At 40.3% G+C, this 288,358-nt stretch overlaps 2 protein-coding genes and 2 long non-coding RNA genes across 5 annotated transcripts; 1 reads left to right on the top strand and 3 right to left on the bottom strand.

Annotated features, from left to right (window-relative positions):
- Positions 1 to 24,089: 24,089 nt before the first annotated feature.
- Positions 24,090 to 216,449, bottom strand: SLC35F4 (solute carrier family 35 member F4). The gene is made up of 8 exons (XM_090270921.1): positions 216,183 to 216,449; positions 53,553 to 53,738; positions 46,339 to 46,636; positions 38,429 to 38,648; positions 29,474 to 29,599; positions 27,258 to 27,450; positions 26,562 to 26,651; positions 24,090 to 24,535 (listed from the first exon to the last, which is right to left on the bottom strand). Exons 1-8 carry the CDS (start codon positions 216,283 to 216,285, stop codon positions 24,294 to 24,296), a joined length of 1,458 nt encoding a protein of 485 aa, XP_090127047.1. The 5' UTR covers positions 216,286 to 216,449; the 3' UTR covers positions 24,090 to 24,293.
- On the bottom strand, positions 131,034 to 132,670 carry LOC150016825 (heterogeneous nuclear ribonucleoprotein F-like). Its single transcript, XM_090270922.1, is given in 3 exon segments — positions 131,034 to 131,498; positions 131,500 to 132,039; positions 132,041 to 132,670. Coding segments are annotated over 3 exon segments (1,218 nt in total). The 5' UTR covers positions 132,430 to 132,670; the 3' UTR covers positions 131,034 to 131,209.
- LOC150016826 (uncharacterized) lies at positions 168,062 to 176,277 on the top strand. Of its 2 annotated transcripts, XR_016509823.1 has the most exons (3): positions 168,062 to 168,124; positions 170,531 to 170,658; positions 175,945 to 176,277. It is a non-coding gene; the product is annotated as an uncharacterized LOC150016826 (long non-coding RNA). The 2 variants fall into 2 exon arrangements; XR_016509822.1 differs by lacking the exon at positions 168,062 to 168,124 and having other exon boundaries at positions 170,472 to 170,658.
- A 28,866-nt stretch (positions 216,450 to 245,315) lies between the features above and the next one.
- On the bottom strand, positions 245,316 to 278,033 carry LOC150016827 (uncharacterized). Its single transcript, XR_016510071.1, has 3 exons — positions 277,973 to 278,033; positions 249,395 to 249,539; positions 245,316 to 245,495 (listed from the first exon to the last, which is right to left on the bottom strand). It is a non-coding gene; the product is annotated as an uncharacterized LOC150016827 (long non-coding RNA).
- Positions 278,034 to 288,358: the final 10,325 nt, after the last annotated feature.

Here is a 288,358-nt window from a genome sequence, read left to right on the forward strand (position 1 = left end):
TTCCCCAACCCCCAAATCTTGCCGGGTTAGCAAAGGACATATGGACATACTCCTAAGAGAGAAAAGTAGTTGCCTAGACTTTTGGTCGCATTTCTGATCTTCATTTGTTCCTGGAGGGCAAGGGAAAAAGTTTGCATGAAAGGCAAGTTTTTAAGGAAGAAAGATTTTTAAGGCTAAATGAGGAGACAGGGTGAATAGTGGAAAACTGACATAGAGAGCAGGGAAGTTGGAGTTTAGAAGTTTGAGATCCAGGAAGACTGCTCTGTATTTTGAGGGACACAGCCATAGGAAACAGTGCCTCTAAGTTAAATCCAGAGCCAAGGGCTGACCAGCTCAAAGACAGTGCGGCAAGGACATGCAGCAGTCTAGAGACAGGGCTGGGCTTTGGGTTCAGTGAGAGAAATCCTTATTTCAGGAGAATTTATAGCTTTCATTCTTGTCAAAAAAATTATAAATATATTTTATTGATAGTGCCCTTACCGTTGTCCTTATTTTCCCTTTGCCCCACTCTGCCCATACCCTCATTCCCTCCAGCAATCCTTCCCCTTAGTTCATGTCCATGGGTTGTGCATATAAGTTCTTTGGATTCTTTACTTTCTACACTATTCTTAACATCCCCCTGTCTATTGTATAACTACCAATTATACTTCTTAATTCCTGCACCATTCCCCATTTCTCCCCCTTTCCCCTCCCAGCTGATAACCCTCAAAATGATCCCCATACCTATGTTCTTGTTTGCTAGGTTAGTTTTTTAGCTTCAGTTGTTGATACTTGTGAATTTGTTGCCATTTTAATGTTCATAGTTTTGATTTTCTTTTTTTTCTTAAATAAGTCCCTTCAACATTTCATGTAATAATGGCTTGGTGATGATGAACTCCTTTAGTTTTACCTTGTCTGGGAAGCACTTTATCTGCCCTTTCATTCTAAATGATAGTTTTGCTGGATAGAGTAATCTAGGTTGTAGGTCCTTGCTTTTCATCACGTTGAATACTTCTTGCCTGTCTCTTCTTGCCTACAAAGTTTCTTTTGAGAAGTCAGCTGACAGTCTTATGAGAACTCTTTTGTACACAACTCTCTGCTTTTCTTGTGCTGCATTTAAGATTCTCTCTTTATCTTTAACCTTTGGCATTTTCATGATGATGTGTCTTAGTGTGGTCCTGTTTGGGTCCAACTTGTTTGGGACTCTCTGCTTCCTGGGCTTGTATGTCTATTTCCTTCACCAAATTAGGGAAGTTTTACTTCATTAATTTTTAAATAAGTTTTCAATTTCTTGCTCTTCCTTTCTTCCTTCTGTGATTCACATGTTGGTACATTTGGAGATGCAGCAGAGGCTCCTTATACTATTCTCTTTTTTTTTAAATTCTTTTTTCTTCTTGCTCTTCTGGTTGAATGCTTATTTTTTGCTTATGTTCTAAATTGTTGATTTGAATCCTGGCTTCATTCCCTCCACTGTTGGTTCCCTGTAGGTTTTTCTAAAATGATTTTATTTATTTACTTTTAGAGAAAGGGGAAGAGGGAAAGAAACATCAATGTGGAGATACATTGATCAGTTGCCTCTTTCATGCCGCCAACAGGACACACCCCCAAAATGGGGACCTGGCTCACAATCCAGACATGTGCCCTGACTGGGAATTGAACTGGGGACCTTTTGGTTTGCAGGCTGGCACTCTATCCACTGAGCCACACCAGCCAGGGATGTAGATTTTTCTTTATTTTGCTTAATGTGATCTTCATTTCTGTCTGGGTCTTTTTAATTTTGTTGCTGTACTCAGTGAATTCTTTGAGCATCCTCATCACTAGTGTTTTGAACTCTACATCTCATAGGTTGGTTATCTCCATTTTCTTTAGTTCTTTTTCTGGGTTTTTGTTCTGTTCTTTCATTTGGGTCATATTTTTTTTGCCTCCACAATTTGGCATCCTCCTGTGTTTTTTTCTGTGTATTAGGTAGGGCTGCTTTGACTGCCTGTCTTAGTAGCATGGCCTATTGTAGAAAAGGCACCTGTAAATTGTGTGGGGCAGAGTCTTAGGTAATTGCGAGGGTGGGGGAACCTGCTTCATTGCTTTGTGGTTCTGTGGCAGGGGGAGGGCTTGTACAGGGGACAGTGTCACTGCCTGGCTTCTGGAGGTTTGTCTGGCACTTGCCCTGTTTCCAGTCACTTCACTCTCTCCCTGTATGCAACTAGTACCCTTCCAGCTATTGCTCTGGTGCTAAATCCCAGATGCGGTGGGTCTGTTTAAGTCCTAAGTCCGTGCAGGCTCTTTAAGAGGAGTCTCCTGAAAATCTGGCAGTTTCTTCCACTGCCCCAACCCCCACTGGTTTTTACAACCAGAAGTTATGGGTATTTATCTTCCTGGTGCTGGATTTCTGGGCTATGTGATCTGGCCTGGGGCTGGGCATCCGAGGCATCTCTCCTGATTTTTATTCCCCACATATGAATGTGGTACTGCCCATTTTGCCACCTCTCCACACCATACCACATCTTTGCACCTCTCCCTGCATCTCTGCGTCTCCACCCCTCCTATCCTTCTGGATGAATGTGGCTTTTTAAATCCTTGGTTGTCAGATTTTCATACAGTTCAACTTTCTGATGGTTCTGGGTGATATTTGTTTTGAGGTGTAGCTGTAATTTTTGCTGTAGTTGTGCAAACAGGCAAAGTGTGTTTACCTGTGCCTCCATCTTGGCTGGAAGTCTCCTCATTCTTGTCAAAAATATTTTTAAAGATTTTATTTAGTTATTCTTAGAGAGAGGAGAAGGGAGGGAGGAAGAGAGGGAAAGAGACATCAATTTGAGAAAAAAGTATTAGTTGCCTCTCACATGTGCCATGACTAGAAACTGAACCCACAACCCAAGCATGTGCCCTGACCAAGAATTGAACTGGCAACCTTTTGCTTTGTGGGATGACAACCAACCAGCTGAACCACACCAGTCAGGGCTCAGTTGATGAAACTTCCCATTTCACAGGGGGCCAAACCCCTTCAAAGCATACTCTTATTCAAAGCACTGAATTTTTTTTATATGCTTTATTGATTATGCTGTTACAGTTGTCCCAATTTCTTTTCCCTTTGTTCCCCTCCCCCTTGCAACCCCCCTCCCTCCAGTTGGCCCCCTCCCTTAGTCCATGCCCACTAGCGGTGCATATAGTTCTTCTCAACATCTTCCTGTCTACTCCACCCCCTCCTACTATGCTTCTTAATTCCTGCACCATCTCCCTCCCTTTCCCCCTTCTCCCTCCCCACTGATCTCCCCCCAATATGTTCCTCATACCTAAAATTCTTTTTCACTCTAATTGCCTATTTAGTTTGCCTTTGTTTTGATTCCCTAGCTTCTGTTGTTTGTTGTGATACAGTTTTCATTTTAATGTTCATAGTTTTGATCCTCCTTCTAAACAAGTCCCTTTAACATCTCATATAACAGTGTTTGGATCTAATGAGCTTCTTCAATTTTACTTTGTCCTGGAAGCACTTCCTCTGCCCTTCTATTCTAAATGACAGCTTTGCTGGAGAGAGTAATCATGGCTGTAGGTTTTTGATTTTCATTACTTTGAGTATTTCTTGCCTGCAGAGTCTCCTTTGAGAAATCAGCTGATAGTCTTATTGGGACCCCTTTGTTCATAATTCTTCTCTTCTCTCTTGCTGCTTTTAAGATTCTCTCTTTATCCTTAATTTTTGACATTTTGATTATAATGTGTCTTGGTATGGTTCTCCCTGGGTCCAGTTTTTTGGAACTCTCTGTGCTTCCTGGACCTGTAAGTCTACTTCCTTGCCCAAGTTAGGGAAGTTCTGCTTCATTATTTTTTCACATAATTTTTCAATTTCTAGTTCTTCTTCTTCACCTTCTGGCAATCCTATAATTCGGATGTTGGCTTGCTTATAGCCGTCCCAGAGGTTTCTGAGCCTCTCCTCATTTTCCTCACTTCTCGTTTCCTCTTTCTGCACTGGTTGACTGCTTGTTTCTTCCCTATGTTTTGATTTGTTGATTTGATCCCTGGTTTTCCTTCCCTCACCACTTGTTTTGGATGTGTTTTCATTCATTTCAGCAGGACTAGCCTTCATTCCTTCCCCGTCTTGTTTAAGATCTGCTGTTAGTTCTGTAAGCTGTCTTATAACTATAGCTCTGAACTGAGCCTCAGGAAGATTATCTATCTGCTGGTCCATTGAATCATGTATTTGCTGTCTGGTCAGCTGTGTGATTGGGATCTCTATCATGATCCCTGCCATCCTGACAATTTTTGTTTACCTTTCCTTCTTGGGTGGGGCTGTCACACCTCCTATGCTATAGGGGGCAGAGCCACATGCACTCATCACTACTAGGCGACCCTTCTCACCACACTGTGGTGCTTTGTGTGGGGGCGGGGGTCCAAGATGAATTCCTGCCATTCACTCTCTGCTGAGAGACTGGGAGCCTCCTCCTCCGTCCCCATGCCCTCTGGGCCTTACAGTCCGAAGCAATAGGATCTGCCTTCCCCAGCATTGGAATTGTGAGCTGACGGGTTTGGTCTGCAGCCAGGGGTGCTCCCCAGGTACTTCTTGCCTCCTTTTAAATATGGGTGTCTGTGCTTACTGCAGTCCTGCTGCCCATCACTGCAGCTGCTGCCGCCACCAGCACAGCTTGACCTCTCTGCCCCAGCTTCACCCCTCGTACCCATCCAGACAAGCACCACTTGTTTATAACTTCATACGTTGGACTTCCATGTAGCTTTATTTTCTGGAACTTCTGGTTATTTCTGGTTTTGCGGTAGTTGTAGTCCTTAGTTGTGGAAGGAGAGGGAGTGTGTCAGTCTAGGCCTTCATCTTGGCTGGAAGTCAAAGCACTAAATTTTATCTTAATGAATACAGTGATTCATGTGATACTCATTTGCTTTTGGTTATTTATAATAACAACAATAAACAGATTATGAACTTCAGCTATGTACTAGACATGCTACAAAACCTAATATATTATTTTATTTAATTCTTAGAATAATACTGTGACAGCAGTCCTATTGTTATTTGCATTTTACCAATGAGGAAACGGAAGCTTAGAGAGACTGTTACCAAGAGTCACACAGAATGTTTTCACTAGGGTATAAATTCAAGTGCTCTGACTAGTCTAGAACCCTAGGTATGTCTATCTCATTGCATAGTAAGTCATAAATTTCTGAAGTGTAGCAGCCATATCCTATTCTTCTCTTTGCACCATCCCTCACCGTCGTGCTTTACACACTTAATGCAGAACCTTTCACATAGCAGGCCCTTGCAAGGGCTCATTGGAATAATGGGTATCTTGCTGGCCTTTCCCTCTCTTCTGCCCAGGCTCTGGAGGAAGAACTCTGGGTTTCTATTTAGTGCCAGATCTTCAGAATAAGAAAAAGAAAAAAAATCCTTAAATTCTCATTAATCTCCTAATGAGTTTTATTATAAGCACAAAGAAGAAAAGCAATGATCATTCCTCATCTTGTAGCTGTTAGTCTGTAATTGTCTTTATTGTCACACACATTGTTAAGATTCAAGTGAAGCATTTGGAGTTCCTCCATTAGAAGAAAATTGTAGGTGCTGTAGCTGCTTGGTAAAAGCCAAATGTGTGTTGGGGGAAATGTGCCACAAGGGCTGTGGCATGCCTCCTGCCCCAAAAGCCGAAGAACAACTTCCCTTGTCACAGCTGGATGATGCTGCATCTATCCTAACTGCTCAATTGCAAGCTTTACTTCCATCTCTGGCCCTTTCACCAGACTGCTAACGAGGACATTTGTTTTGGCCAGGTGGAGACCTCCTCTCTTAGAACAGGAAAAAGTGTTCCGTTACATTTCACAGCCTTTAAATGGACACGATCTACAGCTGCTACTGAGCTGGATCTACCAGTCTATTGGATAGCCTGCATGGCCTGGAGCTACTATGTCATATGTCTGAATACCCGTGATGAGGTGCCATAACAGAAAATAGAAAAATCAATTACGTTGTAACTATAAAATTGAGTAAAATCTCTCCACATAGTCTGGTGATTTACGATCCCCCTGTGTTAAGCAATACTTGACTTACCCCAATTCCAGTGGAACAGAAAAGCTTGAAATACCGCTTGAAATGGATTTAACCTATGGACCATGTGGCCTCTATGCTTAGGAAGTTCTCATTGTGAGTCATTTGGTTCCTGACTTCCTCTGCGGGGATAGCAGTTGTTTCTTTTCACCATTTTTTCCTTCTTCTCCACAGTCAACAAGCACATCCAATCAACAATTTAGTGCCCTACTTTGAAATATGGACAGAAAAGGATTGTCAGAAATGTAGGGAAAACCTTTAATGTGAAAACTAGAGACTAAAACAAACAAAAACAAAACAAAACAAATTGGAAGAAATAGACCATGCAGGGAGGAGAAAACTGGAGGGGAAAAAAATCAACTTCCTATTTATATTCTCAAAGATTGAGGAGAATATTTCCCATCCATGAAATAAGACTGCAGATGCTACATTTTTTTCTTTTAAAAAAGGACATTTCAGAGAACAAAAAAGAGCTCTTAGAAATTAAAAACATCATAGGAGAAAATTTTTTCACTCCACAGAAATTTTGGAAAATGAGGTTGAAATTTCTGCAAAATATAAAGGGGAAAAATAGGGAGATAAAAATGGAAAACAAAACAGGCAGGACAAGGAGAGAGAGAAGGAAAAACAGAGGGGAGGGAGTTATCACAGAAATAATTTATGAAAATCTCCTGAAACTGAAAGACATGAGTTGCCAGAATGAAAGGCTTTACTGAATACCAAGCACAGTGGATGAATGTACTGAGTCCAGCCATTGTAAACTTTTAGAGTATCTGCCCCAACCTTTTTGGCACCAGGGGCCAGTTTTTCCACAGACGGGGTTGGGGAAAGGGACAGGACAGAGCTCAGGTGAGCTTCACTTATTGCTGTTCACCTCCTGCTGTGCAGGGGGTAGAGGGGAAGGGAAGTAGAGGAGTGGGAGGATGAAGTGGGCAGGGGGTGCAGTTACAGGAGGTGGAGCTCAAGGGAGCTTCCCTTGTAGCTGGGTTCCTAACATTCCATGGGCCTGTATCATACACATTATTTTTCCAAAGAACTGGAGTATAATAAACATATTTAATGTTAAGTTATACTAAATCTAAGCTTTTCTTTGATTCAGACACCACTTCACACTCTTGAAATACCTTTGCCTTTTTAGTATGAACATCAGATATTCTTGAATAATACAGCAAAAAATTCTGTTATTTGAATTTTCAGGTGTTGGCATTCCAGGGAAATACGTCTATATTATGCATGTAATCAGGCTCTCTGTCAACCGTCTTCTCTTAAATGCCATCCACACGATGGCCTCAGTCTGTGCCCATTTAATATCATTTACTTGGCCCCAGGCAAGATCCCATGTAAGTTTTAAAATAGCCCTAGATAATGTTGTCTAGTGTGTTGGTGTATCTAATTCTTGGACTAGTGACAAAATTTTTGGTCTATCTAGCACAAATTTTGCTTCATCACTTCACCCATGGAAAGATAAATGGTAATAACTAAAAAATAAAGCTAGTTTAGTCAAAGACAAATTGTTGGCTCAGGATATTGCTTGTTTGCTGGATGTAGCAAGGAGAAAGTATGGAATTTTTGCAATGGATTTGTCTTGAGAACTGCTAATTTTTTTCTTGTATGTGTCAGTGAAACTCGGAGACAGAGCTTGAGTTAGTTATTTTTACTAGAATCTGAAGATTGTCTCTTTGAAATTACTCATCTTGGAGGTAACTAGCCACCTTTAAATCTGGGTACACATCCTTATTTGTAACCTTTATCCTGCATAGCTTTCCTACAGTTTTGAATTTTCCTACAGTTCTTTTTCTCCTGATAACAGGAGAAAAATTATTGATGTTAATCTGTGTGAAAGAGTAAGATATAGATTAGTCTCCAGTTCTTCATCTGTGGGATGCACTATTCCAATGCCGGTGGTAGTGGCCTATTTAAAGTCAGGGAATATATCAAATCTCCCAAACAAGAGCTGAGTATGATCTCTTCATCATGACTGATGTCACTGCATCTGGGAGCATGTTTACTGGCTTTAATACAGTTCCAGAGGCTGCTGCTGAACAACTGTGACTGCAATCCACAGATGATTTGTAGAGAAGAGTATCTTGATACAGAGCATGCTGATATAACAGCAATTCATTCTGTTCTTTTTCTTCCTGATCAACCTTATTAACAAAGAATAGTTTACGAACAATAAAACGCATACACTTTAAGTGTGTATTTCAACGAGTTTAGACAAATGTATGCATCTTTGTAACTACCACCTCACTCAATGTACAGACTGTGAGCTCCAATCTAGTTATTCTGTTCTCCATTTCCCACTCCCTTAGCCTCAGGCAACTGTGGATCTGCTTTTGTCCTTATAGATTAGATTTGCTTTTTCTAGAGTTTCATGTAAATGGAGCCATATGGTACTACTCTTGTGTCCATCTTCTATAGCTCAGCATAAGGATTTTGAGATTCATTCATGTTATTGCATGTGTGTGGTTTATTTCTTTTTGAAGCCATATTCCATTGTATGAATATGCCACAATTTATTTATCAATTTACCTATTGATGGGATTTTGGGGGTTGTTTCCAATCATCGGCTATTATGACTAGAGCTGCTATGAACATTTGTGTGCAAGTCTTCATGTGGACACACAAGAAAAGTTTTATTTCTCTTGGGAAAGTATGTAAAAATAGAATTGCTGAGTTCTATGTTGAATGTGTGTTTAACTTCTTAACAAATTGGTTTTTCAAAGTGGTGTACCATTTTACATTCCCCATCAAGGGGGGGTGGGGCAGTGGAGAGCAATGAGGGAAAAATTGGGACAACCGTAATAGAACAACAGTAAAAAAAAAAATTTTTTTTTTTAATGACACTTTCAGCTATTCTACATCCTCGACAACATTTGGTATTTTCAGCCATTTAAATTTTAGCCTCTCTAGTGGGTGTAATTTTAATGTGGATTTCCATTTGTTTACTTTATATCCATCTATCTTCTTTAGTGAAATATCTGTTCAAATTTTTTGCCCACTTAAAATCTTTTTTTTGCCCATTAAAAATTTTTGGGGGTCTCCTTGTTCTTGAGTTCTAAGTGCTTTTTATGTATTCTGGATAAAAGTATTTCATTAGATATATGTGTTGCAGTATTTTCTCTCAGACTGGGTTTGCCTTCCTATTTTTTTAAGAGTATCTTATGTAAAGCAACAGTTTTTAAACTTCGGTGAAGTTGAAGCTTTCACATTTGTTTATGGTTTTTTCTTTCTGTACTCTCAGAAATCTTTGCCTGTTTTGTTACTTAAAAAATCTTTTCTTTTACTGATCAAAATGAATTATTAATAGATGTTATGACTATGTTCTTAGAAAATTCAAGGCGATCAGCTTAACAGTTACAAGAACTAGTGAGAAAATTAAATAAGATGACCAGAATGAGATGCAGATCACAACTTTCTTGTATTAGTCAGGGAGTTGGCAGGATGGCCCATGTATTCAAAGAGGGTGACTGAAGAGACTATTTACACAGAAGTGGGCAGGGTTAAGCACTCAGTGTCTAACAGCAGCAGAAAGTCATTACGAGGCCAACACTTGAAAGGTCAAAGGAAAGATCCGGTTTCTAGAACTGAGAGAGACTTACAGCTATATGAGAGGTCTGCCTGATGGGAGCTGTGGTCTTTGGTAGAGGAACACAAACACTGTCAACTCATGACCTAGCAGGGAGGGGTTCTGGTAAATAAATAATTCATCTCCTCTCTCCTCCCATCCTTTGAATCTTCTGCCAGTGCTTCCCATTGGCCAAACTCAACTGGAAGCCAGATGGTAAGGAAGACCAACTGACATAATAAATAAAAATTGGGCTCTCAGAGCTTAGTGTTGGCTCATTGGCATGAAGAATCCAAATGGACTAGAGAAAAATCACAGCTTCCAATTTAATGGAACACAGACTATGTTTATTGGTGGAACCACTTCTCTCTTTGGCAGGATGACTTATAGAACCATTACAGTTAAGGTTGAGGCACCAGCATTAAGAGCCAGAACTCTTTAGGTGGGTTATTAAATCTAATAGTGAGAGGAGCCATTCCCACTTACACCCCTTGTTTCTCAGGCATGAGCATGCAGCCTATGAGGAGAGGGCACTGTATATTTGCCTATGGTTTATTGCATTCACTCTATCTTATAGGAAAGCACCCCATCTGCAGAATTAGACTGTAGGCTTTCAGAAATGGAGCTATGGAGCTATAGTTTCTTTCAGAGAAGTCATAGAAGTTTTCTGATAACTTACAAAGATATTTAGCTGGAAATGTGAAGCCCTAAGTTCATCTTTTTTTTTTTTTTCCTTTAATCTCTCCAGCTCACTTAGAAGCAACTAACCAACCAACCCCAAAGTCCTTGTGCTACATTTCTACTAAAATGTTCCATAGGAGCAACTACTTGATCATCCAAAGCCTTTACCTTCTGTTGGACTTTGACTCCAGGTGATACAGAGAGTACTTTATGTAAATTTTTGGTTACTCTAGGCCATGAACTGCCTGTCTTCTGTACCTTTTACCAATGGAAACATTGCCAATAACACCTTTAAATCTCGCCAATTAGAGAACCAATTCCAAATTCCCATCCTCATCCTTCTATTCTCCTGGGACTGTTACAGTAGAATGAGTAATAGAGGAGAAATAAAGGTAGGACCCTCACCATTGCAATCTAACAAAGAATTTAATAGTGGAGGCTAGAAGCAGAGGGAGACATGTCTCACCTGCTAGTTCAGCAGTCTTGGGCCTGGTCTGATAATATTGCCAGGTGTTCCAACATCACAGGAAGCACCAGGCTAACACAGGAGAAGGGCAGTCCTTGAAATTCTATGTATCAGCCTCCACTATCTGGGAAAGAAAGCCTTTGAAACTGTGCTTTCATCCCAAGGCCAGAAAAGCAGGAGAGGGTCCACAGGTCCACAGTGCCTAAAGGGAACAGATCCATAAAACAACTTTGGTTAATTGCCTACATATGGTCACTATCTGTTTTACGAGGGAGTCCCTAATGCTTACGGAAAGAGCTCATAAATAACTTTGGATAACAGCACTAATTTTAATTAACTGCCCCCCTTCACTTGTGTGTTTCACAACAAGATGAACAAATGGAGTCTGGAGCAAGAGAAGGATTTGGGCTAACAGACCCCCCCCCCCACATACCTAAGTTTGGGATAGTCATGTTCCCCTTAGAAAAGCTGGCACCACCTTTACCTGTCGATCAAAATGTAACTCCCTCACCCCCATCCTGCCAACTATATAGGTCCTCAGAACAAAGGACTTGCTCTCGTGGCTCTCTTGGCTCTCTGGCCACTAGGCCTCTGGCTACACTAGGGCAAGCTTGCCACCCCAGCCTTTGGCCACCCTTGTTTTGCTCTCCATTCACTAATAATCTTTGTGTGCACATGTGCTAATAGGCCTGCTGATCTATAATTATTTACTGCATCTGTGAGAAGAACCAGGGTTTCTCTGTTAACAGGACCACTTCTAGTATCGATGACTTTTTCAATCAAGGTTTGATTAAAACCTTGGCAGGAGAAGAGAGTCCCTACTAGAATAATAGGACAAGGGATTTATTATAAGAATTAGACCTCACATTATTAGGGGAAAAGATACCAAAGAAAAGATCCGAAAGTGCTAGTACATCCTAAGACAACAGGCTTTCAGGATTTTACAGCAAGTTATATCTGTCATCCAAAAACATTCTTCATTCCAAATCTAGCCACTGGAGGAAATTGAATTTTGTTGCTCTTCAGTTTGTTTCCACAGCAAAGTTAAAGACTTTATCAGTGAGCTAAAAAGATCATTGTCTTCTTTTTCCCTTTCAGCCTACTATATGTTATTGAATCTGTTCATTCATTCAACAAATATTTCTTAAGCATCTGCTGATCTAGGAACTGGAGATACATTATTGAACGAAATAGGCAAAAATCTATGCCTTATGGAGCTTGCATTCTAATAAGGGGAGACTATACGCTAAGCAATTCAATTGTTAGATTGGGTTGGAAGATGAAGGGAAGGGGCCATAGAAAGGGAGACTGACAAACCTGGGACTCAAATCCCCACGAATGGGGGTTTCTGCATCTGGCCTTGCTGTCCTCCCACAGCTTGCCCAAACTTGTTTTTCATACTTAGTCTTTCACAGCTCCCCAACACCAGCCCCACCTTTCTATCAAACAAGTCCTTTCTCCCTCTTCTTTCAAGAAAATTGAGGGTTCCCTTCCCCACAGCAGTTGCCATAGGAATCATTCCGGGTGCTCCCTGAGGCCTCCTCCCTCTTTGATTCTTGGCTGTGATGCATCCTGAAGCTAAGATTCCTGGCACATCTCCTTCTGCCATCAGACCCCTTCTACGCCTATCACTTGCACACAATGATGGTACAGTCACTGCTTCAGATCCTGATGTGCAAATTTGCGTTTTCCATGGGGTGAGCAAAGTGGAGCAACATCTCATTTGACAAAAACAAACAAAAAAAAGAACTGTCAGGTTGCTGGGGCACAGAGAATATGCACAGTTGGGAAATCCAAATAAAAATGGCTGCCCAAAACAGACTGAGGTGGGGCAGGGTGATGATTCACAAGTGAAGGTCACATATTTTCCCTTGGAAAAATTAGCAGGTCTCATCTCCCATCCCTAACAGGATTATTCTGCCTTGGGAAGAAAGGGTGATTATCAAGGTGCAGATCAAATACTGCTTCCTAGAGATAATGATGTTTCCCAGCGCCTGGGACAAGGGCAAGCTTAGTCATGGTTTCTGAACACAAGTCTTAGGAACCACACTTCCTTGTATCCAGTGGCCCAAGAGAGTAGTAGGTGTTCTGCAAGATGTGCTTGCAAGGTCTAGAGGTAGACATGTTCTGAAGCTTTGAAAACTATGCCCTGCAGCCTGGAATCATGCTTTGGATCTTGTCCAACCCTGTTACCCAGGGTAAGTAGGGGCTACACTGCCTCCTGTGCACACCAGCATAAAATGCGGTGGAGCACAGAGCTGGCCTAGGCCTCATTGACTGTCCACCTCTCCCAGCTCAGTTAGTCCTCAGCAGTCACGCCACCTGCTCTTGGAGTCTAGGAGAAGGTTCCTAGGCAAGGCAGCCAGGCTTAAGCTTTCTTTTCAATTTAGTCTGATTTTTACAGTGGAGGCAAATTTCAACTCCAAAATCGACTCTCAGAAATTCTCCTGTGAGTCTATGGGAACAGTGTCAAGTCATAACTACAGGCTGCTTTCCTATTAATAGTTTCTATTAAATTTGTAGAGTGCTTTTAGCAGTTGGAAAGTACGTTCATGTTTATAGCCCTGGGAGTGCCTCACAAATATTATAGAAATGGGTTTAAAAAGGTTACACAGGAAATATGTGGAGACTTTGGGCTTAGACCTAGAGTCTATCTGGGGCTGAGACCCAGATATTCCGACCCCAAAGCCTGTGCTCTCTATACCATAGCACACTATATTTTGCCTAATAGACTGCAAAGTATTTGCCAACCACTCTTTTCTGAGAATATTATTTTGCCTGGGAGTTTATGATTCTGATGTGATGGAAATCTTTTTGTGAAATGGTAGGAAGCAGCATGTTTTATTGGACAGAGCAGTAGATTAAAACTCATGAACCTTGAATTCAAGCCCCAGCTTGGCTATTCAATGGCTGTGTGAACTTGAACCAGCTTCTTAACCTCTCTGGCCTTAGATTCTATTAAACATGGGGCTCAAACTTGATATTTGTGCTGTTTTGTAGCTTTCAAGTTCTCAAGTGAATGCAGTCATTTTGGGGAAAATGATGCAGGTGCCACTGAAGACAGTCTTACTAAAAAACAAGCTCTAGTTCAGAATGTCCCATTAGGATTTGACTTTTATAAAGTCACAGATTTGGCCTCAGAGTCCTTGTGCTGTCTGAATGGCCATAACTGTGTGTCTCTGCTTCAGTTTTCTGGTGCTGAGTAATGTAGGAGTTGGGGTTTAAAACAATAAGGATTTAGTATTTCTCATAACTCTCTGGGTTAGTGGACTCAGCTGGGCAATTTTTCTGTTCCCTCTGGGGTCAGTCAAGTGGCTGTATTTGGCTTGCTTAGTTGGGGCTAGGATGTCCAAGATGACCTGCCTCATATATTGAGGCCTAGATGCTGGCTATTGGCTGAATATCTTGGCTCTGCTCAACATGTGTCTCCAGCAGAACAACCCTGACTTCTTTTCTTGGCAGCTCAAGGCTTTGAAGAGGGGAAAAATGCAAGTTGTAAGGCCTCTTAAGGCCTCAGTCTGGATTTTATACAGCATCACCTCTCCCATATGCTCTTGGTCAAAGCAAGTCAGAGCCACCCCAAATTCAAGAGGAGGGGGAATTGGCCCCTCCACCTCTTGATGGAATAGTGGCAGAGCCCCTTTGCGAAAGAGTACACAGCATGCCATCTTTAGAAACAATCTGCAAAAGGAAACTATGGAAGAACTGGTGATGCAAGAAAACAGCCCAAGGCCAGAAGACTCAGGATCCCTGTGTGAGCTCTCTCTCTCAGGAATTTTTTTAGAGTATACTTCAATTCCAGGGAAAACCACAGGCTTCTGGGATGCATTGATAGAATGGATTAACTGTTCCCAGTTGTCTGCTTCAAGCTGTCACCATCAGCCTCAAGATCCTTCTGCTCCCTTACTCCCTGCACCTCCAGTACCATTTCCCCCTTTTCACCCCCACCCCAGTTTTACTGGCTCTTCACACTCTTGTACTCGAGTTACAGTCATCCCCTCCCCAGTCTGCAGTTTCTCTTTTCATGGCTTTTGTTACCCGCAGTCAATACAGTCCGAGATGTTAAATGGATTCTTGGGTTGAAGAAACATACTGCCCTGTGGCAGCTGTTGAGTGCGGATTCCCATGGCTCTTGTTTATTTTACATAGCCAAATCTTGGAATAAAGGAGAGTTTTGGGAAAGGGAAACCCAGAACAGCTTATGTCCTTATAGCATAGGTCAGCTATTCAAAATAGTGTTCACTTAATAGATTACAAAATAGACTGAGAGACTTATAAAGTAGGAGGTAATTATTTCTAAGTTTTCCTAGATTAGGGAAACAGGCATTTCCTGAATATGCTGCTGTGAATGTGAACAGGTACATAGTGTCTGGCATCTAACTGATATTCAGTGGGATGCTACTGAGTGAACAAATGCATGAGTCAGTGAATGATTTATGCTGATTCATTCTCCTTTTCTACCTAAACAGATCAAATCAATTGAGTTTTCTTCATTCTCTCCCTCCTGGCTTGAAAGTTATATATACTTTTCATATTGTTGTCATGGTTGCCCTTACTTCTGCCTTCCCTCAGATATAAGAAAATGTAAGTTTCTTAAAATCTGATTCCAAGTTCCATGTCCCCTCCAAAGAGGCACCCACAGTTACAGTCTTGTTGCTGTTGCTGTTGTTGTTCCCTGAGACACACAGGTAGGTTTTCTACGATGTTAAGGAACCTGAAGTCCAGGGCTCCTCACTTTCATGCTCCAATGTTTTAGTACGTATTTAACAAGTGTGAAGTTAATTGTTATCTCCCATGAGGAGGTGCAATACACACATAAAGAACTGCATGATATTTTTTCCATTTATATAGACAGAAATCTGAAGAATATGTATGGGAATGGATATTGAGAGAATGTGATTAAGGGAGAAGGAATATAAAGTTGGAAAGCCTTAAAAATGGGACTGAGAGGGAGAGAGAACAAGCAGGAAAAAGAGTGGAGGGAGGTGGAGGGAAGGGAAATGAGAAGGAGGTTAAAGAGAGGGAGAGATTTTTGTCTCCTTTGTTTATCTCCAGGTGGAGACTGACACTTGCAGAGACCATGGAGACAGGTGAACCCGCAGGATATGATATAATGCTAGAAAGCAGATAGATATTCTTAGCAAGATACTGCAGAAGATGAGGTGGCTGGGGTTTAATCATTGTAATTGAAAAGTGCTAGTTGTCTTTCAGCTCCTTTATCTGAGAGCTTCTCTCCTCTCCTTCGCTACAATGCAGATCTGAGTCAACCCCTGCCCATTCTATCCATGCAGGTACACTAGACAAAGACACAGAAATGACTGATAACTCACTATGAAGGTAAGACACAGGAAAGGCAGGGCTTTGATGAGGGAAAAGGGTGGGGGATGAAAAGGACTGAGAACCTGGGAGTAGTGGGAGAGATGGGGTATGAGGAGGAGGGAATAAGGGGAATCTTCTGATGGAAGGTTAACTGGGAGTTTCTACTCAAGAGACTGGACCATGATCCAGTACCAAGAAGAGAGCACTTGGAGACACACTAATGGCCTACACATAGGACATTGACATGGCCTTGACGTGGTTAAGAATTTTTCACTGAATCAGAAGCAGAGAGTGGTGAAATACTCGCTAGGGTTGTGTGTGTGTGCTTCACTGACTGAACGTAAGACCATTTTGTTGTAGGCTGTACTACCCCTCCTTTTACAATCAAGAGCGTAGTAGCAGGCTTACAGTAGAAAAAGAAAAGGGCATGTGACCAAGTAAAAACAGCCACTGATCTGGAAGATTACGATTTATCACACTGCTTCTAACATCAAGTCTTCTCAATTCTCTCTAGGTCCACCATCAACCACAGCAAGTCAGGTTTCATGGATATGGACAACTAACAGTGAGCCAGTCTTATGATTTATTAATTCACTGCACCTTCCATTAGTATCATGAATAATTTGTGTTGCACTTAACACATAGAGGAAAGAACACAACAGTTCATTTTCCATCTGCTAAACCTCAGTCACTTTTTGGCCAGTCAGCTATTATTCAATCAATTGACCCCTCAGTTAACCATGCACCTGGGTTAAAAGATAGTTGAGGTGAAATTAAATTGGAATGTTTCATGAGCCAAGGCATTTACACTGAAGAAAAAATTTGCTTCATAAACTGCAAGGTTTTAAAAATTAGTACTGTGCAAATGAATATTTTAAAATGATGCTCTGGGATTTAGCTTAATTTTAAACTTTTCTGTATTTTAATGGTACACTGTTTTAAGGAACTGATGCTTTATTTACATGGTGCTTTGCTGGGCACAAATCTTTCCTGGTTTATTTATAATAGCTCTCCTTTTTAAAAAAATCCAAATAAGAACAAAAAACAGCAGAAGAACACTGGTTAGAGGGGAAACAGCCAAAGCTATCTGCTTATCAACCTGACATTTTTTATAGACACTGGCCTTGAAATTCAATGGCAACTGTGATTTACTAATTTGAGAAAATAAATGCTATAATTTTTGTGAAAAACTAATGCCCTTGGCCAGGATGAGATGAAAGTTAACTCTAGTGAAAACAAACAAAGACAAACAAACAAAAAACAGTGAACCAGGAGTCAGCCTGGTTTAAGCCAGCAATCTACCACAAGCTAATGTGCAATCTTGGCCAGGCCACTGTTGTGATCTTGTTATTATTTTCTGAGATATAAAGGTAGATTTTCTATGATGTTAATGAAGTTGGAGTTCGGGGCCCTTCACTTTCATACTCCAACATTTTAGTACCTATTAACAAGTGTGAAGTTTATTATCTTTGTCCACCTCCCTTGAGAAGGTGCAATACACACATAAGGAACTGCATGATTTTTTTCTAATTTTATAGACAGAAATTCGGAGAACACTTTAGAACATGTAGGATTGGAGGATCAACATTACGAACATGGACTTTTATATTATTGTAGGTGTAAAGAGAGAAGACAGGGACAAAGAAGAGATACAGATGGACCAGAGAGGCTCTCGGAAAACTGAGAATTGAGAAATAGAGGTTAACACCATTTTTCAGGCCTCGTATAGCAATGGTATCCTGAAGGCTAAGATTGGGAAGAGCTTTAGAGTTCAGCTCAAATATAATAGATGATGTTAACATTTCCAAGAGGAAAATCTTATTAATGAGAAGTAGGTGATCAGCTCAAAGCAGGAAACACCACAGTGTCTATTCAGCATGGACAAGGGATACAGGATCATGTGTCGGGATTATTGAAGGAAAGGGGAAACTTGTATGTAAAAGGAGGAAATTAAACTGGTGTTAGCTGACAGAAATGGAATTATTAAAACTAAAAATGTAATATAAGTAGTGTTCAAAAATTACAAGTCGAGGTTGGATTTTATAGAAGGCTGTATGAAAGGAGGTGAAAACTGGACATATTTTAACATTAAGATGAGCGAATACAAGTAAAAAAATGTAACACAATAGAAATTTTGGTGAATATGTTCAGATAAATCACATAACCAATAAGTACAAAAGATGGAGAGTGCCTTGTTTCTGCCTTCTTGGGACTTTAAGAGTGGGTCAAGCCAACGACATGGGTAGAGGTAGAGCAGAGGTCTTGGCAAAACTGAATGTCAGTGCATCTCTTATAATTACCTAGGGAAATGGAACCCCTAATTATATTATAAGAAGAAAATCCATATGTAAGGGAAGTAATCAGGGAAGGATTAACTCTAGACTTGTTAGCTTTTCCCTTAAGGGAAAAGAGTTAAGAAGGAATTTGTGAAGCAAAACATAAGCTGATGAAAAGGCCTATCTGCTGGACACTTCTGGGTATATGTGTACCTGTATTGACTATTTTGGTCATAACCAAAAAAAATTGAATGTTGGCACATTTAGGATGTCTACTTGTTAATATCACTAACTGAAGGGAATTTCAGTTTGGGATTTGGTAGAACACATTCTGCAAGTGGACTTGGGATGGGAGCAATTTTGCCAGCTGGTTCTTCAGATTCCTCTCTTTACCACCTGCAATTGTACAGCAAGGATGAGCTCATCTTCACAAGAGTTTGAATCATACTGACTCTCCTGGCTCTGATTTCAGGCCCACCAAGCAACCTTTTCATTAATGCTCAGTTTACCAGGTATATTTACCCCTTAGAGAAAGACTGGGCTGGCCTTACTAATGTGAGAGTTTTGGTCCATATGACAGTTCAATTTATGATTTCAAAGAATCATTTTCTGTTTCTAGTCCAGCAGTCATTAATGGTTCTTAACATTTAGCATGCATGGGAATCACTTACATCATGTGAGCATGTGATAATTTCAAGCAGGGCTTATTAAAACTGGATTGCTGGGCAATCTATAATGTGAGCCACAGACGCAAATTTGAAAGTTTTAAGATGTCTAGTAGTTACATGAAAAAGTGAAAATAAACAGGTTAAATGAATTTGATAATATTTTTACTTAACCCAACATATCTAAAATATTTCCATTTCACTATATAATGACTATAAAGCTATTAATGGAATAGCCTACGTCCTTTTTTTTTATATTAAGCCTTCAAATCTGGTGCATTTGACACAGCACATCTCAGTTTGGATTACCTATATTTCAACAGCTTCAGATGACTAGTGACTCACATATTGAACAATGTGGGTTTAGAGCCTCTGAATTCTCCGAATTAATGCCTTTGGACTTAAACAGCTGAATTCACACTATTTTGAAAACTCTGTCAGGGGTTTTTGGAGCAACTGCTGAAGCCCATTCCTGGAGCCCAGGTTAGAATGCTTGCTTTTAAGTTTCCCATAGCTCCCCCCAAATTTGGTGTTCCTGTCTCCAATGACAAAGTAACCTCCGCTTTTGTGGCATACATGTGGGGGCACACTGGTTTGTCAGAGTTTTAAAACACAAGGCTTTATTCTCTCTGTTCATGGTTTCTTGGTGTTAGCACTCTCATGCCATTAGCTCCTGTATGCTTCTGTTCTTACTCTACCTTCAAATGCTACAGGTGGGCGGGGGGGGGGGGGGAGAGAAATAAGAAGCATTAGAATGAATAGGCACTTCTGTTCTAGCCTGCCAGATAAGCCAGGATCTCCTGTACTAGGTGTTCTTTGTACTTGTGACAAGGGTTTATGGATAAGAAAGAGGATTTGTACTTTGATATCAGAAACATTTTAACGCTTGGCCGGTTATTCTGTTCACTATTCTACCACTTGCATTGTCGTTCTCCAAATCAGCTGTCCTCTGGTGCATTTTGACAAAGCGCCTGCACAAATTAACAGGCGTGCAAAGCCTGGATGAGCAACACTGATTGGCCTATAATTTGTTTGTGCAGTGATCAGAACGTGGTTGAAGTGATTTTCATTTCAGAGCCCCGGTCGCCGGTCTGGTTTCTCTGTTAGGCAATTAGTTCCACTGGCTGGGCCAGTGCACCCTGATGCCAAGGGCTGAGGAGACCCGGGAAAATGGGAACGGCGTGCCCTGTGTTGCTGTCTCTATCTGTTCCTCATGCCAGGCTTCTTTTGTTTCTCCAGTTTATTTTGGGTAAAATTCCCAGCTCTGCACCAGGTTCTGTGACTTTGCTGTGCATAATGCTGGGCATAAGTGCTCTTGATAAGGACTTGGAGGAAGGTAAACAGAGGACACTCTAACAGTAGTTAATAACTCTAGATGGTCTGGCAATGTGTTAAGCTCTTCTACATGTGATCTTAGTTAATATACTTAACAACCTCAAATGATAGGTATTAATCCTCATTTTACTGATGTGAATCAAGGGGCACAGAGAGGGTAGTAGTAAGCCAAAGTCACACTTTTCAGAAGTGCAGTCAGGGTTGCAACACGGGTGTTTCCATCCCTGAACTGTGCCGCTGACTCAGTCACCCCAGAGCCATTGCCTCCTGGACTTTGGGGAAGAACCAGGTTTGGATGAAGAGACAAGATAATAGCAACCTCAACAAGGTACTTCCACTTATGAGGGCAGGGACTTTGTCAGTATCCTCCAAGCCCAACTGAACTTGACTCATTGAAGGTGCATCGTAGGCACACAGCACACACAGCTATATTCGTTCAGGGACTGAAATACATTATCCCATCTGACTCTCACCATGACCATGAGAGGTAGCAAGGAAAGATACTGTTATCTTTATTTATGGTTACTTTACCTAAATCAAAAAGAATATCTCACATTCCCAAAGTGAGTTAAACAAATTTCCGTGTTGTTGTAGTTTTGATTATTGTGGTAACAGCTTACCTATAAAGGCTAAAGTTCCCAGAAGCAGGGACCATTTCCTATACATTTTGCATCTCCCTCCTCACAGTGCAGAGAGAGGAACACTTCTATGACGACAGAACATTCTAGCAGACAGTGCTGCTCCAGAACCAGGCAGAGGCCAGTTGGTGATCATCTGACATAATACCCTACTTCAGAGCTGGAAGTGGAACTTAATATTATTTTTGAATGAATAAGTGAAGGAATACCATAATGGAAGTGTTTTCTTAATATAGACTGAGCTAATTACAGTGATCAGTCATAGGTTGAATTAGTGCTTTCCAGGGTAGCTGACTCCATTTTTCAAAATGAATCGTTAAAAAGAACAAAAATAACTCATTTCTTAAACATGTCAAAATACAATTTTAAATGTTGTGCTAAGTAATGGTGAGATGCTAGAGTGGGTTAGTCACTGATTACTGCTATTTAATAGTAATTTAAAAGCAAAGCAAGAGTAAAAGAAAAAAGAAAGCAAGAGCAATGTTTGTACCAATACGGTCAAAACCACCTTGACTTAGATTAGGAATTAATTCATATTTATTAATAATACATTTCATTTATTTTGTATCATTTTTGTGAAACTTAAAGTGAGTCATAGTGATTATTTTAGTTAATATCATGTTACCTATCTATGCCAGGGGACTAGCATTGCTTTTTCAAAAAAATAACAGAGAAATGAAAAATAAAAAGTTAAGATTTTAATTTACCACATGCGCAGCCAGTGAGCATGGTATTCTGAGTCTCCTCTGCTTGCCCTGTGATGGTCTCACCTACACTTTTGAGGACATTTGAATTAAAAAAAAAAAAAAAAAAAAAAAAAGCATAGTAAAACAGATACCAGAAAGGCTTGGCTTCTTGCACTAGATTTCCCAGAAAGTACAGATTATCTTAAATTGCTAGCTGCCCTAACCACCCTGTTAGGGAAGAAATGCCTTTTATCAATTTAGTATGTTGGCTTTTTGTGGAAACACAACAAAGACTATGGCACATTTAGCCCATTTGGTCTTAAACTAATCTTATCTATGAGACTGCCTACCCTTACCTAAGACTGATCTAATATAGTTTGTGTAAAACAACTCATTCACTCATTGTTTTTGAATGTCTATAAGTGCCAAGCACTGTGCTGGGAACACAATGATCAATGCCCCACAGTTACTGCTCTCAAGGAGCTCATGGTTTACTGGGAACTCAGATGGATAGACTGACAGTTACCCCAGGGGCTGACCAGTGCTATACTGGGGATGACAGAGGCTTCTAAAGAAGCATATTGTTCAGCATGGGGGACAAGAAAAGACTTCCCAGGAAAATAAGACTAAAATCCTGTCGTGAAGCCTAGGGAAGGGCTATTCAAGTGAAGAGAAAGGAAAAGAAAGGACAAGAAAGAGAGGATGTCTTGACTGAAGAACTGCAAGAAGTGTAGAGTCACCAAAGCATTGGGGTTCCGGGGGCCACGGAGGGTGACATGGTGAAACGAGGCTCTGGAGCTGTGTTGTCCCTCCTGTATGGGAGCCCAATAGCTACACGTGGCTATTTAAATTTAATCTCAAATTAATTCAAAGTAAATAAAATTAGAAATGTAGCCCCTTAGTTGCACTAGCTGTGCCTGGAGAACTTGGTAGCCACTTGTGGCCACTGTGTTGGACAGTGCAGATAAGGAATAGTTCCACTCTCAGAGGGAGTTTTTGCTGCTTCTCTGGAGACTGATGGGCAGAGGCCATTCAGTGAATTTTGAATGACACGTGAAGGTTTTTGGGCTTCATTCTGAGGACAATGAGATGCCACTGAACTATCTTACACAGGGGAGTAGAATGATCACATTTATATATTAGAAAAGTCACTCTACCGGGCACAAAAGGGATGAGAGAGGCAAGACTGAGAGCTGGAGAGATCATGTAAAGAGTGCTTTTCATTCACCAGGGAAAGATGATTAGATTTAGAATAGGTAATGTCATAAGGAAGTATATAGATTCAAGAAATATTAAGAAAGAGAAGCAACAGGACTTATGGTTTAGATGTGGAGAGTGGAGGATGGCAGAAGTTAAGGTGGATCTCTGGCTTGGGCAGCTAGTGATTGATGGTACCACTAACCTAGACAGGGAACAAGAGAGAGGAAGGAATATGTCTGGGAAGGAGAGATGATAAATTCAACTTTGCTCTTGAATCTGAAGTGAAAAATGAGGCATCCCAGTTAGCTTGCAGAAGGCATTTGGGTAGTCTGATGGGAAGCTCAGGGACCAATTGGGGCTGGAGATGAAGATTTCAAAGTCACCACCATCTAGATGACATTCGAAGCATGGGAGGGGATGAGATCCCCAAGGGAAAATGTGGAGTGACATGCTGAGAAAGCCAAGGACTGAACCCTGACAACAATGAGATCAGCCTGGGAAGAGGGACACAGAGAAGCAGACAGTGAGGGAGGAGAAGAACCAGGAGATTATAGTGGGATCTAGGAGAAGAGACTATTTTAGGAAAAAAAAGGAGTGGTCATCATGTCAATTGCTGCAGAGGTGACAATAAAGTAAGGGCCGAATGGTGTCAATAAGGAATTGGCGACCTTGGTGAGTGACCTTTTGGGAGAATGTGGATTGCTGTGGATTGAAGCATAAATGGGAAATGAAGAAGTGACAGCAAATATAAATGACTCCTGAGAAAAACGTGGTGGGAAAGGGCCTTAGAGATGGCTGGTCAGAGATGTCCTCTCTCTCACCACTATGCCATTTCCAAATGTCTACCACCTATTAGAGATATCTGTAACCTCTCTTATTCTCTGTACCACTCTAAGCACGTTGAAAGTGCAGATGGGGTCTTCTACAATACATCTTCACATCTCCTCAGTTCCTAGTGTAGGTGTCGCATATAAAAAGAAGGTGCTCTGTCTGTAGGTTTCATTGCTTTCCAGCTTTCATATTCAAGGCTCTTACTGGACTTAAATATATAAAAGCGTGTATCCTTTTCATGTGTTTTCCTCTTAGGCAACTTTCTCTGAATAAAAAGGTCTCAATTCCAGATGGGAAAAAGGTAATGACAAGCCCATAATTTAATAGAATCTCATGTGTTCAGGAAATTTTGTGAATAGTGGAAAGGAAATTCCACCCCCCCCAAAAAAGAAGAAATAGAACAAGAATGAATATATTTTAATAAAAAATTTTATTATGATTATTTACACCAGTTCCTTGATATGCATATAAATGTAAACTTTTATTGTTGGCATTATTTTACATATGACTTATCCAAATTCAGAGTTAATACTGTCGTGTGAGTATACAGGTAGTGAGAAAATTTTATTATATTCACAGAATATACATACACGTGCATTCAAAGTATGTCCCTCCTTATGCCAGTGGTATAGACACTGCCCCATTGACCCTGCTTCTGCTTCGCAGGTGCACACTGGAATCTGTGATGTCATCCACGTGCTCCTCAGTCTTCTTTTCCTTCAGGCTGTTGATGAATCTCAGGGTAATTTCATCCCACTCCTCTGGCAATAGCATCAGCAGAAACCCAATGCAGATGATGATGGTGGCAGCCAGGCGCACAACATTGAATATCACCTCCTGCTTCAGGAGATCCACAGCTAAGTAAGAAATATCAGGTCAGTCACCGTCTATGACTATTTCTAAGCTTTTCTAAAAACAAATGACCCAAGTCAGTGCTTCTTCTAGAGATTTCCAAAGGTCTTCCTTGTTCTTTCAAGCTCACCTTTCCTTTTTCTATACACTGTCTGTGGTGTTCCTTGCATTTGCTTTTCAACCCTTATCTCTAAATCATACTTCTTTAAGGCCCCTGTGATCTGCTTTAATTACTTCTTAGGACTTTTCCTGTGTCCCTTAATGCTTCTCCAGTTTCACTGGACCACTGAGCCAAACCTGTTAATGTTTAGGTCGTTGCACATGCTGTTCTTTTAAACTTTTGATTGAGGTGAAATTCATATAACATAAAATTAACCATTTTAAAGTGAACTTCAGTACATTCATCACATTTTTACAACCATCACCTCTCTCTTCTTCCAAAAGATCTTTATCACTTTAACATAAAACCTTAAGCAGCTCCCAATCCCTAACCCCTTACCCTTGGCAACCACCAAGCTATTATTTGTTTCTATTGTTTTACCTATTCTGGATACTTCTTATAAATGGAGTCACTGGCTTCTTTCACTTAGCAAGATGTTTTTGAGGTTCATCCATGTTGTAGCATGTATTCATACTTTTTCCCTTTTTATGGCTGAGTAATATCCCTTTGTATGTACCAACATTTGTTTATCTGCCCACTTGTTGATGGATATTTAGGTGTTTCCACCTTGGCCATTGTGAACAGTACTGCTACTTATATTCACATATAATATGTTTGAGTCCCTGTTTTCAGTTTGGGAGATATGTACCTAATAGTGGAATTGCTGGTCATATACATGCTGTTCTTCTTCCATGGAATGCCTTTCCCTTCTCATACCCACCTTACCTAGCTAAACCCTCCACTAAATCTCTCCATTTAGGTCTATTGCAGGGAGCTTTCTTGGTTGCCCCTCCTGTGAACTCTCAGAGCATTCAGTACATACCTCTGTCAAATCAATTCTCTTTTGTCTCCCTCCTTATAATATGTAGTTCTGAAAGCAGGGACTATGCCCTATTTAGGATCTACCACCAGGGTTATCACAGTTCCAGGCAAACACTAAGTGCTCAGAAATTATTTTTTGAATGAATGAATCATGGATGAATGAATAAACTTTCTTGACAACTCCACTCCTCCCTAATATTTCTTTCCTCTGTATATTTTATAGTCCTTGGAGTCTGTCACAGAATTTGGCATTTAATAATAAATTACTTTGTAAAGTTCTAAGTTATTTCATTTATGGTGGCCTCATTTTCCAAATGCAGGCATAAGCTTCTTAAGGGAACAATAATATCATTTTTTCCTGTCTCTTCTACAATCCTGGTCACATAGTAAGTGCTCAATAAACATGTTCTGATTGTCCTGAGGCAAAGAAAGATGGCTACCCAAGGCTTCGAATTACAGAATTTTAAAGTTAGAAGGACCGTGCAGTCATCCAGATAACCCACTTCCATTCCTTGTTCCACTGACAGGTTTCATTAGGAAGATTATCCAGGAAAGAAAGCTTCTCCTCTTGTCGCCGAGGTGAATCAAATTGCTTTTTCCCTATCTCTATTCCAGATGGCCACCTGCTGTGCCCCTGGGAGAAGCTTCCGCAGCTCCCCACGGTTGGTCTGATGGGGAGCCAATACCCTGTACATCTCCTACATTTTCATTAGTGACGTTTACTTGAGAGTCCTATGCTGGGATGCCTTTTGTTTCCATAGGACTTCCTCTAAAAATACCACAAAATTAGGTTATCAGGGAGATTACATGAAACCCGAATGATACATTTGGTAATTAATTCTAAAAGCACTACCAAGTAAATACAGTGTTTGTAGCTACAAATTTTAAATCTGTTGCATAGTTATTCCATTGTCTGCCACCTTCAGGATATTTAAAAACATCTTCCAAGGCAGGCAAGGGACATAATTCACAATTGATCAAGAAACAACTTGGTGTAAAAGAAACACGGGCAGGAGACTTACTGTGCACATGTCAAATCGTACCAGTACCTGCATTTCCAGGAACGCTGAGCAGTGTCCCAATGGAGATTAGGATTGGGTATGTCAGCACCACACCAACATTCACCAGGATGTTGAAGGCTGTAAAATAGAGGAGGGATATGGAAGATATTGCAGGAGAAAGGGGAACTGATAGGCTGGGTTCTTTCCTTCTTAACATAAAAGAATCAATATCTGTGCTAAACATGTCTGTGCCTTTGGTCAACTAATTCTCTGATTTTGGAGATGGATGTATGCATATCTCACCTGAAGTGGTCTTACTCTTCTTTCTCTGCCGTTCAGTCTGCCTGATCTCTTTCCAATTGGCTGGCAAAGGGTGTGTGGAACAAATGCAAAGCGGTGGAATAATCAATTCACTATGTTGTGATACTACACCCAGTGGAGGGTGGAGACCATGCTGCTTGGTGAGGAACCAGTGTTTAGCCAGCACGGGTGGCACCCAGCTTGAGCAGGCTTGCTCAGGGGCACGTATTAGACATGTCTAGGCATACATGTTGGAGGAGGGCTACTATGCAGCAACTGAAGATCATGTGTACACAGATGGGGCCACAGTCATGAACCAACCTTAGGTAAGTTTGGGAAAGAGAGGACAGAGGTACCCAAGGGAATACTCTAATATGATAACTTAACCACCCAAGGAAAGCTCAAGTGACATAGGAAATGAAGGCAAAACCTGGGGTCACTTACCCAACCACAGCCCTGCCATCCCACAGAGACAGCCCCAGGGCAGAGCTGCGAAGGAGGACCAGTGCTCCACCTTGGTGAAATACAGGACGACTGGGGTGAAGGAGATGAAGATTAAGTTGAAGAAACCCACTGTGGAGACAAAGTGTGCCGCTTCACCAAAGTTGGCACTTCCGAGAAACATCTTAAACATAACCTGGAATGGGAAAGAAACTCCTAAGCCACACAGCTGGAGACTTTGCTGCATCAGAAAGGTGAGTTCTATTCATCTACACAGTGAACTGACGGGCCTAGTTTTTATCTTCCATATCTTCTCACCTGCCACTCCATGACATACAACACGGTGTTGAGATAAGGAATTAAAATGCTCTATAGCCTTCATGTGAAACAGCAAGTGCCATAAAACAAATTCCTTCTGGTGGTGGAAACTGCCAGGATACTGTACATTGTGTTGATTGAGCTCCACAACCAGTGATGGTATAAGATGAATCATAAATAAAAGCAGAGAAACCCATAAAAGTCTTCTAGATTGAGATGCCATCAATTCTTTCCTTCAAGCATGGGATTCATTTTGCTCTTGCTTTGACAGATACTGAAAACCATATTGGGCAGAGAGAGCCTCTCATTACGTGTTGAGAAAAATAATAACGATGCCTTGGATTTATAAGTACTTTTCTCTCAGAGCTTAAAATATTTTCACAAACACTGTTTATTCTTCAGATTAAAAAAATTTTTTTTCTGGGTTATAAATCTGTATATAGAGAAAGATGGCAAAAAGGCATGAATGGCTAACCTAGTATCACACATCAGACTGGGGAGGAGCCAGGACTCTAGTCCATGTATCTTGGTTTTTTAACCCCTCTGCTTCCCATATTAATTCTCAAACAATGGAGAATGAAGCAGATCTTTTCTATGGTGCACATACGATTTTGTGCATATCAGCAAATATTACCACTCCCATAATGAATTCACCTCTAATGTGGTCAGGGGAATCCTGTCTATCAGATAGCCGTCCTCGTCACATAGCAATGCCAGATACTGCTTTTAATTTCCATCAAACTTATTTTTTTCTTTTGAGAGACTTAATCAAGGGACTTTGATCACATGGTAGTCTTTGGTCACATCAGACATCTCAGTGCAGTCTCAGTTGGGGGCAGGTTAGACACTAATGGCGATTGAGTGAACGCTTGTCCAGCTTGTCACACAGAATCAATGGGCCAGGAAATGTCAGTATGGAAATCGACTCAGTGTCCTCTGAGCCGTAGTGCTGGCAAATAACCAGAACAGGCATCCAGGAGAGAGCCAAAGGGCACTTTCTGCCTTTCAGAGAGAATTTTCTCATCGAAACACCAAGAGAGATGAAAGTGGGTTAGTCCTTTAGCTACATCCAGAAGGTAGGCTCTGAAATGTGGAGATTTGGGGAATAACTTCTTAGATCTGCTCTCTTAGTCCTCACTTCTGAAGTTAAGGGCAATGACTGAACAGAACTTTCATTGATGACAGGCAGCTCCAGGGGAGAAAGAATGGTGAGTACATAGTGCAGGCCCAGAGTATCCTTCAGAGAGGAAGAGACTCTTCATTTTTCTAATAACATGAGCTTCTGTGGCACAGAGTTACTGTGCAGTGAAAGGTAACCTCTCAAATGACACCTTGCTTATTATTTTTAACACCGCAATTGGAGTTAAGATAATGACCATAGGTAGTTCAATTAAAGAAACATAAAGAGGAGAGAGGTCTTTCTCAGGCTCTGCTACAACTGATTGATGATTCAGGAGGGGTGGGGCCATGGAGCAAGGGCTTTGGAGTTGGCCAGTCCAAATTTTAATCTTGGCTCTATCACTTCTTGGTTATATGACCTTGGGAAAATTACTTAATGTTCCAAAGCCTCAGTTTTCTCATCTGTCATTCAAAAAATATTAACATACCAAATGCAAAGAAGTAAAAAAAAATTTTTTTTTATGTTTCCATATTCCAGAGCAAGCAATTGAAGACTTCATGGAAGTTGCTAAATGCTTCCTCAAACCCAGTTCCCTCTTTGAAATTGGGGAGCACCTATGTCTGATAAGGATGCATTAACAATTGTCTGGCAAGTTCCCAGCATGTAGCAAGTACTTATTAAACCGTCTGATATTTTTTCTAGCCATGATTTTCTTTGTCCTTCATTATTTAGGTCTCAGCAACAAATGACAATTGACTACATAAGAAAGTGCACAACATACCTTATATAATGCAGATGTAGAGGCTGAGCCCACTGCAAATGCCACTCCTATGATCGAGTCAGCATGGAAGTTATCTGCATAAGCCATCATGACAATGCCTGTAATTGCCATTATTGTGGCAACTATCTGTCAAATAGAACGCAGAGATTAAAAAAACAAACAAACAAAAAAAAAACGATGACTCCATATTCCTGAGCAAGCAGTAGAAGACTTCATGAAAGCTGCTAAATGCTTCCTGAAACCCAATTACCTCTGTACATCACTGTTCAATTGTGGAAGGGTCAGTATTAACAAGAAATCAGTATACTCATGAGACATCAGGTGGAGAATATTAAAGCTGCTCACATTTAAATCAAGGACTAATAATTTTAGTTCAACTTTGTAGAGATTTGTACCCATATTGGTGAAATTAAGTTAATAGGAAGTCAGTTCTAAGCCTTTTCATCTATACTGTATTGTTTTTCTTCAAACATTTAGCATACATTTTAATCAGCTCCTTGGATTAGTGTGTGTTTCTGAGGACCTCCACCTAACCAGAATTTGATTAGGGAGACATTATATTGATGCAGCTAAGAGGCAAAATTTAAGGCAAGGGGATAAAAGAAAGCAAGTAATCTTAGAATAATTTATACGGAGCAAGCTTACACTGCCACTTGGAATATCAAATTGAGGCCAGTTCTTCCTTTTGTTTTCATACAAATTAAGCCACAGAAAGATAGTTTTATTTAATGATTCTAGAGCATTAATTGCATAAAGTGAAATGTTCATAATTTGATTGCCATCATAATGGTTTACTGTAAATTGATATGATGCTTGGTATATTTAAAACAACTATCTACCTTTTTGTGAAATGCTGCTATGCATCTGTTTCTTTAACTGTCTTCAACTTGAGCAATTCAGATATTTCAAGTTGTCTCACCAACTTCAATACCAAGATGCAACTTTGTGAAAAATTTAAACATATATGGCAATTAATTTTGTTAAGCTTCAGTTCTGAGTATTCCCAAGTAAATCAATTCTTCTGTAGATAGCTTTTTCACATGTGATTTTGTTTGTCCCTTTGAACATTTTTAGTGAATTATTTATTACAACAAACTGTAAATCTTTAACAATGTATGATAATGATGCCACATATAATTTAGATGTTGCTAAAGCAATTCTTTTGTTAATAACCACCAAAAGCAAGTGCACAGTTGGTTTCAGAGCCAGCTCCGTACTAAAGTGTCCTTTATGAAAAACAGCAGGAGAACTTGAGAACAGACGCTGACATGTCAGCAGTGAAAAACTGTCTTCATAAACTGTGATCCGGGAGGCTGCTTGATGGGAGGTGTTTCTCTTGCTGAGTGAATATCATATTCTCTGAAGCTTCCAGGCATGTGTTCTAGTTAGACTGTGCCTCAAACTGTAGGGAATAGAATTTAATATACACACCATGAGGTGTCACGGAAATTTTCCAAACAAGAAGTAATAGATTCATAAATAAACATGGTGAGGGGGTTATCTAGACCTGGAAATTCTGTGAGAGCTACCATTTTCTTTGATTTGCAGATTTATAGTTTGGCCAGGGATTTGCAACAATTCTTTGGGCTGTTTGATTTCAGACAATGAAAAGGCACATAAGACACTTGCATTTTCTGATTTGTTTTTGTGTTTAAATAATGTCCATGGCTTTTTGGCCAAGCATCAATTGTATTTTCTTAGTCAAATAAAGAAAACAGGGTTAAAAAGAACACAATATTAATCCTAATGATCTTTAACATAATGTGCTGTTTCATATTTTAAATTATTATAAGTTTCTATAATATATAATTCTGGTCCTAAGAAATTATGAAAACAAACAGCTCATACAAACAAACAAAAAAGCAAAAAACAAAATCACTGTCTAGAAATGGGTGAATATTTGAAACTACTATCCCCAGGATCTGGCCCTAATTGGTAACTGTTCTTTTCCTGCGTCATCCATTGGTAAAATTTATATGCATAATATTACTATTATAAGTTTTCTCGAGATAAGAATTAGATATGGACAAAGATTACATAATTTTATAGCAATTCCAAGTTAGAACCTTGATGGGCCTCTTTAAAATCTCCATTACATTTTATATTCAAGTGCTTGTGAAAATATTAGCCTGAACCATTTAAATTGACATATCAATTACAGCAGTGTCTCTTTCAATTGCCTTCAGGGAGAGAAGCATTTTTCACTTCAGGGGGTCAGACAACACTGTTAGTTAAGTTCTAAAAGCATGAAAATCTGAAGATTTGAGATGTTAGAAAAAATTCTTCTCTATGGTAGAAATAATAGTTTATAGGTTAATCATCTATAGGTTATATAGGTTTCATGGGGAGAAAGATAAGTTAAATTATTTTCCACATTTGTATTTAAATTTCACAACAATCTGAAAGAATAAGTTCTCTATGGCATGTTTTAAGAAATTTTCAAAATGCTTCTTATTCACATAGTTGGAACTAAGGGAAGGGATCTCAGCTAATTGAGAAAATGCAGAAAAAAGTTTCATGGAAGCCCCCTCTGGAGTGGTTGTTTGGATGGTCCCAGAGTGGTGCTGCTTGGCTCCTTCGGTTCATTTCAGAGTAAATACTCTTCAGATTCCCAGAGAACAAACAACCCAAGCACAGATCTCAGTCACGTGCATTTTCAGAATTAATCAGTCATTAAGGAAGGATTAATTGTTTGTTCTTCTTAACAGAAAAACACAAAACAACTCTTCTTGGGTTCAGGACACTGAAAATGTGTCTGCAGGAACCGTGCCTTAACTGTTGTGTCAAAAGTGATCATATGTGCACATCTACATGGTGAAACCACAAAAGTGCTTTTGTGCACTTTGGTATGCATATGAAGGACTCCTGTGCTGAAAACGCACTATCTCCTGGTGCCACCTGCCCAGCTTCAGAAAAACTCAGCTCTCCTCACAACCTATTCCAGTTCCAGCCCCTTAATTAACCAGAGGTGTTTAAATAAGGTGGAAATCCCACCACTGTTTGGCATGACACAGTTAGTATCCACAGTGACCAAAGAATGGACAATACCTCACTGTTAACTGTCTGACCCTCTCGGTCCTCTCCCATCATGGTGTGACCCCATTATCCCAGCATGCCACTTGAGCAGCATCACCTCTCAAGACAGGCTTAGCCAGTTTTGAAAGCCTCCACATCGACTTTCTGGGCCAATTGGAGGGACCATGAGCCTGCTCTTGAAGCCCAAGGGCCAGAAAGGTGAGTTCACTGTGCTATAGACCACCTGTGACCCTGCATGAAAGCTAGGCTTCTTTTGCCTCTCAAAGAATTAGTCTGTACAGATGAAGGCTAGAGTAGTGGCTTTGGGCTGTGTTTGCTTTCTTGTATCTTCACTTTTTCCCTCTCCTTCTTTGGGTTCAGGTCATCAAAAATGACAAGTGTTCCGTCTTTTTCTGGATCTCCATGAAGGTTTCCAGTCTCATTACATTCATTGTGTTCCCCTTGACAAGTGGTTTCCAGAATTATTATTTGCATAGCAATATCAGCTCCTCTAGGGCTCAGGGCATTGAAATGAACCTTTAATTGCTTCTTTCTCTCTGTAAATCCAACATCTTACTTCATTTGCCTTGTAGTCAGCTCTGTTTCTGAAGCTCAGTGGAGCATGGAGGAGCTTTACTGGCTCACAACAGGTCCTCGAGTCTCAAGCCTACAGCAGCCTCTAAAGTGGAAGGCCTCAAAGCTACACCACCAGCAGGCTGTACTCAAGTTCCAGATTAAAGGACAGAAGCTGAATGTGGGATACACATTAATGGCTTGGCCAATGAGCCCTGCTCCAATGATCATTCTATTCTCTCTGAGTATATTTAGATAAGAGTCTGTTTTCAAGGAACCATGGCTATACAAAATCCTAAAATGTGTTTACATGTTACGTTTAAGGTTTCATAAAGAAGAACCATCTGTTTTACTCAGAGCTGATGAAACTGATCAGGATTTGAAGTGAGAGAAATGAAAGAAGTAGGTATTCTACAGCTGTCCAGACATTGTGTGTGTGCATGTGAGGGGTGAAGGGTTGGTCCGTAGAATTGGTTAAACACAAGGGGAGAGACCCTCTAACCAAGATTTCCACCTCCCTATCCCCTACCACACATACACATTTATTTTTATATGAATAAAATCCATCTGAACATGATCTCAGTGAGAGACTAAGATGAAAAAGAGGAAAAGTTATGCCAGAAGGAAAGACTAAAGAGTATGTGGGGTTGTATAGAGTGGACCTATTGACTACACCTTAGTGAAGGGGTTATGGATTTCTGTGGACATAAAACCAGAGCCAGCATAACTCAGTTTTTTTCCCCTTGTATTCATAAATCAGCCTCCTGCCAAGAGGGGGCTGAAAAGGATATCTCACTACCCATCCTGTACTGCCTCCACCAGCAACCATCAAGATTCTGAACAGAGGTTTCTGCACTGCACCTGAATGGTTAATGCATAAATGTCAACCAAAGGCAAGATGGAAATGAAAGGTTATCTTGAATCTTATCTAAATGTGTAATATTGGCACAGATCAGTGGCAGCTCAGCTCCAGTGTCCTGATTTAGAGCGCTCTGGAGCCCGATTTGAATTCAGAGAAGTGCAGTTCAAGCAATGCAAGATTCACTTCAACTGACATTCTCTGGTTGGTTCCTGGACATAGGAAAGTCTCCAAAAGAGGCACAGTTTGGGAGGTTAACTGCATAGGGTCCCAACTACAGCTGGAAAATATGTAGGTGCCAAGCTAAAGGGACATGATTTCATCTCCTAAGTCTGCTAAGAAATCTGGGGTCTGCCGAACCATTCACCACCCACCAGTTTTCTTCATATACCCGAGGAAATTTCAAAAAATCAAAGAAAAATCTCAATTAATAATATGAAAAATAAGGGAAGGACATATCTGAAAGAAAAGGTTTTAATTTTCTAGTCTAACATTTACTTTTCATTGGAGTGAAATAAATACCAGTGACATAGGAGGAAAAAAATGCAGCCAGGGGCTCATTTTCTTTGAGAAAAAACTTTTTTTTTAGTAAGGTGCCTTCTCTGCTTTTCATGATTTAAAAACTATAGCTACACAAGATAAGATTTTGGAGATGGGAAAACACCCATTTTCAAAGCTGCAAGATCTGGATTCTCACCAACATCTTTGCAATTCAAAAAATATATATTTTAAAGAAGTTTACTAATTTCCTCAGGATGATCACGTAGCAGCTGCAAGCAACTACTCATGAGTTTCCTAGCACACCACAGTTTACCAGAAATTTGGCTGAAATGATTTCATAGCAGAAAATTAAATGTATAACAGATTACCTTTTCATCTATAATTAAATCAATAGTCCAAAGAAACAAACTATTAACTTATTTATAACATAAAATTAGTTTTTTATGAATATTGATAATTCTGGCCAACCAGTACTCTGGATAAACCCATATTTACTGATATTATAACTGAAAACATTCTTCATTCTGTTTATGGTGTTGTTTGGACATAAAAAAAATAGAGGTAGGGGAAGCCTTATAGCTCATCTTAAATGTAATCATTCTTGGGGTCAAGCAAATGGTACTATAATCCAAAAATGATTTGTTTCTAAACTACTGAAACTTTGAATCAGTCACAGATATTAATTTTAATCTGATGACTACTTTAACTAGTTAAAAAAAGAGAGGTCCAAGTGAGGTGGCATTTATAGGCTGTGCTCTAGATTATTTATGGATATAGCCAGTAAAAGCTGCATTTATGTTGTCAGTATCCTGTTTGCCCTCCTTTAATTTCTCAAATGACCTAATTATACATGTTCTCAATCTGTCTTGGGAGGACAAGAATTGCTGAGACTGTCAAAAGGCAAAATGCTGACTATGTTCTGGTACTCCTCATACTCCATGGCCTGATTACAGGCATCATTAAAATTACACCTTGACATTCTTCTGAAACATGGCATTAAACAGTTCCTAATGTTTCACAGTGAGAAGTGAAGCGTTTCCTGTCATTTAAAAAGGAAAGTATCGGACTTCTACCACTATGCCTGACTTTCTTGCTTACCACTTTGCCATCTAAGATGTCTTACTTTACGTATATACTTATAACAATTACTTATTAGCTACCTAACATTTTTTCTATACATGTATTAGTTTCCTGAGGCTACTGTAACAAGTCACCATAAACTTGGTGACCAAAAACAACAGAAATGTATTCTCTCACAGTTCTGGGGACCAGAAGTTTAAATCCAGCTGAGCTATGCTCCCAATGGCAGCACTAGAAGAGAATACATTCCTTGCCTCTTCCAGATTCTAGTGGCTGCCCCAGTTTTCCTTGGCTTGTGGCCACATCACTCCAATTTCTGTCTCTGTGGTCTCATTGCTGCCTCCTCTTCTGTGTGGCTCTTCTGTGTGTGTCTCTTATAAGGATACTTGTTGTTGGATTTAGGGGCCACCCAGATAATCCAGAATGATCCCCTCTTCGCAAGATCCTTCAATTAATTATTTATGCGAAGACTGTTTTTCCAAACAAGGTCATGGTCCCACGTTCTTGGGATTAGGACATGGGCACCTATTGTGGGGTAACCATTCAATCTACTACAGATACCAGTTTTTAAATGGCAATGATTTGTAGCCTGTAGGCGAATTTACTAAATCTGTGATTTAAATATAAGTTACACAGTTGAAGGTTTTTCCTTAAAAGACCTCAAATAAACATTGAGCCTCTTTTGATATGACTTCTTGCATCAGTAAGTTCCATAGTTAGATGCATTCATTCACTCTAATGCAATTGATTTTCTCACTGGTCAATGTATTGATTTCCTTTTGGTATTGAGATGTCACTGAAAGAGCAGAAAAGCTGTACATCTCTTCTATTTCCCCCTCTTCTGACAAGGCCCTCCAAATTCTCGTGGGTCATCCCATGAGGTAGATAGTAAAAAGTAAGATCTCATAAACATGAGTTCACTTTCTATATCCTCAAATATCTACTGAGCCCCTACTTTGTCCCCTGAATTTTTCTGTTAGAGATAGAGGCAGAACTGGATTCATGGGCATATGACCTGGGCAGATGCCTAGGGCCCCATGATTAGAAGGGCCTCATTCTTGTTTAATGCTCTTCTGTTGCCATCTTGACATTATTAATAATTTTTTAACAGGGGTCCTGTGTTTTCATTTTGCACTGGGCACCACAAATCATGTAGTTCATCCTGAATGGAGCAGTGAGCAATCGTCGTCGGCAGCCGTCCGTCTCGAGAGACGATGGTGTAGCTTCTTAAGAGTCTATCTGCACCGCCGAGAATGGCTGTGCAGTCCGACTCGGGAGTGACATGGTATCTGTCTCCTCCCGTGTTGAATCGACATCTTGCGATGACGCTGAAGCTACAGAGCCTGGGCAGGGTGATATGGAGGGTCTGCTGTTGCCCATGCAGCAGACCCCCCCTCTCTTCGCAGCTGAAGGGTCCAAGGGAAAGACGGAGTCAATACAGCTTGGCTTCAGGTGCGCCGCAGGAGTTGCCGGTGTTGACTACAACGTCAAACCGCCTTAGGGACTCCGGCTCCGGATTTTCTGTCGGGGTTTACTCCCTTAGCCTTTCCCCTGAAGAGGTATGCCGCAAGGCAGCGGAGGTTTTTTGGAGTCAGAGTTTTCCTTCTCTGATGTACCCTGACTGGAAGATCGAACCAGCGACACTTAGCTCGCAGGCCGACGCTCAATTCACTGAGCTAAACCAGCCAGGGACAGAGCAGTGAGCAATATATAAGGAAATTCCCTGCTCTCAAGGACTTGTAAGGGTACCTGATGGTGAATAGCCAGCATCAGTGTTCCACATATAAAACAGGATGCTAAGCCCTTTGGGTGTCAAATCTAAGATAAGCTAGTGGAGAATGTGGCTATATTCTAAAGACATCATGAACTGACTCGGAGTTTCTCACCTTTTCTTCTACCATAGCTTTCTACTTCTTGTTCAAGTCAATCTTTAGTCCTGAATTTCTGAGCAGCATCTCCCAAAATACAACCAGAATTTTTTCATTGGCTATTTAAAAAAATTCTTTTAGGGTTATGACTATCATAAACTTTTTAGTATAGACATTAACTTCAGCATTTAGGGCAGAAAGGGTGCTGGAATCATTGCAACAAGAGCAACATTTTGATGGCAATCTTGGACACCTCTTTCAGATGACAATAATTATGTGATGTTTTTCTTCTGGGAAAAGGCTATTTATTTAGACCTCCTTCTAAAGAATCAGTTCCTCAGTATTATCATCATGGTGACATGGCAGATTATATAAATGAGATCTGACTCTTTAAGGTTGCATGACTTTCAATCTAACATAGACTAAGCATACAAAAAAAAATTTTTTTTTAATCCATGTTACTTCTGAAAGGAATAAACTCAGAACTGAAGTGGTTGGTTGAAGTTTAATGCAGATCAATTAATTTGTACCCCAAAGTACAAGCTGTTGCTTTGGTTCCATTTCTAGATTAGTCACATGGATATATAGCCACTTTTAACAGCATTGTGACATTACCAGTGACCTTAATTACTGTTTAGTTATCTTGTCTACTTACACCAATATTAATTAAATCCATCTCTTGGTGGGAGAGAGCATGAGAAAGTTGTCCCAACATATGATGATTGAAAAAAAAATCATAACCTTTACTGTGGCTAATTTTCTCATACTCTTTTCTCCTGAGAATGGAAGGAGTTGATCACACCATTAATTCTAAAAAAAGATCTTATCTTCCCTATTTTAGTGCCTCCTATTGAAATCAGCTGATTGCCCAATGGAAATCTCTTTATCCTTTCATGATGTTGCAATGGCCTGGGCATCCTAATCTACCTTCATATTCCATTTTGTACTCAGAACCAATAGGAAATTCTCATAGAAGCTCCATGAAACAAGGCAGCTCTTCTGATGCCAAGGATTTACGATTAAGGTTGGCCTCACACATTGAATCAAGTGTGCCATTACCCTCACTCCCATGAACCTGTCTTTCAGGACGATCCATGATAGCAAGAAGACAAAGGCTTTGTTACAACAGAACAGAGCAGAGACATCTGTGGCTGTCAGCTTCTTTAAAGCCAGTAAATACAGGTAGTTAGTCAAAGTCCATAGAATAGAAAAAGGAGCAGTTCTTTTAAGAAAGAGCTTCAACGTCAGACCATCTTCCCCAAAAATCCGACTGCATTCCCTAGGAAAGAAAAAGAGGTTACTAGTCAGGTACTCTTTGTGACACATCTTGTGTTGTTTAACTCCTGACACCCATTCCAGGCAAGAGCACAAAACACTCAAGACTCATCGGTCATCTGTGGAACATGCTGAACCCAGTCCTGCCACCTCCAGACCACAAAGAATTCCATGGCAAAGAGCATACATCTTCCCAGACATAGAGCTAGGCCTCTCCTACCTAGATATGCTCTTGAGATGACTGGGGCAGCCATTCAGCTGCTGCAGAACGTTCTCAGAGAAGCCCAGAGAAAGAAAGAAAGGTGTGGTTGCTGGAATTACTAGCTGTTAATAGAGAGAAGATTCTTTCCCAGTGGGTGAATGCAGCAGGATCAAAATGGCTGCTACTGTGTGACCAGGCTACAGACAACTTGCAGCCTCACGTATCATGTAAAGACAGAGTGTGGGATTCCACTGTTCCTAAGACACGATGCCTCTTGTAATATATCTGCCCAATTGGCTAATTTCTTTTTTCTCTAGTGTTTTAAGGCAGAACAAAACAACGAAGAAAGCAAAAATAAAACCAAAACTCAACAAGATATAATTTCATTATTTACAAACATTTGGCCATTTTGGAAGAATTATCTGGACCCATTGTGTACAAATAGTCACTTCAGTTAAATTGTTGATTTGTTTGATTTCTGACTAAATTGGTTATTTGGCCCAAGGGGCCATTTTAATCAAAATGTTCAAGGTAGTGATACAGATAGGCAATAATGGAAGTGATAGAATTGCTTACTTGATAGACTGAAAACAAGCTTGATACTGGGAGAAGTCAGCTTTTCTTTTTTTCACTCAGTTGTTCATGAACATTCAAGAATTTATTGGGCAACTATCATGTGCCAGGCATTGAATTGTCAACAATAATATAAATATCTTGTTCAAAGCAACAGGTTACTAATGTTTGCACATTTCTAATGAAATACATATACGTGGTCCTAGGTGGTACTAGTACTAGTTTCTCTTCCAGCATTTTCTGAAGAGAAATAATTGTGCATCAAAGTGCTGCAAACCAAAGTAATCTCTAGCAATGTTTGCCTCACATGCATGAAGCAGGAGGACCTCATGGACAAGAGAGTGACAGAGTAGTGAGGTTCTAAGCACAGGAGTGTGGCCTTCATTATTAAGGCTCATAGAAAATATTTCTGAGAATGCTGGGAATTGCAAGCTAGAGGTTTCAGGAAGGTTAAACATGCAATTTGCACACATAGAAACTGTGTAGTGGTTTACTTTCATGCAGGAGACAACAAAAGAGAAAGATTTTTTCATAAAATGAAAACATGATTTCCCAAAGATAAACTTTACCTTGAAAGAGACAAAACTTTAGTGAAGGGACTAAATAACCCAAAGGCAAAGGCTTTGTAAAGGGAACAGAAATTACATGTGCCCATGCACACAGGAAAATAGATGGCCTTTCTCAAACACTATAACCATGGAATCAGAGCTGCATGTGGAACAAGCAGCTGTTTTCTCAGAACATCTTGGGCACATGTTTTATATTCTGTATTTTCTAAGGGATTTGTTTCATGAGAATCTGCCAGGGCAAGCTAGAGTTGAGACTTATACATTAATCCTTATATCTACAACTACTAAATGCCTTTTAATTAAAAAAAATATGTTTATTGATTTTAGAGAAAGGGAGGGAAGAAAGAGGAAGAGAGAGAGAGAGAGAGAGGGAAAGGGAGGGAGGGAGGGAGGGAGAGAGAAACACTGATGTGATAAACATCAGTTGGTTGCCTTCTATATGTGCCCCAACTAGGGATTGAACCTGCAACCTAGGTATGTGTCCTGACTGGGAATTAAACCCCCAACCTTTTGGTGTACAGGATGATGCTCCAACCAACCAAGACCACACTGGACAGTGCTAAATGCCTTTTAAATATACATTTATGGAGAACTACAACAGATCTATTTTTGATTAAATAATTTCTTTTCTTTTCACTGGCCCTAGCCAGTGATGGTTCTTCCTTCCCAGAGCCCATCATCATGCTAGGTTGAATGCTCTCAAGGAGATTTTGTATGCACTCAAGCAAATGTTCTGACCCCACAGGGAAGGCCAGTGGAGGCACATGGACAGGAAGAGCCCCCTACACAAGTGCTGTTGAGGAAGCCCCCCCCCAAAGAAACTTTTTTTCACCTGGCTCATTTTTCCTGCCAAGTATGGGCTGCCTTATCATTTCCCTCTTTTTTTCCCCTTCTCTCACTGCCGATCTTCTCTCCATCTGTCACTGCTGTTTCAGGAATTTAAAATGCTCTCCATTCAAACACCAGATCACCTGTGTAAAACCTTATGCTACTTAAGCATTAAAGTGCTAAGAAATGCAAATATTCAAAAAAGAATCACTTTCTATGGAGAAGCAAATAACAGCAGGTCTCTCCTTGGGATGATGGGATCGGAAATTCTAAGCCAGCAACACTGACAGAAAAACTGGGCATGAAGCTTAGAAGTTGGGGACATTGTTAATTTAATTACAATCATCATCATTACAGCAGCTACTAGTTATTGAACCTTTTCTGGATGTCAGGTGACATCTTAAGCACATTTTATCAGTGCCTGACATAGACAAATACAGGGTGTCTCCCCAAAACTGTATACATACTTTAAATAATTATTAAGTCTGTGTTTATTAAAATACATTTCATTGTTAAAATGTAATAATCTACAGACATTATTTAAGTGTTTTCTCAACGCGTGTTTTCAAACTGACGTCTGTTCTGGTCCAAGCATTGCTGACAGTACGAAGCAACGGAATCGCAAACATCACGAAACAGCAAGATGGGGCAACCCCACACTCCCATCACGATATTAGATCCTACCTTGATGAAATCTTGCCACACAGGTGGATTGGACGAAGGGGTTTCGTAGAATACCCTGCGCATTCACCAGACCTCACACCACTAGACTTTTTTATGGGGATACTTAAAAGACAAAGTCTACACTATGAAACCTGCAACAGTCACTGAATTGAGAACAGCCACTGAACGAGAATGCACACGAATACCAAACAAAATATTTCGTGATGTTTGTGATTCCATTGCTTCGCATTGTCAGCAGTGCCTGGACCAAAATGGATGTCAGTTTGAAAACAGGCATTGACAAAACAATTAAATACTGTCTGTAGGTTCTATTACATTTTGAAAATGAAATCTGTTTTAATAAACACCGACTTTATAATTATTTAAATTGTGTATACATTTTTTTTGGACACCCTGTATATCTTTGGCTCTAGTTTTATGCTTTCTAGAGATTCTTTTCCTGAAGAAAATATGCCTGTTCAAACTATAGAATATAATATTTTTCTTCTTAAATTTCAAATTTACCTGAGGTGACAGAATTCTCTTGATAGTATCATATATAAACCAAAATATGAAAAACTACTTCCAAGTGGACAATTGTTACCATCTATCTTTGATACTTTCTTTAAAATTCCTTTGATGTTAGTGATAAGAAAAACACTGGAAATGTTTTCATACCATTTAAGAGAAAAGAAGAAACTAGTCAGAGGGTCTGGTGCTATAGGACAAATTATGTTTCCAGAATGAACTTTATTTCCCCTTCTTCTGCCCCAAGAGCTTTGGGAAGTGCCTTCTTGACCGACAGTGCTAATGAGTCTACAGGGAAAAAAAGATGGAGGATCTCAGGATTTTCTGACAGTGTCTACCTCGCACATGGAAGAGGCCCTGGAGAATATTTCCTTCAAAGACTATGTTTCCTGCTTGACAGTAAGAGCTCTTTGATTCAGTTTTAGAAATGATCACCTTCACTCTACATTTACAGACAGGTGGAAGTGTCTTGTCAAATCACAGATTTCGTTAAATTCAGAGTCAGTCCAACATGAGAGATGTGGTGAAGAGGAAGCTATTGCCAAAGCATTTCTGTCAGCAGCAGCCTCTTGCAGATGTGTTATCTTCAGTGAGACCGACTTGGCTTGCTCTGAGGTGTCCTGAGTTTCTACTTCCCCTGCTAAACTTCTGTTGTTTGTACCAGCACATGTGTCTAAACCACAGGAGCATCCCAGTAGCACACACGTGCCATGGGTACATACAGGTATGTCGTCGTCGTCGTTGTCGGCAGCCGTCCGTCTCGAGAGACGATGGTGTAGCTTCTTAAGAGTCTATCTGCACCGCCGAGAATGGCTGTGCAGTCCGACTCGGGAGTGACACGGTATCTGTCTCCTCCCGTGTTGAATCGACATCTTATGATGACGCTGGAGTGTCCTCTCCAGTGAAGCTGAAGCTACAGAGCCTGGGCAGGGTGATATGGAGGGTCTGCTGTTGCCCATGCAGCAGACCCCCCCTCTCTTCGCAGCTGAAGGGTCCAAGGGAAAGACGGAGTCAATACAGCTTGGCTTCAGGTGCGCAGGAGTTGCCGGTGTTGACTACAACGTCAAACCGCCTTAGGGACTCCGGCTCCGGATTTTCTGTCGGGGTTTACTCCCTTAGCCTTTCCCCTGAAGAGGTATGCCGCAAGGCAGCGGAGGTTTTTTGGAGTCAGAGTTTTCCTTCTCTGATGTGCCCTGACTGGAAGATCGAACCAGCGACACTTAGCTCGCAGGCCGATGCTCAATCCACTGAGCCAAACCAGCCAGGGCTATACAGGTATGTACAAACAAGAATTTTAGTCTGATAATCATGTCCTCTGCAACACTTACTAAATAACATTATTTTAAAAGATCATATGACCCAAGATCATGTCTATTTTGATGAGAATCAAATACAAAATATTTTTAACAATCACAAACAGGTATAAGGCTTTTTCTTTCCTCTAAGCCAGAACATATTTATTTTCAATTTTTTTTCCTTTAATTATAATTGAATTTTTATGGACACACATGGAAAATGAGCTCACAGTGTGACTTTAACATTCCAGGCACTTCCAAGCTGGTGATAGAAAATAGAAGTTGAAGATAAACCCTTTACAATTTATTAAGTTTTTAAGAACAATCTCCTAATGCATTAATTGTAATGGTCATTCCTCCTTTTCACTGGGGACAGGGACAAGAAAGAAAGGTTATTTTGGCTCCTGCGAGGCAAACTGATTGTCATTTGGCTGAGGAGCAATAAGCGAGTGTGAGAAGTGTCACTCTCCCACTGCCATCCATGCAGGTCCTGACACTTTTTTTCTTGGGGATCAAAGTGACTGTCTTGGAAGTTATTCCTTAGCTCTGGGCTTTTCCTTTCTGAGAAGCTGTCTGTTAGCAAAGGAACTTTGATCCAAAAGCTGCTTTTCCTCCCTTGAGTGTTGTGCAGGGCTGGATGACATTGGCTCTGCCAGCTTCCAAGGTGTGGATGCAGAAGCCAGGTTTAGCACAGGGCAACCACTAGGACCTTGGTACTACCAGATCCATGGCTTGCAAAATGACAGACAAGTCCTGGGTGCTACCAGTGAGCAAAGAACAGCATTTTTCAAAGTATTCCAGGGTCAAACCTCCCTTAGCATGGAATCAGGTCATTCCATCTGCTTAGGCACCACACTGTCCAGAACATTGAGCAAACATTTTTCTAACCATTAATCTTACTAATACAGTTTCCCCCCCCCCCCCCTGGGCTTGAGACATTGGGTGTTTTTTTTTTTTTTATTTTTTATTATGTTTTTTAGGTTATGTGAATTTTATTTTTCTTTTTAAAAAATATATTTTATTGATCATGCTATTACAGTAGTCCCGGTTTTCCCCCTTTGGCCTCCTCTACCCAGTACCCTCCTTCCTGAAAGCAATTCCCCCTCTTAGTTCATGTCCATGAGTCATACATGTAAGTTCTCTGGCTTCTCCATTTCCTATACTATTCTTAACACCCCCCCACCCCCATCTGTATTTTACACTACCAATTATGCTTCTTAATCACTGCACCTTTTCCCCTATTCTCCCTCTTTCCCTCCCAGCTTGCAACCCTCCAAATGATCCCCATACCTACGCTTCTGTTCCTGTTCTGGTTGTTTGCTTAGTTTGTTTTTTTAGTTTCTGTTGTTGATAGTTGTGAATTTGTTGCCATTTTAGTGTTCATAATTCTGATCTTCTTTTCTTAAATAAGCCCCTTTAATATTTAATGTAATAATGGTTTGGTGAGGATGAACTCCTTTAGCTTTCCCTTGTCTGGGAAGCACTTTATCTATCCTTTCATTCTAGATGATAGTTGCTGGGTAGAGTAATCTTGGTTGTAGGTCCTTGCCTTTCATCAGTTTGAATACCTCTAGTCAGCCCCTTTTGGCCTGCAAAATTTCTTTTGAGAAATCAGCTGATAGTCTTATGGGAACTCCTTTGTAGTTGACTCTTTTCTTTTCTCTCACTGTTTTTAAGATTCTCTCTTTATCTTTTTTTTTAAATGTGTTTTATTGATTATAATGTTACATTTGTCCCAATTTCCCTTCCCTCTTCTCCCCTCCACCCGGTGGCCCTCCTCCCTCCAGTTGTCCCCCCCTTTTAGATCATGTCCATTAGTTGTGCATATAGTTCTTCTCTCTCTCTTTATCTTTAACCTTTGGCACATTAATTATGATGTGTCTTGGTGTGGTCCTGTTTGGGTCCAACTTGTTTGGAACTCTTTGTTTCCTGGACTTTGTATGTCTATTTCCTTTGCAAAATTAGGAAAATTTTCTTTCATTCTTTTTTCAAATAAGTTTTCAATTTCTTGCTCTAAGCCCTCTCCTTTTGGCATCCCTATGATTCATATGTTGGTACATTTGGAGATGTCCCAGAGGCTCCTTATACTATTCTCAATTTTTTTTTTAAATTTTGTTTTCTTCTGCTATTCTGGTTGAATGCTTATTTTTTTCTTTATGTTTCAAATCATTGGTTTTAATCCCAACTTCATGCCCTCCATTGTTGGTTCCCTGTAGATTTTTCTTTATTTCACTTAGTGTCATCTTCATTGCTTCCTAGGGTTTTTAAATTTTGTTACTGTACTCAGTGAGTTCTTTGAGCATCCTTATCTCCAGTGTTTTGAACTCTGCATCTGATAGATTGGTTATTCCTGTTTCTTTTAGTTTTTTTCTGGAGTTTTGTTCTATTCTTTCATCTGGGTCATATTTCTTTGTCTCCTCAATCTAGCAGCCTCCCTGTGTTTGTTTCTGTCTATTAGGTAGAGCCACTTCAACTCCCTGTTTTAGTATTATGGCCTATTATAGAAAAGGCACCCATATGGATGAATGTGGCTTCTTTAAATCCTTGGTTGTTGGACTTCCATACAGCTCAATTTTCTGACAGTTCCAGGTGTTATTTGTTTTGAGGTCTAGTTGTAATTTTTTCTGTACTTGGGCAAGGAAGTGAAGTGTGTGTACCTATGCCTCCATCTTGACCAGGTGTCTGAGTGTTCTTTTAAAACATGACTTTCAAAGATAAATAGGTCTGGATAGAAATCTAGGTCTCGTTATTTATAAGTATGTGACCTTGAACAAGTCACTTAACCTTTCTAAATCTGTTTTAAATTAGTTAAAATAGAGACAATAACACCACTGTAAAATGTGGATGTTACCTCCAGTTATAATTAAATAAGATAAGATATACAAAAGCACCAGTACAGTGTCTGGCATGTTGTAGACACTCAATGAATTTTAGATTCTTTCTTTCTTCACTCACATTCCAAAAAGATGAAAATATACACATTTCCATTAAGTTATTTTAGAAGATATCCTTTTGGCCATTTAATACAAAACCTACCTGAATTTTTTCATTGGTGATTGCTTTTCTTGAGCAGTGGCTAGATGACCAGAATAATAGACTGGAAAAAACATAATGTTCCAGTTTGTTGAAAACCAAGTCATGAAAAATGGACAGTAGAAGTTCTTATAAGTAATTTTTACAATCTGTGTGGTTCCAACCCAAGATGATGACACTGACAAGATGATCAAGAGTCCCCAGATGGCCTTCAGAACCATGGATGTACAGGATAGGCAGCGAGCCTTGATTCTGTTTTCTTGGCTGCTGTTCTCAGGATGAGCCTGTGTTCCATCATCCCCTGAAAACAGGATAGGAATACAAATGTTTGGAAATTGAGTTATGAAATAGCAATCAAAGAGGCAGGCAGCAGAATTGCCAGTGGTTTTCTTTTTTACCATCATTTGAAAAGACTGATAACTGTGGCTCACATCCTCTCCAGAATCTCTGGTCTGCAAGGTATGGTATGAATCTAGTCTTCCATCCAAGCAATGACAATTTTTATGAACTTGGTGGATGCTGTGCTGTTCCCCAGTGTACCCTGCCCATTTTCTTGTAAGAGCATTGCACATTTCAACCCCAAAGACTTAGGCCTTGGCCACATGACTTGCTTTGTCTAATCAAACATGAGCAGATGTAAGTATGTCACCTCCCAGAAGAGCTTTAAGAGGTATCACAAGGTCCCACCAGCTCTCTTGTGCTTCCTCTCTGTCACCGGAATGGTAAATCCGAAATAGTTCCTGCTCTTGTGGTCAATGTGGGAGAATGAGCAGAACCTAGGCAAAGCAGCCTTGTATCTGCTGACATGAAAAGTAAGTGAGAAATAAGTATTTGTTGTTATATTCCACTGAGGTTTTTTAAACTGCAGCAAAGATGATGATTAAATTGAAAAGCAATGTGTCCCAAGAACAGAGAAAGTCCTGACTACACAGAGCCATTTCCCACCACAGGACAAATTGCTATTTAATGTACTTCTGGGAGCACAGTGAGTTCTACTTTGTATTTTTACATTCACTAAAAATATTTAGTAGCATATTTTTTCACACTAAAATAGTCAGAACTCCCTGAAAGTGACAATCATAAAGGCCTTCTCCTGTGATAGGGAAAACAAGTTCAACACAATGAATTTATGTCAGGAAGTTAAACAGGAGAAGAGGTCGGCCTGAGTCCCCATGCTGAGATCTCAGATGGTAGAATCCTGGGGGAAGGGAGGCAGAATTTATCTGTAAGATTCTCTTGTGTCTTGTGATACAGTCCATAGATTACAAGTAGTAGTAGATGGTTTCTCACTTTACCTCTCTAGAACCTGCTGCATGTGTTCCTATGGCTTAATGAGCCAGGTGTGACCACCCCACTGGGATAAAAACTTTCACCCAGCTAAGGATTTCTGATATAATTATATGGAGAGGGGAGTAGTAAGCCTGAAAAGTGAACTCTTCTTTGGGGGAGTATAAACCAAGTAAGGATGGAAACAGCAATTATTTCACAAGTTCCAAGATTTACACAATTACTGAATTCTCGGGCCTAGGCCTCCAGCTGAAAAACTGGTATTGTTTTATTTTTTTATTCAACCAAATCCTGTGGAGAGTACCAGGAGTTAGTTAGCTAGTTGGGTCCCAGGTGTTTAAAGATGAAAGACTTGAATTCATGGCCTATTGAAAAGCCAGAAAACACATACAATACAGTGTGATAAGGGCCAAATATGGCAGATACAAGGCCAGAGGAAAAGCACTTGTTATGGGGTTGTGTGGGAAATGATCAGGAGAAACTTCCATGCTGCAGTGACATCGAGATGAGTCCGGAAGTATGAGTTAGCCAGATCCCTTGACCATGTGCAGTCAATACCTGCACTTGATAACAGTTCTGAAAACTCCCTCTATGGTCATGTGGCTTATGCAAAGAGTAGAGGGGAAAAACTTAAGATGAATAAAGGGCAGAATAAGAGACTCTTGTATTGGGAGCCTGGGAAGGGAACACAAGCCTACCCAAGTATGTAGGTGTTATCATTCCCATTTTATAGATGAAAGAACTGAGACTTGGTTTAAGGTTATCTAAGGCTGAATAAAAGTCAGTATGACCTCAGGGTCCAAGCTTTCTATTCTGAATATTCATTCTGTCTGAGATTCAGGTTTGAGTGCTCTAGACAAACATTGGAAGTTTCAGAAATGGTTTGGAGGGAAAGTTCTGTTCCCTGGCATGAATGGAGTAACACTTAAGAGATTGGACTTTAGATCACAGTATTCTCAGAGACTTTCTCATAAAGGAGAAATGATTCTACCAAGATTCTAAGTATCCCTTGAGCTGATAGCTGATTTCATTGTCACCTTCTTTGTAGATTGCTTCTACACCACTGTCATAGCACAAACAGTACTTCCAATGACATTAATAGTCACCTAAATTCTCCCATAGTTTTGGCTCATTCTTTTTCTGCTAACTAGATTTAATTGTTGCTAATTCTTTAATTTTACCATCTTTAGGTACCACAGAAAAACTGAGTGTCCAGACATCATTTATTTTTCTATTTTAAAAATGACTTTTATATAGTCCTGCTTAGATTTATAGTTTTGTAACTATACACCATTAAGATTGACTTACCAGGAACTCCATCTATTTTTATGAACATTGATTGGAGCCATATAAGTCAATGGTAGAGGCCATTGGAATTTGGGAACATGCATGTAAGTCCTGGTTTTGCCATTGGATGGCCCCAAGTATATGTTTAATTCTAGCCTAGTTTCTTTATCTTTCAAACAGAGATAATATGTATATCATGGGATTCATTCTGAGGTTAAGTTCCATAACATTCATGAAAGCCTCATAAGTTGCTCTTCAGATTTGTCTTCTTTTCTCTTTTTTCTTTGGTGCCCTGGAATATCCCCAAGTGCCTTTTGAACATCACAGAAAAAGTAAGTTATGTCCCATGTGATCTTTAATGGTAGAGTCTTTGAAATTTGTTATCTGTATATGATAGATAGGGCAAGTCTTTATTAACCAATATATTTAATTAACTGGAACATTCTACTCTGCAGATAACTGGGATAATAAAACTACGAGGTCTGTCCAGAAGGTATCCAGCCATGTAATAGAGACATTTATTGAAGAAGATACAAGAAACATTGTATATAGGACAATGATGCCTCAGTCCCCTTCAAAGTAGGCATGTTGGGACCTCCCAACGCCATCAGCTGCCCCATCATATTTTCCTGAATCTTATCAACAGTCTCAAATCCTTCCCTTTCAAAGGTGATTTTAGTTTTGGGAAAAGCTAGAAGTCGCAGGGTGCCAAATCTGTGTTGTAGGGGGGCTGAGTCACCCAGGTGATTTGATGTTTTTCCAAAAAAGTGCACAAGATGTGATATATGAGTGGGCACATTGTCATGATAAACCTGTCAATCACCAGCTGCCCATAGCTGCGGCCTTCTGAATCATCCAAATAGTTTCCACAGAGGAATGTTCAAGCTTAAAGCAAAATTTGATGCCAATTGTTACTCTACTCAGTCATTTTGAATGCAATGGCCACACAGTGCACATGCTCACTTAACAGGGTCTACCACTGCCACTGACTAGTACAGTGAAATCGTCATTGTTTATGCATGTACATTCCAGTCCACTCTCCTTGGCTTCCAGGTGACATCAATGTCATACAAACCATTCTTGTTATAGTAATAATGGCTGGACTTTTTTCAGACAGACCTCCTATTACTGCAACTTATTAAAGCCAGTTAAAAGTTTCTGAAGATTTAAGATGTCATTTCCTTTACTTTTTAAGGGAGTTTTAGCCTTGGGGTTCATATCATTTAAAAATATTGTCACTTTTTGAAAAATATCTTTCTTCATATTAAAAAAAAAAAACTTCTCAAATTAGTAGGACCCTAGAAGAGGCTTTCAGGTCTCCTTTATACCTTTGTTTACTCCACCTCTACCCGTGTCCCCTGCATTGTCATTTCTCTTCTTTTTTTTTAACACCAGTTTTCTCAAAGTTCTGGTTTTGTTTTGTTTTGTTTTGTTGTTTGTTTGTTTTTACTACCTAGTTATTTTGCATGGAGTATTTTGCTGTTTTTGCTGTTGTTTTTAAGGATGCAGGACATGTTAATGTGTTGCTTTCCCAGCTGAGGGAACAAATGGGGAAGGTGAGAATGAAAATGCCGGTGGGAGAGATGGAGAGGGGTGATCCCAGATACAGGAGAAGGAGTTAAATCAAAGTGGTAGAAGGCACACAAGTCAAAGGTGGTCTCGCAATGTGGTAACAGGCAACAAGAGAACAGACATTTTGAGGCAGAGAGGAAAGCACCTGTTAGCATACAATTCTTTTGCTCTTTGGAGAAGGTAGAGTGTGGTCAGATGATGAGAAGTGAGTATGGACTCAGGGCCTGAGAGCATCCTCTGGGGATGGCAAAGAGATGACCACCATAAAAAAAAAAAAAAAAAAAAAAAAAATAGCCCAGTGGAGTCAGCTGCATTAAAAATGATCAGTTTGGGACTTTCGGCCAAGATGGAGGCATAGACTGACAGGTTCTGTCTCCCTCCACAACTAAAAAGGACTACAACTACCGCAAAACCAAAAATAACCAGAAGTTCCAGAAAATAAAGCTACATGGAAGTCCAACCTATGAAGTCATAAATAGGTGGTGCTCGTCGGATGGGTAGGAAGGGCGAAACGCGGCTGAAAGATCAAGCTGTGCTGGAGGCGGCAGCTGCAGCAACGAACAGCCTGACCCAGTAAGCAGATACCCGTATTTGGGGGGAGGAGAGAAGCGCCTGGGAGCCGACCCTGGCTGCAGACCAGACCCGTCGGCTCATGACTCCAATGCTGGGGAAGGCAGACCCTCATTGCTCGAACTGTGAGGCCCCAATGGCATGGGGATGGAGGAGGAGGCTCCAGGTCTCTCAGCAGAGAATAACAGTAGGAATCCATCTTGGACCCCCATCCCCACACAAAGCACCACAGTGTGGTGAGAAAGGTCATCAGGTTCTGACGAGTACATGGGGCTCCTCCCAATATAGCGTAGGAGGTGTGACAGCGCCCCACCCAAGAAAGAAAGATAAACAAAATGGTCAGAATGGCAGAATTAATGATTGAAATACCAATCACGCAACTAACCAAAAAGCAAATAAAGGACTTGACTGATGAACAAATAGAGAATCTTTCTGAGGCTCAGTTCAGAGCTATAGTCATAAGGCAGCTTACAGACCTAACAGCGGGACTTAATCAAGACAGGGAAGGAATGAAGGCTAGTCCTGCTAAAATAAACAAAAATACATACAAGACAAGTGGTGAGGAAGGGAAAGCCAGGGATCAAATCTACAAATCGGAATATAGGGAGGGAACAAACAGTCAACCAGTGCAGAAAGAGGAAACAAAAAGTAAAGAACATGAGAGGCTCAGAAACCTCTGGGACAGCTATAAGTGAACGAACATTCGAATTATAGGATTTCCAGAGGGTGAAGAAGAAGAACTAGAAATTGAAAAATTATGTGAAAAAATAATGAAGAACTTCCCTAACTTGGAGAAGGAAATGAACTTACAGGTCCAGGAAGCTCAGAGAGTTCCAGATAAACTGGACCCAGGGAGAACCACACCAAGACACATTATAATCAAAATGTCAAAAATTAAAGATAAAGAGAGAATCTTAAAAGCAGCAAGAGAGAAGAGAAGAATTATGTACAAAGGGGTCCCACTAAGTCTATCAGCTGATTTCTCAAAGGAGACTCTGCAGGCAAGCAGGGACAGGCAAGAAATATTCAAAGTAATGAAAAGCAAAAACCTAGAACCATGATTACTCTATCCAGCAAAGCTGTCATTCAGGATAGAAGGACACAGAAAGTGCTTCCAGGACAAAGTAAAACTGAAGGAGTTCATCAGATCCAAACCACTGTTATATGAGATATTAAAGGGACTTGTTTAGGAGAAAGAGGATCAAAACTATGAACATTAAAATGAAAACTGTATCACAACAACCAACAGCAGAAGCTAGGGAATCGAAACAAAGGCAAACTAAGTAGGCAACGAGAGTGGAAAAACAATTATAGGTATAGGGAACATATTGGGGGGAGGTCAGCAGGGAGGGTGAAGGGGGGAAAGGGAGGGCGATGGTGCAGGAATTAAGAAGCATAGTAGGAGGGAGTGGAATAGACAGGAAGATGTTGAGAAGAACTATATGTATAACCAATGGGCATGGACTAAGGGGGAGGGACAACTGGAGGGAGTGGGGGATCACAGAGTGGAGGGGAACAGAGGGAAAAGAAATTGGGACAACTGTAACAGCATAATCAATTTTTTAAAAAATGACCAGTTTGTTGGGAAACTCATAGATATAGTTATCTAGCAATTCCAGTAAGACAGGAGTGGTCAGGCAGAGAAGAGTAAAGGCTAAAGGTCTTGACTGATCAGTAAGTGCTGATTAGGGAGGCAAGTGAACTGTCCCAAAGGAGGTGTAATATTGGGAAAATTACAAGTGCTCCAAGGACTGGCAGTTCTGAAGAGGACAAGAGCCAAGTCTGTGATTTTACTGTTGTTTCTATTCTTTTCAGAACAGGCACACCATGCTATTGCTGAAACCCAGGGCTGAGATAAGAGATGCTGGCTTTCAACACCTTGAAAATGAGCAAACTAGTTACCTTGTAAACACCATTAGATGTCATTGTTTAACCATGTGTTAGTTAAGCCCTTCAACAATAGGTTTTGGTATGCAGTTTCTCTGCTACACTGTACAGTACTAACAGGTTGTACAAATCACACTTCTTCACTTACGATGGGGTTATATCCAAATAAACCCTTTGTAAGCTCAATATATTGTAAGTCTAAAAATCACTTAGTACAACACTCTAGAGTATTGGTTGTTTACCCTTGTGATCACATGGCTTACTGGGGGCTGTGGTCTCTACCGCTGTCTACCATCATGAAAGAGTATCTGCTACATATCACTAGCCCAGAAAAGTTCAAAATTCAAAATTTGAAATATAGTTTCAGCTGATGCACATCACCTTCACACTATTGTAAAGTCAAAAAATCCTAAGTCAAACCATGGTTAAGTCAGAGACTGTCTTTATCTATACATTTCCCTTCTTCCTTCTCCTCCTACTTGATAAACCTTCCCCTCACAGCCCCTAAGCATCCATGTGATATCTCTGCATTCTGTGACAATGGTGAGATCTTTCATGGCTGTCTAGAAGGTTTCCTGGATGTACTGTTATTTAAGAGGAGGCCACCAGCATACCTGATCTGTTCTGCCTCTCGATTCTGTGTCCACAAACTCCAGAGGATCCTCGGCTCTGAAGTTCAAGAATAGGAGCAGAAGAATCTTCAGTGACAGACAGAGGGGACAACTGTCTAGTGATGCCACTGTGTGAACTGGGGCAGTTGGCTCCTGGTTTACATCGAGTGACAGATGATCTGGAGGTACCTGGGAAGAAAGAGTTCACACCAGTTTGAGAACTTCCTGGAGGAAAATATTGGAAACAGATCTTAAACGCCTTGGCAGTAAAATATGTGGCAGCCATAATCACAGTCCATATGGAATATTCATTGAGTTCATTTCTCATTTTATAAAAGGAGCTCCTAAAAAGAAAATGCTGTGTTGGCAAGGTCTGTGTCCCTAAGATAAAGGGCCTTTTTAAATAAATCCACTAACTAGAAATGAATATTAGAATATGGTGTTTGGGTTGATACATCTGTTCTGAATTAAACTGCTGTACTGTCTAATAGTTTGCCTTAAGGAAAGCAAACTGTTATGTTTGCTTTCTCAGTAAATTCCTAACTGGTAAAGCTGCCAACAGTGTGTCCTATCAAATCCACAATGCACTTTCCATCAGATTAATCACTAAAATCCAATTTCATGTGTCTCATCAGTCACCTTTGACCTCTAGCCACTATTATAGACAAAAACTCAGCCTTCAGGATCCTCCACTGGCTAAGTCCCTTCCTATCCTGATTAATCTTCCATGAATCCCCAACCCAGGTTGGCTTTATGGGCCTGCAGCCAGTGCAGTCACACAGGGCACTGTGCTAGAAGGACCCCACTACCACCATCACCACACACACACCCGAGGGTAGGTGCTATAGGTGCCACCTGGAAATTCTTAATGCTTTTATCTTTTAAACCATCGTTTTTTGTAAGTGATTTCTAGTGAGATAATGGGACACATACAGGGAGTTTGGATCCTCAGTTCATGTATGGTCTTGTCTCCCAACTACCTGAGTGGGTTTTCACCTTTGTCTCTGCTTAGCAATCTTACAGGGTTCTGGGCGCTGGAATGCAGAGTGTTGGGGTCTTAGGGTGGGGCTGCCAGTGTCTGTGGGGGCCTGAATTCACCCAGCAAGTAACCCCATGTTCAAGGGAGCAGACATTAAATAGTAAAAAAAATGCCATGATAGGGAATGAGAGAGGGAGACATACACACATGCATGCATCCACACACATGTGTGCGCACACACACACACACACACAAAGAGAGATACACAGAGAGAGTCAGCATAAGAAAGGAAAAAGCCATTTTTTCTGCTTTCTGACTAAGGGGACCTAGATTTTCATTTTGTACTGGGACCTCAAATGACATTGCCAATCCCCAGAAAGAGTGCTAAATGAAATAGAGGGGAGCAAACTATCAGATATGGAATTCAAAGCATGGATTATGGAGAAGCTTAATGAGCTCAGCGGAAAGTACAAAGGACTCCAGGGAAACTATAAGGAACTCCAGAAAAACTACAAGGAACTTACTGAGAATTACACCAGCATGAAAAAGGACATAGAAGCTATCAATAAGAGCCAAGAGGAAATGAAGAATACAATCTCTGAATTGAAGAACACAGAAGAAGGAATTAAAAGCAGGTTAGAGGAAGCAGAAGATCGGATCAGCGAGCTGGAGGACAATGTAGACAAAAACTCCCAGACAGTGCAACAAAATGAAAAAAAGACTGAGCAGGACTGAAGAGGTTCTAAGACAGCTGCAGGACAACATGAAACGTAATAATATCCGTATCATAGGAATTCCAGAAGAAGAAGAAGAGCAAGGGATAGAAAACCTCTTTGAAAAACTAATGACAGAAAACTTCCCTAACATGAATAGAGAAAGAATCATGCAAGTCCAGGAAGCACAGAGGGTCTGAATGAAGATGAACCCCAACAGGCCCACTTCAAGACACATCATAATTAAAATGCCAACATTCAAAGACAAAGAGAGAATCCTAAAAGCAGCAAGAGAGAAACAACTAATAACATACAAGGGAGCTCCAATAAGGCTATCATCAGATTTCTCAGCAGAAACACTACAAGCCAGAAGGAGATGGCAAAAAATATTCCAAGTAATGAAAAACAAAGGCCTACAACCAAGAATACTCTACCCAGCAAGGCTCTCATTCAAAATGGAAAGTGAAATAAGGAGTTTCCAAGACAAAAGAAGGCTAAAAGAATACATCTCCACCAAACCAGCATTGCAAGAGATGCTAAAGGGTCTGCTTTAAGAAGATGAAGAGGCAAAGAGAGACAGAGAGGAACACGAGTACAAAGGGGGAAAATGACAATGAATAAGTACTTATCAGTAATAACCTTAAATGTAAATGGATTAAATGCTCCAATCAAAAGACACAGGGTAGCTGAATGAATTAGAAAGAATGACCCACATATCTGCTGTCTACAAGAGACCCACCTTAGAACAAAAGACCTACACAGACTCAAAGTGAAGGGATGGAAAAAAGTATTTCAAGCAAATGGACATGAAAAAAAAGCTGGGGTAGCAATACTGATACCAGACAAAACAGATTTCACAGCAAAGGCCATAAAAAGAGACAAAGAAGGACATTTCATAATATTTAAGGGAAAAATCCATCAAGAAGATATAATCCTTATAAATATATATGCACCCAACTTAGGAGCACCCAAATATGTAAGGAAAATTTTGAAAGACTCCAAGAAAGATATAGACAGCAACACACTCATAGTAGGGGACTTTAACACCCCATTGTCAACAATGGACTGATCTTCGAAGCAAATAAACACCAAAGATATTGAGGCACTGAACAACACTCTAGATCAAATGGACTTAGTTGATATATATAGAAGTTTTCACCCCAAAGAAGCAAAATATACATTATTCTCAAGTGCACATGGAACATTTTCAAAGATAGACCACATAGTAGGACACAAAACAAGCCTCAACAAATTCAAGAAAATTGAAATTATATCAAGCATCTTCTCAGATCACAATGCCTTAAAATTGGAAATCAGTCTCAAGGAAAAAACTCAAAAACATTCAAACTCATGGAGAATGAATAATATGCTATTAAATAATGAATGGGTTAACAATGACATCAAGGAAGAAATCAAAAAGTTTCTGGAAACTAATGATAATGAACACACAACAACCCAAAACCTATGGGATACAGTGAAAGCAGTCCTGAGAGGAAAGTTCATAGCAATACAGGCCTACCTAAAAAAGCTAAAAGAATCTCTAATAAAAAATTTAACCCTACGGCTACAAGAACTAGAGTAAGAACAACAAGCAAAACCCAGATCAAGTAGAAAAAAGGAAATCATCAAGATCAGAGTACAATTAAATGACATAGAGACTAAACTAACAATTCAAAAGATCAACATAAGTAGGAGCTGGTTCTTTGAAAAGGTAAACAAAATTGACAAGCCTTTAACCAGGCTCGTCAAGAAAAAAAGAGAGAGGACCCAAATAAATAAAATCAGAAATGAAAGAGGAGAAATCACAACTGATACCATAGAAATACAAAGAATTGTAAGAAATTATTATGAACTACTGTATGGCAAGAAATTTGACAACCGAGAGGAAATGGACAAATTCCTGGAAACATATCATCTTCCAAAACTGAATCAAGAAGAAGCAGAAAGTCTGAATAGACCAATAACAACTAGTGAAATTGAAGCACTAATCAAAAAACTCCCGGCACACAAAAACCCTGGACCGGATGGCTTCACAGGTGAATTCTACAAAACATTTAGGAAAGAACTAACTTCTATCCTCTTCAGACTATTCCAAAAGATCCAAGAAGAGGGAAGACTCCCAAACTCATTCTATGAAGCCAGTATTACCATAATTCCAAAACCAGGTCAAGACACAACAAAGAAAGAAAACTGTAGGCCAATATCGCTGATGAACATAGATGCTAAAATCCTCAACAAAATATTGGCAAACCGGATCCAGCAACACATTAGAAAGATCATACACCACGATCAAGTGCGATTCATCCCAGGGATGCAAGGATGGTTTAATATTTGCAAATCAATAAATGTAATACACCACATAAACAAAATGAAAGACAAAAACCACATGATCATATCAATAGATGCAGAAAAAGCATTTGATGAAGTGCAACACCCACTTAGATGAAAACTCTCAGCAAAATGGGAGTAGAGGGAGCATACCTCAACATAATAAAGGCCATATATGGGAAACCTGAAGCCAACATCATACTCAATGGGCAAAAACTGAGAGCATTCCCCCTGAGGTCAGGAACAAGACAAGGATGTCCACTCTCTCCACTCCTATTCAACATAGTCTTGGAAGTTCTAGCCACAGCAATCAGACAAGAAAGAGAAATAAAAGGCATTCAAATTGGAAAAGAGGAAGTAAAACTGTCATTATCTGCAGATGACATGATAGTATACATAGAAAACCCTATAGACTCCACAAAAAAACTACTCAAACTAATAAGTGAATTCAGCAAAATAGCAGGGTAGAAAGTCAATATTCAGAAATCGAAGTCATTTCTGTACGCCAACAATAAAATATCAGAGATAGAAACTGAAAGAAAAATCCCATTTACCATAACAACAAGAAAAATAAAGTACCTAGGAATAAACTTAACCAAGGAGGTAAAAGACCTGTACTCAGAAAACTACATAACACTAAGAAAGAAATTAAGGAAGATACAAATAAATGGAAGCATATACCATGCTCATGGATGAGAAGAAGCAACATCATTAAAATGTCCATACTACTCAAAGCAATTTATAGATTCAATGCAATCCCAATTAAAATACCAAAGACATTTTTCACAGACCTAGAACAAATACTTCAAAAATTTATATGAAACCAAAAAAGAGCCCGAATGGCCACAGCAATTTTGAGGAAGAAGAACACAGTAGGAGGAATCACAATACCTGATATGAAACTATACTACAAGGCCACAGTAATCAAAACAGTCTGGTACTGGCATAAGAACAGACATATAGATCAATGGAACAGAATGGAGAGCCCAGAAATAAACCCAGGTCTATATGGTCAACTAATATTTGACAAAGGGGGAAGGAACATCAAATGGAGTGAAAAGAGCCTCTTCAACAAATGGTGTTGGAAAAACTGGACAGGGACATGCAAAAAAAATGAAACTAGACCACCAACTTACACCATACACCAGAATAAACTCAAAATGGATCAAAGACTTAAATGTAAGTTGTGACACCATAAAAGTCCTAGAGGAAAACATAGGCAGGAAAATTTCAGATATCCCATGTAGCAACATTTTCACTGATATATCTCCTAAGGCAAGGGAAATAAAGGAAAGAATAAACAAATGGGACTACATCAAACTAAAAAGTTTCTGCTCAGCTAAAGAAAACATCAGCAATATGAAAAGGAAACCAACCATATGGGAAAATATATTTGCCAATGGTACCTCAGACAAGGGATTGATATCCAAAATATATAAAGAACTCATATGACTCAACACCAAGAAGACAGACAACCCAATTAGAAAATGGTCAAAGGACCTGGACAAACACTTCTCCAAAGAGGACATACAGAGGGTCCATAGACATATGAAAGAATACTCAACATCACTAGCTATCAGAGAGATGCAAATAAAAACCACGATGAGATACGTCCTCACACCAGTCAGAATGGCCATCATCAACAAATCAACAAACAACTTGTGCTGGTGAGGATGTGAAGAAAAGGGAACCCTGGTGCACTGCTGGCGGGAATGCAGACTGGTGCAGCCACTATGGAAAACAGTTTGAAATTTCCTCAAAAAACTAAAAATAGAAGTGCCCTTTGAACCAGCAATTCCATTGCTAGAATTATATCTGAAAAATCCCAAAACACCAATTCAAAAGAACCTCTGCACCCCAATGTTCATAGCAGCACTATTTACAATAGCCAGGTGCTGGAAACAATCTAAGTGCCCATCTGTAGATGAGTGGATCAAAAAACTGTGGTACACTTACACAATGGAGTACTATGCAGCAGAAAGAAAGAAGGAACTTCTACCATTTTCAACAACATGGATAGAACTAGAGAGAATTATGCTTAGCAAAATAAGGCAAGCAACGAAAGAAAAATACCTTATGCTGCCTTATGCTGTCCCCTATTACAGGAAACTAATGAACAACACAAACAAATGAGAAAAATTGAACCAGAGGTATGTAAACAAGGAGTAGACTAACAGTAACAAGGGGGGAGGTGGGAGGGAGAGAAGGGGGTAAGAAGGGAAAGGGTCTAGTCAAAGAACATGTGTAAATGACCCACGGACATGGGCAACTGAGTGGGGACTGAATGTGGGGGAAGGAAGGACAGGGTGCAGGGAAGCAAAAAGGGGAAAAAAGTGGGACAACTGTAATGGAAAAACAAACAAAAAATTTTTTAGTGGGGGAAAAATAAAAATATGAAGAATGGAAATGCTGGTTCAGTGAATATTAGAAGGACAAGGATTTTCCTTCATGTTGTATATTTTTCTCCCTATCTGATCCCCTCCAGAGTTTGGCATTCTAAAGAAGTAAGTAATGACATAAGTTTCTTTGCATAAAACTAATAAGACCAGTTGTTAATAGAGGTTTTTTTTTTTTTTCTTTTTTACTAAGACTTTGGCTGGAATGTCATACCTAAAGGAGACATGCTTGGACTCTGGTTGTTACCAAAAAGCACTGAGGAACTGGGAATGACTTTCAAAGGTAATAAAAGCCCACGAGATAAAAGGCCTGGTACCATGGTTGGTTGTGTGGTCCACAGCAATCTTTTCAGGGAAGAAAGGAAGATTGTTTTCCTGAAAGATGGCTAGAAGGGACCTTAAGGCACAATGGGAAACCAGAAGGACTTGGAAAAGTCAGGTGTTTATAGGCAAGGCTGAATGCCAGGTATGTGGCTCAGCTTCTGTGCCCTGAAGGGCAGACTGAAGGTCACCCTAAATGTTTCTTGTGTAAGTTCCAGCAAAGCAGAACTAAAGATCATGAGTAATCATTTGCTGCTCTTGTTGTGTTTATGAAAATGAACAGGATAAATTAAAAATGGACTTAATGCAGTCTCTTTAATGACAAGGAGGGTAATCTTAGGGAGAAAAATCACTATACAAGGAAAATCACAATGATCAGTGGTAGACTATAAAGTAGTGCAGCTAACCATCTTTAAAGTTTTTTTTCATTTAAAGTTTGTTCTCACTTGAAAGTTAAACTATGTGATATCATCAAAGATATTTAATTTACAGGCAAGAAGAATGTCAAATGCCTTGCAACTGGATGTCTTTCCAATAAGACAGTCTTACAGATTTAGAGACTTGTTTGTGGGTTATGTTACATAAATTAACATGTGTTTTCTGTTTTCAAAAGGCATAAGCCTATGATCTCATTACCTGAGTGATTGTCTGTATGTATAGGCCTCACTTAATCCTGTCTGCAGCGCTGCCTCCTGAGACTCAATGGTTTGGCTGAACTAAGTGGCTGGGTTGGTGAAGAATGGGGTGGTCTGTGGGCTTCACTTTAATACTGGCTTCCCTTTTCTATCCTAATGGATTGGACAGAAAGGGCCCAGAGGTCTGAGAGGGGGGGAACCTAAAATATTTCCCTCAGCCCAAACTAAGTATAATGGGCAAAAGGGTTTTGGACAGATGAGATGTGCCTTCGTCCAAAGAAGCCCTTTTTTTTTTCCCCCTAATGTGGGACATTGAAAAATTAATCCCTGCCTTTTGTCATCTAGTAGTTATGGAGTGAATGATGTCTTTTAATACTTTTGCCAAATCTGTTGCCCACAGAATACAAGGATGCCAGCCTGTTAAACGAAGCATGCCATTGTCCGGGGACAACCAACCGACCTGGAGTCTGCACGATCCTTCCCCATGTGGGAAGGCCACCCTCCCCTCCACACGCCCACTCTTATTAGGGGTTTCTGAACCCAAGGGTAGGTAGGACGATGACCATGTCCAGCTTGAAGCAGCTAGAGGAACTTGAGACCTTCGCCCATTGTCCTTTATAAGATTATAAAGGGTCTTAATATCTGAGAGGGAGGGGTTATTATTTTTTGTTATTAAAATAATTAATTAATCATTTATTTATTTAAAAAATAAAAATATATGAAAGGGTGAAGCGGGAGAGCTTGTATGTACAAACCATGGGCATGGATTTGGGGGGGTGTATTGCTGGGACAGGGGGGGGTGCTGGGTGGAGGGTAGCAAAGGGGAAAAATTGGAACTATTGTAACAATATAATCAATAAAGTATACTTTAAAAAATGACATTGCCAGCCACTACCCCAACCTGAATACCCCATTTCTAAGAAGCTGATTCTGGCTGTGTTCTGACACTGTAGTCTCATTGCTGATAGCTCTTAAGCCTTTGATATGCTGTTTCTCTATCTGGAACACTCTGAATCTAGCCAAATCCTGAAATCCTCGATCAAGTTCTGATTGGTTCATGCAGTTTTCGCTATTATGTCACATGCATCTATACTTTCTTTGAACTTGTTCTCGCTGAGCTCATTTGACAGCAGTCATGCACTAGCTGCATAAGCTGCCTGATGTCAGAGACTGTGTTCTTCTCTCTCTTTTTAAATAAACTTTTAAGTTTATTTACAGGAAAGTTGAAAAGATAATTCAGAGAGTTCCCATATGCTCTTCATCTAGTTTCCTTTAGTGTTAATATTTTACACACCCTTAGTGCATTTGTCCAAATTCAGATATTGACATTGGCAATGACTATTAATTGCACTTCAGACTTCATTTGGATTACACTAGTTGTATCACTAATGACCTTCTTCTATTCCAGGATCCCATTCAGGATACATTACACTTAGTCATCATGTCTCCTTAGCCGCCTATGTCTGTAACAGTTTCAGCTTCTCCTTATTTCTCATGACCTTGACAGTTTTGAGAAGTGCTGATGGAGTATTCTGTAGGATGTCCCTCAGATTGGGTTTGTCAGATGTTTTTACTCATGTTTACATGGGCGCTATGTGTTTTGGGGAAGAACAGTGCAGAGATGAAGTGTCCTTATCATAGGGTATCAGTCCTTTTACACTACCAATACGACTTACTATGGATGATGTTAACCTTGATCACCTGGCCAAAGTAGTATTTGCTTGGTTATTCCACTTTCTCACCTTTCCATACTTTGTTCTTTGGAAGCAAATCACTAAGTCCAGTCTACACTCTGGGGTGGGGAATGGGACATGTTCAGCTTTACCTTCTAGAGGGAGAGTGTCTGTGTATGTTATTTGAAATTCTTCTGAAAAGAAGATTTGTCTTTTGTTGTCCCTTTCTTTATTCAATCATTTATCTATATCAGTATGATATTTATTTTATATTTTGAATTATGAGCAAACTGGGATTGTTTATTCTTTTGCTTAAATTATTTAATCTTTCACCATTGGGTTCTGAGGGTTTGTTTGTTTGTTTTTGACACATTCCCATTCTTTTATTTTTGAAGCTCTTCCTTACTTTCTGGTATTACAAGGTTTGGCTCTGTGTTTATTGTTAGTAGAGTACCCCTGAATGTAGATCTTCTTAGTTGTCAGAGCTAGGGAAATGTGTGTATATAATCTCAATCCATGTATATACATATATTCATAATTATTCTTGTTATCTATATATCACAGACTTTAAAAATTATCTCTAAGAACCAGGTAAAATGTTCTTAGAGACATGGGATGATCTGGGGGGTGAAACTCACAGAGCTTTGAAAAATGGGATGATGAGAAGTAGAGTATCAGAATCAATATGGACACTGATGGACATCAGCCCCAAGATAGGTAGACTGCTTTGACCACTCTCTGGGGCATTTTTGTTTGTTCTTCCTTGTAAGTTATGAATTTCTTTAGTCTTGCTGATACAAGGTGGAGAACATAGGCTATCATTTTCTTTGGGCTATGGAAGCTATGTCTTGTTGTGGTGCTTCTGAGATGGTAGAAAGGAGGTAGAAACTGTAAATGGAAAGCAAAATCTTGACATAGAAATGACATCTTAGTTTTAATTTGGATTTGAATACATCATGTCATGTACTATGTGCATAATCACTTGAAGCAATCCAGTCAGAACCTTGAGGAGCAGTGATGTCAAAAAAAAATCATCTCCATCAAGAACCTAGCAGAACAGCAGTGTAACTTAGATGCAAATGTTAGTTCCTTAGTCCAGGGCTCTCCATCTATGACAAAAGTATATCCTGTTTTCTTTTACTTTTTTTGTGGTGTGGGTGGTCTCAATCTTGGGAAAACATGAGTACAGGTATATAAAAATGGAGTTAGTGGTACTAACTATCAGTAGAGTCAAGTTGACTTGATTAAAATGTATTATTTAATCTTGGAATTAAAAAAGTAAAAACTGTACAGCTACTTAAAAAGTCAATATAAAAATTATATATTGATTAATATGTTTAAATTAATGCTGTGTTAATATTATTATTGTCAAAGTGTTAAAATACATAAGGTTATTATTTTACATATACAAAATCTTTACTGTACTTTTAATGACTATGCTTCTAACTGAATATTTCAAATTCAGTGAAAAGAGGCTGTCTAGAATTCAGTGAACCCTCACCTATTCATGTTCTTCAAGGGGGACTAACACTCAGATACTCTGAGACATTCTTAATTTATTCTCATGTTTTCTTAGGCAAATATCATTTCATTGTGTGATCACTGGGCAATTGTAGGTAGAAAGAAAGAAGTTCAAAAAATAGGTTGGGTAGCAAGTTGAAATGGAGTTGAGATAGAATATTGGCCATAGTTACTAAAATGTATATAAATCATGTGTAGCTAACAAGTGTTGAATTTGTAAGCCAAACTAGTAATTTCTCTTGCTTCTTCATTTTCACTGATGTGTTATGCCCTGGCTTCTGTACCTTCTTATGCAAAATAGCTCAAAGCCTATTGCCTGCTGCCAGCTGCCTCCAATGGTTGATTTGTGGAAAGACCCAAGAGTAGTTGAGCCACTGGAGATATTTAAATCATGGTCTTAAAAAGGCAAAGCTTAAACTTCAGAGCTAGGCCCAGAGGCATGCTCAGAGCTTGGACCAGGAAACAGTCATCTTTGATCATGTAAATAAAGACACTGCCCTATGCTGTATGGTTTTGTAGCATTCAATTAATATAAAGCCAGTCCTAACAAAAAATAAATATTCAGAATGTCACTTGGGATGCAGTCAAGGATTATAAATAAACCATAGCTATTTCCTGTTTGAATGCTTAGGCATTGCAAATTCAGTTAGTGAACAGTGTTCACACTTTAATAGGTATTGAAAGTAAACTGTATTAGGAGTGATGGGTTGGAAGTCTCTCATTAGTCACATCAGATGGTCCCCCCACCTCCCAAAGAAAAGACATTCTTGCCTGGGCAATGCTTATACTCATCAAACACATGTTCTGCATTTGTATTCTAAAGAACAGGTTGGAGTCAAGATTTATTGATTCTGGCTCCCTTCCCTCAAATAAATTATCACCCTTAATACTTGTTTGTTTAGATCATTTCTGTCCCTCAATCTCCCTCCAGTATCAGGCTTTATTTCCTCAGTGCTGCGCTGGGATGGCCCCCTTCCCTCAACTACGGCCCTATTCACACCAGTGTTTTATTACATCTAAACTTGTTTTCCTAATTCCAGCTACCTCTTATCTTACCCATACCCAGTCTGACTACTGAGCCTGTTACGCCTTCTGACATCTGTGGATTTAAATTATGGGTTAACCTTGATCTCTCCTGAACATTCATAGAAATCTGAAATGGATATTTAAGTATTCTGGAAGTACCTAAGGAAGGATTTTGAATCTATTTAGCTGATCTTATAACTGAATCAGCAGAAATACCAGAAAACTGCCTTTAAAATTTTTGATTATAGTTCTGACTTTCAATAATTTCCCAGATGATAGAAAGTGGGGTATTTTTTTGTTGCAAAAGAATAAATATTTTTTAAAAAATCTCTAAGCCCAGTTAAAAGCTCCCTCAAGGTTTCTAATGTGGCTACCTTGGTCCTCTGTCTTATTTATAATGGCCAGCATCCCATTCCCTTTCCATTTAGGGAAACAACGACCTATAGAAGGTTAAAAAAGAAAATGCCAAAGAGTTCCTGCCACTGGCAATAGGGTGCAGCCATGACTTGGTTTCAGCCAATCAGACCCTCTGATTCAGAACTTTGAATCTCAAGGAAGCCAGACTGTTGCTATATCGGGAGGTGCAGTGTATCAGATAGTGATGGTGATAATCGCATCTTGGCAGATTGTCCTGGCTGCTCAGCTGTGGTGTCCTCTCAGGTCCTGCACATTTTTCAAGGCTCTGTGAGTCTCATCTCCCAGATCTACTCAGTAAATGTCCCTGTTGTTAACTGACTTCTGAGGCTTCCAGTCAAGAGCCCTGTCCCATACCAACTCTCCAGGGTTTTAACATGCACCCAGCCTCGCAGCTCCCTCCTCACCTGTCTTTACCCCTTTCTCTTTGATGTCTTTACTCGCCACTTCTTTTCTTAAATTTAAGAAAAAAATGTTCAGTTACAGTAGAGTAATTAGACATTTATAAAACTGACAAAGTATTACCCCTATCAGCCTAGTACTCATCTGACACCATACATAGTTATTACAACATTATTGACAATATTCCCTGTGCTGTGCTTTACATCCCTGTGACTGTTTAAATAACTGTAATTTATACTTCTTAACCCCTTCACTTTTTTTATCCATACCCCCCTAACCCGTCTCCCATCTGGCAACCTTCCCATTTCTTTTTGGATTTCAGCCACCTCTATGGAGGACAGTCTTTGCTCAGAGCAGGACCCATTGAGTGCATTTAGGAAGATTTTCTCAATTTCTTGTCAGCTTCCCTGTAAGAACTCAATGGCATACATTCTTAAAGGGGCATAGCTAGCCAAGTTACCTTTGCTGAACACCTAGGGGCAAATGTTCCCCTGGAAGATTGCTGGCTGATTCCAAGGAGAAGGTAGAGGGGGGGGAGTCTCTAAGATGTACCAACCTCACTTCTTGTGACATTCCTATCAATGCCAACAGCAACTGGTGATGCTTTGGCCACACAGTAGAAAGGCCTGTTTTGATGGTTCTGAAATAGTCACTTCAACCCAGGAAAACCCAAAGAAATTTAGGATCCTCTTTAGAACAGTTCCCAAGAAGAGCAGCTCAATAAATTGAAGCAAAATAGAGAAAAAATGCTGTGCTATATGAAGAAAATAAAATGAAAAGTGCTTTCCTGGTTTGGTATAAATCTATAGTAAATGTAGTTCTAAAAGTTGTACATTGAACACATTCCCCTTTCTCTTGTGTGGTTAAGAGGCTGGCCTTAAGACTACACAACAATTTTGTTTCTTATAACACCATCAACAACACTCCAAAACACATAGAAATATGTATATATATTTTAGAGACAGTGGGAGTGTTTATGCTTAGAAATAATTTCTTGTTAAAGTAACTAGCTTATTCTAATTATTTTTAATCCTGGTTTTTCATATGCTGAGTTTGCTTACTTGAATCATCCTGTTTGCTTTTCACCAAGGCTTCACATTGACTTTCTTTTAATTGAGACTTTGTCTCTTCTGCCCCCCAAATCTTGATTTCCATGTAAATTTGAACTAAGGTATTGACCCACATACAGGTGCATATAAAGAGTACTAAGATTCGCTATATGCACCTTGCAGTATCACCATCATCCTCTTGCAATGTCACCATTACCCTGAAGATCTTGGACAATATTCCCTACTGACTGTGGAGACTCTTTACTTACAAATTCCTCCCTGTTAGGGCTCTCCTGAAATACAGTCCCTTCCAAATGGCCCTGGTGAGTATCTTGATTGATGGATTTGACAAAACATTTATAAGGCAGAATCATAGTTCATTACAGTAAAAAAAATATTCAGGATAAACCAAAAAGCTTGTGGCAATTGGCCTAATTCTGTGGTAACCATTAATTAACAAGTTATTGATGCCTACTATGTGTCTAGCCCTCAGCTAAATGCAAGGAAGGCAAGAAGGCATGATGACTGCCCTCATTTTCTTACAGTCCAGATAGGGAAAAAGCAAATTACAGTAATTTCTGTAAAGAGAGCTAAATGCTGAATGGGTGGATAATCCAGCCTTTAATCAAGGAGCCAACTGACTGCTCAGCCCCTTGCCACTGCCAATAGTCATGAATGTTCTTCTCATTTGGGAATTGGCTTTTAAGCCATAACCCTATGAATCAGTTCTCCAAATATGTATGCCTTGTTCATGAGAAGAAATAAATAAATAGCCAGTCAAGTATGCCAGGGTACCACTAATGCTGTTAGCATTTACATTTGTCACATGGGAGGAGTTCAAGTCAGGAGCTGGCAGAAGCAGCTGATTACTGACTTAAGCTACAATCTAAATGAAACTATTTGTAAGTTTTTGCCCCAGGGGATATGAAGAAAGCATCAGGTTATTTTCACAATTGTTATGGGAGTCCTCACCTACAAGGCGGGTGGGCTGACACAGTCTGTGAACTGAAACCTGCTGTGGTAAGTCCCACCTGCACAGTCATACAACTAAGCCTCTTCTTCACTTACCTAGATCCTACTCTCTGTTCAATGTCCAGCTCCAGGCCTAAGCCCAATTGTCTGGGCCCAAGGTCTACTTCCAGTCACATAAGACACCATTTACTGAGCTAGAAAAGGTCCTAGTTCAGGGGGAGGGTGACATGTTGAGTTTAAGGTGCATAAAGGGAAGACGGACAGCAGACAGTTGGGCATATAGGTCTGGAGCTCAAAATACAGGTTTGGATGGAGACACAGACTTGAGAGTCACCAGTATATGGGCAAGTCATTGAAGCCACAGGAAAGGTTATGGTTTGCATTGTGTACCCCCAAATTCACATGTTAGGAACCTGCTCTATGTCAGAATGTGACCTTATTTGGAGATAGGATCTTTATAGACATAATCAAATCAAAATGAGGTCATTAGGATGGGCTCTAATCCCATATGATCAGCATCCCTATAACAAGGGGAAATTTGGACACACACATACACACAGGGAAAACACCACGTGACTATGAAGGCAGAGTAGGGGTGATGCTTCTACAAGCCAAAGAATGCCAAAGATTGTTAGCAAATCACCAGGAGCTAGGCAAGAGGTGAGAGACATGGAATAGATTCTTTCTCACAGGCTTCGAAAGGAAGCAACCCTGCTGACACCTTGATCTTCTAGCCTCCAAAACTGTGAGACAATAGATTTCTGTTATTTAAGCCATCACGTTTGTGGTACCTTGTTATGGTAGGGAATGAGACCATCCTGAGAGAGAATGCTGACTGAGAAATGCAGATAGCTGGGGCTGAAACTCAAGAAAACCAATAATAAAAGGGATATGAACCTACAAAAAAAAAAGCAGCCAAAAAGTTTGGGGGAGGGTGTAACAATGAGGAAGGCAAAGAAAGAGCGTGAGAGAGAGCATCATGGCACAAAGTGGGCTTTGGTGACACAACAGTTGTTGACTGTAGAAAGAGTACTGTTGGGTAATCATTAAGGGCAAATGGATTAGCATTTACTGAGAAAAACGTGGGAGGTGAGAAAGTACATGCAAGAAGTGTAGACAGCACACAAATGCAAAGAGAAAGGAAGAGTTTTCTCAACATAAATTCTGAAAGAGCCAAAAACAAGTGAATTTCAACTCAATATGGAAAGCACTAATATACTGACAAGTCCTGGTCTAAATGAGGATCTGCAGGATGCGTGGATGAATGAAAGAAAAGACAACACAGCCAGGTAATCCAGGATAGAATTTTTAGAAGATAATACTTTATTCACTATGCAAAAGTTCACAAAAATCAAGCATGACTTTGTAATTTAATAGGAGATGAGGTAAAACTTTCTTTAAGCTCCTTGAAATCTTCCTAGGCAGAATTCAGGGCACCTGATTTAGCATGTTAATCACTTCCCTGCTCCCATGGTTGTTGCAAATGTTCAGTCAAAATCCTCACTAGAAACATCATTTCTTGGTCAAAGATGAGGAATATATATTAAAGTTCTGTTCCTTTCATAAGCAAACGAGAGTAAATTATCCCCTGGGAGTACTGTATTCACCCATGTAAGGCAAATTAGAGTAACTATGCAAGTAAAAGAATGCTTAATGCACCAGTGCTGACAAATGAGCATACTACGTCTGAAAACTCTCCTGTAGAGGCAGCACTTGCCGTTTGATGGCCATACTCTACTCTCGAATTCTAATTTTATCTAATGGAGTGGAAGACACTTCTGACGTTCACTTGATCTGGAAGACACTTCTGACGTTTACATGATCTGGAAGATGACTTAAAGTTACTATGCAGGGCCTGGAATAAGGTAAAAGGTCCTGCTGGCATTACCTTCTAAACATTCATTGAGTTCATCTCCTCTTGTCATCTTTACCCATCCAATTCCCCACATGATGTGTTCGTTAGTTCTTTGTTTGCATAACTGACTGCCACATGCCCCCAGACCCCAGGACTGCACAGAGAGGAGCTACCATGTGAAAATGAAAGCTATCTGATGTTAAAGAGAAAACTCTGGGTTCACCCTAGCCTCACACTTATAGCCCAGAGACTAATTTTCCTGGTTACTGTTTGTTTTGGTTAAAGACTTTGCAAACCTTATTTTTTCACTCATACACATTTACTGAGGGGTCTTCTGTGTGCTGGACATTGAACTAGGATATAGGGGCTACAAAGAAGGCAAAGACCCAGCTTCCCTGACTTGGTTCACAATATATTGGGGCAAAAAGGCTGGAAAACAGGTGAGTTATAAGCCAACATGGAAAGTGTTAATATACTGACAAATCTTGGGCTTAATGGAAATGAAGACCTGCAAGAACCTGAGCCTAGAGGGTGTGAGAAATTGTAATTGATAAGTAGGAACAACATTTATAGGGCAGCCACTTCTTGGGAAACTAGTCAAAACAAGTAGGAAAACAGGCTGTGGTCTGTGGGGTAAACAGTACCATCTGGACTCAACAACAGAGAAGCTAAATTTTAATGATGTGCAGTTTGGGCTTTGTGGTTTTCAGTCTTAAGAACTCTGTAATCAGCTCCTTCTCTCAAATACCTTCCCACAGCATCTAACCCCTTCGTTTCTTTTAGCTCAGTGTACACTTTGTCTCAGAAACTTTATTTTTTATTAATAGATAAACAAAAGGTTGCAGAAGTATTAGAGACTATGCTTTATATATTTGTGTCTCTAACATCAACACCTAGAACAGGAAACCTAAGGTGGAGGATATTTCTGTAGAGAAGAAAAGGATAGTGAGTCTGCTTATGTGCTCATTCATGCATCCAACAAATACTGAGAATCTACTGTGTCCCAGGCACTGTGCTAGATGCCAAACAGAGCTTAACTGATAAAGTAGACAGGGTGTCATCCTTATGAAGCTTAGAATAAGTGAATAAACACATAGACATATGAATACAGCCTGGGTAAGCAAGTATATCAACAAACAATTACAAGTTATAAGTCCTGGGAAAGAAGCAAGCGGGAGTGGTGATAAAGAGTAACAGGGTGGCATTTAGGTGGATTGTGTAGTCAAGGAAAGTCTTTCTGAAGAGATTAAGGGTAAATGGAGACTTTAGGATGAAGAGAAGACAGACTTGCAAAAACAGAGGGAAGAGTGATTCAGGAAGTAGGAATAGCATGTGCAAAGACCCTGAAGTGGGAAAGAGTTACGTGTATTTTAGTTAGTGTAGATGGAGTGCAATAGAAAAAGGAGAGAAGAGTATAAGATAAGATTTAAAAAGAGACAGAAGCCAGATTAATTTTGAGGTGGGATATCCAGATCCAAATATCTACTAGGGACCGGGGCAATTCTGCCAAGAGTTTGGGTGAAAGCAGGACTGGTCACACAAAGTTGGAATCATAAGCATAAATGAGACAGTGGAATTCAATATATAAACCTATGAATAGACAGGAACAGATGGCCAAGGGGTCCAGGATGAACACACTGGGGAACAGTGCTGGGAGTACCTCTTATCAGGAGGTGGAGAAATTGAGACTTGCAAATAAAACAGAGCAGGAGGAGTCAGAGGCAGAAGCAGAGTTATAGAGATGAGAATCTGAGAGAAGAGAGTTTCAAAATGGAGATACCGTTAACCTTTTCATATACTACCAAGACGTCTGGGAGCGTGAAGGTGGAAGAAATGCCCACTGGCTATGGCAATAAGGATGTCACAGGTGACTTAGGAAAGCAGCTTCAGTAGAGAGGAGGTGAAGGAAGTGGAGGGAATAGGAATGGGGGCAGACGTTTGAGAAATTGGAAGGTAGACAGCATCAGAGTCCAGTGAAGCATTATTCAGGATGTGGGAAAGCTCCAGCTATGATGAAGTAACTTGTACAGGACTAGTCCCCCCTCCCACTGCAAACAGAACTGGGCAAACCACATGTGGCGACTGTTTTCAGGCACTGGCCAACAGAGGGTGCAAAAATGCAATCTCTAAGAAAGGTCACAAGGTCAGGTCCATGAGCTCCAGCTTCCACCTGGGGACAATGTCCTCCCTGTGGTGCAGAAAGGTGAATCCCAGTAGAGCTCTGAGTAGAGGAGGCAGATATCAAAGTTTGGGGCAGCTGAAGTCGCCGGAATCAGTGTGTCATTTGGAGAGGAGAGAGCTGTGACTTCTGAGGCTAGTACAAACAATATGCCTTTTTCTCCAGCTATGCCTTTGATCTTTCTCCCCATGCACCTCTTGGTCTTACTTTCTGTGAACTGATATTTAAGTTTTCAGACTCAGTTCAAGTGTTGCCCACCTTCAGGGCAGTCTTTGACAATCTTCCCTCCTCTGGGCATGCTGTACTCACCTAGTTACATCATATGGAATTGCGTTTTCTGGTTTACTTCTTTTTCTCCCTGGCTGTCCCGGCACTTAGTAGCTTTTCATGATAATCTGTTGAGTTGCCTGGCCATTCAGGAGAAACCAAGTGCAGCCCTTGTTATGCCCCACTATCGTCGGCGGCAGCGGCAGCCGTCCGTCTCAAGAGACGATGACGTAGCTTCTTGAGAGTCTATCTGCACCGCCGAGAATGGCTGTGCAGTCCGACTCGGGAGTGACAATCCCTGCCACACTTGTTACAGGTGAAGGCAGATGGCTGTTGTTGCTGCTGTTGACGCTGCTTCCGCCTCGATCTTTTCTGGACCGCCTCCTCGTTGCGCGCAGCCTCTGTGCGTGACGTACCTTGCCTGACCGCGAGCCTCCAGGCTAGGCGGTCGTCTGCTTGAACTTCCCATGTGTTGAGATTGATGGAGCATTGTGTCATGTCCTTTTTGCAGATGTCTTTGAACCGCAGTTTTGGGCACCCTCTCATCCTCTTGCCTTCTGCTAGCTCGCCGTAGAGGAGGTCTTTGGGGATACGGCCTGCATCCATTCTTTTGACATGGCCGAGCCACCTGAGGCGTCTCTCACTAAGAACTGCATGCAAACTGCTCATGTTGGCTCGCTTCAGCACCTCGGTGTTGGGAACCTTATCCTGCCAGGCGACATGCAGGACGCGTCGCAGGCACCTCATGTGGAAGCTGTTGAGTTTCCTTTCGTGCCTTGCATAGGTGGTCCACGTCTCGCTGCCATAGAGGAGAGTGCTGAGTACGCAGGCTTGGTAGATGCGCAGTCTGGTTTTCTCAGTGAGGCTGGAATTGTTCCACGCTCGCCGGTTCAGTCTGGCCATAACTGTGGCTGCCCTGGCGATTCTCCGGTTGACCTCCAAGTCGACTGACAGAGAGCTCGAGATGGTGGACCCGAGGTAAGTGAAGTCGTTGACAACCTCCAGGGTGTATCCGTCGATGGTGATGCATGGGGGAGTCCCCGTGCCTTGAGCCATAACATTCGTCTTCGTCAGGCTGATGGCTAGTCCGAACTCCTTGCATGCGTGGGAAAGGCAAGTGACTAGCTGCTGGAGTCCCTCTTCGGAGTGTGATGTCAAGGCTGCGTCATCGGCGAAGAACATCTCACGGATGAGCACCTCTTTGACTTTGTTCTTGGCTCGTAGAGGGGCCAGGTTGTAGAGCTTGCCATCGGATCTGGTGTGAATGAAGACACCCTCGCTGCAGTCCTTAAAGGCGTATTGGAGGAGCATGGAGAAGAAGATTCCGAACAGCGTAGGCGCGAGGACGCAGCCCTGCTTTACTCTGCTGCTGACTGGGAAGGCCTCAGAGGCTGCGCCGTTGTAGGACACCGTGCTGTGCATGTTGTCGTGAAAGGACATGACCACAGCAAGCAGATGTGGTGGACAGCCAATCTTCCGTAGCAAGCTGAAGAGACCGCTTCGACTGACCAGATCAAACGCCTTCGTAAGGTCGATAAAGGCGAGGTAGAGTGGTTTATGCTGCTCGTGACACTTCTCCTGCAGCTGGCGTAGGGAGAAGATCATGTCCACTGTTGAACGGCCAGCTCTGAAGCCACACTGGGACTCTGGGTAGACGCGGGAAGCAAGGGTCTGCAGGCGGGCAAGGGCGACCCGGGCGAATACTTTGCCGACGACGCTGAGGAGAGAGATGCCCCGGTAGTTGTTGCAGTCGCTGCGGTCTCCTTTGTTCTTGTACATGGTGATAATGTTGGCGTCTCTCATATCCTGGGGGATGTAACCCTCCTTCCAGCAGAGACAGAGTAGATGGTGGAGCGGCTGTAGCAGGACTGGTTTCCCGCTCTTTAGGATTTCTGGAGGGATTCCGTCGCTTCCTGGTGCTTTCCCGCAAGCGAGGCGGTCGATGGCTTTGCCGAGCTCTGCCGCAGTAGGTGGGGTGTCTAGCTCCTCCATGACTGGTAGGTCTGGGATGGCGTTAAGAGCAGTGTCTGTTACGGTGTTCTTCGTTGCGTACAGCTCGAGGTAGTGCTCGGTCCACCGCCGCATTTGCTGTTCCTGGTCAGTGATGACCTCACCTGTCTTGGACTTAAGGGGGGCGATCTTGGAGGGGATTGGGCCTGTTGCCTTCTTGATACACTCATACATTCCTCGTGCGTTGCCTATATCGGCGGCTTCCTGGATGCTTCTGCACAGGTTTAGCCAATAGGTGTTGGCACAGTGGCGGGCGGTCTTCTGGACTTTGTTCCTGGCAGCCCGTAGAGCTTGAAGTGTACTGGGAGTGGGCTGGCCTTGTAAGCCAGTAGGGCCTTCCTCTTAGCCTCGATCACGGGTTCCATTTCTTCCCAGTGAGCCTCGTACCAGTCAACATTCTTCCGCTCTTTCTTCCCGTAAGCAATAATGGCGGAGTTGTATATGGCGTCGCGGAGACGTGGCCAATTGGATTCGATAATGTCATCTGCCGCCACTCCCTCGCCGAGTGCATCTTCCATCTTGTTGATGAATTGCTGGGTCTTAACTGGGTTGCTGGCACAACTGGTGTTGATGCGTGGGCGACCCTTCATCTTGGAGTGGTGCAACCTCTTCGGCATTATGCGCACCTTGCTTACCACGAGGGCATGGTCCGTGTCGCAGTCTGCACTGTGGTAGCTGCGGGTGAGGAGGGTGCTGCCAATATCCGTTCTTCTGGTGATGACGAGGTCAAGCTGGTGCCAATGGCGGGAGCGGGGGTGCCTCCATGACACCTGGTGGATCTCTTTGCACTTGAAGAATGTGTTTGTCATGCACAGGCCGTGGTGACACGAAAGCTCAAGCAGTCGCTGACCATTCTCATTGATCTTTCCTCTCCCAAAGTTTCCGAGGCAGGTGGGCCAGGCCATGTGGTCGGCTCCTACTCTTGCGTTGAAGTCTCCAAGGAGATAGAGAGCGTTACTTCTGGGGATCTTGGATAACACTTCGTCCAGTGCATGGTAGAACTGTTCTTTCTCTTCAGTGGTGGCGCAGAGGGTTGGGGCGTACGCGCTAAGAATGCTGACTGGGCCGAAAGTTGTTGACAATTGGAGGGTAAGTAATCTCTCTGTGCCTCCTGTGGGTGGCTCTATGGAGTTAACAAGCGTGTTCTTCACAGCGAACCCAACACCGTGCTATCTTGGTTGGTCCGGAGACTTCCCTTGCCAGTAGAAGGTGTAGTTGGTTTCTCTGATAGTTCCGTTGTCGGCCAACCGGGTCTCCTGTAGAGCCGCAATGTCGATGTTTAGTCGTGCCAGTTCCCTATCAATGACAGCGGTTTTCCTGACACCATTGATCCACGAAGGTCTGCAGTAAGTCCGGGGCACATGGTCCTGATGTTCCAGCTAGCGAGGCGAAGAGCCGGAGGCTTCTTTCTTGTTGTTTGCTTGGAATTAACTGGTGCGGGTGTTTTGTGGCCCACTTTTCGAGAGGCGCCTCTCTGATCCCCACGCACCCAGTGGGGCAGGCGAGCCATGGCAAGACGGCACCTAATTGGCTGGGGCTGCCCAGCTTGAGGCGGGCGGTAGCTGTCCAGTGAGGTGCGATGACCTCTCCCACCGTCAGAGGAGACCCCTGGCGCTCGTTTCCTTCGCCAATCGGATGAACTTATAACCGGTATCTGTCTCCTCCCGTGTTGAGTCGACATCTTGCGATGACGCTGGAGTGTCCTCTCCAGTGAAACTGAAGCTACAGAGCCTGGGCAGGGTGATATGGAGGGTCTGCTGTTGCCCATGCAGCAGACCCCCCCTCTCTTCGCAGCTGAAGGATCCAAGGGAAAGACAGAGTCAATACAGCTTGGCTTCAGGTGCGCCGCAGGAGTTGCCGGTGTTGACTACAACGTCAAACCGCCTTAGGGACTCCAGCTCCGGATTTTCTGTCGGGGTTTACTCCCTTAGCCTTTCCCTGAAGAGGTATGCCGCAAGGCAGCGGAGGTTTTTTGGAGTCAGAGTTTTCCTTCTCTGCCCCACTATATTCAGTACATTTAATGTGTATATGTCTCATCATCCTCACACATGTCCAAGAAATATTTAATGACTAACTGAATAAATTGACAATATTAGAAATGCCTTAATTAAGAAGAACCAATTTCTACTTGTTTTGAATTTCCTATGCCACTATTAAAGAATGATGGGTACACACTCACTATTTATAAAATTGGTTGATAAACAGGAAAGTCAATAAAACTCCAGATGCATCAAGAATTTCCTCACATTTGGACCTTTGAAATGTGAACATTTCAATGGAAATCTGCCCTGATGGTTCCTTTTAGATCTTTCGTGAACACCAGATGTGTTGACTCTAAGGAGAAATCACATTTAAGATCTGGGCAGCAAGGTTAGGATTGTCTTCGTGTCCCTGTTTCTGCCTTCCGCATGGAGACCATTAACAGATATGCTGAGCTGGTCTGATCAGCAGAGGCATGGAAGAGAATCAGCTCTCCAGGCTTTCTGGCGAATCTCAGTAGAGTAATTATATAATTTATTGTGTGTCTGGCTCCATCAGGGGTTTAGATCAAAGCGACACATCTGAGGCTTGATATTTACAACATTCTATCTCAGGGGCAAAAGAAGAATGTGTCCTATGCTTCCCTGAGAAAATAGCAGTTTGCGCCACTATTTCTTCTTCTCTTTTCACCAACAGACCATCCCAGTCACAGCTCCAGAGGCCTCGTCCTCTGGACTCTCAGTTGCTCCAATAACTCCTTTTGATCTCTCAAAACCTTGGGATAGCATTCACTAAGAGGCATGTCTAATATAGTTACAGTGTGAGGAAAAGTTTTTGAGATTTGGAACAAAAATGTTATCTTTTCCAGAAGCTGCTGACAACATAGCTTCCAAGGATTTTCTAAGGTCCAGCTGGGCTTCCGTCATGGTCTCCTCAGAGCATGATTTCTGCACCACAGCACAGTTCAAAGAGCCCAGACTTGGAAGTCAGATAACCTGGAATGAAATGTCAGCTCTGCCTCTTACTGGTGTTGTGCTTTCGAACAAGCGATTTTTTCTCCTCCAGCTTCAGTTTCTTCACTGGATTATGTGAGATAATGTGTCTTGCTGTTGTTTATTTGCAGAACATTATAGTCCCTGGAATGCTACATTTCACCTAGAATGCTCTCAAAAAGTAGTTACTGATTGAATTTTGCTCAAACTCAAGGTGTATATCATAGGCAGAATCTCACTTATAAATTGGAGTTTTGCCCAACCCGATATATATTTTCCCATATAAACAAAGTTATAAATTGTGGTTTGACCACAGATTGGCACTAAAATCCCCGTTAGTGCATCATGTGGTACATCTGCAGTGGGGAAGCACAGTCATTAAGCCAAACAAGGGAGCACTGGCTAAAAACAGTTTTATATTTATCTCGAAAGTTTGTGGTTGAAGAAGAGCAGGTTAAACTTAAGAGAGAGAAAAAAGTTGTAGATGATTTTTGAAAGAGAACCCAAGGGAAACTTTAATGCATTATCCCAAGGCTCAGTGTTGGTGCCCTGCAGCTTCATTCTGTTTGATTTCCATCAAACTTGACTACTTCCTTCCTTGACAAAGGTATCTCATTAGCATCAATTTCTTGTTTACCAAATAGGATTTCAAGAGTACAGTTGTTATTTCCTAAGGAATAGAAAATGAAAAAATAGAGAGAGATGAATGAGAGAGAAACAGAATTATTTTTAACACTAACACTAAGAATATGTTAGAAAAGGAATTGGAAGTAACCAGAGTTAAAAGTGGGGGTGTGTGTAGAGATTGGACTATAATGGAGTGGAGAGTTCAGGTGAAAGATGGTGGTGATTTTGGCTAGAGTGATGGAGTGAAGATGAAAATAAGCAGCCAGAACCAAGACAATTTTAGGGACAGATATGACAAGATTTGATGATAGACTATCCAATCCAAGCCAAGCGAGGGGTAGAAGGCAGAGGATGAGGGAGGAAAAGCCTTAAAAATAACCCCCAAATTTCTGGCTTTTGTCACTGGTGGATATTACTGAGCAATGAAGAAAGAACAAATTGGGAAAGGGAAGGACCCATTGGGATGTGGAGAGGGGTGGGAGGGAGACCAAGTGTGTTAAGTTTGAGAAGTCTGGGAGACATCCAAGTAGGGGCATCAGAAAGGCTGCTGGATCACAGAGACTACTGCTCAGAAGGTTAACACTAAGCTGGAGAAATGTGGGAATTGTCAGCTGAGAGATTTTTCAAATCACTCTGAGTCTGGGTGATATCAGCTAACACACAGAGAGAGCTACAGGAGGAGACATTACTGAGCCCCAGGACCTCCAGCATTTAGAGATGACATTGAAATGGAGGCCATAAAGGAAACTGAAATTCAGAAAGGCCTCAAGGATGGTAGCTTAATATGTCCCATTTGAAATGCCAAAAGTAATTCTTTTCCAGGAATTACAAATGCTTGGAAGCTAATGAGCTGTTTTAATTTCTGAGAACAAACTTTAAGAAATTGCATCAAACAATTTATGCCAGTGTATGTAATTATGCCAACACATACGGCACCTGGAAACTACTCACTACTTTAATGGCATGAGAAAATGTTGGCAAAGAAGGGAGCATTGAGTCTTAACTCACAGCATCCTGGCTATGCTTTTACTTCCATCTTCTATTGTCGACTTGTTGAAGTAGGCTTTTCATGTTTTTAACAGAGGCTTTAAGAAAATTATCCAGAACTTACAGAGCAAACCTTAATGATTGCTTTGCAATCACCAAATTCAACAGCCCAAGACATGAAGGGATCAGGGATGGGCATGCAGGGAGGGATCCTGGGGAACTGGGAGCTAGGCATGGCTTCATTCCCTGCAGAAACCCATCCCAGCTTAAACACTTCAACACTGGAGAGCGGGAGTGAGGTGGGGGGATCAGAACAGCCTGAAAGGAACTGTTTTCTGTACACGGGACTAATTTTCTAAATATGTAGTTCTTACTGAAATATTTAGAGAACTTACTCTCTTCTCTTTATGAAAATACCATTCTCGGCAGTCTACTCCTTGTGCTGTCTATAACAGATTTGTAGCACATTTGTGGTTGCTTCAACAATTTGTAAAGATGGCTCATATACCCCATTTCATTTTACCCTTCCATTACTCTGTGAGGCACTTACTATCACCTTTGCTTAACTGATAAGGAAACTAAAGCTCAAAAGTGCTGCTAAAAGTAACTGTCACATGGCCAGCACTTGTCCAAATAAATATATTAATGATTGATTCCCCCCACCCCTCTGGAATCATGTTTTAAACACTTGCTATGAGTCAGGCATTGTGCTAGGATCTAGAAATATAAAAATAAATTAGGTAATTATTTCTGCTCATAGTCTACTGATACTTATTAGAGGGATTAACAGACAAAAATCATACAATGTGTGGGATAGACTTACACTAAAAATTATCCATTGTTTATCTGATTTACATTTAACTGGGTGTTGTGTATTTTTATGTGCAAAATCTTGCAATTCTACAAGTTATTAGAAACTTTTTATGAACCACCTGGGTGAGCAGAGCCCTTATTATTTTTACATTACTTAAAGTGATTCTAAATGTTTTACTTTCCAGAAAAATTGTACTTGCCAACAAAATAAAAAACACAGACTGATGTTTATTAACTATAGCATAACCAGACCAACAATGTAATTTGGGATATTACAACAAATAATTACAAATTACTTTTCTAGTTAAGAAAAATTTTATCTAATTCATTATATATATAAAAGTTCATCTTAGCTTACAAAGAATTTTGCATATATCATGTTATTGGATCTTACACAGAACAAGAGATATTATGCCCAATTTAGAGATGAGGAAACCAAGGCTTAGAGAAGCCACATGACTTGCTTGTGAGTGGATAGTAAGTCGTGGTGCTCTGAAACCGATAAATTTTCAGCTCAAGTGCTTCTTTTTCTATAGGATTTTGGGTGCTGAGGACAACAGTAACTGCTAAAGTAGAATTCTAAAACCTAATTCTTCCTTCTTTTGTTTTGGATGAGGCCACCAAGGCAGAACGATACAAAAGTTGTCAAGTGTCTCCAGATCCTGAAGTCAGGGCACATCGCCTAAGCCCACCTATAAAAGAGAAGGCTCTGGAGAGAATGGCCAATGGTCTGTGCAGAGGCACCCCCAACCCCTGTGCCTTGCGGTGGTGGAGAGAAGTGCTTCTCCTTGACTTTAGGTGGAGGAACAACATGGTGATTGCTTGCAGCACTTGACGTGTGTCCACTAGGGTCTGGGGTTCATAAGCGCTGTATTCTGAGTCTATCCAAGAGAACTTTGAAAGTGGAATTTTGCAGCTGGAGATATCCCTGTGAGAATAAAAAGAAGAGCACTAGGAGCAAGTAGCCCTTTTTTCAACACTCGACAAAACAATGTGAGATGGGAACCAGCGAGGGAGCTGGCTTGTTGGTCTCTAAAGGCATACTGCCCGAGATGAGTGTTCAGAGGGGTGACATAACCCCAACAGAGTGGGAGTAGGGGAAACCCAGGAACTAAGGGTTGGGGCATCATAATCAACCAGTTTTCATGGGAAAGACAATTTCTTAGAACTCTTTGAATTGCTTTATATACATTCACTCTCGTTAATTGTCATCACAATTCTATGAACTAACTATTGGTTATTATCCCATCTTATAGATAAGGAAACTCAAGCACCCATGGAATCATTTCACCTACACTCCCCGTCCTGTACTCCCAAAGGCCCTGCAGCTCATGGGACAAATAGCAGGAATTATGGAAGACAAAACATTGCAATGTGTGTGGTAAAAATATTGAACTTCATGTGCTGTCTCTGGCTATTAGCTTCTGCTGTTCTGTTACAGATGGTAGATAGGTAGCAAGAAATGAAGAAATCTTGACCTGAACTGGTATTGATAATGAGCCTAGGTTCAACTCCCTGCTGTTCAAAAGCCAGTAATCAAGACACCAGGGCTGGTGGAAGGAAAGCAGGTTCATTCAAGAACCGACAATTTGAGAAGATGGGGGACTCTCGTCTCAAAGACCATCTTAACAATTAGATACGGGCAGGGGATTTTGTAAAAAGGAGGAGAAAGGAAAGAAAGAAAAAAAAAAGCACAGGAATCAAAAGGAAGGAGGTTGAGAGTTCTCCATGGGGAGGACTACCTGAAAGTCAACATAGTCTGTTTATATAACTGGTTGAAGGTCAACAATCTCCCAGAGCTGGAATGCCTGAAAGTTGGAGTCTGCTTCTTTTGAAGGTAGTTCCTAGAATTCTTAAGCAAACAGGCTTTTTATGTGCAGTCACATATTAGTTAGCCAGTCAGAATTTACAGAAATAATGTTAAAAGAATGGTGAAGTGGGTTACAGTATGATAAAAATGATAGTTTATAAAAAAGTCTACAGTCTTATGCATATTATATGGAAACATAGGTAAATGTATGAATGTATAAAATGAGGTCTTTCCAGCCAGGGCTACTGTATAAAAGTGGGTTCATTCTGCCAAGCTAATTGATGGAGGTGCTAAAAGTCACCTCTGAAAAAAATAATTGCCATTAGACTATACCATTTTACATATTCTAAATTACTATTTTAATAGAATTTAATATGAAAATCTCACAAACATTTCCCAAGGAGACTAGGGCATGAAGCCAGCTGGTTTGGTGCTTTACAGACTCAAGTGGGACTAAAGCAAGAGTCAGCTTTTCTGGTACCAGAAAGGCTACTGCAAAGAAAGGCAGTGGCTGGAGAGAATACACATCATTCTTGCCTGCCCCAAACCACTTCTTCATGATAAATGCTTATGATCTTCCCTCAAGAAACCACATCTGTTCACTCTAGCTCTATATGGTTTAGGTGAAACTGAATACTCCTCCGCATACCCCTGACCTTAACTCATTTTGATACCAAACCCAGAATGGACACATGACCCATTACTGACCAATCAGTCTGTTCCATAACTCAGTCACACAAGACTTAAGGTAAACCAATGAGGACTGGCCCAGGATGCTTGCCAGACCTTATGGGAAAGATGAAATTGCTTAAATTGGTAGAATGAGAGCCTAGAGTCGTTAGGGTCATCGTTGCCATAAAAAAAAAAAAAAATGGAGAGAGACAGGATCATCATTGCTTTGGCTCTCATATCAGGCTTCACCTGAACTCGATACAACACCTGGACTTTCCAGTTTCATTAGCCAATAAATTCTGATTTTTGTTTTTTCTTAACCCAGTTTCAGTTAGGGACCTGTCACACGATAATGAAAGGGTCAGGACCATTTCAATGGCCCTAAGCAAGGGAAGCTGATGACATTTGACCTAATAGCTATTGCCAGCACTTAGAAGACAACTTGAAAAATAATCTCATTAGCTACATTGAAGATGAAGTCAGTTACAGAGTTTGACCTGACAGGAGATAACGAGAGATGCCCCCGAATCAGTACTGCACTGCTTGTTTCCTGCCCAAAGTGTGTCCTCCCTCATTAATGACACAAGCTATCCTAGTTCTCATTTTCCTCATATGAAACCATTTTCTCATCCTTTTGAAATCTATGTGTATAAATTAAAAAGACAGAAGATGAATTGAGAACCCCTCATCTCCCATCCCCATGTTAATCCAGTATCCTCTGCTTGACATTAGCTTGGATCTATAAAATTTCATGTTGGTTTACCAAAACCCAAGTCAAATAAAGGACATATTTATTTCTATCATCACTGTCAGACAAAACTTTAAAATATGATCTCATATAGAGGCTCTCATAATTCCATATTAAAATAATTTCAGGAACATTGTTGCCTTCTTGGTGAGAGGTCTGATGATTTATTAGGGGATGTGGCAGAGGGCAGGCACTGACCCCAAATTATTGCATAAATGACAAAGGTCTAAATCTACTAGTCTACTAGGTCTACTCATTATGAACCTACCAGTACATACAACTACTACTCTTTCTACCAGCAAACTTACTGCCTTAGAAAATTTGGCTTCCCAGATGTTCTGCGGTAATGAGGGGAAGACACAGCTGATCTATCCAGAAGAACCGTAAGAAACTCTTTGCAGCTCATGGTGCTTATTGACGTCATGGCCATGTGAGGCATCAGCTCAACTCCAGCTTAAAGAATAAACTTTTTTATAAAGCTGACAAAGTCCAGCCCCTTTCCTATATTAAAAATCTTCTCTCCTTTCCTCTCAGTACAACCTCTTTCTTTGACTGTAACAATTCACATATTGTAATAAATCATTGAGTCCCTAATCGGGAAAGGTGAACACAAGAGAAGAGGGAAGGTTAGGTTTCCTTGTTTTTTGATATGCACTGTAAATGTTCCAGATGGATGATGTGTTTTCAATATCTTGATTTTATGGTGTTCCCAATATTTTGACAACTCAAATTCCATGAGTCCCACTGGGTAAATATGGGAAAGATAAAGAATTTATCCCTGCTCACTTAAACCCTAATCACAAAAAGTACCAAACAAAAAGAAATACCAAATGACTCCAGACCTTAGAAAAGAGTAACAATGTCAGAAAGCTTCAAGCCAAGAGAACATTATAGACACATGGGGCTTGAACCAATTGCAGATTTGAGTGGTTTCTGACTCTTAAAATTCTGGCACTGAGTAAATTCTCTTGCTTTATTTGGGTTCTAGTCCTTCACAGCCAACAAATTTTAGTAACACATTCTTTTAATATATGTAAAATACTATTTTAGAGCATTTAAAAAGCTTTAATTTGCTTCTTTTTTGTGAGGCATTATCCCTATTTTACATATGGAAAAATTGAGACCCAGAAAAGTTAAATAAAATAACTAAGGTTACACAGCAAATATAATCACACAGAGCCTTGATGTATCATTTTAGATAACATATTTCTCATAAGTCTGTTTCACATAGATTATCCCTTTCAAAATAATATCTAGAAAAGATAAATTTTTTTTTATGTTTTGTTCTTATAAAAACCACTTGAGACTCAAAAGAAATCAGGTAAATTTTTACAAGTTATATTAATATAAAAATATAACTTACATAGACTCAATTGAAAGCAGACAGTTGATGTACTGTGGAATTTGTGAAACGACAGAAAATGGAAGTTTGTGTGAGCTATGAATTAGCTAGTTAATAGTGGCTGATCTGTACACCAATATAATGGCTTTCTGGTTCTTTTTAAAATACATTCTTTCTTATTAGAAGTCATTATCATGAAAGTAAAAATAAATACATTTTTATAAAGAAACAGGAACTTTAAACAAGTATTAACTAGGCTTAGGAGAAACAAGATGGCGGAAGAGTAAGTGGAAGCTACACTAACATCCTCCCAGAACTAGTATGGATTTACAACTTAATTTTGGGGAAATCATCTGGAATAACCAACCGAACACTAGCTGGAGAGAAGTCTTATAACCATAGAGAGACAGAAAAGGCCACTACATCACAACGTGACCGGTAGGGAGTGCGGAGACGCAGAAGGGCTGGCTGGACTCACACGGGTGGCAGCTGAAGGGACTGAGAAACAGCTCAGCAGCCAGGGGTTCCCCCTGAGAAGGGAAGGGTCTAAACCCCCAGCTGAGCTTCGCAGCATACAGCAACAGAGTGGAAAATAAAATAGTATCCAGTTGTGAAAAGTGAAAAGCCACAGGGTTTCTTGCTAGCTGGAGAGAAACAGCAGGAAGAAAAGAGCTCTTAAGTGGATCACATACAAAAATATTTTGGCCCCCACTTACCCTGGGCTCGAGCGGAGGGAAGGCAGAGAGGACTAGAGATGCTTGGGGAGAGTTTGATGTGGTGGCTTTGAGGGGAGAACTGGGGAGGCAGCCAACCAGGTCCCTGTGCTGACTCACCCCCACACTGCAGGCAGACCATTCCCCCCACCCAAGTGGCGTCAGCCTGAGGGGAAGCAAAAGCCCTGCCTACAGGAATTAAGCTGCCACACCCACTGTCCTTAAGCCTGATGGCTAATCACAGATTGAATAGATTAACAACTAAAGATGCCAGAGAAAGACAGTAGATCCCTGGAAGTCTCCAACAGGCTGCCTAGGCCCAGACTGGTACAGGATCTGACACCACCAGTGGCAGATCCAGGAAGTGCAGATTATTCTAAGAAGCACAAACAAACAATAGGAGTCACAAAAATGGGGAGACAGAGAAACAACCCCCCATCGAAAAGAGGTAGAATCCCCAGAAAGAGTGCTAAATGAAATAGAGGGGAGCAAATTATCAGATATGGAATTCAAAACATGGATTATGGAGAAGCTCAATGAGCTCAGCGGAAACTACAAAGAACTCCAGAAAAACTATAAGGAACTTACTGAGAATTACACCAGCATGAAAAAGGACATAGAAACTATCAATAAGAACCAGGAGGAAATGAAGAATACGATCTCTGAATTGAAGAACACAACAGAAGGAATTAAAAGCAGGCTAAAGGATGCAGAAGATCGGATCAGCGAGCTGGAAGACAATGTAGACAAAAACTCCCAGACAGTGCAACAAAATGAAAAAAGACTGAACAAGACTGAAGAGGCTCTAAGACAGCTGCAAGACAACATGAAACGTAATAATATCCATATCATAGGAATTTCAGAAGGAGAAGAAGAGCAAGGGATAGAAAACCTCTTTGAAAAACTAATGACAGAAAACTTCCCTAACATGAGGAGAGAAAGAGTCACACAAGTCCAGGAAGCACAGAGGGTCCTAATGAAGAGGAACCACAACAGGCCCACTTCAAGACACATCATAATTAAAATGCCAACATTCAAAGACAAAGAGAGAATCCTAAAAGCAGCAAGAGAGAAACAACTAATAACATACAAGGGAGCTCCAATAAGGCTATCATCAGATTTCTCAGCAGAAACACTACAAGCCAGAAGGGGATGGTAAAAAATATTCCAAGCAATGAAAAACAAAGGCCTACAACCAAGAATACTCTATCCAGCAAGACTCTCATTCAAAATGAAAAGTGAAATAAGGGGTTTCCAAGACAAAAGAAGGCTAAAAGTATACATCTCCACCAAACCAGCATTGCAAGAGATGCTAAAGGGTCTGCTTTAAGAAGATGAAGAAACAGAGAGAGACAGAGAGGAATACAAGTACAAAGGGGGAAAATGACAATGAATAAGTACTGAAAGAAAGAAGGAACTTCTACCATTTGCAACAACATGGGTTGAACTAGAGAAAATTATGCTTAGCGAAATAAGCCAGGCAACAAAAGAAAAATACCTTATGCTATCACCTATTATGGGAAACTAATGAACAACACAAACAAATGAGAAAAATTGAACCAGAGGTATGTAAACAAGGAATAAACTAACAGTAACAAAGAGGGAGATGGGAGGGAGAGAAGGGGGTAAGAAGAGGAAGGGTATAGTCAAAGAACATGTATAAATGACCCATGGACATGGGCAACTGGGTGGGGACTGAATGTGGAAGAAGGGGGTGCAGGGTGCAGGGAAGCAAGAGGGGGAAAAAATGGGACAACTGTAATGGGAAAAAAAATTTTAGTGGGGGAAAAAATGAAAATATAAAGAATGGAAATGCAAGTTCAGTGAATATTAGAAGGACAAGGACTTTCCCTCACATTGTATATTTTTCTCCCTATCTGATTCCTCCAGGGTTTGGCATTCTAAAGAAGTAAGTAATGACATAAGTTTCTTTGCATAAAACTAATAAGACCAGTTGTTAATAGAGGTTTTTTTGACTAAGACTTTGACTGGAATGTCATGCCTAAAGGAGACATGCTTGGGCTCTTGTTGTTACCAAAAAGCCCTGAGGAACTGGGAATGACTTTCAAAGGTAATAAAAGCCCACGAGATAAAAGGCCTGGTACCTTGGTTGGAGTGTGGTCCATGGCAATCTTTCCAGGGAAGGAATGAAGGTTGTTTTCCTGAAAGATGGCTAGAAAGGACCTTAAGGCACATTGGAAAACCAGAAGGACTTGGAAAAGTCAGGTGTTTACAGGCAAGGCTGAATGCCAGGTATGTGGCTCAGCTTCTGTGCCCTGAAGGGCAGACTGAAGGTCACCCTAAATGTTTCTTGTGTAAGTTCCAGCAAAGCAGAACTAAAGATCATGAGTAATCATTTGCTGCTCTTGTTGTGTTTATGCAAGTGAACAGGATAAATTAAAAATGGACTTAATGCAGTCTCTTTAATGACAAGGAGGGTAATCTTAGGGAGAAAAATCACTATACAAGGAAAATCACAATGATCAGTGGTAGACTATAAAGTAGTGCAGCTAACCATCTTTAAAGTTTTTTTTCATTTAAAGTTTGTTCTCACTTGAAAGTTAAACTATGTGATATCATCAAGGATATTTAATTTACAGGCAAGAAGAATGTCAAATGCCTTGCAACTGGATGTCTTTCCAATAAGACAGTCTTACAGATTTAGAGACTTGTTTGTGGGTTATGTTACATAAATTAACATGTGTTTTCTGTTTTCAAAGGGCATAAGCCTATGATATCATTACCTGAGTGATTGTCTGTATGTATAGGCCTCACTTAATCCTGTCTGCAGCGCTGCCTCCTGAGACTCAATGGTTTGGCTGAACTAAGTGGCTGGGTTGGTGAAGAATGGGGTGGTCTGTGGGCTTCACTTTAAAACTGGTTTCTCCTTTCTGTCCTAATGGCTTGGGCAGAAAGAGCCCAGAGACCTGAGAGGGGGGAAAACTAAACTATTTCCTTCAGCCCAAACTAAGTATAATGGGCAAAAGGGTTTTGGACAGATGAAATGTGCCTGGCACACCTTCCTCCAAAGAAGCCCTTCTTTTCCCTCTTGTGGGACATTGAAAAATTAATACCTGTCTTTTGTCATCTAGTGGTTATGGATTGAATAATGTCTTTTAACCCTGTTGCCAAATCTGTTGCCTCCAGAATACAACAAGGATGCCAGCTTGTTAAATCAAGCACGTCATTGTCCGGGGACAGCCAACTGACCTGGAGTTTGCATAATCCTTCCCCATGTGGGAAGGCCACCCCGCCTCCACACCCCCACTCTTATTAGGGATTTCTGAACCCAAGGGTAGGTAGGACGACGACCATGTCCAGCTTGAAGCAGGTAGAAGAGCTCGAGACCTTCGCCCATTGTCCTTTATAAGATTATAAAGGGTCTTAAGTCTGAGAAGGAGGGATTGTTCTTTTTTATTGTTAAATTAATTAATTAATTATTGAAAAAATAATATATGAAAGGGTTAGGCAGGAGAGCTTGTATGTATGACCCATGGGCATGGACTTGGGGGGGCATTGTTGGAGGAGGGGGGAACTGGGCGGCGGGGAGCAAAGGGGAAAAATTGGAACTATTGTAACAATATAATCTATAAATATATACTTTAAAAAAAGTATTAACTAGGCTTAGGGAGGAAGCAAAGGTAATTAATTACACAATGTAAGCCTTTTCCTGTTTAATAGCAGATGCACCTGTTGTATCTCAATTATTTACTCAGAAGAAAGATGATCATGGATATGCTAAATTTAAAACTAGAGATTATTTTTAAAATAAGGTAGTGATAAACAATACTCCCAGTTTCACTGAAGATCTTACCAAAGTCAACAGACATGACTGCAGAATAAAATGCTAAAAACCTGGACTACTTGGAAAGCTTAATCTCTCTGGGCCTCAGTTTCTTCATCTTTAAGATGAGCATGTTGGACTGGATGGTCCTAGACAGCAACCCCCCCCCCCCCAAAAAAAATAAAAAAACAGGGAAAAACATCCTTCAAAATAAGTAGGCGAAATGAATGAATATATCTTTTTGGTTGCCTTACTTAAAAGCAAATAGCATAATTCCCACAGTTTATCATATAGAACTAACTAATCTGAATATTTAATTTTGAGAGTTTGAGAGTCCTATTTACACTAAATGTCCTCAAATCTGTTGTCTTCTTTGGCTCTGTAATAATAAGAAGAGAAGAAATGATTTGTGAAATCAAACCAAAGCTGATGGTTCATTTTGTAAACAATTCTAATCTAGAACAGCTTAAGCACTAATTTCCTTTCTTATTTAGTGCTGTTGCTACCTCATGGATGATTCTGCTTAACTCTTTTCTCCAGGCATTTTCCCCTCCTTTGAGTAACTTGTTTGAATTAAAGGCAACCCCTTCAGACTGTTAGAAGCATTGGCCTTCAATATATTTAAAAAACCTCAAGTACATATTTCTTTGGCAGTTCAATATCATAGAAGTCACAAGGCCATTTACAAGGATTACTTTCAAAGGCCTTTTATGGTTACTATTAAATAAATTATATGTTCAGTGTACTGAAGCTTTAGAGAAGAGATAAAAGTAGAATACCTACCTTGAAGTGTTTGCAATATCCTGCCAGGCCCAATGAAATATGGAATGAAAGAGTATTTCATTGTAACAAGAAAAGTCAGGTCTCACTGGGAGAAGAAAATCACAAGGGAGACTAAAAGAGAGGACCCAGCAAAACCAAGGCTATACCCTCTGCCAATGGACTGAGCAACAGAGTGCAATGCAGGCCCTGGCATCACTCACCTTGGACCTGAGGTAAGTGTGGACAGAATCACAGGTCAACACAAGCGGAGGCCACCAGGGACCCCTGACCAAGCTGTCGCCTGTGTCCGTAACTTGTAGTGAGAGCAGTTCAGCTCTGGGACTTGGATTCACTTTTCATCACCCCAGATTTACTTAGATACAAAATAGAATTGCTGGGAACACAAATTTATTTAGGTTTGTTATCTGTTTCTGAATCAAGACTATAGCTATATCCTGAAAATGTTGCTCGGAAGCAATACTTGTCAGGGAGCAGGTGGTGTTTGCTGCCACTGTGCAGCAGAGAGACCCTTCTTGGGGTGACCACCTTAACAGGGCTGGGGACATGCTTCTTCAGTGCATTAGTTTACTAGGGGCGCTGTAACTAAGCGCCTCACACTGAGTGACTGAAACGACAGAAAGGTATCGTTGCACAGTTCTGGAGGTTGGAAGCCTGAGATCAAGGTGTTGACAGAATTGGTTCCTTCTGAGGACTGTGAGGATGAATCTGTTTTCATGCTTCTTCCTTAGCTTCTGGTAGTTTGCTAGTTACCTTTGATGTTCTTTGAAGTGTAGAAACATCACAAAGATGTCTGCCTTCATCTTCACATAGTGTTCGCCCTGTGTCCAGATGCCTCCTTTTATAAGACACCAGTCATATTGGGTTAAGGGCCCACCCTACTCCAGTATGAGCTCATCTTACATCTGCAACAACTCTGCTTCCAAATATGGTCACCTTCTAAGGTACTGAGCACTAGGACTTCAACATATCAGCATTTGAGGGATGTAAGTCACCCCCTAACAGGAAGTTGTAAAGAAGGGGAGGTTTCTGAGCTTCCAGCATTCTAGCTTATTTAAAGGTCTGCTGATCATGCCCAAATGCCTCCAAACCAGAGGATGTTTTAAGGTATTGTCACAGCTCTTGAGTCTGTACTTCATGGTGGCCCCTACTGCTAAATCAAGGGCATCTGTGATTCTTCAGAATTTGCTTTGAACTATTCTGAAAGATCTGTATGACATTTAACCAACAGCTAAGTGCCTGCTCTGTTTGGGGAGGTTGGGAGTATTGTGCCAAGAGCTTTGAAAGAGAATAGGAGAGGCAGGTGCCTGTCCTCATCAAGTGTACTATGGGGTAGACTGAAAATATAACTAGGTAGACATCAGGGTATTTTTATAGGCAGGTGACCTAAGGTACCTAAAGTAGGGCTTCTATATGCAGAAGTGTTGTGAAATTCACAGTGGCAAGGAGGGTGGGCATTTAGGGCAGCAGCAGAGTGTGTGTGGCACCACCCTAGGGGTTGCCATTCACAAACAGTACCCTATAAAGCTTGGGCCTGGTGCAACCATAGACATGGCTCTGTACTTACCATGCTCTCCTCTTCTCTTTCTGAGTCCTTGTAGTACCACCATATCCAACGTGGTTGCTATAAACCAAATGTTTGTGTACTCCTCAAATTCATATGTTGAAGCCTGATGCCCCATGTGCTGGTATTTGGAGGTGGGGCCTTTGGGAGGTGATTACATCACAAAGGTAGAGCCCTCATGAATGCATTAGTGTCCTTATAAGAGACACCCAAGAGCAGTCCCTCACTCCTTTACCACGAGAGAACACAGCAAGAATGCAGCCATGTATATACTGGGATGTAGGCCCTCACCAAACAATGAATATGCCGGTATCGTGATCTTGTATATACAGTTTCCAGAACTGTGAGAAATAGATTTCTGTTGTTTGTAAACCACCTGGTCTATGGTATTCTGCTACAGCCATCCAAAAGGACCACGGTAGCTGTATTCCTGCCAATGCCCACACTGCAGGCTTCCATGACCCATTCTTAGTTCTTGTTGCCAGTGCCTATAGACTTGCACTCCACACCAACAGTTCTCACCTTGCACTGTGTCATGGCCACTTATCAACCACATCCCTTCTCACCACCAAGGTTTAAGCATGATCATTTTTTAGATTAGTATGGTTATCCTCTTAGTGTCACTCCTAATGCACGTGGTCCCCTAATTCCCTAAACTATGAAAGGTATCCTTGAAGAATAAAAAAAGAGGATGTTCCTCTACATGCTGCCAGGATCATGTTCCTAAGGTACAGGGTTGATCCTGTCACTTCTGCTCAAGGATCTTCAAGAGCTTCCCCTGCCTGGCCTCTAGAATCAATGCATCATGTTTTAGCACAGACTACCCTGGGCTCTATTCCATCTCTTCCCCACTTGTGTTCCCAACCTAATCCTTTACTATTCTCTCTTTACTTTTTGCATTCTAGCCAAATTAGACTACTGGTGTCTCTTAAACATTTTTTTGAAACACTTGTCACTTTAGTGGCTCCATTTTCTGTTCTTTCTGCTTCATGTTCCCTGCCCTGATGACATATGCCAAATCCTATGCAATTCCCCCAGTAAGAATTTATCCTCCCCTCATGCTGTGCTTCTGTGACATTCTTAGTGTAAATGACTTAGCACAATTATCCCAGTCCATCATGACTTCATTATTTGTGTATCTTGTCTTGGGTATTAGATAGCATACTTCATAATGGATATACCTGCCTGCTTCCTCAAAGCACTAAGCACAGATATTTACACATGGCAGTTTCTTAGTCAAGGTTCAGTTTCAAAGCCATTAACGAATCAAAAAGCTCAAATTTAAGCATCATCTGGGTCTTTGACTCAAGTTGCTTTTGTTTACTTTCTTTGATTTCTTCTCTGTCCAGGTCTTTTCCACAGGAACTAGTTGCCAGATGTGTATTATTCCTGCTGTCTTTCCCTCTTTGGATAATGGAGGAGAAAGGGCCATGAGACCCCATGGCCCTGGCCTTCCAGTTCTTTCCTGGGCTTTGATCCAGTTAGGATGTTGTCTTTGATAGAATGTTTTGACCAAAACTTTGTGACACTGATACTTCTGATATAGTAATTGAAGCTTTAAGTCTGAACTGAGAGCCATCCCATGCTATGGGTCTGTTTTTTTCTTGCCATGAACATTCTATATCAACATGTTGCTATTAGTGATTTTTGTGGACATTTTGTGTTTGATATAATTTAGCCTGCCACCTCAGGCTAAGGGTTGCTAGACTGTCACAATATCATGCATGAATCATTTCCTCCAAAACACAGCAAGCTGGTCCTTGCTTTTCTCTGCTGGGCCACAAATAGCATTTCACATGGGGTTCCATGCAGCTGTGAAAAGTTCATACTACCAACTGGGGCTGGATAGAACTCCTCACTGGCTGTGGCCTCAACTCAGAAGTCAGACCATCACTGTGATTTCTTTAGCATAATAATAGTGGTGGACAATTTATTAGCTGGGGAACTTGAAGTTTTTAAAGATTCTAAAATAATTAGGTAAAAACACATAGGATTAGAGAGGTACCAAAAGAGAAAGGTTTCAGTTCTGTGTTTGCCACTAATTTACTATATAGCACAGTGGTATAAACTTGGGTAAGTTGCGGTAGTACTTTAAGGAAATTACTTAACTTCTCTGAATCTTAATTATTGTACCTATTCCCAGAGCTTTGTTTGAGGATCAAATGAGAATGCCTGTAACGCATGTAAACAGCATGCCTGACAGATAGTAAAGGCTAATGAGAAGCAGCAAGCTGCATTTCTCCTTGGAGACTCCATTCTTTCCTCTTCAAAACAGAGATCATGGTTGTCACTTAGAGTCATCTGACAGTAGTGTTTTATAACTTAATACCCATTAAATGCACTATGAGCCTCTCTATGAAGGGATACATTCATACTATTTTTCAGAGAAGCAGTTAGCTATGATTTAATATAAAATATTTGTTCTCCTAATATTTTACTAATAAAACTGATGCCAAATATGTAAGCTTTCTAAATGTTCCAATTCATTATTTAAGTGCCTTTTAACCAAATGGAAACATCTGTGTTGACACAACTTTGATTCAGTGCTTGTCACAGTGACAATGATATTTGTCAGGTCTACAAGAAATTTCTTTGCACACCTGCATATATCTTAGATGCTTAACAATTAGAGAGGAAGAAGCTTTTTAGTTAAAATAAAATAGCAGACAGGAAAAGTGGAGCCCTATGCGTTAGGTTCCAAGGGACTTTCTAACATTTGTGTGTGTGTGTGTGTGTATTTAATTTAAGGGCACTTCCCTGATTTCCTAATTCCTACACCAGTTCCTAAACTGAGCCAGATATGGTGTGGTTGCCAAGATTCTTTGGAGAAATACTAAGTGTCACAGAGCCAGAGTGAGTAGGCAGTGCTCTGTAGATATGGATGTCACAACCTGTCCCTATCACCCCAGTCCCAAATGCAAAGATAAGCAAACAACTCCAGGACAGTGCCCACCACGCAATAAACACTCAATATATATTTCTAGAAAATAAATGAGCAAAGTTCCATCCCTTTTTTCCTATTTGAACTTTAGGACTATGTATAGATTTAGAAGGAGAGCCTTCAAGCAGAAAGAGGTCAGCAAGACCCAGAAAGAAAGAAGAGGAGATGAGGAGGAGAGGGTTCAACGTTCATCCTTAAAAAGGAGATAAGACCACAGAGTTCCGGGGTGTCATCATCAGGGAAGTCAAGAGCCTATGGAGCACATCTTTGGTCATAAGAACTCAGAGTTTTCTTTGTCTTTTGACTTCCCTCCCCACGCGTGTAACTGCTTCCCTGTAGTAATCAACAGGGGAACCCTTAAAATGAGAAGAAACAACGTGCTTGGCTTCCAGGACAGCAAAGGGGTTGGGACTGGAAGTCTCTTCATTTCTAGTTGGCCATGAGTGGAAAGGAACCCCAAGGGACAAAAGGGGTGGTGGCAATAAAGAAAAAGAAGCAGGCTGAGTCCCTGGAGCCTTCAGCACGGAAAACAAGAACAGATGCAGATAGCTGAGGCCAGGTAAGTGGCCCTGGGTCTCAGCAGTTCAGGATGTAATTTCCTACAATGAGCTGCCTCTGCCACCCAGAGTCCTTAAAGGCAGCAGCAGTATTAAGTAACAACAGTGGCTGGTGCTTAAATAGTGCTTCCTATGTGCCAGATACTGTTTATAGGAAAGGTCGTATTTGTATTTCCACTTTACAGATGAGAAGACTGAGGCACAGAGGAGTCAACTAGCTTGTTCATGGTCTCACTGTTGGTAAATGGTAGTCAGGATTCAATCCTGAGTGATCTTTTCCTAGAGCCTAGGCACTTAACCACCACATGAATTCCTGCTCTGTAAATTAAGCAGTATATAGCTGAGGGCATGGACCTCAGCTTTAACATCACTATGTACTTAAATCAGAGTAAAAAAAAAAAAAATTCAATGATGATTTATAATTCATGTCTTAGCTTAATGAACTTTTTCCCTTAAAATAAGAGTAAAGTGGTTTAGTAATATGATCATGAAAAAATTACTTTTGTGATGGAGGAGGTGTGCTGTAAAAATAAAGAAGTAATTCCAAGAGGCCTGCTGAAGAAGCACGATGTAGTGAGCTAGTTAGTTGTAAGCACAGCAAGGCAAATTAGTACCTGCTAATTCAATCCCGAATCACCAAGACACAGGCCCACTGGAAGTGAGGGAAGATGTTCGGAAGAGATTTTTTGGTTTGGTTTGCATATCTGTTTGTGAGGGATAAAAAAAATATATGCCTGAGCATCCTAGAAAAATGGGCCTCGAGTAGAGGGAATGGGCATGGCCAAAAAGGGCCAATGAAGGCAGATTTGCAAGGTCTTTTTGGCTGGTGAACATTTGCTGGTCACCATCTTCAGGCAAGCCATGCTGGTGTTACCAGACAGCAAGATTCGGTCCTGCTGCTGACCCCTACCCTCTAGGCAAAATTCCAGAGGCAAAGGTTTGGTGATAAAGGAGTTTTGGGGTGGGTTGTTTTTTTTTTTTTTTTTTTTTGATAAAGGAGTCTTTATTCAAAAGCAGCCACTTAATCCTATCAAGTCACAGCTTTAATTACTTAAACCTATCAATTAAGATCAATTAAGGCTAAACTAACACCTGAGTTCTCCTAGCAGTCCCCCGTTCGTTTCTGTAGGGTTAGTTTATAAACTAAAACAACATAATACACAAAAGATACATAATTCTGGAAGAATGGCAGGCTTCTGCCTCAGAGCCTGTTCCTTCTAGAACACCCCAAAAATAAACCTGCCACCCTGTGCCACGCCAGCCTGATCCTAGGCTGTGCCCAGAGTTCCTTCACATCCAAAATACCATCCATTGGGAAATGCAGGCAGCTGCCGCATGATCATCCAGGCGTCCTCAAGGAAAAAGAGCCTCAGAGCAAGCCCCAGAGCCAGAGCCAGAGCCAGAGCCAGAGCCTGAGGATGAGAGAGAGCCAGCTCAGGAGCCAGAATAGCTTGTGAGCCAAAGAGCCAGAACCTTTTTATTTTCATTGGTTCAAGGCATTCAGCTTCTCAGCCAATCCTGTCCTAGAGTGCTTTCCATTGCCTCCTACTGCCCCTCCTGCTTCTCCCCAGTGACCTTGATCAGATCTCTCTGTATCACTGGTGCATTAGTACGTAAACAAACCACCAGAAAGCAATATCCAGACTAGATTCAAAGGCATCACAATTAGCAAAAAAGCTTGACTCTTGGCCAGTTCCTGCTGGGTCTAACTTTGCAGTTCACAGCTATTCTGACATCTGTACCAATCATAATTTGTGAAGCAATCCATCAATAGCTACATGGTCCACTGTGGAAACCAGCCTCCCAGATGGTCCCCAATGGCCCCTGTCTCCCGGTATTCACACCCTGAACTAGGGTTGGTCTGTGTGATCAACAGAATGCAGCAGAAATGGTGGCATGTCACTTTTGAGATTAGGTGATAAGTGACACTGTCCTTGTTTCTCATTCTCTTTATCAGATCATTCTCTCTGGGGGAAGCCAGATGCCTTATTGTGAGCAGCTTTGAGAAGAAGCCCAGGCAGTGAGAAAATGAAGCTCCTGCCAAAATAACTTTGAAAGCAGATCCTCCTGCCCAGTCAAGCCACCAAATATTTTGACTGAAAGCTCATGAGAGACCCAAACCAGAACCTCCCAATTAAGGCATTCCCAGTCCAAGATTCCTGACTCAGAGAAACTGTGTGAAACAATAAATTGTTGTTGTACATTGTGGGATTAGTTTTTATGCAGCAATGGAGAACTGATACGTCCACTTGACTAACTCTTGCCAGTTTACACTGCTTGGTTTCTTATGCACTGTAGGGGGCTGCCGGCAATAGTTCTGTGGAGGATTAAACTGGGCAGATCAATCTTGCCACCATGTAAATACAGAACATTGGAGCAGCATTTTCAGGCTTTTTATTTTTATAGACCTGGGTCCATGACTTGTGCATGGTCAGCCAGTCAATGCCGTATGTCATTACTCTTTCAGGCATCTGCAGAGGCACCATCAGGAGTCTCTGGGGCATGTGGCTAATCATTAGGATCAAGACAGGGTTAAATTTAGGGTTAGAGTTAGCTTTGAAGTTAGGGTTTAAATAAGGGTTAGGGTTACAATTAGGGTAAGGTTAGGGATAGGGTTAAGTTTAGGATTAAGGTTAGGGTTAGGTTTTGAGTTAGGGTTAGGTTTAGAATTAGGGTTAGGACCTTTCAACATGGTCTTGGCAATGCAATGAACTTAAGCCAATAAATAATTAATTAGTCAAAATCAATCTCACTACTACTGATACTAGCGGTCAGCGTCCTGAAGGACTCTGTCAGACATGAAGCTTGCAGCTACTGTGTGTGCAGGAATATTAAGGCTGTGGATCCTGAGGTGAGTGTCCTCTGTGTGACAGGACAATAAGGAATCTAAACTCGAGAGCAGTGAGTCTCAAACTTCTGAAAGTATCAGATTGCCTGGGGAAGCTTCTTCACAGTTTTCTTGGCTTCCACTCTCCAAGTGTCTGACTCAGTACATCTGTGACTATCATGACAGAGCAGGGACCCCAGAGCCAGGACACAGTCGCACACACCTGATGTCTTGACACAATTGCTCTGATTTCTCCAGTTTTTCAGTGACACATTCTTGACAAACATCCACCCTTTAGTCCCATGGAGTTCCAGCAATGGAAAGTGCCACAGGTAACTAAAATAGAACTTGACAATTGCCACCAATTGGTCTGCTGGTAAAATCAGGCTGCCAGGACCTTGTTAGGAGTGACAGGTCAGTGTCACTTATTATGTGACAAGAAAATACAAAGTGTCCTTAGCCATGGGGCAGAGGCATGGTGAGAGATTGCAAGCTGGCAGCTCACAGGTGCTGCACAATCCATAGGCATGTTTTGGTCGGCCCAAGTAGTATTTTTACTTTTTCAGTGGGGTTCCAATATACAATATTTGGGAGATTTCATATAAAAATTTGTGTTTTCACCTTTTATTGAAAAAGATTCTCATAGCAGTATGATGCTGTACATAGAGTAAAATACTTGATAAGTCTGTCCCCCTTATCTGCAGGGAATACTTTCCAGTGCATGCCTGAAATCATGGTTTGTACCAAACCATATATCTATATATGCAATATAATTAGTTATTATATTTATATATATTTGACACTAGCGATGTGCTGACCCTCCCTCTTCCCATCCAGTAAAAAATCCACATATAATCTTTGACTTCCCCAAAACTTAACTACTAGAGCATCTCTCTTGCCTCCCAGAACTTAGAAAATGAATGGAACCCCCACACTTTACTTGACTCATTTCAAGAGAACATACTCTCTGTCCCCTCTCTCAGAGGTCTCTTAGAGTTGGTGGACAAATTCTGTTGCTCCATGGTTAGCTGATTAGGGAGGGGAGAAGTGGGGCAGGTGGCATAGGACTGGGGATGTCCAGTCCCAGTCATATTGGCTTTTGGGACACTTAGCATCTTTTGTTTTGAATTGCAGGACGGAACTGTAAATCAGAACAATGTGAAAATTCCCACTCGATACTACTTCTTGCAGAAATTTAGATGAGTATAAAATAAATCAGTATAGATTATCAATGCAACAAGCACCAGATTTTCAAAATGCTATAAGAGAGGCAGGTTATATCTTAATTGCAAGTAACAGTAAGCAGTGTTATTATTAACTTTGAACAAGACAAAGACATTGAATCAGACCCTAGGCTTCCCACCAGTGGGTCACTAGTAACATCTTCTGATGGGTTTTCCCTGCCCAGCTGATCAGAAAGTCAAAGGCATATGGGAAATCAAGAACAGGCAGGTATGGACTTTGAGAAAGATTAGGGCCTTTACTTGACCTGACCACCAGAGATTAGACCCAAATTTATTTGAGTAACTTTGGGGAGATTTGAAGAAGAGAGCAGAGAATGCCCTTTCATTAGAAATGAACTCTCAGAGTAAATCTTTGACTTCAGGCATTGCTGGTAAATAAATTACTTTCCTCAAGTAGCACAAATACTGCCTTTTTCAGTATTAATAGTAGCTCTTTTTATTTTATTTGAGCTGAATCTTTCTAAAGCATTGATGTACTGCTTTACATTTCTAAACGAAGTATACTGATCACATCACACTCTCCTTAATTATCTAAGGTCAAATTATCCAAATCCCAGTTGGTGTCCTAGGATACACAGTGACACACTCAAAGGCCACTTGACATGAGCTAGCTCTTTGCCTTATACACTAAACAACCCCCCAGTTCACTGCTTTTTTGAATTATTTGTTCATTAGAAACTTTTCTGAAATTTTCCCTATGATCAGTCTTATGACTTGTCTCACTGCCCATTAAAAGTCCTTACAGTCTGAGGCAGCTGGCCTTTGGCTTGGAAACTAGACAACCACGGCCATTTGAACTATTGAATACATGAAAACCAGGAGTGGGTCTGAGTAGATCTCCAAGAGACAAGGTGTATTATCTTCACTCCATGTGACAACAAAGTTTGCTGTTCAGGGACCATTTGTGGTTATTTCTTGGTTCTTGCCTGTGTTCAGGCTGGATGAGGTTACCACATACCTGAGTTTCAAATAAGCAATGTTTAACCATTGTGTGTGGAAGGCATTGTGTGGAAGCATTAATTCTTACATGACTGGGTCATTATTTCAGTTAAAAATCTATCAAGACATGAAAACAGTCAGAGCATCTTTGAAAATGTCTTAATGTTACCAAGGAGTCAGTCTCTTACTTACCTGGACCATAACCTGAAATTAATTCCTAAAGCTATTTATAACATGCAGGCTGTCCCTGGAGGCACACTTTAAAGTATGCTATTTCCAGCACAAGCTCACTCATTCAGGGCAGTATCCCAGGGTTTTCAGTTCAAAATATCAAATTAGTATAGCTCTGCCAATTACCAAAAGCCATTAAAAGACTCTGGTTGCCTCTTTAACAGCTCCCTACTCTCCTGCACTCTCCCTGCCTTGGAACCATGATGTTCATTGCAAGAGCTATTTTTTCTAAATCGTTTTTGACACAGGCTGCAGGCAGGTAAGCATGCAGCTAAAGCTCACCCAGAATCAAAGTTATATGACAGTGCTGATCTTGGTTGGCTTCAGAAGTCAAAAGGAATTTCATTTTGACACAAGAGTCATTCTGCTCTGACCCAAGTCATGGACATTTGCTTATTTTCAGGGCTTTTGATAACCTCATACCAACGTTAAAATGTGGGTCCCTAGATAATTAAAATTTATTGCTAAAGTCTTTATCAATTACATTTTAAGAACTGTTTTCTGTCTAGGTTTGCTATGCTCCCCCCTGCCGTGCCATTTTTATATGTTAAAGTCCTAACCCCAGTACCCCAGAATGTGTCTGTACTTGGAGGTAGGGTCTTCAAAAGGGTAACTCAGTTAAAATGAGGTCATTAAGATGGACCCTAATCCAATAGGACTGGTATTCTTATAAGAAGAAATTAAGATAGACAGACACAGAAGGAGGACAATAGGAAGATATGGGAAGAATGCTGTCATCTACAAGTCAAGGAGGGAGGCCTCAGAAGGAACCAATTCTACTGACACCTTGATCTTGGACTTTCAGCATCAGAACTGTGGGAAAACAGACTTCTGGTCAAGATGGAGACGTAGGTAGACAGGCTTCGCCTCCTCACACAACCATAGAAAGAACTACAAGGAGACCCCAAAAACAAATAACAACCAGAACAATCAGGAAATCAAGCTATATGGAAGTGTGACAACCAAGGATTTAAAGAAGCCACATTCATCTAGATGAGTAGAAGGGGCAGAGTTGTGGAGATGAGGCAGAGAGGTGGTGTGGCACAGAGAAGTAGCAGCGGCGACAGTGGAACAGATGGTCCCACATTCACATGTGGTGGATAAAAATCAGGAGGGATACCCTGGGAGCCAGCGATTCAAGCTCCAGGCCAGACTGCACAGCCCAGGGTTCCAGCACCAGAAAAATAAACCCCTGTTACCTCTGGCTGTAAAAAACAAGTGGAGGTTGTGACAGAAGAAGAAACTTCCAGGTTTTCCCTGCTTAAAGGGCCCACATGGTCTTAGGACATACACAAACACCAGAGCAGCAGCTGGAAGGGTGCTAATCACATACAGGAAGTGGGCAAAATAACTTGAAATGGGGTGAGTGCCAGGCAAATCACCAGAAGTCAGGCAGTGACATTGTCCCCTCTCCAAGTCCCCCACCACACACAGAGCCACAAAATGGTGAGGCAGGTTTCTTCACCCTGGCAATTAACTAAGGCTCTGCTCTATAAAATTTACCGGTGCCTTTGCTATATAGGCCACACTATTAAGACAAGGAGTAAAAGCTGTTCTACCTAATACACAGAAGCAAACACAAGGAGGCTGCCCAATTGAGGAGGCAAAGAAATATGGCCCAAATGAAAGAACAGAACAAAACAGTAGAAAAAGAACTAAATGAAATGGAGATAGCCAACCTATCAGATGATGAGTTCAAAACACTGGTAATAAGGATGCTCAGAGAACTCATAGAGTACAGCAAAAAAAATTAAAGGAAGAAATAAAGGTTACAAAAAGTGAAATAGAAAACATATACAGAGAACGAACAATAAAGGGAAGGAAGCTGGGATTCAAATCAATGATTTGGAACAAAAGGAAGAAATAAGCATTCGACCAGAACAGAAAGAAGAAACAAGAATGAAGAAAAAAAAAAAGGGGAGAGGCTTAGGAAACTCTGGAACAATTTAAAACATATGAACATCCAAATCATAGGAGTTCCAGAAGGAGAAGAGAAAGAGCAAGAAATTAAAAACTTATTTGAAGAAGTAATGAAAAGAAACTTCCCTCATTTGGCAAAGGAAACATACATACTACTCCAGGAAGCAAAGAGAGTCCCAAACAAGTTGGGTCCAAAGAGGACCACACCAAAACACATCATAATTAAAATACTAAAGGTTAAAGATAAAGGGAGGATCTTACAAGCAGCAAGAGAAAAGAAGAGAGTTACCTACAAATGGTTTTCTATAAGACTATAAACTGATTTCTTAAAAGAAATATAGCAGGCAAGAAGTAACTGAAAAGAAATATTCAAGGTTATGAAAAGCAAGGACCTACAACCTAGATTACTCTATCCAGCAAAGCTATCATTTAGAATGGAACCGCAGATAAAGTGCTTTCCAGACAAGGTAAAGCTAAAGGAGTTCATCCTCACCAAGCCTTCATTACATGAAATGTTAAAGGGACTTATTTTAGAAAAAGAAGATCAAAACTGTGAATATTAAAATAACAACAAACTCACAACTATCAACAACTGACTCTAAAAAACACACTAAGCAAACAACCAGAACAGGAATAGAATAATAGGTATGGAAATCATTTGGAGGATTATGAGCTGGGAGGGAGAAAGGGGAAAATGGGGGAAATGGTGCAGGGATTAAGAAGCACAATTGGTAGGAACAAAATAGACAGGGGGATGTTAAGAATAGTAAAGGAAATAGAGAAGTGAAAGAACTTACATGCACAACCCATGGACATGAACTAGGGAGGGTGGAATTGCTGGAGGGAAGGGGGTACCAGGTGGAGTGAAGCAAAGGGGGAAAAGTTGGGACAACTGTAATAGCATAATCAATAAAATATACTTAAAAAGAAGAAATGTGGGAAAACAAATCTTTTGCTTAAGACGGCCTTTGTAGTGGCAACCCTAGCAAACTAATTCAAAATTTCACTCGTTAAAAGCCCAGATCATAAACCAAAAGGTACAAGAAAGCTTACAACCACATATGTCAGCAATGATACCAAGGATAGCATTTGAGTTACAATTTGAGTACCTTTTTGCTCTAAGGAGTCCTGTTTAGGTATCCGTTATGGGTTGAATTGGCACCACCCACGATCTGTCTTCATGAAATAGTTACTCTTGGAGTAAAGGCATTCTTTGTCCTATTCCAAAAATGAAACATCTTCCTCACTCTAAACACTTTACCCATCTTCTAGGGCCCAATGAGCTCTTCTGAATTACAGGCTCTGTGGCCTTTGTTCCTCTTCTAGGGTCTGTGTGTCAGCTGAGCTAACACCCTCTCTTCCCAGTATTAGCTAATTAATCTCTCTTCCAACATCTCCTGTATCCTTTTTCTTCTCCAGCCAGAAGGGGAGACCCTCCTTTGAGACACACTTAGGCAGATGCTGATTTCCAAAACCTTGTAGTCATCTCCTTTACTGGCCTTAACTAAGGCATCAGGAATTAATCAGTTATTAGTGATAGAATCTGTCCTTACTTGCCAGGAAAAAAAAAAAACACCAATGTACTAAAATGTTATTTCTGAAGAACTTAAACAACAGAACCCTAATTCAAGACCAAAAGTAATATTTCAGCAATATGTGAAGGTTGAAGTAGCTGTGCATTTAGACTAAAATTGTAAATATGAAAAATGAATTGCCACACTGCAAGTCTGTGGAGTCATCCATAAATACTTGCCCCTAGAAAGGAGCGGTTCTCAACCCTAGACGAGTCTCCTGAGGAATATTTAGACAATTCTCATAGATCTCATTCACAGAGATGCTGAGTTAACTGGTCTGGAGTAGAGTCCATTCTTCTTCAGTATTTCAAAAATATATCAGGAATATGAAGGAGGGATCATTAATGAGGGAAATAGAGACAGAGAGGGAAAAAAAAGATAATAAAAAAGAGACAAATTATTAGAGAAATTGAGAAATAAATGGAAAAAGAGATTGATATATTTTTTGTCCCTAACTACTACGCAGGACCCAGTGTTTTCTTTGCAAGCAAAATTCAGAATCAATTAGGTTTGATTGCAGTTAAGAGCATCACATTAAGACCATGGAAAAACAACTCAAATTGTGTATTGCAGAATAGATGACATCTTTAACTGTGGCATCACCATGAGAGAACTTTACAAATTACAGGGTACAGTGGGCTATTTTGATGAGATTATGGGTTCTTTATATTGCTTACTCAGACAGGGATAATAGCAGAATATGACCATGTTTATAGTGTCTACTGAAAAATCCTTTGAAGATGACCAGGATGAAATTAGTGATGACTGAATCTCTGAGGTGTGTTTTCTTTATAATGAAGTTAGTACCACCTCTTAACCTGAGCAACCATATTTAGAAGTCAAGGTACGCAAGATTCCATCTAGATGTAACCAACTGTCTGCTATCTAATTGCAGTCCTGTTTTCCTGCTCTTTTTCCTACTGGGTAATATTCAAATGACAAATACTTGGAAATTAAAGCAGGATTGTGGGTTATTACCAAGGCTTCTCACTACTTACCATTGTAAATTAATTTAAAATTTTTCATTTTCAAATCTAATAGACAACAAGAAAAATTTGGTTAAAATAGTGCCATAGCAATACAATGTTTAGTAGCAAGGAAAGTAACCGTACATAGGGAAGTTGGCTGACATGATGTCAAAGTTACTGTGTACCTGTTATTTGTTAGTCAATTGCTATAAAAATATCTTTACAGAGATATTAAATAAAAACACAGCATTAAGAAAACTATTCTTTTTCTTTTTTGAGATTTTTAATTAGTTTACTTTCAATATTATTTTGTATTAGTTTCAGGTATACAGCATAGTGGTTAGATAACCATATACTTTACAAGGTGGTCTCCCCAATATTCCAAGTACCCACCTGGCACTATACATAGTTATTGCAATATTGTTGACTATATTCCCTATGCTGTACTTTACATTCCCATAGCTGCTTTGTAACTACCAATTTGTACTTCTCAATCTCTTCAAGTTTTCTTACATAGTCCTCTAACCCCCTCCCTCTGGCAACCATCAGTCTGTTCTCTGTGTCTATTGAATCTGTTTCTTTTTTTTTTGTTGTTCATTTATTTTGCTCTTTAGATTTGACATGTAAGTAAAATCATATGGTATTTGTCTTTCTCTCTCTGGCTTATTTCATTGGCACAATACCCTCTAGTTCCATCCATGCTGTAGCAAATGGTAAGATTTCATTTTTAATTGTCTAGTAATAGTCCATTGTATATATGTACCACAGCATTTTTATTCACTCATCTATTGATGGGCACTTGGGTTGCTTCCATATCTTGGCTATTGTAAATAATGCTGTAGTGAGCATAGGGGTACATATATCTTTTTGAATTAGTAAAAAACTATTGTTTTTCTGTGTCTCCTCTTTCTTCATCTTAATATGCTATGTTTCAAATTCAACATTTTTCACAATGAACTAATTTCCCTCTCACTTCCTAAATTCTTGACCTCAGTTAACAGCATCACCCTCCAATCATATTAGAAATTTCCACACCACAATCAACTTCTCTCTCTCTCTCTCTCTCTCTCTCTCTCTCTCTCTCTCTCTCTCTCTCTCTCTCTCTCTCTCTCTCTCTCTCTCTCTCCCCCCCCTCTCTGTCTCTCTCTCATCCCCAATCCACACCCTCTATGTACCCAATTCTGCACTCTAATTTTTCCTGGAGTGTATCCTACCACTCTTTGGCCCACTGCCACTAGATCTATATCATTGCTTACCTGGAGGACTGCAGTGTCCCCTGAAGGAGTGCTAAGCCATCTCAAATGCTCACATACTTTTAGGCATAAGGCCATAGTTAAACAGCAACAAAGCACTTCCTGTGCCTGGTCTCACTTTCCCACTTCTGCCCCCAAGCCATTTTCCCTTCCACTCCCAGGAGTATCTTTCGAAAATAAAAATTAGGTATATTATTCCTTTGCTTAAGAACTTTCAGTGCTTTAAAGATATAGTTCAGATTTCTAGTATTTTAATCACTTCATCCCTGTCCACACTGGATAATTCCATTTACTTCTCAAATAAGCCATGCTCTCTCCCACCTCTCCATCTTTCAGCCTTACTTCCTCTTTCTCAAATATCCTTTAGCACTCTCTCTCTCTCTCTCTGGTCCTAAACTTTTTCTCTACCTCAGCTTTTAATCCTAAAATGAAATGTTATACTTGGCCTAGCCAGCATCTCTTAGAATGAGTTAGTTGATCCAGCCAACAGACAAAACACTGTAAAAATCCTCACTGTAAGTTGTTCATTGAGCAATAACTACTGAGCACCTACTGTGTGCTGGATGCTAGGCAAGAGTAGAAAATAAGAAAGGTAAGATCCATGTTTTCATGTAACTAATATTCTACTGGGAGAGACAGATGTTAAACAAAAAGCCCCATATCTATTGTGATATAGGGACAAAATCTAACTGGGCTAGATTGTGGACAGAATAGAAGATGAGAAAATGGAGACAATTTAGTACATTTTGGGGTTTTATATTTAGTTGCATGTCTTGCTTGTCCTCCAACCTATGACCCACAGAAGAGCAATGATATCTTATTTGTTGATGTAAATGAGGTCACAGCAGAGTATCTGGCTTGCAATAAGCCATCAATAATTTTTTTGTATAAAAAAAGAATGAAGGAAGGAAAGAAGAAAGAAAATGAAAAGATAAAACCTCACACTCGGTTTTTGCCACATTAGCTCTTAAGTAGCATACCTAACTAAAGGAAGAAAGCCTAAATGCTAACGTTAGCAGACTGTATACTCTAACTATGATTGATTGGTACCTAACTTCTTTTTATACATTGAAGGTCAAAGGGAGCTGCAGTTCATAGCCAATCATGGGAGTTCAGAGGTAAAGGGTTTCATCAATGTTATGGTATCAGATCCAGAACTGGAATCAGGGCATATGTAATGATAGACATGTTATTTAGAAAAATTAAGCACTGGGTGCTAATTATAATACTAGAGCACAAATAATCAACAGGTAAACAGAAGTTTGTGTTGACTGTGTAAAGTAATATTAATTTTAGTCATTTATGTGATCTAAAGACCATTTATATTTATCTTGCAGCACAGTGATAATTTTTACTCACATAACATTATGTTTTTAAGATTACCTTTGTTTATAACCTTATCAAAGTAATATATAGATGGAGGAGGAGGGAGTGGAAGCTACACTAACCTCTTCCCAGGACCAATCTGTAATTACAACGAAATTGTATAGAAGTCATCCAGAATAACCAACTGAACATAGCTGGTAAGAATCCTTATAACCATGGACAGACAGAAGAAATCACTTCACCATAATGTGACTGGTAGGGAGTGCAGAGGTGTTGAGAGAGAGATGGCTGGGCTCCCATGGTCAGCAGCTGAAGATGCAGAGGGATATTTCAGTAGTGGGGGGGTTCCCCCTGAGAAGTGTGGGGTCTAAACCCCAAGCTGAACTCCACAGCTTATAGCACCAGACCCTGAAAGGAAATCAGATGATATCCAGCTGTGAAATGCAGCAGGGTTTCTGTCTGCCAAAGAGAGATGGCTGGAGACACAGAGAGCCTCTTAAAGGGCCAAAGCACAAAATTTTGTTTGCAGCCACTTACCCTGGCCACTGGAAAAGGGAGGGCAGAGTGGATTATAGATGCTTGAGAAGAGTCTGGAGTTGGTGGCTCTAGGCAGGAAACTGAAGAAACAGCCACCAGGATCCCTGTGCTGAGTCATTTTCATTCCCCCTATAACAGGAGCCATTACTCTCAGGCAGAGCACTCCTCTTTGAATGGCATCAACCTGAGGGGAAGCAATACCCCCACTTGCAAGAATTACTCTGCCCCAGCCTGTTGTTCTTAAGCTAGGCTGCTGATTACAGCCTGATAAGATTATTCTCTGATCAGTTTAATGACTGGTTAGTTTAACAACTAAGGTGGAAAATAGAAAGCAGCCAAAATGGGAAGACAAAGAAATGGACACAAAATGAAAAAAAATGAGTGAATTTTACAGAAAAACTAGATGAATGGAGGCAAGCAACTTATCAGATAGAGAGTTTAAAACAATGATTATAAGGATACTCCACAGCATGAAAAAAGACATAGGAACCATAAAAAAGGACCAGTCAGAAATAAGGAATGCAATATCTGAAATAAATCATACACTAGAAAGAATAAACAGTAAATTAGATGAAGCAAAGGATAAAATTGGTGTTTTGGAAGATAAGGTAGAGAAAAACACCCAGTCAGAGCAGAAAAAGGAAAAAAAGAATTTTTTAAAAATGAAGAGACCTTAAGAAACATTTTGGACAACATGAAATGTAACAACATCCACATGATGGGAATACCAAAAGGAGAAGAGAGTGAACAAGGGATCAAGAACGTATTTGAAGAAATAATGACCAAAAACTTCCCTAATTTGGTGAAAGAAGAAGTCACATAAGTCCAGAAAGCTCAGAGTCCCAAACAAGTTAGACCCAAAGAGGCCTACACTGAGACGCATCATAATTAAAATGTCAAGGCTTAAAGACAAGGACAAAATCCTAAAAATTGTGAGAAAAAAGCAGAGAGTTGCTTATAATGAAGTGTCATTAGACTGGTATCTTATTACTCAACAGAAACATTTCAGGCCAGAAAGGAGTGGCATGAAATATTCAAAATGATGGAAAGCAAAGACATACAACTAAGGCTACTTGACCCAACAAGGCTATCATTTAAAATTGAAGGAGAAATAAGGAGCTTCCCAGACAAGAAAAAGCTAAAGGAATTAATTAACACCATACCAGTACTTTAACAAATGTGAAAGGGCTTGCTTTAAGACTAAGAAAATGAGGAAAGAACAAAAACAAAAAACAGAGGAAAACAGTCTAATGATAAAATGGCACTAAAAATGTATCTATCAATAATCACCTTAAATATAAATAGCTTAAATGCTCCACCCAAAAGACAGACAGTAGCTGAATGGATAAGAAAACAAGATTCATATATATGCTGCCTCCAAGAGACCCACCTCAGATTGACAGATACACACAGACTAAAATAAAGGGTTGGAAAAAGATATTTCATGTAAATGGAAAAGGGGGGAAAAAGCTGGGGTAGCAGTACTTATATCCAACAAAATAAACTTTAAAAACAAGGCTATAGAAAGAGACAAAGAAGGACACTACATAATGATAAAGGGAACAACCCAACAAGAGGATATAATCCTAGTAAACATTTATACACACAACATAGGAGCACCTAAATATGTAAAGCAAATCTTGATGGACATAAAGGGAGAGATCAACAGAAACAGAGTTGGGGATTTTAACACCCCATTGACTTCAGTGGATCGATATCCCAGGCAGAAAATCAACAAAGAGACAACAGCCTTAAACAACACGCTAGACCAAATGGATTTAATTGATATCTTCAGAGCATTTCACCCCAGAGCAGGGGAGCATACATACTTTTCAAGTGCATATAGAATGTTTTCTAGGATAGACCACACTTTAGGATACAAAACAAGTCTCAATAAATTTAAGAAGATTGAAATCATATCAAGCATCTTCTCTGACCACAATGCTATGGACACTAGAAATCAATCACAAGAAGAACACTGAAAAACGTGCAAAGACATGGAAGCTAAATAACACGTTATAAACAATAAATGGGTTAACAATGAGCTCAAGAAAGAAATCAAAAGATACCTTGAAACAAATAAAAATGAGGACACAATAATCCAAAATATGTGGGACGCAGGGAAAGCAATCCTAAGAGAGAAATTCATAGCATTACAGGCCTATCTCAAAAAAACAAGAAAAATCTCAAATAAACACTTTAACTTCACACTTAAGGAACTTGAAAAAGAACAACAAACAAAGCCCAAAGTGAGTAGAATGAAGGAAATAATAAAGATCAGAGCAGAAATAAATGAATTAAGAGTCTAAAAAAATGATACAAAAGATCAGTGAATTCAAGAGCTGGTTCTTCAAAAAGATAAACAAGATTGGCAAAACTTTAACCAGACTCATCAAGAAAAAAAGAGAAAGGACTCAAATAAATAAAACCAGAAATGGAAGAGGAAAAATTACAACTGGCACCACAGAGATACAAAGGATTGTAAGAAATTACTATGAACAACAATATGCCAAGAAGTTTGACAACCTGGGTGAAATGGACAAATTTCTAGAAACATATAATCTTCCAAAACTGAATCAAGAAGAAGCAGAGAGCCTGAATAGTCTGATAACAACTAGTGAAATTAAAGCAGTAATCAAAAAACTCCTGGCACACAATAGCCTGGGGCTGGGCAGCTTCACAGGCAAATTTTACCAAACATTTAAAGAACTAACTCCTATCCATCTGAAAACTACTCCAAAATTCAAGAAGAGGGAAGACTCCCAAACTCTTTTTATGAGATCAGTATTATTCTAATTTCAAAACCAGGTAGACACAACAAAGAAAGAAAACTACAGGCCACTATTGCTGATAAACATAGATGCTAAAATCCTCAACAGAATATTAGCAAACTGAATACAGCAATGCATCAAAAAGACCATACACCATGATCAACTGGGATTTATTTCAGAAATGCAAGGTTGGTACAACATTTGCAAATCAATAAATATGATTCACCACATAAACAGAATGAGAGATAAAAATCACATGATCATCAAAAGAGGCTGAAAAATCATTTGATAAAATCTAACACCCATTCATGGTAAAAACACTCAGCAAAGAGAGAGTTGAGGAAGCATATCTCAACATAATAAAGGCTATATATAAGAAACCTACAGCCAACATCATACTCGGTGGGCAAAAACTAAAAGCTTTCCCCCTAAGATTGGGAACAAGACACTTTTAGTCAACATAGTATTGGAAGTTCTAGTCACAGCAATCAGACAAAAAAAGAAATAAAAGTCATCCAAATTGGAAAGGAGGAAGTAAAACTGTCATTATTTGCAGATGACATGATAGTAAACATAGAAAACCCTATAGGCTCCACCAAAAAATTATTCAGCCTAATAAGTGAATTTGGCAAAATAGTGGGATACAAAGTCAATATTCAGAAATAGGAGGCATTTTTGTACACCAACAGTGAAATATCAGAAACAGAAACTAGGGGGAAAATCCCATTTACTATAGCAACAAGAAAAACAAAGTACCTAGGAATAAACTTAACCAAGGAGGTAAAAGACCTGTAATCAGAAAACTACAGAACACTGAAGAAAGAAATTAAGGAAAATACAAATAAATGGAAGCATATACTATGTTCATGGATTGGAAGAATTAACATAATTAAAATGTCCATACTACCCAAAGTAATCTATAGATTCAATGCAATCCCTATTAAAATATTAATGGCATATTTCACAGATTTAGAATAAATATTTCAAAAACTTATACAGAACCAAAAAAGACCTTGAATAGCCTGAGCAATCTTGAGAAAGAAGAACAAAGTAGGAGGGCACACAATACCTGATATCAAACTATATTACAAGACCACTATGATCAAAACAGTCTGGTACTGGCATAAGAACAGACACATAGATCAATGGAACAGAATAGACAGCCCAGAAATAAATCCATGTCTCTGTGGTCGATTAATATGTGACAAAGGAGGCAGAAGCATAAAATGGAGTAAAAATAGCCTCTTCAAAAAATGATGCTGAGAGAATTGGACAGAGACATGTAAAAAAAATGAAACTAGACCACCAACTTACATCATACAACAGAATTGACTCAAGAGAATAAAAGACTTAAATGTAAGCTGTGACATGATAAAAATCCTAGAAGAAAACATAGGCAGTAAAATTTCAAATATTCCATGCAGCGATATGTTCACTGATGTATCTCCTAGGGCAAGGGAAATAAAGGAAAGAATAAACAACTGTGACTACATCAAATTAAAAAGCTTCTGTGTGGCTAAAGAAAACAGCATCAAAATGAATAGGGAACCAACTCTACAGGAAGAGATATTTGCCAATACCTTGGACAAGGGTTTGATCTCCAAAATATATAAAGAACTCATACAACTCAATACCAGGAAGACAAACAATCCAATCAAAAAATGGGCAAAGGATCTGAACAGACACTTCTCCAAGGAGGACATATAGAGGGCCCATAGAGATATGAGAGGATGCTCAACATCACTAGCCATCAGAGAGAAGCAAATTAAACTCACAATGAGGTACAACCTCACACTGGTCAGAATGACTATTTTAACAAATCAACAAACAACAAGCGCTGGCGAAGGTGTGGAGAAAAGGGAAACCCTAGTGCACTGTTGGTGGGAATGAAGACTGGTACATCCACTGTGGTAAACAGTATGCAATTTCCTCAAAAAACTACAAATGTTACTGCCTTTTGATCCAGCAATTCCACTGCTGGGATTATACACAAAGAATCCCGAAACACCAATTCAAAAGAACCTATGCACCCCTTTGTTCATAGCAGCATTATTTACAACAGCCAAGTGCTGGAAACAGCCTAAGTGCCCGTCTGTAGATGAGTGGATCAAAAAGCTGTAGTACATTTACACAATGGAATACTATGTAGCAGAAAGAAAGAAGGAACTCCTACCTTTTGCGACAGCATGAATGAAACTGGAGAGTATTATGCTAAGTGAAATAAACCAGGTGGTATAAGACAAATACCATATGATCTCACCTATAAGAGGAACTTAATGAACAAAACAAATGAGCAAAATAGAACCAGAGGCACCAGAGGGGAGGGGGTTTGGGGAGAAGGGGAGAAAGAGGGGGAGGGGTCTAGTTAAGGAACAAGTATAAATGACCCATGAACATGGACAACAGGGTGGAGATTGACTGTGGGACAGGAGTTGGGGGGTGGGGGGGGGGCAGTGGAGAGCAACAGGGGAAAATTGGGACAACTGTACTAGAACAAAAATTTAAAAATTAAATTAAATTAATAAATAAAAATTATATCTTTTTGTTAGGTTGACTTTGACTATTACAAATAACTGTTTTTTGTCTCTAGAGACAGTTTTTAAGTTAAAGTCTATTTTGTCTGGTATAAGTATAGCCACCTATGGTATCTTTGGGTTACTACTGGTTGCAGGGAATATCTTTTTCCATCCCTTCTATTTCAGCCTGTGTGTCCTTAAATTTAAAGTGAGTCTTTAATAGACAGCATATCAGTGGATCTTATTTATTCCTTCATTCAGACATTCTATGCCTTTTGACTGAGGAGGTTCATTCATATATATTTAAAGTAATTATTGATAAATGAAAACTTACTATTGACACTTTGTTAATTGTTTTTTATCTGTTTTGCAGTGTTGTTCCTTTCTTCCTCTTTTGCTATATTCTTTTGTTATTTGATGATGTGTTGTAGTTATTTGCTTTGTTTCTTTTCTTGTTATATCTCCCAATATCACTTTTAAACATGTATGTAAACGTTTTAAATATAATCTAGACAACTGATTTAAAGAATTTAATATATATTTATATGTAATAACAATATCAATAGACAGAAAAAATATTCATTAAAATTAATCTCATCTGTAATATATTTTTTAGAAACTCTTAACCAGCAAGGAATAAAAGGGACTTCTTTAATTTCATAAGGGCATGTGTAAAACTTACAACAATTATAAGCTTAATGGTGAAATTTTAAAAACATTCCCACTGAAGTCAGTAATGAAGGATGGCATTAATTACTTTTGTTCTTTAGCATTATGCTGTTGGTCCTATCCAATGAAATAAGGTAAAGAAAATAAATGAGAAGAATAAGAATCATAAAGAAACAAAATGTCCTTATTTATGAGTGCCATAGAATATCTCAAAGAATATACAATCAAAATTAATGATAATTTAAAAAAATGTTTTGTTACAAGATTACAGTATAAAAACCAATACCATTAGGCCATAATAAAAATATAGAACAATTTCTTGACCCCTCAAAATTTTTTGTGCCCATTTGTTGTAAACCGCTCCTCTGACTCTTGGTTCTTAGAAACCATTGAGTTACTTTCTGTCCTTATAATTTTTGATGTTTTTCAGAAAGTTATACAAATAAAATAACATAGTATTTAGCCTTTTGAATCTTGCTTCTCTCACTCAACATAATGCATTTAAAATTTATCCACTTTGTTGCATGAGTAAGGAGTTCATTTAGTTTTATTACTAAGTAGTATACTACCATAGATGTACTGCAGTTTGTTTTTCCATTTACCAGTTAAAAAACATTGGGATGTTTCTAGTTTTTTGCAATTATGACTAAATCTGCTATAAGCATTCAGGCATGGGTTTTTGAGTGAACATAATTTTCATACCTCTTGGGTAAACGTAGAGGTGGAATAGCTGACAAGCTATTTTCAAAGGTGACTGCATCATTTGTATTTCTATAAACAACATATGAGAATTCCATTTGCTCCATATATTCTTCAGCACTTAGTATTGTCAGTGGTTTTTTTAACCACTTTAATAGACATAGAGTGGTACTTCACTGTTGTTTTAATTTATATTTCCCTAATGACTAATGATACTGGTTTATAGTTTTCTTGTCTTTTAATGTCTTTTTTTGGCACCCAGATAATTGCTAGCTTTGTAGAAAAAGTTGGGAAGTATTCCTTCCTCTTCTATTTTCTGGAACAGATTACATAAAATTAGTAGATGATTGATAGATTTTACCTGAGAAGCCATCTGAGCCTAGAAGGTTTTTAACTATAAATTTAATTTCTTTACTATATATAAGGCAATTCACACTTTCTATTCCTTCCTCTGTGAGCTTTGATAGTTTGTGTCTTTCCAGGAATTTGTCCATTTCACTTAACCAAATTTATGAGCATAAACCTGCTTATAATATTCCCTTATTATTTATTTAGCATCTCACGGGTTTATAGCAATGTCTCCTTTTCCATTACTGATATTGATCATTTCTGTCTTCTTTCTATTTTCTTGGTCAGCTTGGCTAGAGATTTATCAGTTTATAGATCTTTCCAGAGAACCAATTTTTTGTTTCATTGATTTCCTCTATTGTTTTGCTGTTTTCAATCTCATTTTAAATATTTATTATTGTATTTTAATGCTTGCTTGGGTTTAATTTGCTTTTTGTCTTTTTTAAAGTTTCTTAAGGTAAAAACTTAGATCATTGATTTCAGACTTTTATTATTTTCTAGTACAAGTATTTAATGATATAAATTGCCCCAAGCATAATTATAGATGCATCCTACCAAGTCTGATATGTTGTGTTTTTATTTTTATTCAATTCAAAATATTTCTAATTTCTTTTGTGACTCACTATTTGACTCATTGATTGTTTAGAAGTGTGTCATTCAATTCCAAATATTTAGGGATTTTTCAGGTATATTCCTGTTGTTAATTCAAGGTCAATTCATTTATGTTCAAAGAACATGCTTAGCATGATTTAAATTTTTTAAAAAGTTGTTAAGGTGCCCTGACCAGTGTGTCTCAGTTAGTTGGGCATTGTCCTACAAAGCAAAGATCACCGGTTTGATTCCCAGTCAGGACACATGCCTAGGCTGCAGGTTCAGTCCTGGTCAGGGTGTGTATAAGAGGCAACCAGTTGATGTTTCTCTCTCACATTGATGTTTCTCTCCCTCTCCTTCTCCCTCCCTTCCCTTCTTTCTAAAAGTAAATAAATAAAAACTTTTTAAAAGGTTGTTAAGGTTTGTCCAATGGCCCAGAATATGGTCATTATGGAGCATTCAGAAAATGCATATGAGCAAAAATAACATTTAAAAAATCCGTTACTGCCCAGAGTTAGCTAACAGTTTGATATGTATTGTTTAATTCCTTTTTAGTATACCCCCATATATATACATATACATACATGTATATGTATATATACACACATGTGTGTGTCATATATAGACATACACGTATCTACAAATGTAGAATCATATTATACAGATATTTTATCTATGTAAAGCAGCATAAATTAGTGGTTAAGAGATGATCTCTTAAACTACACTGCTTGGGTCCAAATCCAGGTTTCACAATTCACTAGCTATGTGACCTTTGGTGAGGTCCTTAAATTCTCTGTGCTTCAGTTCTTCACATATAAAATAGGAAAAATAATAATAGCACTGACCCCGTAGGGATTGTTAAGAGAATTATTTGAATTAATACAAATAACCTACATAGAACAGCACCTGGCATTTTGTTAACATTATAGAAAGGCTTGCTGTTTTCTATTATTGCTTCCCCATTATGATTCCTGTGTAAGGATGCAACATGGTTTATTTAGCTCATACCTTAGTAACAGGCATTTGGATATTTTCAGTATTCACCAGTACGAAGTTGCTGTGATAAAGATCACAGGTAGGGCACATTCATGGTTTTCCTTTCTTAGGGTGAGTTCACAGAAGTACAATTGCTATTTTGAAGGATGGGCATATTTGTAAAGTTTTTGATGCTTTTGCCCAAGTCCCAAAGAAAGTTTATTTTTGTTTGATCATTTGCTTTTATTTATTTACCAACCCATCATTATGTAACGAAGTGTGAAAATGTGTCATTTTAGGAAGTATTTTCTAAAATCTTTTAAAATAATTCCTGTTGAGGTTTGAGTAGATAACAGCATTGGAACACTACACACTGGGTTAAGTTTCAAAGAGCTCCCCAAAGAAAGGATTTCATTCCAGGGCTTCAGATCACGAACGTTCCTTTTATAAATGAGTCCCAGAAGGATGACAGCAGATGCCAACCAAAAACACAAAAGAGAATGTGCTGCTTTGCTGAACAAGCTTTTAAACTGTATTAATTAAATCTGGAAAATCAATGAACTGATTGAGAAGAATTGCCTTTTAGGCATTTATAGCTTTTTAAAGTTAGATGTAAATCCACCTTCTGTGGGTGTAGATCACATAGACCTTTATGAAAGGAAAATGGTTAATAGCATGTAGAGTGCCTAGAAATAGAAATTTCTCTATATAAGTGTACATGTTATATGTATGTATACATGTAATACATATAGTATATGAAATATATATACACTATAATATATAAATATAAAATATATAATGAAGTGGGAAGGATTCTCTCTCTAAGCATATATGTGTGTGTGTGATGTGTGTGTGTGTGTGTATATATATTATATATATATACATATATATATATGCTTTCAACCATGAATAGTTAGCTTTTTGATTTGATAAATAGTACACTTGATTCACAAGAACAAAAATGGAAGATTTTAACTCTAGTGTTTTAACACTAAAATCCTAAAGAGTAGTGTTTAGAGAGGTGAGGAATATGGCCTTGAGAGTTTTATCTTAACAATCTTCCACATTAAAGCTCCATTTCCCAATATGAATAGCAAATGTTCGAGAAAACTCTGGTTAGCAAGCAATAAGACCAAAGCCAAAAATCTCATAATCTCTGCTAAAAAATGTGGCTGGTAAAACCAGGCCAGACATTCTTACATATTTAACCAAGCCTTAAAGGTAAAGAGCTTGAGCCATTCTCACAAATCAAGATTTGCCAGAGGCTAAATTTAATCATACTAAAAGAGAGATCATTCCAGGGAAGCCATCTTTACCTAAAGAACACTATGACAGGACAAAAGGGCAGCCCTATTTGGGGGAAAGAATTGAAGCAATTTTATTGATATTTTCTTGCAATAAAAAAACAAACTGATAAAGAACAAGCTGATCTACTTAAAGGACACGTAGACCCAGAGAACTAGAATAACAAGGGCACAAAGTTTGTTTGTTTGTTTTTTTCCATTAGAAAAAGCTCTCTTTAAAAAGAATTATAAATCTTCTAAAATGTAATTTGTACTCCAAGGTTCACTTTTCTTTGGCTCCAGAGTCTGAGATTTTCCTGTAAAATTAAGGTTCAATTGTACAGAATAACTAATTTAGTATATTTTCAATATCCTAGGGCTGTGAAGGAGATCTATTCACTGCAAGAAACAAAACAGTGGACTTGATTAGAGTGTTCTGTTTGGAAATCAGGATGCTTAACAGAAAATTAGTATCAAACCTGAGCCTATTCTATTCATTTTACTTCCTTCTATTTTAGATAATACCTGGCTACCAGTCTTGACTGTTTATGTCTTCCCATATGACAGGTCTTCATATAAAATCTCACGTAACTTTTTGACATCTTCAATTTAGTTGAATAATAGATCTCATTAATACAAGCTGGTAATGATAGTTTATCCAACTGTTTGCTCTGTGTCTCTTTCATAGGTGTGCACATTAACAGAAACAGTAAAAAATGTGTCAACTTCTCATCTAATTTAAATATCTTGAGACTAAGATAGATTTCAAAACTAATTAGTTTTAGACCATCAAAGAACAGCGCCAACAGAACATTTTCTCTTTTCAAAATGCTTTTCTGTTATTAATCATTTTATCTGCAGTGTTGCATGAGCTGGTTCAGTCTAGTCCTATTTTTTTATACGAAGCTACAGTTTACATTGACTTGGCACACACAGGTATAAAACAAACCACCTGTTCTGGTAAGACAGCACCACAGAGTAAAAAGAAATTAGAACTTTGAAGTCAAGTAGACCAATTCAAATTTTGGTTTTGCCACCTACCAGCTATCTAACCCTCTCTGGGTGACCTTTCCCTCATCTGTGAAGTGGGGCTAATAGCATCATTTTCACAGAGAGGTAATAAGATAGAGAAAACGTGAGCATAGTAATTGGTACATAGTAGATGCTTGACTGTCTGTTCCCTTCTTGTTAGTAAATACAGTTAGGTGGCAAACAATAAGACCCTGATCCCAAATATTTGTCCTCACTTTTTCTCTGGCACAAGGACTTTGAACTAAAGAGTTAAAAGCTTTTTTATGTGAAGAAATGTAGGGATCCAAATTTGCAATGCATGACCTTGAATGAGTTCTTGCTTCCCAGACTACAAAGAGGCTGGTAGCAAGTTTGGCACCCTGACCACCACTCCATGGTTTCCTGGAGAAAAACAGTCTGGTGTATGGAAGCCTCTGAACTAGGAGTTGAAAGGCCTGGTTCTAATAACATTTGTGTGGGACCTTGACTTCTATGGCTTTAGCTCTTCCATTTATATGATAAAAGTCAACGGCAAAATCAGTGATTCTGATGAAAGCTAGAATATTGTCCCAGAAAAGTGGAAAAAAATTCACAAGGACTGGCACAAAATACCAGGAAGTGCCCTGGCCCACGGGGCTCAATGGGCCTCCCCCCTCTAGGAGGCTGTGACTACTGTTCTCATATATCCTGACAAAAGGTGTGTCTCCTCCCCACTGGCTCCTATTACTCTCATTGTGAGAGAAAAGAAGAAATGGATTAAGGAGAAAGAAGCATGAGAAGGCCAAGGTGACAAGTGATGACTAGATCATTAACTGAATATACTCTCCCTACACATAGACTTAGGGCTCTGTGCAAAGAAAGAGCTCACTGCTGTGGCCCTGTATGCATGTACATGAAAAGTCAGCCAAAATGTCTCATTTATTGTTAATGTTATATACATGAGAGAGAGAGAGAGAGAGACAGAGACAGAGACAGAGAGAGAGAGAGAGAGAGAGAGAGAGAGAGAGAGAGAGAGCCTACCCTGTAGTCATGTCCTACCTAGGAATATAAAGCAGAAGTCCCTCTGCATACAAATTGCCCAGCAGGGCTTCTTGCGGTAAGCGGTAGAGTGGAAGTAAGAGGTGCTTCTTGGCCAGTGCCTTATCCCAGGGAGGGCCAGGCAGCAGTGGCCTCTGTAGTAGCAATAGAAATGCACCAGCAGTATCTCAGCAGCACAAAGAATAAACATAAAGAGTAAGGTACAGTTCTGCAGTGCCTACTAATTAGGCAGTATTATACCTAGCTCATAAAATTGTTCTGGGAATTAAATGAATTAATCTATGTGAAGGACAGTGCCTGGCACTGAGATAGCACTAATAAATGTTAACTATTAGTGCCAAAACACTAATTCACAAAGAAGAAAAATGAAAAAAACGACTGAAATTGAACTCAACTGCATGTATGGAGTACATGTGGAATAAAAAAGATCTTCTTTTACTCAGTAATTGCATAAGAAGACCAGGAACTAGAAGATAAACTAAGTCCTAACTCATTTATTTAGTACAATGAGAAACACTAATTTAATGCATCTGCAATTATTCTCCTAAAAACCAACAATGGTTAAGTTATATATTACCAGTGCTGGCTCTCTGTTCGACCCCATCTATCCCCAGATCCATTCTCTGCCTTTCTCTGCTCTACACAGTATCCCAGAAAGCTGACCTCATGTGGCTCCTTCACTCCAGACTCCTTACTGGGTCTGGACAATGCAAGGCTCCAGCAAGAGGTAGAAGCAGTGGTGTCCTCCACAGCTACAGCTCCTGTTGAGTGGTTCCACTCTCATGGTCCCAGCTCTCTCAGGGTTTGTGGGTAATGCCATTCCCTCCCTTCCCCCACTCATGCCAAGGGATTACAATAGTTTCCCATTGTGACTAGACTCTGGATATCTCACCATTCCTTGCTGATCCCCTAATACTGTCCACACCTCTGAGAACAGTCTATTACACTTTCTTTAGTTAAATCTTTTTGACTACTGCTGGGACATTAATGGAAACACTTAAATTCTTACCTAAATGTTTCCTTGAAATCAGTCTTTTCTCCCCAACTAGAAGTTAGCAGAGCTTCCTTCAATTTCCTTCATACTTCATCTCTTCCACCTCACTCTCCAACTCCCACCTTAAATACAAAGAGCAATGTGCTCAAGGCACAAAAATAAAACCAACATGCCTAGGGCTCCATTCGAGCTCATGTTTCTCCCAAATCACCTCTAAAACTTGACATGCCTGTTGCCATGAGTCTGTTCCAGGGAGATTAGACCAATTGTTCCCAACTGCAGGGTCAGACTCAGGACAGCACTGAATCAACTGCAAATTCTGCCACTATAATCTGTTACTAATAACTATACATCTATGTTATAGATATTATGTCTATGTCTAGCCATAAAAAATTTAAAAAGATCCAAGTTTTGTCAAAAATATCACTGTCCTAGCTTAAATTCTAGTCTTTTTTTAAATTGAGGAGGGAAAAGGGTAGTATTGCCAATAAGACAATGTGAATTTTACAAGAAAAATCTAACAATCTTATTTCAAAAGCTGAAAGTGTTCATGAGAGTGTAATTTTTTTTCATTTAATGTATGTTCGTTGAAGTCTTCCATACGGCAGGCCCTGTGCCAGGCACAGAGGATACAGCGGTAAAAAAGACAGACATGGTCTCTACTTTCAAAGAGTTCATAGTGTGATGGTAAGAACATTTTGACTAGGTTTATAAGAATGATAAGTGTCATGAAGACGAGATTCAGATGCAATTTGAGCATATGACAGAGGACCCAGTTTACCCTGGGTAGTCAAGGAAGACTCCTCTGAAGAAGCGAAGTTTAAGCTGTGCCCTGAAAGATTGGCATTGGCTAGATAAGTAGGGGTGAGAAAGATGGAACAAAATGTGAGAAGACCAAGGGAAAGAAGATCACATGTTCAAGAAACTGAAACAGGCCAGGGTGGCTGTGATAGAAAGAATACAAGATGAGTCTGTAGAAGAGAGCTGGATAATTCAAGACTCTCTAGCTGAATTAGGAATGTTTTTTTTTTAAGGCCATTAGAAAGCTTTTGAAGGGCTTTAAGAAGGAGCTGGTCATGACCAGATTCTGAAAGGATCTCTCTGGCTGCAGCAGAAAAGCTCTATCAGTGAGGATGGAAATGAATGTGGGGAGACTGATTTGGAGGCTGGTAGACTCAGTCTGGGCCAAAGATGACACTGGTTTGAACCAAGAGAGTGATGATCATGGGGAGAAGTAATCAGATTCAAAGGTATTGAGAAAAAGTCAAAGAACTTGGAAGTTGGTGGAATGTGGAGAGAGAAGGAGAAGGCAGAGTTGTGATAACCCTTGGTTATCTGACTTGTGTAGTGAAATGGATGATAATGCCAATTCCTCAGGTAGAAAATGCAGGAAAAGACAAGGCTGAGGGCATGAGAACATTATCCGTTGGGTTAGACGAAGAAAAGAGTGATTAAGAGTTACTGAACTAAGCTACAGGTTGAATCATATTAAATTGTCAATGCTGGACTGTCAGAGTTTAAAAATGGCTCACGCTTATTCACCGTAATGGTAGGAAAAGCAGGCAAGAATGTGCTGTGTTTGATGCTAATCTTAAAGAAGAACCCAGGTTTCTTGCTCTGGAGATCACTTAGAGAAACAGGTGAACAGAATGTGGAGCCTCTGTCCTAGATCTTGGATGGCCATCACCAGTCTCTATTAAAGATTGGATGAAAGGCTGAAGCTCTTCTTTCATATCTCACATGCAAAAAGGCCCCATAACAAACAATAAGGAGTATTAACCAAGGTCTAGCATTGCTCATTCATTTTCTGAGAGGACTATACCTCCTGCTCAGGCTGTGTCCTCTCTGCTATTGCATTTCAAGGTTTGGACCCTATTTCTCTTGAAGCAAAATAACAGCTGTTAACAGGGAGCAAAACCAAGCCTATACCATATGGGATTGTTTTCATTGAGCTCAGCTTTATCCTGCAGGTCACTTCAAATTAGGGATTCTCTTCACTTTTATTCCTGTCTGGTGCTAGGATATCACCCATGATTTAGTAGAGATGCCAGAAATATACTGCTAGTAAAAGGCAAAATTTCACATTGAAAAGACTCAAATCTAATACATTAGCTACTATTAGGCAAGAGTATTTTAAGTATTGATATGAACAAGTTGATTTCTTAGACACAATATTTTCCATGTGAAGTCTTGTTACCAGGTTTGTAACAGCACCTGCCTGTTTTCTTCATTCCTCCATACTCCGGGGCATGGAGGGAGGAATATTTATACACATATTCAATTACCGTCTCTGCTTATTTTATTTCTGAACTGCTTTTCAGAAGGGGTTATTTTGAATTTTTATAACTTCGTTGGTTTCTCTCAAGAAAACAACTTCATATTTATATTTCATAATTTTAAAGGAGCTTCTAAATGCCTGTCAAATGAGATGTTATTTATAATCCCCTTTTTGGGTGATTAAAAAAAAATCATAGACATGTCTGTGGCTAGTTGGTTGCAGTTGGTTAAAGCAGCAGTTCCCCACCTTTGGGGATTTTCAGTACTTTGTTGGATTTGGTTTGATTTTATATTTCCTACTATGTCCACCTCTCAGGGCTGACATGTATACATTTTCATATAAACTATCTACCAGAACCCCCCAAAATATCCTGAATTTTCTCCCTCCATCTAATTCTCCTCCCAGTTTCAAGCAAGTCACCAAATTTTGCTGGTTCTTCCTCTTAAGTATTTTTCTAATCCTTTTACTGTCCTCCATCTTCAAAGCTGCTACCTTGACTTAAGCCTTATAATATATAACCCAGACAACTGCCAGAGCCTCCCCACTCTTTCCCCTGCTTTAAATTATTTTCCCCATTCAAGCAACCCACAGCACATCAGCTGGACCTTTCTAAGCACACAGATTGGGTCATTTCCTTCCTTTTACAAACCTTCAATGGCTCTCCTTTGCCCGTAGAATGAATTTCAATGCCCTTGGTTTGATATGCAAAGTCATCTGTCTCTTGGCTCTTTCCTGCCTTCCCAGCCGTATTTTCCCTTCCCCATCCAACACCCTGCTCAGCATCAGCCATGCCCAATTACTTGTGGGTTCCTGAATGAGCTCTGTGGTAGTTCATAACTTGAGACCATTACACATTTCTTTTCCTTTCAACATAGGACTCTCCCCAGCCAAATTAAGTTTTTCCTTTTTTGTGTTAGCACCAAACTGGGTAGATACCTCTATTCTTGCATGTATCTCACTATATACAATAATTCTGTTTCCATGGTTACCTTCTTTTGTAGAACATGATAAAGGCTGGACATTTTCTTTTTTATTCTACCTTTGACAATGGCTGGCATGGTATCTGACCCATGATATATGCTCAATGAATGAATGGGTAAGGTGTCAAGTGGCATTTGTTTTTTTAAAAAAAAACTGAATTAATGGACATTATTTTGCTATAAGAACATAGGAAAGTTCTTCAAATACATAAGTTGTAAAATGTTGTGCAATATTCATTCAATTGTTGTGGTAGCCCCACTCCTCACCCACAATGGGCTTGCTTCTCACTGCTCAAAAGCCACAGACAATATCTGAATCCCAATCATACAACTATTCCTACAAATACATACAAATGTACCACCAGAGATAAAAAATTCATACCATCCACCTAACTGAAGGACACCAGCCACATCTTTGTGCATGACATGACATTGATAGAAATAAACTACTCAGAGTTAAGAAGCAACATGACAACATTTCTGTATATCAAAATCAGATTATTTTTTAAAACTTTATTATTCTTTGGCTCACCCAAAAGAAGGAGTTCCCCCAAAATTGTTCAGGTCAGACAGCTGACAATAATGCATCCACAAATTAAACCAGAAATGTACAGAGTTTCGCATCAAAAACACAACAAAAAATTAAAATCCCAGGGCCTGAGTTATGTTTTATTTTATTATTTATTATTTTAAGATGTTCAGCCGGACTGGCTAAAATTTGTAAGCCCAGGAGAGGAGTATCTAACCCACAGGTGGCTGAGCAGAACAGACACATGTTTTTGAGACTTAAGGGACCAAGACTAAGCATGTTAGGAATAAATCTGTAGTGAGATGTGAGGAATGGGAAGGTGAGGGAGTTTACAGCTACTAATCTCAGTTTTCTCGATAGCAGAGGACTCTGGCTCATTTTCTGGGAGAGAGGAGTCATTTCCCCGAATAGGGGAAAGAGCAGTGAAAGTGTGTGATCATTTTGGAGAGTACTAGGAAATGGAAATGACTGAAGATAAGAAAACTCTTGAAGAGCGGCTCAGAGGGCTCACTCACGTAGGGGACTAAACCTGTGGGTAAGCCAGTCTGCAGGATTACAGGAGAGGATCAGGCAAACAGTGACACCTGGATTTTATAGAGCCTTATAGCAGAAGAGTACAAGAGGAAGTAAGGGGGCTGGTGAGAAATCAGTTCTGACGGCTCGTTACAGTTTGGACAGGAAAGAAAAGTTGCTCAGCAGTGTGTGGTGACCAATGTGATGACTAGTGTGACCATGCATCCCTGTTTGCCCTGGACCAATCATTGTCTTGTCCACTTTTACCTGCAAAAGATTCAGTTTGGACAATAAATGTAATGGTCCCCTAATGATGGCCTGGAAGAAGTAACAAGGAAATGAATAGGTATCTTTGTGGTTAAAGGGATAGGGCCAAGAATGGAATGAAGGACTTATGTTTTAAGACGAGAGGGGTTCCTACTAATGCGAAAAAAAAGAGTGTTGTCCTGGGAGTGAGTGGCTGAGACAGTGCAGAGATGACAGTCTGGGGAGTTAAGGTAGCACAGAAAATATGAAGCCAATTGGCTGGATGGGTCATTCTCATGGCCACTGAGATCAGCATCTGGCACTTAGTAGATGTTCAATAAAAGTGTCTGAGGATATGACAAAAGTTAGAGTGGGAAGGGAGACTATAAATCAGGCCCCAGTGTTACAGACAATAGGGGGGTGTGCCAGAAAGGAAAAACAGAGCCAAAGAGGGCTTCCAGATGACACAGATGTGTGCCTGAGATGTAATACATTGTAAAAATGTACTTTTAAAAGAGGGAGAAAGAGTAACAATCAGATAACATTCAGGAGCAAGCCAGTAGTTGGTGGGGCATGGGAGAATAAAAAGACTTCATAGTGTAAGGTACAGAAGAAGTGTGTTCCCAGGAGAGAGGAATGGTGAACACCGCTGTGTGAAGGTTTCCATGCCATCTGCAGAGGCCAGCAAAAGTCCCGTTAGGGCAGAGGCCATGTTTAGGTAAGCGAGTCCTACTGAGGTCAAAAAAGGTGTGGAAAGCAAACATCAACGGTAGTAGGAAGTTTGAGGGTACCAGGCAATTTTTCATGTATCTTTTTTTTTTTCTTTTATCCTAGCCTAGACCTTGAAAGGATGGTATAATGAAACAAAGATGGTTCACTACTTTACCCTTTCTGAACTAATGTGTCAATTATGCTATTTTATTTTATTACTTAAAAATTGCTAGAAAAAAAAGACTGGTAACAGTAAGCCACTTCCACTTCCCACATATATATCTTGAACAGCAGTTTTTCTAAGTCTTTTGGGGAGAGAACTGTAGCTTGTCCCAACTTGCCTCTTCCCATCTGTGTAGAACATAGGGCAGACCTCAACAAGCAACTACCCACAAGTTGTTTTAAATTTCCTGAAAATGTGCAACATGCTAAATATCCTCAAAATACCCATGAAAACTGCAAATTAAATTATCATAATCAAATACAAAGAAGGTAAAACATAAAATGTTTCAACTCAATGTAAAGAATTTCAACACATTCAACATTTTTAGAATAATTTGAAAATGTCCGGGTTGCTCTGCTCTCAAACCATGGTTTGGGGTGAGTGGAGAGCAGACAATAGAATTCTGGGCCTATTGACTCAAGAGGGGAAGGGGGAGATTGTAAAAGGAGCTGAAGAAGGGTTCATCCCAAAACCTATTCCAGTGAAACAAGTCCTGTCTGGACTTCCTGTTCTCCACCTCTGTCGCAGTTACTGGGAGGTCTGAGACACATCCTTGAGCACATGGCAAAATCTCTTGACTAAAAATGTCCTTCCCATCCAGTATTGACATAGGTACTTCCATCTTTCAAGTGCCCATTAGGACTGTGGTCTTCAGTTCCAGGACTCCCAAGGCTCATCTCATTAGCTGTCTTCTGTGTTTTCATGATTTTCCTTTGGGTCTACCTCAGTCTAAATATCAAACAAGATAATGGAAAGACTGTAAATAGGGTCATGAGTTGTATAGAAATATAGGAGGTGACTTTTATTTTGGTTTGTTCCTATAAGGAACTCTCCTGAGTGAATAATTTAAACAATCAAAATATCACTGTCTGAGCTAGGGGCATTTCTGAAAAATGGTAGCAATATGGGTGGCATTATTTTATTTCTCCCTGCTTCATTATTTAGAGCAACATGCTTCTGCAGCAGTAGGTATCTAAATTTATCTCATAAATCTGTCAAAAATTACTGTAGCTGCAACTATGAGTTTAGCCAACAGATACAAATAAGACACCAACACCCTTTCAAAGGGATTTTGAATCAAAATGTCCTGTGGGATGGTGAAAGATACAAAGTTTTTCAGAATGTAGCTTGTGTTGGGGGCAGTGGTGACAGCTAGGGGTGGAGTTCCTAAGAGAAAACATATTTAAAGTAGCAGTGGAAGATGCCTCTTGGAAGGGGGCATTTTCTTTTTTACATAGAATCATAGGAGAGATCTTGACAAGGCAGAAGAGATTATTCATTGAAACCTCTTGATTTCACTAACGGAAGGAAGACAACCCAGAGTTTTGAATCTGTTCAAAGATCCACAGCAGATCCCAGGTGCAAACCAGAATCCTCAGGACAGGAGTCAATGATTCACCTCACACAGCCTCTTCTTCAAGAAAGAGATCCCAAGTTGTGCCTTTATCATTTGGAGACAGCACATCAGGGGTTTTCCACTCCATACTCCATGACCGTCATGAACACCTGTCATTTTTTGACCACCAAGCATTATTTCCTAAAGTTCTCTGATTCCTTTGTGGAATCATCTCTTTTCTACTAGGACAGGCCTTGGTGGAAGGGTTACTCCAGGCACCGGCTCCTCTACTGTGGAAGCTAATGCCAACTCTGGAGCCTCTCCTGCCAGAGGTGTTTTCTCCCACCCTACAGCGGCCAGGAGCAGACATAGTAAGGTCCAATGATTTCAGCAGTTGACCCAGCCAAGACTGACAGGCGATCAGTTCCTGCTCCTGAGACTTAATACCTCTCTTTCCTAAGTTTGTGTTTTGAGCACTGCCAGGAGGTATTTTCCTATATCTTTGAAAGATACAAGAAATATTCCCACATGCAGTAAAAGCAAAGAAAAACTACAAGTCTGCTGAGATTTGGGTATAAACAGCTGATGAAGTTTTGATTTCATGCCAGTATTATCTGGGGTTAAAATCATTGACCTTAGAGCCTTTTAAAAGAATAGAAAATTTCAATTCCAAGATAAAATTTAAGATGAGTTATATAAAGAATCAACACACACAAGTCTGAGGCTGAAACCAGGATTAGATTAAAATTTAAGAGATACTCTCTGGCACTGAACCAGCCACTCAAGGGTCCCCAGTTGCAGTAGGGACCTGATGACCTCATTTGACCTTAATTACCTTTTTAAAGGCCAATTTTCAAATACAGGCACATTGGGGGTTAGGTTTCAACATATGAATTTGGGGGAGACATAATTCAGTCCATAATAGATGGGAGACCCCTTGATATATTTCAATGGGGATCTATTAAAATATTAGGGTCACATTATGTGGCTTTGATGATACATTACTGAGAAATGTATCTCTGCAAAATGTGGCTCATGGAGCACTGATACCAACAGAACAGACCAAGACCAACATGAGCCAGGCAGCTGACTTGCATCTGGGCAGATATGACAAAAGTGGACACAGGAAACAGGCTGTAGAGAAATATTTTTCACTCTACTAAAGACCACAGAACAAACACAGTGATACATGGGGTGGACCTTGACTTTGGTTAGAGATGGAGTATTGAGGAGTGGTGTGGACTGGGGTACACTGGGCCTTCATGCTGTCAAAGTGAAGCAGCCATTCTGTAGGAAAGTGGACTTTCTGTTGTCACGTACTCTTTTTTTTCTTTCCAAGGGATATTGGAAATCTGGGTTTATTTTTTGGTGAAACCTCAGTCTGTAAATATTCAGAAACCTTCAAAATTCTCATGGGTCACATGAAACACATCTGTGAGGCTGCCATTTTCAGATTTCTGAGATTATCTTCTTAAAGATAGAGTTCTGTGGTGACATAAACTAGGGACACAATTGATGCTACATCCAGCCTTGCAGACTTAAAAATTCACTAGCACATGAGATGGTCTGAGGAGCACTGAATAAACATACCTTTAGGCTGATGTAACATTGCATATCTGAAACCTTTCAAACCACAGATTCCTCCTGGGCCCCAGCACCTCTTCAGGATCCTGTAGGCCAGGTGTCATGTGGGCCAGTGTCTATTGGTAGTCCCAGCATCAGTCTCTAGAGAGGGTACCATTCAAACTTGGCCTCCTCCTCCTCAGGTAGGACTCCTGCTAGATGTTAAGGGATCGCTTTGTCCTTGCAATTGTCCTGAGAGTGTTGTTGGGATGTGGTGGCATGGGACGTGTACACATAGTATGGGAGCCAGCTTCCGGGGCACTTCCAGCAGTCAGATCAAGCTGTCTCCCAGTTGTGGACTAGATGGTCAGCTGGTACCTGCTGGTGGAGTGGGATGATGGGCTGGCCAGGTGACATCATGTCCCACTATGGGCTTCTTCATCATCTCCTGGGAGGCAGTTCCATCTTCAGTCCTGGCATTCTGGCTTCCTCCACATCTCCTCTCTTCTTCTGTCTAATTGCATCCTCTCCTTTAGCCCTTCACATTGAAGAGTCCCACTGCTGTCTTGGGACTGGGAGGAGCCTGTGGTATGTGGCCAGGTGCCCAGGGTGCACATGGAAGGAGGCACTTCCTTCCCAGAGCTGACCTTGAACTTGCACATCCCTGAGAGGTAGTCCTGCTCCAGTCTGCACCCAACCTTCCTCACTCACCTGACCTTGCCAAGACCCCGTCTTTCTTCCTCCTCATAACAGTTTTTATGTAGCTGATCAGAAAAGCCTTCGATTACCCATAAAGTCTGGATTTCAAATCACTAACAACAAATAGCTTTTTCTTGAAGGCAGGTAGGGTTCAGTCTTAAGAAAGTGCCATGGCCTGAATTCTCTCTTTCCTACAGTTTTCACTCTCTCCTGGGGAAGGATAGCACCATGGGCGAAAAGACTTCAAAGCAGTTAAAGACAGCAAAAAGTTTTCTCTAAATCAAAACACATTGTGCATTTCTTTCCTCCTATCCTGCATGTGAGTCACTGGCAAAAGGGTTGGAAACATTTGATTTGGAGTTACACACTGGATTTGGATTCCAACCCAGCCATTTATTAATATTAGCAACACAATTTTGATAAATTCATGAATCCCCAAATATTAGTTTCTCGATCTATTAACTGGCAGAAAAATATTTAAGAGATAACAGCAAGATCAGTATGGAAGGAATTATCTATGCTTAGATGTTTATTTTTCAAACCTTTCTTTATATTTACTTAAATCTAGTATTTGGTAGTTTCACAATATTAACTTTTTGTATTTAGAGTTTTACTTTTTGAAAAATAACAGCAGGTAAACAGAATGGTAAAATGAGGAAGAAAAAAATCTATTTCAGGCCAACAAAAAAGAAAAATTCATCTCTGTTTATGCTTTGCCCTTAGTATGGCCACAACTGAAGCATGATGCATAGTAGCAGACTCAAATTGCAGATTCCATTTCTCTGATAAATAAATCCTTTGACAGACTTACTACCTTACAACCTAAAGTTTAACAAACAAGGATAGTAAAGTCATGATTTATATATGAATTAGAAAAACATTTACTCATCTGATAGGAAACGCTTTTTAGCTTCAAAATGCTGTAGAAGTGAAAAATTCTATTTGGTGGTAATTAAGATACGTTATATGTTCACACATATTGCTCTATGTGTCATATTGTTCATCCTGATATTTATAAATCAATATGTTGAGCCAACAAGTCTTTGGGAACCAGAAATTGAGCCTTCCAATTGCAGTAACCAGGCAGATTGCCTTATAGAGTTAAGGAGCTTCATTCAGAGAAACCGGTTTTACAAGGTGGGATGACATGACAAAAACCCAGACCAAGCTAAACCAGGTTATAGGAATGCGATAAGGAATTCTCTTCTTCTTCTTTTTTTTTTTTTTCATTGTGAAAAAATCTTTATTTTAAGAAAAAAGTTTAGTTAACAAAAACTTAACATATTTCACTTAGCAAAATACACCCAAAAGGAAATCACACAGTAAAGAAAAAGTTTTAAGTCAAGGCCTCATCAATTCCTACAGTATTAGAAATGTGTCTCAATTTTCAAAACTAACTTTCAAAAAGCTTAAACTTAACCTAAGATTTTAAATGAAAATAAACTAGAATGAACATGAGAAATGTTCCTCTTTGAATTAGGGATCTAGCACCTTGAGTTTCCCAAAAATCGTATCTCCCCAATGTGTTCATTGTGATGTGGTGTGAAGATCCACATTTGATGTACTTAAACTACTTTAACTCAGATAGCAACATGAAGTACACTACCAAAATATTGAAAAAAGTTGAATAGTTTGTTTACTCAGTATCACAGTTCAGAAGAAAGTTTGCACGAGAAAACACTGAAGAGGTAACTTTTTAATCCAGATTTCACAAACTCATGGTGCAAAATGGATCCCACAGCTTTTTCTAGAGTAATAACTGCTTTTCATTGCTTGGTTGCCTATGAAAATTTAAAACAACTCAAATGCTCTATAAAACTAGTCATATCCAGCCATGCTGTTCTGGCCACTGTAGCTAGCCCCATAACAGCCACTCACAGACTGACTCTCAAGGCCACTGTAAGTAGACTGGGCAGACACCCCCATTCCTTGCATCATCTGGCTGCTGTATGCCCCATTGCTAGCTCCTGTTGTAGAATTCAAGAAAAGTTCTATGTATCTATGTTGCATATTGGCCCTAACTTTCGACATAGTTGCCACAGCTTCTTCATGAGTGGCAAACTCAACATCAGCTTCGCCCGTCATTCTTCCATGAGGGACAATCTCTTACAGGGTTGAGAGGGGAGAAGAAGTTGTAAATGTCGTTCTCTGTGGCTTTGTATGGCAGCCCCCTCATGTGGACACAGTGTCCAGCGGTACTCTGGACAGTGAACTCACCATCTCCATATCTGTGGTCATACATCCCAGAGAGACAGTAACTAAGATCTCTTCCAAACAGGTCAGCGGTAAAGCCGTAACCATCGCTGAGGCCACTGTATTCCTCATAGCCCCCATAGCCTGCACTATAAGTACCAGACCGCATCCTCTACAGGCCTGCCTGCTTAACAATGCCAATATACCTCCTGGCTGTGCCTGGGCGGTCATAGGGCCCTGGCCGCTGTACGGACATAAACTTCAGAGGGGGATCTGAGTATGACCTAACTTCTTCCTGACTGCTCTTGAACACTTCAATATACCTATGCCCTATTCTCTCCTTGTGCTTCCCTAGAGCCTTCTCAGCTAACTCCTGCGAAGCAAACTGTACGAAGGCTTCCCCTGTAATCTTGCCCTCAGGGTCCACAGGCAGTGTGATCTCATTTGGTATGATTTCCTGAGAAGAACTGGACAATTTCCTCCTTGGTGCATCCAAATGGGAGTCCTCGAAGCCACACAAAGCCATCAGTGTCAGCACTGTTTGGACCACTGTGCTTCAACACCCAATCCATCTCGGTTCTGTGGGATTTGAACACTTCAATATACCGGTGTCCCATGCTTTCCCTGTCTTTTTTAAGGGCCATTTTCACATCATCTTCTGATTCAAGTTCAACGAAAGCCTCAGCACTCTGCCTGCCTTCTCTAGTGTAGATGAAATGAATGCCTGCGACCCCATCATGAATTATGCAGCTGGAGAGGAAATTCTGCACATCCTCAACAGAGCAGGACCAGGGCAGGCCACGAAGCTTGACCACAAAGCCTTCACCTCCCTCAGGGCCCAGCATCACGGACACTTGACGGGGCAGACTTCAAACAAGCTGCTGCTTTTTGTAGCTTAAAGAACAAGGGGGAGATCCAACAGTCGGAGACACTCCTGGTAGGTACGAATTGTCCGCTGAGAGGAGTAGGGCCAATTTCTATTTACATCAAAAGAGCGTGGTTTACAGCCAAAGGATCCGGATTCCACCCGACGCTTAGAAACACAGAAGGCTCTGGGCAGTCTCCAGGTGCATCTCCTTCTGTTAATAACCCGGACGCGTGGGGAGTTGGGGGCGGGGGTGGTGCAAGCCTAGACCTCCCAGCCAACAGACGGTGGGAGGGGGAGGCCCTGGGTCGGAGGGCTTACGGGAGCGCCAGGAGAAATATCTCCGGCCGGGGGAATGAAGTGGAGAAAAGCCAGGAATTCTCTTAGTGAAAGGAAAATCTATCTACACAGAGTCCCCCAGAATATCATACATCAGAACATTCACACACACAAATAAAAGCTAACATGCATTTTTAACACAAATCATTTTCACAGAACGCATGAAAAAAATTTTTAATTTATTTTAAAATTTATGTTGTATTTTAAAAACAAGCCTACTGTTGTTTTTGAAGAAAAGAATATAAAGTGAGCTTCAGGACTAAAGGTGACAGGAAGGGCACTGATTCATGTATGAATATATAAATATGAAAGAAAGTCAACCTGCAGATTTGTAGAACATATTGCCAGATCGCTAATGTCAGGACCTGCTTTGGCTTTGCTGCTGTTCAACATGGGCCTGGGTCCAGCCGCCATGTCCTAGGCAGTGTAGGTGATGTCAGAAACCCCAGCTTCCTAGCTAACTGATTTGGGAAGTGTGTATTTTGAAAATGAAAGTTTTATATTCAGAAATCAAGACAGAAATATAACTATGGTTTTTTTAAAAAAATACATTTCTGCTACAAAGAAGTTTCAATTTTTCTTCTTTTAAAAATTGCCCATGACTATTAAAGTCAGCTTGTAGAGAGATTTTCAATCAACCAATTAATTCAGAAATATCCAGGATAACTTTGGGGATGGGGTCAGTCCATCAGATACAAAAGAAACAAGACTGAACTTAGAGGTATATATTGGTAGAAAAAACAAACATCTTACATTTTCAAGGCTGATGTGTGTTTAAAATACAACACTTTTCCACCGATGTATTAGTAACATTAAGGGGGAGATTTTCCTACTTTAATATAAACACAAAATTTTAAATAATTTTAACCTTTCTTTCAACTATGAAAATTTTAAGTATATATAATCTAAAAGTGGAGAGAATAGTAAAATAAACTTCCAAGTACCTTTCAACCACTTTGAGTAATTATCAATTCATGGCCCAGGCTTGATAAGCCTAGGATGTGGGCAGTAATCTCAGTGTATTATAATAAATGATACTTTATTTTCCAAAAGAAACGTTTAGCTTCACTGTATTCCATGCTTACCTCCCACATTTTTAAACTAGCTATTTCAAGCTCGCTGTTATAAGAATCAAAAAACAGGTGAAGGGAACTTAGAGATCATTACCTAATCAACAATATCTCCCCTCAGTGCAAGGCCCCCTTAACCAAGATTCTCATAGAGTGTAAGGAAAGTCTTTCCAGAAACAATAGGAATTATTTATAATTCAGAAAATCTGCCTTATGAAAAAGGGGGAACCTCATCCCTAGAAAGGCTGAGATAGAGGCTGGAGTTCAGCAAACACTTAATACAGGCAGACCTTGAAGATACTGTGTGTTCGATTCCAGAATACGACAACAAAGCAAAGATCGTAATAAAGTGAGTCATGTGGAATTTTTTGTTTTCCAGCACATATAAAAATTATGTTTACATTATGCCATATTCTGTTAAGTGTGCAATAGCATTATGTCTTCAAAAAGCAATGTATTAAATACATACCTTAATTTAAAAATACTTATTGCTAAAAAATGCTAACTATCATCTGAGCCTTCAGCAAATTGTAATTACAATAGTAACATCAAAGATCACTGATCACAAATCACCTTAACAAATATAAAAGTAATGAAAAGTTGGAAATTTTGTGAAAATTACAAAAATGTGACATGGAGACACAAAGTGAGTACGTGGTCAAAAAAATTGTGCCTGTGGATGTGCTCAACACCAGGTTACAACAAACCTTTGAGTTACAAAAATCACAGTATCTTCAAAGCGTAATAAAGCAGAGCACAATAAAACAAGGTACACTGTATCATGGAATAGTGGGAGGAGAGTGTACTGGGGAAGCAAACAGACCTGAGCTTGAAACCTGGCTTTGCCCATTGGTAGTTGTGCCTTGTCCGACTGTCAACCCTCCATCACAGGGTTGCTATTAGGATCCAATGAGGTAACATAAATAAAATGTCTAGCACATAGAAGATACTAAATAGACACCTCTTTCTTTCATCTCCCTTTACTCCCAAAATAAGTTGCACATAATGACAAACACAGATCTAAAAGTATTTTACTAAATGGAGTCACATACATATGTAATTTTTCAGCCACTTTCTTATTATGGGATAATATTTATGGAAATTAATAGAATTTTCCCCATGGCTAGACTTTTCCTTAGACAACCCACATATAAAAGGATTTTGGAGAACATAGTGCTTTCATATCAGAATATTAAGCTGGGACAACGCAGGGAAAATCACTCCAGAGATGTATAGCAATAAGAACTAAATTACTTTTGTTTCTTCACTCACATTCCTATGCTGTAGAGAAAATAACAGAATTTGAAAAAGAGAAGTTTTTTATAGAAAGGAAGAGAACCCCATTAAAAGGAAATGGAAAAATCCTGAAGTAGAAAAATCCTTAATTACCTTGATTCTCACTAACTTAATACCCAGTTCCAATGGTATAATATTTTAAGTTAATGACTACAGGGTGGTTTCATTGCCCAGGAACCTTCAGTATAACCTAAGTTCCCATGTAGCCTTGTGCTCATAACCAGCATCTCTCTGAGGAATGACTGGCTCTCTCTACTTGTTCCCAATGTGGAAAATTGCTAACAGCTACATGAGGCATCATTATTATTCTATATGGAACCAATGTTTAGTTTTGGTTTGCTTTAAAAAAAACAAAACAGGTTCTTTTCCAGAAGTACCTGCCATATGACATGTACTGACATCTGTGACATAAACAATACAATATGCTGAAGCATTTAAGAATCTGGATTTGATTTCTCATCTAGGATGCATAGAATAGGGCTTTGGTGACTTTGTTGAACATTTTGTTCTTCTTGAATATTGTGCTCTGCTTTCCCTCTCTTCACAGATACCCTATAGCCAACAAAATGAAAAAAAATTTCCATTTTAAAAACCTTAAATTATTTATTGAGAATCTTTCAGTTAGTCTATGCTTCATAACAAATCAGCACAAAAATTGTTGGCCTAAAGCACCAATTTTTTTGTTTTTTGTTTTTGTCACATGATTCTGCTGGGTAGCTGGGCAGTTCCTTTGCTTGTTTTACCTGAGCTCATGCACAAAACTACATTTAGCTAGAGAGTTGGTTAGGCCAGAGGTTCAAGATGGCCGCACTTATATCCAGGAGTTGATGCTGGCTGTTGGCCAGAATACCTCCGTTCTCCATTTTACCTCTTATTCTCCAGTAGGCCAGACTGGCTTTTCCTACATTACTGTCACAGGGTAGTGTCCTTGTCCTAAGTGGTCTAACGCAGAAATTGCAGGGCTTGTAAAGGCTTTGGAAGTTGTGTAACAATATTGCTATTGCATTCTATTGATTAAAACAAGTCAAAAGGTCAGCTCTATTCAAAAATAGGGAAATAGACTCTCCCTCTTAATGGGAGAAGCAGCAAAGTCATATTGCAAAAAAGTTGAGGAGTAAACTTTAAAGCCATTTTTAAAAACAATTAGCCACAGAGAGTTGTAAACAATGCGACTGAATTAAGGGTCTTGCCTTTTCTTAGAACTAAGCTTGCTTCACTGAAGCCCGACCACAGTACAATGCCTCTAGCTGGGGTGTCTTAAGGGTCAAAAATCTAAGCCTTTGCTTAGAATTGCAACACATCTTTCAGTGTTCTGGCTGTATTAATAATCCATTAAAGATTAAAACATCACCCGCAGGCAGAAATTTGAGGAAGAAAAAAAGTTTTATTTTATTTTTTTTGCAGTAACAAATGAAAAAAATATTGTAGAAAAAAAAGTTCAATCATATACAGTACCAGCAACTGCCATGCTTGGAGGGTCCACACAGGAAAATCTTTGAGATCTGCAGGTGGAGAACATAATTGGGATGGCAGAGTGACCATCAGGGCACCCCCATGATGTTGCCATGACCACGCAGCAGTCTTTCCCACACTCAGCATGCCCCAACCAAAGCCAAGAGCAATGGAACAGTGACAATGGGTGGATTATGCCTGGACTGGTACCCAGAAGCCAGGAGCTCTGACCTCTCACTTCTACGAGTGGGTATCTGACTGTGAGCCTGATTCTGCTGTCTCTTTGCCCACAAGTTATGCAGAAAGCATTTTAGATATCTCTGATAAAATGAAATAATAAAATACAAGAATATGATTTCCCCCAAATGTTGGCTATTGCTAATCAATGGGACATTTTAAGAGACTGCAGTGTAAATGAGAACTTGCCTTAAGTGTGAAAATACTTCATTTAGAAAAAATAAAATCATGAAGTTATTACAGAGCTTTGAGAGCCAAAATTTGGTTCCATAGGCATTGTACTAAATTATAGCAAAAACAAAAAACAGAACAACAACAACAACAAAAACCCACTATACATATTTTTTCTGTAAATCAGTGATTCATATCTTCCTTCTCAAAAGATTATATGAAAGATAATTTGAGGAGTCAGTTGCTTGCTTGGTGTTTTTTTTTTTGTTTGTTTGTTTGTTTTTTTTATTGATTGGCTGTCAATCTTCCAAATTGGTTATAGTCAGTGATTAGAAATACCTGAGATGATATACCATAACTGCAGATCTTTGTTCCTGGAATCTATTTCCTATTCTGCTTGGATTCCTCAGTTTATTTATTTCTTCTCTTTTTCTGGGGTTAACTGATGACATTTTATTGCGTTGCAAGAACATAAGGTCTGCTATTATCTCTTGACTCTAGACTGTAAATTATGGCACTTAAAGAATGTACAATGTCCAGAATGATGAACAGATAATTGGAAAATAGTTACTAGGGAGGTTGTAGCAAAGGTAAAATGATCCACTTAGCTGTCAGGAGTTAAATGCATGTGATGTGAACAGCAGTACGTGACCATCCAGGTTTAGAATACTGAAGTTCAGTCCTCAGATTGTGACACATCACTCTCACTCTGAACCGTTCTCGAGTGTCACAAGGCACATCGTATTACTGTAAGCCACGCTACATCGGGCTTTCTCAGAGAGCGGTGAAATGCTAACAGCTTCCACAGAATATAGCCAAACAATGGGAACAACACCACAGATGAGCAGAAGCTTGGCACTCACTGCCTCCAAGGGCAGAGCAGCTGGGTTGATCTTTCCCAAATGCAACTAATTGACTCTTCCAGTCCAAAGTAAATAGAGATATAGCTTATTAAATTATAATACTCATTAAGTGCGAAAGGATCAACAAGTACTAGGGGTAGCTGGAAGAAACTCAGTTGGGGCAAAGATTCCCACACACTGAAACAATGAGCAAGGGAAATGTATATATAACTCATTTCCACATTAAAAGAAAAACAAAAAAAACAACAACAACCCTGAGAGATTCCCTCAGTATGTCTGCAAGTGAAAGTTCAGTAATCTAGGAAGTGGGGTTCCTGGTCCAGAAATGCTGGTCTACCTCTACTTGGAGGATGTTAGAATCTATTTGACTCCTGCGGGGAAGGTACCACCTCATCTGCACTCATTCGTTCCACAAGTTTTCTTCACCTTCTGTTTATATGGCCCATATCCATCCCAATATCACAGGGAGTGTAAGTCTGGACAGAAGGCAAAATGACCTCTCTCCTAGGAAGAGAAGTCTCCAATACTAGCACTGCTAGGACAGGTTTTCCTTCAAGCAAGTCTCCTGGCTCCCACCCCTCTTTACTCTCATGGATCTCGAGGACCCTGACTACCTGGATCTACGCCTCCATCTGATTGTCCCTTGGCTCCTACTTCCCTCCTCAATGTGAATTCCTGTCACCCTAGGACTTGGCTCGGCCCCCCTAGCTGTACCCTGCCATATACTGTTCTGGCACCTTGTGGTTGCCTGTGTTCCAGAGTAGATTATTACATGCAAAGATGCTTTAAAATAATGAACAGGCAGACTTACCTGGTAATTAACCTGCTTTTCAGCTAAACTAACCATTGTTTTGTTTACTTCTCAAAATTATTGGAAGTATGCCTAATTCCACTGGATTTATGATGCCAAATTCATTAGTATACATAGACATGCTTTGTTTCATCAGCGTTTAAATTGTCAATTTTTTAAAGCTTCTGACAATGGTGTAATTCAGGAGAATTCTCAGCTGTGTTCTGGACAGCTTTTCTCCAGACTAAACACAAAGAAACAACTTTTACTCTCACTTTGCAACTTACAAAAATAATACCAAGTTTCTTCTATAATCAGCCCACAGATGATGGCCAGGCTTTGTGTGTGTGACACTGTGTCTTTTCTTATATAAAGATTGTCTTGGGAACTTTCATGGCTTATGCACCCTGCCAGAAGGTGGGGCTTCCAGCTTCTGATAATAGGACTGGGGAGCAGACACTTTAGGGACAAAATTCTCAGGGTGTCTCCAGGTGTTCATGTAATCGCTTAGAGCTCTGGGCGCTATAAAATCTCCATGATACTCTACCGCCATCCACCAAGAGGGTCCTGCATTTGAGATGCTTCATCCAAGATCTTTTGGGGACCCAGGGAGCAGAAGGAATCACAGCACATCAAAGTTTAGCACTGTGCTAATTACTTTCTCTCTCCCTTTCTTTGCCTATTGAAAGGTTTCTTTGTGTGGTAGAAGTGAACACAACGCAGCATTGGTTTGGAGAATTCTTTGTGGTTAATCACACAATTCCTAGGTGTGACTAGGAAGGGCATGTATTCACAAGCAACTCTGGGTCAAAAACCAGGATCCAAAGATCCTCCCTTTGTGGATCAAACTGCTCCCAGTGGGTTGTGTTGCAGATGGGACCAGCATGGATGCTTAAGGAGTGAGACTCGGTGGGCAACAGCATGGAGTCTCAGCCCAGCATGCACAGGCCATTTATTGTCTTCCCAACCTGGACAAGTTTCCTCATCTACAAGTCAGACCTCATCATTCCTACCTGACAGGGCCACTGTTAACAGGAAAAAATCATTGATGCGGGATACCTAGCACAGAGCAGGCTCTCAGCAAGCGGTAGCTATTGTCATTTTCCATTTAAAACACAAGGCAATGGTAGCCTGACTCCTGTGAGACTTTCACACCTATAAGTAATAATTTATAAAAAGCTACAAAACTCTACTTTTAAGAGATTTTTTAAAAACCTATGATTATTAGCTACATACTGCATTTTCCAAGTACTTACTGACATAATTTGGGCCATATATTTCAGGACTGTGGGTAAATTACTTAATTGTTGTTTTTCTGTTTTGTTTTTTGTTTCAATAGCATGCATATTTTGCCTCCAAACATGCTAAAGCCATTAAACTGTCTAAACTCCACCCACAGGAGATCCACAAGAAATGCTCTCTGAAAGGATGATAAGGTTTAGAGGTTCTAGTTTGTGGGGTTTTGTGAGGAGAGAGGGTAGCTTGTTTTTGTTTTCCAAAGCTTTGTGCCATTCCAAGATAACTCAAGGAATAGATACTATGCAAACACTATTGATTATCCAGAAATGCAAGGATAGAGAAAAATGTGCTTTAAAAATGTAGGAAGATGATTGTGAAGGGGTGAAGGAGAGTCTGGAGTGTGTGATCCATGTCTGAGTTCCAGCCTGATCCTAAAGGCTTTACAGAAGCTCACTAAGGGGCCATCTGGCCACCTTCTTGTCTTCTCCTGCCCACACAGAGGGAGGAGCCTTGAAGAAATCCTAAGTGTGGAAGCTTTTGAGATAACCCACTTTACTAAATACTAAGACTTTTAAAAACCATATGACACATGCCATTAGGATATTCAGAGTCTTGGGGAATAAACTAAAACAAAAAGGAAATACTCATGAGCGGCAATGCCCCGCTAAAATACTTGTCTTGCTCTCTTGAAGGTTATTTCAGAACGAAGGCCTGTTTTTATGACATACTTAAATAAAAAGACTAAAGATTAAAAGCCAAGAACTTTAGAGGGCAAATGTTTACTGCCCTAGGATGTGTTAGGCGCCATGCCACCAGGGACCTACCTGCTAAAGCCCGCGCGTGCTTCTGCAGTGAGACATTCAGGAGTGTCTTACGGCCATGGATGAAAATGCAAAGTCCCTACAGGTTTAGCCCACGTTTCCAACAAGCAGTCCAAAAGGCTGGGCTTTGCCTTACATGCAGCAGTAAAGCTGCTTCTAACTTTGACTGCCTTTTTTTTAACAGTATCATATGAAATATTTCAGATTGATGCAAAAGTAAAGAAAATGGTATTATGAACCCTCAGATACCCATTACCCAGTTTCGACGATTAGCAACCTAAGGCCAGTCTTGCCCCATCTATACCCCATATATTTCCCCTGTCCCTGGAATATTTTGAAGGAAATTCCACTTCATTACATCACTTCATTCACAATTATTTCAGCATGCATTTTTAAAAGATTACAGTTCTATTCTTATACCTAACCAAAATACTATTAGGTCATCAAAAACATTATGTGATCCTTTGATGTCAGTAAATATTCAACTCTGACTACCCTTTGCGTAAGTATACACAAGTTAATTATATATGAGTCAAAGCATTCACATGAAAATGACAGCTGGCACAGAGATTCCAAATCTCTGAGCAATCTTCATTAAAATTAAATTATTGATAGCGAACAGTGTCTAGTATAAGCTTCAAGAAAAAAGTCTATTTCAGTGAAAATAGCGATCCACTTTTAGGAGCACCTGCTTCCCCAAGTGAACTTAAAGAGTACATTTAATCCAACCACTTAACTCAGAGTGATAGAATCCCTGCACACAGAAAATTGAAAGCATGATATTTTTAGGCTCAAGTTGTAGAACTCTATATCTGACCAAGAAAATATAGAAATCTAATGAATCCAGCTTGACTGAGCCAGCACTTGGCTCACTTGGTTTTTTAAAGAAAAACTGTCTGAGGTTTTTTACCAGTAGGTTAGAAAAATCAGGAATATAAACTAGTGAATATAAACTACTAAATACATCTGAATGTTGAGGTTGCTCCTACAGTACATTAACAATCTAGATCTTGTGTGTGTGAATGTGTGTGTACTTGTTTTATACAATTGTATCACAAGTGTAGATTTGTATGACCACCACCACAATGGCGATACAGGATTTTTCCATTATAAGAATTGCTCATGCTACCCTTTTATAGCTACAGAGTCTGTTTTTCTTTAAGGTATGATTCAGGAACCACCTGTATCAAAATCATCTGGGGGCGAGGGCCAGGGGTTGCTTATAAATTCCAGGGCCTCACTCAAGAGCAGCTGAGTCAGAGGTGCTATGGGCCGGGTCTAGGAATTTGCGTTTTAACAAGCTGCCAAAGAAATTTTTATTTATATTAAGTTTTGAGAGCCTTTGTTATATTTCAGTACTCTGGCTCTAGTATATACATAGTTTACTTAAGAGTAGCCCTGAAGAGATATAGAACTTTTAAATTCAGATGCAATCAGGATTGTTGCATCTAAGTATAACAAATCTCATCTAAGCTCACATGCAAAGGTTATTTTGGATTTTGGGGAGAAATGCAATGACTGTGTATAGTTTACATGGCTGCATCTAGAGTTAACTAAAATTGTGAAGTTTAGACTGTAAATTCATTCCCAGATATGCAATACAAAATGTACCTCTTTGCTAGCTCCTTCCTGGGTGCTGAGCTAGGTACTTTACCACCACAAGGTATTTGTTACTCACCCCAATTTTATGCTGTGAGTCTGAAAGTTCACATTTTACAGACAAAGAAACAACATTTCAGAGAAATAACTTGTCCACCAGTTACACAGCTAGTACTCAGCTGAGCTGAGATTAAAATACAGGTAAGTTTGACATCCACCTTCATACTCTTCCCACAATGCCAAGAGGGCTCAGGGATAAAGCAGAGGGCAATTGAGTTAGATTAATAGGAACACTCTCTAAATTTTCTATTTTGTGATTGAAATTTTATCTTTATTAAATTTTGCTGCTATAGCTATTATTTTTGTTTGGAAATAGGATTATGATAAGATAAGGCAGCACCCCTCAAAATATCTGTTATCAGACAGCAATAAATAGAGCATAGAAATTGAGAGTATGTAGAAACCTTCACTGCAATTTGACATTGCTGTGGCATCCAAGAAAGTGATCAGCACATTTGCATCCTTGAAGAGAATATAGGCCAGTTCAGAATGCCAAACTCACATAATGAGCCTCATGTGACTCAAGCCACATGCTGGTCATATTTGGCAGGACCACGTACTGATTTGTGATGGACTGGAAACAAAGTCGTCGGCAGCCGTCCGTCTCGAGAGACGATGGTGTAGCTTCTTAAGAGCTACTGCACCGCCGAGAATGGCTGTGCAGTCCGACTCGGGAGTGACATGGTATCTGTCTCCTCCCGTGTTGAATCGACATCTTGCGATGGCGCTGGAGTGTCCTCTCCAGTGAAGCTGAAGCTACAGAGCCTGGGCAGGGTGATATGGAGGGTCTGCTGTTGCCCATGCAGCAGACCCCCCCTCTCTTCGCAGCTGAAGGGTCCAAGGGAAAGACGGAGTCAATACAGCTTGGCTTCAGGTGCGCCGCAGGAGTTGCCGGTGTTGACTACAACGTCAAACCGCCTTAGGGACTCCGGCTCCGGATTTTCTGTCGGGGTTTACTCCCTTAGCCTTTCCCCTGAAGAGGTATGCCGCAAGGCAGCGGAGGTTTTTTGGAGTCAGAGTTTTCCTTCTCTGATGTGCCCTGACTGGAAGATCGAACCAGCGACACTTAGCTCGCAGGCCGACGCTCAATCCACTGAGCCAAACCAGCCAGGGGTGGAAACAAAGTATTGGTCCTTGTAAAGCACTGGGTTTTGTCATTGAAAAACTTAAACGTCTAGCATTTGCATTTTGCCTCCCATTTTCCTACAGTGCAAGGTAGACATAAGCTGACCAGCCTCTCAGGAGCTTTCCAGTCTTACAAAGTCCACAGCTGGCTCCCTGGGTGACACACCAGGGTCTCCTCAGACCACCATGACCATAACAACCACTACAGTTCACGACACATTCGCTCACAAAATGTCAATGTTTAGCACGTTTGCTTGGAGAACCCAGGAGAGGAGGAATCAGAACAGAAAATTCACTTCCAGGTCCCTCACATGCGACGTGCAGTGGCATCAGTGTAGGAACTCAGATGTTAATTTTTGAGCAGTTTCTGCTGGCATTGTCATCCCTCCTTTGGCTGGCTTTCAGTATTAGTCCAGGAGCCTTTTGATTTGGAATCTGACAGCCCTTTCTCACCTGCTCAGCTCCCATCCGTCTCCTTTTACATAATATATATGACTTAGAAAATCAGCATCATCATTATTGTAGCAGCTACAATATACAAAAAGTTATGTGTCACATGGGGCACAAGAGGATTTATGTAAATTATTTCATTCAACTCATAAAAACTATATAAACACATATAATTATCCCCATTTTTCATAAGAAAGTACTAAAACTTAAGGTAATTTTTCTCTGGGTAACATGGCTAAGAAGCAGGGCAAAGATTTTATTTCAAACTCTGTGTTCTTGATCACTTTAGACTAATAAATATTCAACATTATGAACATCTTCATGTAGTTAGTGGAAAACATCTCCACTTTGCAGATGACAAAATTGAGGTACAGAGAGGGTCAGATACCCAGTGATAAGGCAGGTAAGTTCTCATGACTCAGAGTGGTGACCTTCAGGCTAGTGCTCACTCAGGGACTATGTTTTTCCTTTTGTGACTACAATTCTTAAATGTCCCACTCTGCTGTCTGAAAGTCATTACTTACATCATCTAAATAGAGATTTACTTGAGCTGAATACCTCAGAAACCCAACAAAAAACCAACCACATCACTTTAAGGTTACGAATGCCCAGAGTTTCTGGCCTATGTTTTTATTTTGGTTAATATTTAATTTAGGCTTCTTGCAGGTGAATGCAGAATGAGGCTGTAATACAAAAAAGAAGAAAAAGGAAAAAAAAAAAGACTGAACTACATAACAAGGAACAGGATAAAAATAGAAGGATGTTAGTTCTCAAAAATGATGGGAGATTTATTAAAAATTCTGTGCTCACAACGAAAATATCATATAGCATTCACGTGGGCATTGGCAGTTTTTCGAGGCATAGAATTTGGCCTTCATTAAATTTTTAGTAAGTCGATATGGAACACTAAATCCAAACACTGAGATTCTAAAAATAAGTCCTTAAAAAAATTGTCTCGCTATTTTTGTGGCATGCACATTTTTTTCCTTTACAACCAGGCAATCCATTACTTTTTCCAGCTATTTGGGTAGGGAAGTAAAATTGCTAATGAGCCCCCTTACTCAAGGCTGCCGAGTCGGTTCATCATCGTCCACCAATCACATCCGCTTTTCTGATGGAGCCTAGGTACTCAATGCAATCCTGAAAAAGCAACTCTTGAAAAAGAGAGAAGTTTGTTGGGGAGGGGTGGAGGTGGAGAGTTCTTAAGAGAATTTCTTACATTTTAATGGTTTTGGTTTTATTGGACTAATTCCTAATCCTTTTTCACGACAATCTGCTGACGTAAGAGTTTATCTGAAAGTGGAACTCAAACTTGCTCTCCCAGAAAAGGAGTCCCCAAACTTATTAACTCCCCCCTTCACTACCTCCAGCTCCAGCTCCAGCCATTTGGAGGAAGGCACAGGCAGGCACCTAGCATCCAGCAGTCAGCTCCTACCTGGTGGAGACTCGACACTGACATGGAAAGCCCTGTGTCTGCAGGGAGGCCAATGTGGCCTTTACCTGTCAGGATCTGAAACAAGCATTTCCCATTTTAAGGAACACTGAAACTCAGAGAAGTACATATGATCCTGCTGTAACTACCGGAGAAGCAGGAGAACAGGGGTGCCTGACCTGAAGAAGCAGGTAAAAGCCCAATGGGCCAGGGGTGGTCATATAACCTGGGGCTCTCTCTTTCTGAGTCTTATACATTCATTGTCTTCACACCTCCCTTTAGACTTTGGGGACTTGAGGGGTTTTATTTGACCACTGAGGACAGCAGGGGAGAGAAAAGAGATTTAGCTTACGTGACAGAGCCTCATGTGCACGGTGGGGCTGTGCGCCTGTGGCCTCGTTCTGAGTTGGACTGTTTCTGATTAACACTGGTAGCTTCTGAGGAACAGGTGGTATCTGCAAGGTGGTATGTACAATCTTCTTGGGACAGTGTCCAACCACACCCAAGCCCCAGCTATCACTGAGGACTTCCTTTACGGAAGCAACCATAGCCTCTCTCTCCTGGTTGGATCTCCCCATCACTTGGCCCGATAGCATGTGGGCAGCCCAGGGGTTCTTAACTCTCTACCAACTTCTATGAGCCTTACAGAAAACTACAGGCCCCTCAGAGGCAACCTTCTATATCTTCTGAGAGCTGATGAGATGGATATGAGGTAGGGTTTACTCCCGTCTTTTTCCCAGGTACCTCATGTCATGGTCTTTTCAAACCCCATGGGCACAGCTGTTCCCCTGGGCCTGAGGATGTCTCTAGACCAGAGACAAGTACCCACCTGCCCTCAGACTTCAGGGAAACCATGTTGAACATCTGCCCAAATAATTCTCTCACACACACCACCCTCAGGGCAGCACCAGGAAAGAATTATGACATTCAGGCTATTCAGCCTCTGGTGATTCTCCCGATGCCCCTTGCTCTTAGGTTTAGGAGGAGAGAATAGCTTATATTTTCTATGAACACAGCCTCCCCCCAGGTTAGCCTCCCTGCATTCACCCTTCTCTTACTTTGTCTGGGATAAAAAGTGCCTGTGCCCGTTCCACTGTAATTGGTATCTCTGGGTGGTCTCGGCAGGAAGTTGTCCCCAAATGGGGCCAGCTCATGGGCAACTCTGTGGACCTGAAACATATGCAACAAAGATTTTCCTTCTCTCTTAGGTTCAGGGATATGGCCAGGACAATCGAAAAAGTCCCTCTAAACATCCTTTTCATAGAGCTAAGGTCCTTGGCAACTATTAAAACAGTTCATTTTAATTGTTCCTAACTTAGATTCAGTCCACTGCATCCTTCCTCCTGCATAGTTTATTACCCACAGGATGCAGAGGGTTCACATTTAGGACTTCATTAATGAGACTCCAGGCTTCGCTGAGAAGCCGGATGAACTACATTCCTGCATCTCCCCTTCAGGGCCAGCTTCCCGCACTTAGGCCCAGTGTAGCCGCACAGAGCCCCATGCCTGTCAGCTCGATGTCCTGCTGCTGCTGCCCTGCAGTTCTTAGTAAGTTTGGGAAATGGGGCCCTGTATTTTCCCCTGGCAGCTGGCTGGGAAAATTATGTAGCCATCCTGCTGGCATTAGCACATCCTATGTACCTTAAGCCTCGGGGCCTCCAGATGAAAAAAAGATAAGAAGCAATGCAATAAAAAGGAAAGTCAATATTTTTCTTGCTGGAAGAACCATGGCAGGAAAAGGCAGAGGCAAGGGACATAGGGAAGCAAAGTAGTCAGGAGTATATCGTGATTTCCCCTCAACTCCCTTTCTCTGGTCTGAAGCCTAGAGAAGGGGAGGAGTGTTAGCAGCATGGGGAGCCAGATGAAGAGGGGCTACAATTCCCAGTGCTAATCAGAGAGCTGGTGGGAGACTCACTCTGTCTCTTACCAAACGGTGCTTGTCCAGCAAAGTAAACTTGGCACTATGGAATAGATAGGCTGGGGGGCTCGATACTTAGCTCTCCTGGCTAGAAAGCCACCAGTCAACCCCAATTCAGCAACCTTCCAACCCACCCTGAGCCTGCCACAGCAAGGTCCTACAAGCCCTCTCCCACTTCAATCCAGAGAGCATGTCAGAGAGAAGGGGCAGAAATAAGAGAGGCAAACATGCCCTAAAGGGCCTATTTTAAATGACAGCCCCATCAGTTCAATGTAGGGTTCACAACAATTTCCTTCCCACTCCCCTGCAAATGAGAGGGAAGACTGAGGCCCCACGTTGGGCACCAGATGAGGCTGATATGCTCTGCCCCACCCCACATTTGGGCACCGGATGAAGCTGTGCTGCCTCCAATGCCCTGGCTCGGTTGGAAACTACTCTGTCCACCAGAGGTTTCATGACCACGACAGAATAACTCTATCCAGGACACTGTATTTTGTCTGGGGAGAAAAGGAAGCGGCTGTTCACTTGAGTGGAGAAAGTACAAGACCTCCATTCCTCATGCTTTTTATTGAGAAGGGTATGCATGGGAGATACAAGGTCAAAATTCATAAACCATCAATAGATTTTAGGCACCTGGATTACAGTTGACAGTTACAGATTACAAGTATCAATATAGAGGGCAGAATGACCAGTCTGTGTCAGGATCTATTAAACATCTTTTTTTTTTTTTTTTTCTAGTAAACATCTTGATGCCACACTGGCATTAGGTGCAAGATTTCATACATTCATTGCTAGAGATTGTTTATAGTTAACTGAGAGATAAGAAAAGCAGAGCAAGTTCCAAAGCCTAATAAGCATTTGTTAAATCCAATTCCCATGGAAACCCTCTGAGTGGCCTTCGGTCCTGTCTGCCTCCACCTTCCAGTGTTCTGTTGAGACTCAGAGGCCTCCCAGGGGGCCTGGCTCGTGGCTAGCGCTACAATCCCCAAAACCACAAGAAGCAGTTCCCCATGGAAGACCACATTGATTATAACCAAAATTAATGGAATTACATTTCCTCTGCACATGTAAGCTCATAACCCCACTACATTTTATGTTGTATCAAGTGCTACATTAAAAATTTAATGATCCATTATAACAACAACACAAAGATGACATGTGGAAATAAAATCCACACATTAATCCCCAAGCTTCAGTTTATCTAGTAACTCCAAATTTTTTCTCATCCAAACTATAATGCACATTTTTTTCAGCAGGTTTATATTAATTACTTTCACATGCATTGTCTTATTTTATCTCGCAATAATCTGCAAGGCAGGTAGGAAAGATACCATTGTCCATATTCTGCAGGGGGCTCAAAGATGCTAAGTGACTTGTCCAAGATCCTAGGGCCATTAGAGGCAAAACCGGACCCAGAAGCCAGGACAGACTCTGCATCCAGTGCTCTTTTGACCATGCCATTCGTGCCTGCTCAACACTTGATAACTAAACCACTAAAAAGTGATCAATGTAGTGGAGGCCTTCCTCTTTCTCCCTCTGCTAATTCACTTCCCTTAATGGTTAGGGAAATTTTCTTGGCAGCCGCTGTTTTCTGTCATTGATTTCTGCTCTGACTTTTATATTTTCCTTCTTTCTGCTTTCTTTTTTTTTTTTTTTTTATTTAAACTGTGATTTTTATTTTTTATTTTATTTTTTCAGATTTAATGTGTTTTATTGATTAAAATATTACATTTGTGCCAATTTTCCTTCCCTCTGCTCCCCTCCACCCGGTGGCCCCCCTCCCTCCAGTTGTCCCCCCCTTTTAGATTATGTCCATTAGTTGTGCATACAGTTCCTCCCAACCTCTCTCCGTCTATTCCATTCCCTCCTACCCTGATCCTCAATTCCTATATCCTCTCCCTCCCTCTCCCCACTCCCCCTCCCTGTTGACCTCCCCCCAATATGCTTCCTGTACCCACAGTTCCTTTTCCACTCTCGTTGCCTGTTTAGTTTGCCTTTGTTTCATCTCCCTAGCTTCTGTTTTTTAAACCAGTCCTTTTAACATCTCATATAACAGTGGTTTGGATCTAATGAACTCTTTCAGTTTTATTTTGTCCTGGAAACACTTTCTCTGTCCTTCTATTCTGAATGACAATTTCGCTGGATAGAGTATTCGTGGTTGTAGGTTTTGGATTTTCATTACTTTGAATATTTCTTGCCAGTCCCTTCTTGCCTGTAGGGTTTCCCTTGAGAAGTCAGCTGATAGTCTAATTGGGACCCCTTTGTACATAATTCTTTTCTTCTCTCTTGCTGCTTTTAAGATTCTCTCTTTATCTTTAATTTTTGACATTTTGATTATAATGTGTCTTGGAGTGGTTCTCCCTGGGTCCAGTCTCTTGGGAACTCTCCTTGCTTCCTGGACCTGCAAGTCTATTCCCTTCCCCAAGTCTGGGAAGTTCTCCTTTATTATATTTTCACTCAATTTTTCAAGTTCTAGTTCATCTTCCTCACTCTCTGGCAAACCAATGATTCTTATGTTGGGCCTTTTATAGCTGTCCCAGAGGTTTCTGATCCTCTCATTGTTGCTTCCCATTTCCTCTCGCTGCATTGGTTGACTGCTTGTTCCTTCTCCATATTCCAGTTTGTTGAAATGAACTCTGGATTTTTTTCCCTCACCTTCTGTCTCGTATTCAGTTTTGTTCCTTTCGTTATGAAAGTTTTTCAGTTCTTTCTTATCTTTTTCCTGCTCTTTTGTGAATTCTGTAAGCCACCTGCTAACAATGGCCCAGAACTGAGCCTCTGACAGGTTTCTTATCTGTTCATCTGTCAGGTTCTCTATCTGTTGTCTGGTGAGCTGTGCTACCGGGATTTCTATTGTTGTCTGCCTCATTTTGACAGATGCGTTTTGTTTTCTTGGGCCGGCTGTCGGGGGCAGTGCCTGTGTACGCGTCACAAATCAGCGACCGGCGCCTGCTTGCGACCTATTTCGCAGCCCTGTGGCGCTTTCTTTCTTTGGGGGCGGGGGTCCAAGATGGATTCACACAGTTATTCAGCTAGGAGACCGGGATCCGTCCTCCCGCCCCACTGGGCCTCACTGTTCAAGGCGATGCGGTGGCTGCTCTCCCCAGCGCTGGAGTCGCGCACTGCCAGGGGCCCGCCCGCAGCCGGGATTTCTTGTCTCCCCGCCGGGTCTCAGGTGTGATCGCAAACAGCTCTGCCCTCTTTAACTCTTACCTGCCCAAATGGCACCGCTGGTTTATAACTTCAAATGTTGGGCTTCCGTGTAGTTTTATTTTCTGGAATTTCTAGTTATCCTTTGTTTTGAAGTGGTTGTATTCCTCTCTAGTTGTAGAGGGAGACCTAGCGTGTCCGTCTAAGCCTCCATCTTGGCCGGAAGTCCATTTTCTGCTTACTTTCATTTCATTTTCTCCTTTTTGCTAGACCCTTAAAGATGAAAGCTGAGGTCTTTGTTTTGAATTATTGTTTTGAGCCACTAGGCTTTGGGATGTTGTACATGCAGCAATGCACAACTAAAACACACCCACTTCCGGTCTCCCTGCCATGTGGTTCTGAGAAAAAGGACCATCTTGGTTTATTTCACTGTAAGTTGATTTACTTAAAGCATTCTGTTCTGAGCAAAAGCAAACTAAAATTCTAGTTGTTTCCAACATCAGTCCTCTTGGACATGATCTGGGGAGGTTACATGTTCACAGCTCATTTACAGAACAGTCATGTTCAGCGTAAGTATTTGAAATTAATGAAAAGTCTTCCAGAACCTTCCTAAAGTAAGCTCTCCTCCCATCAGGAATTGCTTTCTTACCAAAGCAAGCATGGCTGCTACTGAGTTCCAGAATTTTTAAAACCCTGCATGAGTAAAAACTGGGAAATGTACCATTTAAAAGTTGCAAGTATTTTTATGACTCTTTAGGAAAGTGTAAACGCTTGGTTTTTCTTTGAGGCAGATGAACCTACAGTGTAGAGTAAGCAAAGCCAAAGGACTTTCAATCATGCAAGAACATTGCAAAGACCCCTTTCTAAAAGTAGGGACACTTGAGGCTGCCACTTCAAGGAGCTGAGTGTTCTGCACAACCACATAAAGTTCTGTCTCATGGGTAAGAAGAGTTATACACCTTTGCAGGTATTATCTTTAAAGCAGTGATTCTCAAACTCGAAACCATTTTTAAAGGAAAAAAATGATTGGAAATTCTCATCACTCTTTTAAATTATTTTTATTTCTAAATTATTAAATATGTACAAACAAAATTATTTAAGTATACATTGAGTGCCTACTATTCTAGGCACTGTTCTGAGCATTGATGAAACACTATACCTCAGTGAGCTTGTGATGAGGTGGAACTATGATTATAAGTGGGCCAGGCCAGTTATTTTCTAAACAAAACAGGAAAATCCAGATTTGGGGAAGTGTAAGAATGCTGCACTGTTGTCATCTGATATCTTTGGAAGGCTAGAGAGCAAGATACATGTGCGGAGAAGGGTGGAGATGCCCTGGAAGGGAGTCAATGTTCATGCTGTCAATTGTCCTAGAAAAGGGTTAAATGGGGAGTGGGGGGCAATGGGGATTCAGAAAATAGGTCTTACAAGGGAGGTAGAGATTATCCCTCTCCAGGGTCTTGTCAGTCAGATCTGGACTGAGAGGCTATTGCCCACAAAGCCCATTCTGCATTGGGAAGCCTATAAAAATGTTTGGAAACTGGGGGAAAATTTATTGGCTCCAAAATTAGAAAACTGCTAAATCAATATTAATAGATGTTTAATTAAATGTCTATAAAATGTCACAGTGTGTCAACAGCACTAATTGTTAAAATTAATATTCATTAAAATGCCATTACATATGGAAATAATTGGTCAGATTATCTCATTTTGCAAGAATTCTCAAATATGTATTATAGCCAAGTTTACATTCTCAATAATGAGTTAAATGAGTTGCCAAATAATTTCCAAAGGAAACTTGTGAAAATTCTTTCATACTGTTAATATTAAATTAATGTAGGATATAGGTATGTGCCAATGTGTTCCACAGGAAGTTGAGTATAGTTTCTAAAAATTTGAGAACTTACAGTCAGCAAAGGTCTTAAGTGCTGGTTGCCCAGAGCCCTCCAAACTTTGCAGGCATGTGCTTTCCTAGTCATGGTGAAGCAGGCTGGGTGTTAAGTAGGGAGGAATATTAGCAAGGGCCACCAGCGCCACTCTGAATCCATATACATAGTGCTTTGGAAAAAGGTGACCCTTCCAAGAATATGGAGCCCCGGCCAAGGCTCAGAGCACTGCATGTCCGAGTGTGCAACACTCCTCCACAGAAATGCGAGACTGGGTTCTGAATCTGCGCAGGTGCAATCAGACGAAAGTTCATAAAATGATTCCATACTTTCAATGTCACATCCACCATGTTACCTCTTTCTATGAACATTTTGTGAATGGCAGCCTGCCTTTCTCATTGTGAAAGGTGATTTTTGTGGATTCTAGTAAGAAATGTCATCTTTGAACAAAGGCTGCACAGAACCATGAAGGCAGGCATTCAACTAGAAAAATGAAGTCAGTGCTGGAAGGGCCCCATCCTCACCTACTACAGGCCCCTATGAAAGGTATGGAAACGTGGACAAAGGACACTTGATACAGTGTTGTCGGGTGCTTAGAGATTACATAACAGAGCTTTGAAAGAAATAAAAATGAGTTTTCTTCCCCTTTCTTTATAAGACTGATGTATTTTAAGTGGATTTTGACCACAATTTCCCATAGCCTGAGGGTGAGCCTTTTTGGGAAAAGAGCAGCCATATTTTCAATATTTTACTGATGTTTTGCATTAATTATTTAAAAACACCATCTGCCTTATTTTATCCAGGGTCTCAGTTCTGAATTTAGAAAAGAAAGTACAACAACAAAAATCCCCACAGAAACAAAAATTAAACTGTAGAAACACCAACCCAGAGATACGTTCAATAGGCACTAGAGCGAGGTCCCAGATGATCCATTTGAAACAATGAAATGGAAGCCAGCGCTGCTGCCCAAGCAGCCTATGGAAATGCCTCCCGTTGGCCGCACAGCAGAGCACTTCAGAGGGCAATTCAAAGAGAAGGGCACAGGGGTCAAGTGGCCCTTCCCTTCTGACAAGTCATGGCAGTGCAAAGGCTAAATGACAGGACATCTGCCTGTTGCATTGCTGTGCGATGTGCTGGTTAGCCGACTGGCAGCATTTGCGATGTGGTGGAACTATGATTATAAGTGGAGGGCTAAAGGGTGAGGGTAGGGGATGTTGGGCATAGCTTATTTAGCTTTTGAAATTAAGAAGCAGAAATACATATTGTATTTCCTGCATAGTTGTTATCATTGAGATAAGGGCCTTCTCATAAGAAGTGATCAAGGTTCCTAGAAAAACGAAGTATAAAATCAAACATTCTGAGTGGTGGGAAAAAGGCAAGGGCAGGGCTCAACCCCTTGGGTTCCTTTTCCACCTTTACAGACTCTCTCTTCCTTGTGGTCTCTCCAAGCACCCCGAGCTGTGAAGCGGGGTAATCTCTGGTGCAGGGGTAGAGACTGTATGATGGGGATTTACACACAATGTGTCCTGCAAAGACTGTCAAGTGAAATATTTTTTATATATATACATAATTATCTTATTTATTTACTTTTAGAGAGAGGGGAAGGGAGGGAGAAAGAGAGGGAGAGAAATAATCAATGTAAGAGAGAAACATCCATTGGTTGCCTCTTGCACGCCCCCAGCTGGGAACTTGGCCTGCAACCCAGGCACGTGTCCTGACTAGGATTCAAATGTGAGAACTTTAGGTTCACAGGCCAGGAGACAATCCACTGAGCCACACAAGCCAGGGCTCCAGTAAAATGTTATAGGTCCTTTCTCCATGACCAGAAATAAATATGGATTCTGTTATGTTCTGTAATTCACTAAAAGCTTGGAACTTTCAGGGAAATTTATTATCCCATAAGTCACAGTATAGGATATCTAGTTGTTTTGTTTTTCTTGGTGTATTTAAAACCACAGGAAGTCCTGATACCCAAAAACTCTTTATTTTGTACTGTACGCTCAGAGGATAGGATTTTTTTACTTCAAAATTCTTCATGTGAAAAACAGGTATGCTCAAAATTTCACACTCTCAAAACTTTCCTGGCCCATTTTAAATTTCAAATCAGGTTTTCTTTCCCCTGTGGATGCCTCCCAGGTTCCTCCATGCCTCACAACCAATTCTGGTGTTATGTTTTGACCTCTGACTGCTTTCAGAGCACAGAAGGTTCTTTCAGAGAGTATAATTTTACCTCAGATGTTTCTAATGACTTTTCTCCTAGCTTTAGTACCTCCAAGTCTACTAAGGTAGATTTCCTTTTTCCTGCCTCTGCACTTACTAATTGTAAATGTACCTGGCTGGAAACCTCACCTCTCCCGCTTCTGCCCTCCATTTGTGTTCAAACCCCACAGTTCCATTTAATGAGTCTAGAAACTAACTTACAATGTGCCGTTCCCAATTTCTCTGCCTTCCACAAGTAGGGCTGAAAATGGGCCTCCCAGCTCCTAAGTCACTTCAGACCAAAAGTAATGTGAAGATGTAATGGCACTGCACAAATACTGTGGCAACCTGCATGGAGAAACTAAAGGGTGAAATTTCCTATCAATGTGGGCAAGAACGCTAAAGGTTGTTTCCATATATATAAAATCTGCTACTCGTTGTTTTCCTGAAGTTATAGGTTGTCGCTTTACAAAATTGTTCCATATTTTTAAACCTTTATAATTATGTTTTTCTAGATGTATTTGTGCTTCACAATATGTTCTCATAATTAATTTCACTATGCATATCATGTGTAATTTTGGCTTTATAATACCTTTTCGAATTCCTGTCTATCCCTGTGTGTCTCCATGTATAAGTACACAGAAATAGGAAAACCTATCTCTTATGCAACAATAAAGAAATGCACTCAGTTTATACAGTATGCTGTACTACATGTGCTTTTTAGCTGCCCTATCACTTTTGGAAAGTGAAATGCCATGAACAATGACTTAGCAGGAGAGGGGAAATTGGTCTCAAACATTCTCTTTCAGGTCACAGAAAAATAGAAAAATTTTGGCAAATAAACCTTTATGTTTTGTCTATGGCTTTGATGTGTGTGCTCAGCCTTTAAGTTTCTCTTAGGTTAATCTAAAAGAAACCCAGAAGACTTCATTCACTTAGGAAGCATTGACCGAGACCCCTGTGTGTGTAAAGGATGGAAAAGAGATTGAAGAACTTGCCGCAGTATTTACTCTCAAAGACCCAACTGACCACAATGACATCATCAGAATTTTTGGCCAACTTTACACATCAAATCATTTAACTAATCTGGCCATGTGATGATCCAATATGATATAAAAAATCCCAAGTTAACCATGATACAATATTACAAATTCAGTCAGAAATATCAGCTACAGAAAAGTCACCCAGAAATTCAATTAACTACAAGCCACTAGATGAAAAAGACCAAATTTCACTTCTTTGATGAAAGTACATAGGAAATATGAGGTTGATTTCCAGATAGAGTTAAATGAATGAAAGTGATATATAAACTATAGTATTAAAATATTTCTGCAATGAAATTAATAATATAAAATTAAAAATAAAAATCTTTAACTTTCATTTCTACAGAGTAAGAACTCTCCACCTCTGTATTGTAGGTTGTCATTTCTGATAGTCATTATTTGTTAGTTTCATCAGGTTCAGGAACTTTTGCTTGATTATCTCAGCTACAGAATAAACTGCTGCCAATTCTGATCTATGATATTTCTTTTACACAACTTTTTTACATCAAATTTAGAAACAATTAGAAGTATTACTAGGTAAGATGAAGATATCGCATTTCTATCTATACAACTTTCAAACTGACATCAATCAAATATAGCAAAACTCATAGAGAAAAGCATTAGGAACATAGGAAGTAATAAAAAAAACTTCACAGACAGAATGAACAAACAAACAAAACAAAACTAAATTTTTGTTTTTCTTCCAAAAATATTTTTTATTTAATTTTTATTGTATTTTTTCCATTACCATTTTGTCCCCTTACACCCCCTTACCCCCTGCAATCACCATACTTTTGTCCTTTTTTCTCAATCCCTCTACCCCCTCATATCACCACCATCACTAGCTGTCATCCTTCTCTCCATCTACGAATCTGTCCCCATTATCCTTGTTAGTTCATCTGTTCATTAGGTTCCACATATGAGTAAAATCAAATGGTATTTGTCTTTTTCTGACTGGCTTATTTCACTTAGCATAACATTCTCCAGGCCCATCCATCCTGTCACAAAGGGTAAGATTTTCTTCTTCTTCTTTTTTTTACAGCCAAATAATATTCCATTTTGTAAATGTCCCATAGTTGTTTTATCCATTCATCTACTGATAGGTACTTGGGCTACTTCCATATCTTGGCGATTGTAAATAATGCTGCAATGAACATAGGGATGCTTATGTTCTTTTGAATTAATGTTTTGGGTGCTTTTGGATATATTCCTAGATCCTTGTGCTAATTTATTCCCCATAATGTAGATGCCATCTTTCTCAAGCAGAACACTCTTCTCCAAGTGGCACCAGCCTGAGAGGAAGCAATATCTCTGCCCACAGAAATTACTCTGCTCCACCCTGAGCTTCAGATTACAGCTTGAACTATATCACTGATTAGTTTAACAACTAAGGTAAAAAATACAAAGAAGCAGCTAAAATAGGAATACAAAGAAACAGACCCCAAGTGAAAAAACAAGAGAATTCTCCAGGAGGAAATCTAAGTGAAATGGAAGCAGGCAATTTATTAGATAGAGAGTTTAGAGGAATGATTATAAGGATAGTCACCAGCATAAAAAAGACAGAAATCATGAAAAAGAACCAGTCAGAAATAAAGAATGTAATATCTGAAATATATAATATACTGAAAGGAATAAATAGTAAGTCAGACAAAGCAGAGGATTAAATCAGTGATTTGGAAGACAAGGTAGGAAAAAACACCCAGGAAGAGCAGCAAAAAGAAAAAAGAATTTTTAAAAAAGAGGAGAGCTTAAGAAGCATTTTGGACAACATGAAGCAAAACAACATATGCCTAATAGGCATACCAGCAGGAGAAGAGAGCAAGCAATGGATTGAGAACCTATTTAAAGAAATAAGAACTTCCCTAATCTGTTGCAGGAAAGAAACACACAAGTCCAGGAAGCTCAGAGAGCCCTAAACAAGTTGAACCCAAGAGGCCTACACTGAGACACATCGTAATTTAAATGACGAGGCTTAAAGACGAGGAGAGAATTCTAAAAGCCACAAGAGAAAAGCAGGTAGTTACCTACAAGGGAGCACCAATTAGACCATCATCTGATTCCTTAACAGAAATGTTTCAGGCCAGAAGGGAGTGGCATGAAATATTCAAGGTGATAAAAAGCAAGGACCTACAACCAAGGCTAATTTACCCAGCAAGGCTATCATTTAAAATTGAAGGAGAAATAAGGAACTTCCAAGACAAGAAGAAGCTAAAGGAATTCATTAACACCAAACCAGTACTGTAACAAATGTTAAAGGGAATGCTTTAAGAAGAAGAAAAGAGAAAGAAAAAAATAGTCTAACAATAACACAGCACTAAAAATGTATCTATCAATAATCACCTTAAATGTAAATGTCTTAAATGCTCCAACCAAAAGACAGAGGGTAGCTGAATGATAAGAAAACAAGACCCATATATATATATATGCTGCCTCCAAGAGACCTATCTCAGATTAGAAGATACACACAGACTAAAACTAAAGGGATGAAAAAAGATATTTCATGCAAACAGAAAAGAAAAAAAGCTGAGTAGCAGTGCTTACATCCAGCAAAATAGACTTTAAAACCAAGGCTATAATAAGAGACAAAGAAGAACAGTACATAATAATAAGGGGAACAATCCAACAAAAGGATATAACCCTAGTAAACATTTACACACCCAATATAGGAGCACCTAAATATATGAAGCAAATCTGGATGGACATAAAGGGAGAGATCAACAGAAGTACAGTCATAGTCAGGAATTTTAATACTCCATTGACTTTAATGGATAGATCATCCAGACAGAAAATCAACAAGGAGACAACAGTCTTAACAATACACTAGATCAAATGGATTTAGCTGATATCTTCAGATTATTCACCCCAAAGCAGCAGAATATACATACTTTTCAAGTGCCAAAAATATTATTTTAAAATTGTGATGTAAAGTGTCATTATTTTTTTAATTGCTTTTATTTTTTATTATTTTAAAAAATTTACTTTTCAGTCACAGTTTACATTCAATATGATTTTGTATTAGTTTCAGGTGTACAGCATAGTGGTTAGATGGTCATATATTTTGCATAGTGTCTCCCCTCCACCTGGCACCATACAGAGTTATCATAATATTACTGACTATATTCCCTGTGCTGTACTTTACATCCCTATGACTGTTTTATAACTACCGATCTGTACTTCTCAATCCCTTCACCTTTTTCACCCAGTTCCCAACCCCAACTCTCCTCTGGCAATCATCATTCTGTTCTCTGTGTCTATGAGTCCGTTTCAATTTTGTTTGTTCTTTTATTTTGTTCTTTAGACTCGACATATAAGTGAAATCATATGTTATGTGTTTTTCTCTGGCTACCTTAGTTCACTGAGCATAATACCCTCTAGGTCCATCCATGCTGTTGCAAATGGAAGATTTCATTGTTTTAATGGCTGAGTAATATTCCGCTGTATATATGTACCACCACTGTTTCATTCACTTGTCTATTGATGTGCATTTGGGTTGCTTCCATATCTTGATTGTTTCAAATAACGCTGTAATGAACATTAGGGTGCATATATTCTTTCAAATTAGTGTTTTGGGTTTCTTCAGATATATGCCCAGAAGTGGGCATGAGGCAGTTTCATTTTTAATTTTTTGAGGTAACTTCATACTACCTTCCACAATGGATGCACCAGTCTGCATTCCCACCAACAGTGCCTACGGGTTTCCTTTTCTCCACATCCTCACCAGCTCTTGTTGTTTGGGCATTAATGGATGATGGTCATTCTGACAGGTGTGAGGTGACATCTCATTGCAGTTTTAATTTGCATTGTTCTGACAATTAGTGACATTGAACATCTTTTCATACGTCTATTGACCATTTGTATGTCCTTTTTGGAGAAGTGTCTATTTAGGTCCTCTTCCCATTTTTAATTAAATTATTTGTTTTGGGGTGTTAAGTTGTATGAGTTCTTTATAAATTTTGGATATTAACCTCTTACTAGTGTATCTAAATAGTGTCATTCTAAAGCACCATGTGTGCAGAATGAAACAAGCAGACTCAGCTGGATCCTGGCCATAGCAGATGGGAGGAAACCAATGAAGCACCTAAGCATCAAGCTGAGGGGCTCACACACACACACACACACACACACACACACACACACACACAACTCAATAAATATTATCTGATGTTGATGAAATACTCAGTTTCTCACAGAATCTTAGATAATAGGTGACATGAATGATATTATTAATAACCTTATAAACACTGACAAGGTGAATGTGCTCTTGCTGCTCAGAGAAAATATGTAAGCACAGTCACTTGCATACACATGTGCCCTAATCACCTCAAACTTCCTAATTTCATGACTTTCCTGCACAGAGAGGCTTTCAGAACATGCCTAAATTTCCACACATAATACCTTCTATAACCTTCCAGAGAGGATTCATGAAACTGTTTTTAAAAGCACCCTCAGTAAGAGGCTGTCAACCTGGCATTCAGAACATCTGTGACTCTTATCCGGAGCCTAGCAGTCCTGGGCTTTGTCACCTGTGCTAGGGAGGAGAGACACTGACTGCCTGTGGGTAGGACTCATTCATTCATGCTCCCTCTGCCCCAGGTAGTCTATTATTCTGTTTTCAGTATTTCCAGTGCAGGCTGGCCAGCAGGACTCCTCCTGGGAAGTGGTTGGGAACTGGCACAGAATGAGGTAGGATGTAAGGGTCAAAAGGGAAACGGAACTTCAGAACAACCTGCTCCCCACCTTGCACATTAAAATACATTGTTACTAACTAGCTGTGTTCTTTTGTCAGTCACTGAACATTTCTAGACTTCAGTTTTCTTCTCTGCAAAATGATAGAACCGAATCTCTAAGGTAACTTACAGCTTTTTCTATGAGGAGTAGCTGTGAAGTATTCCACGTCAATAAAACTTATGTAAAGCTACTTTTAATTGTTACTGTATTTTTCCATTACCATTTATATAAAGCTATTTTTAAGAAGAGTGAATGATGAAATACATTTAAAAATGCACAGAAAAGACCAGTTGCCTTATAAAATTGCAAGCCAAGAGAGAAAAAACACCTCTAAGCCCCAAACATAACATATTAAATACTGTATGGTAAATAGAAGTATTGGCCTCATTTCATCATTCCCCTGCAGTAGTATTATATGTCCTTGATATATTCTGATAGTGTGTGGAATATACTGCCCCACCCATTAACCTTGCAACTTGTCCATGTGACTCCTTAGTCAATGAACATTAGTGAAAGTCATACAAGCAGAGACTTAAAATGTGTTTGTCTTTGGGTTGTCCTCCTGAGCTTCTGTTATTGCTATAGAGAAAATAAAGCACAGGTAGTCACTGCCTATTCAACCTGAACCCCAGAAGAGACCCATGGAGCATTCCTGAATCAGGTCTACATCCTGAAGACTGGCTGAGTCCAGGTGAGCATCCAGGTGAACCCCATAGACCCAGGAGTATTTTTGTTGTAGCCATTGAGGTTGTTACAGAGCATCATTACAAGAAAAGCTACTGATAAACTCTGCAAGGAAATTACATATCGAGAATGAGGAAAGCACCTAAAGAACCCGAGAAGGTAAACATCTAACCATTTATGTGGGTATCACACAACATACAATGAAGTGTACTCAACAGTCACAAATGTGTCAAAATGCCAGTGACATTGATTTGAAAACTGCACACAAATTACAACAAGAATTTGTACACTCAATTTAAAATGAACATAATTAATGACCATAAGTGGTGAGCTTGATAACAAAATTAGACCTTTATTGAGAAAGAGGTTAAAGTCTAAAAATTCCTGAAACTTTATTTAGAACATTGGTTTTCACAAACTACCATATACTGTCTTTTCCCATTACACTCAGCCTGGGGACACTGCAGATGTTTACCACTATAAGCCACACGGCTGTCATGCACACACCTTTTTTTTTCTTTGCAGATGGACTTTGATTTTTTAATTTAAAAAAATTGAGATATAATCAATCTATACCATTGTATAAGTTTAAGGTGTACAACATGTTACTTGATACATTTACATAATGTAATATGATTACCACAAAGTGTCAGCTAACACCTCTAGTCATGGCACGTCATTATCACTATTTATTGTGGTGAGAACAATTAACATCTAGTCTCTTAGCAACTTTGGAGTTCATAATACAGTGTGTTGAATATAATTACTATGTTGCGCATTCAGTCTCCAGAACACATTTATCTACTAGTTGCAAGTTGGTACCATTTGATCAACATCTCCTCAATTCCCTCACCCCCAGATCCTGGTAATCACCTTTCTACTCTGTTTTCTATGAGTACAGCTTTTTATAATTCCACATTTAAGTGATATCATATAGTATTTATCTTTCTCTGACTTATCTCACTTAATGCCCTTAGGGTCCACCTATGTTATCACAAATGGCAGGATTTCCCTTTTTCTCATGGTTGAATAATATTCCAATGGAATATTATATGTATTATAATATATACACAATGTTATGTATATATACAATGGAAATATATACATAATCACATCTTCTACATTCATTCACCTGTTGACACTTAAGGCGTTTTTATATCTTGGCTATTGTGAATGATGCTACAATAAACATAGGGGTGTGGATATCTCTTCAAGATACTGATTTCAATTCCTTCAGATATATACCTAGAAGTAGGATGGCTGCGTCATGTAATAGTTCTATTCTTCAGTTTTTGAAAAACTGCTATACTGATTTCCACAATGGCTATACCACTTACATTCCCACCAACAATGTATGAGTTCCCCTTTCTCCACATCCTTGACAGCACTTGCTATCTCTGATTATACAATACCCATCCTCACAGATGTGTGGTGACATCTCATTATAGTTTTGGCTTGTATTTCCCTGATGGTTAGTGAAATTGAGCATCTTTTCATGTAGCTGTTGGTCATTTGTATGTCTTCTTTAGAAAAATATCTATTCAGCTCCTCTGCCCATTGTTTAATTAGGCTCATTTGTTTATTTTTCTATTGAGTTGTATGTGTTCTTTATATATTTTGTGTATTAACCCCTTTTCAGATATATGGTTTGTGAGTATTTTCTCCCATTCAGTGGGTTGCCTTCTTTATTTATTGTTTCCTTTGTTCTTGGGTTTAATATAATCCCATTTTGTTTATTTTAGTTTTTGTTGCTCAAAGCACACACTTTCTTAAGAGACAATGTTTCAACTCCTCCTGGGATCCAGAAGCTACTGAATCTGAACAAATCAACTTTCTAGAGAAATATGCACATATTTGTCCCATAATTAAATAATATAATTACCATGATAGCATCTGATTCTTATGCTGCTCTAATTATTGAAATCTGGAATCCTAATATGCCAACTGTAGGACTTTTATAGTCAATGTCTTAGTTTTGTTTAATAGATTAAACAGAGGGAATTTAAAAAAATAAACTAGGCAGAGAGGATAAACGCCCCAAACTCAGTATCAGTGTATCAATCATACTGATAAGAATGTAATATTTGTTATTTTACTGCTTGATAACAGGTAATGTAGCCAATGGGGTAAAAAAAAGGTTGTAATAATCTATAAATTGTTTATGTTATTATATTAAATGAAAAACAATCAGCCAGATAGAATTATATTGCAACAATGTAAAAAGAAAGAGCTCTGAAAACCAAGGTTTGGAATATTCATAAAATTGTTAACATTGTCTTTGAGTGGTAGAGCAGTTTAGTGATTAAAATTTTTCTTTCTATTTTTCTGCATTATCCATATTTTTCATATTAACTAAGCATAACTCAAATAAAATATCTTTTGAAATTACTTTTCCTAAATTACAACTTTATTTTTTCAAAATGTGGTTTTTCTTTTTGATATACTTTGTTCTATCTTCTTCCATCATCTTACCAAAAAGTGGAAAAGCAAATTAGTATTACAATAGATTTTATGTACAGTAGTCCCTCTCTATATCGCAGTTCACTTATCGTGGCCTCACTATATCACGGGATTTTTAAAAATATTATATTTAATTATTTATCGCAGATTTTTCATACCCTGGCTGGTTTGGCTCAGTGGATTGAGCGTCGGCCTGCGAGCTAAGTGTCGCTGGTTCGATCTTCCAGTCAGGGCACATCAGAGAAGGAAAACTCTGATTCCAAAAAACCTCCGCTGCCTTGCGGCATACCTCTTCAGGGGAAAGGCTAAGGGAGTAAACCCCGACAGAAAATCCGGAGCCGGAGTCCCTAAGGCGGTTTGATGTTGTAGTCAACACCGGCAACTCCTGCGGCGCACCTGAAGCCAAGCTGTATTGACTCCGTCTTTCCCTTGGATCCTTCAGCTGCGAAGAGAGGGGGGGTCTGCTGCATGGGCAACAGCAGACCCTCCATATCACCCTGCCCAGGCTCTGTAGCTTCAGCTTCACTGGAGAGGACACTCCAGTGTCATCGCAAGATGTCGATTCAACACGGGAGGAGACAGATACCGTGTCACTCCCGAGTCGGACTGCACAGCCATTCTCGGCGGTGCAGATAGACTCTTAAGAAGCTACACCATCGTCTCTCGAGACGGACGGCTGCCGACGACGACGACGCAGATTTTTCACTATATTGCGGGATTTTGTGGTACTGTATACATATGTTGTTTAAGTTACATAGGTTTAAGAGTGTAGAATATGTTTAAGAACATAAGTAGTGTTGAACTTCCGGCCAAGATGGAGGCGCAGACAGACACACTGCGTGTCCCTCCACAACTAAGAACAAATATATATACCTCAAAACTAAAAACAACCAGAAATTCCAGAAAATCAAAGTGCATGGAAGTCCAGCAAACAAAGATATAAAGAAGAAATACTCACCCAGACAGGTAGGAGGGGCGGAGCCGGGGCAGAAAGGACATGGTGTGGTGGCAGCAGCAGCAGCATCAGGCCAGCAGAAAGCACAGTCACATTTTAAAGTCAGGAGGAACACCTGGGGAGCATTCCCAGCTCTTCACCAGACCTAGCAGCTCATGGTCCCAGCACCAGGGAAAATCAAGCCTCATTGCTTCTGACTGTGCAGACCAGTGGGGGTTGGGGTGGAGGCAGAAACTGCAGGTCTCTCAGCAGTCTGCTTGTTTAAAGGGCACCCCCAGTCATAGAACATCCGCAGACCCACCCACTCTGGGAATGACGCCCAGGGCGGCAGCTAGAGGGGCACCAGTCTGGTGCAGAAGTGGTAGAAGTGCCTGGAAAAGGGGCGAGTGCTGGGCAGGCAGCATTGTTCCCTATTGAACCCCTCCCCCACATACAGTGCCACAACTTGGTAAAACAGGTCGCCCTGTACTGAGGAATCCCTAAGGCTCCTCCCCTTACAATGTAGCAGGAGCGACAGCTCTACCTGGGATGTGGAGGCAAACAAACACAGGAGCCTATCAGAATTAGGAGACAGAGAAGTATGGCCCAAAAGGGGAAATGGATCAAGGTTCCAGTGGGAGAACTAAGCGACAAGGAGATAGCCAACCTCACAGATGAGGAGATAGACAACCTAACAGATGCAGAATTCCAAACACTGGCGATAAAGATGCTCCCAGGCTTGACAGATATGTTTGAATACAGCAAACAGATAAGAGAAGAAGTGTAGGCTATGCTAAGTGAAACAAAGGAAAATCCACACAAAACCAATGGTGAAGGGAAGGAAATCGGGGTTCAAATCAATGATTTGGAACATAAGGAAGAAAAAAACAGTCAACCAGTGCAGAATGAGGAAGCAAGAATTGAAAAAAACGAGGAAAACTTCCCAAGTTTTGTGAAGGAGATGGACATACAGGTCTGGGAAGCATGGAGGGTCCCAGGCGAGCTGGACCCAGAGGGGACCACACCAGGATGCATCATGATTGAGATGCCAAAGGTGAAAGATAAAGACAGAGTCCTGAGGGCAGCAAGAGAGAGGCCTACATGGGGTGCCTATAGGACTATCAGCTGATTTCTCAGAGGACACTTTGCAGGCAGGAAGGGACTGGCAAGCAGTATTCAATGTGATGAAAGGCAACCTGCAACCAGGACTACTCTATCCAGCAAGGGTATCATTTGGAATGGAAGGGCAGATGAAGTGCTTCCCAGACAAGGTAAAGCTAAAGGAGCTCATCATCACCAAGCCATTATATATGAAATGTCGAAGGGAGTTAAGAAGAAGGTCAAAACTATGAACACTAAAATGACAACAAACTCACAACTATCAACAACTGAATCTAAAAAATTAAAACAAAATCCAACTTAAGCAGACCATGAACTGAGGGTAGGGTGGAAGTGCTGGAGGGAGTGGGGTACTGGACAGAGGGGAGGAAAGGGGAAGAAAATTGGAACTACTGTAACAACATAATCAATAAAATATACTAAAAAAATAAAATTAAATTAAAAACATAAGTAGTGTTTATAGAAGTGTGGAAAAGGTTACTTAGGGAGTGAGAAAGGTCAATAAGGGACTGAGAACAGTTTATAAGTGTGTGGGAAGGATTTGTAAAGCCTTAAAATATATATAAATACTAAAATAAATGTAAGGTTCCTACTTCACAGATTTTCACCTATCGCGGGGGGGTCTAGAACTTAATACCCGCGATAAGTGAGGGAATACTGTATTTCTATCCTCAAAAGTTTTGTTAATTACCAGAAATGTAAAGGTTTGGTCCTACAGCTAAAATTACAGCTGCATTTTTTAAAACCTAATATTAACCAGAACAATGAAATGACAATCTCTATAAAAGAGTTGACAGTGCCTTACAGCCTGGTCATTAAAAATGAAGATGCCATCCTATTATTGCAAGATGAAGGAAATTTTGACATTACAAAGGAGATGAAAATACTGTGTCCCAAAGACACAACAATCATATCTCCAAATTTGTAATTATTTCAACAATGGACAGGTCTAACTCAAAAGCTATATTTAATAAATATTATAACCTCAAAAGAATAAAGAAATAGCATACTCTTTATCCCAAAGAGCTTGAAAGACTTTATTGAATAAAATATCATGATCTCTATTTCTCCAAAGACAAGTAGAAAATAGAAATGTGAAGTGATTTTCCTAAGGCCACACAGAGTAAAATATTATTATGTTAGATGCTTACTGATTCATGAGTGTTTCCTGAGTATGTCATTAGAATCTTGAAAATATATAGTACCACTGGGCTACATAGAGAAAATATTTTTTTATCAAAATTTCCATGTTGCAAAAGTAATTTTGCATACAGCAATATTTATGTTTTTATTTCCAAAGCAAACATTTGAAAAAATAAAACTATTTGCCACTTGGTTTTATGGGGAATTGCTACTCATAACTATTGTTAAACAGTTTGCAAAAATATGACATTATTCCATTGCCTAATAATAAGTTTAACAAAATAAAGCATACATAAATAACTCTGTGCAATTGTTTTTCAGTTTCACAAAATTAGTGCTTTTACTAGTTAATAATTTTGTGCACTTAACATCTAGAAACATTCATTAAAAATTAATAGCCTTGTATAATAAAAAACATAAGCATCTCTTTAAAAGGCATGGAAGATTATTGGCACTTCGTAAAATTAACAGTAAAAGACTACTTTGTCCCACTTCAAAGACTTACCTACATTTCTCAAAAGGCTCAGGAACAATTTTGTGAGTTTGCTTAATGTATAATTTATCTTAGCTTCGTAAGGGCCAAGAAACAGCAAAACTTACCTCCTATCTATGCACACACACACAACTCCCTCCCCCACCCCCCCGCACACACACCAGTTACATCATAGCAAGTAAGATCAGCCATGAATTGATTTTTTTTTTTTTAAATAAGGGCTTTACTACATTTTCTTCCTTCCTCATAAAGAGAAAACACCTGGACCTTTTCCCTGGTGGTTTGTGGGTGGAGAAGCAGAAGCTTCACCAGGATCCATGGAAGAATGCCGAAATTGCGGAAAACACTCTGGTGAGTGAGGTCACAGGTAGTTAATTAATGCTAGAAAGAGCAGTGCAGGCGTCATAAGTCATAAGATTACAAAGGAGGCCAAATCATGAGCACTGTAATTTGGAGCTTTATTAGAGAGAAGCAGCTTTTCTGCCTCCACAACTGAGGCGAATGGAAAGGATGAGTTTGCTCAACTCACTTTTCTTCCTCTAGAGAGAGCACCTGTTCACGCAGGCGCACATTCTCTCTACTGCTCCAGCCCAGAGCCTCCCTTGAGCAGGCCTCCTCCTCTGGGGGAATTCAGCCCCAGCAGGTGCCACGTGGGCTACAGGGCAGTTCTGCCTAAGTCAGGGGTTTCACTCTTCGCAGCCCACGTGCCTAGCAGAGCCAAAGCCATCGCGTTCCTGCTGGCTTCTTGCAGTAAACAGGTGATATTTGGTCTTTGTGCTTTTATATTTCAACTTGCTCAGAAACCAAGCCTCTTGGAGTACCAGTTCTAGGCTGGTTTTGTTTCAACAGTACTGTAGCAAAACACTATACTTGCTCTCAGAAAAAGGCTTTCACTCATTGCTGACTGATTTCCATCTTCAAGCCAGATCTACTGCCTGATTATATGAGGAAGCCATCCATCAGCCCATGGGAAAGTAAGTCCACACGTGAATAATCTGCTTACCAAGATCACAGTTCTGGTCATAGCACTCCACATGCTCTTATTTATTAATGTTTCTCTTTTGAAAGGATCATTGTATTTTAATTTAAAATATTATACCAAAAGGAAATTGCATCACCACTGTGAAAGGAAAATAAGTACCACTTGTTAAAGATTAACGCCAAAAACAAATATAGCATAGTATATGTAGTATATGTACTATACTACATAGTAAGTGCTTTGTAGATATTAACTCACAGAATTCTCACAATAATCCTATGAGTTAGGTACTAATATTGCTGACATTTTCAGGTGAAAAAACTGAGGCTTGGAGGGATTGAGAAATTTGCTCCAACTCAGGAAGCCAGTGGGAGACAGATTGGAATCTGTCCCAGGTGGCCGGCTTTCAGGTCAGCTCTTACCCACCCCAATTATAGAAAGTGACCATAACAACAAAGTAGGCAAAAAAAAAAAAAAAAAAAAAAATCAATAGTCTCACAGTATAAATATGAAAATGAAATGCAAAGCATTAGTAACCAATTAACAAAAATGCACAAATGAAAATTCTAATTTCCTTAACCAAGAAATAACTGTTAATAATAAGTTGATAACATTTTAAATTTTAAAATAAAAATGAAATATAAAGAATAATAACCAATTTATTTATGAAAATCCACTCAAAAAAAAAAAGAAAATCCACTCCAGAAAATCCTACTTTTTCTCATGTAAGAAATAACTGTTGATAATAAGTCAATAACAAAATCTTCATTTTAAGTAGCTTCATTTCTAGTTAATTAGAGTGAAATGTCCCGAAGGGAAAGAGTGTTTTAATTTGTTTTTGCTTCTCCTTTGCTGTGTCCTAAACAGATATGTATGAAGGCTGAATAGACCTGGATCACTCTGAGTTTACATAATGGCATTTTTCCCCACCACATTCACCAGTGTCCTTTGTAGTCAGCCTTACCCCCACCTACTCTCTGCCCACAGGAACCTGTCTTCAGGGAGTCATGTGGTCAGCAGGAAGTGAATTACAATTCTTTTCTTTAAAGTATATTTTATTGACTATGCTGTTATAGTTGTCCCAATTTTTTTCCCTTTGCCCCCCTTCATCCAGTACCCCACTTCCCTCCAGCAATCCTCCTGCCCCTTAGTTCATATCCATGGGTCATGCATATAAGTTCTTTGGCTTCTCCCTTTCATATTCGTCGGCAGCCGTCCATCTCGAGAGACGATGGTGTAGCTTCTTAAGAGTCTATCTGCACCGCCGAGAATGGTTGTGCAGTCCGACTTGGGAGTGACACGGTATCTGTCTCCTCCCATGTTGAATCGACATCTTGCGATGACGCTGGAGTGTCCTCTCCAGTGGAGCTGAAGCTACAGAGCCTGGGCAGGGTGATATGGAGGGTGTGCTGTTGCCCATGCAGCAGACCCCCCCTCTCTTCGCAGCTGAAGGATCCAAGGGAAAGACGGAGTCAATACAGCTTGGCTTCAGGTGCGCCGCAGGAGTTGCCGGTGTTGACTACAACGTCAAACCGCCTTAGGGACTCCGGCTCCGGATTTTCTGTCGGGGTTTACTCCCCTAGCCTTTCCCCTGAAGAGGTATGCCACAAGGCAGCGGAGGATTTTTGGAGTCAGAGTTTTCCTTCTCTGATGTGCCCTGACTGGAAGATCGAACCAGCGACACTTAGCTCGCAGGCCGACCCTCAATCCACTGAGCCAAACCAGCCAGGGTATCCCTTTCATATACTATTCTTAATATTCCCCTGTCTATTTTGTACCAACCAATTATGCTTCCTAACCCCTGCACCATTTCCCCATTTCTCCCCCTTACCCTTCCCAGTTGATAACCCTCCAAATGATCCCCATACCTATGATTCTGTTCCTGTTATGGTTGTTTGCTTAGTTTGTTTTCATTTTTTAGATTCAGTTGTTGATAATTGTGAGTTTGTTGTCATTTTAATGTTTATAGTTTTGATCTTCTTTTTCTTAAATAAGAGCCTTTAACATTTCATATAATAATGGCTTGGTGATGATGAGCTCCTTTAGCTTTCCCTTGTCTGGGAAGCACTTTATCTGCCTGTCTATCATGCTAAATGATAGCTTTGCTGGATAGGGTGGCTCTACTATGTTAGCTTCACCTAAGCAATACTACTGTATCTGTGAAGTCGGTAATGTGATGAGCTATCTTTTTCACAAAGGATGCATGAAGAGAGACACTGTTAAGCCTCCCCACCCCATTTTTCCTTCACCTCCTGGTCACACAGTTACTATGCATTTCCCAGCCTCCCTTGCAGGTAGGTGGGGTCACATGACTGACTCTGGCTGATAGAGTGTGAATAGAAGTCATTCTTGGCACCTTCCATGACCTGAATGTCCTCTCTTTCTCTGTCTGTGGCTGGAGGAAGCCAACAAAAAGACCTAAAGGAACCTAAAGCCCTGGAATAGAAGGGGTATGATTTCAAAATCCCTGAATGACTATGGAGCAGAGGACCCACCCCCACCAAAGCTGACACTGGCCTATAAAATGAGGTGAGAAACAACCTTCTACTGTTTTAACTCGCTTTGATTGTGAGATAGTTTATGATAGCAGTTAGTTTGTCCTGACTAATATAATACATTAAAACAAATGCTTAACTCTTACTAGTATTTGAAAATTGTTCCCCCGTGTGTCCCTTAAAATGATCCCTCCTTGGTAAACAGTGAGGACACTGCCCCTTCCTGTAGAGCTTGCCATTCCATAGGAAGTGTGCTTTCAGATACTGACTAACATAACCAAAGGCTGCGTCACACCAAGTCATCTTCTAGCTACCTCTGCTCTGGAACTGGCTGCTTTTCTCTCCAGGTGGCCCTTCACTGCGACTGGCACAACGCGTAAGTTGGACTCCTAGGGTTTAATCACAGAATCTTGCTTTTCCCATTGTCTCTTTAAAACTGGGCAGGTCCTTCCCTTGACCTTGAATTTTACAGTCATGCTTAGATTTTTTTTAAAATTTGCTGTCATTTTAAATCACAATTGCAATCTCAGTTCACTGTTTAAAGCAGCAAATTGGATGTAGTAATCAACAGATCAATCCTCATTCAAAATTGAGACTTCTCCCTTCCACATGCCAGCAGCCAGCTGCTCCCTCATCTTACTAGAAAAGGGTCTGGTTAATATCTTCTGCATTCAGTTCTTTCTTGCCCACTTACCCACTGCTATTTCTGACCTGTCTCCCACCCAGGAGGAGAGCTGCAAGGGGAAAGAAGCAAGAGAGGAAATTCCTACTTCACGAGTGCTATAGTGATAGAGTGCTATTCTTCCTGGTGTTGGTAGACATTTAAAGCTGACATCTTCTATTGTATGTATCTTTTTGGGTCCTCTAGACACTCTGTTTGGGGTCCCTCTGACAGCAACCCTGCCGACTCATCAACGCCTTTCAATTGGCTGCCCATTCCCAACACCCTCAGCTCTGTGCCCACTGCTGTACACCTCAGCCACCACCTGTGTACACTGCACAGCTCTTCATTGCCATGGTCTCCTCACACACTGGCTGAATCCCACTAGAATCAGTCCAGGCCATCAGTTCACATTTGGTCCCTGGGATCCTCATTCCATCGGAGGGCAGTGTGATTATCAGAGTTGGCAGCAGCTTACCATCCCATCCCTCCAGCTCCTTTGACATCTCAGTGGGGATAGGGGATTGGGTGACAGACACCAGCCTACCAAGCCCCTCTACCCACAGGGCCACACTCTAAGCTCTCTAGATGTCTGGTGGAAGTCTCCTTGGATCTGAGATGGGGGGTGAGAATCACAACGCAGTTTAGATGGACTCACAACGCAGCTTTCCCTTTCTTTTTTTGAGACAAATCCTCCTCACAAAATTGTTTTAATTTTGAACCTCAATTCATGGAACCTTGGTCTCAAACTTAATTTGTTTCAGAAGGCTGTTTGAGAACCAAATTTTTCAAGATGGGAGACATTCAAGAACTGAGGTTTGACTGTATATAATTTTGAGGCTGTCCCTCCTACCACCCCTTATATATTTTTGAGAAAACAGCAACTCAAATAAACAACTTGTTTAATAGGTACTTGGCCATGCTATATTTCTAAATGCATGAATGATTTTTACAAAGCCTAAACCTCAGCATAAGACATTATTAGGCTTTCAACTAATAACCTGCGCCTATTTGTTTTGGTCAGGAAGGAGCTCTAGAATAAATCCCAAATGCCTCTAATTATCTCTTCTCCTAAGTTTCTTCTCATATAATTTCTGTAAAAATGAACATACAGAAGTAACTACCAAGTCAGGCAAAAATCAATATAGCTGCTCACCACCAAGAGGGCACTTTCCAACAAGCTCCAGCTGAGATCCTAGGGAACTGAATCTGTAGTTCTCAACCTAAGATGTACATTTGAGTCTAGCGAGAGCATTTTTTCTACAATACCTATGCCCTAGACCCAAAGCCAGAGATTTTAATTTAATTGGTCTGGGAAAGGGTAGAGAAATTACTTAAGCTCCCTATGCATTATAACCTATACCCAGGGCTGGAACACCACACCAGAAAAAGCCATGAGCACAGCCAGTTTTGCAAGAAATTTTAACACCAATAGAAAAAGTGGATTCTAAATAATAGTAACATGTGAAAATCCAACAGACACAGTGGTCCAAATTCTCATGTAATAAGAAAATTAATTGGGGGGAGGGGCTAGAAAATGCAGGCAATAGGCATATTTAAATTTTACAAAGATTACCCTTTTATGGAAATAGTAGACCTATCCTTCCCACACATACCCCCTGAAGCCCTTAAAAGCAATTTTCTTTTAAATGACATATATCAACCTGTGCTCTCTGCCAAATTCTTAAATATGCACAAGGAATCCACGTGTCACAATGTTTCCCCAAACCAGTTCCTTCCACCCCGTTGCTGGTAATCCAGAGAATGAGGTGGGTAGGGGGGGAATCAGAGGACCATTCTTCCAGAAAACAGCAAAAGTTCTCTGGGCAGCACCAGGTGTGTCACAGGGTGGAATTCAGCAATTCAGTCTTAGGAAACAAAGCTGAGCCGAGCACCACAAGAATATCTTAAGAAGTAAACAATATTATGCAGCAACAATTTCCTCACAGCCCAAGCTCACCTGCAGGACACTTTCTGGCTATATAACACAATTGGTGGTTTTTAAACAGCTGTTCTGGTAATACTGCATATAGGAAAATATTTCTATCCAATCCAAAATAGATTTTTAAATGCTGTCAGACTTAGATTTCTGGGTACCTATTATGCCCAAAAGCAGTATGCCAGGTCCTGTGATAGATAGAAAATATAATCCACGGGCCTGGCCCTCGAGGCAATGGTGACTTTGTTGACACAGGAAAGTACACGCACAGGCTGTGACATGCAGGCATCAAGTGAGGTGAAGAGAGAAAAGCTGACCCAGAAGTTCAGAACTGGAAACCGCTGGCGGCAGGAGTGATTAAGAAAGCTTCCGGGCATGAATGAAAATTAGACCAGATCTCGAAGTGTGGTTAGGAGCTCCATAACCAGGTAGGGGTTACCTTGAGCAAAAGCTGTCTGGCAGGAGCAGAGAGGACCTACAGGTGGGGGGGGGGGGGCGAGGCTGGAGGGCGCTCTGGAAGTGACTCAGCCGGTGCACTGCAGTCATGAGCCTGCACTGCCACTAAATTTTGTAAATGTGAATAATACAGTTGTGCTACCACTGAGGAAAGCTATGGAAAGCAACATCTCTTTGTGACAGATTCCAAGCTGAGAGCATTGTGCTAGGCCAGCGCTTCTTAACCTGTGGGTCACGACCCCTTTGGGGGTCGAACGACCCTCTCACAGGGGTCGCCTAAGACCATCGGAAAACACATATATAATTACATATTGTTTTTGTGATTAATCACTATGCTTTAATTATATTCAATTTGTAACAATGAAAATACATCCTGCATATCAGATATTTACATTACGATTCATAACAGTAGCAAAATTACAGTTATGAAGTAGCAACAAAAATAACTTTATGGTTGGGGGTCACGGCATTAGGAAGGTTGAGAACCACGGTGCTAGGCAGTATGAAGCAGGCCGAAAGCGTGCAGCTATGAAGGGGTCAGGCCAGGTCAGCAAGCAAGAGAGGTTGGTGTTGCTTGGGAACCGAGGGAACTTTTCCTCTAAAGTAGGAGGCTGTGGCCCTGGCTCTGTGCTCCACCTCAGCACAGCACCAAAGAATGGCCTGGAGGTGAGGGCGCCAAGCTACTAGGGGCTGCCTTTGTGACCGCTTGCTACTGCAGTGTGATGTAGTGACTGTTGGGGAGTTCTGTGTGAGTCTTTTAATCCTTTCAAGCATGCAGTAAATATTTCTAGTATGTCAAAGAATGAAGTGAACATAGAAAAGAAAAGAGAATCTTCAGCCTGTGCAATGTGGCATGGCTGGGTTTTGACAGGAGAGTGAATTTATGGAATGAACACGGCAGGAGGGATAATCTTGTCGTTAAATGCAAATTGGAATGGAAGGAGAAGAGCATATACAGCAAGGATAAAATTTATTTCCACTTTTCTGAAGTATTAGTTTTGAAAAGTAGGAAAAGGGTATGTAATTTTCTACTTCTCAACAAAATTTTAAATACTTTCTCTTCTGCCTAGAAAAAAATAAACAATGGAAGTAAAACATAGGAAATATTGCTCCAAGATGTTTCCACAGTAATATTTCTCCTTTATGTATTTTCCCTTAATTCAAACTTTATAACACTTCAGCTATGTGATTTTGGTCCAGTTGTTCAATCGCCATAAACCACAGTTTCATGATTTGTAAAATAGAGTAAATCACCTCCTTCTTTAAAAAAAAAAAAATATATATATATATATATTTTTTTGTTTGTTTGTTTGTTTGGACCTCCTTAGCTTTGAGCAAGAAAAATACTTGTTACCAGCCAAGGATGACTAAGCCCCAGATATGAGGGTTATAACTCAATTTCATGTTATGCCACAGAAATCCTGGAAGTTATCTAGATATCTCTAGGAAAACTTACAGTCTAGCATGAAAGAAATTGAAAATATACTTAAGAAGTTAAGTGAGTGGAAACTCAGTTAAGAAGCCAATAAAGTAAAATAATTTTATAGGCCTAATAATAGAGCAAATTTATAGAACAGGTATTATGCTTTATATTTCTCAGAATTGATGTGAGGATAAAATTAAAAGATTTGTTAGCACTTTGCAAACTCTAATGCAACTAAGGCAGTGTAAATTGTATGAAAATATGAATTCTATTACAAGAAGCTGATAATTAGAGATGTTCAATGCTTACAAAAGGTCACGCTGTGGCTATCAGAGCAGGAACTCAAACCCAGGACCCCCACTACTAGAGATGCCCGTTTCACAGTCAGCAGAAGACATGCTCTGGGTTCAAAACTCAGCTCGACCACCTACTAACCATATGGCTTGGGAAAGTTTCTTTATTTCTCTGAGCCCCAGTTTCCTCACCTATAAAATAAGAATGATAAAATTGACTTCACAACATTTAGAGGATTAAAAGATATAGCGCATAGTAAATACTCAGCACAATGTTCAATAAAGAAAATTTATTATGATATTTGTGACCATTTTAGGCCATTTTCACAAAACCAGTCACTACCCGATTCTATGGGCTCATTGGTCATGATTTCTGGTAGCAGGCAGTACTTAGGCAGTATCACAGTTAGCAGGATTTGTCTTCAACATCCTACCATTCCCCTTTCCAAGTGCTTTTTTCCCAGATTTCTCCTCCTGGGCTGGAACCTCATGTTTATGTAGCTTTGTGAGAGTAACCCAAGCATTCTGTTCTTCTCTCTCCTTTTCAGCCTTCACGTCAACTGTGTCTCATTCCTTCTGGACGCTGCACTCTACTTTCCAAGGTAACAGCTAGTTAATTACCTGAAGGACCTGTCTACTGAAGTATTGCCTGCTAAAATTGGATAGTGCATTATTTTCCTCTACCCTGAAATACCATCATCTTAACAGGAGACCCATGAGCACACAAGCTATGTACTAAATTGTAAGGACACCCCTGCCTTCTATAAATTAAACTCTGTAACTCCATGTCTGAAAGTCTACAGGACACAAAAAACTAAGAGTTTGAGTCAGGGTTTGAATAATTATGAGGGAGAATGAGCAGTAAAATCAATTTCCCATAACCTGATCTAGAAGAATATTTTAAAACCCATGCATGGTAAGAAAAAAAGATTGTGTCATGAGGAAAACGTATTCCCTAAAGAGAAGCAGAAATAAAATTAACATATTAGGTAGATGTGAGAGCAATCCAAATTTCCTTCTTTAAAAATAAGTATGAAGGCCCTGACTGGTGTGGATCATCAGTTGGTTGGGAGTCATCCTTCAAAGCAAAAGGTTGCCAGTTCAATTTCTGGTCAGGGCACATGTCTGGGCTGCAGGTTTGGTCCCAAACAGGGCATGTACATGAAGCAGCTGATCAATGTTTCTCTCTCACATCAATGTTTTTTTCTCTTCTCTTTTTTACTCTCTTCCCCTCTCTTTAAAAATAAATAAATAAAGTCTTTTAAAAAATAAGTAGGAAAAAATTAAGCAAAATGAAATATACAAACAGGTCCATCTGACAAGGAGTGAAAGAAGGTTAGAAAAAGCAGCTACCTAAAATGTACACTTCTGGGGTGTGAAATACAACATGACCCTTCCCTGGTCCTGAGGGCTAGGACTTAGTCTCTCAGTTCCTTCAGTTTGCTACCAAAGAAGTTTCCCCTGTAGCATCATGATTATGCTACAGTCCCTAAATAGATCCTTTGTTTTTCTGAAGGTATCAGATTAAAAGAAATACTTTCTCATTTATAGCATGTGTTTAAATACAGACAAGTAATATTTGATTTAAAGAAATATATACATATAGAACATAAAAAACAACAAGAAGAAAACTCCAAGTCATCCATAATCTTTCCCAATTAATAATTGTTAAATAATTTTTTTCACTTACAGTTTACATTCAGTATTATTTTGTATTACTTTAGGTGTATAGTACAGTGGCTAGACAATCATATACCTTACATAAATGTACACATATGCATATATATATACACCTTACATACATATATATAGTTGGGTTCATCTTGTGTTTAAAATTTTGTAGAGTGATTTTTCTATCATGTTATATAACATTCTTTATAAACTTAATTTTAATGACTGCATGGTATACTATATAGAGGTACTTTAATTTATGAAATCATTTTCACATTGCTGAACATTATTATTTATATTATGCATTATTATAAATAACAATATTATGTGATTTGTGCACATGTCATTGCAATTCCAATTACTTTCTCTTGGTGGATTGCTAGAAGTAAAATTGCTAGGTTTGCAAGTCAGATATTTCAAAGACCCTTACCATAAACTGCTATAGTTTTTTCCATCAAGTTTATAGTAATTTATCATCCTACCAGAAAATACAAAATGTTCATCTTGTCATACCCCCACCAAGCAACGACTGTTACTTTTAAAACAAGAAAGTAAAGGAAAATGTATTTTGAATCAAGGAAGTTTGTGGCTTCTCAGCCAAATCACTCAAGTAGCCATTTCCGCAAGTAAATCAAGACATAAATACTGTAATAACACCAGGTGCAATGAACAGAATACTAATGTTGCAAGCAGATTCTTAAGTGGTCATTTGTAATCATCTCTTCAGAGGGTGAGTCAGTCAGGGTCCCAGCAGGAACTAGCTGCTCTACAATGGGGAATTGAGGAGTGAGACTTTAATAAGTGAGTATTTACAAAAGAGTGCTGCAGAGTCAAGACTTGCAGAAGGACAGCAGGACAGCAGGACAGCATGAAGGAGCTGTGCCACCCCTAGGCCTAAAGGGGAGGACAAGGGAACAGGACCAATCACTGGAGAGAAGAAGGGATGCCTGACGGTAGATGCAGCCCAACACGTGGGAACCAGAAGAAAGACACCCTGACTTCACTCTCCTCCAGCCCTTCCCACCAGTGTCTTCCATTAAACCAGCACAGTTTCATCCCAGAGGGCAGGGCAATGGAACCTGGTTATGATGCACTGAATGTTTGTGTCCCCCCAAATGCATATGTTTAAGCCCTGATCCTCAGTATGATGCCCTTGAAAGGTGAGACCTTTGGGAGGTACTTAGGTTTAGATGAGGTCATGAAGACAGAGCCCCCCGCATGATGAGACCAGTGCCGTTATAAGAATAGACAGAAACCAGAGTCCTCCCTCTCCATCATGTGAGGACACAGCAAGAGGGCAGTGTCTGCAAGCCAGGAAGATTCCCCACCAGAAAAAGAAATGGCTGGCACCTTGATCTTGGATATCCCAGCCTCCTGAACAGAGAATAAATGTTTGTGGTGTTTTGTTATAGCAGCCTGAACAGACTAAGACACTGGTAGATAGTGTCATACAGCGCAGCCTCTCAGGTCACAGAGAAGAAGGGCAGAGAGTGGGTCTGAAGGCACAAACTGAAACCACCCCAGAGAGAGCTAGTAAGAGACAAACAGATTTGCAGGACAGCAGCAATCTATGCTTCACAAACCACCGCGGTAAATAATCCATCTAGTGTTATTGTTTTCAGTGGAAGTCGCAAGCAGCAAGTGGCAATATGATGATGTAATCATTTCCCTTTACTTTACTAATTTACAGAACGAAGATCTTAAAGTTTTTTCTTCTCAAGAGAACAGAGGATATTTGTGAGTCCAATAATATCTTTGCAAAACAGAAGTAACTTTAACTATATCTTTAAATTACCCAGGCAGAGAAATGCATTCTAATAAGCAATTGAGTGAAAAGCCCCACTGTGATTGAATTTATTTTCCACTGTAATGGAGGAAATAGTCATGAATGTTTCATTAAGACTCCTCCTAACCATAAATGTATATCCATGTCTTAACAAGTACATGTTTTTAGCATTGCAACTCTCCAAACCAGCAAATAATTTTATAAAATTTTCTTTAATCCCTCACAAATGACAAAGGTCCCACTGAGGCTTTATCACACATTATTTAGTAAATCCATGAATCTACAAACCAGGAGACATGGAAAACCATGGCAACCAGGAACAAGATTGGAGAGGCAGCCAGTATTTGAAGGACAACACTGGGAAGGATACACAGTCTTCCTGAGCTCTCAAGCCCACCCCTCCCAGCCTACCCTACTTGACTTGACCTTGCCATGGCCCCTCCTCTCTCCTCTTCAGACTCAGTACAGGAACTTGAAGCTAGAATAGTCTTTAGGAGTTTAACTGGTCTAGTCCCCTGCTTGCAGACATACTGTTATCTTTTATACATGAGACTTCAAGTATCTTGTCCAAGGTCACTAATTAAAGATAAAATACTAGAACTCAAGTCCTGATCTTCCTAGCCCAATGCTTTCACCAACTCCAGTTTTTTTCATGGTCTGATTCTATAAATGAATGGAACAAGGGAAAAGGAATTCAAATTCTCCATATATCTCTGATGGTGATAAACATGCTGTTATGGCCATTGATAATAGCATACTAAAACTGAAATTAATCTATAAAATTGCACAGACCGATAAAGAAATTTCACATCTCACCGCAAATTCATCCTTCAGAAAATATGGTAAAATGTATCAGGTGCTGGTTTCTATCAGCATAGCTAACACGGACCGAGTATATTTTTATTCTGTCCAAGTCTTCATAATTGTTAGAGAATTTCTTCATTTAGTTAATGATAAATATTTTAAGAACATGAGAGCAAGTATTTACTGAATCATGTTAATTAAGCAGACAAAAATTACAAAAGCATAAAGAAGTACAAGGACAAAAGTCCTCTACTTAGAGCTAATAGAAGCAAGACTGCAATCAAACTTACAGCCACTTGGTTATCATCATCATCATCGTCATTACCATCCAATCTCAGGATAATCTCATTTGAGATAGAGAATTCTCATTTTTCATGGTCTCTCATGAGCACCTTGACCTTATCCCTAAATGATGTTTGTCAAGGACCATCCCTGCTAGATAAGTCAGTTGTTGTTTTTTTCATTCATTCTTTTGTGAACATCAAAACAGATTTCCCAAGCCTTCCCAGAAGCATCTGAGTCAGTGTTCTGGGATGGAGCCCAGAGTGTGTTGTAAAGCTCCCCAGGTGATTCTGATGAATCAAAACACAGATGACTGGGCTCTATCCCAGAACAACTAAGAATCTTTGCAGTGGGAGATCTATACTGTGAAAAGGCTCCCCTAAGTTGATTCTGATGCATACCAAAAAATGAGAAATGCTCTCTGCAACTGACAAGCATAAATCTATCCACATGACCACAAGAGTACATTGGAGCAATGATCTATGTTAAATGGAAATTCAAATACAGACTCCAGTCATTCCCACAGCTAACCTCTCATTGGTTTTCCAATTTGGATAAATGCTAAATTTGCTACTTAGGGCAGCTTTTGAGTGTATTTAAATATATCACGGAGATTGCATGCATAACTCTGATGCATTTCTTATTGTTTTTTCTTATATTCACATATCACCTTTCTGAGCACTAGCTTCACACCAAATAATAAAAATGCACATTAAACAAGAACACAAACCAAGCATAAGCCCCAATTTGAAGGTGTTTAATTTTAATATGAGTCTTTTTGTTCCTTCTCTTTTAATGTGTTAAAATAAATTTGAATCCATTTACAAAATCTGTGTTGATTTAAGTAAAATGTAAAAAATCTCCACCACTTTGGAGAGTATTATGCTAAGTGAAATAAGCCAGGCAGTAAAAGACAAATACTATATGATCTCACCTATAACAGGAACCTAATGAACAAAACAAACAAATGAGCAAAATGGAACCAGAGGCATGGAAACAAGGAACAGCCTGACAGTAACCAGAGGGGAGGAGGGTGGGGGAGAAGGGAGGAAAGAAGGGAAAGGGCTAGTCAAGGAACATGTATAAATGATGCACGGACAAGGACAACAGGATGGGGATTGAGTGTGGAAGCAGGGGGTGGGCAGGGCAATGGAGAGCAATCAGGAAAAAATTGGGATAACTATAATAGAACAATTAAAAAACAACAGATTTTTAGAAGTTTATAAGTTGAAGTAACATCAGAGGCAGACTCTAAAATCCATCTAAGACAAGAGCAACCTGACATTTTAAGAAACACTTTACAAGAGAGCAAGTCACCATCATGACATCTTAAATTTTCAGAGTACAAAATGTCAACACCAAAAGGACTGAGTTGGTAAAAATTGAGAACAAATGGGGCCAGAGCAGTCAAGTCTGTTTCAAACAAAACAAACTACTGCAAGATTTTGCACCTCAATGAATAACTGCAGCACATTGGTATATTCAAGTTTTCCTTTTTTCTTTCTCCTCTACAGATTCATTCTTTTTGCTTTGTGCTAGCCTGAATGGTGAGCTATAAAAATGTCATAAATTATAGAGTGCAAATTGTGTAGAATCCTGTGATCACAGGGGACCCAAAGTGGTAATCATATTTTCTTCAGTTTTAAATACACAGAAAAACACTCTGGCCTACCATGTAAAATGATGACAATTGCAAAAATTACTCAGTAGAGCTGATCCCTGACTTCTGCTGTCAGTGAAGGGAGGGGAGACAAGAAAACAGACAGCGGCATGACTAAACCATCATTCTATTAATGGAAAGTCCAAATACAATGGAAGGGCAACATTCTATTTACTCCACTAAAATTAGATTAAATCCTTCTTGTCCAGCATGCCAGATATGTTGAAGTGTTAACAGACCAATAAAAATGTTTTTTGCCACACGCACTTGAAAACAGAACCGATGTTATTCGTTATCCTCGTGGGGAGACCCATACTTGGACTAAAGGCCCACTTCATTCCCCCTCAGATACTGCAATTGTATTGTTGCTCCTCATTAAAGATCAAATTGTTTAAAAGGTCATCAAGTCCAGATAGGTCATGTAGGATGTCTCCAGCTAACCCCCACAATTCACAAGCATAGTGAAGCCACATTAACTATAGCTATTGCTCAACAATCTAATGTCAGATTAAATAATACGTGGGGAATATAATTATAATTCAGTAATCATGGAAAAGTTTACATAAACCAATAGTCTTTAACTCTGCCATCCCTCCAGCCTGGTACCCCTAAAAAGCAACAAATGACTGATTTGCATTTCACACCTGCTGCCTCATTGTCAGCAGAATAATACTCAAAATATGGCTGACAGGAAAGAGAGAGGGGAACACAAAGATTCTATAATATTTCTGCCATGTAATTATCTACTGAGTACTCAAAAGTTGGTTGGAGAGAAATGGCCTCTGCCCAGTTTCTGCTGCTATTAACATTCTGGAGTCCCAGAGGACACCTCAAATTCAACATGCTTAAAACCTCATTTACCAGTGATTATCCCCTTGCCTCACAGCCTCCCTAGACAGTCAAAGTTGCCATCATTCCACCATTACAACCTTGGGGTTACCCTTGGCTCCATCTGCGTTGGTATCAAGACACAACCAGTCCCAACCAATTTCAGCACTTCCTTCAGGATCTCTCAGAATCTTCCTTCCTTTTCATTTCCATTGTTTGGGCTGAGAGTTAAAGAGTGAGCAGAAATTTTCCAAACAAACATGTTTGGAAGATATTCTGAAAAACAATTCAGAGAAGTTATCTAATAATCATGGTATGATGATAACATTAATGGCTACCCCCCCTTTTTTTTTTGAGTGCCTAGTCTGGCCTTAGGCACTATGCTAAATATTTTTACACATATTATCTGATTTAATTCTCACAAAATCCAAAGAGAAAAGAACTTTTAATATTCCTATTTCCGAAGTCATAAAGCTAAATGGAAGAGCTGAAACTCATATCCAACAGTGCATTAATCCAAAATAAATGCTCTTTTTAGCCACTTCTCTATATTTTCTCCCAAAACTAATGATATTCATTTGTTCACTGAATATCTACCTGATCAAGTGCCATCTGAATGCCCAGTATTGGGTCCTCAGTCACATACAGAATAAATCAATACTCACACACTCTAAAGTAACAGTGTATTTACTCAAGCTCCAATGGATAAAACTTGTCACAGAGACTATAGCAAATAGGCCAAAAATAGAATGAACAACAAGTTCTGTTACCCAGAAACTAAATTAGGTAAAGATTGTGCTATCAGTAAATAAGGCTTTTCTGAAGGGAGGGAAAAAAGTATATGCTATAGTGATGAGAACAAAGAAATAAGGCTTTGAAAAACTGGACTAACTTGGATTCCCATGTGTCAAGGCTCTCAAAATCTGAGTCCCTCTCACTCTCATTCACTTTGAGGAGCTGAAGGTTAACCATCAGATCACCTTATTACTAAACCCAGAAGAGAGATCTTACAGCATTATTTAAGATGACCTGAGGCTGGTACAGAACATTCAAATGCCCTGAAAGAATCAATGTTTTCTAGAGTGAGTCCTGCATTTCTTTTTTACCTGTATATTTTAAGCCTGATTATTTCAATCTTTTGGGGGCCACAGGGGCCACTGAGTAGCTAAAGAACATTAGAAAGATGTTTAGAAAAACACATATGTCTTTAGATTAAGACTTTCATTTAAGCAGCTATTTCATTTGTTCCTTATCTGTTTAATTTAAAATGTAAGTGTTATTTCAGGCACTAGTGCGTGCCTTGGTAAACGAGAGAGAGAAATGCTCCTTGTCCCATTGGAGCTCATCTACAGACTAGCGATCTTATTTATTACTAGATTTTGAAAAAGAAAATAGATAAGAAACCATATACTCAATGAACAGTAGCACATGAATGACTAGCTGTACCAGTATGGGTAATATCTGGACATCCATCAGAACATAGGGCTGAGCAAAGGTTCAAGGTGGGTTTGAGCCCTACGTGATGGAAGGCGATCCAAGAAAGGGAGCAGTTTGTAGTCTGAAAGATCTGGCAGTGAGTAGTGGGAACCAGGTAAAGGGGGCTGCATTTGTTGGCAGACCTCTAGTGCATAAGAAGACTTGGTCAAGGTTTAAGGCAAAGCCCCAGTCTCTAGAGTGTGATGCAGAAAACCAAATTAGGGATTGGGGCAATGGGGTCCTAGAGACCCAAACCCAGTCACATTGGGATGCAGAAGTGGTTAGCTCAAATGGAAACAGCTTAGACTCCATACTTGGAGTGGGCCCAAGATCAGAATAATACTCACAGGGCACTGAACCTGGAAGCCACTAACCTCCTGCTTCTCTGTTCTATCCAATCCCCAGTCTTCTAAAGATAGAGAACTTGTGCCAGGGACCATAGTGAAAGACGAATTTGCAGGTGAGGGTAAATGGTTAAATCCAGCTGTGGGGATTATAAATCTACAAGGACTAGGGACCAAAAACAGCCTTAAAGGTGGTAATCACATTTCACAAGAAATCTATTATCTTGAAATTCTGTGATGGGATTCTACCAAAACAAAAAGGATGGAAAATTAGAACAAAAAAATCAGATAATTACCTAGAAACCTTTGCCTACTGAATGTTAGGCATCTTGATATTTAAAAATTACATAAGGAGATATTAGAAATATCAAGTTATTTTTGTGCTCCTATCAGATGTTGGCAATAATAATGATCTATTTTCTGGATACAGCAAATTCTCCATAATAGATAATTCTATATCCTTTAGTATTTCTCTCACTCTCTCTCTATAACAGAAATGCGGGATATATATTGCTTATTCTGAGAGTGTGAAAAAAGGTAGATAAATAACCAAGCTAAAAAAAAAAAAATAGGCAACTAACATGGCTCATGTCTTGTCGTTAAAAAAAAAAAAAATCACACAACATCTGTATCTTTCACATTTCTTCCATATCTGGGTTCACAGCAATTAAATTGAGCAATTTGAAACACATTCGCTAGAAGAGGCATTCTGAAAGAGAGCAGAGAGTCTAGCCAGCTAAATCTAAAAGGAGCAGGATAAAAGGAGATGTCCCTTGCTCGCATGCTGGAGATACTCTGTTTGCCTCTCCACCCTGCTCTGTGCCCCCGAGGCTGAGCTATGTGCTCTCCACTGTGAGAGCCCTTGTTCCTTGGCTTCCATGTTGTTCAGACAATGGCAAGCACCCACCTTCAGGAGATGGGAAGGAGGAGGAGAAAGATATCAAGATATTTGTACCCAGCTCCCTTTCTTAAAGCTCACCACAGGTTACAGGGTCAGGCCATGCAACGTAAGTTCTGTCAGGCAGCTCCCTCCACACAGCTGTCCCTCTTTCCCCATGTTTCAGGAATTGCTCCCTCCCCTTGCACCCTCAGAGCCCACTCTACCAGCCACACAGCTTCTAATTTTTTCTGTTTCTCTATACCCCGTCCATCCCTCCTCTAGTTGTTCAATGGGAATGTGTATGTGTTTCCTGCCGGTACCTGGGCTGAATATCATAATTCCACAGTCACCCCTCCAGTGGATGGGACCTCCACTTGCAATGCTATTTGGGTTAGTGTCAAAAAGTTTTAGTTCTCGGTGCAAGGGAAGGGGGTCTGTTATTTCTACTTGTCCAAGCATCCTGAGGGCAGAGTCAAATCTCACCCTCTCCTAAATCAGCTCAATAAGGTGAGAGATTTTGATTTCTGGGTATTGTGAGGAACAAGAAAAAAATCGTCAACTCCCCAGAACAGCAACCAAGAGAAAGACTAGAAAGGCTGGAGTAGAAAGGGTTTGAAGTTCGGTTTCTCCCCATGTACAGTACTTAGAATATTTCCCTCAATTGTATAATAAAAAAATTAAAAACTAAATTTGCACTCTTTATTTATCAGATTCTCAAAAGAATTGGAATATCATATTCCTGCAGCAGACTCAAAACTCCAAAACAATTTCAATAGCTCTGCAAATGTTAGAACCACTTGGTAGATTCTCTTAAATTCAGTTTTTGTTTTTGGTTTCCATCAAGTAGTCAGAGATTTTACATTCAAGTTTTACTGAAGATAGAAATAGGTGGGACTAATTTATCTTAAAATGTAAATGATTACCCATTAAGCATAAATAAAAATTCTTTTAAGATTTTATTTATTTGTATTTAGAGAGAGGGGAAGGGAGGGAGAAAGAGAAGGAGAGAAACATCAATGTGTGGTTGCTTCTCACACACTCCCAACTGGGGACCTGGCCTGCAACCCAGGCATGTGCCCTGACTGGGAATCAAACCTGTGACCCTTTGGTTTGCAGGTTGGTGCTCAGTCCAATGAACCACACTAGCCAAGGCATAAGATTAATTTTAAAAAACCCGCTGATTTTATTAATCCCACAGTTGAGAAACTTGGAAAGGTGCATCTTAAGACATTCATTCATAAATGTAGGAAAAAGCATGGTTTACCTACAGTGGGGTGAATCTAATGATGCTCAGATCTCAGCTGGGATGAGGCATCACTACAATCACACTTGCATTTTCAAAGCCATTGACAGAGGTCTGTATAGAGTCTTGTAGAAGCTTCAGTAATGTAAATAATTCAGGGTAAGACTGTAAGACACACAGAGGCAATACTGAACTCTTTTTCTGAGAAGGATGACAGCAACAGCAGTATCAACATGTCACTGATTTCAGTCTTAACTAGAAAATTATCATTTAGATATTAGAGCAAACATTAACAGCTAAGACGAAGGCACAGTTAAAAGTCCACAAATACAGTTATCAGGTACCATGCCAGGCACAGATGACTCGAAACTACAGACATCTGTCCTTCACCACAGGAAGAGACAAAATCCTCTCCTTACATCTCTTTATTAGGTTTATTTCCTTTTAACCTATGAATGCAGGAAAAGCTCCCTTCTGGAAGCAAGTCTTCTTGCACGTCATGGAAAGATAACCCCTCATATATCCAGGTAAAATATTGAGCTCAAGAGGAGGGGCAGTCTCTTCCTTTTTCTCCACTGCCCTTCCTTCTTCCTACCCCCCAAAAGGTTGAGATTCCAGATTCTAAATCTCTCTCTCTCTCTCTCTCTCTCACACACACACACACACACACACACACACAAACTCACAGCCTGATTCTCAAGGCCATCTTGTTCAATCTCTCCTTTCTCAAAAGAGCCTTCAGGCATAGTGTCTACTTGTGGTAAAATTCAGACTTGGGGGAGAGGGAGAGGCCCCACCAAGACCCTGAGGCTAAGCTTTGGCCAGAACTGTGCCTTCATCCCGAGTTAAGGGCACTGCTGAAAAATGCAGCAGAAGTTTTTCTTCTTCTACAACTTCCAGAGGAGGTAGAGGAGCTGTGCCATGGGAGGATCTAAATTTTACAGTTTGACTTCTTTTTACTCTCTCAGGGGAGAGCATGGGTTTGGGAAGCGGGCAGCTCTGAGTTCACACTACAGCCCTGACGTCTGGTAGCTGCGCCCCTGGGCAACGTAACACACTCTGGGCCTCAGCGTGCTCATCTTTAACATAGTGATAACAATACCCACTTCACAGAGAAGCGGTGAGGTTTCATGAAATCATATATGCTATTGCCTCGTAGCATGTAAAAATAGTATACCATATGCTATACTGTAAACTATATATGTGGTAGCAGCATTATTCAGAATTCACAGCCTGAATCCTTTGTGTGCTATGGTAAAGTGAAGGCTTCAGTGTTTAAGTCTCATAAACATTTCATCTCTACTCAATCCTCAAATATTACTCTGTATGTACTTCAGCCTTATGTTTGTTACACTCCTGCCATGGCTGTACATAGTACATATTTGGGTATAATTTCCTGTTGAAGCCACAGGATAACTAAATCCTTCTTAAGGTATAGCATGCACTGAAATTCCCATTCCTGGTTTTCTTCCCTAATAAGCTTTCATGTGCCAGATGTTATGTGTACTAGGGGTTTTATATGCACAAGCTACGCATGAGTGTAAAACTTTAAGCAATATAGAACTCTATAAACAAGTATGTTAAACACTTAGCCTCCATTCTGCATCCCATATCAAGTAATCAAACCTAAGTTGGGAGAGGCTTCCAGTCCAGAGCCACAGAGTATATCCCCCTCTCTCCTGTCTGTTTCCTTTCTGGGACACAGACCTAAGGCCCATCTAGGGGAGCAGCTGTGGACTTCTACACTCTGAGCAAATATCATCAGATTGTAACAGATGTCAAGAGGAGTAAGAAGGCCATTGAAAACAGCTTTATGAAATACCACACAAGAAACTGAGGGTGAAATTTAGCAACCTATCTTCTCTGAAACAGGTGAGCCCATGTTGAGAGAATAAAAAATTTAAAAGACACCTTTAATCAGATAATCTGCTTCAACTAGAATATAATTGCATCACCATCAAAACCATCTCCCAAAAGGAAGCTGGTAAGAAGTCTTCATCAGAAAATTCATCTGAGTCATTCTGCACGCCTCCCTAGGATGAAGGTCCCATCAGTTCCAACCCTGATCTCCATTTCATGCTTCATAAACCTAATAGGATTCCTTCCACACGGGTAAGTTTCCATGTTGCCACACTAGTGGGCCAAGTGTCTAGGGGTAGCCGACTACAGCAGCCACTTCCTCTCACTCAGCCCGCAAGCACAACAGGCAGCTTCCACGGGCATCTGAGTGAAGCTCCCCTTGTCCTTTGGAGAATCTAGCCCAAGCACCAGGAAAGTTTTCATTGCATTCTATCCTAAGGTACAAAATCACTAAGAGTGAAATGAGGTTTTTTTTGTCCCTGGGAGTCTGAGGGGAAATGATACTTGGAGAATCTCAAGCAAAGCCATGAATTATAACACTGGTTTTTACCCCACGCTTTTAGGGCCCAGCAATGCATCAGAGAGGATGCACTGTGTCAGCGGGGCTGTGGAAAACGGATGGGAGCACACACTACAGGCCCCAGTCCAATCTTTTTCTGTCTCCAGAGAGACTCCTTCAACAGAGAGAAGACACGGATACTCAGCTTGTACTAGGAAACAGAGTATTCCAGTGTTTCAAGCAGTCGGCGCTACTCAAAGTGTGCTCCTCAGACTGGTGCCGGTCATGAACTGTTAGCAGTCTGTGGCAAAATAAATAACAGAAATTAAGAGTAAGCAAGCTGACAATGCTGTGTTTCAGAGCATCCTTATTTTTTCTATCAGTTCATTTTTATTGATTTTTTTCAAGAGTTTTGATCTATAATGAGTGGAAAATTTAAAAAGAGAAACTGGTTCTTCACCACAGGTAGTTTGAGGAGCATTGCCCTAGATCCATGCTCACCGTCTTGGCTGTTCATTGGACATTCCTGGGGAGCCTTAAAAAGTACTGATGCCTGGGTCTCAATCCTAGAGCATCTGTTTTAATTAGAATGGAATGCAGCCTTGGCTTTGGGGTATTTTTTTTAGAACTCCCACGTGTTTCTAATATGCAGCAAAGTATTTAAAAACCACTTTCCTCATATTGGTATGGGAGTAGAGGATGCACTTAGAGGTTAGTGAACTGGGAACACACAAAAGTAATTATATTTGACGTTACTTTGAATATTTGAAGAATATTTTTAAATTACAATTTAATGTGTTATTAAAATCAAGTGTACATTGAATGCTATGATGTACTGTATAGTCATGTTATATATAATTTTTACATTAAAAATTCTGTAGGCAATATAACATGCCTACAGAAAAGTACACAGACCTTAAGTTCACTGCTTGATATTTTCATAAACTAAATACACCTGTGAACTAGCATTCAGATCAAGAAACAGGTAATGCACAATATAATTTGCACCCATATTATGACATCTAAAATAGCTTCTCACTGGGAGGAAATAAAGATAATATACTCTGCCACTATGAATAAGACATTTGTCTTGGTTTATAGTAGACCCAGTTTATGTTGAAAGATTTCAAAGAATATAAATAAAAAGTATGATGATCCTACCTGGTAAAGATGGCAGATTGAATACACACGTTTATTTGTTCACTCAGAAAATTCCACTAAAATGATAATTAGTGAATTTTTTTAAAGGCATAAATCCACAAGAATCAGGAGAGCAGAAAATAACAAAATTTTGGAAACTGGAAAGTAGCAAAAGACTTATCAGGCCTAAAGAAACTGAAACCTAAACGAAAGGGAGAGAAACTAGTTATCAGTCCAATTTACAACACAGAGTTTTCCTACGTTACCAGCACCACCTCAAGAGGGAGGACAGTGAAGCTAAAATCAGTAGCCTTGGTTTAGTCTGTTTAAGAAGACTAAGGGCTTCTTAATCTCCACCCTCACTCTGTGCAGCATTTGACAATGCCTCCCTTCACTCTGGCAAAGGCCAGAGCTTTATCCCCTGGAGAGACCCAAACAAGAGTCTACAGGAATATCGGGCATGGTTGAGTATTGGGGTACCATACCAAAATCATGGATGAATTAAGTGAATCTATACACACAGCTTGCTGAGATACCCAGGCTTCTTTCCTACTTGGTTCCCAGATGCTAACAGTTAGTCAGGAGATTAGAATAGCTTTCTATGATCCAAAAAAGACCTGATATTAAGAAAATGATATTGAAAGTTCCCAAGGAAACAACCCACTTGTTTGACAAACCATTGTTGGGAGACAATTTGTCTCTCCTCCATTTCTGAAACATCTCATGCATGATCTGAGAGCTTTTTTCTGGACTACATTTTCAAGACCCTGTGTAGTGAACAGTGTGAAAGGTAGAGATAATGTCCCTCTCTAGAAAAGAAAGCAGATTTTTATGCTAATGTCTGGAGCAAAAGTTGGGTTCTTTTGTTGTAGGCCATTATAAGTAATTGGGATTCCCAAAGCTCAGGATTCCTCAGCTGTGACTCAACTCTATTACACAGTGAGGAAGTCCCTGTGGAACTTGAGGAGGAAGGGGGTCCACTGTGAGCATGAAGCTTATGTTACTTGCTTAACTGTGAGTAATAAAGTCCTTTGTATCTGACCTGGGAATCCCATATCTTCTGCTAGCATCCATGAAACTGTAACAGGCCAGCTTGAAAGTGGGGTAAGACTCTTCATAGTTCTTGACCCCTTCAACCGTCCTCACCACTTCCAACTAGTTTTAGATTCCTATACTCTAGAGTCTAAGCAAATAAACAAAAATCACAAAATACCCAAGAATATTAGCTAACAATAATTTTTAAATTTCTAAAAAGTTCCCAGGAGGAAACAGCCCATTAAAAAAAAACAAAAAACACTTCAAAAAGCATGTTAGTAATATCCTTGGGGAATAAAAGAAGCTATTCTATCCATAAAACAAAAATAAAATGTCATAATTTTAAAAGAAATATCAAGAAAACAAGAGCCACTACAACTTTAAATAAAATTTTAAGTGAAAAACTTAGTAGAAGAATTTGAAAATAAAGTCAAGAAAATACTCTACAAAGTACGATACACAAAGAGGTGAAAAACAGGAAAGAAAAGATGAGAATCTGGTACTTTGTCACACGTGAGCCATGTTAATCCGCCACCCCACCTCTCAACTGCCTGCTATAAAAAAAGAGAGAATAAAGGTCCTCATTGCCTAAGCTGATGCAAGTTGAGTGTTCCTTACGTGCAGCCAAATTCATCCTGGAGAGACACTGGAAACCACTGTGCTTTGGAAAAGGATAAACTTGATTGCAGTCTGCATCAGGAGATAAAAATGGAATTGGTGCCTTTATGAAATAAAGTCCTTTCTCCAAAATTACTCATGTGCCATAATTTTGAGCAAACATTGGATATTTCAGCAACTATTTCCTATTAGCAGATAACTCCATATCTCATACTGCTTCCAACTCCTGACTTTCTGTTATATGTATATGAGTAACACCTTTAAAGAATGCCTATCCTGTGAGTTTTTTTAAGAAGCAGGAAAGATTTCAGTGTCTAACAAATCATACCTGCAGATAAAAGTCGGTTGTGCTTCTTTATCAATGCAAGTAGCTGTGCATATCACTGTAACTTGCTGTGTTATACATCAGCATGTAGTAGCACCCAAAATATTGTCAGTGATCCCACAAGAAAACTTTTCTATTGCCTTGAAAGTCAATTTCATCAGAGCTAATAAAGAGAATATGGCATTCTCCTTAACTACCTAGAAGCTAACCTCTTTCCAGAAACCATGACTAGAAATATTTGAATAACATTTAGGAAGACATTTGTATCTCCTTTGAAATGTTAAAGAGAAAAATCACAGGCCCAAAATGGCATCACTCAAGCTAAAAGCTCCTGATACCAAACTTAGATTTTTTTTAAATTATATTTTATGGTTCTGCTATTACAGTTGTCCTGATTTTTCCCCCATTGCCCCCCACCCCCACCCTGCTGGCAGTTCCACTCCACCATTGTTCATGTCCATGGGTCATGACATGTAAGTTCTTCTTTGGCTAGTCTATTACCTATACTGTACTTTTTATCCTCATGGCTATTCTGTAACTACCTATTTGTACTTCTTAATCCCCTCACCTTTTCATGCATTCCCCCATACCACCTCCCATCTGGCAACAATCAAAATGCTTTCTGTATTCATGGTTCTGTCTCTGTTCTTGTTTGCTTAGTTTCTTTTTTAGATTCAATCATTGATAGATTTGTATTTTTTGCCATTTTTTTTTGTTCACAGTTTTGATCTTCTTTTTCTTAAGTAAGTCTCTTTAACATTTCATATAATAATGGTTTGGTGATGATGAACTCCTTTAGTTTTTTCTTACCTGGGAAGCATTTTATCGGCCCTTTCATTCTAAATGATAGCTCTGCTGGGTAGAGTAATCTTGGCTGTAGGTCCCTGATCTTCATGACTTTGAATATTTCTTGGCAGCCCCTTCTAGCCTGCAAAGTTTCTTTTGAGAAATCAGATGACAGGGAACTCCCCTGAAGGTAACTAACTTCTTTTCTCATTCTGCTTTTAAGATTCTCTCTTTATTTTTAAACTTTAGCATTTTAATTATGATGTGTCTTGGTATGGGCCCCTTTACATCCATCTTCTTTGGGACTTTCTGTGCTTCCTGGACTTGCATGTGTATTTCCTTCGCCAAATGAGTGAAGTTTTCTTACATTATTTTTTCAAATAGATTTCCAATGTCTTGCTCTTTCTCTTCTCCTTCTGGCACAACTATGATGCAATTGTTGTACCTCTTGAAGTTGTCCCAGAGGCTTCTTCTACTGTTCTCATTTTTTGTGGATTCCTTTTTCTTCTTATTTTGATTAGTTGCTTCCTCCTTCCTTACATTCCAAATCATTGATTGGATTCTCAGCTTCATCCACTTTACTGTTGTTTCCCTGTAAACTGTTCCCTATTTCATTTAGTATAACCTTTGCTTTTGACTGGATCTTTTTTCATGATGCTGAGGTCCTCACTAAGTTCCTTGAACATCCTTATAACCAGTGTTTTGAATTCTGCATCTGGTAGGTTGTTTATCTCCATTTCATTCAGCTCTTATTCTGGAGTTTTGGTCTGTTCTATCATTTGGGCCATGTTTCTTTGTCTCCTCATTTTAGCAGCCTCCTTGTGTTTGTTTCTGTGTATTAGGTAGAGCTAGCTGCTTTGACTCCATGTCTTGGTATCATGGCTTAATGTTGTAGGTGTCCTGTAGGGTCCTATGGCACAGCCACCCCTGTCACCCAAGCTGGGTACTCAAGGTGCACCCTTCATGTGGGCTGAGTATACCCTCCTCTTGTAGTTGAGCCTTGGTTGCTGTTGCAGATCAATGAGAGGGATTTACCCAGCCTATTAGCATCAAGGATTGTCTGTGACCATTGACCACCAACCCCTGCCCTCCGTGAAGGATCAGCCATGCAGAGGCAGGGTGGTGGTATTCCAACATGGTCTGTAGCTGTCCACTGGGTTCCCAGGCTTGGGGGTTTCCTGGGTGGTGCAGGCCAACATCAGCCCCTATCTGTGTTTTGCCTGGGACCACCCAGCCTGGACTATAAAACAATCTAAGATCACTGCTACCTGTGCTGGGCTTGGAGATTCTCAAGCGAAGCCAAGTTGTGAATCTAGGTTGGCTGCTGCTAGTGCTGGGCCTGGGGCTCACTGAGGCCAGCTGTTGCTTGTTTGATAGGATTTAGGAAGTTGTGAAGTGTGAGCCAAAATGGCACTAGCTTTCTGGCTCTGTGAGTGGATGGTTTAGAAAAGGGACAATTGTCTCTGCTCACCTCGATGCCAGTCACTTCAGTTTTTACCTGTATAGCACTAGTGCCTTTCAAGCTGCTACCCCACTGCCAGAGCTCAGAGAGAGTGAGTCTAAGTAGGTGAGTCCATGTGTGGGTTCTTGGAGAGGAACTGTTTGGGATCCAGCAGTTTCTTCCATCAACTCTATCCCCACTGGTTTTTACAGCCAGAAGTTGTGGGGACTTATCTTCCTGACACTGGAACCCTGGGCTGGGGTCCTGGTGTGGAGCTCAGACTCCTTGATCCAATGTTTTGTCCATCACATGTGGATGTGAGAACAGCCTATTCCACGTCTGCCGCACTTCTACCAGTCTGGATGAATGTGGTTTCTTTAATTCAGTAGTTGTCAGACTTCCTTTCAACTTGATTTCTGAGAATTCTGAGTGATGGTTGTTCTATATTTTAGTTGTAGTTTTGATGTGGTTGTGCAAAGAGGCGAGTCATGTCTGCCTATGTTACCATCTGGACCAGAAGTCCCCAAAGTTAGATTTAATACCTGAAATAATTGCTGTTTCATCCTTTCTTGGAAATGTAATCTTAATCACTCAGTCTGGAATTTTCTGGTCAAGGATCAGTAAAGTATCTGTCACGTTTTGTATGGGCCCTCTCCATCACCCATAGAAAAAAGAGGCAATCTAAATTTTAATAACCCTTGTTGTTCCCTCCAAAAGATGTCCTGGCATGAAAATAAAGCTTTATTTTCTTTTTTTAATAGCTCCCTTGTCCTACCCTTCTTACTATAAAAGCCTTCCACTTTTTACCACCCCTCTCATTGCCCTTCTAGTTGCTAGGTGAGATGTTTTCTGATTCATGAATCATTTAATAAAGCCATTCAGATCTTCAAATTTATTCAATTGAATTTTTTTTTTTTAACAGAGAGAAAAAAGAAGCACATCCTTAGGACAGTCATTTCAGTAAGGAGAAGTTCATTCTTCACTTTCCTTACTTTATAGATAATAAAACAATACTTTTTTTCATTGAAAGCTTTAAAGTCACTATTATTATGCAGCTGAAAACCACAAGTTTTTTAGCAATATAGCTCTCAAGAAAATAAAGATCCAGAATGATAGCATGTCATAAAATGTCTGTGCAGACAAACAATCTCGAGGTATCTGGATGCACTGCAAGATTGTTGAAGGCTCATTCTGCATAGCCAACCTTAAAATTGAAACAAGATTTCATCATTCTTTCTCTGCTGACAAAGACAGCATGGATGAAGCAGATCTCACCTCCAAGAAGACTTCATTGACTTGAGTACAAATGAAATGATGTGACATTAATTCAACTGGAAGTCTAGGAGAATTCTGGTGTTTCTTGATACAAATTCACTCTCTTCCTACAAAATAAGTTATGGGATCTCTAACTTTATCTGCTACCTCATAGCCTTATAAGTCAGAGTTTTTAGAAAGTGTTAAAATTTTAATCAAGTTGAAGTCAACTGGATGTCAAAGATGAGCTGTATATTCTCATGCCTAAAGCCACTTCAAAATATCAGCTCCTTAGTCAATTCAACTGCAAGAGCTTTCTTACTAAAATTTCCTTCTGAATAAAACTAAAGCTCATGTTTATTTTAGTTAACAAATTTAAATTATTTCAATTTTTAGGCATTGCTATTAATTTTTGCACCCATTCTCATAAAATAAATAAACAGATGTAATTTGCTGGAATTATCATTTCTATGGCCTCTTCCTGTGAAGTAATAAATTTCTAGTCTAACAAAATAAACTTCACAAAAATGTTCGGTGTATATGTGCATTTGGGGGGGGAAGGGGTAATGTACAGCTTTATTTAGATTTTCAAAGAGTTATGTGTCCCCTGAAATGTTAACAAGCAGAAATGCTAAAAACCATTGTCCTGTACTATAGAGCAGTTCTCTAAGATACGAAATAATTACCATGCTAGGTTATAGGTCATTTCAAACATGAATTTAGTCTAATTTCACCTTGAAAACTAACAGATTTTCAAGTATGATCTGATTTAAGCCCTAAAAAATCGACCAGGAAGTCCCTATAAAATCGAAATTATTTTTTCAAGTTTAATGCATTAAAAGCCTGTTTAAGAGATATGACAACTAAGTGTAACTCAGAATTCTGGATTGGATCCTGGACCAGAAAGAGAACCTTAATGGAAAAATGAGTGAAATCCAAATAAAGCCTAGATTTTAATTAATAGTAATGTGCCAATTTTGGTTCCTTAGTTCTGACAAATATACATTAGTAATGAAAAGTGATAATAATGGGGGAAACCAGGTGAGGGGTATATAGGTATTCTCAATTATCTTTGCAGCTTTTCTGTAAGTCTAAAAATGTTCCAAATAAAATGTTAATTTTTTTAAAAGCCTACTTGCGGAGAGGTAAGATGGCGGAGGAGTGAGGAGAGGTTGCGGTTTTAGGCTCCGGAGACTCGTCTACAGTTTGGTCTAATTGCAGACAGAACATCTCAGTGAGCAGCTGGACATTGGCGGGAGTTGAGCCAAGGCACTGCTGGATTAGAGAAAATCCATCTGGGAACAACCTGTTTAGTGAGGATAGCGGAGAAAAAGGGGACGAAACGGGATTCCTGACTGGGGCGGCTGCCCGAGCTGTGGCGGGAAGCACACAAAGGATTTTTGGCAACCACAGGCTACCCCAGAGAGGAGTCAGGCGGAGAGCGGATCTCTGCCCGCTGGCAGAGACGGGACTCGACCAAGTGGCATTGGCGCTGAAGGACAGGAGACAGCGTGCTACCGGGCAAGTGAGAACATAATTCTCCTTTATATTTTTCTCTAGTGGATGGTGGAGACGGGAGGAAAGTTTGGGTGTGGTAGGCCGTTCTGGAGGAGCCCAGGCGCAGGGGCGCGCTAATCCACTCCTCAACCCTACCATTGGGTCGTGGGGGCGCACATAGGGAAGTGCTCTCATTCACTGGCCCAGGTGCGCGGGGCCGTGAGTCCAGGCGTCCCTCGGACATTCCCCAACGGACATAAGATCAGTGCCCCAACAGGCACAGGGAGGGCCCACTGAACACGCAGAGGACTGTGCACAGACACCCCTAGACAGCTCCCGTGGGCGCAGGGCCCCAGGCCGGAAAGCAGACCACTAGCGCAGGCTCTGTTTGTGCCCGCCCAGACGGGTGAGGGAAGGCGGGCGGCTGCAGCACGGGAACAGCGAGAGGCGGCGACCCACGGACGCTCGATTCCACTGAGCGCAAGTGTCCCTGGCCCTGCCCTAAGAGGCGAGAGACCAACTCCCGGAGCTCGGCTCAGCGGGACTGAGGGCACGGGGCAGCGTGCGAGCGTGAAAGCACCTCAGCCCGGGGTCAGTGGGAGCTCTCTGGCCGCCTGTGCGGGCAGGGTCACCTTGGCGCAAACGGGGAACCGCCGCGGCCCAGCGAAAGAAGGAGCCAATCCCGGGGAAAGCGCTCGGGCTGTCCGCGCGGGCAGGGTCACCTCGGCGCGAACGGGGAACTGCCGCGGCCCGGCAGCAGTGGGCTCCAACCGCGGGGCAAACTCTCGGGCCGTCAGAGCGCGCAGGGGCTTACGCGCAAGGGCACCTCAACTGGCTACAGCGGGCAGCAAGGTAGCGCGCCGCGCCGGCAATCGCGGGCGCGCACCATAGCGGAAACCGGGTGCGCACACCAGTCCGGCAAAAGAACAAGAACCTCTGACCTGCCACACTAGACCAGCTGCGGACCCAGAAAAAGAAGGCAACACACCAAGGCTAAAACGGAGTAAAAACATCGTTTTTTTTTTTCTCCAAATTTTTTCTCCCAAATTTTTTCTCCCTTGTTCTTTCTTTCTTCCTAATAATTTCTTTTCTTTCCTTCTTTCTTTATTCTTTTCCTGGGGTTTTTTTTGGGGGGGGTTTTGGGGGGTATATATATATATATATATATATATTTTTTTTTTTTTTGGTTCAATTTTTTTTTCTCTCTCTTTTTTCTTTCTTCTGTATTCTTTCTTTTCTATCTTTCCTTGTTCCTTTCTTGCTAACCTTTTGGGGTTTTTTGGGGGGGGGTTGTGGTAAATTTTTTATTTTCTTCTCTTTCTCTCTTTCTTCTTTTCTTTCTCCTATTTTCTTGGGGATTTTTTGGGGGAGTGTTTTTCCTCCACCTCTTCCAATAATAACAAACTTTATCTCTAACGTGTTGCATATAACCTCTCCTTCTCATCCTTTCTCTTTAATAGTGGTTTATTCGTTTGTGTGTCTAGCTTAGCCCCCCTATTACTTTAAATAATACAATATAATTACTATATAAACCCAAATACAATACAATCCCACTTTCTTACTATACTAAGTATTTTTCTATCCTTTTCTTCTATTTTTCTTAACATACAATGTAAATATTACTAACTGGCTTGCACAGTCTCAACTATTATTAATCTATCAACCCCTCTATCAAAAATTATATTTTTCCTCCCCAAAAACAACTCGTATCTATTCTTCTTATAGTATAAAAGCTCAAATCTCTTTACATTTATATTAATACGGGCTAGTTGGCTAACGATAGCAGGATAGAGTGGGGGATACTTTCTGTGGGTGTGGGTCTCCTGCCTGGGCTGTGTGTTTATGTCTTTAACAGCATATCCACAAAAGAACTCAAGACAAAGCAGATAGAGTGACTCTCAACCAAGTAGCCAGAAGGAAGATCCTATCAAAGAACATCTGAAATATAACCGAACAGCATAAACAAACGACATAAAGGGTAACTTAAGACCATCAGGCTCAGGATATCAAAGAGACTGCACCACTGAAACTCCCAGACCTTCGATAAAGAATATTACACCACAAAGGAGGGAAGTCAAAGCAGACTACCCCCCCAATAAATAAATAAATAAATAAATAAATAAATAAATAAATAAATAAAAACAAAAAGAATCCAACATGGTAAGACGCAAAAATAACCCCTCAATGAAAAGAAAAGAGGAATCCTCAGAAAGAGAGATAGACGAAATAGACATAGCCCAAATGTCAGACATGGAATTCAAAACAATGGTGGTAAAGAAGCTCAATATACTCGACATCCTTAAAATCAACTATGACAACCTTCAAGGAAGTTACCAGCAGCTCCAAGAAAATTACAGGGAACTGGCAGAGAACTACACCAGCATAAAAAAAGACATAGAAATCGTTAACAAGAACCAGGAAGAACTTAAGAATACAATCTCTGAACTGAAAAACACAGTAGAATCAGTCAAAAGCAGACTAAACGAAGCAGAAGATCGGATTAGTGAGTTAGAAGATAATGTAGAGAAAAACTCCCAGACAATACAGCAAAATGGAAAACGATTGAAAAAATATGAACAAGATGTAAGGGAATTACAGGATAGCATTAGGAAAAATAATTTAAGGATCATCGGAATACGAGAGGAAGAAGAAAAGGAACATGGAATTGAAAATCTGATAGGAGAAATAGTGACAGAAAATTTTCCGAACCTGATGAGAGGAAAAGCTATGCAAGTCCAAGAAGCACTGAGAGTTCCAATCAAGAGGAACCCCCAAAAACCCACTCCAAGGCACATCATAGTTAAAATGGCAACATTCCAAGACAAAGAGAGAATCCTAAAAGCAGCAAGAGAAAAGCAGCAAATAACATACAAGGGAGCTCCGATAAGGCTATCAACTGATTTCTCAACAGAAACATTACAAGCCAGAAGGGAATGGTCAAAAATATTTCAAGCAATGAAAAACAAAGGCCTACAACCAAGAATACTCTACCCAGCAAGGCTCTCATTCAAAATAGAAGGTGAAATAAGGAGTTTCTCAGACAAAGGAAGACTGAAAGAATACATCTCCACCAAACCAGCATTGCAAGAGATGCTAAAGGGACTGTTCTAGGAAAAAACAAGAGAGGAGAGGAACAGAGGTACAAAGGGAAATGAATAAATACACGTCAATAATAACCTTAAATGTAAATGGATTAAATGCTCCAATTAAAAGACATAGGGTAACGGAATGGATAAGAAAACAGGACCCACATATTTGCTGTCTACAAGAAACACACCTCAAAACAAAAGATTTACACAGACTGAAAGTAAAGGGATATAAAAAAATATTCCAAGCAAACGGACCGGAAAAAAAAGCCGGGGTAGCAGTTCTCATATCAGACAAAATGGATTTCAAAGCAAGGACAATAAAAAGAGACAAAGAAGGACATTTCATAATACTTAAAGGAACACTCCATCAAGAAGATATGACTTTGATAAACATATATGCACCCAACATAGGAGCACCCAAATACATAAAGCAAATACTAGAAGACCACAAAAAGGATATCAACAACAACACACTCATAGTAGGGGACTTCAACACTCCATTATCAACAATAGACAGATCATCAAAGCAAAGAAACACCAAGGATATACAGGCATTGAACAACACACTAAACCACATGGATCTAACTGATATATATAGAACTTTTCACCCCAAAGAAGCAAAATATACATTCTTTTCAAGTGCACATGGGACATTTTCAAAGATAGACCACATGATAGGTCACAAAACAAGCCTCAACAAATTCAAGAAAATTGAAATCATATCAAGCATCTTTTCAGATCACAATGCCTTGAAACTAGAAATCAACCTCAGAGAAAAAAATCAAAGACACCCAAACTCATGGAGATTGAATAACATGCTATTAAATAATGAATGGGCTAACAATGACATCAAAGAAGCAATCAAGAAATTTCTAGAAACTAATGATAATGAGCACACAACAACCCAAAACCTGTGGGACACAGCAAAAGCAGTCCTGAGAGGGAAGTTTATAGCAATACAGGCATATCTGAAAAGGCTAGAAGAATCTCAAATAAAAAACCTAACCACAATGCTACAAGAACTAGAACAACAACAACAAACAAAGCCTAGGGCAAGAAGAAGGAATGAAATCATCAAGATCAGAGCAGAACTAAATGACATAGAGACTAAACAAACAATCCAAAAGATCAACGAAACTAGGAGCTGGTTCTTCGAAAAAATCAACAAAATCGACAAGCCTCTAGCCAGTCTAATCAAGAAAAAAAGAGAGAAGACACAAATAAACAAAATCAGAAATGAAAGAGGAGAAATCACGACTGATACCTCAGAAATACAAATGATAGTTAGAAATTACTTCAGACAACTGTATGACAAGAAATTTGACAATCTAGAAGAAATGGACAAATTTCTAGAAACATACAACCTTCCAAAACTGAATCAAGAAGAAGTGGAAAGTCTCAACAGACCAATAACAAAGAAGGAAATTGAAACAGTAATCCAAAATCTCCCGGCACACAAAAGCCCTGGACCGGATGGCTTCACAGGCGAATTCTACAAAACATTCAGGGAAGAACTAACTCCTATCCTCCTCAAACTGTTCCAAAAAATCCAAGAAGAAGGGAAAATCCCAAACTCTTTCTATGAAGCCAGTATTATCCTAATCCCCAAACCAGGTCAAGACACAACAAAGAAAGAAAACTACAGGCCAATATCACTGATGAACATCGATGCTAAAATCCTCAATAAAATATTGGCAAACAGGATCCAGCAACACATCAAAAAGATCATACATCATGATCAAGTGGGCTTCATTCCAGGGATGCAAGGATGGTTTAATATTCGCAAATCAATAAATATAATACATCACCTAAACAGAATGAAAGACAAAAATCACATGATCATATCAATAGATGCAGAAAAAGCATTTGATAAAGTTCAACACCCATTTATGATGAAAACACTCAGCAAAATGGGAATAAAGGGAGCATATCTTAACATAATTAAGGCTATATATGAGAAGCCTGAGGCCAACATCATACTCAATGGACAAAAACTGAAAGCATTCCCCCTGAACTCAGGAACGAGACAAGGTTGTCCACTCTCTCCACTCCTTTTCAACATAGTGTTGGAAGTCCTAGCCACAGCAATCAGACAAGAAAAAGAAATAAAAGGAATCCAAATTGGGAAAGAGGAAGTGAAACTTTCATTATATGCAGATGATATGATAGTATACCTAGAAAATCCTATAAACTCCACTAAAAGACTACTCAATATAATAAGTGAATTTGGCAAAATCGCAGGGTACAAAATAAATATACAGAAATCCAAGGCATTTCTGTACACCAACAATAAAATAGCAGAGACAGAGACAAAAAAGAAAATACCATTTACTATAGCAACAAGAAAAATAAAGTACCTAGGAGTAAACTTAACCAAAGAGATAAAAGACCTGTACTCTGAAAATTACATAACATTGAAGAAAGAAATTAAGGAAGAAACAAATAAATGGAAGCAAATACCATGTTCTTGGATGGGAAGAATCAACATCATCAAAATGGCCATACTACCCAAAGCAATTTACAGATTCAATGCAATCCCTATTAAAATACCAATGACATATTTCACAGACATAGAACAAATACTCCATAAATTCATATGGAACCAAAAAAGACCCCGAATAGCAAAAGCAATCTTGAGACAGAAGAACACAGCAGGAGGAATCACAACACCAGATATCAAACAATACTACAAAGCCACTGTAATCAAAACAGTATGGTACTGGCATAAGAACAGACATATAGATCAGTGGAACAGAATAGAGAGTCCAGAAATAAACCCAGGCCTCTATGGTCAACTAATCTTTGATAAAGGAGGAAGGAACATAAAATGGAGTGAGAAGAGCCTCTTTAACAAATGGTGCTGGGAGAACTGGATAGGGACCTGCAAAAAAATGAAACTAGACCACCAACTTACACCACACACGAGAATAAACTCAAGATGGATCAAAGACTTAAATGTAAGCCGTGACACCATAAAAGTCCTAGAGGAAAACATAGGCAAGAAAATATCAGATATCTCACGTAACAATCTCTTCACGGATACATCTCCTAAAGCAAGAGAAATAAAGGAAAAAATAAATAAATGGGATTACATCAAACTGAAGAGTTTCTGCTCAGCAAAAGAAAACAACAGCAAATTGAAAAGGAAACCAACCATATGGGAAAACATATTTGCCAATGACATCACAGACAGGGGACTGATTTCCAAAATATATAAAGAGCTGATACGACTCAACATCAAGAAAACAAACAACCCAATTAAAAAATGGACAAGGGACCTGAACAAACACTTCTCCGAAGAGGACATACAGAAGGTCCATAGACACATGAAAAAATGCTCAACATCATTAGCCATCAGGGAGATGCAAATAAAAACCACAATGAGATACCACCTTACACCAGTCAGAATGGCCATCATCAACAAATCAACAAGCAACAAGTGCTGGCGAGGATGTGGAGAAACGGGAACCCTACTGCACTGTTGGTGGGAATGCAGACTGGTGCAACCACTATGGAGAACAGTATGGAATTACCTCAAAAGATTAAAAATGGAACTGCCTTTTGAACCAGCGACTCCACTACTAGGATTATACCCGAAGAATCTTGAAACACCAATTCAAAAGAACTTATGCACCCCTATGTTCATAGCAGCACTGTTTACAATAGCTAAGTGCTGGAAACAACCTAAGTGCCCATCTGTAGATGAGTGGATCAAAAAACTGTGGTACATTTACACAATGGAATACTATGTAGCAGAAAGAAAGAAGGAACTCCTACCATTTGCAACAACATGGATGGAACTAGAGAGAATTATGCTTAGTGAAATAAGCCAGGCAAAGAAAGAAAAATACCATATGATATCACCTAATACAGGAAACTAAAGAACAACACAGACAAAGGAACTAAATAGAACAAAAAGCAGAGTAGCAGTCAATAGGGGGGAGGGGAGAGGGAGAGAAGGGGGATAAGTAAGGGAAGGGTTTAATTAAAGAGCCTGTATGAAGGACTCATGGACATGGACAGCGGGGAGGGATATGATTGCGGGAGAGGGGGTGGGCTGGGTGGGGGAGAGAAATTGGGGGAAAAGGGGACAACTGTAATTGAAAAACCAAAATAAATAAAAAAATAATAATAAAAAAAAAAAAAAAAAAAAAAAAAGCCTACTTGCTCTGGCTAGTATGGCTCAGTTTGTTGGAGCATCATCCTGTAACTGAAAGGTTGCAGTTTATTCCTGGTCAGGGGCACACACTTAAATTGCGGGTTCAATCCCCGGGCACAAAGGATGTCCTATATGGGCAGGTACATGAGGCAACCAATAGTTGCTTCTCTCTTGCATTGACGTTTCTCTCTCTCCCTTCCTCTCTCTCTAAAAGCAATGAAAAATAAAATGTCACCCTGACTGGTGTGGCTGTTGATTGGACATTGTCCCACAAAGTGAAAAGTCACAAGTTCAATTTCCAGTCCTAAGTTACAGATTCAGTCCCCAGCCGGGGTGCATCAATGTTTCTCTCCCTTTCTCCCTCCCTTCCCCTCTCTCTAAGAATATGTAAATAAACCCTGTTAAAAGAAATGTCCTCGGAAGAGGATAAAAGATAAATAAATAAAAAGTCTACTGAATTTTTAACAAGGCTTAATCATTTAACAAATATTTATGGAGTGCATAGGCACTGTTCTGTGTGCTGAGTACAGAGTGCTGAGCAAAACAGATTGATCTTTTTCTTTAGAAAGCTAAGAGACGAATGAGCAGGAAAGACATTAAACAGTCACAAAAAGCAACATGAATCGTAATGCAGTTTGTAGTAAGTGCTATAAATAAAAAATGCATGGGATGAGAAAGGTGTAAAGCTGGAAGGGTCTCTCTGAGGCAGTGGCATTTAATATGAGACCCAAGAGATGGCTAGGCACCAGCTGGTAACACCAGGAAGAGAGAGGAAACTGTTCACCAGCCCAGGGAAAGGAAGGGTGCCTGGCGCATAGGCCAGTATGAGCAAAGCATTACGAGGGCATGGAAGAGTGGTGCCCCTGTAGAATCCAAACTCCTTAGAGTTCGTAGGCTGGGTTTAAGGTTTCATAGTTTTCTGAAGAGATACAGGAAGTCACTGAGGTTTTTAACCAAGAGGAATGGCATGATTCAATTAATGCTTTTAAAAGATCACAAAGGCAGCTATGTGAATGAGGTCTAGAAAGGGCAAGACAGGAAGTTCACCCTTCAGGTGCTTACAATTTTTATAAAAATAAAGGAAAAAATAAGCTAGTCAGAGAAAGACAAATACCATGTGATTTCACTCATATGTGGAATCTAATGAACAAACTGAGCTAACAAGGAAAATGGGGACAGACTCATAGATGGAGAACAGATAACAGCTAGTGGGGAGGGGGAGGGGAGGGGGTGAAGGGATTGAGTAAAAAGGAGAAAGGATTTATGCACCTGGACAACAGTGTGGTGATTGCTGGGGGGGAGAGGGTATAAGGGAACTAAATGGTAATGGAAAAAAATACAATAAAGATTAAGTCAAGAAAAGAAAGGAAAAAAGAGAAAAGGGTGGGGTAAGAGGGTGAGAAGAACATGACCAATTTCATGAAGTGACTTTCCAGAGATTCAAAAGAAAGGAAAAATTAAAAGTTCTCAACTTCTAATGTATTTCATTCTAAGAAATCCTTGGAAGTAGATATGTATATTTACTTTAGAACCACCACCATAACTCCAGCAGGGAAGATGGTACCATAAATGGCTCCTAATTCATTTGATCTGGATCTTTCCTCTATAATGCTTATGATTACACATGGGAATGCACAAAAACATGAGACACAAAAATCACATGACCTGGGGCTTAGCGAGATGTTAGCAGCAAAAATCTGCAGGCTCTAAGGATCCTTAGGAATCTTATCTTTCTCAAGCAATAAAGAATTCTTAGCCCTGGCTGGTGTGGCTCAGTGGATAAATGCTGACCTGAGAACCAAAGGGTCACCAGTTCAATTTCCAGTCAGGGCACATGCTCGGTGTGGGCCAGGTCCCCAGTTAGGGGCATGTGAGAGGCAACCACACATTGATGTTTCTCTCCCTCACTTTCTCCCTCCCTTCGCCGCTAGTATGTCTGGTTTTCAAAACCATTATTGACACCTCACTAGTGCCATCCTGGCATTAGCCCAGGACAAAATATAGAAAATCCCAGACTACAGAATAGTGTAATTTTAATCCCTGTTTAAAAAATACAATGTTAAATGTCATCCTCAATAGTCTGAATAAACTGGTGTTTTGCCCTATCTGGCCTAGAAAAAGAAATATTTCTTCCAAACTTGATGTAACCAGTAGCACTTCCATAAAACTTAGTAAGCAGTCTGCTGTACTGGCTGGGTAATTTTTAAACAGAACTCCCTAGAGATTTATACTCTGAATAGACACTTGGATTTTTCTGTTTATAGCAATGCAGTGTCTCTACCTTCACTGAATATGACTTAGATAAACTCTAAGGGCTATCAGGACCAGAAGAAAGAAAAGATCAATCTTGAATGAAGCCTATAATTTGATATAAAAAACTTTTTATGCAAAACTCTGTGAACCAAAAAGCTATTAACTTGATTGCCCTGTCCTGCCAATCACTTCTTTTTTCTGTAAAATCCTCTTCCTCCACAATCAGTAGGGTTACTGGAGCGAGCCTCTGGTAGCCATGATTGGCTAACATGACCCTGACCCAAACCACCATGATCAGCAGGATCAAGAGTGTGCATTGGACACTAATTGGGCCAGGTCCCTTTCCCTAGGAATCTGGACTTAGAAGTAAGAGACTCTTGCACAATCTGTCTGCTCTCCTGAATAAAAAACAGATAAGCACTGGAACTGCTGACAGAGGCTATTTTCAACCATTTGGACAAGAAAATAGAGAAAACCAGCCTGTGGCAAGAGACAAGAATGGAGAACATGTGCCAGAAAAAGAAATGAGAGGCAAAGAAAGAGGGCTTCCCATTTTCACCTCAGCCCCCCAGGACCTATGCAAGCTTATCCTACTTTATCTTTATCCCTGCCCTTAAAATCAACGGGAAATCCCAGTATCCTTTCAATGGCTTCCATTTTTGCTTAAGCTAGTTCAAGTGCAATCTTGTGACTATAAATTAAACAAGCCCTCACTAACACTCCAGGTCTCTCCATTTTATTTAGTCTCAAATAAATGAGAACCAGCTTGCCCAAAATTTTAAGCCAAGATCTCTGAAAGGTGTATCTAATTCCAACCTCTCGTAGCAGATAAATGCAAAAACATAAAAAGATGTTTATCCTAAAATATTAAGTGGAAAAGAAGCAGGGCACAAATTGTATACCTATCAGACTTATTACTACACTATAGTTTATACTTGTCAAGAAGTCAAGAAGTGAAGCCCTATATGCATTAGGAAGGCTGGAAGAAAATTAACCAAAATAACAGTAGCTATGTTAGGATCACAAGGTCATTTTCCTTTTTATCTATGTTCCTCTGTATCTGTTAGTTAAATACTTTTTTGAAAAAGATTTTTTTTTTCAGAAAGAAGAGAAGGGAGGGAAAAGGAGAGGGAGAGAAACATCAATGTACCAGAGAAACATCAATCAGTTGCCTCTTGCACACTCCCAACTGGGGACCCGGCCCACAACCCAGGCATGTGCCCTGAAATCGAACCAGTGACCTTTAAGTTCATAGGCTGGCACTAAATCCACTGAGCCACACCAGCCAGGGCTAAATACCTTATAACTTAAAAAATTATAACTTAATTAAGACTATGAAGAAATATATAAATGTGTTTCTGACATAAAATGTATTTTTTAAAGTAGAACATAAAATACCCTGCTAGGTTAAAGGAACATATAAAAGGAACAATACAACTTCCAATAGAAGGACCCCAAATTTATCCTTAGTCTTTCCTTCCTTCCACCTGTTTGTCCTACCAATCTTATCTAACACTACTTACCCCATCCCATGCTACCTACACTTCCCTTCTTCCACTCTCCCCCCCATCTCCCCACTTTCCCCACCCCTGCACTCCCCTCTACTTTGATGTCTGGGTGTCTATATCTCCAGACAAACAGCCCCATCTGTCATCGAAAGGCCCTAGATTTGTCTCCTCTCCTTTGGATCAGCCCAGTGGAAATAACATCATCACAAATGGCCTCCAGCCCATTGTAAACCATCCCCTGGGGCAATCCAGGTAAGCCTGCTCCTTTTGGTTATAGCACCAGGCAAGCCAGAAAGGAATAAGGAGTGGAAGGCAACATCCAAAAATAAAAGCCACTGTGAACTTGAATAATTTGTCAATTATCTTTAACATTGCTGTAACACAATTTTCAGTAACAATTCAAAGAACAACATTGGATATGAAAGAAAGTGAGCAAGGCTCTTTGACATTATGAAACTGATTCTATTGCTTTCCTCCAAAATCATAATAGCTTCTATACATTAAACTGGGCATTGTGCCAGACATTCTATATATATTATTTTACATAATCCTCCCAATGACCTGTGAAGCAATTATTATTATGCCCATTTTCCAGGAACAAAATTGTTCATCTGAGAGGTCAAATTATGCAAATTTAAATGGCTAGCAACTAGCAGAGCAGGTTCTTGTGGTCTTTGTATTAGACCTCATGGCCCCAACAAGTCTCACATAGGCTTGCTAAAGAAAGCATATCTAAACTTATGTTAAACCCACCTCTTAGCTAGTGATAGAAGTAGTATTATATAATACAAATATCCAGTTTATATGTAAATTTACATTTTAAGTGAAAAATACACATCAAAATTAACATTGTAGAAACTACCACATTATCCAACATCAATAACATGTACAATGCTATTCAGGATCAACATAGTCCTTATATGTCACAGTCAAAAACTTTGTTACAAAAACTTCTCAATACTACATACCAATGGTAATTATAACTGTTGACAAAACACTACCTCTCATATATAAAAGAAGCATAAAACTTTTCATCAGGGTATAAATAGAATATGAACTTGGAGAAATGTTTGGTGTATTCATTTCAAAAATAAGAGACAATTTAATAATTTACTCCAGTTAGAGTGCTTAAGGGGTTATATTAATATCATTCCATGAAGACCAATAGTAACCACTTTGTGGGGAGGGGGCACATTTTATGTCTTATAATTCTAGGAACTTCATACTACTCCGCATTTCTAAACATTGCCTTTCCCCTCATTCAAGTAGAGAAAACATTATTAAGGAAATAGGAAAGACACAGATGCAGAAGTTACAACCACAAAGGCAAGGTGATCATAAAATACCAGTTGATTTATTCTCATTCTTTGAATAGACACATCTGTTTGATTCATTCATAGCTAGCAAGTTTTTTATATTTCCCCCAACACTACCATCATGTACTCTTTTTTTTCTGTGTGAAAACAATTAACTCTCTAATTTCTTCAAAGGCAACTGTAATCATTCATTTACCAATACAATAAACTTTACTAAGTCCTCAGAATGTACTAGTCACTTTGTATAAGAGGAAAATAAATAAATAGAAATAAGTCCTTGCCCTCAACAGCTCTGTGGGTGAGACAGCCTGGTGTAAACAGCCCAAAACAGTGGCTAAATGCTGGAGCAGAGGTGAGAACACAGTATTTCAGAAGCACAGAGGGAGGATTAGCACAGTCTGAAGCACTCTGGAAGCTTTACAGAGGGCAGCGCATTTAAATTCAGCCTTTAACAATAAATAGGAGCTTTCCAGAGTGTTATTATAAAGGAAAGAGGAGAGGAAGCCATTCAGGGCCATAGAAGCAGAAGAGCGTGTGGACAATAATGGTATGAAAACAGTGAGCTGTTTAATGAGACAATGACCAGGGTTTGGGGAGGCCAAGCGGGATGTGAAATTAAAAAAAAAGATTGGACTAAAAATCCAACAACTTCAGGTGATTGGGGTGCTTAACTATATGGGAGACTATGCATACATTAAGTTATTACGAATATACAAACCAATGAGAGAAATGTTCAGTATGAGAAAAAGCACTTGCATGTGTCTATTAACCAAAATATTAACCCTAATCACCTCTGAGGGGGTGAAATTATGTGTAATTTTATTTCAATCTCTTTTTGCTTCTCTGCCTTCCAGCTTTTCTGCATTCAGCATGCACTGCTTTGGCAATTAGTGGGGAAATGTGTACTAAAATAGAACAATATAAGATGGGCTCAGATTGTGTATGCTAAAGAATTTGGACTTTACTCCACAGAAAATGAAGATTAATTTCAGGTAGTGGATCAGGGGAATGAGGTGAGCAGATTTGCATTTCAGGGAATTAAATGTTGTTAAGGGGTGCTTACTAGATTAGAAGGATTTGAAGCTGGACAAAGGATGTGGTGGATAGAACTAAGGCAGTCACAATAGGGATGGAAAGCACATCTCTGGGGTGGGATGGATAGGATCGCTAACTGAAAATGGGATGTGGGGAAAGGACAGAGTTTGAGGGTAACTCCAGCTTTCTGGGCAATTGGTTAGATACAGATATTAGAAGCTAAAGAAGAAGGAGAAGGAAGAAGAGGAGAAGGAGGAGGAGGAGGCACGTTTACGGAGAACATGATGAATTTAGTTTTATGTATGACATACCTGGAGGACATTCAGGTAGAAATTCTAGTAGGAAGTTTAAAATGTAGGTCTGGGTTCAGAAAAAGTGGACCTAGAAATACAGACACATGGAAGATGGTAAAGCCGTGGGATTGAATGAGCTCGCGCAGTCAAAGGAAAGAGTGAGAAGAGATAGCTGAGGCTGGAACCTTGGGAAATGCTAAGTCATAGCAGCACTTGAAATCAGAGAGCCAGAGGAGCTAGAAGTTAGTAGAGTTCTTTTTGAACAAAGGATGGTCAGAGATAGGATCAGGGCAAGGAGAAAACACTTTACTGTAACTATCAACTGCCAATAGAAAACAACCACAGAACCTGGTCAGTTACGGGGTATAGAAAAACTGAAAGGCTGACATGGAACAGAGAGAGGCAACTAGTCACTATTTGAAATAGAAGGTGGAGTGAGCAGAAGCAAGATACTACTGGAGTTTACTGAGTGAGATTCTTCCACACAGGGGGAGATGTTTTGAAAGCTGTTAAGGCTGACCTACAGTTTTGTTCTGAGACAGTGACTTCTACCTTCTTTTTTACAAACAAAGAAAATGATGTCTACAGAGAGAAGTGTCCCAGGTCTAAGTCAGTTGCTGGCAGGTTTAAAACTAGAATCAATTTCCAAACCACTACAGCTTAGGGCACTACTCCTTAACATACTGCCTCCTATACAAACACGAAAAGAAAGCTCATCCCAAAATATCAATAATGGAATACAATAAAACAAAATGAATTTATCCTTTGACTTGAGTTTTGGAAATGACTTCTTACAGTATACAACACTCTCATGTTTCAGACCAACACCCCTTATCTTGCAGCTAACTTCCACAAGCCTTTGATCCCATGGAGATGTCCAATCCTTTGATCCTACCACTTTTCACTCTCCCCAATCATCTTGAGTGCCTCTCTTCTCTATTTACCAGCTTTAAATTCTATGGTCAGTCATTATAATAATATCTTTATTGCACTCATTCACAACTCTCTTCATCCCATTATTTTACTATACCCATTGGATATTCTGCAATTCTAGTTAAATCTTTCTCTTCACTTGCTCCATGACTCCACCATGTTAATGCATACAACACCCAAGTGACTGGTTTCACTTTAAATTTGTGACCAGAAACTTTAAATGGGCCACACAAGCTTACTCTACTTCCCCAGTTCATGCATTCTCTGTATTTAACTCTTCACACCTTTTTTCTCTTCCAACCCTTACCACCTCCTACCAAATCCTCACTCTCAGTTGATGGCCTTGCTTTCTATTTGGAGAAAATGAAAGCAACCAGAAGAAAATGTCAACAGACTCCCACCATCTCAGTTATCCATCTTCCCAAACCTGCACCCACACACTCTGCCCTATATCTATGCTCTGATCTAAAGTAAAGGAATGCCCCTTCCCGGTGCACTAAATTTGACACCCTGTCCCTTCAACATCACTCTTTTTTTTCTCTCTCTCTCTCTACTGAAGCATTCTCATGTGCATGCAAACAGGCTGTTATTTCTCCCTTCTTAAAAAAAAGACATTCTTTTTTTTTTTAAAGATTTTATTAATTTATTTTTAGAGGGAGGCGAGATTGATTGCCTCTCACACACCCCCCCAACCAGGACCCTGGCTCACAACCCAGGTATATGTCCCAACTGGAAATCGGACTAGCGACTTTTGGTTGGTAGTCAGGCACTCAATCCACTGAGCCACACCAGCCAGGACTTTTAAAAAAGACATTCTCAACACTACTATTCCCATTATTTTCTGTTCCCCTTTGCACAAAAAACCTTAAAGAGTTGTCTATGCTCACATTTCCAATCCCTTCCTCTAATTCTCTCTAAACACATTCTAATCCATTTTATGCTACTTTACCTGCTCTTTTCATGGTCACTAGTGACACCCATTGCCAAATTCATGGTCAGTCATCAGTCTTCATTTTACTTGACCTTTCAGCAGCAATGGATTCAGCTAATTGCGTCCCTCTGAAACTCTTCACTGGCTCCCAGGGTATCACAGCTCCTGGTTTTCCTCCTACCTCCCTAGTTCCTTCTTGGTCTTTTTAAATGGTTCCTCCTCTTCTCCCCAATCTCTCAATGTCTGCGTATCCCACAGTTTAGATCTTGCTCCTCTTCTCTTCTCTTTTCTTCTCTATATACATTCATTCCTTGGATATCTCATCAGTCTTAAGCTTCAGATAACATCCAAATGCTGGAAACTCCTACTTTATATCTCCAATCAGACATCTCCAGACTTATTCAACATCTCTAATTACGTTTAACCTCTCCAAAATGTTATCCTTATCTCCTGACCCCCTAAAGTTCTCTACCTTGAAGCCTTCCACATTTCAGCCACTGGCAATTCAAACTTGGTCCGATCAGAAAAGATGGGATCATTTTTTTTACTCCTTTCATTCTTGCAGATACCATGTCCAATCCATTAGGAAATCCTATTGGCTCTACTTTCAAATACATCTGACCACTTCCCACCACATCTACTGCTACTAGTCTCATTCAAACCACCATTATCTTTCACCCACGTAATTATAATAACATGCTAACTATCCTCTCTGCTTCCACCCCTACCCCAGTAAAGCAGTCATATTGATCCTTTTGAAAGGTAAATCAAGTCACATCAATCCTCTGTCAAAACCCTACAAAGACTCCTCCTTTCAGAGTACAAGCCAAATGACTTACAATGGCCTGTAAGACCCTACTTCATTTGAGTCCCTTTATCCACAGCAACCTCATCTCCAACCGCTCTCCCATTGTTCACCCCATTTCATCCATGCAGGCCTCCTTGCTTTTTCTCTAGCATGCCAGGTATGCTCTGCCTTGGAGCTTTGTACTAGCTCTTCTCTCTGCCTGAAATGTCATCCTCCCACTGCCCATGTGGCTAATTCCCTCACATCCATCAGGTCTTTGCTCAATCGTGACCCCCTTCATGAGGTCTTATCTTACCATCTTACTTAGTTGCCACAATCGCTGCCCCCCCTCATAATTTTTAAATCTTTTATACTCTGTGGTAATTTGTTAAAGCAGCTACTACCTTGAAATATACTACATAATTTATTTATTTGTCTGTCTCCTCCCACTGGAACTTAACCTCTAAAAAAGAAAATACTTTGTCCATTTTGTTCACTGATGTATTCCTGGCACATAGGAAGTGCTCAGTTAACACCTGTTGAATGACTAGATCTAGTTCTCCTAGTAGAACGGAAGTAACTGCAGGCTAGACAAATGCTTTAATAGTCTCTGTACCATATATATGTATCAGAAAAAAATATATATGTATTTTATATCAGCGTGACTACTAGAAGTTGTTCTGGACAAGGTACTCATTTTCCTAATTGACAGGGGTGGCAGCAGAATGTACTTACACAAGGCTGAACATCAATGCATATTCTCAGGTGAGTTCCCACCTACCACTAAAAGGTAAATAACATAGACATCAAGAGATTATCTCATCCTTAAGGCCTCATACATGAGCAGTCAGAAAACAGGAAAGTCACCTTGTCGTAGCATTTTCATAAATACACCCAACAGCTAAATCAATTAGCCATATTATACTAGTTTGCTTCAATGTGTTTGTTTACTAGTTGAAGCCTGAATTAAAGGCTGGATTATTTGATGGTACTCAGCTGCCTGGCCCTCTTCCAGCTCCCTCCTCTCCTAGTCTTTTGCTGTGCGAAACAGCAATCTCTCTCTACCTCTACAAGCACAAGAACCCTGGAAGTTATTTACTTACGTAATTCTCTGTCCTTGTGAGTTTCTCTGCTTTCACTGTTTGAACTCTGTTGCCTGAAGTTAGGTAAGTGCCTGTCACAAATAACTATGCCAAATGCATCTATATTCTTTTTAGCTTCAGTTACTGTCTTGGCCAATGCTTGTCCCTCTTTTTGTCTTGTTACTGTATGGAAAATGAAATACATGCACCTATTTCAGCAAGCACAAAAAGATAACATGACCATGTCTTTATTTAGAGTGTCACTTTTTCAGTATCCTTCTGGTTTGTTCTTTATTAACCAAAGTTCCGTTGTTATAAAAATTATAACAATATGCTACCCCAGGTCTTGTAATTTCACAGACAGCTTCTACATTCTCTAAGCAACCAAAACCCATGGTTCCTAATTAAAATATTTATAGATGAAATCTACAGAATCTCCACATGGTATGCTAGTGCCTTCACTTAAGTTTCTAGGGTGAAAAAAGAAACCCTTTGCCAATAGGGGGGAAAAAAAGGAGTTTTTGAGTCTAGAGTACAAAGACTTCAAACCACATTCCACAGCGTGTTATTTTCTTTCCAGAAAATTCTAACACTATGTAATTACTTTTGTATGTAAAATGAATAATGTAAGCCTCTAATGCTAAAAACAGCTAGACAGAAACCATCCAAATTGGGTAGACCTTTTCTAAAGCCAAATGAAATATTAAAATAGAAAATATCTGTGTGAAGACAGCCCATGGAAGAAAGCGCTTGGATTATTATTCAATAGAGATGGAGCAGAGTGGGAGAGAAAGTTAAATGAAAAATAAAGTGTTTTCTGGTTATGTGTCAGTTTGTGTGCTTCAGAGAAACTGAAATGGTGATTGAGCCCCAAAATATCACAGAAAAATGCCAATCAGAAACACTTCTCGGACCTTCCAAACCTTCTGATTAAAAATAACAGCAAAAACAATTAAGCTCCATCCATTGTGACAGAAATGTATTGATACAGAAGAAGTGAAACCCCACCTGCACGGGAATTGAGCAGCAGCTTACTCTCCCCCACCCCCCGACAGAGAAAGAAAAATGAGCTCCACTTCGGTTGTTTGGCAGAACTAATCCCAGTAAATATAGACCGTGGGTTTGTGTGCTCGGGAAGGGGGCCAGAGTAGGGCGCACCTCATAGCTCTCCCCTCAAAACTGCTCCGGAACGGTGAAAGCATCCGCCCCGCAGGACCTCGCTGGGCCAGAAGAAAGCTGTTACGAGACAGAACAGCCTGCTGGGACTGAGAAGAAGCCGCGACGTGCGGCGGGCAGTGCGGGCTGGTGGCCCTGTCGCGCCTCCACCACCAACCCTTCTCCCCCAGTCGTGTGCTTGGGTCTCTGACTCCAAGCTCTGGGGACTCGAGACTCGGACACCTGAGCAGGTTCTTTCTCTGCTCGTGATACAGAACCTTTCAAAGACGTTCTAACGGGAGTAATCCCTGCGCTGGCAACGTCTGGAACCCCGGAGAAAGCCGGCTGACCCAGGGGGCTCCGGGACGCAAGTCTGGACTGCCCGCCCCGGCTGGTCCCACCCCCGAGCCTATCCAGCCTCCGTCCCCAGCGCCCTGCCCGCAGCCTGGCACCCAGTAGGGGCTTTCGGGGAGTGCAACCCCAAGGGTTGACTTTCCGCTAAGTAAACAACCATGGTAGCCTCCTCCGGTCCTAAATAAGCCAGGGCTGAGCGGGCCGACAGCTGTCTAGAACGCTCACCGGCTCCCTTCTGCGCCTTCGCCCCGAGGGCTGAGACTGTTTTCAAACTCCTAGAAGGAAACCCGCGGGGCCCCTTTTCTCTTTCATGGTTCAGCACCGAGGACAGCGCGCATACTTTTCACCCAGTGGCCCCAAGGCCAGCACAGCCCAGGCAAGGCTGCAGGTGTCCGGACAGCGCTCCCTCCCTCATCCCGCCCCTCTCCGGTGCCTCGAGCAGGGTAGCCCACGGCGTCTTACTTTTCTGGCTGGAGTAACCCGGGTAATAGCCATAGTAGCCTGTGATTCGCAAGATCCGGTCCTCGATGGTGGCCACCCCGTTGGGGGCCGCCTTGACATCCATAGAGAGCGCCGGGCAGCGGCCCGGGGCGCGGCGGCGCGGAGAGCGCAGCGCGGGGCCCAGGATCTGGTGCAGGTGCAGCCACCGCCTCCGGTATTGATGCTGCAGTTCGTGCTCCCGCGCCCGGGCTCTGACTCCACCGCCCAGCGCAGCACCGGCTCCGCATCACAGCGGCGGCAGCGGCGGCAGCAGCGGAGCGGCCCCCACTCGGCCAGCCTCTCAGTCTCCTGGCAGCTCTCCCGCCCGCCACCCAGTGCACTGCTGCCCGAACAGCGCCCCCTCACCTCGGACGCCCATCACAGCTGGGGCAGTGTGGGCACCCCACCTAGCCGCAGACTCTCATCATTAACCCTTTTTGCGCCCCTGCCCCGGAGAGTAGACATCCCCGAACCCACCTGACCCAACGGATGGTTGACCAAAGGGCGTGGGAGAAGGGAAGGTGAGACGGTTGACAGGGCCTCAGGGAGGAGGGGCGGGGTTGGGGCAGGAGAGAGGCCCATGCGAGACCAAGGTCTGCTAATGCGAGAGGTGCACACTGTTGCTCGGGGAAAATGACCCATCGGGGGCGTCTCCGGGACTTGATCCATGTTTGGCTTCTACACCACCTGGGATCGTCAGATGGGCAAGCGTCCCCAGGCGTTAATCAGTCCTCCAAACTTGCGGAGAAGGCAGAGATTTTTTTTTTAAGAAATGGAAAGAAAACGAAGCCCCAGTAGATGGTACATGGAGTGATTATCCAGGTATTATGGACACAAAGAGATCAAGCCACCAAGCCTGACAGGCCAAGTCTGGACCCTCCATCCCACCCCCCCCAAGGAAACATCAAAGACTTGGGAGCTGAAGCTGCGCACAGCCTGTATGTTTTGCCATTCCGAATGCTCCCAGGAGAAATGATTTTCCTCTTTATTGCCGAAAACATCAAGGGAGAGCCCTTCAAACTGAATATCTGGGCCTGTGGAAGTTTAGCTACAGGCTAGAGACTTTCCTTGAGGCTGTGTGATCAGTGAACACCTCCCTCCTGTTGTGACTCTGCTTTGTCGACAGACCCACCAGGTAGTCAATGAGCAGTGGGGATGATTCCTGTACTCTTGGTTTGCAGTCACAACCTTCTAAATCATCTTCAAAGTTTCATCTCCGAACTAAAGGGTGTGTGAGGGTGTGGGGCGGAGGGTCAGCTCATCAGTGTCCACCTTCTATCTGGAGCCAGTTTAAGGTACGCCGGCCAGATCTCACTTTTCTAAAGTTGGGGGTGGGGGTGGGGAGAAACAAAACCATGTGGACTTCAGAGTCCCCTCAGAAACCTCCAATCAGTCTATCACACCATTCTGCCTTCAAGCATTCTGCACATTGTGTGTGGGTTCTTCAAAGGGAAGACATATGCAAACATTTTTTAAAAGATGAATAGGTTTAAGCATAGTAAAATGCAGTATTAAATTTCACAATGTGTTGAGGGTTTTCATTCAGACACAAAGCCTAGCACAGGATTTTGAGAGTGGAGTGAATCTGAGATGACTGTGTCTGGTAGAAAGTTCATAAAGAAAGAAATTTCCTCCCACACCTGCTTTCTGGGCTAGGAAAGATGGAAGGGTGAAAGGTATGCAAGGTCAAAATGAACTTAAAGGAAAAGGCAACTCTGTGCAATGGTGAGGAACTGAACATTTAAACCAAAAAATGAAAGGATCATGCCTGCCTAGTTTACCAGTTTTGACAAAGGCAAATACAAAAGTTCCAATTTACAAAATGTAAATTATCAATGTGCCTCAAATCTATTCTGAAAAAAGCAAGGAAGGCTATAATTACACAAATGACAATTGAAGGTAGTTATTCAATTAATAAAATGGTTCCTCATAGTAGCCAGATTCACATAGTAAATCAAAGAGTAGATCAATTTTCCAAGTAAATTATAACTTGACTTACAAAAATTTGGCTTGTATTAAACTTCACAGGAATATTTCTAATGCATTAAGCAGTGCTCATCTGTCTGCGATCCCAAGGGAGTTTTGATATCTGGACCATATTTATATTGATAATCTGTTCTAGTCAGATTAGATATTTATATTAATTGAGTATATGGAACTATATACTATTTGTGTTGTAAAAATGCCAAATCATTTGTAAAATAGTTCATGTGATAGTCACAGTCTTTGTGTCTGAAGCTAAAATAACTATACCAAGTAATAACATTAGAAACTAAATATGATCACTGGGCATAAATTCTATTCAAAGGTATATGGCCTGCCATAAAATCATTTTAAAATACCACATCAGCCTTCATACTTCAGAAGGGCTAGTAAAACAAGATCCATGCAATCTAGTCTTCCTTACTTTAATTAGCAGCTAGTGGTCAGAAAGTCTGGGGATTAAGTCTTTCTTCATGGCAGGAACAAGTCACTTAACCTTTTCAACCATGTATTTGGAGTTATGAATGAAAGATGTTGAAAGAAGAGAACTTGATCATTTTATTTCCTCTGGGAAACTAATAGTGTACTTTCCACCTTGAGCTAAGAGTAACCTGGCTGCATGGAGAGCCAAGAATGCTTAAGTTTTAATACTGAAGGGCCAGTGTTGCCTTGTACAATCATCAGCACTATTTACAAAAAGTTGACCCAACATAGTTTGCACAGTTGGTGTTTAAAAGCATATGGCATCTAACGAGCCAGATGATAAACACAGGGATCTTGAAAGAAAAACATGTGGTCTTCACATTCCATTTTCAGGAAAGCCATTTTGAGTATTTAGTCACCAAGTAATCAGCTTCCCATTGGATACTGACACTGCCTTTTGATTCCAATCTTAGGTAATGGTAGGTGTTGTAAATTTACCTTTCGGCTCAAGGTAGAACTGAAAGGGATTGGGAGCCCAGCACTCAGTACCTAAGAAGTCAGGGCAGAGTCCGCTCTTCATCAAACTCAGGTGTCAGGCTGCATTGAACTTCTCTAGAGGAAGTATTTATTTCAACAATACACTCACATTCTAGAATTTGTCTATGACTTCAATGTGTGTGTGTGTGTGTGTGTCTCCCTCTGTCCCTAACTCTCCCTGTCTCTCTCTTTCTCCATTCTTGCCTGCCTCCTCTGTAACTCCCTCCCTCTCTTTTCCTCTCCTCCTCCCTCTCCCTCAGTCATATAACACAGTGGTTTGATCATAAACTTCAGAGCCAGTCTGCCTGGGGTCAAACCTCACAATTTTCTAGTTGTGTGAAGTTGGATAAGTCTCTTGAACTTTCTATGATTCAGTTTTCTCATCTGTAAAATAAGAATATTGTAGCTATTGTACCTACCTCATGGAACTACTGTGAAAATTAAATGAGATTATATTCATAAAGAGCTTATAGTCCTAGTGGGCATATAATAAATATCATAAATGGTAGCTATCATTATTATTTTGCTTTATGCATACATAGAACCTTCTAAGCTTCAGTTTTCTCCTCTGTAAAATGGGCACATACTCTCTTCTTAATAGTGTTGCTGTGATGGTTAAGTGAGATAACATATGAAAATATCTTACTAAGGCCTGGCACATAGTAGATACACAATAAATATTAATTTTCTCCTCTCACTTCACTCTGCCATGACCACTATTTATTACTGAAGTTAATTCACACTTTAACACTTCATTCACTTTACTAGGAATTTCTCTGTGGCAATCACTTTCACAAGTCTCCTTTAATCCTTTCAACCATGCCAATAATCACAGGAGACAGATCTTGGAATCACATGACCAGACCAATGAGTCAGGTGGGCTGCAGAATATCAGTGCTTTGTGGAAAGAGAAGCTAGCTGTTCAGGTAAGCAGTTCTTCCTGTCCTTTGAGAAGACCTAAGGACATAGAGAATGGCACAAAGTCTGGTGATTCCTAGGCATGGGAAGGACTTGGGTCATGCTTGATAACAGTGTCCCAGGGAAGAAGAATGGCCTTAGGGGGGGTCACAGTGTGGTGCCCTGTGGGAAAGTGAGCCATTAGCCCTGGGCTTCCCAACCCAATCAGAAATTCTGGTGCCTCCACGCTTGGTCCCAAGGCAGCAGAGCCACCAGCCCCAGAGGGATGGAATGTGAGCTTGACTAGTGTACAGTCTCAGCAGTGACCAGGGGACTGGAGACCAGAGTGTGCCCCTGATGCTTGAGCTTAGCCAAAGATTTCCCCTGACTGCATAATCCTGCAGCAGGGGAGTCCCAATAACACTGAGATTGAATTTTCCACTATTTTTATAAGGGACAAGGACTCAGAGTAACATTTATAGTAATATAAAGCTAATGGCGATTTCTGTAATCTTTTTGAACAGATCTGTTGGTGGTTATACATTCAAACCAGCTGTATATTCATTTTACAAATAAGACATTCTGTGATTTAAACATCTACAAATGCCATGCATACACAACCTCCCACTTGCTGCATATTATTGTCACACAAGCCTTCTGTAACATTACCTGTTAAAAATGCCAAACCTGTTGTGGTAGTTGAATGTATATTTATGTTTTCCCCCCAGTGTACGCAGACCATAGGGTTGCACAGTTCCTGCCCCCTTGTGGTTATATGAGGGCTATGTGACTGATTCTAGTTCTGAACAAAAGAGACAATGATCGTTTCCCAGCCAGAGCTAATACATGCCACTCAGAAGTCTCTCTTTCCCCTGGCAGGATGACCATCAATATTCAAGATGACTTTGACACTTAAAAAGTGAAGTTTCTAAAAAATTCAAATCAAAAAGAGTTTGGATTTCTTTTATAAACACTACATTTAATTTTCAAATCTTATTCTCTTTATCCTTTGTTCTCGAAGGATGTGCTATGCTTGTTTAGGTATCAGCAGTTCCTGAAGCAATGTATCAATAAACAACACTGAAGACAAAATAAATTGTTGGAAAGAAACATTATGGGTGGTATGGAAAAACTAGAGAGAACAGAAAATTTGAAAATCACCAATGAGACGCAGAGTCCAGAATATATGTTCAATACATTTACATCTCAAATAACTATTTCCAAAAGCAATCTCAAGAATGACTTTGCCTTTAGCTGCAAGAACTATTAATTTGCAAGGAATATGTTCCCAAGATTTTATTTCATCATTATTCTCAGTGTCAGTGATATCCTTTAATAAAACTCCCTCTTCAAATACCTTGAGATAATGCAGACCATCAGTACTGAAGTGGATATTTGTCTCTCTCTCTCCCTCTTTTTTTTTTTTTTTTTTTTTTGGCTCCCCAGATGATTGAGAGGGGACTTCTAACTTACCAGAAAGAATACATCTCTCGAGAAAGAAGCTAAAATGTATCAACTACCTTTTATGCTCCAATTCACTTCCTCTAGTTTCACCTTTGCAGTGACCAACTCTGTCTAGGTTCCCATCGACTCTGTAGACACAGCCTGGGAGCGCCTCACCTGCTGCCAATGCCATGCACCCTCAGCCTCCTGCTCCAGGGCTTCCCTGTTGATGCTGATCCATGCAAATGCATCTGTTTGTATTAAGCATGTGTAACCTGAACGTGCAAGAGACAGAAGCAATGCAGGCAAATGTGATAATGAGAGAAAGGAACTGGGGTATAAACTCTTCTCCATCCTCTTCTGAACAGATTACCCTGAAAAGCCTCTCCCCTCAAGCCAGAGCAATTGGTCAGGTCTGCCAGTCTTGATGCCAAAGGATGGTCAGCACAGTAACATGTTTCTGTATTGTTTGGGAAAAATCGTTAAGGTATTCAAAATTCAAAAAGTGATTGTTAGAGTAATAGGATTATGAGTAATATTTCATTTTCCAAATTTCCTGAAATATGGTTCTACTAATCTTAAGATAAATACACACACACACACATGCACACACATGCACACACCACCAACAAATCCTAAAACCTATCCTAGCTCTTTATTCTCCAGTGTGTCTCATTTTTATGTGCAATGTGCTGGAGCGTGCCGCCTGCCTGCACATTAATCACTTCTGTAATTACAACTATCTCCTTTCCAGTGAACAAGATGAAGTCTAACTAAAGGTCTCTAATTCTTCTGGCTCTCCATGTTCTCATAAATAATAAACAGGGCTCCATGACAACGAATACATAAACATTTTGTGACATCTCAAAGTGGTCCTAAAATCTTCAAGTTCTTAAGCTAATAAAATACTCTAGGTAGACAGTTATCTGGGCATAAGTATCGTTTGGTGCTATGTAGTGGAACTAAGTAATAAGACCGTCAATGCTTAGATAGTTGTTACAAGGCTGTTGGAGGAGGTCATCAAGAGGATGTGACCACTGGTTGATCTGAAGTCTGGACCTGGGCTATCAAAGGCTCTTCACCCCCTCCCCTGTTTTTGGAATGTAGGGTATGCTCACCTTTCCCACAGCCAGAATCATTTTCAAGGATGCAGCCTTGACAGAGCAATGTGTTATTGAGACCATCTGGATGATATACATGACTGAACCCAGTGAAGACCTCCGTATAAATCTTTAAGATTCTGGCAGGTGGATGCGAAGATCTCCTCATTTTGTGGTTGCCCCAAATCAAGCCTCGTAAGAAAGTTCCCTTGCTTATTAAGCCTGTCACCTCACAATCTGGAGTCCTCTGCCTCTTTCTTCAGTTTCTACTTGCCTTCCATGTAAGGGGGGCAGTTTGCAAACCAACAAATGCTTCTTCCTCTGGCTACTGCTGCTCATCCTTCAGCTGTTTCTAAAGGGAATTCTCTTCTGGGACGCCTTCTCCGAGTGCTCTCCCTTTCCTAGAGGGGCCATGTATTTATCCCATCAGAGTTCTTTCCACACTGTGTGATCTTTTCAACACTGTATACTTAAGTTCTTCATGCCAGGGATTGCATTTTGTTCACCACCATGTGACCAGTGTTTGTCAGAGTGCCTGGTACACACCAGACAATCAAAACATGTTTAAAAAAAACATGTTAGCTTGGCCGCTGCCCTTCTACTCACAGCACCAGGGAAAATCGAGGAATGCAAGAAATTTACCTACCAGTTTGCCGAAGAAACCTGAAGGCAGTCTTTCGGGGCAGTGACACTCGGCTACAATTTCATGGCCCGATTGAGACGCGGAATGGAGTCGATTCTCCCCCCTCCCGATGCTCATGAGCTGGCCGGCGATCGACTGCACGTGTCGATCACCAGCACCAGGACCAGAGAGAATCTCCTGGTCTCCAGTTTCTCCTCCAGGGCAGACCTCATTCAGGTTCTCTTGGCGAGCAGCTTCATCCCCATTTACGCGGGGCTGAGACCCGTGGAGTACGATGGCCAGGTAACCTTCTTACCCCTGACGAATTACCAGTAATTCCCGTGCTGACACGGTGCCTTTATAAAATCCAGTGTTATCATTATCCATTCTGGCGGCTCCAGATCTATACAGAGGGCTTGTCCCACGAATACTTTTGCTTCTGTTAGCAGAAAATAAAAACCTAGTTCAGCGGCAAAAAAAACATGTTAAGTGCTGGAAGAGTCATTGTAATGAACAAAACCTTTCATCAGGAGCCAGGACCAGTGTTTGAAAGAATGGTCGAGGCACAAACAGTCACTTAGGATAGGTTGGTTTGTCTCTAGAACAGAAAGGTAATAATTTTCTCAGTGCAAACTGGGAAACTGAGGCTAGGGAGCCTGAGTCAATGGTTCAAAATTTCCTCGGTGAGTTGGTGGCAGCCCTTCCCATTCTCAATGTATCATCCTTTCCCCGACACTGTATAATGCCTATATGGCTTTCTGGCCGCTCCTTACTACAATCAAATGAAATCTATCCAATGTCCCTGTCCCTCCCCCCACCTTCCCAATCAGATCATATACTTTTCTTCTTCCTCTTCTTTCTATCTTCCTCTAGTGGAACACTGGGCTCAGCAGACAAAGGGACACCCATCAAGGCCTCTGTTCAATTAAATTGAAACCCAAGAAGATGCCTGTTTTCTGGAGATTATGTTACTTATATTTCTGGTATAATGGGAACCTGGTTACTTATCCAGTTTGGTATCCAGTTGAGCTGAAACATTATCCTTTCTCTTTTGGGTAGTGTGGGTGAAAATAAGTAAACAAATTGGTGTGTATTCTCTTTATCTATGAGTAAATTTGATGTTGTGGTCAACACCGGCAACTCCTGCGGCGCACCTGAACCCAAGCTGTATCGACTCCGTCTTTCCCTTGGACCCTTCAGCTGCGAAGAGAGGGGGGGTCTGCTGCATGGGCAACAGCAGACCCTCCATATTACCCTGCCCAGGCTCTGTAGCTTCAGTGTCATCGCAAGATGTCGATTCAACACGGAAGGAGACAGATACCATGTCACTCCCGAGTCGGACTGCACAGCCATTCTCGGCGGTGCAGATGGACTCTTAAGAAGCTACACCATCGTCTCTCGAGACGGACGGCTGCCGACGACGACGGATGAGTAAATTGATAGAATTATATGTTTTCTTATTACAGGGTTGACATTTTAAAAATTAACTTCCATGAATAACATGGGCTCATTTTGATAACTCTTCTGGGAATTATAATTAATTAAGAGGTTTGAATTTCCTCCTTTATCTATATCTTCTACTACAGTGTTCCAGATACTTGTTTACTTATTTCTGTATTGACTTAGGTTTTAAAAAATCATCAACTGGGCATACAGAAGGTAGTGAGTGCATGTTACTGCTCTTCCTTTTCCTTTAACCCCCGTCTTTCCTTTATTCTGCTCTGCTCTGCAGTCTACTAGCACCTGAATACCACTGCAGTAATGTCCGAATTGCTCCCCTGCCATGTAGCTATTACTGCATGCCAAACACTCCCGCATCTTAGTGGCTTAAAATAACAACCAGTCATTACTTTTCATGACCTACAGGTCAGCTCTGTGGTTCTGCTGATCTATCCAGGCTTGGCTGATCTTGGCTGGGCTCCCTTATGCATCTGTGGTCAACAAACAGATCAGCTGGGTTTTGAATAGTCTAAGATGATCTCTCTCACATATTCAGTGAATGAGGAGACAGGATGAATGGACCACATATCTCAACATCCAGTAGGCTTGCCTAGGCTTGTCAAGCCAGCAGTAAAGTCCGAAGAGTGACAGTCAATCTTGCAAGGCCTTCTGAGGCCCAGACTCAGAACTCGTATTATATTGCTCTTCCATATTTTCTTGGCCAAAACAAATTGCAAAGCAAGAGGGAGTGGAGAAATAGATTCTGCCTCTTGATGTGATTGCTGCAAAAATCTGTTGTCATTTTTGGTTTCTACGACTTCCACCAAAGTAAATCAATGCTAGTGTTGCAAAACAGATTTATCAGAGACTAGATGAGAATGTCCTTTCTGCAGAATGTCCTTTAATAGAATTCTCTGAATCCTGATCGGCAGCACAATCTTCCAATCACAGGTTAATAGAGGCAGTGGGGAAGTAACTTCATTAAGCAAAATCTGGCATTGAAAGGTTACCTGCAATGATGAGAATTTGTCTGAGTAGAAATTGCAGCATGACATGTAATTCCAAACCTTCTGACTTCAAAATGGGAGCAAGAAGTCAGACACCACCACAGGCTGGGTCTGCATAACATTGGTACAATGAGACACAGAACAAGGAAATGAGTGCCTGTGACTCAGCAGGGCTGCTTTCACAACCAAGACAAAAGTGGGGACCTGAAAGGTTAAGCTATTCACTGTGCTCACCCGCCCTGCCACCCCACATGGGGGTACTTCACACACTACACAGCAAAGATACAATTATCTCCCTCTTCTCCTACACTAGGTTTCTAGGTTCTTTAGGACATAAATAAGTCTTTTAAATCCACATTTCTAGTATGTAACACAGAGTCTGGCTGCTGAAGGAAAGGAGAGAGGAAGTTATTTCTATGACTCTGAAAAACACTAACCTAATATAACCACATATATAATTTTAGATGAGTTTTTGCAAATACTCAAAGATTCTCCCATATGAAAAATTATAAAGTACTGGTGACAATAAGTTACTCCTTACAAATACAGAAAACACTACTATTCAGCTTCATTCAAAAGGAAGAAGTTGCTGATACTCAAGTTATAATCCAGAAGAGAGAGGATCAAGAAATGCATGTTTTTGCTTAAGTGAAGAGAAACCTTTAGATTTTAAAAAACTTGAATCTAAATTTCAAATTCACAATTAAACATTTAAGAGTATATTTCTAATTGCCTAGCACAAAGATCTAAGAAGTTCTTTTCATATTATTATATTTATTTATACTCAACCTCATTCCAAAAAGAAAGTAACGTGGTTTATAAAGATACTACATTGCATGATTTGAAATAATAATAATAATAATAATAACTAAGTAAAGAACTGAGAAGAAAGTCAAATTAAAAATAGAAACCAGAAAATGAAGCCAGGATGAGGTCAATAAATGCCACAAGCACTAATACACATTGTAGAAGCAGCAATAATTCGACTTGGGGTTTCCCAGACACCAACCAAAAAGAAACTTGTGGTCGCTGACACTACTGATCACAGTCAGAGCTCAAAACAGGAGAAGTTCAACTCTTTTGGTGTGCACCTGGAGATTAAGTTTTTTCACGATGTTCCTAAAGAGGATCCCATGTAATATTCTAAACAATAGCCTGAAGAAAATGCACAGGAAGATATAAAACACTGTTGAGTAGAATCACATTGATAATGCACTTCAAATACAGCACCCTCTTATAATTCTCAACTAATCTAAAACCAAAGTTGGGAGTCTCACCAGCTATGTATCCTTCAGGGAAGTCTCTGTAAATATTTATTCTGCCAAATGAGAAACTGTTAGACATTACTAAGTCCTGTAGATAATAGCTCTCGATTCATCTTTTTCGCTAATTTTTCAATGTTACTACCCAGGGTCAAGCAACCCTCCTCTTAGCCTGGATGACCACACAGCCTTCTAACTGGTTTGCCCTACTCTAATCCATTCTCCAAATCACAGCCAGTCTGCTTTCTTTAAAACAAAGCTCTGCTTTAAATGCCTGAATGACTCTGCCAGGTTCTTACCATGGTGAATTCCACTCCCTAATTGTTGAATACAGACTGGCCTCTATCTACAGCTCCAGCAACTCTCTGTTCCCTTCATTCCAGCTATCTCAAATGAATTTCTTTGAGGTTACTGAAAAATTCATGATCTCTCTCACCTCTGGATCTCTAAATGTTCTGTTCCTTATAACTTTCAATCCTTTGCCCCCAGCCTTTGTCTGGGTCTGTTTCTTCACATCTTAAGCTAGAAGATGCTTCTTCAGAAAAGCCCTCTTTATTTGTCTGTCTTCCTCACTAAATTTTAAGCTCCCCAAAGGCAGCTCCTGGCTCTGTTTTTGCTCACCATTGTGTTCCCAATGGGGAGCATAGTGCCAGACACAGAGTGTTAAGTAAATATTTTCATAATTGATTGATTGAGTGAATGATATTGATCATTACAGACAAGTCGTTGGACCCAAATATTCTGTGTTTCTCCTTGAAGAAAAATCCATTTACCTTCTTTAACAAGTAATAAATTCAAAGATATTTTTGATATTGTCTAATGAATACTGACAGCAGTCGTGCCTACATTGAAGAATATACTATCTCTGTCACCAGACAGGTCATGATTCTCTCCTAAACAAGGATGTATGGGTTGAGACCCCAACATTTTATGCCCGTCAAACATTATCATAACTTTAGTGTGATAAAAATTTTAAAGTGGATGTTGTCAAATCTTACATTCCAAGGATTTTGCAAGGTATTTGACACTGTATTTTTAAAGATAGTATTGGTTTGAGACTCTTATCTTATCATTGCAACAGTAGAAAAAGTCGGAAGACCTAGAGTCTATCCTGACTTTGTCACTAACTACATATGTGGTCAGTCTTCAGAAGGCTGATCAATCAAAAGTTATAGGACCAGAATAAACATAATGTTAAGATGCCATTGTCATTTTAGCATTTAATCTCTACAAATGAACTACTATCATTATTTTATGCTTTCAACTTCTGGAATTGGGAAGGACCTTCTAATTTAGGTAAAGAAGGGTGAATTGGAGTCTAGAAATGAGAAAGAGAAAAAAGTAAACTAACTCATGCATGGGGCACAACCACATGAGTTAAGGAGTCAATAATTTAGATGTAATTTTTAATAAGTTCTCTGGTTTGACTGAATCTTCATCCTCTGGAGTTTTTATTTAATTGTCCTGGATGGGGGCTCATCACTGGTATTTAAATTTTTTTCTCCAGTGATTGTAATATACAGCAGGGATGGGGTGGCAAAGATGAAGATCAGGTTTATGTTAACGTGGCCATTTTCTTCCCTGGACCCCTATGAATGAACTAATATGGTTTCATATTAGCTATTTTCCTTTTAGTTTCTCTAGGATCATCTATTTTCTAAACCAATAATCCTTTCTAAATTTTTAAGAAAAATTGTATTTGATTGTCAGTGTTATTTACAAGCTCTAATTACTTTTGAACATGGAAATCACAAATAGGAGAAGAAAGGAAGCTTCTCCATCTTACTAGTCAGGTGATAGTGTTAATAATAGAAGTAGCTAAAAATAACTTCCCAATTATAGTTCCTGGTCTTTTTACCATAAAGCTGCTTTTCTTAGTGTTCTAAATTTAGCTAGCACTATATCATTTCCTTGACATTTTGATAATATTGATGAATCCTGAATCGTTTCATATCAGAGCACTAACAATAACTCTTCTAGATACTTCTTATGTTCAGGAATCCAATTATACAAAATCAAAGGTAATCAGAGCATCTCAACAGATTTTGGCTTTTAATCATGCCTGAAAACACCTTTAACTGTAGCACTAAATCAACCAGTACAGAATGTTTAGTGATAGGATTAAATTTTTTGAATTGTAATCCCACTCCCTCTGGTGGTAAACTCTCCAAACTTCTACTGAGTTCACAATTTGATGATAATGCTCAAAATTGATTGGGAACTCTTCTATGTTTAGTTTCCTTTTGCCCAGGAGATACTGACACTAAACTATCCATCCAAAGGGGATATTTTAGTGTTATGAGTTTTATAAAAATACACAACAGGAAGAGCCACTTCTTTTCATAAATCCTATTGTGTTACATGCATCATGTCAATGCACACAGGAGCACCCCTTTAAGCTCCTCCTGTTTAGTAAATCAGGAATGCAGTTCTTAAAGTTTTAAAAATTTTATACAAAGAGATTTTTGTTGTGACTAGTATCAAACAACAAATGATACTGTGCCCTGTGACAATAACTCTCCAGGTTCATAGTTTCGTGGAAACAATTACTAAAGGATCAGTCAAGTAACAGGAAAACACAGACTCTACAAACTTCCGTGTTGGAAAAATCCTCTCCCTCTATGATTTGGCAAAGATATCATAAGCAGTAAGAATGCCAAAGATTTTTCCAAAGGATACAATTGTGCATAACAACATGTTTTCTCAAAAACAGCTCATCCAATATGCACATTCTTTTTCATCACTTTCCAACATTTCTTTTCCATTGGAAAGTATTTTGTTTCCACAATAAATATGTGGACAATGATATAAGTAGAGAACTGAAGAGTCCCCTGCCTCAAACCCACCTTACAACCTTTTTCTGTTTGTATGAAAGTTAATATCATGCAGAAATTAAGGCACAGATTTTGGACCCAGCCTGCCCAGCTCACCTAATCATCAGCTCTGTCACCATGGACAAGTTAGCTGAACCACAGCACACCTTTGTAATGCAGCTAATGCTCTTTGGACATTGCAGAATAAGTGCTATACAAGTGCTTGCTAGTATTGTTGTTGGCAGAATTTCTTCCCAGAATTAGTTAGAGTGGGTAACATCCTAAATAAGGTTTATCTCTACCCTAAGCTTTAGTGGAAATCTTTAAAAGTCAACATCTAATGTAACTCAGAGGTAGAGGATACAGTTTTATTCCTGGAGGCTTCTTCTAGACCACAGGAAGAACACAGAAAGAACGTGGAAATTAATATGCTTTTTCACCATCCTTCCCCTTACCAAAACAGGTCAAGGAGTCCTCCCAGAGAATTTAACCCTTCCCATACTAATGGGGGGAAAACATAATTTTCAAGTCCCTGCTAGTTCTTTATACAGCTGAGGGTAGAGGTCTGTATATAAAGCCTTGTCTTTGTCAAAATTCCTTATTAAAACTTTGATCACACAAAAGCAAGTCAGGAACTATTTGAGGTTGGAGAAGAGAGCTAAATTACTAGGCATAATAAAGGAGAAGTGAACTGGGTATTGCAGATTCATCTGGAAGTGAAGAGAAGAAAAGAGAGTGTACCCCTAACAAGGCAGGGATGCCAAAGAGAAAAATTCCCTGTGATAAAAGGTCAAGACATTTAAGAACAACAGTGTTCTTCAGCAGTTGCCTGCTTTTCCACTTCCAGCATTACCATGTTCCGTGCTGTGCTATGGGACACAAAATGCCTGTTGTCCAAAGAGCATTGCTAAAAATCTGTGCACAAAGCAGCCTTCAATTAGGGACTCTGTGGGTAATTTAGGGTTAAAGCAGTAAAGGAAATTATCATTTCCCTCTGGGACCAATGCTGCAAAGCAACTTTATGTGGAGAGAGGCACAAAGTCCTGTTGTTTTGATCAGAAACCAGGGTTGATGGTTAAGGGCAAGGTAGCCATCCAGTGGAACTGCCAACTCTTTTATCAAATACAATAGAAGAAGGTGACCCTTGAAGTGAGGGAGGCAAGAGTCTTGAGCTACACTGTCACTCTCTGGGCCTAGGATGCTTTCCTCACAGTTTATATGGTAGAGCCCTGCCAGGTCAACTCGTCTACAGGTAACATAGTGTTTTCTCAACTGTCCCACAGAACCTAATGAACAGGGTGCTCTTACAACACCTTGGGAATTGTGCTGTCTGCTAAGGCTGAAAACAGAAAAAAGAGAGCCCCTCATTCTCCTCAAAATGGGCAGCCTCTCTGTGAGTGACGAACGTGGCTTTCACAGGTGTCATGCTGAAGGATGAGTGTCCCATCATCTCAGTGAGGGAGCACATAGAGATCAGAGAACAGTAAGCTCTGGCCCCTTTTTGTCTTCTGCTGTCAAGGGAACTGCTGCTTACAGAGCCCCGACAACAGAATTCAACAAGGGAAGTGTCAGAGGCAAGGCAAGGATTAGCAGACTACTGCCAGCCTGTGCACAGTCTCTTCTGGACATTATTCTCAGGAAGGAACCTCAACACATCACCTTCCCAAGAGTGATACAAAGTCACAGCTAACTACACAGTTTGTGTTCAATAGTTGCCTGCTTCACGGTGTCAGTTGACAGCAACACACACACACACCTGCTCAAGGTAATTTCCTGCAGTGAAACATGGTAGGCATCTTCTACTGCCCCACGGAGATTCCAATGGTTCAGATTCCTTGACTCAAGAGACATAGTAGCCTCTAGCATCTCAGTGAAACTCTCTAAAAAGTCCTCCGTGGAATTCTTAGTTGTAGAAGACCCACTCTGCTTAATCAGCTTCACTGTGGATATTATCATCATCCCTTTTCATACTTGATTAAGACAATCTGACCCAAGGAGGATCTCAGAGGAAAGGACACTAGGGTTCTTTCTAGAGTTCAGGCCGAAGTGCTGAAAAGCATGTTAAAAAGCCACAGATCTCAAATATTTTCCCTTGAGACAGGAAAAGGAATTTTCAGAGGCACTTGATAAGACCCGCACACCTTTCAGCTAGCAGCTGATATCAACTTCTTCAACAAGAACGAGAAGAGGACTTCCACCTACAGACCCCTTCCATGTTGGAAACAGCATTAAAAGACCCAGGCATTAAAATAGAAACACTGGCCTCATTATTTTCTATCTAAGAGAGCCATGGATTCCTTTGCAAAAAGGTAAAAATGATATGCTCCACCTCAAACATCTGTTTTAAGAATGAAATGAAATAATGCATGCAACACACTTAACATAGTGCATGGTAAATGCTCAATCAATACCAAATGTCATTACTACGCTATTGTTGCCATCATCACTCCCATCATATTAGTGATATGATCTCCTTTACAGGAGAACAGGGAGTCATGACGGAGAAGTTAGACTATTCGTAGTTTGTTCCAATTTGGAGAAACAAAAACAAGAAAGTCACTTCATTCTTGTTTTGAACTGATTTTACTTTATCAGATACTATGTAGTACTTACTACATGCTAGTTACTGCTCTAAACCTAAAACTCCTGAATCAAAATTTATTTAATTTTAAAGTATCGACTTCCAGCCAAGATGGAGGCATAGATAGACACGCTACATCTCCCTCCACAACTAAGAAGGAACACAGCTACCTCAAAGCTGGAGACAACCAGAAGTTCCAGGAAATCGAGCTGCATGGAAGTCCAACAAACAAAGATAAAAAGAAGAAATACTCATCCAGACAGGTAGGAGTGGAGCCAGAGCAGAGAGGATGAGGTGTGGTGGTGGCAGCATCAGCGGCAGCAACAGGCCAGCAGAAAGCACAGTCAAACATTTTAAAAAGTTGAGAGGGACACCTGGGGAGCACTCCCAGCACCAGACCAGATGTCACAGCTCATGGTTCCAGCGCTGGGAACAATAAAGCCTCATTGCTTCTGACTGTGCAAACCAGTGGGGATTGGGGCAGAGGAAGAAACTGCCAGCCTCTCAGCAGAGTCCACTTGTTTAAAGGGCCCCCACAGTCCTAGAACGTCTGCAGACCCACCCACTCTGGCAACAATGGCCAGGGCAACAGCTAGAGGGGCACCAGGCCCATACAGTACAGAATGAGGAAACAAGAATTGAAAAAAAATGAGGACAGGCTTAGGAACCTCTGGGACAACTTTAAACGTGCCAACATTGGAATTGTAGGGCTGCCAGAAGAGAAAGAGCAAGAAATTGAAAGCTTATGTGAAAAAATAATGAAGGAAAACTTCCCAAATTTGGCAAAGGAAATAGGCATACAAGCCCAGGAAGCACAGAGTCCCAAATAAGCTAGACCCAAAGAGGACCACACCATGAGGCATCATAATTAAAATGCCAAAGGTGAAAGGTAAAGAGAGAATCTTAAAAGCAGCAAGAGAAAAGCAGAGAGTTACCTACAAAGGGGTGCCTATAAGACCATCAGCTGATTTCTCAAAAGAAACTTTGCAGGCAAGAAGGGACTGGCAAGAAGTATTCAATGTGATGAAAAGCAAGGACTTACAACCAAGATTACTCTATCCAGCAAAGTTATCATTTAGAATGGAAGGGCAGATCAAGTGCTTCCCAGACAAGGTAAAACTAAAGGAGTTCATAATCACCAAGGGACTTATTTAAATAAAAGAAGATCAACATTATGAACATTAAAGTGATAACAAACTCACAACTATCAACAAATGAATCTAAAAAATAAAAACAAAAACAAACTAAGCAAACAACCAGAACAGGGAGAGAATCACAGGTGTGGAGATCACTTGCAGGGTTATCAGCTGGGAGGGAGAGGGGGAGAAATGGGAAAATGGTGCAGGGACTAAGAAGCATAATTGATTGGTACAAAATAGACAAGGGGAAGTTAATAATATAGGAAAGGGTGAAGCCAAAGAACTTATATGCACGACCCATGGAGATGAACTAAGGGGTGTGGGATTGCTGGAGGGAAGGAGGATATTGGGAAGAGGGGAGCAAAGGGAAAAGAAATCAGGACAACTGTAACAATATAATCAATAAAACATACTTAAAAATAAAGTATCACTAATTTGATAACATCATATTATAGCATATTAAAAATTTATCGTGAAGCCAAATATAAGTAATTTGGAGAATGGATATGCTTTTGGTTCGTGCATTCACAGAATATTAACTAAATACAGGATGGGGCAAAAGTAGGTTTATAGCTGTATGAAAAATATGGAGTTTATTTGTGTATTTTTTTATGGTTCATTAAAGGTTTTTGTTTTTTATCTATATTAAGCTAAATGCATTCAGACAACACAGAGCTGTTGCTCTGATTAGATTTTTCCTTAACCCAGGAGATCCTAATCTGAGACAAAGGAAACTTCAAGTAGCCTGGGGATGTAATCATTGGTCAGCAATAGATTTCTGAGAGTCAAGAGCTACCAGGAACAAGTAGGCAAGATCAGTTATGGACTGCAAAGACGGCATTTATTTCTCATCACCTGCATTGACCAGTGCCACCATCATCTTTCACCCGCACAACTGCCAGCAGCCTCCTATCTGGTCTGTCTGCTTGTGCTCTTGCCTCCTACCATATTTCCACACCGCAGCCAGAATAATTCTTTAAAAGTGTAAATCAGTCTATGGTACTTTGTTATAGCAGCCTAAGCAGACTAAAGCAAGAGAAGAGAAGAATATATTTACTGGGCTGATGTGGCAGATTAAAGATGCCCACAAATTCTTTGACATCTTTGCATAAAGAGGTGAGGACTATGCTCCTATCCCTTGAATCTAGGCAGATTATGTGATGGCTCTGAGCAACAGTATTCAGTGGAAGTAACACTGTGCCAGGTTGAAGGTTTGGCCTTAAGAGAAAGAGTTTTCATGTCCTGTCTCTTGGAACACTCACTCTTGGAGTCCTGAAATGCCATGTAAGAAGAAACTACCATGAAGTTGCCATATTTCTAGGAAGCCTAAGCTAGTCATGTGAATAAGCCAAATTTATGAGTCTGTCTATTTATCTATCTATCTGTCTATCTATTTTTTAGGGGGTTCCCCTTGTATTTTTTTACGTATATTTTATTGATTATATTGTTACAATAGTTCCAGTATTCTTCCCCTTTGCTCCCCTCTGCTCATCACCACCCCTCCCCCAGAAATACCCACCCCCAAGTCCATGCCCATGGGTCGTACATACAAGTTCTCTGGCTTCACCCTTTCCTATATTATTTTTTTAAATAATTAATTAATTAATTTTTAAACAATAAAAAATAACAATCCCCCCCTCAGACTTAAGACCCTTTATAATCTTATAAAGGACAATGGGCGAAGGTCTCATGCTCCTCTAGCTGGTTCAAGCTGGACATGGTCATCATCCTACCTACCCTTGGGTCCAGAAATCCTTAATAAGAGTGGGGGTGTGGAGGGGAGGGTGGCCTTCCCACATGGGGAAGGATCGTGCAGACTCCAGTTCGGTTGGCTGTCCCCAGACAACGGCGTGCTTGGTTTAACAGGCTGGCATCCTTGTTGTATTCTGGGGGCAACAGGGTTAAAAGACATCATTCAATCCATAATCACTAAATGAAAAAAGGCAGGTATTAATTTTTCAATGTCCCACATTAGGAAAAAAAAGGGCTTCTCTGGAGGAAGGTGTACCAGGTACCTTTCCCCTGTCCAAAACCCTTTTGCCCATTATACTTTGTTTGGGCTGAGGGGAATATTTTAGGTTTCCCCCCCTCTCAGACCTCTGGGCCCTTTCTGTCCAAGCCATTAGGATAGAAAAGAGAAACCAGTTTTATAGTGAAGCCCACAGACCACCCCATGCTTCAGCAACCCAGCCACTTAGTTCAGCCAAACCATTGAGTCTCAGGAGGCAACGCTGCAGACAGGATTAAGTGAGGCCTATACATACAGACAATCACTCAGGTAGTGAGATCATAGGCTTATGCCCTTTGAAAGCAGAAAACACATGTTAATTTATGCAACATAACCCACAAACAAGTCTCTAAATCTGTAACACTATCTTATTGGAAAGACATCCAGTTGCAAGGCATTTGACATTCTTCTTGCCTGTAAATTAAGCATCTTTGATGATACCACACACATAGTTTAACTTTAAAATGAAAACAAAGTTTAAATCAAAAGAAGCTTTAAAGACGGTTAGCTGCACTACTTTATAGTCTACCACTGGTTGTGTATTATTATTATTAATTATTGTATTATTTTTCATACAAACAACTATAAGCCTACTTTTGCCCCACCCTGTATATGTCATGAGCCAGCCCTGGTGCTGGTCACTGGGATGAAAATGTCGAACAAGAATAGCCGTCTCCAAATTTTCGTTCTTTTGAGATGTTTGAAATCACCAACCACCCTGCTTTTATTTATTTATTTTTTTGCATGAAGTTTCAAGTTAGACCAAATATAAAATGGTTTGACCGCCTTTCTAGCAGCCATACTTGGATCTGCCTAGATAAACTATTTGGCTTCCCAAGGCAATTTATCTGTGGCTTTCAGAAACTAGTCATCATGATCCAGGCAGCCTCTCCAGCTTTGCCAGGTGATGCATCAGCAGGTGGAGCTCAGCCTTCAGCACCAGGTGTCAGCATCAACAACAGCAGGGACATTGGAAGCATAGGCTGTCTTGGCTGACTCTAACCGGGGCGGACAGCCAAGACAGACACTTGGAATACTCTGCAACACAGCTCTGAATTGTGAAACCCAGCTGGTCAGGGTCACAGTAACCGGGGAGTTGGCCTGCAGTGATCTCTGCCGAGTGATTCATGTTCAGCAGACATGCTGCTCAGGCAGGACAGCTCCAGGCAGGACAGCCCATGGCAAGGCAGGCTCAGCAGTCACTGACTGCCATTTGCTGGTGGCCCTCATGCTTATCCAGTGGGAAAATATTTCCGGACCAGAAGAGTGCCTCTTGCCCTGGATGCTGTGGCTCAGTGGATTGAGCATCGGCCTGCGAGCCAAGTGTCGCTAGTTCGATTCCCAGTCAGGGCACATTACTAGGTTGCACGTCAGGTCCCCAGTTGGGGGAGCAAGTAAGAGGCAACCACACAGTGATGTTTCTCTCCCTCTTTCTCCTTTCCCCTCTCTCTAAAAAATAAATAAATAAAATAAAATAAACAAACAAATAAGTAAATTATTTTTTTAAAAAAAGAGTGCCTCTTACACTCTGCTGACAGTGGGGCAAATACAAAAGACACAGGACTATATTCATGTGCACATTACTGTTACCTTAGTACAAATTGTGTCATTCATTTAAAAATATCTCATTAAAATTCATGTCTTTGTTTTAAGGAGAATATCTTACTCTGTTGCCATTAATACTATGCTTAGTCTGCTGTTGCTAAATCTGCATTATCTCATTCATTCATTCATTCATTTGGCAAATGTTCATTGAAACACTACAAGTGCAGGGCCCTGGAGATACAGTGGTGAGCAAAATAGAAGTTCCATCTTTGTAAAATTTACAATTGTATGGTCCGGGTAATTATTTAGATAGCTGTTCAGCAAATACTCACTTACTTTTTTTATTTTTTATTGTGGGTGCAATATCCTTCTCTGCCTCAATTGATATTGGACTTGGACATGTGACTTGCTTTAATCAAAAGAATGTTAGCAGATGACATACAAGCAGAAGCCTTCAACATGCTTGCTTCTTGCACTCCTGTCCTTCCCAAGAACATGTTTTGGGTAGCCATTGGCCCAAGGAGGATGGGAGGGTGTGGAATCAATAGGAACCCACCCACCCTGCAGTGACCAATAGCCTAGTGGCCAGCTGATACCAGTCTAGGTCAGCTGAATCAACTATAGTCAACACACAGACCCATGAGCATGAGAGTAAACGTCTGTTTTTTGTAAGCTTCTCTGTTTGGGGATGGTTTGTTACACATGTAATGGTGACGATAACTCTTTAATGCACAGCCACACAAAGCAAGAAAATGTTCAACAATTTGAAAGTTTAATTATAAGGTGCTCTTTATTTTCTATGAAAGAAAAATTATATTCCAGTGGAGACATTTTGAAAAACATTAAGTTTCTTACCCTATCTCTATGGTTGTAATCCCCTCTCCTGGTCACATCTGCACATGGGCTTCATTTATCAATATCCCTTTTCCTGAATAGGAATAGAAAGGAGTCTAGGTCTCCCTGGAAAACCTATGCACAAGCTGCCTTTCCCAATGCACACAACATTATATACCGAGTTTTATGGCTTCATATTTTAAGCAAGCTGTTAACAAGTTGAAATTTAGAAAAGAATGAAAACTATCATCAAAAGTCTTGTAAATAAGGCAGGAAACCATGGGAAAGCAAAGTGCTAGGCCTGTAACAGAGACTCTGTAAATACTGTTGCTTGACATTAGAGGAGAAAAAGTTAAAAAACAAGATAACGGTTTTGCCAAAAATATAAATGTAAAATACATTGACAGACACTTTTTTCTCCTGCACTAGGGAACAAACAAAAGCAAGGCAGCTGTTTTAGCAGGATTGTTCTAGGTTAGAAACAGGAGAAAAGAATGTCCATTGAAACATTTTTCTAGGAAAAGCGCAACATCTCCTCTGGTAAACTTGTTTATCATCAAGACAGCAAGGCATGTGGGGGCCTGATCAGAATCAGGAGACCATATCAGGTTGCTGTTTTCCCAGCATTTCCAGAATGGGGATCTCTCTGGTGCACTAAAAAAACCCCACAGACCACATCCCCCTCTGACTCCTAGAATCACCAAAACAGTTTTTAAAAAACATCAATGGATCTAATGGGAAAACTGAAGTTCCCTTTGAGATGTCCCTACTTAGATGATATCTTCTATTTTAAAAACAGATATTCATTCACTCAACATTTCATTAATCACTGCTGTTATGCACTTAAATACTGTAGTAAACTAGGCAAATCATCTGTCCTCGTAGAGATTATATTCTATCACAAGGAAGGCTAATTTAGAGTAGAAATAATATAGATACAGTAAACTGGATTGAAAGCTTTAAGACTCTTTCTGAATCTACTGTGCTTAGATTATTATAGAACAAGTCTATGAATTTATGGTTTCTCATACATATTATAATAAAGACAAAGAATTCCCAGAGTTTTGAAAATAACTCCAAGAGTTTAAAAAAATGAGACTATGAGTATGAGGATCCTTTCCCAAAAATCCATGTGTTCATCTGTTATTCACACTTTAAAATTTTAAGATGAAGTTAGTTTTGGAGGTGTTTTTTATGTTCTTGTCTAAGTGCATTTTTCTTTATCTTTTCACTTCTAATCAATGAGGAAAGAGGTCAGGAACATGTGGCCCGAATAGCCTGGGGCAATCCACAGGCCATATCAGAGGCAGGATCTGGGCTTTCAGTTTTGTGAAGAACTGTGTCTAGACACATTAGTTAGGTGTCACTTTTGGTCTCATGAGGACCTGAGGAGTGTCACTCTGGCTGCGCCAGTCAGGCCAGCACGCAGAGGGTATGGCTGCCTGTCGATTACCACATTACAGGCAGCTAAAAGGTGTGCCAAAAATAATTCCACTCTTCTATCCATAGTTCCCAGAACCACTTGGCAGGAGAGAAACCTACCTGGCAGATGTTACAGGAACAATTCATTTGAAGTTTCAATGCTGATTATATCAATACTCAACACTCTGCCTCTAGTGAGGGATTAAGCATGAATTGCAAATTTTACTTTATATCTGCAATCCAATGACTTGGATTAGCACCTTTGGTATTTTTTACAGAAGTCATGGAACCAGTCCCAAAGGATAGTATTGGACTCTTTTGAATACAGGGAAAAAAAATTGTCATGACTCTCAATGTCTTTATCAGTTGAGAATCCCAAGTTAGATTTCTGCCACCTGCTTATGGAAACATTTTAGAAGCTCAATGAAAGGAAATTTTTCATGAGAACTTAAAAGTATTTTGGTTTAATTTTAAATTCAGCTAGCTGAACACTAACTATATTATATACCCACAACCTTAAATACAGTTAGAAGATGCCCCTGCATTAATTTGTCTTATTAGCCAACATCATAGGAAGATAGTGGTTGAAAGACAGACCACATGAAGTCTCTTATACAATTATACTCCTGTGAAACAAGATAAATTAAATTTAAAATTATAAAATCCAATGTTTAACATTAGCGTGCAGGTATACTTAAGTATTATTCAAGGTACTATACATTGACATCAGAGCAAGCAATCTGAAACTGAGTAAAAAGAACTTTAAAACAATTCATGACTTTTGAAGAGGTAATTTCATATTCCAGCGAAATAGCTGAGAAGGAAAAAGTCAATTGCACAAATAGTCCCTTTACAGTACTATTTAAACAGCAAAAGGATAAAAACTCAAGTAGCAAATAAGAGAAGAAATACTCTACAAGCTATCATATATAAACGAGGATAACTTTTGAAACAGATGCTTAGTCTCTATTAGTGCCCAAATATATAAAAAACATTAAGTGAAAAAAAGCGGAACAAGAACAGTAACAAAAAGTTCTGTGAAATATGTATGATTGCTCAATATTGCCCGGCATGTTCTCCTTAAGATGGTTTGTTGAGATGTATATGATTTGTGTATTTTTCTATAAATACTTCAATAAACAAACATCTAAAATCTATTTCTAAATTTTTAACAAGCTCAGAGAAAAACCATTTACATTCATGAAAACAAAAAATTCACTTTTCACTTCTCTAAAAGGATCGATTAACAAAACTAACCAATCATTTCAATTCTTATGTGGTTCTGCTTGGTAAACTTAATCTAATCATGAAGTTGAGCCTCATCTTCTTAACAGGACCAGAAAAAACACAAGGAACTATTTGAGCATTTCAGGGATAGACAGACTTAACTGGCATCACCAACTAAAGAAAAATATCTTATGTAAACAAGGAACTGACCATTTATCTTCTCTTCAACACCTATTCTCATGTAAGCACATAAGCCTTTATTACACTTCACCATCATGTCAAATTGAAAATTATAAATAAGCCAATGCCTGTAAAGTGTTTAGCTCAGTGCTTGGCATATAGTAAAGCTCAGCATGTGTCTATTGCAGCAATAATTGCCTGAAAATGTTGGTGAGTCGATTAAGTTAAATGATGTTTGTTTAAAGCACTTATATCCTTGTCTAGGATATAGTAAATTCTCAACAAGTGGCAACTTTTTCTTTAATTGATTAAGCTGTAACTGTTTTTATATATTTTCTGCCTTGCTAGACCCTGCTCTTCTTGCTATTATCCAGAGGATAACCTATACCTTACTTAGGTAATTTCAGAAAAATCATTGTATCTCCCCAATTAACTAAGTGCACTATCCCAGCTGCATACATACTGGCCCCAAAGGACACTAAGGAACCCCTCTTCCTCACCTCCACCAGAAGCACTGAAGATAAAACCCTATGAAATTAATGCACGTGAGCTTTTACTCTCCCTGCTGCTGCTTTGTCGTATCAGAATTGTTAGCACAATTTCTTGCAATGGTGTGTCAAGAGACTCCCTGATAGGGTTAAAGCTCCTTAGCACTGTGTGGGAAAGGACATCCCAGCACCATCTGCCAGGCCTGCAATTCCATTAAACCATCAGCATGATAAATGACAAAGAGAAGGCATTAGAACCGGAGAAAATTTACAGCGAAACACTGTGGTCATAAAACAAGAAGAACCCAAAAGGATATAGGGCAAGTATACAAACCATTCTTTATAATAAAATTTTCACTTGCAAAGAGGAAAAAAGGAGACTGCACTATAATTCCTGGGTCCAAGCACAGGGCAGGAAGACAATCAATCGGTCATCCCTCAGCCCTGATGTGCGATCAGAGATCAGTGATGCATTCTTCAGCAGTTCCACCTCTGCTTACAAACAGGTCTCCTGGGGCTCGTTAAACACACCTGTCCACCATGTGCAGGGAGATGGTATTTTGATAGCTGTTTACTCTGTACATCCCCCTGGCCTTTGCTTAAATTGCTTAAATAAATAAACAAACATCTCTGAAATGGAAAATAATTTGGTTACTTTTCTTCAATTAAAAACTATCTCAAGAGAGCAGTCGGCCAGAGCATAGCTGCCCTGCTTCTAAATTTAGCCCCCACCAATGACGTCGACGTTCTGGAAACAGAGCGCCGGTGATCAGTTTCTGAATATTTGGGTTTTGGAACGAGTTCCAAAGAGTCTCATTTAAAGTCACCAAGTAATAATGCCGATATTAAAAGCAATATTGGCTCTATGGATGCTAAGAGATTACTACTGAAGTGCTGAGATTAATATGACTGGAATATACCTTCTCCACATGGCAAAGGAAGTATGACAGCAAAATCATAAATAACGTCCGTTCATAAAATGTTGCCAGAAGCATCCCTGGAGACTGATTTTTGCAAAGAGAAACTTTATAAATACTGAATCACAATTAGCATTTATATCATCTTGGGTTTTCCCCACACTTTAACCAAAACAAGTAAAACGAGATTAATGATGGCAGAGTAAAAATGCAATGATCGCCATAACAAAACCACGTGTACCAGATTCATAACAATGTTGCCTTTTCTGTATTTTCTGTCTGTATGCTGGGTCACCACATTGAAATGCATGAATGCAGCAAACAAAACACTACTCATTGCATGCCTTAGGTTTAGGACATACAGTGATTTTTTCTTCTGGGCTTAAGATGCATGGGATTAGAGTATGTTATTGCCTTGGAAATGGAATGTTAATAACTAAATTAACCAGTTAGGTACATAGGTGCTTCAATCAGATCATTAAACACAAACCTTAATAAGTTTCTTGGGCAAAACCAGAAGAAGACAGAGACACAGGAAATAGACCCATGAAAACATCTCCTGTCTCTTCCACTGTAATGGCCTATGATGCAATTATTCATCCATTTCAAATGAGGCAACATGCACTTAAAATATCTGGCAGTTGTTCCACTACTCAATTTGCATGTCAACATTTGTATTATGTTAAAGGAAAGAGAAATGAGGTCAGCAGATTCAGTAAGAACCCTGTTGCTTTTTGCCAACTTATTCAATATGAAAATCAATATCTGGTTATTTGATGTATTTCCCTATGTTGCTTTGTTGATTTGATTAACCTTTGTTATGAATTTTCTTAACAGGTTTTCTAGGAATCTCCTTCAATATTTCTGTAAGTTGGAATTCATGGTTTCAAAGCATTTTGGAAAAAGGCTGGAGGACTACAGAAGAACAAGCCCATGTCTGCTGGGCTGAATTTTGTTCCTCTTTTGCTCCTGAGAGCCCTCAAAACACCTCTCTACTACTACGAGTCTCCCAAAAGTCAAGCTCGCAGAAAAGTTGGTGGTGACTCACGGGTACACAGCCCACAAAAGGATGAGAGGGTGCTGTGGGGTATGAGAAACAGCAGGCTGTGGTCTGGGTTGGGTCACAGCACTAATGTGCACCAGCTCTCGGATTTTGCAGCTATTGTGATACCAGTACTTTCTGCTAGATGACCACAGGTCCTACAATAAGCACTTCATACTCGCCACCTCATTCCAATCCACAGAAAGTCTCTGTGGCCAGCATTAGTTAGCTGTCCAGTCTTTCAGACAAGAAATCCAAAGTTCAGAGAAAGTGGTAACTTGTCCCAAGTCCCACAAGGAGGAAGTAGCAGGTCTAAACCTGAGTGTTGAACTGGCTCATGACCACGCACACACTGCTCCAGGTATTTCACTTTAAAAATTGCACAATAGCATTTTCCATGCTTATGTCACAAGGATGCTGGGAGAGGTCAAGGGTAAACATATAATAAGTGGAACCCTTTGGGAAATAAAGAGTGCTACAGCAATGTATAGGCTTTATATAATTCTTAAATTTTGGGGCTCCTACAGAACATTCATCTGCAACTGAATTAAGCAAAATTAATGTATTGGCCCATTTAACTGGCAAATCCAAGGCAAGAAAAACTAACCTCAGGGTCTCAGGCAATGGTGTCAGGGTTTTCTCTTTGCATCTCTTGGGTCACTTTTCTTCTGCTTTGCCTGCATCATCATGCAGGCTCTTCCTCTGCTCCTGCAAAATACTCAACCTCTTCTTAGGACAGGAAGAGCAGGATGCTGTCCTAGGTGCTACAGCAGATACTCCAGGATTACTTCTTATGTCATCCCTCAACCAATCACTGGGATCAGGGGGTGGAGTGATATACTGATAGGCTTAGGTCTAGGTCATGTGTTCACCTCAAGAACCTACAACCAAGTCAGCTTCCCACATATCATGGGGACTGGGGGTGGGAGTGGAGCTGGGGGTGAGGATTCTCCAAGAAACTGGAACTACCTTATCAGAAGAAGAAGCCTCCAAAAAAAAACATACACTAAAATATTTTAATAAACACTTAGCTTCCTGTTTGTTTGTAAGATGATGACAGAGAATGCCTAGTAAATATATTAGCTAACTGATATATGTAGAATGTTCCAGAGTTAGAAAGTGCCTCCATACTCAATATATCATTTTATTCTCATTATATCCTTATCAAGTACAAATCATCATTTTACAGATGAGCAAACTGAATCTCAGCATAGTTAAGAGATTTGCCCAAGACCACCTAGATAAGAGGCAAAGCCAGAACTTGAACCTCTTCTGATCCCAATTCACTACTCTGAGAAACTAGTGTAGGTTTAATACAGTAAATTTTGATTAAATGTGTCCTGGAAGCAAATTTGCCTTAAAGACCACATTACTAACAATAAAAAGTTCAGAAAAACATCTTTCCACCCTATACTTTGAGAAAACATTAAACTGTCCTTTGAGTGTGGACATTTGCAAGAAAACATGCCATTCTAATACTTCTTGGTTATTCTGGAAATTCCTGGTGGCAATGTAAATTGTTGGTCCAGTCTTTCGAGAAGAAAATTTGGTCATAAAACATAAAGAGCTATAAAAATGTCCATATCCTTTTACTTCCAATTCTACTTCTAGGAATTTATCCTATGAAAATGATTAAAATAAATGAAGAAAAATTCCTGTGTATAAAACATTTATAGCAACATTAATTACAACATCACCATTTTAGAATTCAAAGAGATAATATATGTAAAGTGCTTAGCAGGCTGCCTCCTAATCAATTAGCACAGGCTGCAAGAATTCCCTGCTTACTCTCGCAAGCTAATGGGCCTTCACAGTTATGTTTCATCTGCATGGATGGTTCTTCCCCCCAGATACCTTTGACTCACTCCTTCCTTTCTTCCAAGTCTCTGCCCAAATGTGCCTCCCTCCCCCCCCCCCCCCCCGAGAGGACTTTCCAAACCACCCTCTCTAAATAGCAGGCTCTCATTGCTCTTTCTTTGTATCTCCTTTCTGTGCTTTACTTTCTTTGGTACTTATTTCTACCTCAAATGTTACATATTTATTTGCTTTTTGTTATTGTCTTTCTCTTCCTCATGAGAAGTGAGCCCCACGAGGGCAGGGGCTTTGGTTAGCTCATTGCAAGGTGTCCTTCATCTAGAACAATACCTGGAACATGGTTGAATAAATATTTTTTCTTGTCTTTATTAGTGTTCTTCAACCCTTGGCTTCCATATTTGTTCACATCAAAAATTTTTATTTTGCCAACTCCTTTTTTTGTCAGAAACAGGGCTCTGGCACAGGCAAGGTGGCTCAGGCTGGGAAGGCTCTGCAGCAGATCCAGAAGGCCTGCTGGTGGGTCAAAGGGCGAAGATCTGAACATATAAGCACAGGTCAGAGTTGGTATTCCTGGGAAGGACACAAGAGAAGTAAGTTTTATGGTGAGTCCATACCTGCATAACGAGGTCATAGAAAAAGGATGAGGGATCTATAATCTAGGGTGTCTATTGAATCAGGTACAGGCGAGGCCATCAACCTCAGAGAAGCATAGAGGAGTGTATTTTCAGGGATCTTACCATAGGAAAATTAAGGTTCAGGAAAACAATGTTAGCCACTGGGCCATATGAGATGCCAGACAAGAATTTCATTATTGAGAAACTTAAATTCATGGCAGAGATCCCAGTTACTGGGGTACACTGAGGACTGATACACTGGTCAGTCATGAGTCAAGGTCTGCGCTGGATGGAAGTAAACCCCCAGGTGCTCCCAGGGAAAGCAACTCCAGTAGCCCAAGCTCATCTCGCCAAGAGAAGAGCTGCAGGTGTGGCTGATAGAGACTAAAGCACTCTGAAGTCAGGTAGGGAGGGCAGGCACAAAACAAACGGTGTAGAGCATCCAGCGATGTGGCGGCTTTGCAAGATAGTGACCAAGCCAGACTCAACTACCTATCTCGAAATTCCCATCCACCTAAGTTTCCCAATTGGGAGGGACAAAAAATACACTTCATGCAAGATTTAGTGGTTGAAAGTGCATCAGTGGACATTTTTACTTTTTATACTCCGAAGGTGGAGGCAGGATTTTTATAGCTCACACATGTTGTTGCTTGTCTGCTGCTCACTTCGTTAATGTGAGGCGATGACTAGGCCTGTAGCTCACTCCTGGAGGCACCTCCCAGGTAACTCCACTGTGCCCTGGGTCCTCCTGCACCTTCTCCCACTTCTGGGTCAGGTACGTGTTGAACTTTACAACAAAGGCTACTGACTTCTCCTGCAGACACCTGTGACATCCAGCTGGGAGGCAGTGAGAAATGACCTGGGTTCTAGCTCATGTTCATGGATTCCAGTTGGTCTTTGATCTGCCACCTTCTCTCTGTCTTCCCTTCTCAAATGGCTGCCTGCAGACTTCAGGACCCATATCAGGTATGAGATGACAGCCTTACATAGCCTGTTTAACCAGCTCCCACAATTATACCCTGTGAAATTCCCATTTAGAAAATTATATATACAAATCATGGAGATATATATGGTATATATCCTAGGGGTTCTATTTCTCTAATTTAACCCTGATTGATACAAAGTGGATCTGTGTGGCATACTAACCTTGTCTGCAAAGTCTACTGTAAGATTAATTTTGTCTCAAAAGAAAAAACATTAAAAGACTGCATATCATGAGAGCCTATTATAATTTAGTTAATGTCCAGTTTAAGTATTAGTCTACTCCCAAAAGAGAAGGTTTACCTCTGCAAGTCTAAAGTGCAATAACAGGAAATCCCCAACAAGAAAGGTAATTATGTAAAAACTTGTCAAATTAAAGTACGAATAGTGTTGCTATATCCATAAAGGAAAGCAGATACCATTCTCAGATTCCTCTTGATTTAACAAAGCAGTCTCATGGACTCCAGAATTCTGTTAGAATATTTTCACTCATACAATAGGAAGACAATGAATAAACAATAAAGTTAATAGCAAAGCAAAATTGAACTGAATTCAAGTCATTAATTTTATGTATACCTGTTGAGAAAAGAGTTAACGGGAGAAACTTGTAGGGAGGTTGGCTTTGTTGTTGGAGCTCTTTGCCTTTTCTAAAGGTAGCATTTACTAAACATTTTCTCTGTATCAGGATCTGGGATTTTTATTTCTTACATATATAATCTTTAATTCACAGCTCTGCTAGGTGGATAGTATGATTCTCCCCCATTATAAAAGTGGAGAAGCTGAGGTTCAGAGAGGCTAAACAACTTATTCCAAGGTCACAAACCTAGGAAGTAATGGTGCTTGGGCCATGAACCAGATCTATCATCAAAGCCTATGTTCTTAATTACTTATTGCTACAACCTTGACTTTACAAAAAGTAGACATAGAAAGACCACAGAGGGGGCATGGTTCTTGTAGTATTCATCTCATGTTGTGAAACAAATCACCCCTAAATTAGTAGTTTATAACAATAAGAATCATTTATTATTTTATAACCCCATTTACAAAGGTGAGCAAAAGAAGGTTTACAGTTGTTTGGAAAAAAAATACAAATTAATAAATAATAATACAAGAATAAACTCTCTGCATACTCACAACTGTAAGCCTACTTTTACTCACACCCTGTATGTGGGTCAAAAATTTGGCAGTGGTTTGGCTGAGTGGTTCTGGCTTGAGTCTCTCATGGAAAGTTCAATGTCTGTTGTGACTTTAGCCATCAGCATCCTTAACTGGAGTTGGAGGATGTATTCCCAAGGGGTATCACCCAAAGAGCTGCCAAGGTGGTGCTGGCTGCTGGCAGGAGGCCTCAGTTTCCCTTCATGTGGGCCGCCCCATAGGGCTGCTTCAGTCTCCTCATAGCTTGGTGGCTGGCTTCCCCCAGAGCTAGCAATCCATTAAACTAAGAGCAGCTGCAATGTCTTTTATGATCTATCCTCGAAGTCGTACACTGTGACTTCCACAGTGTTCTGTTACTCACACAGGTCAACCTTAATTTACCGTAGGAGGGGGTACACATGGGTGTGAAGACCAGGAGGTGAGGATGCCTGGGCATCATCTTGGAGGCTCATCACCTCAGTCCTCCTGCCATTCCTCTGGCAGCTAGCAGATTACATACACTGGTGACAGTGTGTCAACTGCCTAGTACACAATTGGGAATTGCTGAAAAATGGCTGAACCTCAGAGTGCCCTTAGCTAGTGGTGTGCATCCCAGTAGCTGAAAGCAGGTGGGCTCACACCTTCAGCTACGTGGATGAGGGAGAGTTTTCTATCCTGTTTGGAGTGGGTGGCAGTAAACAAGAGCAGTTACAGAAAGATGGCTTTTAGAAAATGGACTCTTCAGAGAGAAAGAAAGTCAATGCAAAAAAGACAGTGGAGAGCGGAACATAGAGAACTGGAAACTACAGGAGGGAGAAGAAAGAATGAAAACTGAAGAACAGCGATGAGTACATGATGAAGCAAAAGCACATTTAAAAGGATTCGAAGCAAAGGCATCAAATTACAAGAGAACTTGTACCCAGAGCACCCATACAACATGAGGGCAGGACATCAGAAAGAGGAACAGAACTAGAACTGGACACCCACAAGCACTGCATTCCCTGGTTGGGAGGGCTTGTGACCACAACTAAGCCTACACTTCAGCAGCGGATTTTTTTAAAAATGTGTGTGTGTATACATATATCTATATATGTACATATACATATACACATATATATATAGCAAAAGTAATACATCTTGTGGAAAACTCAAACAGCACAGAAATAATAAAAACACAGCCTTACAGAGAAATATACACAATTGCCCTATGTGTATTGTATTGCACTTCCTGTTACTCAATAACACAACTTTGACATTCTTCTGTATCAGTAACAGCAGAAATACCTCATTCTTTTTAAGTTTTTTGATATTCTGTTTTGTGATTGTTGCAGGACTTATTTAATCAATCCCCTACAAAAGGACATTTGAATTCTTTCTAATTATTCACCACTAAATAAACATGCTTAAGGAAACATTCTATGCAATATCCTTGCATAACTGTGGGAACATTTCTGTGGAAAAAACAATCCCAGAAGTAAGATTCCTCAATCAAAGAATACATTCAAATTTTTAATAGATATTGCCTTCCCCAAAAGGTTGTACCAATTTTATATTAGATATTTATGATTACCTTAAATTCTAGGCCAACTCAAGAACTATCAGGTTATTCATAATGTAAATAAGTTATTGTCAAACATGTAGTTCTGAACCTAATATGCTATAATGAGAATTCCATGGCTTTGGAAAGAGCCATGATGTTATAGGGTAAAATATGCCAGATGAGCCAGGCATTATACTTACCCAAGTAATTCTGTACATGTTTCCACAGATTCATGGTATACATTAAACACCTCCCAACTATTATATGGATCCAGTCGAGTAGCCACCGTTGTCTGCTTGATTTTTCCTCCACTTCCCAACTCCCAAAATTCTTCAGGAATGCCTTCTATCAAGAAAAAGCACCTACTAAGCCAGGATCATTTTAGTGTGTATAGGCTTTTATTTGTGATGCCCTTCAGGAGTATTTGTGTTTTAGAATTGAGTGCAGAGAAATTAATTTATAATGGTGTTGTTTCAGTTTAAAGTGTTAAAGGAGACTTAAACAAAGAGAAGGGGAACTGATAGTCAGTAAAGACAACAGTAGCCTAGAGACTACTTCCAGTCAATGAATGGATATGTTGCTATTCACTCTTAGGTGTGTCTGGTAGTATAAGTTTGTGCCCCCAATCAATAGATTAGCATCTACTATTAAATATTTTCAATTACCCTGGTAGATCTCTAATATAGTTACCACCAGCCAACCTTCTCCTTTCCCTGACCTCCTGTGCCTCCTCCGTCCAGCTCCTTCTCAAAGGCTTCACTGCAGAGAAGCACAGCTAGAAGGGGCCCCATGCCCACCCCAGCCCATTCCTGAATCCATATAAAGACTACACTTTAGGTGCAATCAACCTTCCCCAGGGCTTCATTGCAAATCACCTTTCAGATGCCTTCAAGGCTTAAAAGAAATGAAAAGCACCTCTGCTTGAGGAAGACCTAAGGACTAGTAAATAGGTTAAAATTTCATTTAAGCCAATCTGCAGGCTAATTGGAATGCTTTCCACAATGTTATTGTCTTCTCGCAAATATTTTCTGTGCTTCTAGCCTGCCCATTTCTCTATCTGGTCATCAATTCTGTTAACTGAATTCCAGGTAGACACGTTCAAGCATACATTCATATTTATTTGTCTCCCTCTTAGGGTATTACCACTCCCTATTTCCCTCCCTCAAGCCCAGACCACCAGCACCCAGGCGGACAACCAGTCTCTGCTCCTCCACCTTAAGTGATGAGAGTACTGGGCTCTGAAGTGGTCAGCTGTGGAACAGGGGTCTGTCTGGCCAAAATGCTCAGGATCAGAGCCACAGAGATTCATTTGGAGTGATTCATACTGACCCAGCCCGATTTGCAAAACCAACATTCTTAGTTACAATCTTAAGTCACTCTGGCTGGGGCGGGGTCTTCTTCTTAGCAAATAATGACCAGAAAAGACACATCAAAAGCATTATTTCATGAGCATTGAAGTCAGAGAATATGGCATGGGGTGGCTCCCTTATGTGGGTGGTCCCCATCTTATGTAAGCACTAAGTCCTATTCTTCTTATTTGAGGGTCTTGGGTTAGTTGGTATATAAAATGTTTAGGACCATGATATACAACTTCCTTTCGAAATTCTTAAGCCATTCATGTTTGTTTGTCTAGTCATTCAACACCTATTTGACCTCTATGAGCAAGGCACTGTGTTAGGCCTACAATAGAAACAGTCCTAAATGCTAAAAGAGAAACAACTATGACCAGGCATGGTCTTTAAAATATATATATTTATTTTAACAAAGCCAACAGGATGAGAAATACACGTACCTGTTTCCAAAATGTAATTATCTAGAGTAAAGTTACAGAAGCGGGAAGGGCTGGTAGAGCTGCAGGCCGTGGATTGGGACCCTGACCCACAACTTGCAGCTGAGCCTTCTACAGCAGCCCATTCTCTGTTCTGCCAGAGCATCCAAAGGCTTGGCGTAGGCCTTCTGGTGGCGATTAAACAGTCCTGGGGTGCAGCCCAACTTAAGGACAGCTTTGGAAATGCTGCTTGCTGGGCTGAAGTGAAACAATTAGGCAGGAAATACCTACGTTAACACCATGGTTCTCACTCACACTAACATAGTACAGTGTGACAAAGAGTGCTAGCTAACCTCCCCAAAAATTTATGCTCCCTCTTCTATAGTATGAATTTGTTGCTGGGAGTTAACTGTCCAACCATAGATTTATTTCCCAGTACCGCTTACACCCAGGTTTGACCATATGACTAGTTCACAGCAATGAAATGTGAGCAGAAATGATAGATGTCATTTTTAGAATTTTTTTTTCATTAGCGGAAACAAAAGGTCTGCAATGTGAAAGGAACCGGGGTGTCTGAATGACTGTAAGTAGAAAAGTCCCGCGCTGAGCAGGGTTACACACCTACTGTTACATGATAGAGAAATTAATTTATCTTATGTCAAGCCACTAAAAAGTTTGAAGTTTATTTATTATAGTAGCTAGTTTCACCCTAATAGAGAGAGAGAGAACTAAACTCATGGAACAAGGGGTAAAAATCTATTTCCTATACTCTACCTATAAAGAAAAAGCATTTGGAGGTTTTCTAGCTCACAACACTTAGAAGGAAAAAGTAATTGGAAAAAGGTTTTAACAAGTAGTGAGAGTGAGCGTGAACAAACCCATGTCCCAGAGCAAATGTTCTACTCTCTGTTTCCCTATTTCCCATTGGACCTGAGTTCTGCAGGCAGGGAGTGGTCAGGAAGCAGCAAAGAGAAAAGTGGATCTTTCTGCAGGCTAATCTGAGGAACAGGCTTCCCATTCCCCAGGCGAACCAGTCACTGTGGCCACTGGATCAAGGGGTTGTCAATTGTAGAACCTGTGTGTGGAGCAGGGTGGTCAGAGAGCATTCCCAAATAACTACGGTCGCAGGCAGAGTGAGATGCCGCATGTCCCGTGAGGGCCAGTGGGTGCTCTGGGGGGAAGATGCCACATCCCCTTGGAGGACATGGGAGGCTGTGGAGAGGAAGGCATTGGAGATTCATTCTGAGGACAGATCGTCATTTCTGGCAAAGGCTTTCATGTGGGGAGAAAAAGGCCCAGTGAGAAAATGGTGATTCTTTTGAAAATGATCATTCTTTGCCTCTCTACACCACTCCACCAGCTTCCAGATTGCTCTCACAAGCCTTACCTCTCCTCAAGTTTGCTCACGCCCTGGAAAGTGAGCCTCCTGTTCAGCCTGCCATGTAAACTCTGTGATGCAAGCATAATGCTTGCATGTTGTTTCCTTAGCTTTTGATTACAAACTCATATTTCTTACTCTACAAAATGTATGAGAAGTATGTCTTCAAAAAGCCAATGATATATATTTAACCATGTTAGCTTAATTGAATTACTACCAACAGGTTCATTCTATATTTGCCCTTGGTTATAAATTCTTCTGACTTTATATTTCCTGAATCAGGTATAAAACACTTAATGAAGATATATAAAAATCAGACCAATGACTTCCCATGGGATTGGAGGCCTTTGGAAGACTCTGTCCAATTAATGTAGTCACCATTTCCTTCCCCAAGGAGCAGCCTTGACTTTTAGGTCATGTACTAACAACTGTACTATGCATGGGTCGATAAAAATAAATAGAGCAATGTATTATAATCAGGGTTATAACCCTTATGGGACACCTTCTCTTCCAATGACTTGAGTCTTTGAAAGATCCCATCAGCATCAAGAAACTTGAGGGAGGAAAGGAAAACAGTAACTGAGGCCTCTGGAAATATTTTTACAGTAAATGTATAGCTTACAAAACTCTTCTTTTTAGTAATATAAACAATGATATTACAGATAAAAACCTCCCTTCCCAATGAAAGAAAAAAATTGAAAATGATTTCATTTTCACATGTTCTCCTAATATTTTAAGTATGGATCATCTTAATGTACTTCTTTCATGTCTTCAGTTATTGTTTATTTCAGGAGATTATTTATTTCATTGAACCAGGAATTCATGCTACTACTTTCCTCTTCCACACCCAAGGAAGATATCATTAATCAATCATAGAACTCTGTCTCAATGAACCTGGTAATGGTCACAGAATTCTCAACACAGCTCCCCAGGCAACTACTAATGACTGGTCCTGAGATAAAATCAATCAGCCGTTCCTGCCTAAGCCTGAGAGCAGTTCTGAGTCTCCCGGGAGCCACACAGTCTACACAGGAGCCTTTATCATTTCACAATATATACAAATATCAAATAGTTATGCTGTGTACCGGAAACTAACATAATGCTATAAGTCAGTTATGCCTCAATTTTTTTCAAAACAGCCGAAAAGAAAAGCTGACCTTTGGGCACATTCATGTTTCTCTTTGCCCCTCTCCTCCCCACACTGAATTTCTGCTGGGCGTAAGGAAAAATAGTGAAATTGTAAGGTCAGACCAACTACCTTGAGCAACTTAGTCAACTCTCTGGACCTGGAGGCTTGGACTTGGGCAGCAGGGATCTTGACACTGGCTAGTTTTGTGATCTAGGGAAATGTCCCCAGGCTTTGATCTCCACATTTGTAAAATGCAGCATTAAGCTAGATAAACTATCAGGCTCCTTATATCCTTTTACACAACTGATTCTGAGTGCTGGGGTTAGTGAAAAGTCACGGAGATGAACTATGTTGTTCAACGTTTCAATCAAATAAAAGCTGAAGGCCTCAGTGGAGTGAGTTCAGGGGGAAAATTAACATTTGAGTGTCTACAATGTGGCTAAAAGCTCTATATGCTTTATAATCTCTCACTTCATTCCTATGAGGTACGCAGGTTTGTTATATCTATTTCCCAGACAAGAAAACTGGGACTCAGAGGAGCTGAGCCAACTTTCCTAAGATCATACATCTAATGAGAAAAAAACTCTAGAATTTAAATATCTTTTGGCACCAAAGTTTACTCCTTTCAACACATTTAGTTTAAAAATCCTTTTAAAATGTTCTAGAAATGGATTTAAGTCCAGGAGAATGTATGAGATTAAATCATATGAAATTGACAATATTCAATACTCTTTTCTACTAAATATGGCAGTTTCAAAAGTTTAACCTAATAGTTTACCCACAGGTAAACCTTGCACATTAGCTGTTCTTAAGTTGATTTAATTTGCTCAACCCCCACCCCACCCCCAGCCATAGCACCAGGTGAGCTGATTCTTGCTGGTCTCTAAGTCCTGAAATATAGTCAGCTGGGCACATCATTCAGAAGCAGTTCTAGCTACTGAAAATACAGAAATTCTATTCACCAACAACCTAAAGTAACCACAAAACTGCTCAAACACCTGCTCAACTTACTTAAAATCTGGAAGGAGATCCAAATACATAATCCCACCCATCCTCACTGCTTTCCTATCCCACATTCACTACAAAGCCTCCCTCTAGATTCTTTTATCTTCCTTTCCCTCTCCTCTGCTCGCCATGTCTCCATTTTGTCAATTGACTTAGCTTCTCTATAAGCAAGAATGCATCATCCATCTCTAGCTGGGGGAAGAAAAGGGGAATTGAGCTCACTGTAGGAGAAGTCTTATTGGAGAATTGGAGGAAGGTGTGTTGTTTAAACACTCCCATGTAATCATTTCTGTCCTATAACACAAGTGGTCAGGTTGGTTTGTTGTTTGTTTTTCCCAAAATTCTCCCTAGCCTATGTGAAGTGCCAATGAATGAAGATGTTCCTTGAATAATGCCTTATTGTTAGTGTATTTTAGTACTCTGTATTTCTGCGTTTTGGAGGACTGGCTCACTTCAAAGACAAACATTGGGCAAGAACAGGTTCTCCTGGGAAATGTGAAGGAAAGAAGACAGGAGGATCCTGGAATAGAGTAACATTCTCTTAAGTGGAAAGCTCTGAGACAAATTTGAAGGAATGTTTTTTTCTTTTTAATAAAAGTAGTATGATAGCATTTATTCATGATTTGCCACCAGGATAATTTGTGTCACTTTACCAAGTGTATAGATGTGCTTGAGTTGGCTTGCTGTTAGAGCTCTCACATTCAATTAAGACAATACAGAAAATACCCTCTAGCTTAAATGTTAAACGTTGTTTGCCATTCATATTCATGAAGCGCTCACTCTTGGCATAGCCTCAGGTACCTCACAGCCGTTAACCTCTGCCACTTCCTGGGCACTTAGTTAGCACCTGCCCACTTACTGATTTTTTTCCCTCTTTTCTGTTGAGAGACGGTATAGCATATACAGATCTAGTTCATACCCGAACACCACCATTTTCTAGTTCAGCAAACATAGGCAAGCTCTTTAGTCTCTTTGAGTGTCAGTTGTGATATGTGTGAAGCTGGAATGGTTCTCACTACCTTGCAGAATGGCTGAGAGCATTTGTAATGCTACTAATGCCCTGCCTGTTACACAGCAGATACTCCCCCACCCCACCCCATTTGTGGTTTTGTTTGTTTGTTTTTACCATTTTTACTAACAAACCATAAAGCCTTGGTGCAGGGACTGTGTCACTAAGGGTTTTATGTCCTCAGCGCCTCTCCCAGTGTTTAGCAAATGACCTATAAATGTCTGCTGTTGCAATGCTCTGGCTGCCAACTACTGAGATATTTCCATTGCTTCTTTAGAAAGGAATTTTGATGCTAAGCTTCACTAGGGAAATTTACAAGCAGACACCATGTGCCACTTTTTCCCCATCACTTACACAGTCACAAAAAAACACAGTCTTTTCTACTTCCAGCCACCACTGCTAGTGAGACTTGTGTACATTTAATAAGGGGAGAAACAGCTTTCCAATGATTCAGGAAGTGATGAAAAAGCATCCTGACGCTAGAAAGCAAGTTGGAAAAAAGTCTACATGGGGAAAGATCTATATGGGTGTGCGTCTGCCACTGTTGCACACTGGTCTTGCAAACCTAAAGTGAGGGATGGGGAAATCCCTAATAAACTGAATGACTAATATGATTTCCTTCTGTTGAGGAGATATCTAACCATTTTTTTGTGGGAAAAAAATATATAACAATGAAGTGGGGCAGGGGGCAGAGGTATGTAGCAAAAGGCACAGTGACACTTCAGGGAAGGACAAGAAGGTGGGTGAGGCTGATTTGAAATTACCAATGTTCCCAAAAGATGTGTTCAATCTTCCTCTTCCCCTCACCTCTAGCAGAGACTGTTTAAGTCCTGCTGAGATCTACAGCTACCCTCTGGCCTCCCTTTTGTCCTGCTGAGTAGAGGAGAAGCAATGCTGAATTTTGTCACAAACTGAGAGAATGAAAAGAAATTCCACCAAGTGACCAGACTTAAGAATGAAGGCAGCATCTCCAAAGGCATCAGCTTCAACCTTCCTTAAAGGTGCAGCTGATGTAGCCTGACCCAGAGGTGGGCCTTCCCGGAGGCACCCCACCAGCATCACATTTGAAGGTCTGGCTACGTGAGCCCTCTTTGTGGATTGGGACTTTGCCATTGTGTAAATTGTCCTATTTCTGTTGGAATACACAAACGCCCAGGAAGAGTGGTAGCTATTGACACTTTACACAAATGCCTGCCTTAGGTATAAGCCTGCAGTTTTGAAATGACTCTCATATGCACAGTTCATTATGTCTCAAAATCTGGTCCATAACCAGGCTCCTCCTGGTGGTGCAGAAGGACCCAAGCTTTAGAACCACTTGATCTCTCAGTCTCACCTCCAGAATTTCTGACTGGTTAACCTTTGTCCGGAAAACTTTTGCCCCCTTTGCCATCTAATGAATTAAGTTTTTTTAAATTAAAGCTTTATTTTGAAACAATTGTAGGTTCACATGCAGTTGTAAGGAAAACCAATAGTTTCTATATATTTTACCCAGTTTCCTCACAAGGAAAACATTTTGCAGAACTATGGTATAATATCACGATGAGGATATTGACATTAATGCAAGATACAAAATAATTCCATAGCTGCAAAGCTCTCTCACCGTTGCCCTTCTGTAATCACAGCACTTCTTTCCTGCCTCTGTGCCCCCCTTAACCTTTGATGGCCACTAATCTGTTCTCCATATCTATAATTTTGTCGTTTCAAGAATGCTATACAAATGAAATCATATCATATGTACACTTTGGGGACTGGCTTTTATCATTAAGCATAATTCTCTGGAGAATTTTCCAGGTTGTGTGTGTATCAATAGTTTGCTGCTGCTTTTTTTATTTTTTCCTGAGTTGTATTCTATAATATGAATATACCACCTTTTATTTAATCATTCTCACACTGGAGGACTGGTTTGCTTCCAATTTTTGGTTATTATAAATAAAACTGCCATAAATATTTGTGTACAGGTGTTTGTGTGAAGATAACTTTTCAGTTCTCTAAGATAAGTGCCCACCTGGGTTGGATAGTCGTTAAATGTTGAGGGTTTTTTTTTAAAGAAACTTCCAAACTGTTTTCTGAAGTAGTTGTATCATTTTACATTCCTACCAATGAGTGATTTGGTTTTTCCATAGCTTCACCAGCATTTGGTGTTGTTGATATTTTTTTATTTTAGCAATTCTGGTAGGTATATGGTGACATTTTATTGAGGTTCTAATTGGCACTTCCTTAATGACTAATTATGTTGAACATCTTTTCATGTGTTTATCTGCCATTTGTATATACTGTTTGGTGAAAATTTCTCTTCATGTCTATTGCCCATGTTCTAATTGAATTGTTTGAGTTTTTGTTATGTTTGTTTTTACTATTGAACTCTGAGAGCTTTCTAAAATGCAGTCTAGATAATATTCTCTTGGTGAACATGTGGCATGTGGTTTGCAAATATTTTCTTCCAGTCTATAGCTTGTCTTTTTATCCTCTTAGTAGAATCACAGAACAAAAGTTTTTTTCATTTGATGGAGTCCAATTTATCAACTTTTCTTACTATGAATTTTTTTTTTTTTTTTTGCTGTCAAGTCCAAGAATTTTTGCCTGGCTCCTGATACCCACTATGTTCTCCAACATTTTTTTCTCGATGCTTTCTAAAGCTGAGGTTTTACATTTAATTTAATAATCTAAGATAGAAACTTTTTTAGATAGTAACTGGCCTACTCCAACATAACACCACAGAAAAAGCTGTGGCCTCCCTTCACCCATACCAGCAAAAGTTAAGTGGGGAGCCTTGATTTTCATCCTCACCAGGCTTTAATGAAGCACCCCAATACCCCTGCCAGGGTGGTATCAGAGAAGACCAAGTAGGAAGCCAGGGATTTTATCCTTGCCAGTAATGAGTCTCCTCTACCCACCCCTCAGTGTGCTAGTAAAGACCATGAGGGAGCCTGTACTTCGACTTCCACCAGGAGGCACCCCTCCTCCTCCCCACTGGCGTGCTGTAGAGTCAGGATTTTCACCACCACCCAGTGGTAACAAGGTCACTTGTTACCCACTTGAGAGTCGGTGGAGACTGCACAGGGAGCTGGAACTTTCATCCAGTAGTAATGAGATCCTGCCTTCCTCTGGTGTCAACTGGGGCTGAGTGGGAAACCTGGACCTCTGCCTCCACTTGGCAGGAACAAGGCAAGGCCCTCCATTCCCTGCTTTATTTTATCAGCTAAATCCAGTTAAAACAGAAAGTTTCACTAAGATCCAGAGTCTCATAACATAATCTTAAATGCACAGTTTTGATAGAAAATCACTTGGCATGTCAAGAACTAGGAAGATCTCAAACTGAATGAAAAAACAAAAACAAAAAACAATTAACATATGCCAGCACAGAGACGATCAAGGTTTTGGAATTAACTGACAAAGATTTTGAAGCAGCTATGATAAAAATGCTTCAGCAAGTAATTATGAATACTCTTGAAACAAATGGGAAACCTCAGCAAAAAAAATAGAAGAATCAAATGTAAATTTAGGACTGAAAATTTCTATTGTTCTATCTTCTAGTTCACTGAGTCTCTCCTCTCTGTCTCCTCCATTATCCTCTATTATTTCAGTTATTGAATAACTGAATATAAATAACTGAATTAGAAATCTCAGTGGATGGGTTCCACAGTAGAATGGAGAGGACAGAAGAAAGAGTGAACCGAAAGCTAGAGCAATAGAAATGAACAGATCTGAACAGTAAGGGAAGAAATAGACAGGAAAATAGATCAACAGATTCAAATGCGCAGGGGAAAAGGACCCAAATGTAAGTCGTTCTAAGGTGTAGGAGGTTGTGTTACTGCTGTAAAGGCAGTGGGCCTGGACTGAAGGCTAAAGGGAGAGAAGATGAGCTTCTACTTCCCCATCTGCTATGCTCCTGCCACACTAATTGGCTGAATTGGCCTAGTTTCTTGGCCTTTCTTTGTCCAGCAGACCAGCTGAAAGAGTTAATGAAAAGAGGGTGAACAAAGCAAAATAGAGTGGAAATAGAAACTCTTCATTTTGAATATGGCATCTGAGTTTGGCAGGATCGAGCTCACCAGGAAGAAAAGAACCATTGACATTCAGGAGATACTAACTCTAAAATCTGTGACTATTGACGAGTGTCCCTCTCCTTTGCATCCAATCTTTTTAAAATCTTCCCATGGTACCACATCTTTAGGATACACCCAGATTTGATGTATACCACTTTCACCAAACCTCCTTAACCACCCTATCACTGTAACATCCAGAGTTGCTTGTAAGGTTAAAAACATGAGTTATTGAAGAGAGAAAAGACACTATATAAACTACTTTACCAGAAGAAAGCCACAGTATAAAATGTCAGGACAGGATGAAACACAGACACACATCAAATAAATGAAATCTCCCCTCAGCCAGCTTAGCGCTGAAGAAAAGTGAATTTCCCAGCTTGCAGTCTCGTGGAAGCTTCAAGGTGACAACTAGCAACACTGAGGAGAGTATCGGTGGGTTTTTTGCCCCCTAAACAGAAATGAATTCTTTTAGAAACAACCTGCAGCAACTTACTGTTCTGAAATTCTTAAGAGACAGAATGCTTTATAAAGGAATGGGGGAAGATCTACCGTATTTTTCACCTCTAAAAAAACTTTCTCTCCAAAACAAACAAACAAAAAATGGTGGTATTAACAAAACTCCCTGTGCAGAACATTTTCTTCTCAACTCTAATTATAGATCTGAAATTCAGGCAAAGTGAAAACAAAGAGATGTTGGAGAAGCCAGGAGGAAGAGTAAAGTCACAAGTTAACACAGTGTGATTACTTTCCTGGCCTCCTTTCTCTCAAGTGCTCATTGAGCAATGAGGAACTGCCCGAGTTTCATACAAATTAACATGGACAGACCGAGGCTAAGGAAATGTAAGGCAAATTTGCTCTTGGGAGGTCTTGGGAATCTGCTGACTTCCTTGTTCACTGCTGCCAGGACTTCCATCATTCCCGTGTTCCATTCCCTCCCCCCGACCTCTGCCCCCTTCCTTAGCTCCTCATTGTCTCCAACTCTGAGTCCCACCAGATAGCAACACCAGGCATTGTCCTGATTTTTTATGTATCACTCACACCTTCGCCCTATAAAAAGGTTTCCCCTTACTTTTCTCTCTGCCCCCAAGGTGTTGTGGTCAGTTAGCCAGCTCAATTGGAAAACTGAGATAAGTGTATTCTAATTAAGCTGAAACAAGCTTAATGCCTCACCTCTCCCAGGGCACATGTATACTAATAGAGGGCAGGTGTTTTATCTGCAGGGAACAAAGTCCTGAGGATGGAACTTCATATTTCAGAGGGAGGCCAATGTGAGAAATACTTGGATGTAGCCCTCAACTGACATTTAAAAGGCAATTTTCTAATCTGTTCTTGCCTCGAGTCTAATGTTGCTTGTCAGAACCATGAAGAAAGGAAGAGTAAGGGACCCAAAGTGGTACCTCTTTCAGGGAAACTGAAGTGGTAATTAAGAAAAAAATAAATACGAAGAATTTTTGTGATTTTTTACTTTGTAAGAAAACAAAGTATCAAAATCATAGAGAACTTACACCTGAAGGGAACCTGAGAATCAACTGTTTTCACCTGTCTCATTTTACAAAGGAGAAAACTGAAGCCCAGAGACTTGTTCCAGGTTACACAGTGAATCCGTGCCAGACCAGAATCAGAACTCAGGTGTAAGTACTTTCTTTCCGTCCAGTGCTCCTTCTAGTACAGCTCATTGGTGGTGTCCAGTTTCATGGAGAGTCACTTGACACCTATCTAGTCAGATACCTAGAGATGAGAAAAATAACTTTCCAATGCTTTTATCCATACTGCGTACCTCATCATGCTCAAATTTTGAATTTGTAATAGTTCAATGCATCCCTTCCATTTAAGAGTTAAAAGAAGATCTCTAGTGGATGTTGATGAATTATTGCCTGACAAAGATCAAGCTAAAAGAAGGGTACAAGGCTAGGTAGATTCTATAAAAAGAGTGTGCAGATGTGACAGCCAGCTGGCTTGGTGATGTGGATTTGGAAAAATATCCCATTAGAAATGAGAAATTATAACAAGTCATATAAAAATGAAATTAGTACCTTCCACAAAGCTGAGGGGGGATTGGGGTGGGGGAACAATCTGCTGCATCGAACAGAAATTGGTGACACCCGTCCTCCTCTGTGAACATTATATCATGTTGTCCTGCCTCTGAAAGCTCCAATTGCTAGCAATCTGTGGCTCCCCTGACCTCTGGTCACCAATTATCTCACAGCTGCTTCTCTATCAAAAAAAAAAAAAAAAAAAACACCCTAGCTCCACTCTTTCTTCACATTAAATGAACCACAGAGTACAAATGTCCTAAGGGAATTGTACAAGCTTGAGTGAAACAGTCAGTGTTAATCTTCCCAATCCCTGCCCCAAGCTCCCCCATGTATGCAAAACTCTTCACGTGAAATATGAGAAGTAATCTGCAGGGTAGACTTAAAGTTACATGGGAATAAGATGAGCAACAGCCCCAAATCCATTCATTTACTCTTGCCAGTCACCTGTGTCCTTAAAGGAGGTCTCATTCATTCTTTAGTCCATTGTGCTGCCTTGCTGACACTGTTAAAAAAATCATATATTTTTGGCCAATGTGTCCTCTGTATAACACCTTCTCACAAATTTCCATTCATACAACTCGAGGTCAAAAATTGCCCTGTTAATTTGATAGAGTTTGGCCGTGTTCATTTGTTTGTTTAGCCAAAGCTTTCCACAGTTTTTTATGATGAGACAGTCATTAGTTTTTGTTCTTTGATGGATTCCCCACCTCTTTATCCCCTCAAAAAAACTGAGTTTTCCAAACTGACTGAGAGATCAGCTTCAAACCATGATATATAGACAGTGTGACCAAATGTTCTAAGTCACCAGAACATTTACAGTTCCTAAGTGTCATCCTATGAAATTAGTAACAGCACTCCCTGTCACTCAACAAATGTCTTTGTTGGATGAAGTGTATGGCCAGCCTATCTATATATTTGTATTCATGGATGTGAAAATATGTCAGAACTATGATTGTTAAAAACTCAAGTCATTAATCATGTATGAAATACAATCCCATTTGTATAAAAATTTCAAATATGTGTGCTTGAAAATGTGTATATAGAAAAATTCTGAAAGAAACTTGGCAATGATTAAGGAAATGATAATTGAGAGTGAGGGTGATGAGGAAGGTTATTTTAACTTTATTTCTGTCTATCTGATAGTTTTACAATTAGCATAACTTTATTTTATAATAATGAAAGCATGACCTATAGGTCTGGAGGTTTAAAATTCTTGAGATACAAAATGGCTGCTAAGGTTTTATTTATCATTTATTTATATGCTTTAAAAATAGTGACAACCAAAAAGTATGTATTGGAGTATCAGCAGCCAGTACCATGATATGTGTGATTCAGAACTATCTCTTTCCTCCCCAACCCCATTTTTGGCCTCTTTCTCTCCTCTTACATGAGCAAGAGAGAAAAAGAAGGGGGAAAAAAAGGTGAAAGTTCCCTGGTAAATCTAGAGAATGGTGACATGGGGTGGGTTTGAACCAGGCTGCTGGGGGACAAACATCTTTTGGTTTCTGGGGTGAGCCTCTGCCAGGCAGCCCCTGTTACCAGCCTTCACCTCTCTCTCACCTCTCTCTCCCTGTCTGCTTCTCCCCTCAAGTTACACATGCAGCTTGTTTTTTTTTCTGGCTAACTTATGGACGGCACATAAGAAAAGGTATAGAACTCACAACTGAATAAAAGATCATGGAAGGAAATTAAAAAGAAACTGCACCATTTCATTCTCTCTACCTTGGGAAAATAATCTTCCACTATTTTCCTACTGGTATTAATCTCAGGCCAATGAAACAAAGTTACCTCTTATTTACTTTGGAGTTTAGCGCAGTACATTTGGTATCTCACTCAAAGACATTACAAATTGTTGTGTTGTAGCACATTACTTACAACACAGAGCCCCTAACCTGTGCGGGTCTCCTTGTTTAATCAGCGAGATCCCTTTTCCTCTTGTATGCTGTCACTTCTCTTACTGAAAATAAGAGAACAATGCTGATGCCAGTTCGTTGGATGAGTGGGTAAGTCAGCCAAGAAGTGTTTGGCAGAAGGTTCCTTTTTGCTCTGGCATATCACCATTGATTTGTGAAAGGTCACTGGATAACATCTCCTCATTAAAATCAATGCAGATTGCTTAACACAAACATTGACAAAACAAAATAGAACCAAATGGGAAAAAAAAAAATCACAAGGGACTTAGGCCTAGATAATCAATACTATGTTAAAATTTTTCTTTTAAAATTTTATTAAATAGAAAGAACAACATGAATCAGGAAGAAATTGCACCAATTATTGCTCATTGAATGTGCCTGGAGTAAGAACTATAATCTCAGCATGAAGTTGAGTGACCCATGGACATGGACAATGGTGTGGGGATTGACAGTGGGAGCAGGGGTGGGCTGGGCAGACAGAGTAGGGCAAAGAGGGGAAACACTGGGACAGCTGTAGAATAACAATAAAAAACACCTGAACAATTGGAGCAGAGTAGCTTTGTTTAAAGAATATGGCATTTCATTTTTTTCTATTTGTCATATTTGTACTAGGGGTTGTCCTCAGTCTCCATATATATCAGTTTTTATTTGTATAAGTTTAACTGAAAGTGCAATTATATGAATGATTCATTCTGCAAAGAATCAACAAAGAAGACAAGTTAATGGGTCAGGATCTTCATGGCCAACAGAGGTGAGACCCATGCTGTGAGGCTTTGGAGTGTTGTTATTAACCAATTCCAAGTGAGGCTCAAGCAAAAAGAGCCTCCTTTCTTTCTGTTTTTCACTTAGGAAGGCATTTTCCCTTCCTCTGCCAAGGTGCACAGTAGAGTTGTCTGGATCCCAGCTTTATCAGTTGATCCATCTATCCAGCAAGGTTTTCCTAACAGGGCCATTCAGACTCTCACCTGCTTTCCTTCACTGCCCTGGCCAGTGCCACATTCCTCTACTTTGTGAAGTATCTTGGCATACAGTTACACTTAAAATGAGAGGATTCCCAAGACATGGGAAACATTATATCAATCTCTTACCAGGCATTGCAATGAAGTCTTTCTTTAGTTAAAGCAACTAGTATGCACAGAAACTGAGCCAGGTCCTTCCAGGATCTCCATTGCCCTCTAAATGTTGGATATATTTGGTCATTGCAAGTGACTTATGCAACGAAGATGTTGCTCAAGCACTAAAGCAGAAAAACACAAGCTGGCCTCAATTTTCTTTAGGGTGCATGATCTTTCAGATGGGAATTTCCCAAATATAGGCCTCTCTCCATAGATTGTGCTGCAGTGTTGGGGGAGGAAAAGCTACTAAACTTCCCCTAACTCTTGTCCCTGCCAAGTGGAGATGAGAAAGCCTGTATCAACTGCAGACTGGCCTCCAGCACTTAAGGGTTGTTGATGGGGTACTCCTTCCTCCATTCTCTCCCTTGGCCACTCTGAAGTTGTACTGGTCTCCTTTCAGTTCCTCGAACACCCTCACAGCCTTTGGAATTCCCTGTCCCCAGATATTTCCACAACTGGCTTCTTCTGTTCCTACAGGTCTCAGCTCAAATGGCGTCTTCTCAGGAAGGCCTTTCCTGCTCACCAAACTAAACAAGCAGTCTCTATTTCTTGGGTTAAGTCTCCCAGAAGTGAGCCCTGAGATAAGGATTCATGTGATTTATTAAGGACACACTGCCTGGGGAAACCGGTATGAAAATGGAGGACATAGAACAAGACTTCAGAAGAATCCACACAATGATGTGAATTGAGGAAGAGTCCAGCCCCAGCTTGATCCCACGGGAGCTCTGGTGTAAATTGGAACTAAAAGTTTGTCTGGACTCACACTCCTGCACCAGTGAGACATTGCATAGGGCTGGCCGGAGGAGGGCCATGGTGACATAAACTCCCAGCATTCCCAGCTCTTGCACCTGTCTATGAAGTGATTCCAGCTGCCCAAAGGTTGGCCTTGGAAGAGAGTCATATGCTGAGCATTCCTTGAAGAATATCTATTTGTTATGGAATTTTTTTAAAAAGAAACATGAGAAGATTTAAATTGAGATTTGCATTCAGCATGTCTGTTTTTCAGAGATCCAGTCAAGAACAAAATGGCAACTTAATATATAAGTCTTTGCAGAGATGTTTTCATAGTTCCCAACACTTATTCCAAGTACACATACTGTTTATTTAATCCACATATTTCTAAATCTATTTCTGATGTTGAGAATTGACTTTAATACAATCAGTTTCTCAGACATCTGAGCTGAGACCTATATGAGCAGAAGAAACCAGTCATAGGAAGATTTGGGGCCAAGTGTTCCAAAGGCTGAGAGGTGGGAATGAGCATTGGGCACTCAATGAATGCAAAGGAAACCAGTGCAACTTCAGCGTGGCCAAGGGAGAGAATGGAGTTTGGAAGTGTTCCACAGTAACTGAGATTCTGACATGGATCGTATTCAGAGAGAACCTCCAAGGCAGTGGTGAAGGACCCCAGGACAGACCTCCTGAGCTGGGGGCCAAATGAGGGTTACAGATTTCAAGAGTCCCTCAATCAGCTATAGTGGAGGGCAGGCTAAGTCAGCCATAGGGCAGGACCACAGCCTGGCCAGGGCAAAAGGGAACAGCCACCAACTTTAGCCATCTTTGCCAGCAGAGCAAGCAGCACCCAGGTGGACAAGGGACATGGGCCTGAAGACCAGAAGAGAAAAGGATATCACCCCCAAATAGCCTGGTTCTCCCTGTTGCCCAAGGGTTATGGAAAGTCACTACCCCCACCCACCGCATGTTCCTAAACAACATTTTAGAAAAGCAGCAGCAGAAGAAGGGAGAGAGGATCTCTGAGAATCTTATTTTAATCCAATAGAGAGATCATCGATGCTACCTAAATTATGGGATCAGACTCCATTTGGAATTGGACTGGATAGTTAAATAATTTTCCCCAGTGAGCTTGAGAAGAAGGCCAAACATTTTAGAGACAAAATAAAGATATTACATTTTTTCTCTAAACATCCTGTTATACAGCAAGTTAAATTTGCAACCACACAACAAATATACAAAGTACTGAGCAACATACCTGCTATATAGGAAATGATTGTTAAATGATAACTAGGTTAAATAGGTCAAGTAAGAACCCCCCAAAGGCCACTGGATTCAGCAATTAAGAAAATATTGGAAGGGGGTTTGTGAAGGGAGAAGAATCAGGACAACTGTAATAGCATAATCAATAAAATATAATTTTAAAAAAGAAAATATCATTCTGTTTTGGGAGAGCAGTTTCAGCAAATGACAGGGATGGAAACTAGCCACCAAGGATGTTCAGCCTAATTGTGAAAGTCACTGAGACCACAGTGCTCAGCACAGCTCTCCGTTTGTGGAGAGGCAGGAAGGTTAGGAATAGGGCACAGATGAAGTCCAGACCTCCAGAGTAAAGGCTCAGGATTATCATGTTAGATGGAAATATCCTTAGAGGAGCTTAAATAATGTTTCTGGAAACTGACTCCAAAGCAATTCTCTTGATGAGAATGGTTTCTTTGCTAGGTGTGAGATGGTAAACATAAAAAATATACATTCCAAAGTTAGAGCCAAAAAATTCTTCATTTAAAAACAATCCTTGAAAAATTAGTTCATCCAGAAACTGAACTAACAAGGAAAATGGGGACAGACTCATAGATGGAGAGCAGATGACAGCTGGTGGGGGGAGGTACTGAGCAAAGAGGAAATAGGACGCAGGGACGTGGACAGCAGTGTGGAGCTTGCTGGGGGGAGGACGGTGTGAGGGGACTAAATGGTAACGGAAAAAATACAATAAAGGTAATTTTTTTAAAAAAACTGTGCTACATTTACACAGTGAAATACTATGCAGCTTTAAAATAAGACGGAAATCTTATGTTTTGCAACACGTAGATGGACCTGAAGAACACTATGCTAAGTGAAGTAAGCCAGTCAGAGAAAGACAAATACCATATGATCTCACTCATATGTGGAATCTAATGAACAAAATAAACTAACAAAGAAAATAGAAATAGGCTCATAGATGCAGAGAACAGTTGGAGGGAAGGGAGGTTGTGGGGCTGGGTGAAAAAGGCGAAGAGATTAAGCAAAAACAAAACAAAAGAAAAACACCTCATGGACACAGACAACAGATTACTAGAGAAAAAGGAGGGTTGGGGGAGGTAGCAGAGGGTAAAGAGAAGATAAATGGGGATGGAAGGAGGTCTGACTTTGGGTGGTGAACACACAATACAGTATACAGAAGATGTATGTTAGGATTGTACAGCTGAAACCTATATAATTTTTTAAAACAATGTCACCTTAATAAATTCAATTAAAAAAACAAACTGGAAACTGTTGAATCTCCAGACCTGAAGGAAAATGAAAGTTCAGAAGACTTGGTCTCCTCCATGTGACCGTCCTGGGAAGCTGCCACACACACACACACACAAAAGAATTAGTTCACGCTGAATACCCCCAAATTGTGGTTTTAAAAATAAAGCTTGCACCTCTGGGAGGACTCTTGATGTCCTCAGGCACTGTCACCTCCTCTCTTCCCTCAGGGAAAGCCCCACAGACCCAGGCAGAGAAGTCTCCCAATGACCAGGGCATAGTGCTGCTGCTTCTCCCCGAGCAGTGTGATCAGCTACTCATCAGCCAAGCAGTCACTCCCAGAGAAATTGTGAAACAGGGAGGCTGGTCCTGACCATCCGCACTCTTCTCTCTGGGCTAATTCTCCCATCCTTCCAATCTCACAAATACAGTACACAAAGCCCCCAGTCCCTCCCCTTGTTGCCGCGGTGTCTCCTCTCCCAAAGGTTCTTATATAACTGCTCCCTTCCCCAAACTCCAGGAGTGCCCAGGCCTGCCCTTCCCTCCCTCCCCCTCCACCCCATCCTCCCATCTCCTCCTATCTGTTCCATGATCTAGGGCTCTGCTCTCTCCTAGGGGCAAAGGTGATAATGTCTTTCAGATGGCCTGGCATCATTACTTGTAAGTATCGTGGTTACATTAAAAACACATGAAAAGATGCTGAACATCATTAGTCACTGGGGAAATGAAAACCAAAACCACAATGAGATACTACCTCATACCCACTCGGATAGCTCTAATCAAAAATGTGAAGAATAACAAGTGCTGGTGATTAGTAAAGAAATTAGAGCCCTTGTAATTGCTGCTGGAAATGTGAAATGGTGCAGTGCTGTGGAAAACAGTTGGGTGGCTCCTCAAAAATTTAAACATAGAATTACCATATGATTCAGCAATTCCACTCCTGGCTATATACCCCCAAAGTTGAAAACAGGTACTCAAACAAATTCTTGTACACAAATGTTCGTAGTAACACTATTCACAATGGCCAAAAGGTGGAAACACCCAAATGTCCATCAGCGAATGAATGGATAAACAAATTGTGTTATATGCATGCAATGGAATATTGTTCAACTACAGAAAGGAATGAAATTCTGATGCATGCTACAACATGGATGAACCATGAAAAGATTATGCTAAGTTAGAGAACCCAGACATAAAAGGTCATATATTGTATGATTCTACTTATATATGAACTATTTAGAATAGGTAAATACATAGAGGCAGAAGGCATACGAGAGGTTGCCTAGGGCTGGAGGAAGAAGGGAATGGGGAATAACTGCTTAACGGGTATGAGGATTTATTAGGGAGTGATAAAAATGTCTTGGAACTTGACAGAGGTAGTGGTTGCACATTATTGTGAATGTACTAAATGCCATTAATTGTTCACTTTAAAATGGTTAATTTTATGTTAATGACTTTCACCTCAATTTCTTTAAAAATATTTATGTCTGCTAAAGACTATTAAAAGGGGACCTAGAGCGAGACTACATGGCCTATAAATATCCTGAGAGCAGAGATTATATCTCATAAAAATTTATGTCCCTTATGGAGGCTGGCGAAGTGTCTGCTATATAGATACCTAATAAATAGCTGTAGAATGAATGAATGGGTGAATGCCCTTCTGGTACTGTATATGGTACTGGGCTGTATACAGTATTTTGTGGCAGGCTGCTCCCAGCCTTGTGCTGATCCTCAAGGGCAGTGGCCAGCTCTGCATCTCACCAGGTGTTGAGTCCCTAGAGGACTTGCAAAGCATCTGTGAACTGGAAAATGCTTTCCTGTATCTCGATACTTTGAAACTTAGTAAGAAATCTGTGCTGTTCTTTTTCTCAACTTAAAATTGCACATTTTGCTATCCTGGTTAGAGAGATGCCACTGACTGAAATATCTTGCCTCAAGAGTGGGTGATGTCAGCATCTCATTATCAAAATTTTTCTCACTGCAAAGCTTTCGTGTTCTTTTCTAGAATGTTCCAGTTTAATGCTAAGCCCCTGAAAATGCAGGGTTGTACCTGATTGCAAGGGAGAAATAACTCTGTTGCTGTACAAGGTGGCGAACTCATTCAAACCATGAAACAGTTGAATTTCCTGAAATAAGTTGAATCTTATTCCCAGGCCCTGATTTTGGACTGAATTTATTTAGTAATTTATTCAGTTTCTCAAGTCCTAAAGTCTCTTTCCTAACCCTGTTGCTTTCTTCGTTGCCCAACCTGACTATAGGTGAGATAACTTAAAAACACTTTCTGAGTTTTATATATTTTATAGCAATTGTAAGCATCATTTCCAAGCCAAATATAGGGTCAAGACAACTTCCAGTGAATTCTTTCCTTTTTCTTTTTTGGAGATTATGAACAGCTTTATTGAGATATAATTTGCATACCATACAATTCACCCAAAATACAGAGATTTGAGTTTACTGATTTGTGTGGGGAAATCAATTTGATAGTACTTTGCCCATGTCTCTACAAATATACACGTAGAAACCCTCTCGGATGACTGGTGTTAGGATTCCTGCTCGTTATGAGTCGTGCTGTCTCTTCCTCCTCCTTCTCGCTGTACCCCTCTACTCACCCATGTACACAGGCATACACATGTGCACACATACACACTGAAGCTAGAATCGTCGTCGGCAGCCGTCCGTCTCAAGAGACGATGGTGTAGCTTCTTAAGAGTCTATCTGCACCGCCGAGAATGGCTGTGCAGTCTGACTCGGGAGTGACATAGTATCTGTCTCCTCCCATGTTGAATCGACATCTTGCGATGACGCTGGAGTGTCCTCTCCAGTGAAGCTGAAGCTACAGAGCCTGGGCAGGGTGATATGGAGGGTCTGCTGTTGCCCATGCAGCAGACCCGAAGCTAGAATATACCTTTTTTATTTAAAAGGAAGATTCGTAAATATTCAAATATCATTGGAGAGAAAGTAGGCAACTCTTGGAATATCTGTTAGCAATTGTAAATGGATTCGGGGGGGGGGGTCTCATAGGGACCCCTTGCAGAGGGGGAACAGCAATTTTTCCATAGGAACTGCTGTCATGTCCCACAAACTATGTAGCTGCCTGACTGAAAAGCGAGGTGGACCCAATGAAACTACAGGAAATGGAACCCCCAGTCTGCCTCCCCTAAACCTGGACACGTTTACCCCAGAGGAGCTGCTGCAGCAAATGAAACAGATCCTGACTGAGAACCATCATCTGGAAGATGAGCACCTGGCCCCCATGTTTCTTCATTCACCCGGGGCCTTCCTGAATGTAATCCTCTTGTAATAAGGCTCCTAGTTGAACTCCCTGCTCTCTATCTGGTTCCCTGGGGGCAGAAAGAGCATAGAATTCAGCATCTAGTAAGACTCAAACTGTTTCCAGATCCAATGAGCTTTTCGTCTTTTGTTTCAATGATATGGCATTTTCAGAATTTCAGTACAAACTTATCAATCAATTAATACAACTTGGTTTCTCAAAGCCAGATATGCTATTGGAAGAAGAATTTTAATGAGAAATATACTCAAGAACTGTCACTGTGCTCTGGGAAGCCACAGCTTTCACTTGCCCTTGATAACCAAGGTTATTGCTCTTACAATAAAAATGCAGACAAGGATTTTTTTTTTCAGTTTGCCAAGCAATTTCACATACTTTATTGAATTTGATATTCCCAACTACGAATGAGATGGGTGGGACAGTTACATATTGTTATTTCTATTTTAAAAATTTAGAAATGGAGACTTAAGAGTTGTAGGAATTGGCCCAAGGTCACATATTTAGCAAAAGCACAGTGAGGGTTGAATTCAGCTTATTAAACGCCAGAACTGTAGCCCCTCATTTCTGTGCCAATGCTTCTAATCCCTGTCCCCCATTAACACCATTAAACCACTGAAATAATTCAGAGTTCTGCTGAAGTGATCTGGCTTCTTTGTGTCTTGCAGAAAGAGTTACAGTGCCCTTAGTTCTAGCTGGAGCCCCCAACAGCTTTTGCATGGAATTGGAAATATTAGAGACACAGGGGTTGGAACTAAGTTCCATTTTCAAGTTATCCATCTCTCATCTATACAGCTGTTGTTTACTGAAGGCTCTGGCAAAGAGCAGTAGGTTTCTTATCTTATTCTTGATGTGATTTGTAATTTCCTGCTATTCCTCTATCTCTTTTCATTAAGTACATTCCTCCCCTGCACATGTTCACACCCTTTCCAAAGACAGAGAGTCTTGATGGCTTTAATAGCTCATTTACTGTAATAGCTATGAGTTTTCCAGCTCCTGGCTATCCTTTCTTTCTCTCCCATAGTCCACAGTTCTCCTACATGGTGCTTTGCCTGGCAAGGTGCAGTATGTTTTCCAGTGAGTTTCCTCTCACATAGCCTTGCTTACCCAGCCGTGGCTTACTGCAGACTGCCCCGACGTCAGAGGATGCTTCCCCAGCCTGATAACCTCTTCTGCCCCATCTGCTTCCCTACTGCCTCTACAGTCCCCCGAGGTAGACCTCCTTGCCTTTTTTTTTTTTTTTTTTTTTTTTTATGGAATCAAAGGGTGTTTTTCTTTGTGAATGGGGACTCAGATAAGCGACCCACCAGGCTTAGAGGACTGCTGGGACAAGCGCCCCCACCTCCCAGGCTCACGTCTGTGTCCTGGGTGGTGGCCGAAGGACCCATGCCCTACTCGGGGTACCTCCTGCTCTGCTCATGGCTGAGTCCTTCCTGTGTGTGTGTGAGTGTGCTCCACACATGGACCCAGCTAAACATCTTCCCTAACACTGTTTGATCTGCTTAACTGCCAATGCTGGTTCTAAGTTTAAATATTGGGGAGAGTTCCACATTTGAGGAAGGATATTGGAGATATTTGGAGAACATCCCCAGAGGTTAACCTTTTCACAGAGTCAGGTGGTATCAGCTTCTTACTTTTCCCCTCTGGGCCTTGCTCCCCTGCTGGGAAAGTATTGACAGGATGGGATAGTGAAGAGGTTCACAAACACTCCTGTTTCTGCCCTTCTGGGCCATGCCAACAGGAGCCGGCAGGCCGCTACCATGCCCACAAAGTGTCCAGCATACGGCCTCCACGTGTTTTCCTTTAACCACAACTCAGCCCCTCCAGGATGGGCTCAGGTATTCTTTGTCTCTGCACAAACTCCCCCTGGGCTCCATACCAGTTTCCATTTCCCTCTGTGTCTGCAGGAAAGTCAACACTGTACTTGGTATTCCTGAGTCACCCCTGCATCATCAGGTACCAGGCTGACCAAAACAGTTCCTTCTCCTTCTGCTGATCCAATTCATTCTATTTTCACCAAGAAAATATATGCACCAATATTCCCAGATATCCATAACTACAAACTAAACCTCTCATAAGCAGCCCTTCATCTACAATTGAGTTAACCTAATAATTTCTCTCACAATGAAAACATAGCTTTCCTCTGAATAGTCCTACTAAGCTCTCCCCAACTTAAAACATCTTTTATATATTCTTGTTTCCCAATTAAGAATATTCACCCTTTGATTAAGAGGCACTAATTGATAGTTTTAAAAAAATAGTCTAAGGATATAAAGTACAGCATGGGGAATATACTCAATAATATTGTAATAAAAATGTATGGTGTCAGGTAAGTACTTGAAATACAGGGAGGAATCACTGTGTAAAATATGTGATTGTCTAACCACTATGCTGTACACCTGAAACTAATACAAATAGTATTGAATCTAAACTATGATTAAAAAATAAAAACGAAAATAAAAAGAATATCCACCCTTTTCTCACACCTGCCCACCCACCCTACCACTGCTTCATTTCCCTCATCCCTCTCTTGATCAGGGCTACACACCTTCCCACCTATATTCCTTATTAACTCTTCAGAATTGTGCTTTCTGAAGCCCTCATGACACACCACCCTGGTAAGGTAGCCATTTGCTGAAAGCTGTGCATCTGCCTATAGACCATGAATCCGTGAATTATCAGGCAGCCCAGAGCCCAGAGCCTTAAAGCTACTATTTCTGCAAAAAAAGAAGTTGCTGCCCAAGTGGAAATGAATTCCCATTGTGATACAAAACAATGATTAAGAGGCAGCTGCTGTCATCACTGCCCTGTACTGAAGCAGAAGACTTGGGTTCAGATCAGTGAAATGCATTGCCCAGATGTTCACGGCTGATAAATGGCAGAGTTGGGCCTCAAACCCCAGGCTTCGGACACAAGCATTGTGCCAACCTGCCAGTATAGCCAGCCCAGTTGCTTTGCCCCAATAGCAGTGTCACCAAGGCTTTCTATGGCTTTTCTCAAATTTTAAAATTTGCTGACCAGCCAAAAAAGAATATTTGGCTCCATTTGACCACTACATTTATCCCATAAATTAACAAATGTATGGAAAATCTTAAATAAATATACTTAAGAATACTTATGACAAAAATAAAAAAGGTAGTGCATGAATGCCTAAAAGTTAGGAAGTCCAGCATTATCTCTTTTGATCTTAAAATAACTCTGGGTGAGAAAGGTGGAATTAGGCTCAGTTTTCAAAAAAGAAAACTAAGGTTCCAAGAGGTTAAGTAATGCTCTCAAGTCACACAAGTACTGATACAGTCAGAATTTAATCTCAGGTCTGTGTGGCTCCAGAATGTATGGCTTTATTCAGGAGACCCCACTGCCCACGACCTCTCCGCACCACAACAGATGCGACCACCTTTGCAGTAAGAAGCGGCCAACGGCACTGCGCGAAGATGCAACCTAACAGCTTCAGAGTCAGGCTCCCACCCACCTGTCCCATGACCTTGGACGGATACTGAGCCTCATTTTCCTTATCTGAAAATGAGGATAACAATACCTACCTGTATGCTTGTGATGATGATTGGCATATACAAAATGTCCCATGCCAGTTACAATGGCTGTTGTCACTAATATTAGTATAATAAGGCCATTCCAGGCTTTTAGACTGAGGCTGTGAACATCCCTGGTCAGGCCAGGCTTGGAAAATGAGCTGGGCTCAGACTCCATTTTGAAAGCAGGCCTCAGGGACTCCTGCTGGCAACGGTTGGGAAAAGCAGGATCTGACCAGAGACACTTCAGGTGCCACCCAGAGGCAGGAGAGCGTGGGCAAGGTTCGGGAGACAATCTGCCTAGGACAAGTTATTTTACTTTTCTGTGCTTCAGTTTCCTCATCTGTGAAATATGAGTAATAACTAAGTTACTTCTCAAGATTAATATATTAACTTACAGTTAATATATGGCACATGATAAAGGTTATATAAGTGTTAGGTGTTTTTACTAGATCCTCTTTTCTTTCTGAGGAAGCTGGTGGTTGTGGCAGTCATATTTGTGCCAGAGACCCTGGCACTGGACCAAGACCTCAGTACTTGAAGACCCCCTTGGTGTTCGTGTGGGCATAGCTAGCACTGGACCAAAACCTCAGCCGCAAGCACGCTTCCCCAAAAAGGAGCAGCAGCCTTGGGCTCACTCAGAGGCCACATGACAAAGGGCTTTTCATCCAGCCATCATGTCCAGCAGGATATTTCTAATATCCTCTTTGGTTCCCTCCCCTTTTCAGGAGACCCACCTTTCTGGAAAACATTTGACCCCAAACATTTCTTAATTTCTCCAAGTTTCTCTTTCTCTTTTTCCCTTTTATTCTGCTGCTCTCTATTCAGGAACACTTAAAAATGCTCAGCTACGAGGAACAATCAGCACAAACAGAATCAATAGACCTTGGGCAGTCCAGCCAGCACCCCTAAACAGAAGGTAAGAAGAGTCAATGGCACTGGCAGAGGATGTAACTTTATTTAGAGTGGCCGTGACCCCTAGAAGGAACTGGAAGATTAATCTTTTGTAAATTTCATGAGCAATTCTCTTAGTTGGTAGGCAGAGAATGAATCGATAAGCCATTGGAGTGAGAACACAGGGTAGTGGGAGGAATTGGGCTGACCACCAAGGAGGTGGCCCAGGGACCCCACAGCTCCTGATGTAAGCTTAGTGTCTCCTCAGCACTTCCAGTTGCTCATCTTTAAGTGTGTAAATGCACTTGGTCCCAGGGAAAACACTACTGGCCTTTCCACTTGACCCTGAGCAAGTGTGAAGAGTGGGGGCTCCCCTGGCAGCTGTCAATGAGACCAGGTAGGGGCAAGTGCTGACAGAGGGCCACGTGATGATGCACTGAGCAGATGAGTCAGCTGCCTCTGCCTCCCATTCACAGGCAGGGAGAGATATATGTCTTAAGCTGCTATCACTTGGGCTGGGCTCTGGGACCCATCATAAGCTGTGGGCACCAGTCTGGCCTCCTTATACCCCTCAAAGAAAATCTGCATCAAGACCAGATACCATCTCTTGGAAAACAAATTATTTTTAATAATTCATTGGCTTACTGGTGGGCCTAGAGTCCCAGCAGAATACCGAGGACATCCAGAGGAGAAAGGAGAAAATTCCTGGCAGGCTGCATTGCAGAGAACAGAACAGAATCATAGGGTAAACAGGTCCAGAGGAGAGAGATGTGAGGCCTGAAATGAACTGACTGTCCCATAACAACACAGGGCAATTAACACTCCTTGGGTCTATTCCTCTCTCTATGGGTTCTTGTCTCCACTCCAGTCTGGCCTCCTCATGTCAGACAGAGCCAGGGCTTTGAACATTAAAACTAGATTTGATGATGTTTCCTACCTGCTTAAAACCTTTCCATGCTCGTGGGTTAGAGAGCAAGATTCTCACTATGCCTAGAAATTCAGGCATGATCAGCCTGCCCCCTCCCAGCCTCATCTCCTGACATGCTCCTCCTGCTCTTTACTTCGCGTCCAGCCACACTGGCCTCTCATGGAATTCCTTGCCCCAGGATCTTGTCTCATGCTGCTCTTCCAGCTGGAGTGCTTCCTCATATTTTCCAGGTTAATTCTTTTTCATTTTTCAAAGTCTCAGCCCTCCTTGCCTCACCAGACAAGTTCAAGTTTTCCTGTTATAACCCATTGCTTTCTGTAGGTTTCCTTCATAGCACTTACCAGTGCTGAACCTACTGATCAGGGTGGGTATCTGTTTAACATCTGCCTTCCTCCAGAGACTTGTAAGTTCCATGAGAACAGAGAACTGGCCAACCCGATGCCTCATGCAGGGCAGATGCTCAGTAATTATTTTTAAGGAGATAACTAAATGAAGGAATGACTGGACTGACCGATCCATAAAAAGTTATTGCAGGACTTGCTTAAGGTTGTACATCTGGAGTCCAAATTCAAGTCAATTTAAGCCAAAGCTCATCCTCTACACAACTACATTTTCCCTTGCAGTTTAAAAATTCTTTGAATTTATGGCTTTGTCCTTGCATTTTAATATTCTCCAGAAAAATAATTTATATTTAATATGGTTAGGCTAACGGCATTGAGTGGCCATAGAAACCAGGGTTACACAATGCTGGTGGCCTGTTGGGGTGACAAGGAAAGGACAAGAACCTATTGGGCACCACTTCTACAGGCTGTGGCCCGACCCTGACAAACTGCTCTGAGGGAGGGACTCTAAACCCTGATTAATCCATGTGAGAGGCCCGGGGTGGATGGGAGTGGCTGGGGACCCACTCTCAACCCTGCTCCTGGCTGAATTAGGAAAAGGTGTCCCTTGCTCAGGATATCCCTGCCACCCGCTGAAAACTATATAATCCTATATGACACCTGGATGCTTATAATATATATAGGGCCTCCCCTGGAGCCATGCCAAGCAAAATGTGTCCAATTATATGCAGCAGCCCCAATGGACTAGAGGGAAACTTAGGAATTGCAGTGCTTCTTTGTAAAAAGAAAACTTAGGTGCTGGTCTGTCTCCTCGGAGAAATTTTAGAAAGAGCTTCTCCCACCCGTCCTGGACATGTTCTTCCCACTCCCACCAGGCTGCTGCAACTTCTGGTGGCGCCCTGCACAAGCCTCAGAACCCTTTGTTCTCCTGTTCCTTGAACGTTTGTCATGCACCGATCCTGCCACAGGCTGCGTGCTGAGGCAGACAGGACAGAAATGCACAGGGCCGTCTCTTTCTCTACTGAGCAGGGAACAATGGGAAAAGAACACATTGTGCTCTGCAGTGCTGTGGGCTGCCAGGCTAACCCAGATTCATGTACCCTGCAAGGAGAGCGGGCGGGAGATGCTCCCAAGGCAGTCCTTCATCTGGAGCTCCTCACCTGGCTGACTGATGTTCCATAGAAGCTCTGACCGCTTCCCAGGTTGAAACTCAGGATAAACTGCTAGCCTTGTTTGCTTTGGGCCACGAGGATTCTTCCTGACCCTCCACGGGCTGGTGGCTGCTGGACAAGGGAGCCAGTCCAGCCTACAGCTGGTCAGGGGCTCAGCGCTTCTCATCCCATGACAGGTGGCTTGCTGGCCTTTAAAACCATTGCCTGGGATGAGACTGGCTGGCCCGGGTAGAGCACAGATGGAGCCTTGAGGGCGGGGCACTGCAGGAGGGCATCCTGCTTCTGAAGCTCCGTGCTCACAACAGCTCAGCTCCACAGCCCAACAGCACGGTCCTCACAGCTGCCCCTGGGGCTGAAGACTCCTAGAGGAAAGGAACTAAGGGACACAGGCTCAGTAGCTGGTCCCCCAGTGCTGTTTCCTAACAGGCAGAAAAACCCAAGCTGCCACAAAACCAAAATGAGCTTCTGACTTCTGCAGAGGGAGTCAGCCTGTCAGTGGTCAGTGTTACAGAGGGCTCCCAGCAAACCCACAAGTGCCAGGGTGCTGGGAACAAAACAGGTGACCTGCGGCCCATCTTTGAGGGTGGGGGGCTGCCCACACATCCAACTCCCAGAATTTTTATTCTAGCTCCTCCTTAATAAACATAAAGACTGCTCAGGAGCTATTGGACTTGAGCATTTACTGAGACAGTCAGACTTTGAGGAGATTTTATCCTCCTCATTGGGAGAGATGAATCACCTTCTTGGTAAACGTGATTCTGATCTCAGCACTCTGCAGCCTTGGGAGGAAAGACAGGAAGCTATCTTGGATGGAAGTGAGGGCTCCGGGGGTGACGGGTAACCCACTGTGACAGGCCACTAGCCTCCTGTCCCCACACCACCATGTCCAGCTTCTCTGCAGAAGTAACAGAGCAGGAGGAGAAAGCAAAGTGGAGCAGAGAGGAAAGAATGATATATCCAGATCATGACTTGAATCTTCCCCCCAGGAAGCAAGATTCTAGAATTTTTTAAATATCAAAGCTTTTGCAGAAAACCTAGAACCAAGACCTCTACAAGTATGGAACCTACTTTTCTAAGCCTAATCAAGCAAAAACATCAAACCTGGAAGTTTACCGTGGGAATCAAGAAGGTTAAAATGGTGGTTCTCACAGTATTCTTATCTGTGACCTCAATGCACCTAACCTACCACTTTTCTTATGGGGAAGGTGTTTTCTTCGGTCCCTGTGGAAGGAAAAGTTTATGCAGAATTCCTGACGTTGGTGCAGAAACATTGCAGTGGGTGTGTGTAAAAGGCTGCTGGTGGGAAGGCTAAGAGGGTTCAAAATCACAGTCAACCACAACAGTGAAGGGTGGAATGCACTGGGGAGACTTGGCCATGGAGAGAAAAATTATAGCCCAGGGAGCAGGTCAGGATTACTGTCCTTGGAGAGGGGTCTTTGTATAAACATTCTTAGCATATATGCTGGGATTGGAGGGCCATTATCAGGCTTCTATGGCCTCTAGGTATCTTCTGAACTTGTCTTCCATGATGACTAATATTCCCATGGAAAAAAAACATTGTTCTAGAGTAGAGTGCTATGACTCCAAGCGACTCACCATGTGTATTAGTTTTCTATTGCTGCTGTAATAAACTTAGTGGCTTAAACCATCGCAAACTTATTAGCTTACAGTTCTGTGGTTCAGGAGTTTGACACAGGTCTCTCTGGGTTAAAATCAAATGTCAGCAGGGTTGCATTCCCTACTGAAGGCTCTAGGAGAGAATCCATTTTCTTGTTTCTTCCAGCTTCTAGAACAGTGGTTCTCAACCTTCCTAATGCCGTGACCCTTTAATACAGTTCCTCATGTTGTGGTGAACCCCGACCATAAAATTATTTTCATCGCTACCTCATAACTGTAATTTTGCTACTGTTATGAATCATAATGTAAATATCTGATGTGCAGGATGTATTTCATTGTTACAAATGGAACATAATTAAAGCATAGTGATTAATCACAAAAACAATATGTAATTATATATGTGTTTTCCGATGGTCTTAGGCGATCCCTGTGAGAGGGTTGTTCGACCCCCAAAGGGATCACAACCCACAGGTTGAGAACCACTGTTCTAGAAGCTTACTGCACTCCTTGGCTAGTGGCCTCCTTCTTCCATCTTCAAAGCCAACAATGGCAGGTTAGTTTTTCTCACATTACATCACTCTGATCTCCTCTTCTGCTTCTCTCTTCTACTTTAAAGGACTGTTGCAATTACATTGAGCCCACATGGATAACCCAGGATGAGCTCTCTATTTTAAGATTGGTTGATTAGCAACATTAATTTCTTCTGCAAACTTAATTCCACTTTGCCACATAAAATAACATATTCACAGGTTCTAGAGATTAGCACATGGATGTCTTGGGGTGGGGGTATTATTCTTACAACCACACCTAGCATGCAGATTTATTACCTAGGACAGGTAATCATAAATTATCAAATAAATTAGCTGTCACCCAGAAGAATGCATGAACTTGAGCTACTGAGGATTAGGCCAGGTACATTTTGATGAAAAATATTATCTCATTGAGTATATAAAGGGCTGCAAATCCTAATGGTGAGCCAGTGCTTATCGTGAGGATGTGAGAAAGAAAACAAAGTCAATCTTCAGGCCTACTTGAGCTATTCTTTATTTCGTTTTTCAAGAATGCACAAAGATTCTTAACCTGGAGATATTTAAACTTCCCATTCCAAAGGCTCTCAGTGCTCAGGCAGCCTGATTGCCTTTCCCTAGCATGGTATCCTTTTGTTTCCTAATCTCTGGGCAGATGAAGAAGAACAAGGATGCACTTTGGACTGGAGCGGCTCTAGTAGCCAGCATTGGGCAGCAGCAGATAACTACCAAAGGGCCCCCAGCAATGGTTCTCAATGTATAGCTCACAGCCCACCTGCACCAGAATCTCCTGACCCATTTTGTCTGGAAGTGGGATTCAGGAATCTGCATTTTAAGGAGGTCCTTGCTAATCCTGATGCAAACTAAGGCTTGACAGCCTCTATTTTAAAATTCTGTAATCTATGCATAGCCTCTCTCAGCTTTTAGCAGCTCCCATATACTATTCTATCATTACTATGATTCTCAGACTTTTATTGTCATTAGTTTGTTCTCTTGCCTGGAGAGAAAAGAAGAGTGACCATAATATCTCCGTGTGTTTATAACTGAGAATTCCCTAATATATCTTAAATATTATCCAACAAGATGAAAACTGACTGATGTATAATTCATTGCTGGAGCTAGCAGACCAAAAGTGCCTTTCATAATTTAACAAATTGATATAAAATATTAAATAATTATAAAAGAGACACTGTTGATTTGCATAGATTGGTCCTAGTCATGAATAAATGCAATACAAATGGAAAATAATACTATGTCACTTCTGCAAAACTACTAAGAAAAAATTAAAAACAGTTTTAAACAGGAAAAGAGGCAAGAATCTGAAAACAAATTTAAAATAAGATTGTCATTTTTTATTAACAATTAAAATAAATAATTAAATGTTCACAGCAGTCTGAATTATTGCCCAGAATAAAAAGGAACAAAATTCCATTTTATTTAAGTAACAATATTTTATAAGTAACAATTCTTTACTTTTTTCACTTTTGACTTCAAAATGTTAATTATTTTTGTCATCCTTAGTCAACCTATTAGGTGACCTTCTCTGAGAGAAAACAAATAGGTTGTTTTAGTAATTATTTTTAGTTGGATAAATATCACCAAATAAATCCATTATGTAAAAATAAAAATCACACTACTGATAAAGCTCAAGTCCCATTCGACCATGTCCCCAGTTAATACAATTCCTTCCTCCTCTCTCCAGAAGTAAGCAGGGATATCAGTTTGCAAAATATTCTCCCAGATCTTGTTATTGGTGTTTACTTATATTTTTGTGTACCCATGAAAAGCATTCAGAATTGTTTTAAGTACATATACTTCTACAACCTGATTTTTTTCACCCACTGTGCCTTAGAGAGCTCTTGCCATGTTTAAAAGCAGCAGCTGTGACCCAAATATTGTTTCAAATTCTGACACATATTATCTAATTTAATCCTCACTGCAACTCCTTACAGTGGGTGCTGTTATCATCATTTCCACAAATGAAGAAACTGAAGCACAAAGAGAAGTAAAGAAACATGTTTCCACAGTCACTTGCAGTTGATGTAGAGTTAAAAATTATAGCCCCCAAATATTTGAAATGACCCTTCACCAAAATTATGTTGAAACAAGAAGTCATTAGCTTCAATAGCAGGAGTCTTCAGGTGAAAGTCCTTTCCACATGTAATGCAATAAAATAACAATTAGCTTTTGTTTTGATAGGTAAAAGGGAAAGTTAGCAAATATTTAAATTCCACTTATCATAAAGGTCAAATAAATCTGCAATTATTTTACATCTTGATGGCATGCCTTTTAAATTGTTAGCCTGTTTGTTATGAAAGCCAAATAGCTTTAATAAAGCCAAGGACTGACTTATAACCTTGAGATCATGAACGCTTGTTAAAAAATAAATATATACACCTTTGTCAGAATATTTAATGTAGAAACTGGACTGACTTATGAACTTGAGATCATGAACGCTTGTTAAAAAATAAATATATACACATTTGTCAGAATATTTAATGTAGAAACTGGACTGACTTATAAACTTGAGATCATGAACGCTTGTTAAAAAATAAATATATACACATTTGTCAGAATACTTAATGTAGAAACTGTCTCCCTTATCCTATGATGATTTGTCCATTGACTCTGACTTCACTCATCTGGTTCTAATTAACTCAACAAGTACAGATCCACTTTAAATTAGGAGCGTAACTAAAGGCATTCTTCCTTTTAAAAAGTTATTTTATAAGTAAATAAATGATTCTAACATATTAAATTAAAATTAAAATGTAGATTCTCCTTCTTCTTCAAAAATGAAGAGCTGCTTTCAAACAGGCAGTCTGATTGCTAACATTCTTAACCACTACACAATGACATGACTGTGTAGAGCTCATGCTTCTTGCCCGCTGAATAATATTCCATAGGATGATTAATTACTACAGTTTATGTGGCCATTTACCTAATAGTGGTCATTTAAATGGTTTCTAATACTTTGCAGTTCCTAATAGTGCAACAGGTACAGCATGCTCGTTATTTTACAAGCCTTGTGGGGCCACATGAGTATTTCTTTAGAGCCATGGCTCGCACAGTGTGGTCCCTAGACCAGTGGAATTGCCATCAGCTTGAACTTATTAGAAATGCAGAATCTCGAGTCTAACTCCAGAACATTTTAATCAGAAAGGCTAGGGCTGGGACCTGAAAATCTATGTTTTAGTAAGCCCTTCGGGGGATTTTGACATACACTTAAAACTGAGAACCATCTCTCACCGGAGACACGTACAGAGTGGGGCAACAGTGGAACACAGGAAACCCCTTCTCTGAGTGTCCACAATTAAGCCTCCCAAAGTATCAAGTGTAAAGGGGAAACATTAAAAATGTTAAGATGTTAATCTGACTTTTCAGGAAAATCTTCCTAGTGTTAGCACTCCACTACATTTGTTTAGAAAAATCAAGATTACTTTCAGAACTCAAATGTTATCTGACAAGGGACAGAATTGGGAAAGGTAAATTTGAACTTAAAGTTTATATTCAAAGATTTATATTATGTTAAAGAGGTCTTGAAAGGTCATAGTCTGAGGTCATCGGACACACAAAAGGACTGAGCCCACAGAAGTTAAACATCTTTTCCAAGCTCACTGGGCTGGTTAGCGGCAGAGTGGTGACGAGAACCATGGACCCTGATCTTAGACCAGTACCCAGGCATTATACACTCAGTATTATGTTTTAATCAAAGAGGTTCCTTAAGAAAGGTCTACCATAACACTAGAATACCTTCAAGCATAGATTAATTATCCTGATAATAATTTTGAAAGAATTAATAACTGGATGTTTATTCCAAAAGAATGTTGCCACAACCAAATGGTTTAAATGAAGAAAAATATTCTCTCTGAGGTGTCCAAATGAAGCTAATCATGAACCTTCTCAATAACACTATCATTTTCTTATAATTTCTTATAATTTTATTTTCATTTTCTTATAAAATGAAAATATTTATTGGTGCATAATATTAAACAGGAAAAGAGAATTCTAAAATGTACCCACATCCCTGATATACACTTGTATTTACATTTCTATGCAATCTGTCCATTTCCTACACATACACTTATTTCAACCCAGTTGTAATATAGAGCACACAAGTGTTCTGCATTTTTTATCTTAAAATATTTGGTAAGTATTCTTCCATGTTATTCATGTTACTATATAATATTCATAGATGACTTGTAGCTGTTTAATAGCCTATGAAATATGCCATAATTTACTTGGCCATGTTTTTGGATTTATGATTCATCTCAGATTTATTTTATATTATAAACAAAGCCACAATAAACTTCTTACATATGTTTTCCTTCTTCTTTTGAATTACTTCCTTTGGTTAAATTCCAACAAGCAGACTATGGAGTCACTGAGCACAGATGTGTTTATGGTTCTTAATCTGGAATACCAAACCCATTTCTCAATGTGCTAACAGAATTTTCACTTGAATTCCAAACATACTTATTCCAAGAAAGGATTGGAGGGAGGGGGGGCATGAACAAGGTCAAAATTAAATCAAGTTTAAAAGAAATCGGACTTCAAATAGGAAAAATTAGTATTAGCCCATTTGAATTAGACCCAAAATAATATCCTGGATTCACATTCTCAATTATTTACACTTAACAAGAGCTTAACCAAGAATCTTTCTGAGTTACTTCAGAAAAAAAAAAAAAATGAAATAGATAAGCCCTGACTTCAAGAACTTATAAACTAATATAAAATTTAATTAATTAGCCTTGGGAAATTTTTATTTCTCTACCTGCAAAATGGGAGCAAGCGCACTTGCTTATCTTGGAGGGATGGGTGCCCATTCTTCTAGATAAAAATGATATTGGCGAGTAAATACTCTTACTTTTTAAAATGCAGCTTAATCACTTTTAAGAAGTTCTAGTCTAACATGAAGCCATGGGGTCCCCATCAGTGACGGGATGGTGGGCAGGTTCCAGAAGCCCTGCTCTCTGCCCTGTCCGTTTATAAAGTCCATGTGACAGTCACCATCTAGAGCTCAAGGGGCCTTGTAATGATGGGTGACCCCAATAGAGAGGCATAAATTAGAGCATATTTATAAAATGAAACAGTTTATAAACCAATTACTTATATTAAGAAATATATCTGCCAAGATACTGGCGTGCTCTGGCCAACACTCTGTAAAGAAACCCAAATTATAATTAGAAGAAGGCTGCTTGGTGAGCATGGAATCAGACCCTGGGAGTTGGCTCTGTTACTCAGATGTTGGATAGCTTCAGGCCCTGCTGCAAACTTCTCCTCCAAGACAAGACAGGTTGTCCTTGGACCTGGGCAACCTCCACATCAGCGATTTTCAACCAGTATGCCCCAGCACACTGGTGTGCTGCAAGAATTTTTAAAACATATAATACCTGACTATTTAGTTAGGGGCACTGGCCTCTTTTTCCTTAGATGGTCAAATAAAAAAATGACAGCAGGCAACTCAATAATAGCTATCTGGAGTGAATGAATCAAAATTATACCTATTTTTTTTGTCAAATCGGCAAAAAAATATAATTTTTGATGTGCCAAAAAATTTTAGTAATTAGTTCAAGTGTGCCATGAGATGAGAAAGGCTGAAAATCACTGCTTTAAATGGAGCTTGAATGTCACTGCCAACACTGGCCTCTGCGAATGTTCCTCTTCCTTGTTCCCAAGGCCAACCATCCTTTCTGAAGGACAGTTTTCCCTGCAGATATGTTAATAGCTTAAATCAATTTCCAGTCAGGTTTTGTTGATCTGGGAACCATTCCATCTTGTTAGAGATGACTTTGCCTGCCTCTGCTCTTATCTCCTTTGTGTTGATTGATGGTCCACGCTCAGGTTAATGCATTGCCAAATTAATGAGTTATCTCACCTTGCAATTATAATAAAACAAAATTAGCAAGTGTTGTCAAGCCAGACCTTGCCAGACTAGGGATTTCTAGAACTAACAGATAGGGCATTTGGAATGAGCATAGTTATTACTAGAATATATATAGTATTTTTCTAAAAATACCAACATCTTTTCCTCTCTTTAATAAGAAAAACTGTACTCCTGCAATCTTATTTAAACTATAACCTTGCTTGGCAAAACTTTTCTTCCACATATGTAATTTTTAATTCAACTCAATCCTGTTAAATTATAAAGGATACTGAATTCAATGGATCCAAACTGATGAACTTTTAGTACATTACTGCATTAACTGAAAAACAACACCAAGAATTATAGTGTAAAAAGTGGCTTCTTCCTCTCTTTGTTGTAAATACACCACTCCATTGAATTTCACTGTGAAGTGCTTGATGATCAAATTTTATTTTTACTTTCAGCACTTGCTAATCACCTTATTTCTCTACCTAAAATGTTACTATACACAAGAGCTAGACCCAAAGCTGATTTATTGGCTCCTTTTTTTTTCATTCAAAATTATAGATATAGAATTAACCCAGAGTTTCAAAGAGACAGAAATAGATTAGTGCTGACAGGGTCCGGGGGTGGGGGTGGAGGGAGTGAAGAATAACTGCTGATGGCTCTGAGTTTGCTTTTGGAGGTAATAAAAATGAAATTGGATAGTGATGATGGTTGCACAACCTTATGAATTCCCACTAAAAACCAGTGAATTGTCGTTAAAATTCCATTTAAAACGGTGAATTTAATGGTGTGTGAATTATATCTTAATTTTTAAAATTCAGCGCAGCTTGGGTCTTTTCAGAATACTCTATTTAGGCATTATTCATTGCCCATGAGCAAAAATTACAAGAGGCATAAAGAAAGGGAATTTTTGAAACAATCTTGATTTGAAAGAAATTTTAGGCATTAAGCAAAATAGAAACCAAATCCACAGTGTGAGTTTGAAACCCTTCTCATCTCTGCTGAGGAGTTGGTGAGTGACAGCAATTGGTCTGCCTGAGCTCTTAGAAAATCAAGAGAAAACAGCATTATCTGTTCCCCAAGTGGCAAGGTTAGTGACAATCTATAAATTATGTTAAGACTTTGACAGCTCTATTTAAGACAAGAACTCGGGGTGGTCATCAGACTGATCCCACCCCAATAACCACAGACTGGTGCCCATCGTTCCAGAGAAAAAAACATTTCAGTACATTAAAAAATGGCACAGACAGGAATGAGAAGTAGATACTAGATTTCTGAAAATATGTTCTGTAAACCACATTTGTGTTAAATTAATCAACATTCCTCCACTCATTAACATAAAGATCTCAGAAATGTGTTGGGGAGGTGGTGATATTTGGCCTCAAGCAATGTTAGATTTGCAGTTAAAATAGCCTAAGTTTTTGTTAGCTTTCTAGACATTCAGCAGGAAAAGCCAGCTGTATGCAAGTGAATCACCTCTAAGGGTGTCTTCCTTCCCCAGATATCATATAAGGGTAGTTGGCCATGCAGACAGTTCAGTAAAAGCCCATACACTGACCACAAAGAGTAATTGGGGAAGTATATAGGTGTGGAGCCTCTCAGGGTCATCTTATTGAGTTCAGAACACGCCCTGTCCTCAATATCTGACCTGAATAAACTTAAAGGCTTGTAAGCACAGGTAGTTTCCTTGAGTCTAGGGACAAAGAATGTGGCAGCATAGGTGAAAATAAGAGAATGGATTTAAGCTAAATTTTAGAGACAAACTACAAGAATATGTTGTAATTAAATAGGAAGTAGCTTTAAATGCTAAGAAGAAAGAAAGGACCACTTCAATGCATTATCCTGATGTAGAATAGAGCCTTAACATCTCATTTTATTAAAAAGGAGCAGAAGTTTAAGAGTAACACTTGGGTGATTCATAGCAGAGCCAGAACCCACAGCCTAGTAGTCTCATTTCCCTCTCTTTCCCCAGAGCAGCCAATCCACCCCCTCGGCCCCAAGCAGGCGAGTCAGAGCAAGGTGTTTGCAGAATGCCATTTTCACAGCACTTATCATCCCTTCCATCCTCATACACCTGGGTGCTCTGCTCATGTGGACTAATTGTACCCTGCCCACCATGGTAGACAAAATTAGATCACTTAGTCTTTGACAAGGACATGGACTGCAGTGATGGTGGTGATGACCAACTTCAGTTCCTTTGCTAGGTACCAGACACTGATCTTAATGCTTTGTACATACTAGTCCATGTAATCCTCACAACCATCCCATGAGGTGGGTACTATTGTCACACTATTATCTGTATCCTGCAGATCAGGAAAATGAGACACAAAGAAGTTAAGAAACCTGTTCTCTAAGCCC

Source organism: Furipterus horrens, unplaced genomic scaffold, assembly GCF_987537825.1.
Source record: "Furipterus horrens unplaced genomic scaffold, mFurHor1.1.pri manual_scaffold_3, whole genome shotgun sequence".
Taxonomy (NCBI): domain Eukaryota; kingdom Metazoa; phylum Chordata; class Mammalia; order Chiroptera; family Furipteridae; genus Furipterus; species Furipterus horrens.

Coding starts and splice junctions, on each gene's coding strand:
- SLC35F4 (XM_090270921.1), bottom strand. CDS start 216,285: ATGGATGTCAAGGCGGCCCCCAACGGGGTGGCCACCATCGAGGACCGG. Junction 53,739..216,182: donor GGGTTACTCCAGCCAGAAAA/GTAAGACGCCGT, acceptor CTTTCTTCCCAG/GTACCTCCAGATCATCTGTC. Junction 26,652..27,257: donor GATGGCAGGGCTGTGGTTGG/GTAAGTGACCCC, acceptor TCTATTTTACAG/CCTTCAACATCCTGGTGAAT.